Raw genomic sequence first — 288,358 nt, forward strand, 5'->3', positions numbered from 1 at the left:
TAAAGACTAACAGTATTTTCAACTTCTTTCAAGTTATCTTTTACATTTGGCATTACTACAAAGAAAAAGTGTCTGTTCTCTTTCTTTTATGCTCCCCCCTGCCCTGCCTCTGATAAAGGTGACTGGAAATCTAAAAATCCTGGTAACTGGAATATTGTCATAGGGAATCACTCTTTTCTCCTTTTGCTATTCAGTCAATCAATGGGAAGTTTGGGTTTATGATGGTTTAACAACAGAAGCAATAGGTTGTAAGGCATAAGGTTAATATTTATTATAATGGGGTAACTGGAAATAAGAGTGTCGTGTGGCCAGTTAGAGAGTGAAACGTAAGACAGGACAGATGAGTATCAACAGGAGGAACCAGGTGAGGGAGAAGGTGAGCTGGTAGTAGATGCAATTTAGGGAATCCTAATATGATGTATCAGCTGTATTATCTGAGGGATATTATACTGGTCCAGAAAAGGTCTTAAGAGGTCATCTGGCCTCTCTCCTTCCTCCAAGAGAGTATCAAAAAATACTTCTATTTTTTTCTGGAGTTTGGTTGTTTAAACTCTTCTTAAAGCTGTACAATACCAGTGATTCCAGCATCTCCAGAGGGATTACCTGCTTTTGCTTTTAGATGTGTTTGTCACAATATTTAGTCTGAATATCTGTCTCTGCAATGTAAATCTGACCCTTCCTTTTCTCTCCCATTGGATGAGAAGACTCAGTTATTCCCTTCCTTTTTGTGTGTGTCTGAAGACTTTTAATATGTCTCTCCTCAGTCCTTCTGCTAGCCTAAGTAACTCCAAGCCTTTAACTCTTTGCAGATTGAACATTCTCCAGACCTCTGACTGTTCTTACTAATGTCCTGTGCTTTCTCTCCAATTCAGGCACATATTTCTTGAAGTGTGGTACTCAAAATTGGACACAGTTGTCCAGCTGAGACTTTGCCAGTGCTGAGTAGAGCAGAAGGATCATTTCATGCATCCTAATGACTTCACTTTGGTTTATGCATCTCAGCCCTTTTTGCAACAGCCTGACCTTCTTACTCTTATTCTGCTTGTGATCCATTCACTCAAGCAAACTCAAACTCCTTTCCTGCAGAACCACTATCTAAGCAGTTAGTTTCCCATGTCTGTATTTGTGAAGGTGGTTATATCTGCATAAATTTAATCTCTCACACTTGTTCATATGGAATTGCAGATTACTTTTTCAGACCATTTCTCCAATTTGTCACAATCATTCTGAACTCTCATCCTGTCCTTTAACACATGTATTGCCCTCCAAACTTCAGATTATCTGCAAATGCAATATTCTCCATTACATCATGTAGTTAATAAATGACAATATTACATAGTCACAATCAACAGTGTGATAAATCTGGTAAGATGATTATTTGCTGCTTCTCTACCAGTCTACCTAAGAAGGATAAATGTTATTTGGAGTCAAAGATTTTCTGGCAGGTGATGGGGAAGACAGTAGGTGAAACAATTTGTCTGTATTGACAGAATATCCTCAGACGTCAGACCGCGATTGGAGACATGTTAAAGTGTCTTAAATGCCTGCTACATCTGCAGACACCTGATACTGCCACGTCATTGTAGTTCCAGAACCATCTGAGGTAGCAAGATCAGGTTGGATAAAATATGTGAGTTGAGCAGCAGCTGGAGGGAATTAAGTGCATGCCGAAAAAAAAATAAAATCAAAGATGACAGAAAGACAAGGAAGGAAGTTGTACACATGGAACAATAGCTTGAGGAATTCCAGTTAATGGGAGGTGCCAAAGTTCAGCAGAGGTCTTTGTTATGGTTTGTAGGATAAACTCTTTTTTCCCCCACTGAATCCCCCAAGGAATTAAACTGCGGTATGAAGTTGTTGTTGTCTAACAATGTATGATTAATAATTGAGGTCCCTTCAGTTTTCAAATGCATGATGCAGAAGCAATCAAGGAAGAATAAGTTCTGCTCCTGTGATCCTGATTTTACTCAAGCAAAGGAAGAGAAAGGACACAATTCCTCTTGCAACTGCATGGAAGGGCTAACTTACGAACCTGTGAAGAGTGAATGATTTACAACTCTGCTAAAGGAACTGTGGGGATATGGGCACTCCAGGTAATGAGACGGTGAGGATGTCAAAGACTTAGAAACTAACCCGGAGGATCAGATCTTTAGATGAATGCTGCAACCTCCTGCATATCTTAGACATCAGCATTTAAATGGTCTTTTTATCCCTTCCCTTTCATAATCACAGGAGATTAATGAATTTTCTGATTCATTTTCCCTCTCCCAAAGGTTTTTCCACCAAAGACAAGGGCTGGCTACATCTCTCAGTCTCACTGAGATAGCCATTTTCACTAGTGCCCAGTTAAATTTACTTTGGAAAGAGGAAAAAGTTACTTCTGTAAAATAATTCCTGTTCTCTAAAGCATCTTATCAGTTAAGGTGGAGAGATGATCTGAAAAGGGGAAGGAATGTACTGCAGGATGGAGGTATCCAGGAAATACAGAACAAACTATGAGGTTTGATAGATCAGCTAACTTTATGTGTCTCAATGTGGCTTTAAGCTCTGCTCTTCTCATTTCTCATCTGACTAGTTCCTAAGGTTATTACCACTGGCTATTCCCATGTGTATCAAGAGCCCTTGCTCTTGCAGGAAAGTAGATACTGCCTTGTACGATGATGACCTTTCGTGGTATGTTGCCATTCACTTCAAGTGCTTTCCCAGGGCAGCCTGTGTTGAGCAGCTGCTTCCTTCTTGTTCAGCTGCCCATGACCTTGTTATCTTGCCAGCTTGGGAAGAGGAATTTGAAGTGTGTGGAATTTGCAATAAAGCCATTGATTGTATTTACAAATCACTGTCCAGTACTTTGTTCCTCCATGTCTTTGTAGGACTCCGTAGGAAACAGAGGGAGCACATTACCCAGAGTTATGTGGGGAGGTGGATTTTCCAAGTTAAATGTCATAGAAATATGTCATTACCAAAATCAATTAAGTGCCTTGTTCTCCTTTGTATAATAGCTTTGCAAGTCCTCTCCTGAATCAGTCATGGTATCTGATAAGGGAGGAACTTCACCACCTTTTGTGGGGATCTGAAGTGCGAGATTTGACTCGCAGGTGCTGGGTGCCTGGCTACCTGTAATTAGATGCATTAGAAACAAGATCTTGTTGGTGTCTTAAGTTCTTGATATGATGGTTGTTCCTGAGTCTCCATATGCAGGAAATATTGCTACAAAAAGTGTAATTTATTGGTTTTCTATTGATACCATACTGCACATTCTCAGGTAATCTTATAAGGCATATCAAACTGTCAAATACATTTCTGCAATAACTTTTTGCAGAAAAAGGCTCTGATTTGGAAATAAGTAAATTTATTACTGAGGACTATCAAATTGATTCACATACATAAAGGTTTTCGTGAACAGAAGTGTTTGTAAAATTGGCCTCTTGGTCCTTATTAATCCAAACAATACCATACAGAAACCAACAGAACTTCTGGCAACAGAGGAGTTACGTTTATATTTCACTGTAGAACACAGACCTTTACTCCAGGACTGCAGAGTACTTTCATGTGTAAAAGTCACCCTCAAGACTCTGGCCATGATCTCCACTGCAAGGAGAAATTAGGCATACGGTTTCTTCTGGAGGAGTTTTGAAGTTCCACAACTTCTAAGAGTTAGAGTTATCTTTCCAGAGGTCAATGAAAAATGTGTTTAATCACATGACATGTCACACTTCATATAAAATTACATTTTTTTTTGCTAGCACCACACTTAAACAGATCCCTCTGCAGCAGTGACAGCTGTCATACTTGGCCTCCCATTTCCTTTGTATTTTCCAGCTAAACCATAAGGGTCCCTTATGTAGATGCACAGGTGGAAGGGGAGCTCACTGAGCTCTCATGCCCCTCCAATAAGCAGGATGACTTTTGTCACCATAATTTCCAAGTAAAGTGCATAAAGCTGTTAACATTTTTATAGGTGACTGCATAATGTTATTGCATAAACGTATTTGACAGATTAATGTATTTTACACAACTTCCCTAGAAAACAATACAAGAAGTATCACTAAATAAAAAGCAATGTACTTCATTATGTTTTATATTTCATACTTCCATGAAATTCTGTGACCCATCTTAGCACTGTAGATATACAAACCAATTTTTGAATGGTGGGCAGCCTGAAACAAATTTCTAAACTTTTCCTGTTGGCATCTCACTGATATGGGAAGGGCAATACAATAACCCTCATCCCTTGCAGGTAATATCTTAAAATGGTATGCTTCATGAAACTGTACACTTCTTTGCAAGAAGTTAGGCTATCAGTAATTGCTATTTTTATTCTGATGAACAAGTGACTATTTTATAATGCTGAGAAAAAGTCCTTTTGCTCTACCAAGGAAATATGCATTAAAACAAATCAAACAGCATAATGTCAATGAATTAACAACTAACAAAAAGAGAAATCACACTTGACTAATTTAGTCAGTTTTAGTTGCTGGCCTGATTCTGAACTCAGAAGTTTTGCACTGATATAATGAGAGGTTGCAAAGGTAACATTCCCAATTTATAAAATCCTCCAGGCTTCACTTTTTCAAAACGCAGACTAAATGCTTCATTAGTTTGTTTAGAGCCAGCTTAATTTCATGACTAACTGCTTAGAAGCCTAGCCTACGCACACACCTTACTTCAGATGTCACATCTTATCAGGTATTTATGTACCTCGCAAAGCCCTACTTTTGTTGGGTCTAGCACTACAAAATAACTTGTACAGGAGGCGTAAGAAGTTACACTGATCCTACATTGAAACAGTTTCGTATTCATCAGTATCTACTGGATTGACCTATTTGTCCTTACAAATGTGAGTAGAGTTTAGATTTTCAAAATTCTCCATACAGCAAAGCCATTGTATTGATTAAGAATTAAACACCTCCTCAGATATTTTCAATTCAGACCCCAAATACACTACGGAAAACAAACTGACTTAGACATTATCTTGAGAAAAATAGTGAAGCTAAGGTTCTTGATTTTACCTGTTTAAGCTGTGTTCAGACACTAAACAAATGCTGTAAATGTAGTCTGTTACCATAACAAATGTTACTAAGTTGAATAAGGCTCTTCTAAAGTAATTTGCTTAATTGTAAGGTTAATAGAAAATTTCAATTTAGTCTTTATTCCTAATTTTGGCAGACTGAGAATACTTCACCATGAATCTTCATATGATTTTAATGTAAGAAGTTGTGTTATGTGTGGGCAGAATATATTTGAGAAGTTTAATGAAAATTGCATGCAATGTTTTGGACTCTCAGCATGTTACATCTCAAAACATCTCTAATTACAGTATAGTTGATGTAAGTTGGTTTTGGTGTACACTAGTGTCTTTATTTAATTTCGAGATTAATTTAATTAGTTATTAAAATTGGCATCCAAGCACGTCTAGAGCACAGTGGTGTTTTAAATACTGACCAATCATTTAGGGTGAGTTTCCACTTGTACTTTAGTGCAGTTAAAATATCAGCATGCAATCATCGCAGGAACAGGAGAATGCATGCACTAAAGTTCTCGTCCTCCGTGCTCTATTGTCTAACTGCTTGTTAAAATGGGCCCTAAATTTTGACTGTCATCAATAACATTATTCTGAGCATTACTTTTGACATCCAACCCCACTCCAGCCATGTTTCAAGACGACAGTAAATCCAACTGCACAGCTCCTGTAGTTGCCCGTAGTTGCAGCTACACGGCAAAACACTGACTTCATATAAAATTGTGCCTTTGGTTTAAATGTATTTTTAAAAATTTGTCAGCAGGCTTGATGCTGGATCAGAAATGAAATAGTAACAATACCAGGGTTAAGATTTCAAATGTGGCCAAAGCATAATCAAATGCAGCTTCATTTTCCCACTGTTTATCCTTGACTAGCAGCCACCCTCATCTTCAACAGTGGCTTGATGTTAGAAAGGGCCAAAGATCTTGGACTTCGTCTTGATTAGAAACCAGATCTGATCTAGTGCAGTGTGGGTAAATTAGGTCAAGTCCTGGGAGAAAAACTACCATGGATTAGGCCTACACTAGATAAACACAAAAATAGCACACTGCCATGATTTTGGCCTGTGTCTGCTCTTGTGCTCTCATAAACAAAGCCTATCCTCTGCTCCCCTGCAGTATGTTTGAAGGGAATGTTCCCAGTGGAACAGTTCCCAGTTCCTAGTGTCTGTCCGTAAGACCTGAAGCAAGGTCACAAATTTGTGGAACAAAAGTGACATAAAGGTGATGTGTTTCTGTCCACAGCTGAGCTAGACCACATCTGTGGTGCAGGGTGACCTGGTGGCACACATATCTGTTACTAACAGCCAAGGAACTGTGCCTTGACTTGGTTGAACTGGAGTATCCACTTAGGCGAACCCTTCTGTGCCGGTTTTTAAGGTGTTGCTGCTGCTATTTAGTGAATAAACCCAGGCCTTGGTTCCTCCCTTGGCAGGAGGTTCGTTTGAGTGTCCCACAGGTCTCATCCCTTTCCCCTCTGCCTGTGGCAACTCGCTGTTTGGGTGCTTGTGCTCTCTGTTAGTTGCAGACCTCAAAACAACTCACACACCAGAAAACTTTAGCTCCTCTGAAAACACTTGTCTGCTTTTTAACGTGGCTGAAGTTTGTGCTCCCATTTCTTGGGGTGAGCACCCCAGCAGTGGACTCCGAACAACCCAGGGGTACAGCAGCTTCTGGTGAGGAGCAGGCAGCCGAGGATGGGGTGAGTGGGGAACAATTTAAACGTGATGCGCTGCCAAGGGGAGCGTAACCCCCCCTGACGCCAGGCTGCCCATTGCCTCAAGTTCTGTGGTGACGTCGATGAAACCCCCACTCGCTGTGGAAGCCGGTAGCTCCTCCAAGTGCCGCAGAGCTCGGGTTACCCTGGGCTGCTGGAGCGCCCGGAGCGGGGCAGGGAGGGAAGTTTTCTTGGGGGCGATGGGGAACCGTCACCAACGGCTCGCCGCGCGCCGCCGGGCGGGAGTCCCTCACACCCCTCACCAGCGGCTCGGTGGGCAGAGCCGGTCCCGGCAGCGGGAGGCGCCCTTGGCGTGTGGCGGGGCGAGTTGAAGAGCGGCTTCCCCCGGTTGGCAGCTGATCCCGTGCCGGCGGGGAAGGGGCGAGCAGATGCAGCGACGTGAGAAGGGGAGCGGGGAAAAGCAGAGTGGGAGTGCGCGGTGATAACGGGGGGGCCTGGAAGAAACTTCCCTCTCCTCAATCTCTTCTCAGCAGTGGGGACGTTGCCTCTCGCCCTGCCCCCAGCTCAGGGCAACGAAGATGATTAAGGGAGGCTGAGGGAGCTGGGTCTCTTCAGCTTGGAGGAGGCTGAGGGGTGACCTTATTAATGTTTACAAATATATAAAGGGTGAGTGTCACGAGGATGGAGCCAGGCTCTTCTCGGTGACAACCAATGATAGGACAAGGGGCAGTGCGTACAAACTGGAACACAGGAGGTTCCACTTAAATATGAGAAGCAACTTTTTCTCAGTGAGGGTGCCAGAGCACTGAACAGGCTGCCCAGGGGGGTTATGGAGTCTCCTTCTCTGGAGACATTCAAAACCCGCCTGGACACATTCCTGTGTAGCCTCATCTAAGTGTTCCTGCTCCGGCAGGGGGACTGGACTAGATGAACATCCTGTGACTCTGTGACAGACCCCACCGGAGACCCACGACAGGGGGAGGGGGGGGTGGGAGCGCAGGCCATGATGCCCCATCTCTGAGGATCCCCTCGCCCCGCGGCGGCGGCAGCCCCTGAGGCGATGGGTCGCCGTGCTCGACCCCTCCCCCAGGTCCCGCCCCGCGGCTCCGCCCTCGCCCCGCCCCTCCTCCCCCCTCCCCCCGCGGGCCCTCGCTCGGGGAGGGGGGGCGTGCGCGCGCGCCGGCACTTTGTTGTTCTCTCGTCTACCGCGGCGGCGGCGCGGGAAGGGCGCATGCGCGGGCCGCAAGCCTTCACTCCCCCCGTTCCACCCCTCCCTCCTCACCGTCCCCCCCCTAAACCCCCCCCCCAGCTCCATCCGGGCACTGCCGAATTAGCATTGACAGCCGAGGCACAACTTTTTCCCCAGGCAAAGTGAAATCAAGGCGCGCACTCCGAGGAAATATAGTCCCTCCCGTTTCCAAGCCCCTGTCGTCCCCATTGGCGGGGGCGGCGGGGCGGCGGGAGGCGGTGGAACGGCTGCGGGGCGGAGCGGGGGCGGCGGGGGAGGGGGGGCGGCGCGGGGGCGCGCGGGCGGGGGCGCGGGGGGAGGGGCCCCCCTACTTTGGCGGAAAGTGAGTGATGAGTCTGTGTCCCCAGCAAAGAGGCAAAGAACTTGCTTTGCAGACTGAGTAGTTGTTTCTTTCGATTGTTGTTGTCGCTTTTTTAAAATAGTATTATCGTTACTGCCATTCCTTTTTTTTTTTTTTTTTTTAGTTTTTCCTAGCCTTTCTTTCGTTCCTTTTTAAAATTACTTTTTTTGTTGTTTTTTGTTTTTTTTTTTTCCGTGGAGGGAGGGGTGGCTGCCTCGCTGGCTGGTGGGTCGGTTGCAAAAAGCGAGAGAGACAAAAAAAAAGAAAAAAAAAAAAGAAAAAGAAAAGAAAGGGAGGAAAAAAAAAAGGCAAGCCAAACAAAACCAAACCAAAAACCAAACCAAACAAACAAACAAAACTTCATTCGGATCTGAAAGTGGCAGGAAAGTGCCTGGCAAGTTGCAGGGATGGAGCTACACAGCTTGCAAGAGGCGTTAAAAGTGGAAATCCAATGTCATCAGGTAAAAAAAAATAAAATGATAAGCAAATAAAAAATGCTCTTGTATCCCCGGTGCTTTTTAGAGGGAGAGGAGGATCGGAAGGGAGCCAGTGTTGCATGCTTATCAAGTAGCCTTTGCTTCTTGTCGCAGGGTCTATCGATCAGGGGAGGAGGGGGGGAGCGGGGCCGGGGCCGCGGCCGGGGCGGCGGGGGAGGCCGGGACCGCGGCGGGGGCCCCCCGCGGGCCCCCCCGGCCCCCCGCGGCAATGGCGAGCACTTCGCCAAAGTAGTTTTGCAGCTTGTTTGGCTGAGTTTTTTTGTGTGTGTGTGTGTTGTGGAGATGAGGAGTTAACGTTGCGGTTGGTGCTTGTGTGAGTGTGTGTGTGTGTACGCGTGTGCGTGAGTGTGAGTGCGTGTGTGCGAGTGTGTGTGTGTGTTGGAGAGATTAGGACGAGACTTGAATATTTATGAGCTTTGCTTGAAACTGACTCGCAGTGTTTACTTGCCTCTTTGTTCCTTACCCCCCTCCCTCCCCCGTCCACACACATACATACATTTAAAAAAATCCATTAAACTTGAAACAGTTTCTAATTCCTCCTTTTTTGGGGGTGATTTTTTTTTTTTTTATAGAAACTAGTTGCACAGATGAAGCAAGATCCACAGGTAAATGCAGATCCTTTTTTTTCCTCTTCTTCAATATTTTATCCCTGCTGTAATCAGCACAGTTGTGCTGGGACAGCACTATGAGAAACTTTATCAGTAAGAGATCTCATTTTGTAGTTTGCACTGAGCTTTCTTACTAAGGAGGGTGTTTTGTGTGTGCATGCTTTCGTACGGCTTTGGTGGAACTGTTTTGCCTTTGAACAATTTCTAGATCGCAAGTTTATTCATTACAGGGGTTAGTTTACACTTTGCCTTTAATATGCATCTTATTGCCGTTTTTGCAGAACGGGGATCTTAAGAAACAAATCCATGAAAGGCAATCAAGGATAGCAGCTCTTAATGAGAAACAAGTAAGGAACAGATCGATTCAGTTGTGTTTGGTTTCTCTTCTTGTTTTTACAATGCACTTTCTAAACATCCGAAAAGTGTCTGCGTTAGCTGAAAAATACCGACAGCAGAGAATATAACATCCATTTTCCTAAGCGTAAAGTAAGAAAATGCATGTTTTCAAAATGAGGTCGGATTCTCTGATGTCTTGCTGGGAGAAAGAATGATTTTAGTACTAGTAGTAAAAAGATAAGCAGTAGTTAAAACGTAAAAAAAAAAAAAAAAATGAGGCGTCCATTTTGAGTTGGTCGACATGTTTTAGGAATATGGAAAATTCTCCTGTCTTGGGCTACTTTGTACACTTCCATGTAATGTGCAGAGCAAGAGTTGGGAGGGAGGAGGCTGGAGCCCAGTTCGGAGCCATTTCTGTGTTTGATTACAAAACTGATTTTTATTGATCACTTTATTTTATTTCTTTTCTTCTTCTTCATGTGTTGTTTTTTTTTTTTTTTTCCTTCCCTCCCCACTTGCCTTTCTCTTCCCTTGGTCTGATCTGACGTGTTAGCTTTTGATTCGAGTTCACTTAGGCACTTTCACTTTCCCCCCCCTTCCAAAAATACGAATAAAAACAGATTAACCTGTTTCAGCTGCCAGAGGGGGAAGACAAAACGGAGGAGGGGAACAAAACAAACCAGAAACCTTCCTTCCTCCCTCCTCCTTCCTCTCCCCCCTGCCCTCCCCAAACTTTCTCATCTCTCTTTTTGTGCCGAGTGACCCCCGGGCCCACCGCTCCGCCCGTGACCCGTTTCCCCCCGGGAGGAAAGTTGCAGGGCGCGGCGGGGGGCGGTGGGTCTTTCAGCACCGCGGACAGCGGCCGCGACGCCGCCGGGCGCACACTCACGCCCGCACACTCGCATTCATACTCACCGAACTATCCGCACCCCCCTCGGCCCCCCGTCCCCACTTTCAGGACTTCCAGCGCAGGAAGGGGAGTTGACAAAGCCATCCCCCCCAGGGGTGAACTTTCCTTCTCCACCCCCTTGGCCCTCTGCTCCCCCCCCCCCCCCGCCCCGCGCTCCTCCACCTCCCCGGGGGGCCGGCGCGAGCTGAACCGTGAGCTGAGCTCCCCTCCCCGTCTCTCGGCTACCGGCCCTGCCGGCGGCGGGAGAGAGCGCCGTTCCTCCGGAATGTAGCGGGCCTTTCAGCACCGGGGTCGGGGACAGCGCCCGCGGGGCGCCGGGCCGCCTGCCCCGAAGCAGCCGCCTCCCTCCCGGCGAGGGACCTCCGGGGGAGAGGGGGCACGTGTGCGATTCAACCCCTTTCTTCTCCTTCTTTTTTTTTTTTTTTTTTAATTTTTTTTTTCTTTCTTTCTTTCTTTTTTTTTTTTGTGGTGTGTTTTTTTTTTTTTTTTTTTTTTTTTTTTTGTTTTGCTGGAGTTTTGCTTAAAGTTGAAAAGTGATCCGTGCATATATAATCTGTGCCCATAGGTAATGGTGATTATCTGCCACCCTTTTCCTCCCAGTTTATTGTAATCAGAATTTGTCAGCACTCTCAATTTGGTAGTGGAAGCTTCCATTTTGTGAGGAAGGGGTGTGGGTTTCTTCTAACATGGAGAAAAGTCTGCAGAGTTTGAAGGTGGGGGATGGGGCCCCATTCATGCTGAACATTACCATTTTGATTGCTTTGATGCCATTTTTGGAGGGGGGAGGGGATAGAATACCCTACTCAGCAGAGCACAAAGATGTTTAATCACTGTATAGAATCAAATCAGATACTTTCTTTTTTAAAGCAAATCTGACACTACATGATAGCTAAGGGCTGTTAGTCCTTTTTTGCAGTGTAAAACAGCAAGTTGTTGACTCTAATACTACTATACTGAGTAGAAGATTTTCTTTTTTTAAAACAAGGTAACAGCCTTTACTGCAACAATGCATCTTTATGTGTTCTGTCTTCAATATGGAAATAGTTTTACTGTTCTAAGTGGGTATTTAGAACATACATTTGATCATTTTCCCCTGTATTGTAGCAACTATTTCAAGGCTGTTTAAATTTTTATGATGATAGTAAATGAGAAGCTATTTATTATGTGTCATGTTGGAATTTAGATAAGGCAGAGAGACACATTTGAAAATACAGTTTGACTGTTCTGATTCAGCTCGGTGAAAAAGGTTTTTGCTAAGCTTGCACAACATATTTGTGTATAATCCAAGCTAACTAGTAAACAATCATTGTGTGTTTATGACTTGCCCTTCTCATAATCTTCTAAATGAAACTATAAACTATTAAGTAATTAAACATCAAATACTAAAATTCTGTAAATAGCAAATTTCATGTAGCAGGAAACCTACTATTTTTAGGCAAAACCCTAGATTTCTTTTACTGATTTCAACATCCTGTGCAACAAGAGCTTATAAATAAGGGACTAGCTGGTGATGTGATGTCCTCTTGCTCCAGACTGCCACCTCTGGAGGTCTAAACTGAAATCTTTCTTGGGTCACAAGTGAAATGAGTTTGGAGGTCTTAGCCTTTGACCAAGTCACAAAACCATCATGTAACTTTGCAGACTTGCTATAATTAGTAGCTGCTCCTTAGCTAATGGCTTATAAATGAACTAGCGGTCCTTGAGGGCATGAAGAAAGTGCCCTGAAGGCTACTGAGACAATAGATAGGCCAATGCTGGAGACATTTAGTGATTTCAAGCTCTGACCTTTGTGGCTATACCAAAACACTGACATAAACTTAAGTAGGCCGTGTAAGTAGGGAGGTTATTTTTACATATGTATTTACATTCCTTCCCTCCTTACCCCCTTCCCAATCCCCTCCCCAATTTGTTTAGGCACAACTAATTCATAATTCAATTATGTATACCTTTGATTGTGCATGCACTGAATACAAAAGGTGCTACAATTGCATTTCAATTAAACTGCACATGTGGATGATGAAACAGATAGTAAAATGGATGGACGATCACATCATCCACATCTGTTAGAAATATAGCAGCGGTGAGTGTTATCTTCCAGTACCCCTATTAATCAGTTTTCCATTGTAGCCACTGGCATTTGTGGCAATATTTCCCTTTCTAGAAACAAATAGAGACAGAAAGAACTGAATTACAAGCTCAACTTCTAGTGCATGAAGTAAATGTATAAAGTAGACTTTTATGCACCGTTGGATTTCAAGTTGCAACCTAATTAAGGATCCCTGGCCAGTCATCAATGTTTCTTTTATGTTGGTGCTTTAGACAAATACGGAAGTAAATGTAGTTTTAATATTTTCTCAGTGTTTTCAAATAAGTATTGTAGAGCCATAATTTTCATTATTGAAACAGTGCAGCTTCAGTCAATACTTGATTTGGCATCCAACTCAAAAAGACAAAACTTACTTTTGTTAGAAGTGTATCTTTCATATACTACAGTTTTGATGAATTGTGATAGCATTTGAGAGTGGGTTACCTCTTCTTTAACAAGATATGATGTGTGAAGACTCCATTAGTTGGTCCAATGGTTTTACACCTTCAATCTACAGCACATGCAGAGCAGTGGTAACATTTTTATCTAAATTGTCAAGCAACAAGCATTTATATGTAAATAAAAGAGCTATCATAAGAGCCAGCATTGGCCTTAAAAGCACACCAGAGGTGCTCTGCTGCATGTGTTTCTTGCTTTCTTTATGTCCTTAAAGAGTCATTAAGGGTCTTTTAATTTTAGAAAGTTTTCTCTTATTAATTAATAGATCAAGATAAACAAATAAACAAACCTTTAACCTCCAGTTGGAAATTACTTGTTACTGATATAAGTATTGGGTAGTAAGCCAGGTCTTAAAAACTAACAATAAGCACATGTGGGCTACTGTGTTTTCAACTGTGATGAACTCTGAATTCAGACAGCCTGTCCTGGAGCGCGGTAATAAAAATATGTCTTCCTGAAAGACATTATGTGTATGCCGTTCACTTGTGCACTGCCTCATTTCTTTACCATAATTTACTATCTATGCAGAAAATCAACATTAGTTTCAGGCAGACTCTCCCAGCCTGTGTTATTACTGGTTTGTATTTTTGGGTAGTATATCTGAAATTAAATCGCTGACTGTGTTTTGCCTGTGGTGATCACCAGCAAAGCTTGTTTGTGGAAAGTGTTAGACTTCTTAAAAATTAAGTACAGTTCTTATGCCAGTTGTTGGAAACTATTTAGCTCAAGATGTCTGGTTTTACTGATGTTGTATCCTTGTTTTGGGAAAAAGGAGAGGGTGGCTTTTGTGGTTTGTTGAAATTCATGCTGTGCTGTGCCTGGAAATGGCAGCATTGTTTACATACGTTAAAGGAGAAATTATTGACATTTGCCAAAGCTCAGTATTTTATATGGCTGAGTACTTTCAAAATTGTTTAAGTAAAATAAGTGTTATAAGCTTCAGTGAAAACTGAGATAAAACCTGAAAGGCATTTCCAAATCAAGTAGAACCTAATGTCAAACTCTGTCCCAAGGTACACACAGCACAATTTGTTGTGGCAAGAATTGCATCTGTATATGTTCATCCCAGCAGACTTTGGTTTGAAGGACATTAGTGAGCACCCACTGAAGTGGAGTGAGACAGGGTGGTGAGCTCCCAGTTGAAGTATTAAACTTCTCAGTCACTGCGTTGAGTCTTTAAACACAAAGGCAATGGGTATTAAATATGTGCTTGACTTTGCAGTTCTTCCGCACATTGAGGTCCTGCTGACTTTGCTGGGAAACCTGACTAACTGCCTTTTTTTTTTTTTTTTTTCCCCCACTAGAACTAGCTAGGAATTTATTGTTTGCTTTGCCATCTGTAGGAAAAGTGACAAAACTAGGGAAGAATTTACCTTCAGTACCTTGGAGGAGAAACTTGCAAATATAGTTTGCATAATGTTGATCCTAGCATTCTGTTTGTGCTTTCAGTAATACCATATTGAGATTCTCTGTTCTTATTGGGGAAAAAGGGTAATAAAGGACATTTTCATAGAGGTGAAACACAATGGCAATATGTGTACTTGTGGCTTTCTGCCTTGCATGAGGTTGCCCTTCTAAGATTCATGGAAATTGTACATCCATAATGAAAATGTGTACTGAAGGGGGTTAGAACCACCTTTTGTTTGGTAGCTGCTTGACTGGCATGTGAAATGCTATTTTATTCCAGCATTTTTCTTTGACTGTACACTCTTCTCTACTTGTACAGTATATCAGTTGGCAGGGCTAAGAGTTGAAAAGTGAACATTACATTCATTCTAACAATTTTAAAGAGTTCACTTTGATATTTTAGCCACTTAAAACACCTGCTGTCAGAACAGTACAATTGATTTCAATTAACTTTGAATTTCTTCAATAAGATGACTCTTATAATAACTCCAGTAATCCCATGATGCCTCATTAGAGGAGCGGGCTATGATGATTATCCCTGTGATTTAGCAATTTTTTCCTTACAATGCCTTTGTCTATTCAGAAAAAAAGAATTATGCCAACAATACCTTTTTATTTCACTTCTGGTTTTATACTAACGGTACTTGCTACCTGTTACACATTGTAAAATACCTAATCTATACTTGCAGCAAATAGGTATTTATTCAGATGTACACAATACTTTGCTAGGGAAACCCTTTCAAAGAAACTTTAGTTCTATATAGGAACTCAATTTCTTGGAGTTAGAAATTGTTTCAATTTTTTAGTAGACTCTTGGACAGTTAAAACTGATGCTTCTGCAGGAGTCTTTGTCTAGAGCTCGGGTTTAATGGAACAAATTCTTCACTGGCTTATGCCATGTGAACAGCTCATTCAGAACCCTGTATCCTGTCAGATGTTTATAGTTCACCTTGTTTCAGGATCTGGTTCACCCACTCATTCTGCTTGTGGAAGAAAAGGAAAAGGGGAATATATCTCTAAATGTCTCCTTTCCGTAACAACATGTTAGAGAAGGGGTTTTGAATGGTGATTCAAAATCACATTTCCAATGGGATACTGCATCACTCTAAACACTTCTGATATGTTCAAGTAGAGAAAATCCCTTTTAATCTCATTCCAGATTTGATTTTTAAGTTGAAAGCATGAAGGCGTATAAAGACGCGTTAATACAGAGTTACTTTTAACTTTTCCCTCTGTGCCTTTCTCTGTGTGATCAAAGATAAAATATGCATTATTTTTGTACTTGATTATAAAATGATACCTCACTCTCCGCTCCACCCCCCAAAACAAAATCTGAAGCATCGACACAATTTCTAATCAATAGAGTTAAAGGGTAGAAGTTTGCAAATCAATAAGACAAGGCCATAGTAAATGGTGTATATGTGGCCATGATGTCAAAGAGGGAAATTTGTGCACACAGAGTAGTTGGAGGTAAGGGAAGTACAAAAATGGGCTGCAAGTTTAAGATAAGAACAAAGAAGAACAAAAAAAGAATTGGACTAATTGAAATGCAAATTTGTCTTTCTGCCATTAAAGTAGACGATTATTTCAACCTAACAGACTCATATTTGGTCTATCCAATCCTTGTTATTGAATCAGTTTAAACACCCTTCCCTTATATGCATGTCTATAAAAGTATGTATATCTTTTTTTTTCTTTTTTTTCTTTTTTTTTTTTTTAACTTAAGGTGGTACTACTTTCTTATTTGGAAATGTTCTTCTTGAGCCAAAATGTACTTCCTTAAACATGCTTTCTTCCCCCCCACCTCCCCTTTTTTTTTTTTGAATCAGCTACTTATTGTTATGTAGTAGCAATTTCCAGAGTGTCATATGAAATTGCTGATGCGGCTTAGTTCTAGCTACAACCTGCAACTGCCAATAGTAAGCATCTATTGAAATCTAATATGTACCACAGGGTTTTTTTGCACATTTAGAGGCAGACCCTTCTGGTTAATATACAGAGACAGAGGAAAAATAGGAGGATGTGTGTTGGTTTTTTTTTTTTAAGGAGTTAAATATATGCCGGAGCTTAAACTACAAAATGACACTTTTGACTGAACAAAAGTAAACCACAGAACTGGCCCTAAATGCAGTTGCAGTAAAATCAAAACACTTAAGTATCTGGGAACTCTGTAGGTATGATGAGTGGTGTTAATTTGGGTTTTTGAGAGGCAATCTTATTTTCATAGTTGGATGGGCATTGATACTGTGGCAAAAACAGTGTGCTCACTTGAAAGTTTGTCTGATTGCTTGCATTTAATCAAGAGAAGCATACAATTGGTCTTGAAACAGAAGTTAAATCTATATAGTGCATAGGTCGTTTTCCTTTCCACATTGATTTAACTTGATCATGTTGGTACTTTGTGATGTAGCTTGCCTCTTATCCAAAGTGAAGGAATGGAATAGCTTTTCTGCGCAAACTCAGCTGTTGATGACAAATTTTACAAGGTTACAGAAAGTGAAAATGTATATTACATTTCGATTAACATGAGTCAAGTGAGAATCATTGATACTTTTGACATGCAGCAGAGATTAACCTGCGTTTTCTGTTATTTTCTGCTTTTCTAAAGCGCTTTGAATCAGCTAAGATTGCCTAAGGATTTATTGTTGAACCAAAGCTTTTCTAAGAATGAGAAAGACGAGTGAAGCTTCCATTCTCAGAAATGTACAGGCTTGAGTGTTTCTGTGTATAAATGTGCTTACGTGTGTGTGTGGTTGGGTGTGAGCATAAGGTCTTTCTCTTTGATATCATTCAGGCAGAAAGCCAATATGCACATGTAAATGAGCCTGAAAATGTAATTAAAAATATATACATACTGGGGACTGTGATACAGAATTTAATATGAGATGCAGGTTACAAAATGACAAGTAACGTTCCCTATATAATCACTGATACCAACTCTCATCTGTGATTTATGCATCTCATGTGTTATTAAGTGCCGAAGAGATAAATGCTGAAATTATTTCTTTAGATATAATTTCACCACAATGAGTGAATGCAAAGTATGCCTTGCCCATTCTTTTTTCTTCAACTAAAACAAAAGCCAAAATACACCTACCATGAAAATGTTACTAGGGAGACTAGAAGTATTTTATATAAGGTCAAAGACCTCTTTAATAACATATCTTTCCTGGCAATAAAATGTGACAAAATAGACCTACTTGTGTCATTCATATATTAAGATCAAGGAGATTCCGCAAATTGTTAACATGCATCTAGGAACTCATATACTGATGGAAAAAGATAAAGATTGCCAGGTGAAAGATGTACACGATCTTGGCCTTTATTTCAGTGTAGATAACAAAGGCTTGCACATAAAAGCTTACACAAGAGGCATCTCAGAAACTCCCAACATTAGGCAAGAAGCCAGCTTTCTTTGACTGGAAGTATTTTCTAAAAGTTGGGTTAGAGTGCTGGGTGCAGAAGCTGACATTTCTGCTCGCTAGCTTGGGGAGAAGCTACTTGGAAAATCCTTATTTTGCATTTAAAAATACAAGTGGAGTGCAGATGTATTTCTATCAACAGCTCCATAGGCCATAAATATATACAACCTAAGCCAGTGCCTTATTTACGTTATTTTATTAACATTCTTTGCTGAGTGGGCTTGAATGGAGCACAATCTCTCATATAGAGGATCTAATTATAAACACAAGGGACAGAACCAAATAAGCAGTCTTTAAAGGGAAAAGAGTCTGGCAGCTTTGTTTAAAGTGTCCTTTAATGAACTTCTTTAGCAGCTTGTATCTTAGCAACACATTTTATTACATACCAGTGCGGGAGAAGCAGTTTGCAGATGGAGTTGCACACAGTAATTTATTTCCCCCCCTTTTTTTTTCCTCTCTTTTTTTCCCCTACTTCTCTGTGGTGACTCAACTGGAATGTGCAGAGTAGCTTTTCTATCACTGGTGGCTCACTCGAAATCCCTGATTGGTTCATTTGTATCTGTTCTGTTTTGTTAGTTGATGAAAAAGGCATTTAGTATGGTAAATGCATAGTGATTTTGCTTGCTCCTAGAAATTCAGATATGACTGTTTTGAATAGGCATGGATTTAAATTAAAAACAACTCAAGCTTCTTTCAATGCACTTTTTTCCTTGTATGTGTTCCACTCAGCGCTAGTCCTCATTGCACACACAGATGAGTTTCCAGATTTGGAGGTTATTTACTCTCCAGTGTTACATGGGGTTGTTTTAATCTATCGTCTTTCACTCCTCTAAAACTAACTGGAATATAGCAGTGACAGGAACATTTGCAATCTTTTTTCTTTCTTCTTAGAAAAAACCTGACAGTTAAATTGCAAATATATATATATATATTTATAAAACCCTGTTGCTTTAAAACCAATTGAAATACTGCATTACTGTCACGCCTTCGAACGACCTATAGTGCTTACCTTTGTTGAAATAAATACTTTTTCCTCTCTTCATTACTAATTGCAGACCAAGTTCTGCTTGTATGTTTTGAGTGAAAAAGTCTGTGAGTAGCTTTTTTTCAACAGGGTCTGTTGAGGAATGTGGTACTACTGAAGATGTGTATGAGCAATAGAATCTAGACTTATCATTTTTTTTTCTCATCTCAAATTAAAGGGGAAAAAAAAACTTTTATGAGCAAACTAAGTACTATTGAGCTCAATTTACATTTTCTGCTGGCTAGGCAGGTGTAAATTCAGAAATATATTTCCCTGGAGTTCAGTGGAGTTACTCAGAGTTTGCACTGGTGTGATAAAAATCAGAATCTGACCAGAGGGAGAAAAGCAGGTGAGAAGAGGAGAGGGCAGATGAAGACAGTCCAGAGTGTTAGGAGAACCCATAGAAGATGGAGATTGTTGGCTTAGAGATACTGCTCTTGGGGATGGTTTCATTAAACTTCTGTTAAGAGCTAATGTGTTAAGGGTTGATATTAAAAAGACAAAAATCCATCAATTTCATGAAGTCAATTGATATTTGCAAATAGACAGGAGACGGTTTTTGAAAGAGATTGAATAGTTTCTTTGCTTAACATTAGTAAAATGTAAATGTATTTCCATTAACTGGCAAACTGAGTCCTTGGTTCAAAACTGAAGTTTCTTTTCACTCAAAAATATGGATGGATGGATGAATTTGACTCCAGTTTTCTGGTTTCGGTATGTCAGGTGGCACTGCATGTCGTCCCCTTTGAATCTGCAATATCTCAGCCTTATCGAAAGCATAAAGGAAGGCCTTTGAACTTTAAAAACAGAAAGTGTACCACAAATGGAGGAGTTAAAGACACAGCCCCACCTACCTTTAAAATGCTCTGATATTAGACCTGAAACAGAAGGATGTCCTCTGAAGTCAAAAGCTATTAAGTTGCCATGTGATTAACTTACTTTTTTCTTTTGCAATTCAGTCCACTGTTTATTAACTTAAATTGGATTGGAAAAACTCTGAGCTGGGGGAATGCATCAGAACCTTGCACAATCACCAGTATTAATGATGACAGCCTGAACTGTTGAACAAGCTAAATCATGAAATTTGCAATATTGCTAGACAAAGGGTTATATGTTTTTCTGTAGCTGTGTTGGCCATAACAGAAGGGACCAGCAGTTCCTGGTACAATTCATGTCCTGTCATGAGAAATAGTGTTTACACCATGCACAACATTTGAAGACCATGTCTCAGGATCCTTTCTTTTTTTAATGTGGTGGTGCTGGGAGTATATAAGTGAGGTGTAAAAGCAAAAGTCTTAACATATTCAGAATCATTTGGAAGAAGCCCTCAAGATCATAGAGTCCAATCATTAACCTAACTCTGGAATTAAACCATGTCCCTAAGAACTTCATCTACATGTCTTTTAAACACCTCCAGGGATGGTGACTCCACCACTTCCCTGGGCAGCCTGTTCCAATGCCTGACAACCCTTCCCATGAAGAAATTTTTCTGAATATCCAATCCAAACCTCCCCTGGTACAACTTGAGGCCATTTCCTCCATTTAGAAAGTTCCTTTGCAAAAGTTTCAGTAACAGAGAACAAAACGAAGAACTGAATTATTTTCTGAAACATTTAAGAAGCAATTAGAAACCTGTGCATCTGATGGACCCAAACAAATCAACCAGTTCCAGTTGTTTATTTTTCCTTCAATAAAGAAAGAAAATATTGTAGTTTTTTTTCCAGAAGCACAAACATTTCCAGAAACTTCTTTAACCCTCTGAGCACTAGCACTGCACCTCATTACAGAAGTACTTTTACCAAGGGAAACTTAAAGGAACTTCCATCCCAGATGAAGCAAAGACTCATTTATAAACAATGAGAGCAGGAACAATAGAAAGCTGAGTGCATTCTGCATGAATAATATAACTGAGGGTTGTGAAAAGCCTATGATTTTCGTATGCCAAACTCAGTGTGGGAGTGCAGCATTCAGCTGATTTTTTTGACACTGGAGATTCATCCCTTCTCCCCGCCACGTTTATATGCAAACATATAGACACAGAGGACTAGCACTGGTGATTAAAGAGGGAAGCCATCCGCAGCTCCTATGCAGTGATGTTGAGACTTGGATGTAAATTCATAAAGCTGATGTAACTTAGGTTGAAATCTAGACCAACACTTAGCTTTAATATATGCCTTGGGTAGGTGTAGGAAAGGCCAAAGACCTGCTGTAAGAATAGAGTTTGAGCGTCAGTCTGTATTCTTGGCTGAGTGTTTGATTTTTTTTCATTCATGAGTTTTTAAGTCAGAGAGCTTATGAGGCCTTCAGTATGAACTCAGAATTCTGGCACCTTTAGATATATCATTTTTATTTATGAGAATAAATCTGGATTTAAGCTCTGAATTTCAGGCCTCGTGGTTGAAAAATTTTGGCTGCAGTTGTTTATTTTCTCTTTTTTCCCTCTTGCATTTTCTTAATTAAAGTCATTCTCCTAAAGGTGCTGAACAGTAGGCCCTTTGGATCTGGATCTGTCTTTGTTCTATATGCATGTAGTGTTTGGCTTAATGAGATTCTCTTCCAGGACTCCTAGACCATAAGATAATGCAAACAGTGAGTAATAAATTGAAGGCAATAGTAGCTGATGTTTTGCCATACACAGTGGCAGAATAAACTTTCCCCATAACTCATCTGTGGGTGTCTTTGCCAAATATGTTACAAATATAGAACAAACAAGGTGGAATTTTCCTGGCTTAGGCTGGCTGAGGTGGTCCATTCTGCCCGCTGTTATGGATTTGCTATCCTATAAAGATGTTTGTAGTTTTATAGAAAATAATATATGTAGTTATTTTGTTAAAGTTGACTTATTGGGGTTTTTTGCAGTTCAGTCCCTGGTTGCTCTTTGAAATTGCCACCTATTAAACTGAGTGCTGTCAAATGGTAATGATGGATTTTGGAAGATGATGCAATGTCCTGAAAGCTGGACTGAAATCCACTAATGTATTTCCTGAAGATCTTTCAGCTGTATGGCACCTTCTCTACTAGTGTTAGCTGAGCACAGTGGTGAGCAAAAGCTTTGTCTATAATTACAATTTCTGATGGTCTTCTGTTCTGCTTCACTGTTAAAAAAAAAAAATAAAGGAAGGAAAAGGTGTTACATCAGTCAGATTAAGATCTTTTTGGTTGAGTTGAGCTGTTACTGTTGACACTTTTTGAGCATCTGAACCACTCTTTATAAAAAAAAAGGCCCTAAATTGGCCAACCGCTGATACAGTGTTTGACTTCATCTCTTGGATTCTTACTCTTTCATTAAGCTAGTTTCAACTGAAGCCACTGTTAACCGCCCATGGTCTTTCTCCAGAGACTCTGCCTAAACCTTCAGATTTTGGTGTCACTTGCAGTTATTTCTATAAAAAATAGCTTTAAAAATGTTATTCCAGAACAAAGTCCAAAGAATAACTAGCTGAAAATTACTACATATTTACTTAAGGATTCACTATTGCTTGATAAAGATCTTTTGATCATCAGATACTTATATATTCATTAGCTGGGCTGTTGCAACCTATCGTGCAAGTACATAAATTTTTTAAATGCATAGTTCTCACCAGATTATACACATATGTGAACTGAGGTGTATTAAAATGCAGATTCTTGACACAACTGAGCTCAGAACTTTTATAGTCTGTTGGGTTATGATCCAGTGAAGGAGTTTTACCTTCCCAAGTTAGGATCCATTAGGTAGGAACAATTCTTCCAAAGTCATTACACTATTTTCAACTTAGAAAGGCTTGAAATTAGCATTAATGGAGTATTGGACTTCTGTGGGAATTTGGTTTGATATGTGCAATGAATCAACCTTAAATAAGAATTATTTGGTTGCTTTACAAGCCTGTCCAATTTTATTCTGAGAGCACTGTCTGCTATCTAGTCTAAGAGCATCCAAAATGTTTTTTTAGTTGAAATAGCTTAGAAGGAGAAGTAGACATAGAGATGTTTCAAGGGCCAGATTTTGTGAAACATAAGGGCTTTGGCATAATTACCCTTCATATTTTAAGGAGAAAACCGCCCTCCACTTGGCAGAAGAGGTTTCCAGACTGTACAGAAATCAGAACACTCAAAGATCATGAGAAACAGGAGTAAGAGATGATACCTAGAACAAAGAGAGTAAAGCTTGATCTTAGGGGTTCTTTGTGAACGTAACAGGGAGGCCCCAGTATTGTGATGGAAAATTCAGAGGAATAGGTAAAAGTTTGAGATGGGAAGGTGACTGTCTTTCCTAGTCCCCAGCAAAGGGGAGGCTGAAGAGCTTCTGTGAAGGAACTACTTGCAGGCAGGTTGTGACTGTATGCATACCCATAGGTCTGAGCAGTTTCCTCTTCCCACATTTTCTCCTTTCACACAGAATCACAGAATATTAGGGATTGTGTCCAGTTCTGGGCCCCTTAGTTCAAGAAGGACAGGGAACTGCTTGAGAGAGTCTAGCGCAGGGCAACAAAAATGAATAAGGGAGTGGAGCATCTCCCATATGAGGAAAGGCTGAGGAAACTGGGTCTGTTTAGCTTGGAGGAGACTGAGGGGTGTATCACAGTATCACAGTATCACAGTATGTTTGGGATTGGATAATGTTTATAAATATGCAAAGATGAGTGTCAGGAGGATGGAGCCAGGCTCTTGTCAGTGGCAACCAATGGTAAGACAAGGGGCAATGGGTGCAAACTGGAACATAGGAGGTTCCATTTAAATATGAGAAGAAACTTATTCATGGTAGCTAATGATGATATGTAGAAATTCTGTTCTGCAAGTTTGATGCTAGATGGGTAATTAGGATGAGGCCTGATACTCCTATGCACACTTTTCAGTCTTATTTCATTTATTTGCATGAAGTTGATCCATTCTTGCATGGAACTAACTTTTGTTGAATGTATACCCAGGAAATGTGTACTCAGGAAATGTGTGGGGAGATCAATTTTAATGTCATTCAAATCAGTAGTAGTCGAAATTGTCAAAATGCTGTGTATTTGTATTTCCTAAGGCTAATATACTCCCTCCTTTTTTAATTACCACCTATAACTGGAAGTGTGATTGATTTTTCTCTACTGGAATGTCATTACTAGCCTTTCTATATTCAGATGACCATGTTAGAATGTTTGAATAACCCTCTAGTTAGAGTTACGATGTCTCTGCTCAGTGTAGTAATTTCAAGCTAAATGATTTAGTTTGGACTTATTCTTAACTTCCAGAATGGATGTGTCGGTTTTCTGCCCTTACCTGGATACAAAGTGGTAACGTGAAGCTGATCTAGCAAAATGTGTGAGGGACCCGCTCTTTGTTTTTGTTTAGATAGGTAAAGGTAAATCTACCTCAACTTTAGTTAGGCAAGTAAGAAAATACATTAACATCATCTGAGAGGTGTTGACATCTGATGCTATCACTTGCCATGACTAAGGTGATCTTTCTCTAATGTGGATGTTTATAATGCTCTCTGAGTAGTGCGAGCAATCGTACAGTGAAAACTGAACTTCCACTAGTCACTGGTAGTTGTATTGTCTCCCAGCCAGCCCCCTATATTTACTGCATGGCCTTGGCTCCTTCACCCTGAAGGATTTTTAGGTTGAAATGCAAAAACATACTTTCCTGTGATAAGAAATCATTTTATTTAGTCTCTTGGAGTTCATAGGAGGATGGTGGCTCTGCCCACATCAGTGAGTAGTGCAGTGCCAACGGAAGGAGATCTGGAGAGCAGAACAGCGTTGAGAGAACAGAACAGTGCTGAGAGCCCATTGGTGCTGAGGACATTGTGCACATCCTGAGCGTTCAGGCTAGCCCTAGTCTGGTGCCAGAGACTGAGTTGCTGTTACTGCATGGATCGTGTTAATTGTGTTCCCAAAGTGTACTCTTCTATTGAGTTTAATCCAGAAGGAATCCACTCATTCTACCCCAAGATGACTTTGTGATGAGAACCAAAAGTACAAGATCTGCTTTGAGCAGATTACTGGGTGACCTGCTTCAGAAGTGAGCTCTTGATTTGGAAGTGGTAATTAATGTGGATTTGCCCAATATGTATTCCTTGCTGATGGGTTCCTCTGACACTTAACACAGCACTACTCAACTCCAACCATTCTGTCTTCATAGTGATATCACAGGACATGAGCAGAGAGGAGGGGGCAAGAAAGTTGACCTCCTTGTGAGCATGGCTGTATCAACTGTATTCCTCTGTATTCTGCATGCCGGAGGCAAAGGGAATGAAGAACCAGCTCCTGTTATCTTTTCCTACACTGTTCTGAGGGCTAGAAATGTTTTACATCCCTAAGCTCTGGGCTATTACAGGTCTAATGGAGTTCTGGAATCCTACTTAATGCTTTTATTTTTTAATTTCAGATGTTAGACCTATACCTCAGTATGGCTAGGGACAGTGTTCCTCAAGGAGAAAAAGTCTCTTCCATGACATAGCAGTATTTTGGGTTGCAGTATGCAATCAGTTTATCTATGTTAACAGAAGTTAGTGCCTGTTGATTTTGTTACCATGCTTGGATATAACATTAGAGAGACACTTTGGAACTCCTTATATTTCCTGAAGAAAATGCCACCCATTCAATTCTTCAGTAGGAATTATTGCCTCTCCTTTCAGATGCCTAATATTTGTAGCATTTTCCAGTATGTAAGACCCAGAAAAATCAATGTGATTCATAAACACAGTTGAAACTTATTTTGTTTAGTTTACTTTTAACATTTTGCTCACCATAGAAAAGTAAGCAAACATAATTGGAAGAAAGCATACTTGTGCCATTCGTTAATGTTAAATAATACTCACTGTTATAAAACAAGCAAACAAATTAGTAATCTTCCAATATTGGAAGATTTTTGGAAAAAAAGTCACATTCTTTCACCCAAAACTTTACCACTGCAGACCTTCAGTGCTACTAGAAACTGTGTAAGCAGTATGGTAGGGGATTGAAATGCCAATAGAGCTTCCTTTTACCAGACTGAGGTTGGGTTATAGGGGTATAGGTTGGGTTAGGTCTTATACTGACCTAATGGTATGAGAGTTGTGCCATAATGTAAACAACTACTCTGTTTTTTCCAGCAGATGCTCAGATACCACAGGTAGAGTTGACCTTATATGATTTTTGCCTGACACACAGTCATGATTTCATGTTGTCAGGATGTTTTTCAATGGCATGACATTCCTCCTCCACAGTAATGAGTCTTAATTGAAACACATGACTACATTGCACAATTAAATGGAGAACTGAGTGTGCTAAGGGATTACTGTATAGTGGTGCACACAGTGCGTAACAAACATTTCTTTAGAACTCTGTGAAATACATGCTGTCTAAAGGTAATTTATACAGTAGTCCCCTTACTGCAACTACAATAGAAATGAAGGCTGGGTCTTCTGTGAGCCTCAAAGAAGTGACAAGAAGAATGAGGTTCTGGAACAACTTTCCAGTAGAGAAAGTGAAAGCAAACAACTAGTCTCTTAATATCCAGGTGTATTTGTGACATGCGGAAGCATTGAGAAGCCTTGGATGGCAGCAGGAGAAAAAAACACGTAGCAGCCACCTGTTTGTGAGCTATGATGTTTGGAATTCTTTCTGCAGGATCCAGAAAAAGATGTTAAGGGATGAAAGGCTAATTCAACATCAATCTCTATTCACAACATATGGGGAGTCAGTTTTTTGTCATATATCTCCTGACATACAGATCCTTTTGTCATATTAAGAAACTGATTTCAAAAATTATTTTCTGTTCTAGGTCTTGCAGCATCGGTCATAGGAGTATCTTTTATAATAACTTGAATACAGAGCTTTTTCTGAAATAGAGATTGCTGACTTAGTTTGTAGGACAGAGTTGGTATTCTCACAGCAAGTCAGAATATTTCTGGCACTTCAGTTTTCATTAAGATTTGGGTACCTGGAAGAGCCATGAAACATTTTTCTGGAGTGCAGTGTTGCACTTGGATACACGGTGGTAAAGAGAGGACTCCCTGCACAGTGACAAGGGTGACAGTTTATGTTCTGACACTGGTATTTCTTTTTTGCTGCCAGGAAGCACCAGAAGATGGCATGGTTAGTACAGATGCATGCCTGAAAGTGAATGAGTGAGCTTGTGAAACTGCTATTAATAATCTTGGATAGGGTGTTAAACACTGTTATAAAGAAAAGCAGCAACATGCAGTATTTTAATCTGTATTTCTTCCTTCTGCCAGCAAGGGACAGCAGCAAAGTCCAGCCTATCCGCTTATTTGTTTCTGAGTTTGGGTGGCACAGAAAAGGGGAGGGAGAAGTGAAAAGAAAGCAAGTGTGATGTAATCTTGGTGCAACATACACAGAAAGGTCAGCCTGACTGATGGCACCTCCTTTCAAGAATTTTGACATAAACATTCCTGTATCTGCTCTGTATTTGTCAGTTCAACTCTGAAAGGCACAGACTTACCCCTGTTGCTTTCCCCTTTTCTCCCCTAAGTTCTGAGAAAAAAATGCTGTGAGGCACGCAGGGTATTAAAATACTATTTTACTGTCCCAACCAAAGAGCCAGAGTCTGCTAGCTTTGGAGATTCAGGGTGTAGAAGAATTTGCTCTATTTTAACAATCCCAATGTTAGAAAAAGTAGGGGTGTATTTTTAAAAGTTGTCTTTGTGGGATTCTGCAGTATTAGCAGGCTCTGTGTGGCCTCCTGACATTTTCACTGCAGGAAAGGAGGAGGCTTCCACACCTTGGGCTGCTCCTTCCCACACACATGGGTCCTGGATGCCATCCAGAGGTAGGAGAATTGGTGGAGCTTTGTCTCTTTTAGTCACCATAGCCTGACCAATGCACATTTTACAAATAGAGGCAGAAGGTGTATTTGTTTTCTCCCATGGGAGGAAGAGGAGAACAGGGGAGTAGCTGTGTATGATGTGAAGGCATGAGATGCTGTTACTTTGACTTGAATGAACTGTGCCAGCAGATAAACATTTACATTATTTTTTTGGTGTTTGAAAAGCTCAAACAGGAAGGCTACTGAGAAGGAATAATGCATGTAAGCATATTTGAAAGGAAATTTTTATTTTGATCAGATATAGGAAGAAGAGGATTGCCTGTACTTTAGTGGACCCAAAGTTTGCTTCACATAACTGAGGCTATGTAGTTTTTTACCTGTTTAATGAAAGAGTGCTTCAGAGCAGCTCAAGATTATGGACTAATTGGTTGATATTTCTCTAGTCTTCTGGAAATGTAAAGAACTACGAAAATGTGAAGAATTATAGAAATTCTTAGTTAAAAAATAATTAATACAGATATTACTTTAGGCAAGAGGAGAACCACTTTAAACTATCTCCTCTACCATAAGTGCTTCAGCATGTGACTTCCTGTGGCTGATAACCACTGTGTTTTAAAATTCATAGAAAAACTATATGGTTAAGGTTGATAGTACATAGTTGCTTTGATTTTATTTTTTTTTTCTTTTAATATCATCGGCTATCCAGAAACTGATACTTCATTTTTAAGGGCAACTTGCATTCAACTCTGTGACTTGGTCTTTTATGAATTTTTGAGGCAGAGAGCTTGATACAGAGTCTGATTCCAATGTATGCCAGGAGTGACTGCAGAAGTTGGTGGAGTGCTATAATGCTGAAACTGCTTTTAGACTGACAACAGTACTTATGTGGGTACTTGGAATTCACTCTTTGCCATTCCATAGGCTTGTTTCTGCAAATGGGACATTTGAATGTACAGCGACATCTGAGGGATGGATCATATTTTCTGTTGGCTAAAATTTTCTGAAATCAGTGCATTTACAGTGGTGGAGAACTTGACTCAGTATGAGTAAAGGTGGGCTTTAAACAGAACTATCAGATAAGTGCACTCAGTTCACTCTTTTTCATCTCTCCTGAGGTACTATCTCATTTTCTGTGGTAACTACTGTATTCTGATGCAGAGATACATATAAGCACATTGAGTGGCAAAGGTGTATAGTTGGAATTTTCATGCTGAAGTCAGGTGTGTGTTTATTTCACAAAGAATCTGTGTGTATGTAGAAGTGTAAAGAAGCAGTGATTGTTTTACATTGTTGACCACAACCTTTGGGCATTGGATAATTATTTCAAACTTCTTAGGAGTAACTCATCTTAGCCAGTATCTCAGACTATCTGTTAAAGGATGCAGGAATTCCCTGGTGCTTGGCAGGCTAGAAAAGCTGTCTGAAAGAGCTGAAGAAAGATTTGCATCAGACTCTTTTATTTTTTTTGGGGGGAGAGGTTGCTTTATTAAGACTAGTTAGTAGCTAGAAGTAAGCATTATGTTGGATCTTTCTGGAATTTTATATCTCTGCAATATCATGTGAATCACTTTGCAGATGGGATGCTTCCAAGTATTAAGAGTCTATAGATGATGTAACGATGTAATTTTCAAACTGAAACTACACTAACCACAGTGCAGGGAGGAAATGCTGTGCATGTATAAAGCTAACATTACAAGATTATAGTCAAAAGCTTGTAAGGAATATGGGAGCTGGGTTTTAAATGCAGTTCTATATCTGTAGTTGCATTGCCTCTCCAGTATGCTCTTTGGTGTATTCCTTATGGCATAAGGAATAGTACAGCTACGTGCAGCTCTGCTCTGAGAAGTGTCAGTGTGTACAGCCAGACTTCTCCTGATCAACAGATCTGCTTTTTGCTGTGTAGCTTAATGATGCAGCATTGGATTTTCAAAAGCTCTCGACAGTGGCCTATACTATCTCTTGCTGGAGTCAATAGGAGTTTTACTATTGACTTCAGCTGAAGCAGACTAAATGCTTCGACAGTGAGAGCTTTAGTTGAAACCTGTCTGTAACTGTGTGTACCTTGTCCCAGAAGGGACTGATCACAGCTGCACCTCTGGTCCTGGCCCCAAGCCCTTGATCAGTGAAGTTCCTGTCTCTGGTGTCAGCCTTAGTCCAGCAGCCCCTGGGGTTGGAAAGGAACAATAGACAGTAAGACTCATGCTCATTAAACTTCACTAAATTTGTTGGAACTGCCCAAGGAACATGTTCAGAAGTGACTTTTTTTCCCCAGATACCTTTAATGTGTTCTTTCCTCTCCAGATTCAGTCAATGTTGCTGTCACCAGTAGAGACTGGGCCAGATCCAAAGCCATTTCAAAGTCAATGGAAAGGTCCCTGGCTTACAGCATGGATGCAGTTCTACTTCTTTACCAGTTAGACTAGTTCTCACTGCCTTCAGTGGGCTACAGATTAGTCTTGCTGTCCTTGACAGCTGAGACAGTGTGGGTTTACAATGGGGAAAGTGTATTTATATTCACTCTTGGAAATCCTGCAACATCTGAAAGGGTTTAGTTTAGATTAAGAAAACCCCCAATTCCAAAGCCAGAGGTCAAGCAGTGACCTGGAAAGTTTCAAATGAGGGTGGAACACTGGTGCTGCAAAGCAAAGGAAAGCAAAGAGAGGTTTCATCTGACTGGGAACCTGAAGTCAGAATTAATTCTGCAAACAGATGTTTCCAAGGCCAAGTTATGCATGTGTGGAAATGGAATTATAATAGGTGTTGTTTTGCTTCTTTAATCGACACCGCAGGAAGCTTTCTGTAATGTTGTTGACCTTCAAAACACTTTAGAAACATTGACTCGGTTAAGTCAGGCTACAAAAATGGTGTGGATCTCAGCTTGCTGTGAATGCATAGCTGTGGTTATTGAGGCCTAATGGTCCTATGGCATTTTAGCTCTCTTAAATATATTGTTCTGTGAGCATAAATGCTTTGGAAATTAGGTTTTTGGTGGTTTTGTGACTTATCTTGGTGTTTAAGGAAGCGGCAAAGTCTGAGTCAAGGTTTTGCAGTGACAGGGGCATCCAAAGGTGTTCTCAAATATTGTGAACCTATGTGAAATTGCACAATAGGTTCAAAGTAACACTTGATTTTGTAAGTATCACTTCCTTAGAAAGTGAGCTTTAAAACGGTTTTATTAATTTTTTTGTAATACTTTTTTTTTTGTTGTTTTGTTGTTTAGTTTAATTTGTTGTGTATGTTTATTTGGTTGTTTTTTTAAGCTCAGTCTTATCTAAGAGTTTCATCTGCCATCCCATGGCAATGGTGGACACTTTGAGCTGAAATGGTGCCCTTGCTGTAAGTAGCTTGGTGTTCTTTCCTACTTAGCAAGTCATAAGAAGAATCTTTGCACCCTTTTCAGCACTAGTGAACAACATTTCTACTTTCCCATTTATTTCAGTAGGCAGCGGTGGCATTTAGCCAGCCCAAGAAAGGGCTGAAAATCTTGTAGGACAAGGCTTTGACCAGGATTCCTGCTCTAGGAGCTGCTGGCCACGTCCTTGCTCCCTCTAATGGGAGCAGAGCTTGGCTTTTGGTCCATCTATGCTGTTGCCACCAGATTGTGCAGCTAAAACTGTATTTTGCATTTTGAATTGGAATTTGCACAGGGTGGTAAAATTTTAAATTTTCCCTCTAGGGTCTACGTAATGAGGGTAATAGGGGCTATAAGAAACCCCTCATATTGACTGGACCAAGCACCCTGCTTTACTCCTCTGCAGAGCTCTGGGCTGGCTTTTCTGTCAGAGGAGGCCACTCTAAAAACCTCATGAATGAAGCAAAAGTTTTCTGGAACCTGTAAGACTTTGCTTTGGTGCAGGGCGATATTTAAGTGCAGGGCAATATGCCAGCCAAATTTAAGACACAGTTGTAATGTGCTGCAGAAAGAGGTCCAAAAAACTGTCTGCTCTTCAGAGAGCTTACTATCTTTGTCTTCCATCTAGCAACTAACTCTGAGTAAAGGCAGCAGAGGAATTGACCACTTGGTAACTAGGTAGAAGCTTAATTTAGTTGCAACAGTGACAAAGAAAGGGAGGAATAAGAAGTATAGAAAGGCCCCAGATTTGACATGACTTGGAAAGAATATTCTGGTGGCTGGCTTGTTGGCTCACGTCTTTGGAGACAGAAGGATTGTGGCTGCCATTTACCCAAACTATTATTTACGAAAGCAAAACTGGGCTGTATTTTTTTGTGACATGTGGCACATAGATCAGCAATGTCACATGTAATGCAATGGCAACATTGTTACAACCAGAAAACACCTGACATGCCAGGTATTTTACGGATAGGTTTGCAGCATGCCACAGAGTGGATTAATCCCATGGACCTGTCATATAAAATCTTTCAATTTGATTGCTTTATTTCACAGAATGTTCTGTAGCAGTTAACTAAAGACTATTTATAACCATGTTAGTAACTAATATTAAATTATGCTTCAATTTTTACATGAATTATCACAAAAAAAATTCAAATGAGGAATATTATCCGTATTCTGTCTCCCAGAAATAGAGATTTTCATGTATACATTGGTGCAATCAGCATGGTAATTTACAGTTACGGAGACCTTCAAAAAGTCATGCAAAACCCATAGGGTATCTATTAGTGCTAGAGTTTAACTGGAAATCTGATAGAGCTGACAGATGTGTGCTGAGCAAGCTCTTATTCCTTCCCACACAGTTTCTTTGTACTCACTCGTGTGAACTCTCATCCACAGCACTGGTTTCTTCTCAAAGCCAGAATAGCTCCAGTTCCTTAACACACCCCAGGTTAAATTCATTTCTGATGTAGTGCATGATCCTCCACCAGAGGAAGCTTGATTATTTTTTTCTGTGATTTATACTGTTGACAGGGTTCCCTACTAAATTTCTTGAATCTTAACTGTGCATAGTTACGTGGTGTTAAGATACAGAGTCTATGTAAAAAGCATGCATTGTCTGGAAGTTATGTGATGTGCTGAAGTGTAATATTGGTCTTGTGGCTTGCTTTGTACACTTTATTTTATTTTGGTGGGCCAGAGGCTTGGACTTTATGGCCAAATGGAGGCTCTGGTGAAGTCTGATCTTTGCTTCTGTAGTTCTGTGATGAAGCTTTCCAGTAGGCACTGACCACACATCCTAATACCTCTCTGTACTTTAGTTTCTTTCCAAGCATATTCTGTTTGGTGGTAGCATGACAAATTGTTTTTTCTGCTTCCTAGCTGGAACCAACAGGTAAGTGCAGTTGATAGGCTGAGCTATACACTCAAACTGACACTAACATTGCCATTTAGAAAGCATTCTAGATATATCCTGCATCTCTTCAAATGGATGTTTAGTCTGGGTGGTGGCATTTAGGCACTCCAAAGTGCAGCATAGTCATAGTCACATCTGTCCACTGCTCCAGGTTTTATCTTGCTCATATCCAACATCAGGAAGATGATGTGTGCCTCACACTCCTGTAGAGCAGCGGGGAGCTGAGGATGTGTAGTATCTCTTAGGAAGCACCTTATAGAGCTGGTCTACAGCTTGCCATTCTTCGTGTTCTGTGTGACTTGCATTTAGTGGAGTGCCAGTGCCTCTCACAGCACAGAGTCAGGCTTCCTCAGAGGTTTCACATTCCGAAACAATTGTTTTATATGAGTGTAAGAGGGAGCAGATACAGGCTGTGATTTTTAGGAATACTAAAGTCTTCTTAAGCAGGTCAGATTTTTTTATTTCTATATGCAGCTATTTTTTATCATCTTGTCACGGTTTTAAATCCTCCTGATTACTGTTCGCTTCAGTAGCCTCCAGGTGCTTCTTCTTGTATGTGGCAAACTTGGCAGTTATGAATGTTTGCTCCTAATGAGTTGCCTTTTGTGAAAGCGCATTGATTTCTAGATCAACATCACAATTTTAAATGGCCTTTGTAAACTCTGTTACAAGTAGCTGTGTGCAAAGTTCAAAGACTAAAAATTAATTAAAATCCGAGGCACTCTCTGGTATAAAATATTTAGTTGTTTTCTTTCTTCTTTGTTAGGAATGTCAAATGTTTGTGCTAAATTGGCAACTAATGGTAGCTGCGAGTTAATTTGGTTATTGCTTTTTAGGTGCTGCTAAATATTCAAATACAGTTCCATTGTTACAATAACTAGGGTATTTTCTGCATTTACATTTGTAAAAATAGTGGCTAACATTTTTGTGCAGGAGTTAAGTGACTGCACATTTATTGGTGGTAGCATTTTGAGGACAAGTATTTCTGTTGTGACACAATACGAAAAGTTGGCTGTTGGTTTTCCCTTAGAAATCTGTTGGCTGCATATATGGAAGTGGTTAGATTTAGGTTGGGAGAAAGTCCTCAAAAAAAACACCAGAAGGGTTTCAGAGTCTGATCTTTCACGAACTTTAAAAATTTCCAAGGGCTGTATTAGTATTTTGAGGAACAAGCTCAAACCTTACTTAGGTATGAAGTGCGTGTCTGTGGCAACTTGTGCTATATGTCATGCAGTACTGTGGGTGGAATAGTAGAGTTCAATTCAATAGTACCAGTACCCTGCAACTGCCTTTTCACCTGCCTGAAACTCCTTTCCAGAATGTGCAGATCTATGGTACACCTTAAAGTCCCCAGTAGGGTGATCACCTATTAAAAATGTATAGAATGGTGCAATTTTTAAAGGAAGAAGTTCCATTAATTTTTTTCAGGGTGAAGGGAAAGGGTTTATTTGCAAATGTAATTTAATTTCTGGAAACCACATTTTATTTCTTTTTATTAAAAGAGCTTCTAGAAGCCTGTTAGGGGTCTCTTTTTGTTAACCCAGGCACAGAAATGTAGCGGAGAACATTTTCTATCTGAAGAGCTTTCAGTTTAGACAAAGACATGTTATAATCCCACTTCCACAGACAGGCAATGGAGGCACAGAGGTATTTAGCAAGGGAGCCAGGGTTGAGCTGGGAAGTTTGCAGCAGAGCTGGAAACTGAATCCAGGATTTCCATGTTGAGTGTACCCACAACACTGCCTTGTCTTTCAATTAGTGCCTTCTACCATGAAATCAGATATTTCTCAATAGCTCCTTAGCAGAGTGGATGTGTGGACATCCTCTAAAGGTGCTGCTCACCTGCACTTCTTCTGCTGGGAGCGATCTGAGCCATTCCCCTTCTTTGTGGGCAACAGCGGCAGTGGCTGCGTTAGGCTGGGAGGCAGCACAGTACTGTGCACACCTGCTCACCTGCTCTGGCTCTTAAATGAAGGCATTCAGAGTGCCAGGTAGTCTTCCTGATGGCATTTTCTACTACTTTTGTCGCAGTGTGAAATAAATGAAAAAAGGCACTGGCCTTTCCAGACAACCATAAAAAAAAAAAAAAAAAAAAGAACAAAGCTTCATTTTTTATCCTTGCTGAAATGTTTATCTGAAAGTGGCACGGCAAGGTGGAATAGTTTGATTTGATTAGCAAGTCTAAATGTATTAGCAGCAAGACAGAAACTATATTACAATTAGTGATAATTAGTTGTACTGATTACTTCAGACTGCAATACTGTTTGACAGATGTTTTTCTGTGGTACAGTATTGAAATAGGAGTGTGCTTTACCCTTGTGGTGGTTCTTAGCTTTCCTTCTGGTGATATCTTTTTCTTGTCATTGTTTGCTAACTAAGTCTCCACTGTGGCTACTGTAATTTGTGGCTTTGCAAATACAAATACTCTTTTTAAAGTAAAGTTTAAATGGGGAAAATACATCTTAGTGATGTGTTTGCTTGTATTGATGCTTGACAGCCCTAGAGGAGGCTTCTTGTTCTCCATGGAAACAGTTACAGCCCAGCCCATCATCCCTGCTACTGCCTATGAGCCTTGTCCTTAAAATTTGATCCAAACCCTTTAAAATACCACAAGAGTCTCTCATTCGACTGCAGAAGACATTGGATCAGATGCCTTCAGTGAGAGTGGAATGTAGCTTCCCTGTCTGTTCAGCCCTCTGTCTCTGTAAAACACAGTAGGGACAGCTAGCATTGTCAGGATTAGTAGCAAAAAGGTCATTCTTGGGGTCAGATTAGACAGAGTAAAACCCTTTGGGGACTGTATCCCACAGGAAGGGACTGTATCCCACAGGGAGGAAATGACCTCTTCAGCTGGCTCACTCAGGCTCACCTGTGCAGAGAAATGTGGAAACCAAATTGCCGTTTTCAGACTGAGTAGTAAGCAGGGAGGGGAATAAGCATTCAGTAGCTACAGTTTATGTGTCTATTAGCCGCCTGATATTCACTGCTTTGTTAGTTACAAGGTCCTGAAGCATTTCTGTGAATTACAGGTACTGCTCCCAAGAGAATCACTTTTCAGATTGGGTGTCCTTTTTTATAGACAGTTGCTCTATCAAATACTGGCTATGAATCCTGTGACACAATAATATTCTCTGATTTCCAGAAACTATATAGAGCTAACCTGGCTGATTCAGCCTCATGATGATAAACATATTAGGCTCTGACAATCATTCTGTTCCTTAGGAACAGACTGATGTAATTTTGGATGTCTTGCTTTTGGTGTATGAACAATAATCCCATTATCAGTCATCCAGAATAAAGTGCATTATGATATGTATTAATATAAACCTATGCACAGTCTGTGAGCTGTTTAGGGACAGATAAGCCAGAAATATGAATTTACACAAGCCAAATGTTTCAAGGTTTCTCTTAAACATACATCTTATGTTATTGTACATGTGTTTTGCTTGTTGTTTCAAACAGTGGTTTTCAGACTCTACAAGGTACTTCTATCAGTTTGCAGATACGATAGATCAAAGTAATAGAGATCATTTAAATGTATGACACAGTTACTTACTTATTAGTATAGCAGCAAAAGCCAGAGGTTGAATGACTGCAATTGCCCATGAAACACATTTGAATATGTCTGGACCACTAGGTCTGTAAGAAAGGTCTTGGTTTCTAATACTGCATGACCAGTCACTTCATGCCTATCAAGTCTTTTTGAAATATTTGCATATTTCCAGCCGGGTGAAGTTATGAGTAAAAATTCAATTAGAAAAAATAAAATGTAGACACTGTCTTATCTTTCTAAGGATTAGGTGCTTACGTCCTCTACCCATAAGGCTGTATTTCTGGATATTTCGTTTGGCAGATCACCTATTCCTTGTCACTGCTCTGATAACATTGAGCATTGAAGGATTTTACAGTATTGTGATGTACGGGGGATCAGTCTGGGTGACTTGTACCTTGTACAGTTCTCCAGGTCCATTGTCAGCTTGCGGTGTAAATTCAGGGTAACTGTACGGCAAGTAAGGAATTATCAGCTGACTTATGTTGTCAAGAAATGTTAGGAGAGATTTATTTGCTGAATTTTTTTTTCTGATGGTGGGATCCTGCTCCTCTGCAAAGCTCTGAGCATCTTCAGTCAGAGCTTGCTGACTTCTCTGCCTGTGGAGCATTTCACAGGGTAGCTCAGCATCTGGCAGGACCAAGCCTAGAGCTTGCAGTGCACTGCAGCAGGAGCAAAGTGCCATCTCTGATCTTGTTCAAGGGGAAAACAATCACAGAGGTTGGGAGAAGTACACTAAATGTGAAATGAAAGAAATTTGAGGATTACATCGGAGACAGAGAATGGAGGACTGTGGAGAAGGCAGGAATGAAGGAAAGAGGCTGACCAGTTGCAAGCCTAGTGACAACTCTGCCACAGTGCTCCCTCCCTCTCACCATCACTGCCTCCCTCTGGGTGCTCTTTCCCAGTTGGGAGCCTTCCTTCAGGATTACAGAACTTGTCCCACTTTTTGCTTTCCAACTTCCTTTAATGAAAAGACTTTTCTTTTACATTTCCCTCCCTTCTTCAGCTCTCCAAGCAATTAATAAGCACAAATTAAAACTGAACTCCCCAAGCCCTTGTTGTAGATAATGCTTGTCCCCCTTTCCTCTGTTCACAAGTGGGTGAGGTAAAGGATGAGGCTAAGTGATGTGACAAAGGTCATGCTAAGAGTGTGTGGTAGAGGTAGGGAGAGATCTCCTAGCTTGTATGCAGATCCACAGATGCATTTTGCAGCTAATAGCCTCTTGAAATCAAAAGCTTATAGATATGTTTATGGATCTGGACCTTATTTCTTACAGCTGCACTGTCTTTGTGGTATCTACCTAGTCAGCAGAAGAGACTTCATTGAAATAATTATGCTCATGTGCTTTCACAGCTGTAGCAAACAGAACTGCACAGTATCTCTTTAAATAGTATATGAGCTTTCCTGCCATGTTCCCAGTGCAAACCAAACACTTTTCTCCAGCGTGAGTCTTATATGCTTATAGTTAGCTGGTTGACATAATGAGTTGAAAGCCATCTGTGAATGTATGGTTTCCTTGCAGCATTTGTATATAAACTACAACATTGTGACAGCAGCCCATAGAAAACTTCCTTTCCTGGAATAGTAGAAAGTGGCATATTTATTGGTCAACTGAAACAGGAAGTTTAAATGAAGGAGAAAAAGGATAGGTGATATAAATCTTTTTACGAAGAGATGCAAATGTGGAAAAATTGGATTTGCAGAATTAAAGGTAGCTTAAAATGAGGCACTAGAAAAGACATAAGGTAACCTTCTGGCTGTCTTGCTCTATCTGTCTTGATTTTGGCATGCACCTGCATAGGCCATTAAACTGATTGTCTCAGGATATATGCTTGAGATGGGGTAAACTACCTGATATTAATTTAAGAAGAGGTGATAATGTTATCATGCTGACAGTGTACATTTGTAGTGATCAACCATGGCAACTGTTTCTTTGAACGCTCTGAAACATAAGAGCATGAATTTTAATTAACAAAAAGAAAAAATAGAGACATGCCTAAAAATGAAATTAGAAACAGCCTTATACCAAGCTATTAAAATCTATGTTTTTAAAAAAAACATTACTAGGGTTCTTGTACTGATCAGAATGTTGCATTAAGGGCTGGCCATGTCCTCATTTCAGTAAGTGGGTAGAAAGCCTGGAGAAACCAAATCAGTTCAGAGGCCAATTTCACAACTACATCTTTTCTTAGTTACTTGTCCAAATGACAGTCCTTCTGCCACTTAGGACAGTATCTTAAAAATCAAAGTCTGAAGTTGGATTTGGATTTCATAGCTTGATTATGTATATTAATTTTTGTGTATACATGTACATATATGTATTTTTACATATATACGTATGTAATCTCAGTGTGAGCATAAAGCTTAGAGTCACTGCAAATTTTTAAGTCTTTGAAACTGACTTACAGAATGGCCTTAAAAATAGAGGCCCCAACTGAGTTATTTTAAAATATGTAATTTTATAATGTAAAAGCTTTTTTTCTGCTTCCCCAGTGATGCTTTTAAGAGTCTTTTGCCAAGAGGAAGCAAATAGATATGAGCATAGCAACCCCAGATAGCTACTGTCTGAGACAACTAATCAAAAGCAAAACTCTGAACCCATCTAGACACAAACTGCTGTTGAATATACAATGAAGCTTACTTAAAAAAATACAGGGAATGTTTTTCCCTTTGCTAGTGTAGTTCAGTTGTAACAGAGTTAGTCACCATTTGTAGCCATAATAGATAAAGTCATTTCACTGTTTTTTGAAGCTGACAATGTTTCTTTAACTACAGTGTTACAGGTCATACAGTCTTTTATACAGCTGGTCACCCTCAATAAATTTGTTTTAAAAAATCATTTGGCAGTTGTGGAATATATGACAAGTGTCTTATTAGGTCTAATCTTTATATAAAACATACTTAGTGGTGTTCACTATATGATCCTTGCCCTGCTAAATTTCAATTACTATCATAGTTAGGAAACACTGATTTAAAGTGCCCTTCTAGGTGGAATGGAATTCTGCCGAGTATTTAAAAGACCCATTTTTCTTTCTTGTCTACTTTCTAGTGTTGTTTGATACCCAGTGTCCTATGCTAGGTCACACTGGGTGATATCATGGACCGAATGAACAGAGACATAAGCTGATGCAGCCCGGTGGGTTATGATGTCTGTGTGCAGCTGTGTATTAGAAAATGGAATGAGGCCTCTATTCAGTGTAGGCTTGCCTATCTGTTTGCAAAAGAATAAAACCTAAAAGTGTCTGGAGTTACCTCTTGGAGCAGACTTTGCTGCTGTTCAGAGATAGGGAATATTACACTGGTGACTATTTTCTAGACCTAGTTATTGCTATGCTCAGGCTTATGAACCAAAAGTCATTAGAAATGATGCATTTGTGGTTTAGCACTCCAAACATCCAAGTATATTTCCAAAAGACTTGAGTATATTGAAATATTTTCAAAATATAGCTGTGTTTTTACACATTACACCCAAGCAGTTGCGTTCTGGAAGTAGCAAACTGGAAACTTTTGCAAATTCCTTCTTTTCTAGGACAGCAAGTCTTTTGGCTTGCTTTCCTGTCACAATGTAGCAACTTAAAGCATTGCTGGCTTCAGTTTTCTCCTGAAACTCTTTAACTTTAATGGTGCAGCCTCCTGCCCTCTCTCACACTGATTCCTAGTTATCAAGCCAAGAGCAGGGGGTCAGTTTGCTTTTCAGAATTTGATTAGTGCCATTGTTATGAATCCTTCAGTTGTTTGCTACCAGCAAAAGTGATCCCAGTAGCAATTTGCAAAATCTGATTTAGAGTTTAAAATAAATTAATTAGTGCCACTGTTAAGGGCTCTCAACTTTGTTCGTTCATATTGATTAATCTAGTGCCAGTGAAAAGCAAGATAGAAACAAGCCAGCCAAAACAAGTGTATGTTTCTATGACACAGAGCCCCTATTCTGTTACAGACACCCAGTGCCACAGTACATACACTCCTTCCTCTTTTTTTTCAATCTGTCTTACTGTATGCACTTTTCTTTCTGGAGAGAGGGTTCCTCAAAATGGAAACTGTAGAAATATACTCGTGTCAGTAGTGGTAGGTGTTGCACAGGTGATAATGTGTCAATTTTTTATTTGTGGATATAGTTTTCTGTGATCCTACTATACATTAATTCGCAGGACATTCTGCTTTGTCTTTTCTGTAAGAAATCGAAACTGCAATGATCCACCTCATTTGTGACCAGAGCTTAGTTACTGGCAGAATCCAAGTTTGCCTCTGACATAAGTGAATTTAACTCAGACATAAATTTGACACAAGTCCCTCCAGCACTTCAAGATTTGGACAACGGTACAAGACCTTTGCATGTTTAAGACAGTTTTGCACTGCTTTCATTAAAGAAGTACTTGTAAGAGTGAGGGGTCACTGGAGTCACTGTGCCTCTTCTCCTTTTCTGCGGTGTCTGAACTTTGCAGTCTTCCATGCAGTAAGATGTTACTGTTTTGTGCACTGTGGCACTGATAGACCAATGAAGAGAATTTCAGGAATGCCCAGCACTTTCCCCACCTCTTGTCAGAGGGAACCCTTGGCCACTCTGGAAGATGAAGCTTTGTGGCAGAGGTGAGCACCACACCCCTTGTCTTGAGTCTCAGGGTAACATCACAAAGGGTTAACCAGTGTCAGTTAATAAAAAAAATTTTAAAAAATCCAGAATCCAATTGGTAGAGGGTTTTTTTGTTTGTTTGTTTGGTGTTGGTGTTGTTTTTTGTTGTTGTTTGTTTGTTTGTTTGTTTTAATAAGAACGTACAATTAATCTTTGAGCATCTGGCTGGTGACTGTGTGTAGTATCTCAGATTCTTTCTAACAGCTTTAGTAGACATGATCTAGTAGCAGCCCATCCAGAAAGGGTCTCTATACTAGCACACATCCTACCTGAAAGAGACCCATGAGAAGGCCCCTGTTTACCAGACATGTTGGAGTTTCAACTCAAATTCTGTTTAATCCTTGAGTTAGGCAGCCACAAGATCACTTCTAGCTTTGTGGATGGGGCTCCTTCAGATTTGAACAGTGCTTGTTTGCTATGTCCCTTTTTATTCAGTCAGCTGTCAAGCTGGCATCTGCTGAGAAACCCTCTAATCTTGGCGGGTGTTGGTCAGCCATTTGCTCTGCGCTGCAACGAGAAGCTGCCTGCATAGTGCACATCAAGCAATGTGCCAGTCTTTATCCTTGTCAGCGTTATGCAAATCCTCAGCACTGATGTTAATGCCAGTTTGGTTTTTATAGCCTGGTGACAGCAACAGCCCTCAATATTAAATACAAATATACATACACAGTTACAGCAATGATTACTCTAGATGTTCAGCTAGTCATAATATTTGCACTTGGCATGATAAGGAGCTTTGAATGATAATAGCACTATAGTAGAAGCTTGTTAAAGTGACAGTAACCCTGGTGTCATTGTTGAGTGGTGTACTCGTGCTTGCTTTCCTACAGCTTTCTCATAGACTGTCCCTCTCCATTTGCATGTATGTAATGTGTAGAAAGAGAAAGTGCTCTAGCTCAGCTTGAGGGTGCTATGTGAAGTCCTCTAAACTTCTTGCAGAGTTTTGTCTGCTCTAAGACATCACTGAGACTTCAGAGTAATGGTAGTCATTAGGAATCTTTTTTCTATGGAAGTCTTGTTTCATTAAAATAATACAGTTCTGATGCAGGATAATTGAGTCTTAATAGATGCTGCCTTTATTTACTAACAGAAAAAAGGCTCACAGCCTCCATCCCGCTTCTTTAAATGGTACCAGCTGCAAAGGTGAACAAGTAAGAGCCATGCTGTCATATAATGACAGCATTTTGTGTTTTGTCTTTCTGTTTTGGCTAAGACGATAACGTATCAGAAGAATAACAGCAGCCATCCCAAATTCTGTGTCTTTTTCTGAAATGCAACCATGCAGACTGGCTTCATGGGAATTCATGGGATCCCACACCACAGTTGGGTCAGTAAGACCAGGACACTTCTGCTGCAAAGTGAAGAGAAGCATGCTTCCAGAATTTGCTGGCAGGGTCAGTGCTTAGGTACCATTGCACCCATGGATGCCGTTTAGTAAACCCAAACCAACAATCCTCCACTTCACAAAGTCCCACTCCCTCTAGGCCCAGGATGGTCAGAGTTCTCTTTGCACTTTGGGATCTTAATTGGCTTCCAGAACTTTTGATGTCTTGTTAATGCACAGTTGTTTTTATGCCGTTACTGTTACGGCCAAGTGTGTCAGCATATGAATGCCCCTCTTCTAAGGGCTTTTTTGTGCGTATGCCTGTAAAAACTTGGTCCATGCTGTACTTGGGGAATGTTTAGCATGTAGTAGTATCTACTGGCCCTTTGGATTTTGGAAAGGGGTTAAAAGAAATACATTTCAGTGACTGAAATATTTTAATAACTATGCCATTGCATTCAGATTCTGCCGACAGCTTGGTGCGAGGATGATCTGCATGATCTGCAGAAGCAGTGAGCTTTAGGACCCTCAGCTTTTGCAGTTGTGCAGCATTCATGTCGGTTGGCCATATGGTTGACAGGCTGCAGTGCTGGGCAAGAGAGGCAGGGATGTGTGTAGTGCAGGGGGGAGACAGGCTGGGGATCACACATAGACTGGGTAGTAGGCCCTCGCTGCAGCCTAAACTACATTTCAGAAACTTGCTTGTGTGCCTGATCTGGATAAGGTAGATACTCAATGGTTTATAAAACTCAGGCTCTTTCATCTGTGTCAGTGTTACACCCCAAATAAAGACACAGCGGGTAAACCTCTAGTATTGTGTATAGATTTTGCCTCATCTAGCTCCCTGCTTGGCAGCCCATTCAAGACTTGCAGCTTTCACATATTTATTGCATACAACAAGTCCTGATAAAAAGAGCCAAATGAGGTCTAACCAGAGATCTGTCTTGCCAAAGCTTCGGCTTCCAGTCCTGACCAGTAATGATTGTGTGAAGAAAGCTCCCAGGAAAAAGAATTTAGATGTGTGCCTGGAAACATGTAAATAACAATAACAATATTATAAATATATGTTTATATAAATATATTAATGATAACTGAATACTCTTGATTTATTAAAAAAAAAAGTGCCTTTTTATCTGATATCCGAGACCTCTCTGCTAAATAACAGTCACTTTTGAATTAGTCTTTAATTTGACCCATCTTCAGGAAAGCTCTCTGGCCATGAGTAGGAAAGCTGTTCCCATGCATTACTAGAGCCCCATGGAGCACCCAAGCTATTTGCCAGGTATTGTACCACCCATGTCCCCTTTGCAACAGTAGTCTCTCTAATGCTATTAAGAACAAGAGGGATTCGGGAATCACATGTAACTGACTTATGGCAGAACAAACACTAATGAAAAAAATCTAGTGATTTCAAATGGGTTTCTTGTTAAAGCTCATGTTCTACAAATAATAATCACATTTGGAGCAGGCTATGTTGGTGGATAATGTGCCTTTAATGCCGTTTTATGACTTCACCTTCTTTTCATCATGAATAACTGAGATTAGAGCCCATTATTTGCCCAGGAAGCCCACAAAAGTCCCTAACTAAATATAGTTACCTGAGTGTCATCATCCAGGAGACAGGAGTTACTTCTTTCAAGCCATTTTGTTGAACATTTATTGTGTTTTGTAATTCCAGTTCTTCTGGGTTTAATGTGCAGTACTTCAGTTTCCGTATATATTATATGTATGCTTCTTCTAAAAAGATTCGAATAACTCTTTTTTTAAATTGAGTTTCAATTTTGTTTTACTTCTGCAAAATTAATAGGCAATTTGTTTGTTAAAAAAGAATACGTGAGGGTTTTGGACAGTTTGTCAAAAGGTAGAATGTTCTGATTTGAGACTATCATTTGCATGGCTTGTTGTGAAATTTAAAAAACATGGAGCAGTTGAACTCTGAACCAGAAGATATTTCTTTTTCTAGGGTAAATCAAAATGAAAGACCAACAAGATACACATTTTATAGTCCTTCAGTATCTTGAGTACATGTGTATAGCTACTTAACCAATGCTAAAGGTTGTGGATGTCTGTTAAATGTTATGAAGTTCAGTGGGTTCATGCAGATTAATTATGTTAGTATTTTCCAGTTCATGTTAATATATGCTCTAATCTTGTGCATATTTCAAAATCAATAAAACATTGCAGGGTTGTTGTAATTATTCCAGAAATAGCTATTATGCATACACAGAAATAGAGTTAAAAATTTAAAGTTTGGAAGTGTGTTTTAATATGGAATTCCAACATTTAGCCACATGGATATTCTTAACTCTGCATTCAAGCAGTGTCTGGCCTTAATCATACAATTGTGATTACTACAATTTACTGTTTGTAGCACTAGTTTTGATTGATCTGGTTTATTTCAAAACACAGGAGGCTTTTGTCCTTTGGTTATTTTTATATTTATGTTTGTGCTACCATGTCAGGACAGAGAAAGGGTGTCTTGATTTGCTGTCATATAACATGCTAAAATGTACAAGAGAGATGCTATAGCATCATCTGTGGCACTTTCACACAAACAATAGGAGCACAGAATAGGTACTTTCTTGTTGTTATTTTGTAAGTATTGTGGCAAGTCCTATGGATGTCAGTAACAGCTCAAGATCCTTTCTCCTGCTCTTTACAGAAATGCAGAACAAAAATGATAGCTCCAGCCTCAAGATATTGCAGTCTAAGTTACCTTAATTTATAACAAAAATTAGCACACAGTGTTATTGTGATCTGAAATAATGTAATGAGGTACTTTTATAATGAACTGACTTCAAGATGAGTGTGATAATACATTTTTACATGAATAATAAAATGAATATTAAATTAAGAAAAATGAGCCATGCTCTTTGCAGTTGTGAAAATACCAATACTGAAACTCCAGTAAAGTCTTAGATATTCTGGAGTCTTTTGTCAAAGACTTGTAGCTTGTCATGGAAACTCTGGTAATTGTGCTGTGTGACTTTCTACCATGCTATCTCTGCACTGGGGAGTTTGTAATCAGTGTGTACTATAGCAAGCTCTAGCTGGGTAAGCTTAGTTGAAACAGCATGTTCTAAGCAAACAGAGCTTAACATCACAAACTTGTCCTGAATGCAATGTTCATTAATACCTTTCTTGAATACATTAGTAGTAGTTTAAAAGATGTGCTGCGCTGGATGGGTGAGATTCAAAGCTTGGGGAAGCCAATCCTATTGCTTCTAGAGGTTTTTGGCTCACATCTTACATACAGACCTGTCGCTTTTCTTGCTTAGAGAGGGATCTCAACAGAATTGTCTCTCATTTCCCTTTCCCCTGCATGCAGACTGGACACTTCACTCAAATGCAGCAGTGGCCAGTGTCCCGCTCCAGGATCATCTGTGCCAGATGTAGTGTTAAGGTTCATGCTTTTCTGATCAGCTGGCTGGGGCATGGGGTTGTAGAACTGGGGAAAGCTTGAGACAGGAGTGCTGCTAGAAAATATGCAGCCTGACAGACGTGCTTCTCTTAAGTCCTTGCTCCTTCTGGCACGTGATTCAAGAAGGTACTGAAATCCAAGTGATGTTCAACTAGTTTTTAAAAGTTTTTCTGGGTATTGCTCTGCTCCTGTTGTGGTCAGAACTATAGGAACTAAAGTGGATGCCAGGATACTGAGATGGAGTGGTGGTGTCACCAGAGATGCCAAAAGCTGTAGCTTCTCTTGGGAGGTCAAGAAAAGTTAGGATCAACTAGGAAACTGTATGGAGAATCATCGTTGTTTTTCAGACCACAACTGCCAACATCCCTTGAAGATCTGTATCTTTTTACTGCCTTTGTATCAAGCTTTTGGTGATTTCTGACATCTGTACCTGGTCAGGCAAGTGATAGCAGTCTGTATCTTCAATTATTACAGCACCTTTCTCAGTACACGATATCCACAGTAGGTTTTCAATGGCATATTACTGTGTAAGTACAAAAGGAAGTACATCTTATTTTTGAAGTAGTTACTTCTTTGAGAAAAAAGGCAAGGAGAGACGTGTAAATTGTACCAGTACGTTAGGCTTAATGAGCCATCTGATGGGGTATGTTTGTGAACAGTGGCGAGGAATCAAAGTCATGGGCTGAAACTCCTGTGTAGAAACAAACAAAACCAACAAAAAACAACACACATACAAAACAAAACAAACAAACAAGAAAGGAAAATGGGAAGGGAGCTCTGACTTCAGTGTCTCTGTCTCTACTCCTGAGTTACAGTTTGGCCTCAGCTGGTTGTCCTGCCTGTGGATCATTTCCTCTGGGCAGCCAGACTTTTCTCATCTGTCTTGATAAGGAAATCGTCAGAGCAATGGACTGCCTGTTGCTGGGTTTGTACAGTGCCTCTGATATGGGGACCTGGTGTCAGCTGAGGTCTCCTAGATCCAGTGTGTAGAGCCAGCCCTGTGGGTACAGGCACAGCTCTCCAGACCCTCTGGGCCCCAGCAGGCCCAAGGCAGTGGTGGCGCAGCGATGACACTCCTACTTCTTCTGTAGGTGTCGATGAACGATGCCAGAGTAATAGAAGATGCTGATTTCCTTACACCCTTGCTTAGAGGGGCCATGCTCAAATTTTGTGAGCAAAGCTCACATTTATCTTTGGTTTAAGCCCTAGGAAATGTGAAGATAAATGTGTATTGTATGTGTGGAAAAGGCAGGGCTCTGAAGTGGCTCTGTGGTTGAAAGAATACCACCAGCAAAACACTGTGCAGTCCAATATTGCATCCAACTTCCAGTTTCTCATCTCTAACTGTGGGCAAATCATTACTTGTCTCTGGCCTCAGCATCCCCATCTGTTGTTGAGGATAGTTGAACTCTGCTTTAACGTGACAGTTAATGTGCAAATGCTTTGAGATGCATGCATCAGAAAGGCTGCCATGTGATTTCTACTCAAGTTATTGTACGTGCTATTTTCCCTTTAAATATAAGAGATGCCTAGTGTATCACACTTTTTTGTGGCCAAACCTTTTCTATAGCTAGGAGAAGCAAGACAGTGAATGCCATCTTTTACACAAAATAAAAGGAATAAAAGATGGACAACAACATGTTATGACCAGGAACTCTAGCTGCACCCATTGAAATCTATTGATTGAAAGTGGAGCAAGATCAGAGCACTTATGCTTTTATTAATGATACTGACAGTTTAGTATGAGTGGAGAATGGCTTGTAATTAGGTTTGGAGCCATTATTGATTATTGTCATTTTCAATATCGATTATCTTACCACTTGGAAAAAAAATAATACTGAGACTCCTTGGCAATGCGGAGCAGGGCCTCTTGGCCCGCCTTGCTGCTGTTGCCGTGAAGATTAAGCTGCAGCTCATGATCAAATGAAGTCCTGTCAGCCGTGTGGGTTGGGCTTTCAGTTTAATGATGCTGGTTGTGCTCTCCTCCTCCCGCATGGGATCTTAGTTCATTGGCTGCCGTTCAAGGAAGGATACACCCATTGCTTTTCTGAACTGCTTTCCAATATAAATTTCTGAAGGTGATGGGGGCTAAATCCTTACATCTTAGATGGAGAGCCAAGATTAATGGTAGTTATTTGTCAGCTGATAACCTCTGAAAAGAAAACATATTTGTCACCCACCCCTGCAATCAATGTTGTATAAAGCCACGCATATAATGACTTGGAACAAATGAGAAGATCCATGATATGAGCTAACAGAACTGAGGTACAAAATACACAGAACTCCTTTGAAAGTCTCTGTGATCCATTCTATGCCTCAAATAGTTGCCATCAGTCTATAAGAACAGACACTACACTAACTTTAAACAGCTCCAAAGCTGCTAGATTTCAAAGGCCAGCAGTGCTGACCACTCAAGATCGAGGTTATATAAAAATAGATTCTGGAGCAAAGGAAAGGTGAGCTTTAAAAATAGCATCAACACCCGAGTCGCTCTTTGGTTGTGGTGACGTGGCTCGTAAAGGAATTTTGTGGATGGCTCTTTCAGAGGAGAAGAAAACCTGTGTGGTTCAGGTCTGCTGAGGTCACTGTGCCTCTATCAGCACCCTGGGAGAGCAAAGCTGCCTGTAGCAGGGGCTTTGGATTGCAGTGACGTTTAGAGGGCATTCCAGTGACTGGGCAGTATCATTCATTTGTCTCCTGCATTCAAAACAAAACAATAAGATTTCTAGAGAATAAAAAAATTCCTCAAATGCCTGGGATTTTTTCCGAGCCTCTTACAGCAAAGGCATTTTGCTGAAGTAGTGCCGAGTATTGAATTTATGCCTAATGGAAGTTTCTTTGAATCCAAGAAGATTAAGTGTTTCCAGTGAATAACAAGGGAGACAAAAGTATGCTATTTTTTCCCCTTGGTCAACTTCTGCTAGATCTTAAGGTTTTGTTTTTTCCACCATTTCTGTTTTGATTAGTATGGAACATCTCATTCCACAGTGGATTTTTTTTTTTTTTGAAGAACAAAGACCCCCTTTGACCTGGATTTGGATGCATCTGTGACAGCCTACTTCACTGGCTGCCAGCTGAGCATAGTGCATTTAATTGATGAAATAATAATGATGAACCGTGCCTGAACTTGCTTTGACGACCACTTGAAGCAGAAGCTGTAGTAAATCAGGCCAGTGCAGCAGCACCCCAGTGGTCACAGTCCATCCTCAGGCTTAGTATGTGGAAGACATCATCTAAGAGCTGTGCTCAGGGTCCCGAGCATGTCCCCACAGGCTTGCTTCATTCCCATCTAAGAACTCACCACCCCTTCCTTTAATTAAAAGCTAAGGGAAAAGAATCTGCAACTCTTTTTTTTTTTTTTGGTAAGAATAACATTTTTATGCACCCTCTTAACTGCCCACTGCATTAAGCTGATTAAAGCAGAGAGCTTTCCCTTTCTAAACTGTCTTAATGTAGAGAGAGACTAGGGTAGAACTGCTAGGTAGATACAATGGCAAGGCAATATATCTGCCTTAGTAAGAGTTCTTTAGTGTGATTGCTGCTGCATGTTCCCTCATGCAGCCCAAGCCTGCATATCATTAGCTTCCAAACCGGGACTTTTGCTGATAACTGACGCTTTTAAAAACTGCAGTTTTTAAATGAGGAAGATATAAAAGTCTCGGCAAACTTTGTATCAAGACTCAGCCTTTTTATGTGCATTCCTAAAGATCAACGGAACATACCAATGGTTTGTTGTTGTAGTGCTTTAATGAGGGGAATAGATTTGGAGGGGGTTTTGTATGGCTTAATTAACATTACCCATTGGTTTAATGTTGTGAAATAGGACTTTATGAAGATAAACACTTTGTCTATAAAGACCCCCTAGGTGTCCTTTGCCTTGAAAATAGGGCTTTTGTTTTCAGGACCAGGGTGGAAAGAATAAGTACAGGATGTAGAAGGAGAAAAGATTTTCTTAGTCCTTTGTTAGAATTTCAGGCTTTTTTTTTTCTTCCCCTCTTCTTCCCTTGGTGCTCTGACTTGCCAAAATATATCAGTTAACTGCAGCAAAGAGATCAAAGCAGTTCTTGCTTTGCAAAAAAAGGAATATTTATGCTCAAATATTGTCTTTTAGTGCATGCCATACTGAAAGTTTCTTTTTAAAAGTACTACAATGTCTCTTTTTTTTCCTTTTGAGAAAGAAATTTAATCCCACATTCTGATGGTAATTGAATGAGTTAATGAAATTCAAGAAAGAATTTATTTATTTTATTTTTTTCAACGTGAGACACTTGATAAAGGAATTGCATGGGATAAGATAACTATGTACATGTATCGCTAATAATTGTCACTGTTAGGTGTGCAGTTATTCCAAACAGGCTGGTAGTGGAAGAAATTGAGCAGATATACTGAAGCCCTTGATACTTCATTGTGATGGTCAACTGCTGCAGAGTTTTTTGTAGAATGTAAGAAATTTTGCAAGCAATGTGAGATGTGGTATTCCAGGAGAAGAAATCACTTAGAAGCCCATTTGACTAGTTTAGGACTGTATTGGGCTAGATAATCTCAATAGACTTTACAAATTCTATTCCATAGTATATTATTTTTCCTTAGTCATCCAATATAAAAGTTATCTTCTGAATGTCAAGGAAATATTATGACCAGGTTGAGAGAGAACTACCTTGCTGTGGATTTCAGTTTTGTAATGTTTTACTGTTAACTGGTGTTATCTTCCATTCTAATCAGAATATGTGCCTGTTGACCTGCAGCCTGGGTGCTTTAAGTCCTCTGTTCACAAGTGCTTATGGAAAATACTGTCTAATGAGTAGAGTACAGAGGTGGGAACCAGGATTCTTGGGTTCTTCTTTGCAGCCTTGTGGCTTTTTCACTGTCGGCATTGTCTGATTCCCAGTGAAGGCGTTCCCGTCGTCCTCACCAAGAAGTTGCATACAGCTTTGGCTGCATCATTCAGTTTATTGGTGTTTTTAAAAGAGGGACCCCAAGTGTTGAGAGCACTAATTTATCTCTGTGAGAGATCAAAAATATGAAAAAGAAGCAGTTCCCTGGACCAGTGTATTGTAGTTCTTACGGTATTTCTGCATTTTATTGTCTCTCAAAACTTAGAGCCATTGCTCTACCCAGTAGGTGTCTTGGTTAAGGCACACAGGCCCTCACATTGTTGACTTTGAAGTTGTTGACTGTGCTACAAATATGGTCAAGCTGTTGGTGTGCTGTCTGGGATGCTGTGGCAAATAAAAATCCAGCTGCATTCTTGTGGATAACTTTGAGATCTCGAAAGTCCAGAAGTTACAATGTCATTTGTCAAAGCTCAGTGCAGATCTTTCGGAAAATCTTCAGTAGCATCAGCAATTAGAAATAGCATGATTTCATGAACTCTAACAATTAGGAACTGGCTTTGTCTTCTTTGTGGTTTGCCATGCACCATATGTGTCCTCTTCACCACTAAAGCATAGTGTTTTAGGATGATAAGACATGATTCTGGCTTCAGTTTTATTGAAATTGGGAATGGCCCTGTTAACAACAGTAATTTTACCCATACAAGCCAAGTGCTAGGGGAGAGAAGTCAGCTCAGCAATCTAGAAGTCCTAGAATTCCTTATTGAGCTTTATAAATCATTAAAAATTGGCATGATACATTGTGGGTAGATATTACTAAATTTTTTTTTTCAAAGTAAACAAATGTTGAGAGTTAAGACTTTGCCTTTTGTCTTATATCTCAATCCTAACTAATCTGGAACTGAAATGTCACTAACTGCCAGGATTGACATTTCTTGACAAGGCTTTAGTGGCATGTTCCAGTGTCCGGCAGCATTATGACAACCCGTCTATAACTGGAAACTGATCAATCAGTGCTTAAACTGAGTGAAATAAAAGCAACCAGCAGGAAGAGTGAATATTATTGACTTAAAATTGACTTCTTATTGGCCTTGTTATCCTAGGTAGTGTATTAGGATGAATGAGGCATTCCCCACCCCTACACAGCTTTCAGCTAATGGCATTTGTTTTGAAAAATGTAATTGTATAATACAAATAAATACTTGCATTACTCGCTATTTTTAGTTTGCCACAGATGCTGTAAAAATGCCGACAGCATCCTGTTAGGGTTTAAGTTCCATTTGGCACTAGGTCTCACCCTTTGCACAAACCCTCCAGCCTGCGCAACCTGCCTGCCAGGGCAGCCCTTATTAGAGTACCTTGCTTATTTATTATTCCCCACTCAGCACTGTGGTTCTCAAAGAACACAGAATGAAGCCAAAGGATTTTATGAGATCCTGCCTCAAGTCTGGCTGATTTTCTGTGAAGCTAAGGAATTGTGAGGAGAAATGTCAGTCACTTTGGCACTCCAGTTCTCCCTTGCTTTCAGGCTGTGGTGCAAGTTCAAGCAGCCCTCAGGCCACTCACTGGCCCAGCTGGAAATTGAAAAGGCCACAGTATAAAGACTATAAAAATGGCCAGACTCTGCCTTGCTGAGTGTAGGTATGAGCTGAAACTGTACTGAAGTGCATTTTTCAAGGTGCAGAATAAGTTAATACTCACTGGATGAAAATATTACAGGATTGATAATACTTCCCATGTTTTCAGATCAGACCAGTCTGAAAGAGAAGTCTCAGGTTAAAAAAAAAAAAAAAAGGAGAGAGAGAAGAGAGTTTGGAAGGGAAGGGCTGGCAGAGCTTTGCCAATGGAGTTAGCCTGGAGTTGAGCTTTAGCTCCTACAAAAAAGACCAGATAGATATGAAGGAGATAGGGAAGCAGAGGCAACAAGATAGCAGGGTGACCAGCAAGATATAAACACCCAGCTCACTAGAGAGGCTACCTGATGCTAAAGAAGGTTCACTTCTGATGTTCTGACGGTATGAAATTATCTGCCTGCAACTGACAACCTTAAAATGCCAGTTTTTGAGTTTTCTATTTAGTGTTCATGCTATATTGTTGAATAATGGAGATTTTTGGAGAGCAACAACATCTCTAAACCCCTTCCATGGTACCCGAAGGGATTCCACCTCCCTTCCCTTCATATTAAACAAGGATGTACCTTTCCAGTGCACAAACAGGCTACTAAAAATGGACCTCCTGTCTTAAAATGCCAGTGGGATGGCAAAAGTACAGCCAAGCAGATAGAAAAGTTTAGTCAGATTGAGATAACACAGGAGAAGGAAAAAGAAGAAGAGGGAAAAAAAAAAAAAAGAAAATAAAAGCTCCTGCTAAAATTGTACCTTAAATGTGAAGAAATGGTGCTTATATGAAGTGACAAGGAGCTAGTTAATGGGATCCATATCCACAAGTTACAATAATGCAGTTTTTAAATTGAGTTTTTGTGGCAGACCGGCTGAATAAAATTGCTAAGCTGTGCTTCAGTTGTGTAGTAAGTGGTGCATGTGGTGTGAAAGACAAGCTGCAGCGTGATAACAGACTATCTCTTCCATGCACAGAGAGTTCTGTATTCTGATCAACTCAACAGCATGCACTGGTAAATATTGGTCCAAGCTACTTGGCCATTAGAATTTATTGTGTTGGTTAATCACATGGAGTTTAGTCACTCTTTCTGTCTGAATTTACTGGTTTACTTTCAGAGACACTCCTGTGCAATTATTACCCTCTGTCCTATTGGCATGAGATGCAGGATTACTGGGTAGGCCAACGAGATATAATGGCATGTGTGAGAGATTGGGGTGGGTGAGAGTGGAATCAGCTTTTGCTTCTCTCTGGGTTTTCAGAGTCAATTCCAGAAGAGAGCGCCTCTAATCTGAGTTTTTGGCAGGACTAGAAATAGAACAAATTCAACCATGGTTCATTGATCACCTGAAATTCATTAGGAGAAGTTTTGGCTCAAGTTTATCAGTGGTGTGGTAGCTCCCCCATGTCTTTCTCCCCCCACCTTCTTGTTCCGTGGCAAACTCTTATAGTTTACAGATGTGAACAAGACCTTCATGTTTGGGTTTTTTGTTTGCTTGTTTGTTTTTTTTTTTTTAGTGTAAGGTCTACTGCTTACTGAAGTGAAATACTGGCAAAAATCACATTTCCTTCAAATAGGTGCCTAGCAAGTATCCTTCCTATCCTGGGCTGATGTGAGTGCAGAGATCCTGTTACTGCAATTCCAGGAATCTTTTGGAGAGACAGTCCTAGATGTCTCACTATGTTTTGTGATTCTGGGATGTTGACAGATGGGGATTAGGATGAGATGAAACACGTTTTTACTTCTTGCGATTTAACCCAGGCTTCAAACCCAGTCTGATGCCCTGTTTTGGAATGCTGAGACTCTTTGAGCATTACGTTGCTGGCAGCCCTCATGGTTTTGTCATAGGTTTTGTAGCAGTGAATGTTTTTTGGATTAAGGCTCAGCTTTTGTCAGCAAATGTTAAACTTTCATTATAAAAAAAGGAAAAGTTTTAGCTCATCCAGTGGTGAAGAGAAGCTTGAAAACTCAATTCATTTACAGGAGCCCACCTGAGTTATTTTGCTCACATCTTGCAGTTTTCAAGCTCATTTCTGTTCTTGTGTGTGTGGGAACAGGCCTAAGTCTTGAGTTTTCAAGTGTTTAGAGCTGCCTGTATGCTTTTTCATACCACTCCAACATTGCAGTTCCAGGTTTTTATGCATACGATAGCTTTTCACTGTCATTGAAATCAGAAGGAGCACAAGCACCCAGATAACTTTTCAATTCTGATCTCGAGCTTCATACCAACTTGTACCTTACAGTCCAGATTATTATTTCTTTGAAAGCAGTATAGGGGTCAAATTCTTTTGGAGGGAATCAAAGATTCTAAAATCCCTGAAAGAACTTAGAATTATCTATGTTGTCTATTCTGCAGGCTTCCCTGCAGAAGTAAGGTTGCAAGAAGACATAAGCTAAAGCTTTTTATTTTTGAGTTGCAGTCAGAGCCACAGCAATTTACTGGATCCAGCTTGCTATTTTTGCCTGTGATGTCTGGAGAATTAAACTCCTTTTAAGATGCAATTTCAAGAGTACTCTCTTGGTAGGCAAACATATCTGCAATCATTCTGGCTCTGGAAATGCTAGGAAATATTGGAGAGTCAAGGTTAGGCATTCTTTCTGGTGCCAGTCAAATGGGAACTTAGTGTCAGAGTTGAGCATGTGCCTGCCAAGTTGGTATTTTTTGTTCTGGAGATAGTAACTTGAAATAGTATTGGCATTTAAATTTTTCATTCTTCACTTCTTACTGATGCTGGCTTCTCAAAAACAAAAACAACCTTAAGAACTTAAGGGTGACTTACAAGGTCAAATCAAAAGTCCATTTAGCCCACTGTGGCATGTCTGATAGTGGAGTGGCCCATAACAGGTACAAGGGAAGGGTTTTAGAGCAGGTCAGGCAACCTCCCACAATTTGTAGATCAGGGACTTCCTGAGCCAGAGGTGGTCTTTTTCTAACATCTCTGTAATGGTCCCTAGCAATGTCTTTATTTAAAATTCAAGTAATCATTTGCCTACTTGGACTTGAAATAATTTTGGAGGCATATTTATATTGAAGGCCAGGGGCCCATTGGATAACCCAGAATGTACTTCTGAGCGTGAATCACCACAGGCAGCATATCTAGCTGTGCTCAGAAACATGAACCTGTATCAGCTGCCTTCATTATAGTATTACACTTGAGGGGAGAAAGTGAGATGAAGAAATTAACCCCCATATAGCAAATTAATGAAACAAAAGCAGTGGACTGTGGACTTACAGCCAAATTTTCCAAAGCACGTAATACCTGAAGCTCTCACTGGAAGATAATAGTTGGGTTTTCTAAGCAGCTCAGTGCCCAATATGGGAAGCCCTTTTGAAAACCTGCCTTAGATGCTCAGTGACAGGTTTCTGAAGGGTTGCTCTTTAGGTTTCCAGCGTAAGGAGCCCCAGCAAACATTCATAAGCCATTTCTAGTGCCGTTAGGCTCTTCAAATGAGCCCCAAACTGCTGTGGTGACAGGGGTGGAGCGGCGGCTGGCAGCGTGGAAGCAAAGCAAGTTGAAGGGCTTGAGAGCTGATGAAGTGAACCTGTGTGTGACTTACCCACACAGGACACAGACACTCGCTGGGTGAACATGTTGTTGTTGCTGCTGCTGCTTTCCCAGCCCTCATGTTTTCTCCCAACAAAGGGCAGGCCATTTCTGCATGGAGGCCTGTGCTTTTCCTCACAGTGGGCCTTTCCTTGTTATTTGTGGCTAGAAGTTTGGAAGAGCTGGCTGATAAATTATAGTACGCTATCCTTAAAGCACTCTGAGTCTTGGCCAACTATTTTTCCAGCTCCTACACTTCTGTGCACCATTCATGGACTGGCTGAGGCATTTGTGTGCCAGCGGGACTCTTTGGAAAGCATGGGGACATCTTGGAGCAGTTTGAGGTGACAGAACTGGGCCTGAGATACAGAGAATATAAACATTCAAACAATCTGTAGGCCAGCACAAGGTCAGACAGCAAATGCATGTGTGGTAAATGTAGAGGAAACCTTTGCTAAATCATCACTTGACCTACAAATCCCTGGAGTAGTGCTTCCATCCAGCCACACAGGTGTCATGCACCTCCTCCTGCCTCTTCCCATGGCCGTGATCAGATGGATGAAGGAGTGGGAGAGCATTTTGCTTGGTCACCTGAGGGTATCAGTGAGCGCTGCTGAGTAGGGTTGGTGCACTGTAATTTACTGCTACCGGAGATCAGCAGCAAATTACTATCCCTTGGAGCAAAGGGGAGGCAGAGATTTGATTCTCTTCCCATGCTGAGGAGGCAGAGTTATCCATGGTGCTTGGGGCAAAGATACAATCTGGCTCTCCATTGTTTGTATGGAATCATTAACACACGAATAAATGTACGCAATGCACCCACTATTTATAGGGACTTACAATCAGAGTTTAAATAAATAAAAATTGATCTCTAAGCAGAAAGAAGGCTCTTTGGCTATGGGCACAATTTTTTTTTTCACAAACCTACAAATATGAAATTATTCAACTCATTAATTGACTGTGCAGCTGTATGAGAATGAGCATATGGCTACAAAAATATTTTTCTTCCTTCTTTTGCTGCACCGCCCCTCCCAGTGATAATCAGTCTGTGTTTAGACCTGGAAATTCAATGCACCATAAAAACTATTAGAATTTCCTGGCCTTGTGAAGCATAAAAATCTTTGTAGTATCAAGCTCATTATTCTGCTATATCAATTTAATAAAGATTAGGAATACTTTTGGTCAGGTTCAAAAATGTAAAGAAATAATTTTCTAAATGAAAACCAGAAAAGTTTTTTGTTTGGTACAAATGCTTATGACAGGACCAACCAATTGAAGTGTTTGTGATGAAAAACAGGGCAAAATTTCAGAGATATTTTTGTGAAATGTGCTTGTTTTTCAAGCAGATCTTTACACATTAACAGAAAGCAAAGTATGATAACTGTGCACTCAGTAATGACATACACAACACATGGAATTCCAAACAAGTATATGCAAACACATGATTAGCAAAGCAGATTGTTACCCAAATTAATCCCCAAGCAGATTTTTAACTAAGTCACTTACAGGAAACAAAAGCACATTTCCTGGAACTTTCTTTATCAGCTGTGTAATTGCACAGGTTGCAATGTTGTTTTAGGGCTGAACTTGCTTTGAGGTTTCTTGCTTTGCAGGCAGATAGAAGGGACACCTTTTTATGAGCTGACATCTCGGTTTGGGAAGCCTTGCCTGTGAGTGGCTGCTGTGAGCACAGGATTTCCCACTTCAAGCCAGTGGGGAGCAAGGGATGTGCAGAAACCCCTTGTGTGTGAGTTCATGCAGCTGAGCCTGTGTGCTGCTAGTATTCATAGTGCAGAAGGGACCCTGTTCAAGGCAATGTTGGAAAAACTCAGCTGCATTTTTCCGCAGGCTGAAATTCCCATGGGCCAGGACGTGGTAGAGGCCATCCTCAGGCATCCCCCTTATAAAGCTGCCTTGGTCCCAAAGCACAGATGAGATTCTGTAGCTTATCAAGGGGGAGAGAAGGGCTGAAGTCTTTGTGCTGATGTGCTGATGCTCTGTACCAGCTTTCAGCTGGTGCTTGCCAGCCTCCCCCTCTCCTGCAAGTACTTCCTCACTCACCCTGCAGGGAGTCACTTGAATACAGGTTTTTATAAAAGCAAATACTCTTTTGAGGTATGGGGGGATTAAGGCAGACTTGGCCAACTGTCCTCTCTCAGTAAGAGAGGGGATAAGAGAAAGTTTAATGCTCAGCCTGGTTGTGCCTTTTCTTTCTGTTTTCTGACCTTTAAGCAAGAACTAAATTGTTCACGGCAGAGATGATGAGGTTTCCTGTATTGCAGTAATTGATGATACGTGGAGAGGCTCCATTTTTCAGAGGGAAGGGGTTTCAGCATTAAGTCTATCTCATCAGGGAACTGAAGTGCATATTTTGGTTCACACAAATAGTGCTAACAAAAAGCAAAAAACTGTTGCATGTTCATTAAAAGGGAGCAAAACCACTGCTGCTTGTTTTCTTCTCTGGAAACCTGTGTAAACGATCTGTCTTCAGTTGATGAACTCTTAAGTGGTCAAAAGGTCAGTAATGAATGTCACCAAAATGTTTCTCCTTGGACTCCTCCTGCTTGTGTAACGGCTTTTATGTAAGTAAGCCACTGAGGTCAAAAGAGTAGGAATTAACCCTGGTTGCCCTGGGCTGTCGTTGGTAAGTCAGGTTCTTCTGAATCCAAATGTTCAGTGCCACCAGCTAGTCAGTGGGCGCTCTTAGAAGAACAAATGTAGGTGCTGTCATGATTAGCATACTAGGTCTCTGGAGACTCACAAGAGCACCTGTATGCCTCTTCACGGATAGTAAGCCCCCAGAGCAAAAAACAGAGACAAAGAACACGCCCTTAGTGTTCAAAAACCACACTAAGAGTGACACATGACTTAAAACTGCATGGACATTTTGCCTAATGAAGGAACCCCATATCTTCTGAAGTCTCATAAAAAGTGATAAATACCAATATTTCTGTCATTAAATGATATCATAACTGGAGCTAAATCGCCACCTGCAATGAGTAAATTAAATATTGACTATTTCATTGACTGTTAGATTTAATTTGAAGCAATCATGCAGGAGCTATAATGGTGCAGAAGATGAGTGACTATTTAATCTTGGCTGTCATCCCTGTTAAGTGTTGAATAATGAGAAAAATATGCACTTGACAGAGTAAGGGAGTTGACTTCATCTTGGGTTTCTGTGTCAGGACTTCCACTTCATAAATTTGTTACAAAGCTGTTAGGAACAGTTGTTGCAGCACTCACCTCCCTCTTAACATGACAGGATTTGGTAACCTCAGGTCTCTGTCTATGAGAGATCCAACTCGGTTCTGTTTCCAGCAGAATTGTTTGTATGAGCTAGCAGAGGGAATCGGTGCTTTTTCAAGAGCCCGTGCTCTGCCACAGGGTACAGCTGTGCCCAGGGGCCACATACAGCTCTCATTAACCACATTGCCCTCTGCAAGCTTATCTTAGAAAGTAATATGGCCTGCTGTGTTTTGCCTGGGATAGTGTTATGCAACTCAGACACACAGAAGTGTCTTCTCCTCTTTATCCTTTTCACTTACTACTTTGCCAACTCTATTAAAATGCACACCTCCTTAGCAGGAGCTTTGCTGTCTCTCCGGGGCTGCTCTCTCACTTAAAAAGAAAAAAGCCTGGTTCCCATGGAGTGCTGAGCACTCTCATTTGCCATTGAAATCAGTGGCATTTCAGGTGCTCAGCACCATTTTGTATCCAAACAAGTCAAGCACAGCACCACTGCTAGTGGTATTTTCCAGTTTTTGCTCTGCCAGAGTTGTTGGGTTTCCAAGGGAGAGAAAAGGGTGTTCTATTCAAAGAAAGGGAAGTTGATCTTATCCCATACTTAAAACGCAGAGATGAGATAGAAATTAAATCTTTATTTTCAGTTGAACTTATTTTAAAAAATCTTCTAATCCTTCTCATTTGACTAGATACTTCCGGAGTGTGGAACAAAGGTTCTTGTTTGCACAATGCTGACATTTTTCTCTCTTGCATTCACATTTCTTCATGAAACAGAGGGTCTCTCAGGAGTGCGTTCAAACTAGTAACTCTGCAGGTGAATGTCACCATTACTATGTATGATGAAGTAGTCTGCTCTAAGATGATTAAATTTAAGAAGCAGCTGTCATGTACAGGCAAGCATAGAAAAAACTATTGAAATGGTTCTCTTTGCCTTTAATGCCTTCTGGGTCTTCAACTTTGCTATGTTATTGCTTATTTAATTGTTTTCTCCTGCAAGTAAGGTCTTCAGCTCTAGGTGGGCAACTCCTGACCTCTCTTGCCACGCATCTGTAGCATCCCAGTCTTCAGCTACACAGAAAAGATTGGGATGAATTTAATACAGTAAATGAGGTCTCTTTGCTAAACAACCTATGATCTGACTTTGAATGTAATTACAGGCAGTCTGTGTTGCCGTATACCATCCAGAGGCTTTTAAGGCTAAGCTATTAGGTCTCTAGGTTTTTTTTGCAATGTGCTCACGATCTGTGAGAATTGACAGCAAAAATGAAGGGCAGCTCACTTTTGCGAGGACAGTGACACTGATATTCCTTGGAATCGGCGTTGTGTTAAACTGGGCAGCTGCCGCTAGACCTAGTTCCTAGGTTTAGTTCTGGTTTGTTATTTGAAGAAGAGTAGCAGCAGGCTCAGACTTCCCATTCCTGTTCCTAGATGCAGAAAAGTAAACTGGCGTGAAAAGTTATCTGCTTTGCTGTTTTGAGGGGAGGAGCAGTTGCGTGCTGAGAGAGGTAGAGCAAATCTTATGTTGAGTTTTGCAGTATGACTGTGGCTGCTCCCACCTGCCACCGAGGGATTTGCAAGAAACACTGAGATTCCTTCAGCCTTGCTACAGCATGGCAGGCCTGATCCAGGTCATACTTGTGCAGTTTGTTGATGGCAGATAGCTAGCTAGCTGACTGCACCAACACATTCTCATGTGGCTGGACCTGCTGGAACAAGCACAAGGTGGCTGTTGCAATCAAAGCAGCTGCCTTGACCTTGTGCTTGTGTGTTCTCCTGCACATGATATATCCCAGGTAGTGAGTCCTGGTTTGCAGATGACCTGAAGCTGTTTCACACAAGGCCTTGTCCAGGCGGGTCTGGCAGTGTGAAGGCACATTGGTCCAGAACCTGTGTCTGGACCTTAGTTTCCAAGTTTGTGCTCCCAGTGCCAGTGAGTCTGGTCTTCGGGGGTGGCTCTTTGTAAGACTCTGGCCCCACTGTGCTCTAGGGTCAGTCCTTCATGTAACCACACAACCTGGGCAATGAATTCAGCTGAATTGTGCTTGGTTAAGGCAATATTAAGGAGCTCAAATTTGGGCCAAATATCTGCTGGGACAGCCTTCTGCATCCTCTTTGAATTTAAATTTGTGCTTTAAGTGCTGAAGGATTTACAGGCATGCTGCTAGCTGGAACTGTGAACTATTTTACATTATCTCCTTTCATCAATTAAACTAATATGTTCACCCTGGAGGTCTCATGCTATAAAGTTTTGCATGTTCCATTGAATGCACAGAAGAGTGTATGAACCCCATCCTAGTGTGTCAGCAAAGGTGCTAAATTAAGTTTGTACTTCTGCAAGGTACTTGCCTTGCCTGGCTTCACTTGCCCAGGTATGTTATGAAATAAGGAATGTGGATAGCAGATCTTCAAATAACTGTCATACCTGCGGTGTGCTGTCTATGAAGATGCTCCTGGCAAATGTTTAATAAGGCTTGAGGGGAAAAAAGTAAAAAGCCACTAGATAATTTGCTAATCAAATGAATTATGTTTGCAAAGGTAAGTATTAGTGATGACAGCTAAAATTTAAATTGAACTTATTGATGACTGCAGGAATGAAATAGAAAGACAGAAAGCTTGCAAGTGTAACAGATAAATAATTATCTCATATGTCCAGGGCAAGATGGATCAGACTTTTTCCTTTTTTGCTCCCAAGCATTCAGCAGTTCTAAGTGAATCTTCTGCATGTTGGGCATTTTTTGAGTTTGATTTCAATAGCACAGTTTAGATTTCTTTTTAAGATGATAACCAAAGTAACATAGGGAAAATAGTAACTTGAAAACTGAGTGGCTGCAAAACGAATATGCTAACCATACCTGTGATAATCTAGAATGTGCCTTCCTTTCCTAGAGCAGGTAATACCTATTAAACAATTTAATGCAATTTTAAAGCAGCCATTCTGTGATTTAATGATGCCTGGGAATTAAAAGATCTACCATTACAGCAATGCAGCTACTGGCTGACAAGAAATAAAGTGTGACCCTGCCAACTATTTGTTTCCAGTGTAAGTAAAGACTGTGCAGGGCCTGATTTGGAGCAGCAAATTGAACAGCTGCAGATTTCTGCAAATTGGTACTAGAGGTTTTTTTTATTGGTCCATTCTTGATCTTGGATAAAAAATTCCCCAGTTTAGTAGAAGCTAGATTGGGCCTTCTGCTTGCTGCAGTTCGTATATATATGCTGATGGTTACATGTTAGCTAAAAAGTTGTGCTCTTTGGAGACAATTTCATCTGAAGTTCATTTACTACCTAGTGACTCATGATAGACAAGAAATGGACAGAACAAATGTATGTAGTACATGACTACTATATCTTTCCCTTTTCTCTTTCGCTTTTCTCTTTCCTGTATGACCTTCACAATTTTTCCCATATGTACTTCACAATTTAATCCCAATTGTTTGTGGCATAATTTTAGGATTGTAAGTGACTGCAGTATCACAATGTTCTGCTGTACTGATGAGTCTCTCAACATTCAGTGATTTTGTCTGGATAAACATATGTAATTTTTTTTAAAGTTTCATTTGATCATGGTTCTTCAGTTAAGGCAACTTAATTATGTTTTTTCATATGTCTTCAATACAGGACTCAAAGCCACCACTCAGTTCCAATTTAAGATAGAATTTGAGGGCTGAAAGTAGACTGATAGTAGATTGGATTGGGTGTTGGCCTCCTGCATTGGGTGAATTTAATGGTTTCCTCACTTAGCTAAAATCCCTTTGAACTGCTTGAGAATTTGTTAAGAGTGTAAATTGAGAAGGAAATAACAGTACCGAGGACAGTGGGAAATTAGTTCAGTGAAAGATTTACTCAATAATTGGGTAAAGATTTCAGAATTTTGTCCTTTGTCTTGCCCAGAAAAGGGCTTCTGTATGGGAAAAGTATCAACAAACAAAATTACTCATCAGTGAGAACAGTCTTCTCTGGATTACATTGCTCTAAATTGTTCAGTAATTCCCAGAGGGAAAACGTACTCCATTTGAGAAACATTCCCTCCAGAAAACATTCAGGGTTTTTAATTGCATTAAATGAAATACACTGTGGCTGGATTATATTTCGAGACAGCTGATTAATTAATAAATTAGATCGGCTAAAAGGAAATGAAAGTGAATGTGAAAAAAAGCATTAAAAATGGGAACTTATCATACAATTAGAACACAATGAAATACATTTACTGTCTTAATTTGCATAAAGTGAGAATGGTGAGTTTTGTCATTAGCCTGAAATATATGGATTGCTGAAAGTGATAACAAACAGTTCCATACTTGAGTGGAGCTGATTTTAAATGACCACAGCTGAGGAACAGGAGAATGTCTGGCAGTATGTGAGAACCTCTATTCAGAATGTTCCAGTGGACAGTTCAGGCAAAACTCCAGATCATGCTCTTCTGTGAGCAAAGACTTCTTTCTCTTTCAGCTAGGATTACAGGACAAGGCATTTAAATCTCTGAATATTGTCTTTGAGACTGAATATCTTTCTAAAAGTCATCCTGCTTCTCACTGTTCCCCATACCTTATAAAACCACCTACCATGCTAAGCCCTGAACATTCTGGGGCTTTAGCAGAAAGTGCTGTTTCCAGCTTCTAGTTGTTTTCAACCTGAACACATGTTTCGAGAGTATGGTTTCCAGAGGAGCCGTAGATTGCTGGGGCAGCCAGTGGACCACGAATTTGGGCCACTTGTCTGGGAATTGGAGCTAGAACCCAAACAGAAATTATTGAGCAGATACAGAAATTCCTCAGTGGGACTTGATGCCTGCTCGAAGGGAAAAAGATAAGACTGAACAATCCCTGCCAACCTTGACATCTTTGAACCATAGACCCTTTTCTGGCTTGCAAATTCTTAGAACTGTGACTTTGCAGGAGAGATGAGATTTTGTTTCCAGCAGTAGGATGGACAGCTGCATATTTAGGAGGAGCTCTGGTATGGTACAACTGGCGACCAAGAGGCACTGTAGGACCAAATACACAAAACAATCTTTAAGAAGCTAGAAACTCTAACTGTTTGGTTTTTTGTTTTTTTGTTTTTTTTTTTTTTAAAGCTGAACACACAAAGCCGACAAATGAAAGACTTCATATTGGTGTCCTTCCTTTAAACAGCTCTTTTAGAAATCCTGCCTTTATTGCTGTTAGAGAATGAAGAAACAGTGTTTAGTCTTCAGAGTAAAGGTAGAACTGTCTCTCAGTCCTTTCCAAACATGATAAAGCTAGCATATAATATGATGCTCCTTAAGAATGATGCTTTGTGTGAAATGCTGAAAATGCCAAGGATTATCAAATTCCACAGAAAGCATCCTATTGAGGAAAAACACTGATATATTCCCAGGAGACCTATTTAAAGAGATTAATATTCCAACTCCTTTCAGACATTCCCAGCAGGAAGTAATAACTTTAGACCTAAGCAGGTTTTAAGATTTAAACTGTGACAGTGGAAGTTTTAAGGAAACATGCTTATCTGTAAACAGATGAAAGGGAGGACAGACTGGCTTTGGAGTCTTGGAGCTCTGCAATAAGACATTAAATAAACCAAGATCTTAATTTAAAATAGTGAACCACATCCTGAGCTGGTGTAAATTATGTAACTCCTTTTGAGTGAGTGGAATTATGCTGATTAACGTCATCTGAAGACTTGTCTTCCTGTTTCTCAGAGTGAATAGTTTTTTTTTTAAGTCTGTAATAATTCTTTACATTTTGATAATTGGCCAGATATGAATCTCAGACAATGAATGTGTGTTTATTCAAAATCATGAGTAAAGCTACTAGTGTCAAGAAAGAAAACATAAAACGGGTTCACCAAAGAGAGAAAGAAAAACTAGATAATTACAATATTTGTTGTTGTTGTTGTTGTCAGTCTTCTTTTCTTGACAGCAGACTGTTGGAATCAGAGACTCTGATATGGTTACTTTAGATTAATCTTCATTTTAATATCCTCACACAGGGTATTTTGTTCAACGTGGTTGAATACTGCAAACTTTTTTTTTAAATAATTTCTGCACATTAATTTTTTTACTGAAATGCTTTAATTTTACAAGCTGGTCCAAACCCAGAAAATATTCATTGGTAACAGCAATGTTGAAAACTTTCTAAACAGTTTTCGGGCTAGAAAGACTACCTGTTGTGCTGGATGCCTGGATTAGAAATAATATCAGTTTCACCAGAGTAGCCTCTAAAGATGCTCCACATGAGATCTCAACTCCAGAAGCTGTAGAAAGGCAGTTGGTAGTAAGACAGGTTGCACAGATGTTACTACTTAGGGGTGGTCTCTCTCCAAGCCAGAGCTGGAAGTAGTGCTCTCTGTGAAATGGTTAGGATTGTGTGAACTCACCTCAGCCTCCTGGATATGAAGTCCAAAAGTTTTGCTTCAACTAATGATGAAAACTAGGTTTGATCTAAGCCTGGACATTGTATTGACACAATCAGGGGAACCCCTGTGTACGCCGTATTCAAAACTCTGCTGAGGGCATGGTAGTCCTAGATGAGGATGGATAAAAACAACAAAGTGTTTGACTGCTAAAGCTGGAGTTGCTAGACCATACCTAGATTGAAAGAATTCCTCACCAATATTTAGATGAAGACAACAAAAGGCTGGGGAAAGAGGGTTGCATCATCCTCATTTTACACATGGGAAAGTGAAGCAGAGAGGTGTTTACCTTAGCTTTCAAAAAAATGGTAGCACTTAATCCAGATTTCCAGTCAGAGCCCTGCCCACCAGACCTTTAATTAATATAGAGTTTTGGCCTGAATTTGAATCATTATTCTCTGATCACATGAGCTAGGCAACCATAAAGTTGGTATTTTATCTCTGTCATAGTGAGAATGAAATGATAGTCAGAGATCTCAAAACTGATGGGCTTTTGAAGCATAGAAGGTGTTTCCGTATGTGTGAGCTAGCAGTGAGCAGACAATGCAACTGAATCTTGAGGTTCAGATCAAAATCTCAAACACAGTTCCTATCATGAAACATTGTTTTCCTCTGTTTTGGGAGAGATATTTACTGTTATGGTGAAGTGTCAGGAGCATAAAACTCTAAAATCTCATGTACTGAATAGTTCTCATGACAAATGATGCCTCAGGGTAGAAATGCAAATAAAGAGATACTTGAAGTACAGTTGCTTGTGGATTAGATATTCAGGACCTGCTTCTCAGCTCTGTTACGCTGGAGTAAGCTGATATGACACACAATTAAAATCAATACAATTGTGCAGGCATAGAACTGGTCTGTATGGAGTGGCGAATCAGTGCCTTGCATTCTTAGGAGGGCAGCCAGTTGCCAAGGTGAGTCCACGTGTCATAAAACACTGATGATTTTAAAACAGGTACCCACTGAAGCACCTGTACAGCTTCTTTCGTTCCAGTTGACTTTAATGGGGAATGAGAGTGCTCAGAATACTATGGCAGGAGGCCTAATCTGTGCCTGTCTGCAGGTCTTACTTATGTCTGGCTTATGCTTAAGGGCCTGATACTGCTGTCCCTATGTGCATTCCAAGAGGCATCAGTGCAACAGCTATCATGCTAAAGGGCTGCAGGATCAGCCCACGTCTCCTTCATTCTCCAGCTGCTAATTTTTAAAATACGCCAGAGGAAAAATAATGTGACTAATTAATTATGCTTTTTTTCATTGCAGCTCTTTAAATGTAAGGTCAGATTTCTAATGATGTGAATTTCCATTGAGAATTACTCATGAAAAACCCAACCAAACATTTTTGCTCCATACAAGAAATTCCTCTTAGAAGAAACATTAGAAACAATTAAAACATTTTAAAAGTTAATAAAGAACACTCTGAAGTGGGAAAAGGAAAGCCATGCTCATCTATTGAAGTGTTCAGATGTAACTGTTCTTATAGTGTCTTCAAGGGAGTTTTTTAATATTAATGTAATTGATTGGAATTTTGCATGATTGGAATTGAATGGGATTTTGCACAAATTCATTCTGGGAAGGTTGTTCATCGAGATTTGTGTCTTTTACTTCCCTTCTGGCATTTTATCCTCTTCTACCTTGAGGATGGATTTTCAAGCTGAGCAGCCCTAGAAGGAAGAAAGCAAAGGGGAAGGGGAAGTGTAAGGGAAAAAATCCAGGCTGCAGGTTGCATTGATGCTGCAGCAGACCCTACAGTGGCAAGATTGGTTTGCTGCCTGGCCATTTCTTCACTAGAACAATGGCCATCTGCATTGCTGAGGAGATGCCTTCTTGTCCCCCTCATCTTCCTCGTGGCTGTGCATGCATATGTGTACGTGTAAGTGTGTATGGAGTTTTCACCCCCTTTCCACTCTCTCCTGAAGGGTAATTGGAGGAAGAGTCAGAGAAAGGAACAGCTGGCAGGTTATACAAATGGTTTCAGGGAGGGCTTACCCAGGGGGATGTATATATCCTTGCTCACAAAATGGCAGCCTGCAAAGAGATTTACCAAACACATTCTGGCAGATGGACTTCTGCTCCCAATTACCAAAGACAGATGCAACTCTAAACAACAAATCCACAAACACTTGTCGTTAAGGAACTGCACTTCAGTCATAATCAAAGAAAAAAGTCCTTTAAATGTCTACATCATGTCCCTCATGCAGATGGAACTCTGAATTTCATGTATGTTGCATTGAACTTTTTAAAAAACAATTGCATTTAATGGTGCAAAATGTCACCTCTCCCTCCAGCAGGGAGTTTTAACTGGGTTCTTTAAAAATTCATTTGGAACATAGCTTTCCATCTGATTCAGAAGAGGTTCTTCTGTAGTACTACAAACTGAAACTCTTGCTGAACTTCAACTGTGAAACATCTTAGAGGCAGTCAAGAACTGTCTGTACTACGTTTTCATGCCCCTGGGTCTCACCGTGGTGTCAGGGGAGTGATTTATGGCTCAAATAGGTAAGGCTTTTGGCTCTAGGCACGTTGAATGTGCATTGCATGTGCAGTCACACCAGACTTCTTTGTGTATCCACCAGCTCTTTCTGATAATTTGACTCAGCAAGAGCAGTCCTACTTGTTTACGGCTAATCACATCTTAAACTTACAGTTAAGCTGTGTAGCAGTCAGCACCTTATAATATGAAAACAGTATTTCTTTCACTTATTGCTAATGCTGGCACCTGTGTTTCAGTCTGCTGCGTAGTTAGGGTCCCTTTGTTATTGCTTTCTTCTTTTTAACCAAAGCTGACATTTTTCCACCCATTCAGTAGCTATCAGGACATTTGTAATCACAGCCAAGAGAGCCAGTGGCTGTGCCAGACTACCTGCGAAACTCAAAGCAGAGTTGGTTTAAGGAAGTTCTCATTTATTGCCTCAAGGAAAGCGTTCCTTTTGCAAAGGAAAATATCTGTCTTTAATCCTATATTTGGAAAGCCTTAGATTAGGTCTGAAATTTGGAGAAAGGGTGTTTTTTTATTTGAAGCGAATTACATATTCTGTGTACTAACTGCTGCAAAAAGAAATGGAAAAAGTCCCAAGTGCATTAAAGTCACCATGGCAATCATCTAGAAGTTTCTGTGACTGGTGTCTCAGGTGTGGATTGCAGACTGGCCTGCTAGGCAAGTAGAATGAGAATGAAGAACCATAAACCAACTACAGTATCTTCTTCTGATGAGGACATTGCCTTTTGGGTAGGAGCCTTTCAGACACTTTCAACTACCAATCCTGGAACAAAGTGTTCACATAGAAGTGAGAGTTCCTCTAAGATCCTCTTAAAAGTTCTTCCTTTGTCTTTCACAGCATTTTGCTTCTTCCTTGTTCTTGGTGGCACAGTATGTGTGTTGTAGCTCCGTGACTCATCCTCAAGTTTTTCAGATTGTTTCAGTTGCTTTGAGGGCTGTTTGGACCAAGGCTTACTTTTGTGTGCTAGACCCAAGATGTCCTACTTGACTAGTCCCTCAAGAGCTGGGGATTAATTCTTGTCCTCAGTCAAGTGAGAAAACAGTTGCAGAAACAGCAGCAGTATTTGGTTGTTAAATACAAGTCACTGGAATATTCTGCCTATCTGGAAAGAGTCTTGGTCATCACATAAGAATGCGATGTCAGAAATTATGTGTGAGCTTCCTTGGTTTGACAACATACAGAGCATGTGTCGTGTGTTGCTGAATTCCACAGGCCAAATGCAATTTTTTGTTCATAGATCAAAATCTAGGTGGCCACCAATTTTTCTCTATTAGGATAAAGAGAGGGAAGCCAGAGGAGTAAATAATCATGGTACTTACCATTGATACTGTAGTTCCTTTCATCTTCAAAGTGCTTTGTAAACATTAAGTAATTAATCAGATTCTGAACAGATCCTGGAAAGGCAGTGAGACAGCCAAGTATGGTGAGCATTTGAGACACATATCAGTGACGAAGTATGCAGCTACTGGGATTAGTGCTGGGAGGTGTGCAGGGTGGAGGGGAACGGCCCCAGGACCTGCCTTGCACTGGGAGGAATCTTGTGAATGATATGGTGTCTGTGTGGGGGCAGGGGAGAGACTGATGGTCAGGGCAGGAGGAATGTCATGACTGATATGAACAGCTGTTCATCTCTAAGACCTTCTTAGAGCTCATCAAGAAATCCTTGCATTTTCTAAATGCAGTGATCAAAAAAAGAACCTGCAAGAGATTCAAGCATCCTGAGCAAGGAACAAGACCTGTGTATATCTATGAACCTAAAAGGCGTAAGATACAGCATGTACTACCATACATGCCCAGAAGTCTTGTCTGCCTCTCTCCCCAGGACATATAGCCATAGTCTAATCTCTCCATGAAAAGACCCATCTGTCCAGGCTGTTCAAGTGATATTTACACTTCAATGGCCCGTGATCATCACTGTTGAGTGGCTTCCTCTATATTATGAAGAAAGAGGGACAAAATTAGTTTTTGTGCATTTATTTCCAATTGCCTAGTGTGAAGTGATTTTAAGGCCTGTGGAACATGAAGCAGCATTTCACAGAAATGTCTTCTTTCTCTTAGATGACATCATGATTACATCCCTGCTACCAAAAGAGAACAGAAGGGATTTCTAATCTTGCAATTTCTGATATCCTGCAGACCAAAAAGCATTTGACCTCTCTGCAAACTCAGGTCACTGTTAGTTAGGGGACTGCCCTTGTGGTGGGAAACTTTAATTTCTGCCTTTTGCCTTGGAATTTGTGCTGTAAGTATCTGAATATTGTTCAGTTTACCTACCTCTTCAACCACTACTCAGATGCCTTTAGCTGGTTGTTGACAATTAGGATAGAAAGGGAATCATCTCAATCTTTTCTCATCACAGCATTAACTACTCTGTAGGTTTTATATTTAAAACAAAGGACTAATTTCTTAGCATGTCTGTTGAAATAAATAAGCATTAACTTCTTCAGGCATAAGTATATCCAAAACTTAAAATTAAGGGAAAAAAGTAAAGTTACAAATGAAAAGTGAAGGATTTTTTTTTCATCTGTGTTGCAATGTAAGTAAAAATTAGAAACAATCACAATAGCCCCAAGATGTCTAAATATATTTACATTTTAACCTTTTCACACTATGGCTGTAATGTAACAACATCTGACTTGTAATTACTAATGACATATAAGCTGCCTTGAGGAAAAGTATCATGTAAACAAAACATTGTTTGTTAGCTTTATTCTGGCACATGTGCTGTTCATTAACAAATTAAGTTAAAACTTTAACTAATTCTGTCTTTAGTTCCTGGGAGCAATAATACTGACAATTAATGATACATTTTACAGTTTGCGCTTGTCTCTGTAGCCTGGCCTACACACAAATAGTACTGGTTGAAATAAATTGGTTTCTAAATCAATTTAATAAAATCATTGCAACCCCCTTGTGCGGACATTCTTAAAACTGAATTAAGCTAACATGATAGTAGCCATTCTTAAACCAATTTATGTGTTCTCGCTTGGGAGCTGCTCCAATTTAAATAAATTGATTTAGAAACCGATTTAGTTAAATCGGTGTAATTTCTGTGTGTGTGGACCAGACCTTAGATTCATCACAAATTGCTCAAAGTATCAGTTTATCCAATCAGAATGCATTATAGAATGTTCATGGTTGTGAGAATAAACCAGAATCAGAGGCAAGAATTACAAGTGAGAAGTTTCTATGAGATGCTTGGTCAAAAGACAATAAAGAGTTCACGTCCAGGTGTAAATCTGTGTATCAGTGGAGCTGCACTGATTTATCCAGGTTGAGGACCTAGCAAGGTGTCCTGGAAAGCACCAAATATCGTTAAATGTTCTGTTCTCTGATAGTATGTCTGACTTTGTGTGAATCAGACCTTGCACCCTTAGTTTGTCATGGCTACAGATGTGTCTGTCCTGTCTGAGGATGCAAAGGACAAGTACAAGAGATCTGTGTTACTTGTGCTTGATATTTGAGGTGCTTATGCCAAAGTATCCTGAAGGGGAAGTGAGTCCTTAGATCTTCAGAAATTCAGGATTCAAATAAAATCTCATTATGCAAGCAGTCTGGCAGCAATGTTTTACATCAGCAAACAAGGCAGAGCAGGGTCGGACATCTATTGTTGGGTAGCCATCACTCAAAAGTAGAAATTATACCACGGACCATGAAAGCCTCTGTTCCAAGCCTAAATATGATAGGAAGATTAATACCTTGCCAGACGCTTCATGGCATTCTCTCTCTTGTTTGTAGATTAAGAGATGTATGGATCCATGTTTTCTTTGAAAAGAAAAAATGTGAATCTACATGCCAGTAGGCTGAAATAGAAGCCAGGAATATTTTCCTCATAAAAATTATATAATTAGTGCAATAGAAGTAGTAACTTATTTCTGTCACTTAGGAAAACAATTGAAAAATAACTGTGATTTTTACTGATTTAATCAAGGAGCATGTGCTTAGTTTTACCACAAATGGACCTGACTGCACTAGGATGATAAACATTTATGAGTACAGTCATTCAGACCAAAGGAAGTTCTCAACGGCAGTCAGGAATTTTTTTATTTAAAAAAGAGCATACTGATCTGAAATAGTGTATTTGTTAGACCTGTATTTGCTAAAGCCCTTGTCCTTTGAGAATGTGTAGAAAATTCTACCAGTTGTTGATACTGTAGTTGAGCTCTACCCCACTTTCAGTATGTTAGGTCCTTGGTTTATTGTGGTATTTGAACAAGGCTTACTATGGACAAACCCCCCCAGTTTTGCAGCACCGCTTTGAGGCCAGTGCAATATGGTCCTGATGGGCTTGCCTAGAAGTAGAAATCTTTAAGAACTGAGCTATGACTTGCTCTCCTATTACCACTCATTGGAGACCACAAGAGTCAAGAGTGGGACTCCTAATTTCCTACGGTGGTCCGGACAACACAACTAACAGTAAAGTACTTCTCTTTTTTACATTAGAAACAAAAAACCAAAGAGGCACTGAGAGTTGCTGGCAACATTATGCTCTTTGGCAGGAGAATTTGGAGATATATAGATCCTGTTATGAGTTTGTCTTCAAAAGCATCTTGTCATCACATTTTTTTTTCCATGGAGGTGAAGTATTTCTTTCATTAAAAGGGTGGACGATTAATAAGTTTATTATCTTTAGATCTTGCAGAGGTTTACTTTTGTCTCTTAATTGAAACAGAGTTCTTTTTTTCTCTAGCAGGAAGAAAGTCTTTCTTTTTAAGAAAGAACTGATTTAGCATAAAATGTATTTAGTGTCAGGGCTTAATAGAATGAGTAAATCATCATCTAATACAATAATATAGGCTAGTTAGAAAAAATGTCAGAACATGAAGTAAGCATTGGTACAGTGAAATCCCAGCAGCACATCTAACATGAAAAGCTGACTAATAAAATTCCTAGTTTGGCTAATAATTTTTCAAAGCATTAATACTGCAGCTACTGTGTGGAGTCTTCCACCTTCAGCACCATGAATTATTGTGACTCTGAAAACACACTGTAAATAAGTTATAAATGTGCGTTCACAAGGATCTTTATGTTTTCTTTCATTACAATGAAAAACTTAACATAATTAAGAACCTGACTTCTACTGCCAAGGAGGACTAATGGTTAAAGGTGGATGTGAAAAACGATGCTGAGTGTGTAAACATGGAAACATACTTTGAGATAAATCTTACTTCCAAATCTATCCCTGTCAGCTACCATCTGAATTCATATTGCACAGAGAGGATATATAGAATGCTGCATCCATCTCCCTGAAAAGCAGGGAATATAATGTACAAGCAAACCCAAACCTCATTAGCTATTATAATTTCTTCTGAAGGTAGGTAGTTTTCAGTGTCTTAGTAAAGTGCATTAACTGTCAGGCTTTTTAAATGCCTCATAATAAAAGTGCCAGCTGCCGACAAACTAGCCGTCTCTCCTCCTCCTCCCACTGCACGCTGGTTTTATGGTTGCTAACGCAATTTTTATTAGATATTCTGATTTAACTAGCACAAATTTAAGTGTGTAAGTTTTGAAAATCTGACGATGAGAGACAAAGAAGGCTGTGTGCTCTGCTCTGTCTTTCATTAGGAACGTGAAAAAGTGAGTGTAGCCACGGAGGCTCTCACAGGCATTCAGGGCAATGTAGTTACACTTTTTATGTAGCAAGGAGCAAGCAGGAAAAGCATCTTTAAAATTACATAAGATGTTTTACCTTTTTATTTTACTTTTTTTTTTAATGACTGTATGAGTACTATCCCAGCCATAATTTTGAACATCTAAAGTAAAAGATCTTACACTGGAATTGCTTTGTTTATTGCTATTAAAGGCAATAGATTTACATGACCTTATATTAGCTGAAGAAAACATTCTCCTTTTCCAAGCTCATTTCTGTTTCCACTGATGTTAATAGGACCTGTGTTGTTATGCATGCAAATGAGAACGTGACTGTTGTAATTCACACACTTGTATCTCTAACTAGAGTCCAAAGTCAGCTCTGATTTGAAATGTCTGGAAAAGGCATTTGAGTGAATTTAAGTTGCTTTCTTCTGATCCTTTCTTTAGTTAAGATGCACTGGTACATTGGCAGAATTTACCCTACCTGAGATTTAAAGGGTTTTGTTATTCCCAAATGAGAATGGATGATTAAAACAGTCTTGTGTAATGTCCTCAGTTTGGTAATGTTTTTCACTGGATGTGGGTTTTCCAGATCCATTTTCTATAGTGTGTTTCTGATAAATTAACTTCTCAGCAGAGTCTTGTCCCAGTTCCTGCTCCTGTCACCAGCTCTTGCTACTTAGGATGGAAAAGACGTCTATGGCTACACAGCGCCAAGTGTCCTTAGTTCTGCTTGATGTCAGTAGTTATTCAGGACATATTTAGGACATTACACTTCACCCTATAGATTATCTCTGTTGATAATTGTAAACCTAGTTCTCTGTCTCCTCTATGGAAGTAATAATCACAATAATATCTGGGTATTTTGTAAAGGATGACATATGATGCAGTTTATCAGTGTTTGAGAAATTCTTTGGGATTCCAGGAAGAAATTGGCTTCGTTAGGACTCACTTTATTACTGGTACTTTATTGTGGCTGGTGCTTCTGCTTTCTCATGAAAAAGGTTATAACTAGATCAATGGTTTTCAGCATGACCTGAGGGGTCTGGAAGAGGTAACAAAAGGCTCGGAAGGTCTGAGGAAGCCAATCATATTATTGCTATGCTTAAATCTATTGTCCTGATATTAACACAAGAAAATGTTAGGAGTGCACAAACAGGAAAAGCTCTGTTGCTTTGCATTAAGGTTTTAAGACCATGTAGTGGTATTACAAGCATTGTTTGTTAAACTGGGCACTTTTATACAAAGGGCTTCTTTACTCCTCTCTGTGATCAAAGAGGTCTTAAAACCCTTGTAAAGGAGTTTTGCGCACTTCAAGCCTCTTTTCCGTAACAGAACAAAGTCCATGAGAATTCAGTCCAAAGCGGCCAGACGTGAGTTTCGGGAGCTGCCTGTGAGCCAGGTGGCTCAGTCTTTGGGGAGATTTCTTTAGGATGAGAGAGAGGAATTCTCCGAGCCAATCTAAGTGACACCTTGGGTAAGCAATAGACTTTGCAACAGACTTTACCGCACAGAGCCCTGCTGCTTTACTGCCAGCCTTATTGCCTCCAGTCATGTCCCACTGGGTTTCTGTGTGCCTGGGCCCTCGGCACAGTCAGAACAAAGAGTGATCTAAGTGGGAAAGGAAGGGAGTAAGAGGAATATATCAGGGGAAGACAATGCAGTGTAAATGTTGAACAGTGGCATCCATGTGACTCCAGAATAACAATTGGTGAGCAACAAACAAAAATCCACCTAGCATAATAGGCAATCAAAGTGCTGGTGAAAATCAAGCTCATTTGGAAGATGATTTGTTAGTGTTATTTGTGAAGAATGATCCGAAACTGCTGTGTACTTCTTTCTTAGCGTTCTTTGTGCTGCTTTTGTTTGCATGAGCTGGAATATGTTATATTATACGTCTGTGATAATGTTAGATCTCACAGGCAGAGGAAAGAAATGAGATATGGGACAGGAGGGACACCAGTAGATTTTATTATTATTATTGGTTAGAAAATAAGAAAGATGGAATTTGAACATATTCAGTATTTTTAATCAAGATTTTTGAAGCGTAAATATTCTCCCTCTGTTATTCCCTTACAGATGGGAATAGTAAAGTGGTTTAAACCTTGAAAACATGTGTAAGTAATCTTGAAGTAAAAATCACTACAGGATACTGCTTTTAGAAAACAAACCCAGTAAAACTAGGAAATCAAGGTCAACCCAAATAATACCTAAAGCTTGATTTAGTTATGGAGATGTGCAATTAAAGCAAGCCGAAACAATCTTACCTTATCCCTCCCATGGTGTCATTCAGAAATTATATATTAAAGGATGTGTAAAAACAAATGAAATTACACAGTGTCTGACATTTGTCCCCAGTTTTCCCTCCTCCTCTGATATCACCAGAGATCAGTTTTACAGTCTTCTGGACTGAGCTTTCTGTCTTGGGCTGTTGATTACAAGATGAGTTTGTAAAACCAGCCACTCGCTGGCATCCTTGGTTAGTCTAAGAATGAGGCCTCAGGACTGACGCGTATAAAGCTGCTTCAGCGATTGAGTATGCAGTTCCAGTATTCAAAATCACTTCAGCGGGGTCAGGAAAGGGGAATAGAAATGTTTTGATCCAGTGTCTCCTGTCCCCAGAGGTGACTGGTTCACCTTGAGTGCTACAGGTGGAAGGTGAAAGTGGCAGCATTGTTCCTACCAGCCAACTGTAAAGCAGAGTGGCCACATGAGCTGATAGTTCCTTCCCTGTTAAAGCAGGCCTGTTATCAAGGGGATCTCTTGTTGATGATAGAGGATTTGGCCAGTTCCTTTCCACAAAATCTCTTTATTTTCTTCTTTGAAGGATGATCTCATTGTAACATGTCCTCTCAAAGCTGACTTTGATCAGTGCTATGTACAGTCAGGTTCATGGACGTAGGCTGAGAATCTGTTACACCTGCCACTCAGTGCAGTGTTCTGACCTTAATAATTTTGGCACTCCACATGCACAACCCAGCATCTACAAATTAAACTTTTTTTCTCTTGGCAGGCTGTACAGTACTCATCTGAACTGTAATTTTCTGCTGCTCCTCTTCCCTACTGCAGAGTTTTTTTAGCTTTATAGATTTAAAACTAGTCATGGTGTAGCTTATTTCAAAGGGATGCTGAGATGCAATGAAAGGAGCTTGCCAAGGTAAAAAACAGCAAAATGACCTGGCCTGTTTGTTTTAGGAAGAGCATTAACAATTCACTAAGATAAATTCAGCCATGGATTGACTGTGTAATAACATTAATATTCCCCCTGCAGTTATACTTTATTGATTTGTACCGGAATTATATTGCCTTTCCCTTACTGCATTTTCATAGTTGGATTGATACCATGAGGCTTTATTGTCACAAATTCAAAATTACCTTTTGCTTTCTCTTCCGCATCACTTCATTGTATGTTGGGTTTGAGAGTACCTAAAAGGTGGTATGTGTGTCTCCTGGGTGGTATGCAGACCACATCAGCAAAGTCTGGCAAAGAGCAGGGAGCTCAAAGACAGGGAGTTTGAAGCCCTGATTCAATGGCCATAGTTGTCCCTACTGCTGCTTGTCTGAGGCCCTCTGGCCCTGGCCCATGTGATACCACGTATGCCAGAGATGTTTTTTGCCGCAGGAGGATCTGGCTGGTTATGCCTGGGTCAGTTATCTTTGCTCCTTGACTTCTTTCTTCCTGGCATATGTTGTATTTATTTTTGTGGCACTCTAGTTCCTATGTTTAATCCAAATTTGTCAGTGATCTCCACCTTTATCTTCTCCTCTGCTTGCTTCAGCTCACGTTCTTTGTGATGTGATCAGGAAATCTCAGTATTTTCTGATGTCTGCCTATGTTAAGCCCACATTAGCTTTCAGTTGTCCCCCATTACTAGAAAGCCCAAATTTAAAATTAAAATGTACTATCATCCTACTCAGACCTACTGTTATCCTCCTTTTTCATTATTCTAGTTTATTAACATTTGAAGGCCTGAGAAGAATGCAGCCAGACAATAGCGGACCTTGTAATGTGATGACTCAGATGCAGACACAGCAGGCAGAGCTTCAGAAGATTAGAAATGGTAATACTTGTAATTAGAAATTCTGCAGTCAAGTAATGTTAGTTAGGAACTTGCAAGCAGAATTTAAGTACTCAGATTAATCTATATGGTGTGAAAATAATTATGTCAAGCCAAGTGTTTCACCATCAGGCTATCTCTGGGATCAGTCCCTTGGATCGATCTTCATTGTGAATTCTAGTGATGCAGACACAGAGTGCAAGGCATTAGTGAGTAGGGTGTGCCATTAAATACAGTGCGTAACTGTTCTCTCCCGCAATTGTAAGCGAAACAGAACTTCCCAATTCTGCGTTTATGGAGGTGCATTTACATACTCAGCCCATCCTTGTAACCGTGCTCAAAATGCTGCAGCATTGAAAAGCACTGAGCTGGGCAAAGTTTTTGATAGGTACAGATGAATACCCATTTTTTTGCTAGCTGATTGGTAAATACCATTTCCATTAGACAAATATGTCTTAATTTTCTCCAGTGCTGAGCGCATATGTTTCCTATCTGTGTCTCCGGGAGAGTTGTGGGCATTGAACCACCTTGCTTACAATTTTCCTCTCAGGGAATTTGTCATCGTATAAAGCAGTAAGCATTGATTTTGTAAGGATCACAAAAGCATTCACCTTTTAACTAGCACTGGAAATATACAGGCGTGGGCAGAATAATTAATACTTCCAATTTTTTTCCCTGGTTTGGTTCTCTTTCAGCTCTTGGATGTTACATAGAAAGTCAGGGATCCCCATGCCTGGATATGGCTTGTTCTCTGTGTTTTGTGGGTTTTTTTCTGTTTGTTTTGGTTTGGTTTGGTTTTTTGTTTGTTTTGTTTTTGGTTTTGTTTGTTTGTTTTTTCTTATTGACTGGTACTTGCAGTTTCTGTTTTTGCCAGTGTGACTTTGCTCCTCAACATGTGCATATTCTAAGTGTTTCTCATGCTAGTTTTCTGAGGTCCAGCTTTTACACTGGCTTTCTTTTTTTCTGGGAAGATTATACACAACCCTCGCACAAACCCCTTCAGTCACTCCCCTGCAGATACTATATGGCCAAGTTGATTTTCTAAGACCTCAGCCAACCCAGCACCTTAATTGAAACCACTTGAGGTGGAGCCGTCAAGATATATCAGCCATTTATTTTCTGCAGGCTGGAAGATGCATGAAAAAGTGTTGTCAGCACAGGACGGGCTCTGTATACACTGAGACACTCAGTGACACAGCAATCTCATGACATATACCAGAGCTCCACATAGGCAGCCTCCTGCATCGTCATGCTCACCAAATGCTTCTGTATGTTTTAGCATTTAGAAATCAGGGGCTTCTTAAGTTCTGGCAATTAAAAAGGCTGCTGCACAAGATCACTTCAAAAAACTGTCTTTTCTAGAACACGGGAAACTAGGAATATCAGTTCAGAAACTGAGGTGGAAAAGGTGGTAGATTTATTTTAATGAGCCTTGAAAAGCGTCAGTCATTTAAATGCAGCTGTAGAATCAGTCTTTCAGTGGCTACGTTAAACAAATGTCTGTGGGGGAATGTCTAGATACGCTTGAGTGCATTTGTGCCTCCCTCAGAGCAGGGGTGCAGAAATAGCTGCCTAAGGTCTCTGGGACCCAACATTTTCTGTGTTTCTATTTCTTTATTTGCATAAATAATATATCTTGATCTGAAAAATCTACTGGAATATATCCAGAATACCAGGTTATATCATCATTTCACTTCCACTGTAGATCATTATATTTTAATACTGTAATTGACATAATTAGAAATATTGATTCGATTTCAAATGAAGCAATTTAACTGTAAATGTGCCAAGAGGCCAAAAAATAATCAATCTACTGTTGCTTTTCTTGCATGAATGAATCTTGATCCAGAGTCAGCAGGGTTTTCTTTCATTCTTTGGTTTGGATCAGTTGCCACTGATTTAGTATTGTCCCCGAGTCATGTATTTTTTGTATTCCTTGGTGTCAGAGAGTTGATAAAAGGTATAAAATGAGTGTGTTAAAATAATCTCTGATAGTATCATTAGAGGGACACAGCGCACTTAAAATGTGAAACACTATTCAGTTTTAGTGCATGCTTCTCCAGTGGGAGGTCGTATGATAAAATTTAAAGTAGTGTGAGTATAATCTGGGTCCTGGAGAGTGGAACAGAATGACATTCTGCATAAGAAGAGAAAATTACAAGTTATGTTAGTTGTTGTCTAAATAAGGGAGAAAAGCAAAGTATTTATATTACACCATTTGTAAAAAAAAATACTGTGTTTGACTAGATGCACATGTTTCTGAAACAAGGGCTATGAAAAAACATTAATAAGGCACAAAGAAAATCTTGTTGCTCCCCAGAGTGGAAGGAACAGATTTGAGTCTACAATTAAAAAAAACATAAATAAAATCTACAAGCAACCTTTTAATCAGCATATAGATTATCAAATTATCTTTTTGTATCTCTAGCACATCAGTGTGATACTTTTTCTCATAAAGCTTTAGGAAGTTCCTGGATGGCGTTTCTATGTAGTACTTGAAAAGAATGTGCTACGCTAAGTATCCCTGGAGAAAATGCCCAGTCAGTTCATTGTGGTGGAGGAAAAATAGTGGAGGTTCTTTCAGTAAAACTAAAACTGTAAAAGTAATCTTTAACTATATTTAGCACAGTAAGATTTTTTTTCTTGGTACATTTTAACTAAAGGTCTGAAGCTGATTTTCAGTTTACTACACAGTTCCAGTAAAACGTGCTGTTCTTCCTAAAAATACGGACATAGAGGAGAACAGAATGTTTAGTACCACTTAGCCAGGAGTTGGCTGTGTTCATAACTCCTGCTACAAATGTCTTTCTGCGAATGCTGTTTGAAGCTGGTTACATAGTTGGATTCATGGCTCAAGAAAGGTTCAGTGTGGGCTATTAAACAAGCTTGTGCTTTTTCACGAGGTTAGGCTTAAAATAGGGGATGGACACTGAAGAAGAAAGGCAAAGAGTGGAGGAGCGCTAGAAGGCTTGGTTTGTGTATGCTAGAAGGCTTGGTTTGTGTGTCACTGTCATTGTGGCACCGTGTCTTCTTTTGTGATGCTATTGTGTATGAACTTGGCATTTTTCTTGGTATGACATTTGGAGGCTGCTTTCTCCCCTCCCCTCTCACTAGTTTTATATAGATATATGGCCAAGGAGAGATTTAAAAGGCCAGAGACAGATTCTGTTATTCTTTAAAATCAATCACTTTTGTTAAGTTACACTGACAGTAGTATCCGAAGGAAGATTGAGAAGTATAATGACATATTGCATTGCATATTTTTATGGCTGTTGTTTTCCTGGATTGGAATGTTCTTAAAATACAAATACACAGTCCATTTTCAAAACACTGTATAAAATCTGAGTCAGAAATAACACATACATTGGGGACTTTAGAAAAGTGGTAGTTTGACAAAAAGTCAAGAGTTTGTTCCTCCGTGGGATTTTTTGTGATTCTCTGGAGGAATGATGCTACAGAAATATGAAACTATTCTTTCAGGAGTCTCACTAGTTTACTCCACAGATCCAAACATCTTACATCTAGAAGATTAAACTAGGAAAAAAAAATAATTGTATTTGAAGACCAAGCTTTTTGGTTTCTTTCATTATCCTTTCATATGAATAATCTTTAAGATGCTTGAATAAGAAAATAATATCAGAAAATGGGCCAAAGACAAACTAGGGAGATATTTATTGAGGAGCTGGCACAGTTATTACCTAATTGCTGAAATGATGCTTAACATGTCAGGCTCTATTGTACAATTTACTTATAAAAAAGAAGAATAAAAAGTACTGAAAATAATAAAAAAGCAATCCCTATCCTAGTACACATCAGTTAAGTGGTTGATTTTAGCATATACATGCATATATATACATACATACACATAAATATATGTATATCTACGTATACATGTTCTCATCTATATGTGTGTGTATTTATCTCCTTGATTTCATTAGCTGATGCCTGTTAGAGTATTTCAGCTTGTTTACACTTGTTTTAGTTAGCATGTAAATTTAAATTGCCACAGCTAACAGGAATAGTCACGTGTGTAGACGAGTATTTTGTTTCCAATAGCAATACTATGAGAAATGCAATGCAGTCTTTTTCACACTTTCCCTTGAATTTCTATTCTTTCACTTTCTGAAAGTAATTTTACCTCACAGGTATGTACTGATGTATCTTTTAGAAATGTGTCAAGAGAAAAATCTGTGTGTTGCATATGCCTATGTAAGATGAGCACAGCAGACACTGCTAAGTTGTCACTTCTTAGCACGCCTGTTAATAATTACATTACCTAAAACCAGGGGAAATTGATAATATTTAATGACTAGGCAACAGTGTAGGGATAATAAGCATTTGCTGTTTCATGTATAACTCTCTATGCATTTTAGTAGTAGTCCAAATTTAATACAAACATATTTATTCACTTTTTAATGGAGTAAAGACTGACCCTGAAGCGTTATAATTTTAACCATGCCGGCGCAGAATAGCAGAGCCCTGTCTAATGTCCTTTGAACAATCACGTATATCAGTCCATGGGAGAATAAAAGCAGATGTAGCTGGTGAAGGTTCCCATCTGATTGCAGTTACTGATGAAATTCTGACTTCAACAGAAGCAGGGCAAGGTCCTATAGCAGGATATAAGACATAGCTAGTGCTTTAATTGATTACAACCTCCCAATTCAGCACAAGTCAAACATTTCAGTCTTCCCTGAGCTTGATTTAATTTGTTTAAATGTCGTGTGCTGAAATGGTGGGGGCTGTCGGTTTCTTGACAATCTCGTTGGCATTTGATCAAAGTTAAATGTTGCTTGCACTTACCATGAAAAAAAAATGGGGAAAAAATGGAGTATTCAAAGGTAGAACTCGTGCAGGAAATGTTACCATTTACTGCGTAGTTATGAAAGCCCCCCCCCCACCTCCACTGTGTCACTTAACCCCAATTTAGATGAGGAAGAGATTTGACACCTGCCAGCTCTATAGTACTGAAAGGACATTCAGTTTATTTCTGCTCAGAAGACTGTGTGCACAGCCCACTATGTTTTTCACTTCAGTTTCTTTCAGAAACAGAAGAAATGCCAATCTAATAAGAGAGAAAACAGTGACCCCGGTCAGCCTGCAGAAGATGCAGGATTGGCTTCAAAACTTTTGCCAGCTTACAATTACTTTCAACACTCTTAATTCAGACAGCACATGTTTGGAGAATGGTTCTCTCTCCTGCCAGACTCTTTTGCTGGCTTTTTGTTTGGTTTTGGGTTTTGTTTTTGTTTGTTTGTTTGGTTTGGTTTGTTTTCAGTTCTGCTTCCTGAGGTTAGGCTGAAAGCAACACAGTAACCAACGAGATAAAATAGGTAACCCATCATTTGAGTGAAAAAGAAAGATTTTTCAAATGAAGTTAAATTAATTAGAAAACAAAGGTCTTCCTTAAAAGAAAATAATTAATTGTTTTGGGTTTTTTTTTTTTTCGGATTGACCATAATGAGAAATAAGCCTTTCTGAAAATTGCAGCGGTTGTTCCATTGACTCCTAAAATATTTTTGATTTTTCTTTTTCTTCATCAGCAAGGACTAAACTCTTCCTCATATATCTTTTAAAAACCCATGTTTTAATCCTTACAAAATTATTCAGAGTAATTGGCACCATGAAGTCCCATACTTACAAGCTCTCACTGATTCAAAATCAGGTTTGCATTTGAAAAAAATGGTAGTTTAAACATTATAACTTCAAAACTATCCTGCTTTCTGCAAATCAAGTTGAATTCTTCTCCATTACATATCATCTACAAAATCAAGTTACTGTTACTGTTATAAGAACATAGTAACGGTTGCACTGAGTCAGACTGGACGTTCATCCAGGTCAGCAGCCTGTCTGCATTAGTGGCCAGAAGTGAATGTGTAGGGACAAAGAGAAGAGCAAGACAGGTATATGGGAAACTTTCTCATAGACTCCCCGACCACCAACTATTTCATCTCAGGTTTCCTGAGCCAAACGTAGTTTCCCTGTATTTAGACACCCTCAGTGGCATTCTTCACCATGGACATGTGTAGTTTTCTCCTGACCCCATGTGGGCTTTCAGCACCCACAGTGTCCTTCAAAAAGTCTCTTTCATTTTGAACCTGGCTTCCACAGGTTTCAGTTGATGGCCCATTGTTCTTACGGATGAGACATAAGCAATGAATCTCCACCTGCTTTCTCTGGGCTACTCAAGATTTAGCAAACCTCTATCATATTCTCCTGTGTCAGCTCCATGCAAAACTGAAGAATCAGAATGCTCATCATTTCTTGTATAAAAGGTATTCTTTACCTTTGACTATGATATGAAGCTATTTCAGTACCATATTGACCTCTAAAGCTTTCCTTTTGCAATGGCAGGATCAGAATAATATTCAGGGTGCAGAATGTCAGGACTTGCTTTTCTAGTCTATCATCTCCTTCATTTGTGTTTGGCTTTCATATAGAGAATGAAATTGATTACAGCAGAACCTTCCCTTTAATTGTTTTTTCTAATTTAGAAAGAAAAGCCCCACCAGCTAGGAAATATGGAGAACTTTATAATGAAAAATGTGGACTTGGAGTAAGGGAGAGGGATTCAGGCTTCCCTAGGAAGAAGAGCGAGAATGGCACGGTAGGAGAGTTGAAAAAGTGAAAAGCAGAGACTGTAGATGGCTTATTGTTGCATACTGTAAGTATATTTTTTCTCTTTCCTCCTTGCAAAACTTGCATTTGGAATAGAAATGGTCTGCAAGTTTTTCTTGAGTTTCTTCTTTTAAATTTGTCTTTCACCTTAACCTTTTTTTTTTTTTTTTTAAAATCTAGATAGTCATAAACTGGAATCTGTAGTTCTTCTCCTGGTATGCAACTTTAAGAACCAGATAAACTGCTCATTAGGTAATACAAAATTTAGAAAGTTAGAATCTGAATGGTTTGTTAAAAGAAAAAAGCTGAAAAAAATCTCATCAAGCTCAAATTGTTAATACATGCCAAGATGGCCTCAGTGAGAAAAAGGAGGCAGTCAAATGAAAAAAGCTCTTCAGATGTGCACAGGCATGAAACACAGGCGTATCAGGATTCTCTGGAATATCTGTTAAAACATAGCTCCCTCAAGCAAAGCCATGGCTCTGTGCTTTGAAAGATAACCATATAGCCAAATCTCCTGTTAAATGGATAAACCCTCAAAGATAAAGACACACCTCTATGTTGGTCTCGCTGAGCTTATTATTTTCCAATTCCACTCTATGTCCTCATTTGACATATTCAGTCATGTGAGATGCTCCCCCTGATGTCTGGTATTTCTTGCCAAGTTCTCAGAATTACAACCACAGTTGGAAGCCATATGAATAATCTCTTTTTATGAGCAGCAGATCCACAGATCCAATCCACAGCAGAGACCGGACTATCTCAACTATCCAGTCTTCTTTATTTTACATATACTTATTCAACTTTTTCTAAAAGTGTTGAGAACATGTCATCCAAACCAAAAGCAGCGTGTGCTATTTATTTACTGATCCAGCATTTCTGATAAAGCCTCTGTCTTATGCACTGAGACTGACCACTCAGCATTGAAGCTGTTCCTTTTTGAACAGTGGTTGGAGGGTTCCCAATAGCAGAAGTGTGGTCACTTTCCCTGATTTTATAGTTCAGGATCTGATGTTATTTTTGATGCATATGAAGATGAGCGGGAAAATATAGAGCCTTAAGTATTATTAAACTGGTTACAGTAAGGCATTCACTCCTTCACCCTGATTCAAATCTGATTCACTGTATTCCAGAACCCCAAATCTTATTTGGTGTTCAGACATGGGAGCGCTTCAGTCTCAGCAGTTGTGCCCAGTGGCTGAAAGTAATGACACCCAGAAAAAGACTCCTGTGAGTCTAGTCCTCTGAAAGGGCAACACCGAGTGCTAAAAGTCACCAGTGTACTCACATAATTTAAGCATATTGATGAATTTAATCTAGAGCCTTTGAAATGGATATAATGAGGAGAAAAGGGAGAGCTTGAAGATTATTACAAGTCCACTGTAAGCAGTTACAATTAACTACTCTTGTAAAAAAGAAAAACGCACAAAAAACCCCCAAGAGACAGTACAGTGACTTGCAGCTCTCTGAAAGACACTGCTCATATTTCTTATGCGATTTGCATTTGTGTGCAAAGTGTATTGTGTGACAGCCCAGTGACTTAAAATAATTCGTTAGAGACCTATCATTAAAACAGACCTACATTGATGCAGTCAAAGGCACTTACTAAAAGTGCCTTGGTATATGCTTGTGCTAGCAATGGGCTGTAGTAGAGAGTTCTTCTGATAGTTGTAAATAAAAGACCAGTAACAAAACAAATACTTGGTTTGTGGTTACAAGTTCCCTGTTGTGGATGTTAGTTAAGGGGATTTTGTTGTTGTTAGGGAGAGGAGTTAAAAACTCCTGTGTTTTGCGTTCTTTCTGAGCTTTGCTGCAGTTAGCAAAACTCTGTAAAGCACAACATCTGGCAATATTATATCTGTAAACAAAAGGTCATTACTGCCTATATTTTCTTTCATTGTTGCAGTTTTGTTCAAACAAACAACCAACCAACAAGTAAACACATATCTCTGTTACTCTGAGTTGCTGGTTAAAACAAACATTGCAATGCTGTGTGGGTGTCTTAGAGCAAAGAAGTGATTCAAACTGAGGGATTTTTTTTAAATCACATATTATTATTATTTCACAACAGCACTAACAGGTAATTCTATGTGTTGAGCACTGTAAGAAAACTTGGGCCCAGAGTCACAAAAGCACTTAGGATTTAGGAATTCAAGATCCTCTCTATGTGAATCCAGGACACAGTGTCCTTGCTGAGCTTTCATAAGCTGACAAACACTGCCATGCACAGTCTTTAAAACCGTGAGTAGTGTATGAGTGTTGATCCTCAGGGTGTGCAAAATTGGCTTCAGTTTACTTAATACACCTGCATATTCACATTTTTAAACCATACCTAGTCCTTAACCCTCGTGCATAATCCTTCAAATGTGCATGTGGTTAGTGATGATTGAGAGAAACTTTTGTGCTCTGTCACTGCTTACAGTAATTGAAGTCCTGGGCCGTTTTGATATGCAAATGTTAGAACAGAGAAATCTGAAAGCTTGAAGAGCTTGTGACTCACCAAGAATGAGTAAGGACTGAAATACAAGTTTTGAACAGCAGCATAAGGTAAAATGCTGCTGGAAAAAATTAGTTTCATGTCCAATTTGAGTATACAGCATATAAATGAAGCACCGCCAACTTTAGCAGGGGTGTAGTGTGTTACACAATACTTGACTTTATTTTTAAAGCCCTAGCTGTTGGAATAATGTGATTGTATAAATTCTCCACTTTAATTTGTATAAATAATTGCATTTCTTATGATTATTCCTGAAAGTTTGACAACACCACTTCTACGGAATGAATTATTAAAGGGGGTGAGGAAGGTGATTTATTTCTTTTTAAAAGTCTCATATTTCTAAATTGTTTCTGTGATTAGTTTGAGTTATTTGTATATGTGAGTTTTGTCAATATTCTGAATTTAAATGAAGTGATATAAAGTTATTGGTTGATTGGTTTTTAAATTTTGTTCATTTACATTCACTACGAGTGTCCTGGTTCAGAAATTTTTGAACAGTGATGTTACTGGTGGAGTCCTCTTGAAAATCATGTGTAGTCCTTGCACTGCAGTGTGTAAAGGTATTTTAAGATTAGAGGCAAGGTATCTGTTGAACTGGAACGAAGGCTATTGGCGGTTTTTCTCATCTCTCTCTGGTGAAGAACAGTGCAGTTGTAGACTCCGCACTTTGTAGTTCCACTACAGTTCCAGAGTTATGGTAGCACAACAGTGGGAAGGCATGTCATAACAACAGCTGATCTTCAAACCGTTCCAGGAAGAACTGAAATAACTCCATTTATTCACTGAAATATTCTCGTCAGATAATCTAATTATGGAATTTAGTGTCCTCTGCCTTTAGGTTCTCAAAACCAACTCTCTGTTTAGGAAGGTTAGTGCAGGATTTTGATTATTTGTTAGATACCTTCCCTTGTTCTTATCTACGCACACGCAAAACGTGGGGGGAGGAATGTGCAGTATGGCTCATCTTATTCACAGAGGACCAGTTTGGTAATAATCCAGAATGTTGGTCTCTCAGATTAAAAAAATAGTTGTTCATAATAAGAGTTGGATGCTGGGTATGTTTTTTGAATCTTGTTATTTTTGAAAAAGAATTTGATTGGGGCAGCTCATCATAACTGACACCAGAACTAATTTAAACCTGTAAAATGAGAGTTTTTGGTTCCCATCCTCTGGAGAGCCTCAGCTTATTTAAAGGCTGAAGTGAGCTGTGGGACTGCTTAGCTTGTTTTTGACTTCACAGAACTGGAAGAAACACTGAAGGAGTAGGATTTCTCTGTGTAGCAATGAGCCATATGGGGAGTTTGTGTAATATCTCCTTGTGGGAAAAGGAATGAAACAACATCGTGATTCTCTGTTCCTTCTTTAGAAAGTCCCTCATTACAAGTCTTCTGCTTCTTGAAAAAGGCTCCACCCTGTGACATGCAGAACCAACCACCTTCTTAATAGCAGATACTCTGCTATAACACACACACACACACGTTTGGCTCCATGCCAGGCTGTAATTTGTTTTTGACATCTATCTACTGACTAATGTGACAACCCACACAAGTATTTATTTCCAGAAGGAGGAATGCATAATGAGAGCAGTAGCTCTCCCAAGTTCTGAGGAGCCGTTTAATGAAAAAGAGGGGGAAAGAGCAGCCTCCCACCCTTCCTCCCAAATGACAGGTTTTCAAAGCCCAAGCACCAAATTCCACAACTTTGAAGTTGGCCTTTTACGTTTTTTTTTAGCTACCATTTTCTCTCTGCTGTGTCTTCACAGAAGCTGGTATTTGTTCTTTGTTGGGCTGGGGGTATTTGGGGACTTAGAGATGTTGCCAGAATGCGAATGGCTGAGAGCTGAGCGAAAGGCTGGATTGCATGCTGCATTGCACACGAATGCCACAATGCTCCTGCACACTCAGGCTTCTTTGGCTCCCTAAGTCTGATTAAAATAGAGAAATCCTAGAGCAACAAGGCAACCATTGGAAATTCTGGCCATACTAGAGGCCCAGTACCCCTAGCAAAGGTAGCAACTACTGCAGGTAAAACTCCTGTACAATTCAGGTTAGAAATCAGGCTGAGAGCTTTGAGGGGGAGGGGGGAGATTTAACTGTTTGAAGGGATGACCAGAGAAAATAGAGGATTTGCGGTTTCATAAGAACCTCATAGCAAGGCAGGAATTCCTTCTCTGGAAGGTCAAGCTTTACCTGAAAATAAGTTATTAGTCCGTAGTTGGTTAAATGCTATGGTGGTGTTATATGAAATGTCAGACTAGCTGAACTGGATCGTCCTTTGTAGCCTGAGAATCTGTGAAGGCCAATGTGTTGGGTTTTCTTCCCCTCAGCTGTCCCACTACTACTACTGGTGGGTCTTTGCTTGGATGGGAATTCATGTAGTTCCAACGTAGGTCTGTAAGTGTGCTGCTAAATCTTCAAAGTCTGCAGATTGTGCATGTTACAGGTACCTGGTTGATGTGCTTATATTTTTTTAATTTGCTCCTGGTTATCATTACATTAGTATGTTTAAAAGCAAAACCAGTGATAAAAGATTTTGCAAAGCTATTTTACCAAAGAGCAATGCATCTTACTGAAAGTTTAACACAGTGCCACAGGCGAGCTTCCCTCTGACTCAGCTCTTTATTAAGAATAACTGTTCATTGAATATCGATTTAATGTAACTGAAATGGGTTTTATTTGCACACCATTATTTAATATAATGGGTTAATTTTATGTGAGGCAACTGTCTCCTGGGAAAATCTCCTGACCTGAATCAAGAGAACTTGGCTTCAGTGCGCAAAATTCTGGAGGTAAAACATAACTTACTGGTAGGTTGTCTGGCCCTGTTTGGTTTTGTCCTAGCATTGAGCTGGGTTCAGGGATCGGTAGAGCAAACATTGCATTTCCTAGAAATACGACAAGACAATTTCGCCCCATACCTAAGCGGAAGCAGTCAAAAGTGCTCCCTTATCTTATACCCCAAGTGCAGTGCCCTCTGTGCATAGAGGTGTCCTCATAGAGAAAAACAGAATCATCATCTCTGCCTTTCAGGAAAGGAACATCTGGGTTAGCAGGCAGCTTTTTTTCTGCAGCTGTGAAAAAGGCGTAAGTGGCTAGAAGCTAAAGCTGGAAATAAGATGAGGATTTTTAAGAGTGAATGTCATTAACCTAGTAATGCAGTAGATGCTATTACTTGAAATCCCTAAATTGAGGTTTAGCTTTGGTTTCAGAATGGCTTCTGGGAAGAAATTGTAAGCTCCATGCAGAATTCCCGAGTTAGGTTTTCCATTTGGTGCTATGTGATCAGTTAGTTAAATAATCCTGAAGTTGCCTTAAAGCAATGAGCTGTGCACATAGTCATGTCCAGGCCACTCTGTGATAACCATCAGGTTGTCCTAGCCCATGAGATAGAAACCAATGGCGGTCCAAAGGAGTTTTGGTGTGTACCTGCACCAATGACTTTTGTCCCTGCAGCAGATTTTCTGGTAGATATGCATTACTCTGCCTGCCTAGTCAAGCAGTTTTGGGTTGGAACCTGACTCACACCCTGTGGCTTGAGGCACTGATAGACAATTATAAGAAGTGACCTACAGATCTAACAGGCTTTGTCTAGCAGTCATTGCAAATGCTCTTTCATTGGAGCTTCTCCCAAGAAAAATTGAATCAGTTTTGCATTGTTTGGGCCAGTCTCCAAGGTAAATGTGACTGCTTTTCAGAGACAACTGTTCCTCAAGGTGCTAATGAAGGTGTGCAACCCTCATTCATTCTTGCGCACATGGTAGGAAACAGAGCAAGAGGCCAAAGATAATAAAAATGCTCTTGTAGCTTCCTGTTATCTTCTGTGTTGGAAGTCAGGCATGGTGGCAGGCAATGGTTAAATGCATTCCTATGCCTGCAGATGGCTGTGAAAAGATGCCCTTGAACGGCTTGGTTTTTTTCATTAAAAAATGTATTTTCTATGGTTTCTTGTGGTCCAGCAGACACGTGCCTCTTCATATTTTAATATAATTGCCCTAAAACTCATTTACCTTTTCTTACTGTACCAGCCCCAAAGCCAACATGTTCTATTAGTTATTGGTCAGTTGAAAGAAACCAGGCATTGTGAGAATATTTTTTTTACTTCAGCATGAAAAGGGTTTAGAAATCACTTTAACAATATTTCTGTGAAAAATCGTAAGAAATTTACTGTCATATTGCCAGCCCTAAAAGAGAATCATGAGTGAGTTAAAAAAAAAAAAAAAAAGAGGGATCTAATTATGGTCACGATGATGTGAGGGTGTTTTTTTGTTGCCACGAGCCAACTTTTGCTTGTTCTTGTGCTTTCTGCCAGGACACTGAGTTTGTCCAGATCATTTTGCTCTGTCTCCTGCATAGCTGTAAAAATCCTTGTTGTTAAGGTCATACCCAGGCTTCATTGCTCAGCCCGAGCAACTTGACAGTATCAGCCTACCTCTAACCAAAATTGTTCTCGTATTACCTTGCAGCCTCTCAAGGAAAGCCAGAACTTTCCAAGGTAGGAGGACTTCTGTGCAAGGCTGTGCCAAAGAGACAACTGCATGTTGCCCGTGTACCAAGGGGAACACATCTTAGGACCTGTTTTGCCTTTTACCTTTATTTAGAAGCAGGAAGAACTAACTGGCATTCTTGGAAAGGGGAAAGGTGAGAGTACTAAACTTCACAGGCAGTGTTGGCCCCCACTTGACAAATGCTGGCTGGTCGGCAGCCCGTCTGTGTGTGGGAGGGATTATTGCTGCAGGTGAATGGTGGCAGCAGATCTAGATCAGGGATGGCAGGATATTTTGTCAGATGACAAGTTATACACCATCATGACTGCCTTAGAGTACTGAACCACCTGGACTGGAGATGTCTATACCTAAATTGCCTGTCCCTGAGATCAATACACAAATTCTCCCACTTTTGTCACTTAGACTTATTCTTAACATGTTTGAAGCCAAACTAAATGCTAACATCAGCTATTCATGAGTTCTCTGTGAACATCAGGAGATGTTCAAGGTCTAAGGCGTAAAGGCCTGGACTAAGGCAAGGTGAGTCTGATTTGTGGTTTGTGAATGGAATTCCTGTGCCTCACTTCCCACTAAGATATCCCAATTTTATACGGACACATCTCTCAGGATAAAGAGCATTTGCATGACCAGACATTGGACTGTTTGTTTTTTCTGAGCTTGGATTCTCCAACCTTCATCACCTAATGGGGATGGTTAGGTTAGAATCCCACATGCCCAATGTCAGTGGAGAGAGAGCTCCTCAGAGGACAATTTACCTGTCAGATGGGGTGATTTTCCCTCTGAGGTGCTTGTCTCTGTCCATGTAAAGGCGGTACTAGGATGTTCCCACAAAATCTGTGGGTCTGTCAACTCACAGTGGGGTCTCTGGGGTTCCCATGGAGTGACACAGAAGCCTTGTGCTTTGCTCCATGTTTGAGCGGGTTCTCACAATTGACAATGGGGAGAGCCTCATCGAGCTAGTCTGCCTTGCTTGTAATTATTAAAATAGTGACCAGAGAGAAATTAGCAAAGTCATCTAAATACATTCAATTGGATTTCTTTCTGCTCTTACACCAGTTTGAACCAAGACTAATTCTGCTGAAGCTCATAGGTGTTAGGCAGCTGTAGGGGAGAAGAATAAAGCTCAGTGAGCATGTAAACAGAAGCAGAAGTTACTTCCGACTCTGTGGTCCAGCAGTGCTCCGAGGTGGAGGTGTGCCAGTTTTAAATCTAAAGTGACTAAGTTCAGTGAGGAGGGAACTGCAGAGGCATAAATCATGGAAGATGAATAAGGGTCATAAAATCTGAGGCCCTTTTTTTCATCTCCGTGGCCCGATAGCTGTCTTGCTGGGAGAATGGGCACCTCATCTCCCCTTTATGCCAGCAAGGAGGCTAGTCTGGGTATATATGTGTGCCAGTGCAAAATAGTTCGCTTGTTTTTTGTTTTCCTCAGACCTAGGGTTGCTCTTGGAACAGCATAAAGACAGCACTGGCTACTGTGAAGCCATGGCTGTCAGGATCAAAACCCTAGTTTCATTCCTCCCTGTATTCCAGTCATTCTCGACTATACTTGACCTGTTTTTCAGCAGCTTATGCATGGGTGGCACTGCAAGTCCTATTATACTCACAGACTGTATGTTAACCGGCAAACTCTCTTAGGAAATTGCTCACATGTCTTAGAGCGCCTTTAAAAAAAACCCAAAAAACAACAACGCAAATCTCTCAGCTGAGAACATATGTGCCCTGTTTCAACATATGTGCCATCTTGTGTTCATCCACACCCTCCCCAGATAAGCAATGAACTAATAAACTTCTATGACATTGAGTTTTACAATGGAAATGCTGATAAGCCCTTAAGTGCAGTGATGTTAATGGATGATACTGATATAATAAATACCAGGAGATTCAGTCATGCTCACTTAGGACCTTCACTTTCTTTCCAGCTTGGAAAAGTTTCCATTTACAGATTGCTTTTTCCCACTTATAGTTTTATCTATGGGTGAATTTAGCAGTCTCTGTCTCTTGCCACTTTGTCCACCTTCACATTAAAAAAACCACCTCTGATGCTCTACATACTTCTTCCTGAAACTTTTATTTAAAAAAGCAAATACATTGGCCTTTAGCCTAGCACAGCACTGCATTCCAGCATATCATGCTTTTGGTTCCTGGAAAGAATGCTGTCAAATAACCTGAAGTTTTGAATGCCTTTCATTTAATGTCCTGTTTCTTGTCTGCTCTCTCCCTTTGCATTTGACTGATTGGTTTTTTAATAATTTTTGTTGAGTTTGATGGCCTCCATTCTTGTGGTTCATTTCTTATTTTTCATGTCAGCATAAGACTCAAGGTAGTGTCTTGTAGGTGGACATGTCTACACGGGAATGTTAGTGTCTATTAAGCTGAGGTGTGAACTTGCAGTGCATAAGCTTTGTTGGTTAAGGTTGTTTGTAGCTAATAGTTGTTATTAGAATTATTAAATATAACAATACAATAATTTTAATAATTGAGAGATTTATTTATCTTGAAATGGTAGTTGAGAATATTCCGTGTATTCCCTGGAAAGCTATAAAAGCTTTAAGAGAGGTCAAATTTTAGATCTGAATGACTTGAAAGAGACCTATAATCCTCTGAGGGTTGAGAGGGTAATTTACTCACTGTGTCCATGCAGTTTTTAGCCCCTGCTGAGTCTGCATATTATCACTGGTTATGTTGTAGGCAGTGGTCTGCTGGAAACGGGGCTGTTTCCACACAGGCTGCTGAACACCCAACTGAAGAAAGTGAGTGTTATTATTACTGGAAGTAGTATCACTACAACTTGTTGGCCTAGTGGTGAAAAGCATCGTGGCTTTTTACTTGATCCCTTTGGCCAGGTGCATTGTCCTAACGGGCTCTTGTGTGTGTTCTCTTTCTTTTGTCATTTAAGCCCTTCTTTTCTATTTCCCAATTTCCTCACAACTCATTGTGAGGTTGCCGAGCCTATGCCCATAGCTGCCCAAACACCTTGCCAGTGCTCCTCTGGAAGGGTGCTTTCCTTCCATTGTCATTCTTCCTTCCAACTGCCTCCTTCTGCGGTGCTGGCCCAGTTTTGTCTGCCACTGGGGTGTGAACTGAGGTGGGTAACCCATCTGCATTAAAACCTGTTTTTTTTTTTCTTTGCCAGGTTAGCTTTAATTAGTGGAGCTCCTGTTTTATTGCACAGTTAGCTGAACGCTGGTGCAGTCACTAAGTTGGGACAGCACAGGAGGCGGATCAAGAGACCAGGGGACAGCTTCCTTCGAAAGCACTGCTGATTTAGAGTGGTGTACAGTGTTTGGCAACACATGGTTTGCACCCCTCACCTCCTGGAGGAGGCCATCATTATTAGGCTTTATTTTATTTTTCCACAGTTCCTTTAAAATATTTTAGTTCTTCAAGTAAAACAAAGCAAAACATAAACCAAAAAAAACCAAGAACAAACCAAACCAAAAGCAGTGGCGAAAGCAGGAATAAAATTATACAGTCATAGTATCAATAGAGATGCTGTGCAGAGAGCTACTTCTTCCACATTGAGTGTTTTTAACATCCTCAGTCCTGCTCAGCTGGAATCTACTGGTGTGAGCAAAGCATCATTTTGCCCCTTATCCGCCCCATCCTATCTCATGCCTTTGCAATTTGCACCACTGCAGCTCAATCTTATCCTGGGGAGGGGGTTACACCCAGGATGATTTTGGAGCACAGGAACTAGAACAAAGCCTTTGTTTTTCTTTCCCACTTATGGTTTGACCTGTATTTGAACTCGGATCTTTAGGGGCTGATGCACAAACCTGCCGTGGAACTCCACGGCTGTGTCCTAATCCTTGCCTTCTGCTCTGAAGAGATGTAACATGTTCCACTCTTGCAGATGAAAAGGTTAGCCAAATTGGAAATGTAAACCAAAATTGGGTGTGCTGCAGAACTGGAAAGCCAGACCATCAGCTTCTTACTGACCACCCTATAATTTTTTGTGTCCAGCTTCTTTGCAAAATGACTTTTATCAGAAGAAAAGCTATCAGCTGTGATAAATGTTCCAGGCAAAGGATTTGGGTGACTGATTGCAGTAGAGTTCGTATTAAGTGGCTATGATGTTTAGCACTCCATAGCACACAATGGGAAATGAGGCCAAGAGGATGTTGCTTATTCTGATCTTTAAATGTAACGAAGTTGTGACAAAGTTTGCTAAAGCTTCTCTCATTCTCTTCTCGCCTTTCTTTTGTGCCCTTGAATCCTTTCTAAGTATGCACACAGATCTGTGTCACTCTGTGCAGCTCCCTATATAGCTCTCACAGCTGAAGTATCTAAGTGTTTTCCACTACCATAGCAAGAAAATCGACATACAGAATGTCTTTCTTTCTCCTGTCACTGTTCGTGGTAGTAGTTTAGAAACTAGTTCACACACTTGCAACTGCAGACTACCACCTACATTTTACAGATAATTCTTATTTTATCTGTGTTATATAGGCACCTCTATCTTTATGTGTGAAGGCAATGGCAGAGTTACTGTGTAGTGTGTCCTTGCTTTCTCCTTAGCCATTGTGTTCCTCTCCTATTGTTGTTTTGAAGTGGGCCCAGTCTGTTCTTTCTCATTCTATCTTCTACATTGCGTTTTATTTACTACCATTGGCATGATCTACATTATTTATTGCTCATTACTCTCTCTTTGGCCTCTGAAATAATGGTTGTGAAGGGTCTTAGTTTCATCCTAGGATCTACACAGTCCTTCATTAGCAGCTCCTTTGTCTCTTTTTAATATTCTTTCCCAACACTGCTGCTGTATACCTTTCTTTCCCTTTAAGCATTATCTTATCATTTGCATTTCCATTAAGTTAGAGTGAAAGCATATAATTCCCTTGTTTCTTAAATTTACCCAGTATTTTCAACATCTGCTAATATATTTGTACAGTTCAGTCATTCTAAATAGTTTTTTCATGTGTTCTCTGAAGTCTCATTAAAAGAAAAATATTACATGCTGTATCCCCCTCTTATTATGACTGATCAGTTATCTGTATCTAGTCAAATGGTATTACTTGTGATTCTCAAACTGTAAAAGTTTGCTTTTGATTTTTCACATGTATGTACTCACACAGCATTCTTTGTCAGGCTAGGGGGCATTAGGGAGGGGAGGTTAATTTTTTTTTAATCTGTCTAAACCATCCATGTCCCTAGAGAAACTGGGCTATTATATATTCCCCATTAAAAAAAAAGAGCATTATATAGTGGTCTGAGCACATGACAGAGGGCTTGGAGTTCCTAATTTCCAGTATCCCCTACTTCTGTAAGGGGTGATATTTGATCAGGTGTTATTCATTCAGCCAGGTTTTGAAAATGACTTTGTGTTTTTGATAATCCATTGTTTGATATTCTGCCTTTTTGGATACTCACTTCTTGAAAGATAGAAAAAAACACTCACTGCTGTTGCTACCTCAAGTGCTGTGGCAGCCACCCTGCCTGCACATTCAACTCTAAGGTTGGATAAACAAGGTGGTTTGACTATTCAAATTTATGTTTTAATGTAGGGCACATGGCAAATGAAGTGGTGTAACAGAGGAAAAAATGAAGTGAGGAGCAAGGGTGCTCTCTTGATGACTAAAGTTTTGGGTTTGCGACATCAAGGTTCAGTTTCCACCTTTGACTTGATACATCATGTGAGTGAGTGGCCTCAGTTTTAGCTCCTGCAGCTTCCATCCAGAGCTGCTGCCTCTGGAGGGGTTTCATCACATCAAAGGGGTATCTATGAATGATGTGAGGATGCTCAGAGGTCCTGGGAAAAGACAGAGACTGTCATCCTCTGTATATTAAGGGGTATTAGAATGTAGAAAGTCTTGGGGTGGAAGTCCATTGTCAACTCATCTTCTAATTTACTTCTGCAAAGCACCTGCACAATTGTTCATCATTCTCATTCCATAATTTATAATACATTGAATTATGTTACGATATGGGAGGAGAATCTCCCAGAGACTTGCCACTTCAACCCTTTTCTGTCCATTGACAAGCTCAGCTCCAATAGCCCTGTTGTGAAAAATTTGGCCCCCTCTGTGTCTGCTTTCCCATTCATTCCAGCTTCTTTGAACGCCTTTCTTCTTCAGACTTGTAGCACCTCTTCTTAGAGGTGTATTTATCAGTTGTGTGTTTCTTGTGTCTGGCTCTGGGCTTCGCTACGTTTCTGGATCTGTAGATTACTTGTTATGCAACTTGTGGAAAGGAAAAGACATGTAATGAACTTTGTACCCTTCACTTAGTTTAATGTGTGGCCAGGCCTACACACACAGACCTGGAAAAATACTTGGAGCTCTGAAGTCTCATCTTCGTCTTCACAAGGGTTCCTTTGGAGGACATTAGAAGATATTAACAGGCAAGGTTAGATAAATTGACAGCCACAATTCTGTTGGATTAAGATGAAATAATATGATTTAAATTGCCTTTGATAACAAACAAACAGCATTTAATAGATGTTAGCCAGTCAATTTTCACAATACCTTTGCAAGGAAGATATGCTATCAAGTTGGGAAACTGAGGCAAAGGGGCTTATCTAAATCTTAAAAGACACTTCCAATTACATTTAGTTCTGACGTGCTCAACCAGAAGTAGACACAGGTCCAGCCAGAGGCTGGGGTGGAAGGACACTGCCAAGCCATATGGGTTTATAGTTAGTAAGGTTTGCAAAAAAATATTCATAATGTTGCCTTCTTGTTCTCTCCTCTGAACTAAGCACTCTCTTCAGGTTTTGTGACAAAAATCTACAGCTCAGTTTCATTCATGTAACCAACATTCCCTTGCAAAAGTGAGCAGGCCCCCCTGGGTTTAGGATGCAGAGCACAGGGTGCCTGTGCCTCTGGCCGCTGCTGCTCCAGTGCCATGTGGCAGCTGTCCAGGTGCACACCAGAGCCTGGATTTGGACTGAGCTGCCTGGACGTAGACACTCAGTTTGGGCTCTTTATTTCCCCTTCTACTTCGTTTGCTTTCTCCAAAGCTATACTTTGGAACATCGGAAAATTGAAAGGTTTCTCCGAGCAGTTTCATGACTACCATGCAAATATGTCTGCTGTTGGAAAACAGTAATCACTCCAGAGTAACACAGTAGTACTAAAAGCTTGTGCTGTCAGGATGAAATGTGTATATGTAGAATTGCTGGGGAAATGTCTATACGAGGTCTGGAGAGGAGGCAGGGATGTTTTTTTTTTTTCTTTGCAACTTATCCAGAATTTCTGATGGGAATCCTTCACAACTGAAGCTCTGCCTTCCCTTGGGGGAAATGCAACCATTTAACTTCTTTCTTCTTTATATGTATACCGAGGAACTGATGGTTTGATCCCATGGGAAGTCTGTATCTGTTCACAGTTACATTTGTTCATTTCAGGAGTATTCTGTGTTATCTGGGAAAAAGAGAAAGGAAAAAAAAAACCAAAATGATTTGGCGTAGTTTATTGTATTGCCAATTCTTCCTACTGCACCAAGGAAGATGTGCATTTCCAAATTTGATTTTAAGCTGGAGTGAAGGAGGGAGAAATCAAAGAAATGATTATCAGATTGGGGGAGGGGTCGGGAAGGGGGTGGGCTGGTGAGAGGAATATGGGAGGAGGGAATGTGAATCAGGAGGCAGCAGCTTTGAAACTGGATACAATAAATTACTCTAACTTATTGTTTATTCTTCTGATTGCATGCAGTTGTACCTCTTTTTGCCTTGCCTAATCACGTGAAGCAGCATAGTTTTAAGCAAAAATGAGAAACCCCTGACTTCACATCTTGGTCTGGAGACATACTAGGGTGCAAACTTTAATGACATTCATGCAGAGGAAAAGAAAACAGTGAGGCAGAGTACTGAAACAAAGGGAGGCAGGATATCAAGAAATGCAAGCTTTGATGCCATTTAGAAAGGGTCTGGATCCCATGATTTATCTAAAACTGACAAGATGCCCCTCTAAAAATGCAAATGTCTGCACTGCATCTTGTAGCTATAATGAATGAGTCTTTCACACAATGGAAACATTCAACTTGTTCTAGGGCACTTACTGTGGCTCCATATGCTGAGCTGCATGCTCCTGGCCTTTAATCACTCTGCCTTTGTTTTTTCAAAACTTAAATTAGAAGCACATTAGTGTTTATGTGGTGTACACTCGGGTTTCATTTTTTGTGTGTTTGTTTGTGGCGAGTTGTTTTGTTTTTTAACATTAACTAAGCCAGATGAATGCAGTCCTCTTGAATGCACGGGACATGGCAAATCATGGGAAAATTAAGCTGGCAACAGCAAAAGGATGTAAATTTTGAGCTGCTAATGGCAAGTAGGACTCCAGCTTTGGGCCTAGGGAGAACCCATGTTACACAGCAGGGAGCCATTTAAATCCCCCTCTGACCTGCCAAGAGGATGCCTGTATGCTTTCTGGTTTATTCCAAGTGAGATCAAGCCAAAGTTTCCCTTTGTTGTAAGTTTGGGTTTAAAAGAAGCATTTCATAGATGTGCAGACTGAGCCTCTACGGACCTCATCCGGAACACAATGCACGCCATCCAAAGGCTGTCATTAACTAGGTCTTTAGCACAGGCTGCATCTTACTATTAGCAGTTTGCTATGCAGTTTTTCTTGGGATTAAAGGAAAGAATAGAGATCCATCCATCAACTAAAACAGGAAAGCAACCACTCTTTCCTTGAAGATTTTTTTGGGGTGGGGTTTATCCCACATGCCTAATATTTAATTTTCTGGATGCATATATGCTAGTGGGCACACACGTAACTCCGTTGCAAGTTTTAAAAGCTCTCACAGAAAAATGGGCTAATTAATAGGAGTAGGAGACAAAATGCCAGCTTGTAGATTTGTTTCCCCTGCAGAAATCGGCCCCCCTGTTAGACTGCTCCTTCTTGATCTGATGTAACAAGAAGAGAGAGTCAGCTGTGAATCAAGCGCCTTGTTCTCATTTCCTTGATCATTGACATGGTTTGAGAGAGAGAAAGGAGGAGGGATTATTTGTGAGGTTATTAAAAAAAAAAAAAAGAAGAAAAAAAACAACTAGCTCCCCCTCCTCCTCTCCTTTAAGATGCACAGGCATTTCCAGAATATTCCATAATATGAATCTGACTTTTCTCATTAAATATTGTACTCTTTCCCCCCTACTCCTTGTTAGTTAAAAAGCGCTGTTTACAAGTCACTAAGCAGATAATTCCGAGCTTTGACGAGCGGATTGCCAGTTAGCAATACAGTTGAAAATGCGTTGTTTTTTTCAGTCAGCAAGCTGTTTAATGGTTTCAGAAATTAAAGGCTAATTGCACTTGAGTGAATATGTGCTTTTCTAAGCCCACTGTTACCATTATTAAGGTATTTACCAGTTCGGAAAATTCTCTCTTTACATAAATCTGCTAATTCTTCATTGCTGCCCTGCCCTGCCCTGGAAAGCAACCATTCCAAGTGTTTTGGCCACATCAGACTGACAAGCTGGGGTGGGGTTCTTTGGTGCAACTTTAATTGTTGCTGGTCATCGCATTCCTACATGATGGTTTTGCTTGCAGAATTGTGCAAGTTTGTTCATGTAACGTTAACGTTGTAAATGATCCCTTGTGAAAGACATTGCACGTCGATATTCTCATTATGATATCAGGGAGATAAGGAACTTTATTCTGTTCAGAGAATAAGCGAGAAATACAAGGGTAGATTTGGCAGCAGAAAAAGTTTAGCTTTTGTACACTACAGTACACTTCTGCAAGATATAAAATTTCTGATGCATAGGAGAGCTTGGGAATGGTTCTAAACCAGATATTTAATACCAATAATATTAATGGAAGCCTTTCCAAGAGAACATGGCTGGTCAGAAAATCCAGAGCCATTGCACCTTAATAGAAAGACTGTTTCATTATTTCCTGGCATTTGCTTTCTTTCTAATTAATGTCATACACAGAAGGGGTAATCATTTAGCCATCTTTCTAGTTTAAAAAGAGTCAAAGATTAAAAAACAGACAATTACCCAATGTAATTAATTTGAAAGGGGATTTTGGGGGGTACATTTAGAGGGAGGGGTTGCCCCCCTCTTCTGATCCAGGCAGTGTTTGTCATTCTTTGGCAGGAGCGACTAATTTATTGTCTGACTCTCCAATCTGGATTCATAGAGGGTGGCTTTCATTCCCTCCCCCGCCACCAAAACTCTTCTGATGTGCTGTGGATTTGTTTGGGAAGGGAAAGAAGAGGGGGGGGGGAAGGGAGAAGGTTATGTGTTTCTGACCTGCTTTACTGCTTTTCAACTGAAAGTAAATTAATGCACACACTGGATTCCCCTCTGCTGTGCTGATTGGATCCTCGTGCCGATTAAATATTTCACACTGATAGAGAGATGCTGAAAGCACTCAGCTGGTAATGTGGTATGTACATCAGTGGTACAATAACTGACTTTCAGGTTAAAGTCAAACAAAACCCCCAGTTTGCTGCAGTTTTGATTAGAATGAGTTTCACTTTGAATTTAAATCCTTGAGCCTGCTGCAGCGATGGCTAATTAACTGAGATCTGATGGAGAGAGAGGAATACATTCTTACTTCTAATGACAGGCAGGCAGGAAGTTGTCAAAAAAAAAAAAGGAAAAAAAAGAGAAAGAAAAAGGAGAAGAAACCAACAGACAAAAGAAGCCTTAAAAAAAATATAATGCTGAGATTGTACTTCAGCACACGTAAACCTCCCTGCCCGCGTTTCACACTCGGCCTCCTTCTGCTCAAAGTCCGCCCCTGGAAAGGCTGTTTCGATCGAGTCCCAGATTTTCTTCAGCTATTTTTTTAATCCTCCTGACAGAAACTAACACCCGAATTCCACCTTCTTGGGCAGTCACTACCTCCTCGTTTATTAATTGCGCTTTTGGGGGCTGCATCTAGGAAAGGGCGGGCGGGGTGTGGGCTCTGCGCTGGGCTTCGAGGAGGAGAGGAGGAGGAGGAGGAAGGCTTCCTGCCCCTGGGTACCACACATCATCCCATGCTGCGGTGACCCCTCCCTGGGGGTCATTAGAAATACTTCTGTCGAGCAATTTCTCCTCCCTCCCCTCTTTTCTCCCCATCCCTTTCCCGTGCCCCAGCTTGAGCGTCGCAGGCAGAGCCCTTGCATCAAACTGACAGGTCATTTAGCGAGAGATTGGCAGGAGGAACCACCCCAGCCTTCCTTAAAAAAGCACCTTCTCCGTTGCACATCTTGAGCACCATTACACCAAAATGTAGTGTTTCAGAAACAGTGCATAAAACTTTTCCATGCGAGGGTCTTCATCCTTAGTTGTATGAAAACATGTTTTAATGTCTTTTGTGCATAGGCGACCTGGTGCCCGAGGGTTGTATGCAAAGGGAAGCATTTTTTATGGGAGTCCAGACATAAAATAAGAGACTACGGAGCCTTTTGCCTCCATAAACATCCACCAGACTCCTGTGGGTTTCCGTGTATATGTACGTATGTATGCTTAGCCAAAGCCCTGCACATTTCTGTTTCAATGTGTAAAGTTATGCAGGTGGTTGGTTCGTGACTTAAGGCACAGATCAGGCAGGATCAGCCATGTATACAAGTAGCAACTTGAAAATACATGAGAAATACATGGAAATTCATGGGATTGTACCAAAATCCTAAGACATTATATTTAAGTGCCATAGCTGGTAGCCTGTCCACAATGCATTTGTGTGTTGTCACACTTTAGATATTAAATATTCCATTGTTCAAGAGAATTTTATTGTGACAATTGAGTAAATGAACAGAGGTCATGGCCCTCATTGCCGGAGAAGTCTGTTCAGCTGCTTTGCATGCGGGTCTTAGATTAGTGCTGAATGTTAAATTATTAATTGTCAAGCCATCATTTTGGTTTGAAAGTGGATTGCCAGTCTCTTGCAAGCTAAATAAACTCTCAGGTTTATACCAAATGTTTTCTCTTAGCCATGGGGCCACTAAGGAAAAGAACTGACATTGCTCCGAAAACAATTGCAGTTTTTCACAGCGAAACTGCTTTGTCGGGAGAGCATCATTCTAGAAAGATTAATGGACTGAAGTCTCTATATACAGCATGTAGGTGTTAAAATATAAATGTGATCGACAGTGAATTTTAGGTCTCGTATTTTATGATGAAAATGTGAAGGTTTGTTCAGAGGCATGTGTCCGCTTTAAATCACTGCCACAGCAAAAAGCAGCCTCTAGCAGAGTATTCTCCCATTGTAGGTTATGACCATATTCTTGTTTGGGATATACGTGCGAAGTTAAGTTGACATCAGATCAGTAAGGATTTGAAGATGTGACGTAAGCTGCAGCAGAGTAAAAATGAAGGAACCAAAGCCTTACACTGGAAGTGTTGCTGTCTGTGCAGAGTGCAGCTGGAGTCTGAGTACACATACATGTGCATATGTGTAGTGTATGGCTCAGTGTGTGTAACACAACAGTACAGCTGCCTTCAAATCCTTGCTCCCTTTGCTCCTTCCATTTCTTTATTCACTAAACAGAATGATTCATGGTATGTAAGGGGAAAAGTAGCATTTGAGTAACTGCTAGTAGGGTGGCTAAAACTGTTGCCTGGTTGCCTTTACGCCTGCAAACCTTTACAGCACAGACCTCAAGAGAAAGGAGGGGTTGGGAAGGGGGTTTACATGCACAAATAAATAGAAAGGCCAGAGTTATTTTGATACATATGGAAAAAAACATTAGCTCTGCTTTGAGTAGTGGAGACCATGCCACGTACAAGACGGGAAATCATAAACAAGCAGCAGCTTTCCAGCACATTGTAGTGTGTTTGCATGTGACTGGCATACATATTTCAAACTCCGGTTTGCCTGTGGCATCCTGCAGTGAAAATTAAAGTTGTGTTGCTACTGAAAAGGCGCTGCTTCAAAATTGGTGTATTGTGAGGACTGTTATACTGTGAATGAGAAGCAGCGACCTGCTTTCCAGCATTTAAAGCCAATATTTTTTTTCCCCTCTTTTTTGGCTCTTCCATTATATCAGCACGATTTCAGCTGCAGTGTCCAAAGATTGCTTAGTTTCTTATTATTCATCATTCCAAAAGTGCCAGAGAATACGCTATGCTGACTGATTCTCAAAATGCAGATTTTCTCTCTTTTTAAAAACCAAGACTATTCTTTTAATTAATCTGGCACAAATAGAATACAGCAGATGTAGGTTTTGTTGAGGATTTTTTTAATCTCTCATATCATAATCTTTGTTTCTGCCAACACTCCTTTATCAATGTCTTCTTGGGGGTATAAAATAAAAATGGACATTACAAAGAAAAACTGCTCGTCTCCTACTAACATAATCTGATTAAGGGGGTTATTTTGCAAGTTTTAGTAGGTACATTTTCAGAAAATTAATAAATGAGACACAGAAGAGATACTGTAGCTGCTTTTCCCCAAACTGACAGTTTTTCTGTAACTCACTTTTGGAAGGTAATATTGAGCACCTGATCCTTTGTATATGCCTTCTATATTTAGTTTCTAAAATTTGCAGTTATTTAAATTTAAATTTAAAATTTAGTATAGTATTGTTCCCTGGGGAGGTGACTGGCGTGGGTTGATTGGTCTTTGCAAGCCTATCACAGGGATGCTTTTTGTTTTTCCTCTATTTACTTAGAAAAACCCCGAAACCTAAATGAAAACAAGTTTTGCATCAGGAGATACATGTTCAATTTTAAAAGCATTTAATATTCATCTAAAATTAGACTGAAACAAGCAGTAACCCATGTTGCCTTAGCTTTTTTGTCGCATACATGTGAATAGAGAGCTTTTAATGCAGATAGGAGAACAGTAGAAATGGGTTGGATGGTAGTTTGAGTAGAGAATTTTTTTCTTTGTTTGCAGCATTTCTGCTTCTATAGTTCTTGGTACCATTTCTTCCTTTGGAACAAGACAAAAAGCTACTACTTGCTATTGACTTGTGTCAGGAAAGTCATAATCTACTTCTGCTTATTTACTTGCATTTCCACTCAGCTACCAAGTATTGCATGGGATCATGGAGTTCTGTTTGCTTGGATGTTTTCTGTTGCTAACTGCCAGAGAGAAAAGGAAAGCTGTACTAATACCCTTAGAATATTACACACTAGAAATTTTATTTAAGTGAAAATCTGAAATCAGTACAGTAGCAGTATTTTCATAAGAGGTTTTTCATTCTGTAATAAAAATATTCACATTTCTGAGGACAGATATTAAAATGTATCTCAATACAGTGACCTATCAGGGATTGCAAATGCTCTTAGTTCCACAAAAAAAGAAACCCTGGTGCCACTGACGTCAGGAGCAAACCTCTGGTTGTCTGCAGCAGAGCTAGGATTTCACTCATGGACTAACTCCTGTTAGGTAATGAATTTATAGCACTGTAACCAACGACAGCATTTTCTGACAGTCTGTGAGATTAGAGTTTTTCACATGACAGAAATCAAAACAAATATACAACCACAAAGCTGAACTCTTAATCTGAAAGCTTTGTATGACTGTACAGGTTAATAAGGGGCTGCACAAGGAGGTTTTTGGTAGAGTTCGGCTCATACCTACATGCAGTCGTTTCACATCTGTAGCGACATACCAGTACAAGGAACACCGGTGGAAAATTGTACAACGAAACGGAGAATTAGTTGTTTTATACAATTTTGTCGTAAGCAACTTTTTCCACCTACATAAAACACACAGGAGCTTCTTGGCTTTCACTTGAGTACTTTTAAACTAACAAGCAGGTATATTTCTGTGCTGAAAGAAAAGTTCTTTCCTCTTCAAACCATCTATGACATGCAACAGCATAGTTTGAGGAAAATATTGCCTATGCTTCCTTGGGATGACTGTTAGGGTAATAGAAAATGAAAGGTAAAGACAAAAATGAACAAAGCTTAAACAATTTATATGAAGTTATGATTACTAGAATAATGCAGACATTAAAAAGATCATTTCTTTGTATTAAAATATTAAGCAGGTATCCCTGATGCCTGCTATTCCATATAAACATAAACCCTACAGTTCCTGGAGCAAATATATTTGACAGTTAAGTCTTTACAGCCTTACAGTGTAAAATGGGTTTAAAGGTAAGAAGGAAGGTATTTCCTTAAAAGTCAGTTTTTTACTACTAGGCTTGTACTTCATGCCCAGGAGTAAGATTGTCACTGAACTAAGCATATCTGTAACTTTATATGCATATATACAAATATACATGCACACTGTATTTTAAACAAGCACAGCTGACAAAAAACCAATTACTTTAATAGTACAGCAGCAGACCCTAGACAGGGGGTGACGTTTCCTGAAAGGTGACACGAGATGCAATTGCACTGAAGCCAATGGGACTGGTCAGCGAAAACAGTTAAACATGGGCAGAAGCCTTTGCAGGATTAAGCACCTTTGATGTTAACTCTTGTAAAAATGAGATGTTTAATACTTCAAAGTACAAAAAGAGGCTTGAACCAGAATTATTTTTTTCCACATATACGTAACCTGCCCAAATGGCATTAAATAATCTCAGAAGCTGTTCTTATTAAAGTGCAACAGCTTTATAAAAAGTGAGCATTTTGCAGACACTGGCATTCACCATGTGGCAATTTCACAGTGCCTATAGAAATCTGAAATACAAGTCTTGTAAGAGATACTGGAAACAGAGCATAATCAATGTATTCCTATTACAGATGACAGAATAGCCACTCTGTAGAAATTTAAAAGTACAATTGTTAAGAAAAGCAGAGAACTGTGAGCTATGGAGAAAAGTTAGCTTGAGGAAAAAAAAGGCAAAACACTGGAAAAATAATAGAAGTTTGTGAGAAGGAAAAAAGTTAAAGGGCAAACAAAAAAATGACTCCAAATTAAGTCATGGTTAAGGAGCATGAGATGTAAGCAAGCACTGGAGTGCGGCAAGCGTGTGTAAATGGATTTCGAGACTAACGGAACAGAAAGTTGAAAAGAACATTCTTTACGTCTAAAAGCCGTTTATTATTAATTAAAGCTACATTATTATCTAGACCTATAGCAGAATCATTAGTTCCAGGCATAAAGAGATATCAAAGGAAAAAAAAAAGACTGAAAACCCCGAGTGAAACCGCAAGTTCCCGAGCGAGCAGGGGAAGCCCAGCCTTGCCCCTGCCCGCCGCCTGTCCCTTCCAAGGAAAGAACCGCAGCAGCAAACCCCCGCTCGGTGCGGGCAGGGCCGGGGCGCTCCGGCCGCGGGGGCTCGGCCGGCCGGGGGGCAGAGCGGCGGCGGGGGCCGGGGGGGGACCGGGGTCCGGCTGCAGCCCGGCGGGTGACGATGCCGCTTCTCTCTCCGCTTCTCTCCCCCGGCAGAAGCTGGCGGTGCGGAGCTGCCCCACGGCCGTGCTGGTGGGCAGCGGCGCCAGCGGCAGCGCCAAACCCGGCGGCGTCCCGGCGCTCCTCAAGGCACCCGGCGGCGGCGGGAGCCCCAGCGGCAGCCCTGGGCAGGGCCTGGCCATCTCCGTCCTGCCGGCCAAGGCTCCCATCGCGATGGTGACGGCGCACCTCAACGGCGGGCTGGGCTGCAGCGCCGCGGAGCCTCCGCAGAGCGCCCCCATCAACCTGCAGACCACGGCCAAGCTGGTCGGCGCCCGCCAGCCGCCCGAGCTCGGCTCCAACGCCCAGGTAACGCCGGGCGGGCGGGGGGCGGTGCGCTGCGGGCTCCGCCGCCGCGGGGGGCGGGAGGGGCGGGCGGGGGCGGGGCCGGCGCCCTGGCGGGGCGCGGAGGGGCGGCTGCTGGGAGGGGGTTACAGGGTTGGGGGTCGAGGGAGCTCTGAAGTACCGGGGTGGTGGAGGCTTGCCTCTCCTTCCAGGTGCCCCCGGGGCACGGAGACTCGCCCTGCTGCCCTGGAAGGGGGAGGGCTTCTTCCTCTGGTGCTATGCGGACCCTCCGCCCCGCAGCCAGTGTGGGTGTTTGCCCCTTTGGGGGTACGGGGACTCCCCAGCACTGCCCGGGGTAGACTAGGTGCAGAGCAGGCAGGGGAGGAGGGAGCGGGGCTGAAGCACGGTGCTGAGAGTGTCCGGTGGGTTTGGGGGACAGGCAGGTCCCCTCACCTCTGCCAGCGTGGACGGGATGGGAGCCCTAGTCGAGAAGAGCTGCACTGAGGGATGGGGACTTGGCTACCTTTTGTTGCTTTTCCCCAGTTGCCCACCTTCGCTGGCTACTTTTCTGATTAAGAAGCAGTCCTTAATAACAAGGTATATGTAAAGAATTGTTATTTGCCGTGTTGTGAGCTTAGATACTGGTCGCAGATCTGGCTGTGCCGTCATTTCAAGTATCCTTGGTGTGGTGCCAGTGTCTTCCCTCACTTAGGCAGAGTGAGTGAAAGCACAAACTGTATGGGAGCTGCCAGGCTGTTGCTTCCAGGACCAGGTGTATGTATATGTTTAATGCTTATATTCACTGTAATCTAAATATGAAATAAATTAATTGAATTATTGAAGGGAGAGTGAAAGAAGAAGGGGTGCTGCTTGCTGGACTCATCATTCTGTGCAGTCCATTAACAGCCAAAAAAGACAAGTTTTTACTCCAGTCCTGGTGTGTCTCAGGAGAGGGAAATTATGCTAATTAAGTTAAAATATGAAGAAAGTGACAAATTCTTCCTAAAACTTTGGAGAAGAGGATGTAAAGTCCTGTTGCTGGCAATTGGAAATGTGGATTTCTTTTATACTTTCTGCACACAGAGGCTGTGGTAGCCTGGTTTTGTGTACTTTAAATCCCCTTCACAAGCTCAGGATATGAACCTCTAATAGTCAGGAAAGAATACAATATGGATAAGGGCAACAGGCAAACTTTGTCTGAAGGTGTTTGTAAATCAAGGTTATGTTGGAATGCGTGAGGCATTTTTATACTCAGGAAGCCACTTCCTAAACACTGGACAGGGAATGACCATCACCTACTGCATCCACTAACAAATGAAAAGCACATCCAACCACTTTGGGAACCAAATAGTCCTGTCTCTTTTTCTGGAGAAATGGCATTGTCTTTAGCTGTTGCACTAAAGTAGCTGTGTGCTGTGTGGGGAATTTGGTTTTGAATTACCATTCTGTATTCATGCTGGGTAATTTCCTTTATTGAAGGTGTTGTTTATGCTTTACTGAAAAGATACTTGAAGCTATCTCAGTAGATATTTCTTAGAATCCTGGAAAATAACTATATAAATGATAATCATATAAAAGATAAAAGTTTCAATATTTCAATGGCCTATCATTTTGTGAAGGACTATCTTTTACTGCCACTGTCAGGAGCTATAGGAAGAAAAGAATCAAAACAGTGAAGGAAGAAGCTTGAAATAACATCTAATGTATTTAGCTTGAATAGTGAAATAACGGTCCCAGGTGCTTGAGAACAGTGCCAGTTAGAACAGTTGGCTGCAAACTTGTAACTTCTGCAAGTGGTGTTAGAGGAAAAGACTTTCTAACCTGGGAGACTGTTGTGCTCTTGAATTGTCCACGGTGCTTCCCATTTATCTTTTCCAAAGGGCAAACGGGTCGCACTTCCACCTTCCACGTCCCCAGACGTGCTGCGGTCAGCGGTGTGTTGCAACCTGCTGAAGCAAAGCCTTTGATGTTTGTGCCCTGTTTCTGTTCTGTGTTCTCTCAAACATGAAACAGCGTTTGCCCTGGCATTGCAACCTTTCTTTCAAAAAACACATTTGTTTTAAGCAGAAGCTTACTATTATTGGAATGGGAATATTGTCCAGCATTTGGGGTTTGCCTTGGTTTTTCTTTAGAAAACTGTAGTTTTGTGATTTAGTGTCTTTGATTATGATAGTAACTTATGGAAGAAGAAGCTGAGCAATGGCAGGTTCCTGAAGCAGATTACTGTAGTGGCTTTATATTTTGAAAAGAGTAAGCAGGCATGGATAAACACAATTAGAAATATTGAATGTAATATTGCAAGCTGACCTTTGGTCCTAAACTGTCAGAAAGCTTAGTGCTGGATTGCATGTTAATTATCACTCCTCTACCCAAATTAAATATTATTTGCAAGGTTTCTTTTTCTGTTCCGATATATATAAATAAAATAACTCTTCTTGCTTCGTGTTTGGTATTCTTGATTGTTCCTGGAGTGGTGATTAAAAATCAGTAGCAGTAAGCCCTGAGCTACTAGCACTGTAGTGTCAGAGGGAAATTTCATTGTTGATATATATTAATAAGCATTTACTTTCCTTTTTTTTTTTAGTTTGTTTTTGTGGCTTTGTTATTGCTCAGAAAAATATTGTTTTCTGCTGAAATGTATGAAGTTTGTGAGATAGGGGTTAATGGCAACCTTCTGCAAACTGGGTTAAGGTGGCAAGCTGATAGTAGTAAATGAGATTACTGGTGTAGTGTAGCCTATTCCTCTGCATCTGCAAAGTGAGAGAAAGGGCAAGGGCATGAAATATAATGTTATGAGTTTCTGAACAGTGGTTTCTGCTTGAAAGCATTTAAGGAGATCAGGATGTGTAAACGGTCATCTCAAGTAGTATCTAGCAGGAAGAATGAAATGCTAAATGAAACTCAGCAGAAAAAATAGGGCATCAAACACTACAATCTAAATACAGAACTTTCAAATATAAATAGGATTAAATGTAAGTTTGTTACACAATTTTCATTTGGGCAGCTGTGTGTCAGCAGTTTCATTTTAGGTTGTTGTCTACCCAGCAGATTTTTAAAGTTATTTTGAAATGTTGTTGACTGTAATGGAAGCCATATCTGCATTGAAAAAAGGGTATCTTAATAAATACACGCATAACACATACTGGAGGATTATTTAGGTATTTATCACATCTTTTATTAGAAGCAGGAAATGTTGTGATATTAACAATGACTGAAATCTGTAAGCATTGAAAATCATGAGCTCCACAAACTAGCACTAGGTTTACGCTATTCCTTGGCAGCCTTTCAGTGTCAATCCAGTTTGTGAAGACATGACTGATGGAGCTACACTGATGGAAGCGTACATGCAGGGATGTCATGAGTACAGCTCTTTCTCCCGCTTAGAGAAATGAAGCTTGGAGCTTCATTTAGATGATCTGGAGCAAGTTATGTTGGCAAAAGCTGGATTTTGCTGGCATAAGCTGAATTTTGCTGGCATATGCTGTATACACGCTAGGAGTGCTTTGCCTTCAGAGAATAACTATTGCTGTTCTGTATAAAGAATGCCCTAGAGCTACTGGATAGTTGTAGGATATCACCATGCCTGTACCTACAAAGTACTCATGGTATAAAGATTTTAATATAAACCTCTCAAATTATATTTTTATTGTAATTGTATTCATGTGCTATTGGTTATTTCCTATCCTAGCCACCATTTCCTGACTGAAGGCAGGATCTGAGGTTGCTTTGCTGAAGGACAAAGTCCCATCTGCTGTGCTGGAACAATGTACTAGGTAAAGAAAATGCCCCTCTGCTACCTCCTCATTAGCTTCTAAATAGCAAAACCGAGGGCCAGCAGGCATCCCAGAACCTAGTTTGGTGAAAGCAGAAAGCCTTTTGGCCATTCAAAAGACAGTTGGATCATCCAGCTATTGGGAGAACAAGTGAAGAGGGGGGGAATGCAGCTGTCAGACCACTTGGCTGCTTTTCAGGCACTGTAGCGAAAGAAGAAAGCACTGGAAGGGCACCTCTGCGCTGGACCATGGAGCACCATGATACGGCGACAAAGTGGCTTCACGTAAACGTGGCACAGAGTGGCTGTGCAGAGGCAGTGGATGTCCTAGAAGCAGTACACTGGGGATGGCTCGAGGTAACCTTTGCCTCTCAGGCAGCCCCGCTTCTCTAGTTCCAGAGAGATGTTGTTTGCAGCTAGCCTGGCTATCTCTGCACAGCCCAGTGGTGCTGGCTTTAAACTTACCCATAGCCTTGGAATGAGGGTGCTGCCAGAACTGGCTCTTGCTTTGTCACCATAAACAGCATTCTCTGTGTATATCTGTCATGTGCTCTATGTGCACTGGTCACCTACCATAAGTCCCAGAGGCTTCTTAAGTGCAAAGTAGTTATTAGGTGCAGGAACATTTGGATACTGCTGTTATGAAAGAGCTGTCTCTTCTTTGTGATCCTGGTGTGATGCTCTCTCCCCTGTTACTCCATGCAGCTCTTAGAAAACATATTAGGAAGGCACTGACTCACTGTCCATCAGGACCCTACAAGCAATAGCATAAAATCTGCCTTCTGCTCCTCTCCGTGCTTTCCTTCCCATACGTGGATTCCCTGGGTCAGCTGGAGAAAAGTTGGGCAAACTACCCCATGCACGTGTGCTGTTGCATCTTGGGGCTTGTCTATACAGGGAGGTTATTTCAAACTAAAATACAGTATGAGGATTTACAGTGCTATAAATTCTTGGCAAGATAGTAAACTGTTCTCCACAAATGCTTCATTAACTCCACAGCTCAAAGAACTACTTATATCCGTGTTTAGATTGAGCAGGCTACATTGGCATCCATTTTTTTTCAGGAAAAAGTGGCTTTTATATGTGTAGGAGGATGGTCATATATACTTCTTAGATACCTGTATATTCAATTTACTAGAAAAAGCTGCATTCCAGAAGTTTAAGAACATACCTGTGGTGACCATTTTTCAGAATAATTTATTTGTAGAATGATTTATTACCTTTCTCTTCACCACCCCACTTACAGTGCTCCACTCTGGTGTCTGTAAAAGTGCTTCCTCTGTAATTGGAAATCCACCTGCATGTATGACTAAGTCTTTTTGGCTTTTATTTATTATTTGTATTGCAGTAGTACTTAGAGGTTTTATTTATAGATATATTTATCCGTATTGGTTATGTGGCTATATTTAGCTTTTTTTTTTCTATAATTCATGTTACCACAGTGTCTAAGAACACAGCAATAGTTAATTTATCCTCACAATATGGAGTTATTATGACTAAGGTGCTATTATTCCACATTTAGCTGTTGGAAAACTGAGAAACAAATAATCCATTTATGCTTCTTCACAGGAAGCTCCCAAGGGTTGCCTTAGGCAGGATCCCTGTATTGGCAGCCACACTACTGGCCTTTTTGGTCACTTTGAGAATGCATCAGACATGTCCATGCTGCACGTGGCATCCTTGGGAACAAGAACTGTCCCACAAGTACTTAGAGGATATCACCGCCCCTTTTAGCCCTCGCCATAGCTCTTTACCCATCTCTCTCATACATGTTGATCTGCTGCTCAATCATCATCATCCACATTGATCTCAATGTGCCAACATGCAGGCAGAAATGATGGCTACTCAGGACAGGGAAGGACAAAAGAAAGATCCACACGCTACGCATAGACCTAGGTGAGGGGAAAAGTAAAGACACTGTATTATGGATTAGGAGCACTATGGTCATTTGACAACCTGCAGGAGGACCAGCAGTCTTGTTTGCACCAGAAGTGTGTCAGGCTCTCTCTAATGTACCAAAAAAAAAAATGTTGCACTTCTGGAGTCTATGGCTTCTGGTCTTATTGGTACACTAGTTATGTCTTTCTCCAGGTATGGCTTGATCAGCAATGGCTCATGAACTTAAAGATGTTGAAGGGTTTAGTTGAGGGTTTACTTGAGTTTCATTTTATCTGGCACTGTGCTGGTTTCTGGCTATCTCTCCTGGAGGAACAGAGCAGTGATTGTTCTGTGTGGTTGACAGTTCCTACTGACTTTCTTCAAATTGTGCCGTTTTTTTACAATCTCCTCAAATGTGAAGAAGGGGTTGTGTTTCCTGGTGGGGCCAAACTAGCACTCTGAGCCATCTGCTTTCGCCAGTTTATGAGGGCAACTCAGTGTGGTAACAGTGTTCTATTAGAAGTAACAGTACAGGAGACAACTACACAAAAATCCTGTAGCAGGAAGATTTTGAACAGACAAACCCCAGGCTGAGATGGTTATGGTACTGCCCATTTCATCATGCCCATGGGTTCAGAAAGCAGTTATTGTAGAGAGAGGAATTCTGAGGTATGGCCCTACTAGGCAGTGTCAGAGGAACATCCAGATTGCTCTTAAGAACCAAAATCGTTCTCTGGGATCCCACCTGAACTGCTGTGCAGGACAGTAGCATGAATACGGAATTTTGCACTGAGAGCTTTGCAGCAGTTGTGACTGGCAGAGGTAGTGACTGAAATTCTGTGAAGTATTCCCTGTCCTAAATCCCATTGGAAATTCTACTTGTGGTACCTGGGCCCAAGTGTCTTGCCTGGGGACACACAGACACCCTTACAGAGCACAGAGTTGAAACAGAGTCTTATTGGCATATCAACTACTCAATTAGCCTTCCTGTTTGGTCTCCATGGCAGACACTGAAGGCATACCTGTTGGAGGGAGTGTCTGCCAAAGGGCATATGATACAAGCAACCAAGACAAAATTTGTGGGGGAATCAGTGCAGAGAGGTGAAGTGACTTCTGGGGGTCACACAGCAGGAGAGAGCCCAGATTCATCCATCACTATCCTATATTTTATCTAGCAGACCACATCTCTCAGGCTTTCAGAAGGATGTCAGCCACACTGTGAGTATGGGTAGGACAAAAACATTGGGTTATTTTAGTTTTGGACCTCAAAGGTTTCAGTATCACATGTTCAGTCTCCTGGATCATCCTTTGATAGCTTTAAGGCTAAGTTGTCTTCAGGAGATATTTGTAAATGTAGAAGAGGAGAGGTGGCTCAGCCAAATTAAATTAAGAATAATAACAAAGAAAAAGATGGGGAGAGGGGCAACCCCAAGGATTCACAGACCCACACACAATCCAGTGTTCCATTCTGTCATTTGGGCTGTACTAACTTTTAACTATACCACTAGAATGTTGTCAAGAGTACAGTAGTTTTAGGAAATGAATTATAGACTATGTGTGACAGATTCTGCTTGTATTTACACCATCTTAGTTGCAGGTTTCTTAAGGGAGGTACACGAATTTATTCCACGTTTAAATATGGTTAGTAAGAACAGGATTTGGCCTTACTACTCTGATAGTAAGTGCATAAAAGCACTTTAAAATTTGTATTTCTTGCTAAATAGCATACAGTTACATCCTTTCAGGTTAATTAAACTGTTTTGCAATGCCGGTTGCTGTTGATGGGATATTTAAATGTCAGATTCAGAATAAGCACTTATGCTTCTTGATTATAAATGGCTTCCTTTTAAGTATCCCAGACATACATATATGGTCAATGCATCTGAAATGTGTGATTTCTGCTTTTCTCAATCTGCGTTTTCATTTGGTCTACAATAGGGTCAAACACGCACTGGTATCAAAGCAAACTCTCAGCAACTGAATAAAACCTGATTAGGCCCAACATGGCATTCCTTACATAACCAAAAATTTCCAGTGAAGGGTGTGCAGTATTCAGCAGGAAAGTATGAGAAAAGTGGACTCACACTGACTGTCTGATGCCTTTTTGTTAGAATCTAGGAGCAACCTTTCTAAATTTGTTCCTGTGGGAACTGGCAAGCAAACACCACTCTGCCGGAAACAATAGCAAGACCCAATTTTGGAGACTGTACTACATATGATTCCATCCTCTGCGACCTCTGTGTCACTAAAGGTCCACTCTGCAGGTTTATGTGAAGTGGGATGTAGGTATGGATGTGCTACTTCAGTGTTTATGGAATGGATTTCCCTCCTACAAGTGTCTGGAAAGAGCCTCTAATGAGGAATGTGAGTGGAGGATGACTACAGCTACTTTCATTTTGTCAGTGATTCCTGATAATACAGAAGAATGATGGAGCGCTCAGCCTATTTGTATATCTAGGTCCTTATAGGCAGAAGTAATTAACTGGCCTGGGTATAGGGAACCAAACAAAAGAGACCAGGTTAAGGAGGAAAATGCATTAGCTTGAAAATCATGCCTTTTCTTGAGAGCTATTTTAACTTCTTAATAAGGAGAGTCTTAAAATGTAGGAATATATAGGCAGTCCCCTTATGGAAGTTCCTGTGATATTTTTATACACGCTTATCTATCATCCATGTAAACAAAGTTCTGAGTCCCTTGTACTAATGCTGAGAGTTTATAGCACATTATTGTTTTGACGCTAATCAGAGTAACTCCCATGGAGAGCTTTGATGCACTTCAGAAAACCAAAGAATGCTCTGAAAATGGTAATACACTGTAGCTATTTCATTGTAATTGGAGGCTGTCTGTGCCTCACGGAAATTACCAGTCAAGCATTCTTGAAAATGTCAGAATTTTCAAGTTAGTTCCATTTAAAATGGGGGAGCAAGAATGTGTGGGGATGGATAGAAAATGTGAGGGCTGTGTGATTCAAACTTGAAGTGCAGTTTGTAATAATGAAAGATGATCAACTTTGGGGGTGGAGAAATCATCTCCTAGCTTTTCTAAATTACAGGATGCATAAAAACATCCACTTATTCTACATGTACTGTTACTTTAATAAAATGCACCACTTTAGGAAATTAAAGGCTTTGGAATATCGCCAAACGTTTTAGTTCTATTTATTGTCAAAAGGTGGGGTTTTTTTCATTATCCATGGAGCTTGTGGAGTAGTTGAATAATTTGCAGGAATTTGAGTGTTTGATACCAGACTGCAAACTCTATTTATCTTCTTTCAATGCTCATATTGCAAATATAAGCATGATAAGATTTCCTGTTCATGTTACAACTGTGTCAGGATTTGGCAATTGGTCTGCTACTAATCTCATAATGTGCATTTGTGTCTATATTTAAATTAATTGGAAAACTATATCTGAAAATACTGCTCTTAAATTATTTTATGTATAAATGGGGAGGAGGGAAAGGGAGGCTAGATGGTGTAAATACAGAGTGCTGATGAACGCTCAAGTAGTAAATAGAAATATCTTAGAAGCCATTCCTGACAGTAATAAAGACAGCAATTTGATTTCATCTGTGGATAATAAACTGGTTTCACATTGCAATAAAAGCGGTGCTTATGCTATATTAATATTTATTAGCACTTATTGATGTTAGGGTTTAGTTGTTGTCTTTTCTTCACATCACAGCCATTTTATAAAAATTCAAGTTAAATTGCTGCACAATAAGCAATTAAAAATGTTTGTGCATGTGAAAGAAAAAAATATTTGTCTGTGGAGATATTCCTATAAGGAAAGGCAGACCCTTACTGCCTAAGAATCTAGAGAGCTGTGCTCAAAATTATGGAGTTACGTGAGTTTCCATTAGTTAAAGATTTGGCACTCTGAATGCATATTTCAACACGTAAGCATTGTTCTGCTGTTTATATCAAAGCTGTTTGTATTAATTTCCTGTTGTTTAACAATATATTTTTGTATTCCTTGCTTTGACTGTGTGCAGTGCCTCATAAAAGTAAGAATTATGTATTATATTCGGTGGCCTTTTTTTGTGACGTGTGAAGGTTTGCCAACTTGCAGGATAATGTGAGTCAGAAAGTGATCTGATCCAAATTTAACCAAATTTGTTCATCTCTAAATTTAGAGAATAGCTGAATGGCAAGGCAGTTATATTTGAATTTCCATCAGTGACAAGGACAGAGTGTTGGCGGATGCCTGTTAACAGCTATATCGTGTGGTTTTGGTACTCATATGTGTGTGTATGGGTGGGAAAAGACTGGTTACTAACTTTTATTTATCATGAGCCTGTTTCTTCTTTGACTGCTTTTAAATCACTCTTGGGGTTGGTGTTGCTTCAGTGCACATAATTCTTGTGCAGAAGGTCCACTGTGGACCTGAGTCACATTTTTGCCCTCTAAGCAGAAAGACTTGCAATTGGACTTGGATTTTTATTATTATGAAAACTGAAACATAGACCCTTTTAAAATAAGCCAAGTACCAGGCAAGGTAAGACAAACCAAAATTCTTTTTATTGAACTTACAATAAGGCTTCAATATCAATAATTTTCGAGAACAGATTCAACTTCTGTCCTTCACTTGAACGTAACCCTGAGTTTAACATGTATATAATTCACCTATCTTCAGCAGGATTATTCATATGCTTGTAACTGAGTTTGTTTGTATTTACCTGCTTTTCTGTGCTAGAGTCTTAATCTTTTTGATTATTCTAATTCTTTGGCAAAATATTTTCCTTGGAGGTTTGGCCAGTGAAAGCAAGAACATGTCCCCACTGCTTTTATACAAGACATTTAGTTAATGGGTACAACTGTTTGTTTTGTTTTGTTTTGTTTTTCCTCAGTAAGATCCTTGTTACAGACCTCTGTTTAGCCTTTTTGTCCTGTTTGATTTTATTAAGAACCCAGTTCAGTGACTTTGTCATCAAATTTGCACGTATAGTGATGGATTGTGATATTACAAACAATTTGATTGTTGCATCCCTCACTGAATCAAACAATGAGACTGCCTGGATTGGAGATAAGTTCATTTTCACATACAAGATCACTGAACTAGCAGTGATTGAATAGGTAATACCAGAAAGTGTAGGACAGCTTTGATAAGATTTAAGTAGCATTGTGTTTCCTGTAGTTTGCTGAAGTGGTAGTGGTGATTTAAAGGTCTCACCTTAAATGTTTCCCATCCTTATGAGTGTAAAATAAAAACACAAGTCAGCCTTGTTCAACTTAATGTGATATGCACTTCTCTTTAAAGAATCAGTACACTGAAGTGTTTTTAAAGACAGCTATTTTAGCATAGTAGTAATGAGAATATTGTAGAAATTTGGCAGGGATACTACAGGGTATGATTTTAGAAGACTGTGTGTAGTAATTGATTAACATTTTCTCTAATAAAATCTCACCACCTTATTTGCTGACTTGACATGTTTTCTTCAAAGCGAAACATTACTGTATTCATTTACCTTGCACTTGTCATTTCAAAATATAAGGAAATAATCTATATTCTGTTGACTTGTATAGCTTTTTAGTGTTTCTTGTTATACAGGAAATTAGACACTGCATTTGTTAGTGTTGCTGGAAAAGAAAAGCTCAGCCTCCCTAATAAATATGAGAAGATAAAAAGCTCAGGTTTCTTCTATATCTGTGTTCTTAATGTGAGTTTTAAAGCCCGAGTAGGTGGCTCTGAACCACCACTGTGATGGCTCAAAGTGTTTACACTTTGTTTTCAAGTCTTGAGGAATATGAGATCAAACTCTGGTTCCTCTAGCATGAGTCCAGAAATTGTTTCTAAATTTAGAAGTAAATTCTAAATTTATTTAATTTATTATCAAATTTATTCATAGAACCAGAATCGACCTATGTCTTGATATGCATGATGTCCTTTAGTAAATTTAAGTTTATAACTCTTCTTAATAGCAAAGTATTTACTCAACAAATTATATGACCATTTTCAAATACGTGTATTTGGAGTATCACCACTGAAGTCAAATATAGCGATGCTAGACTCTTACCAGCAGTTACTGTACAAGTTTACATCCCTAGCATGTCTCTAACCATTTTCCTAACAATACAATAGGCTTAGTATGTCATTAATTATTATTATATTTTTTTTGAAAGGGAACCTTTCATTTAAAACAAACAAACAAAAACAAAGAAAGATCTTTGTGACCTGTTCATCCCAATTTTCTTGATTTTCAATTTACAGTGTCAGGGTAGAGACTCTACAGAACTTTCATGTGTGCAGGTAGAACATAACTGAAGACATGAGGAGCACCCCTTACCAACATTTTTCTTTAAAAATCAGTAGAAAATTCAAGTAGTAAAGTTCTCTTTGCATTACCTTGGCAATTATTTTGGATTTAAGATACTATTGTCCAATTAAAACCAAACCAAAACGGAACACAGTTTTTCCCCTTTTAGCTTTGGGCATGACTGGGTTGAAGTCCTCATCTCTGCAATGATCTCCTGACAGATACCCGCTCAGACCTTCACTGAACTAAGACTCATAAAAGTTCATGGTTCTGCCTTTACAAAGACATTATTGTTGTACTGTCTAATTTGCAAATTTGCAAGCTGAAAACGTAGGATTTATTTTCTCACTGTGCCTTTTATTTATTGCAAAAGAGATTCAGACTAGATCTTTGGAAGTATTTTAGTGTTGAAGTGCACCTAGCTGTCCAGAGTTCAAAACTTTGATCATCAAATTCTGCTGGGTAGCTACCAAGTCTGGACCCAGGTGAAATCCATAAATGCCTCTGTTTCTACTGGTCATATTACCTGTGTCCCAAAATGTTTGCACTGGGGCGCTGTAAGAACTGCTATTGTATTAACAGGGTTGAACAGCAAGGTGGCCAAAGTATTGATTGGAATTGTCAGTTGTCTTTTCTTCCAAGCATTCTCTAACCAGTGGGCCATGAGACCACATTCTTTCTTCTCTCACTGATGGATTTAGGAGAACTTTAAAGAAGAGTCTTTCTATGAAGTATGCTCTGATAAATGGCTTACAGAACCATGTGTGAGTGTAGGAACTGAAATCTTCCTTGTCTGGAATAGGTGATTGAACTCCTGAGAAATTGGTGGAAGGGAAAGATGGGAAGGAGGAAGAAATGAAAGGACAAATTTCTTGGAGTGTGTTTTGAATGAAAGTGGTTGAACACAGAGCAATCTCCAGGAAGGGGCTCAGGGAGGTGAACCCCGATGAGCACGAAGCAGGTCTCCTCTTTCAAAGCAAAGTACCAAGGCCTGGAGTCAGTAACACAACGTAACACTCCTATTGAACACATCTGTCTAGATAATTATCGAGACATCTATCTTCTGCCCTAAGGTGCTGGTTTGCCCCATCATACTCTTTGGATACCCTACACATGGAAACCTGGATGCCTAATTGAGATCTGCAGTAAAGTGCCTAAGAGCTGGGCATTGTACTGTGCAATACCTTCACATGTTTGTGGATTCAATTCTAGATACTGAGTTGTGGACACCTCATTGGTGATGTTGACAGGCTTGCTGAGAAGCAAACCTTTAGGTGTTCAGAGCATATTAATGGTTAAGACTGAAGCACATGAGTCTGTCTGACTGTCTTTAGGGTTTGACAGCAGCTAAAGGAGGCAGGGCAGGGGCTATCCGGATGAGAAGGTGATTTTGAACTCTTTAGCTGGAGCTAGGTTGGACAGGCATTTGCACTTTTTCTGAAACTCAGCCTGCTAGAACCTTGGAAGATGTCCCAGCATCCAGGTTTATCAGCAAGAGAGGAACCTTCGCTGACTTTAGTGTTTATAAGGCTCATTTTACTAGCACTAATGTTAAGGCAGCATCTCAAGAAGAAGAGATGTTCTACTCTGATCTCTAAGATTTCTTGGCCTTGTCATGGTAAGGAAACACTGGCGTTCACTTTGGTATGCTTACAACTAAGGAAAAATAGTATGTGTAATGTATTATTATGTGTTCTGAAGTGTGTGTTTGTGTATTCACATACATATGGTATATATATGTATCTTACGTATGTATTTATGAATTTATTTAAATAAATTTGCCAAATCCTGTTACTGTCTGAACAAATCAACATAAAAGATCAGCCTTTTTATTTGGATCATCAAAGAATCAATTACATTTGTAAGTGAATAATGTTGAGTTTATCACCCTCCAAAACGAATTAAGGTGCTGCTGTATTTCACTGTTTTCTTCTAATTAGAAGGCGGCACCATGTAGCAATATCTACAATGATTTTTCACATTTGCAGTCCTAGAACTGTGGAATACCAAAGTTAAGAATTCAAGAGCCATGCTGTATTAAAGCAGTATTTCCCACTGGATTTGGTTGATGGGCAAGTAGCTCAATATTGCTGAGTAGTCTGCCTAAAAATAAATAAAGCAAGCTTATGGGATATTCTTGGGAAATTTATTGCTTCCTACTTGCTAACTGCTTATATTAATGGCAGAATTTTAAGATTGGTCATATTTATACACACTTTGTATGGAATTCAGACAAAGTCTTTGTGTTCCTTCCCCAAGTTCTATACTCAAAGAAGTTGCTTTGGGTAACAGCATTCAGTTATTATGGCTGAGCTGATTTAAGCTTATGGTCTCAAGAAAAAGTTGGAACCATCATTCAATTTTTCTGTTCCCCTGTCTTTGTGTTTTTTGTCTTTCCCTCCCTCCCACCCCAGCTAAGAAATGTTGCTTTTTCCCTGGCCTTTGTTCTGTTGCTTGTTGGATACTTTCCTAAGCTAACTTAACTAGCAGAAAACTTTCTTTATCTTGGTTTGCAAGCTGAATTAGCTCAGCTCAGGGCCTGACAAAAGGGACTGTGTGGCAGAGAGCAATTAGATCGTCTCAGGCTGTCACTCCCCTCATGTTTTCCAGTTATTCAGAGTGGCTGATGAATGCATAATAAAAACTCACAGCAAGAACTGCAAAAGCAGCTCTGAGCCCTATGTGTACTAAAATGGAATGATCTTAATTTTTCAGTAGCTCCTATTAGGCTGCATGAGCCGTTCTGATATGTGAGGATTCCTAAATCATTAAGGAATGATGATCTTCTCCTCCTTTATTTTTCCTTCACCCACCATCTCTTTGCATACCCTAATCCCCACGTCCTGCAACTGGGGTAAAGCAGTAGTACTTTAGCAGCTGGTGGGGCTCTGTTGAAGATTTTTTACTCATGCTTGAACTCACTTGAGATAGAAGCTAGAATCTGCTTTCTGCGTCATGCTGTGCACACGTTTTCCCCCTTTACTCAGAAATATTTCTGCAGCCTGTGAACAGGGAATAAGTAATTTGCAGACATTAGTCATTAAAAACAGGATCAACCTGGAACAGTTTAGTAGTTCAACAGAAAATCCTTTATGAATCAGCTGAGCAAGAGACTATAGGTGTGATCACAGCTACTGAGTGTTGTTGTTGCAACTCAGTGAGACTATACTCATTTGTGCAAGAGGTGGAGATTTAATTAATTGGATACGATTTCTGAATAAATCTTCAAATCACAGAACAGGTATGCGCATGCTAATTTAGTTCACAGAGCCAAAGTTCCTTCTTCTTCTTCTTTTTTTTCCCTCCTCCAGAAATGTATACTGTGATCTAATGACTGAGGGAAAATCCAGACTGTTTCCCTGGATAAAAATAACAGTACCTTAAAAAAAATGATAACCAGTAATTGATGGAAGATGTGTTTAAGAACAGGTATTTGGCACAACTATCCATCCTTTTGTGTAAGTAACCAGTGGGATTTCTGAACCAGGGAAAGTCATGAACTTTATTCATCATGATTTCCTTTGCCAGAATATATGCCCACAATGTGTTCAACCTGAGTTTGTATTTTTGAGTTTATCCTGATGGGAATGTGCAAGTGGCAAGAAGTAGAGATAGCGGTCTGAAAAATCTGAGAGCCGTGGTAAAAGCAGAGATAAATTAGGTGGTGCTCTGAAAAACCGAAGAGCCACAGTGAAAGCAGAAAATTGTTTGCCTTATCTCTGCATATACTCCTCTGATACCCTGGTGAGCTTTGATAACTCTGTGGGTTTCCTTGCAAATGAGCGGTGGTGAAAGGGATGAGTATAAATACCTCAGAAGCAATTAGGAGTTTGGTCACATCATGGTTTTCAGAGCAGGTTTGGAATTTAAGGTGGTACCTTGTCTCCTGCTCCTTGTTGCTGCCCTGGTACTGGGCCTTGTGAGGGGCAGGGGGAGCAGTTGTCGGCTGTTTCAATGCAAAAGCATATGGCATGGTTTCAGTTGTTGTTAATTGGCTATGATGGCGCTGGGTTTTAATGGTATTTCTAGTGCCCAAAGAAAGGATGGTTTCAAAAACACTGGTATTTTAAAAAATCAACAGGGCTTGTGTTTCTGATTGTCTACTTTATAACAATAATAAATGTGCATACAAGAGTGTGATCAATGAATTCTGAGTAGAGAGATAGGAAGTGGGGAAAAACAAACGCTTTTAAAAGCTGGAAGAAAAATCTTTACATTTCCATGAAATGCTAATTAAATTAGTTTACACAAAATATGTGTCTGAAGCGCAGTCTCTTTGGGACTCAATCTGAGTGTAAAACTGAAACATGCCATAATTTCATCAGATTATTAGAAATACAATGCATAGTGATTTCACCATATTTTGAAAATGAAGAATGATTTCCACAGATTTTGATTGAAGTTAAAGTCTAGAAGGAGAGAAAAAATACGTATGCGAACAGATCATGCAGGATCCTCCAAGTTATATTTGAGTGCACAGTGCTTTTACTGGTGGACTGTATGGAAAAAATAATAGCATTTGGATGTTTAGGTTAGCTAGAGGACAGCAACTATCCTGGATTATTGAGGTAAGGTGCAGCGAGTTTTAAGTCAAATGAACTTGAAGGTTGCATATAGTGCTTGGCATTTATATAAAGCAAGCTCAAGGTTGAATGCAGCATTCAAGTTGTAAAATGGATGTAGAATGGGTAAAAAAACCTGCAATTACTTCAGTGACGATCCATTCAGGTTAAGAATTTTCATCTTTGCTGTTGCCATAGCAATCTGTTCCCCTGTCACTACCACATTAAAAATCCATTCTGTAAAACTGTTGTTGCCAATATTGAACGCATAACAGACAAAAACATTTTTGTAATAGCTTAGGTGTCTTATTTGCAACACGAAGACCTAGATCTCGGAGAGATGCATATGTACTTTAAAAAGAAAAAGATTAGTATTTCTATAATGCATTGTAGGAACACAATATTTGTGCTGCAGTATTGATGTCAGTATAAAATAGTTTGCAAATAATACAGCAATGCAGTGTCAGTTGAACTCAAATAATTGAACTGTTCTGCTAAGATATAACAAACCCATATGTTCCTGAGTTAAATATTTATTTTGGTAGCATGCTGTAGTGAAAGGCTTTTGAAACTATGTGGCTGTTTAACCTTCTCCTACTCACTGAGTCCAATTCTCTTCAGTGATTGACTTCAGTGATTTTGTCTGTACTGGTGTAATTCTGCAGTGGGAGGAGAGTTGTGTCCCCTAACAGTTTTATGTTTGTGATCTAACCCTGAATTGCTCATGTACCCAAGCTCAACAATGAGTTTGTACCGATAGTGAATTGTAACAGGTCTTTAAGCTTTTTTGAATACATCCCAATGCAGGGACGAGGGGGACGAAGAGGGAGGGAAGTAATTTGTAATTCAAAGCAAACATAGCAGTGGTCTGACAAATGTATTTACCCAAACAGAGTAAAATGTAAATACCTTCCAATAAAGCAGAGATACATATCTGTAGATACATATAGAGTATTAATTCAGGGCTGAAGTGCAGAAGTTTACTGAAATCATAAATGTGTGTAAGTCATGGATTTAAAAACTCAGGCATTGACTGAAGAAGCTGTAAGATAATGGACAGTAGAAAACAGAATGCATGGCCCTTAGTCTGCTCATCGACAATGTAAATCTCATCCTTGTTTTTACCTCAGCATCCTTTTGTCCTTAACCATCGCTAGCCTTCATCTTTTGAATTCTTATTCTCTGTCCATACCATACTTCTTTCTTTCACTTTTTATGTCTTCTACTTGCTGCTGTCCCCATACTTTTATCCCTTAGTGCTCTTTGAGAGCCTTCATCCAGTGATGGTGTTGATCCACCAGAAGCAGCAGAGGAGGAGAAAATATAGCCAATAGTTGCAATGCTATTGGATATTAATAGAAGAACTGAAGGTGAGAAGTGATTTTCTTTTTTAACTGCTCTTGGCAATATCTCCCAAGTTTTTTATTTTCTTTTGGTTGCATGGGAGGAACTTCTTTTGTTGTCTTTTAATGCAACAGTGTCCTCCTGTTTTGGGGCTTTTGGGTTGATTTTCTGTTTTTAAATTCTCATAGTTATGATTTTCTTAGTGATAAGTTGACCGCTTAAAAGACGATTTAATTTGCTTCTCTTCCCGTTTTTGTGATTCGAAATGTGACCCTTCAGAGCACGCTACTGGATGACATTTATCCAAGAGCTGAGATTGCAGGTCACCTACACAGTGGGCCTGCTGTGGTTCCTATCTGAGGGCATCTGTGGATTGCTCAAGCAAAAAAAGGTGACCCTGACATGCCAGATACCTGTCTGCTCTGTATAGGTCACTGAAGACAGGGCTTTGGAAGGGGTTTGTGTTGCAGCCATATGTGTTCATTAGCCATTAACTCCTACAATGGATGGTGCAGTAGCTGAGGTTCCTGTTCCAGTCCAGGACTGGGGCTGATGCTTGAGGCAGGAGTTAACAAGGGGTCATGGGCTCCCAGATGCTGGACTGGGATGATAAGTGCTGCTGGATGTAAAGTTCGTTGAATTAGACAGCAGGAAATACAGCTTACAAATTTGTTTATATTTGAATAAAGTTCTCAGTGTAAAGACAGTAAATCTGGCTCAAATGCATCCAATCAAATCAAAACAGTTCTGAGGCAAACTGAAACTTTGCTCTTCACTTTCCCCCCTCACTGCACATTTCAGTGCTCTCACCACGTTGCAGGTGTTTCAAGGGGTCACCAGGAAAGCCCAAATAGACTTAGATAGAGGAGAGATTTGGAGTTATCTTTGACTTTTATAGACCTTTTTTATTAAAATGCTTAGAGCTGTAAATGTAGTAATAAGAAACTCATTTATCTTGACAAAAGTGCTGCCATAAACTATTCAGCACCCATAAAATAACCTTTTAAATTATTGTTTCTGCTGGTATCGATAAATTCATACAAAGTGCTTAAAGGTCAGGCATTGCCAGAAAAATGTCTTTTCAGCTTGTTAATTAAAGGTTTATAAAAATGTGCACCAGCTTGCTCTTTGGACAAACTGGAAAAAAAGGAAGGACTGAAAAAAAGCCCCACATGGATAAAAATCATAGTGTGGAATTAGTGAGTGACGAGTCTTTGATCCAGCAGGCTTACCGTGGCAAGCCTGGACAGTTTGTGTGCGAAAACAGGTGACGCTACTAACAGGAGGAGAAAAAGTTTATTTCCCTTTTTAGAAGGGAGGTATTTTGATTATTTGCCTCTCACAGCCCGTGGGCATGAGCTGAGGGCACAGCTAGAACTGAAGTCTTAAGGTGAGTGTGGGCAGTATTTGTCCTGTTACAGCTTGAGCCATGGGGTGTTTGTCCAGTTCTCATTGCCTGGCCAAGAACATCAGATAAGGATGTTTACTTTTTGTCTGCCAGGCAAGTGGTTTTATCTGCTTGGTTATTTACCACTTAAACTGGAACAAAGCTGTGCTCTGAAATGCACTGAAAAATGTACCCAACCATCCATTCTAGCACCTGCACCTCCTTCATTTCACAGACCACAACTGCGCTTCCCCCTGTTTTGTACTTCACCTGTTCCACCCATCATCATGGACACGCCCTGGTCTGATCATTAAAATCTGACCTAAAAATTAGATGACTCGGATGGGACTCTACATCAACAGATGATATGAGGTTAATCGATCACATGGATTAGACACTGGAAATAAGAAGCCTGGCTTACATTTCCACCTGCACAACAGTCTAGCCCTGGCAATATTGTTTTACCCCTAAATCTCGATTTTTTTCATTACTAAAACAGAGACAATAATACTGACCTAGGTGAAATACCCTAAGATAACAGATGAAATGTGTTACAGGAAAAGTATAGAGTTTTCTGTCATTGAATTCTGCTGATACAACAGCTTGAACTATTTATTGCTCAAGCTGGGAAACAATAACAAAACAATGTAAATGGTGAAAAGTAAAATAGATTCCTGCATATCTCTCTGTCTGAAGATACTATAGTGCTATTATTAATGTGAGATTAAAGTTTAGAATTTTCCCTTGGCCATATGATTTTTATACTGAGATTGTTTCCTTGAATATTAAATAACAGATCCTTACTATAAAAATATTTGTAAACAGGAGGCTGCATCTTTGTCACTAAAAATTTCATAACCTGAGAATGCCATAATGCGTTTTTGTTCTCTCGGGATTGCTGCAGAACTCCAACTTCAGGAAAATAAATCTGAATAATTTTTTGAGAGAGCAGGTGACAGATAGTTCATTTATCTGATGCCCACAGACAATACATCCTGGCTTTGTCTTCAACTGGAGCTAAGAGAACAGTGCAGAGTAGTTTCTGGGGGTTTCTTGTTGCTTCTGTTGTTCTCATCCATTTGGACCCATGGCTCAGTGTTCTGAAACATAAAAGGCAATTGGCCCAACAATGTAGCCAGAGGCTGAAGTGAGCTCTTTCTTCACAGGACAGAGGCAATCTGTCCTAGAAAGGGTTAGTTAGTTAGTTAGTTAGTTTTTTCCTTGTGATTGATATTTGAACGAGTACAAGAGCTTTGTTATTCAGACAAGGAGTTTTTGTGCATCCTACCAATTGATAACTGTATCTCATCTTCTGAGGAAGTTGATTCTTATCTTTATAGTCAATTCTCACTTTCACTCATTGTCGGCACTTCAGATTTTAATATGTCATATTCTGTTGGCCACTTTGAAAATCCTTACAAATCCACTTGCATCTGTAGGAATAGGAATATCAGAATGTATGTTTTCAAGGTCAGAGGTAGCTAATATAAAATTATGAGAGGTGCAGCCATACTTTAAGCATGACCTTCCAGAAGGAAAAACTCCATGTTTTAACTTTCTATGGAGGGTATATGTACAGCCCAGGAGAAGTTGTGGTGCTCTTCATGTTTCCAGGGAAAACTCAGACGTCGCTGCATTGTGAAAGAAATCTCATTCTATTTATAAACAGTGTTGTGATGGAGGGAAAATATACATTATATTTGTGATCAACTTTCAGTTCCTCTAGTGTGGGTTGGAAAGTTAATTTTGGTATTTGCCTTAAAAAGCAAAATAACTGGCCTGACTTAATTTTAGTTCTTTCTAATATAAAGCAGGAAGTTGTCATGTGTCAAGTGGCAATAGCAGAAGGTGGCAGCTCAAGTTCTCCTTCTCTCCAGACTGCAGGAATTCATCACATTGTCCTTCCCAGTGGGCGAGGCTGTGATATGGTAGAAGGGGCAAATAAGTCATTTGTTTAGATATAGTATCCTTCCAGTTGGTTTTATTCCATGCGTCACCCTACAGGGATAACTGCAGTGGAAAAACCCGCTTCTCTTCCTCACTCTGCTGCCAATACCTTCACTTCTGCAAGAAAGTGTAACTTGTTCTGGAATCCCTAGGTAGAAATGCTGCTTTCTCAGCCCTATCCCTTCATTTCCACTCATGGCTCAAGACAGTATTTTAGTGGAGTATGTTTTTCCATGAATAATCCAGGGTACTGATAGTTCACGAGCACTCAGGAAAAATTGTCTTGTGTGTTTATAAGTGTGCCAGCCCTCTTTGTTGTTTAACTCAGGCAAATCTTATGCAAATTTGAATCTTTGCTGAATATATAACATCACACCCCCAGATGTCTCCAAGAGGAGCAGCAGAGTTAAAAATATAAACTCTGTAGGAGAAGTTAATTAAAAATATTCTGCATGATAATGCATGGTATTCTTATCAAACACTGTCGTTAGAATGAAATAGATTGTTTTACCACTCTGTTGTTGAGGTTTGAGCAGAATGCATCGGCATGGGCCTGACACAGTTTTGCTTTCCTTGAGCTGATTACCTTATAGTTTCCTTTCTATTGATGAATTTCATTACCAGACTGGTGTAATATTAGCGTATTTTATCCTACTGGCTGTGATCTGTCACTTTTGTTTCAAGGAGAGTTAAATTTAGAGAAATTCAGTCTGTTTTTCTTTCCTTAGCCATTTCTAGCAGCCCGATAAGTTTTTGTGATCAGTGACTAAGTGTCTCTTGCTGTTACAATGAGAGTCATCTGCTTGCTTAGATTGCCATGTCATCCCAGCAGCAATTAAGAAATGTTAGATAGAAATTATAAAACCTTACCCTTATGGGCCAGTTAACCAAAATATGAACTGTGATCAGGGGTGAAGAAATGAAAGAGGTTGAAGGCAAAAAGTTGGCAATATGTTCTTTAGACCTATGGCCCAATCTTAAATTTACAAGCTACCTGTCCTTTTTAATGGAGAAAATAAAGTTCAAATTATTTGCAACATCTCAGATCCAGTATTTTAGGAGCCTCTGTGGGTGAGGCTTGAAAAAGGGGTGCTATTTAGACCATCTATAACAGAATTCATAAATGTACATATATAGATAACTGTACCACTACAGATAGATGAAAAGTCAGCAGGGGATTGGGGCTAAATAGACACATTTTGTTATTTGGGTTTTTTTTTTGGTGGGGAAACTTGTCTGTACTTGACTCTGTATTACAAAAAACATATGTAGCTTACTCTTGGTATCCAACTGTATTCATAATGGTTGAAGGTAATACTGGGTTAACACATATCATTCCTCCATCTGTGAAGTAAAATTTATGTAGAATACAGCAATATATTTGCTCATAGAAAGAGCTACCTCAAATATTTTAAATAAGCTTTGAATAAAATTGTTGTACAACTAAGAGAAGGATGAGGAGGCAAAATAAACGTTGGTAGTAATAGGTGCTGCATTGACCCACATGGATGTTGTTTCAGCTGAATGTTAGGTTACAGTGTGCTATAGTAGATTTATAGGTAGCTTTCGGTTTTAATAATTCATTATTTACTATTTACTAAGACATAGTGGACTTCTCTTGTGATCCTGGCTACCATGAAATGCATCATCTTACCAATGCACATATTGAAGTTTCACTGTGGTACGTTTCACCTTTCTGTTTTTTGAAAACAAGCTGGTGCCTAGAGAGCCTTCAAGCCATGGCAGCACACTTGTATTTCCTTTGTGTACCAAAAAATCTTCACAACAATGAGATGTATCCTTTGCACTCAGAATTACCAAATGCATTACGGAGACAGTAGGCTTTAGTTAGCAGTGCTTTGTACAGAAGGTTAGAGAGAAGGAAGAGTCTCTGGCTCTTTAGCAGGAGAGCTTCAGTGGACTGGTGTATTAAGCCCTTCCATCATGAGTTGGGAAGAGACAAGCAAAGAGCTGGAAGGGAACTGCTGGGTCAGGCAGACTCTATCTGGGGAAGCTGTGCAAGTGTTTTAAGCTGTGTTCAACTGTTTTTCTTCCAACAGACTTTGGGAACGATCACTGCAGTGCCCATTAAGGTTCCTCAGGTCAGCTCCTTGCAGAGGTTGGCAGGACAAGGACCAGCAGTGCTACCTCAGGTACAAAACACAGTTCCAAAGGTGGTGGTGGTGGGGGGGGGTGGTTTGCTGAATTCATTTTGCTGAATGAAGACTCACCTTCAGTGAGTTGAAGAGCAGAGTTGTGGTTTTCTCCAGTTCGTGAAAATGAGATAAATCAATTTTCTTCTGGGAGCATACTGTTAGTACAATGGAAAGCCATAAAAAATCTTGTAGACTCATTGTGGAAGAACAAAGCACATATGGCACACTGTAAATTTATGTTTTATAAGATGAATCACAAGTCACAGAAGTGAAAATCTGCAATTATTTAATTTTAAAAAGTGTACAAGTATCAACCTTTCTGATAAAGATTTAGCTTCACACATTCTTTTACTAACTTACTTGCCGTATCCCTGTCTACCCCACTATAAAGTTTTGGCCCGACTAACCCAGGTGCCAGACTGAAACAGGATTGGCTGGGTAGGAGTGAAAGGAGAGTTACACTCACAGATTTTTGAAATTCTGTCAAAATGTGTTTTCTTTTCTGAATATCCATTACTGTTTCCCTAACCACACTTTATTCCCAGTTTCAACTGGCTTACTCAAAATTTTGGATGTAGTTTTCAACAACTGTTTTGCTGCAGTTCTGTGGTATGCTTTTCACACTCGTTATCATTAAGCATAAATATATTTCTCCATGTGTGGTATTGAAGTCAATGCTGGGCATTCCTATTGTTCCTTTATTTTTTTCCTAACATTTTCTTAGTGGCAGAATCTAGTAGAAGATCTGTGAGCTACATCTGCCTGGAGGAAGGAATATTTCCAAGACAGAGTTCTTAAATTCCCTCTTTAAATTACATTTTGTGGAAGGCAAAGTTGTGAATATAAAGGAAGGTTACAGTTTTCTTATCAAGTTCAAGACTTTCCTTTTCATTTGTTCTTACAGCATAATAACACATTGATTTCTGCCATTTTGGGGCGTCAAAGATGAGCAGATTGCTCCTGAAAATAGATGAGGTTCAAGAGCAGCTGAAAGACCTGTAACAGGGGCTTAAATTATCATTAAGGTTATGTTTCAGCAATGATGATGGCATTGCAAATGCGGCATTTAGAGAAGCAACAATGTTCTATACTTTTGTTAAGTCGAAAAATTCTTGTTCAGTGTTAGATTCAATTTTGAAGAATTGGAAAAAGTGGAGGAGTCTGATTTCCTCAACTCTTTGAAAATAACACGTCGTTTCTGTCTTGCTGTTTAGCTTATGGCAAAATGAGATTCAGGTTAGACATGAGAAAGAAATTTTTTACAATGAGGGTGGCATTAATAAAATACTGGCCCAGGTTGCCCAGAGAGGTGGTAGATGCCCCATCCCTGGAGACTTTCCAGGCCAGGCTGGACGGGGCTCTGAGCAACCTGATCTAGTTGAAGATGTCCCTGCTCGTTGCAGCGGGGGTGGACTAGATGAGCTTTAAAGGTCCCTTCCAACCCAAGCTGTTGTATGATTCTATGATTCTAGTATTTTTGTTTGTATTTCACTTTGTTTCACTCCTTTCCTAGCACAGCCTTCAATTTCAGACCTGTTTTTGCAATTGTACTTAATACTAATGAAACACCAACCCTTCCTCAGCAGCCCTGAGCCATAGTTCACTAAATTTTCTATTTCATGTAGATAGCATGAGAAGTAACTACATAGCAATCTCATTTCTGTCAAAACTAAAAATGAAGTAGGCAGTAATATATAGGACCACATTATCAGAAGTACATCTTACGTTCTGAGGTTTTTCTGACTTTTCAGAGGCCAATGCATTCTCCTTCGGCAACAGCCTGCCCCTTTTACAGGCTGTGTCTTCTTTTGCGGGTCATCATGGCCTATATATTCCTCTGCCACTCAAAGCTTATGGAGAACTCTAAAATTTCCATCTTGTTTCATAGTGGGGAACATCTGCCACCCATCAAATCTTTCTGCTTGATGTCTTAAGAGAGGTCAGGTTTTCATCTACAAGTGCAAACTTTGGCTTCCAACTAAATAGTCAAATGCCTTCAAAATACATTTAATATAGCCATAAATCAGAGTGATGTAAAGCAGTGATTCCCCAGCTATGGCTAGATACAGGTGATCTGTAAGTGAGCTGCAGCACCATATCACTGTGAAAGCTCTCTCTTGTCATAACTGTAGGTGAGTGCATAGTCATCTCTGGCAAATAGGGTTGATAGGAATCTATGGTCCAGGAGAACTGGAAACTTCATAAGGAAATATAAAAATGCCAGGAAGCAAGGCCATGTAATACTATGAAGTTATTATGCTAGAGAACATCTCTTCCCTCTTCTCCCTCATAGCTCTGAGAAAACAAGTGCCAAATCAGACATTATTTTTGAAATTAAGGGATGTATAGTATCTTCCAGGAGGGGCTGGAAAATGTGCAAAATTAAATCCTATCACAGTCCATGTCCTCTCAGCTACTATTTATCAGACTTGGTTACAGAGCATATGGGCTACTATCCTCCTTTTGTCCCCCCTGGCTGACATGCGTGGCTCCTGTACCTTGCTCTGAACTAGTGGCACAATCCTACGGTTGTAGGTCTCACTTTCTAAGAGGCAGCCTTACTGCTGTCTCACAAGCACACTAACAAGCAGGGTCCCACTGAGTTTGGCATCTGCTAAAACCTTTACTCTGGGTGCCCACATAGCAGCAAATGAAAGGGACAGCTTTTTCAAAACAAAACAACATTCATCACTCCTCTACTAGGAAGCTGATAGTATTTTGCACAAATAATTAAAGCAGTACAGTGTCCAGATTAGCTGTATATTAGCTGTATAGCTAATATAGCATATTAGCTGTAGTTGAATCTGTAAGATATTGCACCTTCCCCAACCTCCTTTTATGTGAAGTCCAGCTTTAACAGTGAATTGTGTAGAGCGCTAGTAGCAATGAAACCATAGCAGCAAAGGCTTCAATGAGCCCACCTGCATGCCTGCCTACTTACTCAAGCAGCTGAGTTGAGATGTAGTTTCATAGAGTCATAGAATAGTTTGAGTTGGAAGGGACCTTCAAAGGGCGTCTAGTCCAAACCCCCTACAATGAGCAGGGACATCTCCAACTAGATCAGGTTGCTCAGAGCCCCATCCAGCCTGGCCTTGGATGTCTCTGGGAATGAGGCACCTACTGCCTCTCTGGGCAACCTGTGCCAGTATTTTACTAACCTCATTGTAAAAAATTTCTTTCTCATGTCTAGCTTGAATCTCCCCTCCTCAAGTTTAAAACCATTACCCCTTGTCCTGTCGTAACACGCTCTTCTAAAAAGTCTGTCCCTGTCTGTCTTATAGGCCCCTTTTAAGTACTGAAAGGCCACAATAAGGTCTCCCTGGAGCCTTCTCTTCTCCAGGCTGAACCCCATCTCTCTCAGCCTGTCCTCACAGCAGAGCTGTTCCAGCCCTCTGATCATCTTGGTGGCCTCCTCTGGCCCCTCTCCAACAGGTCCATGTCTTTCCTGTGCTGAGAGCTCCAGAGCTGGACACAGGACTCCAGGTGGTGTCTCACCAGAGCAGAGCAGAGTGCCAGAATCACCTTCCCCGCTCCTTTTGGTGCAGCCCAAGATACAATTGACCTTCTGGGCTGCAAGTGCACATTGCTGGCTCATGTCCAGTCTTTCATCCACCAGTACCCCAAGTCCTTCTCCACAGGGCTGCTCCCCATCCCTTCGTCCCCCAGCCTGTATTGACACCCGGGGTTGTGCCAGTACAGTGGCAGGCACAGTGGCAATCACCTAAGGCAGCTTAATCATGTCCATACGTGCTGCTGCCTCTCTTCTTGTCTATGGAGGTGTGGAAGGCCTGGACGAATCTCTTTTGGGATCCCTGCCATGTTAGGAGCCTAACTGTCTTGAGTTTCCCTCTGAAAGTGGCTTCACTCTTAGCCAGGCAGATGGCACTGCTGCTCCAGGTGCATGTAGAGGAGTGTGATTAATCCAGCTGAGCGTCTGCATTCTTGACAGCATGATTGCTGCCTGACGTCCTCTTTTGGCCAGTCTTGTCATCTCTTTGGGACTTCAGACTCCCTTTAGATTTAGATACAGGCATGAGAAGAATAAATATTGCCAGACTGCTGGAAGAAACTGAGGACTCCTCCATTTAAGGGCTCCACATTACATCCAAAGGAGTTTTATATTTTTGCTGCTTTAATTTATTGTTATCTGGACTGGCTGTTTTGATTTAGCTCTATGCAGTCAGGCAGGAAAACACCACACAAGTAAACTGAGGCACTTAACAATACTTATGTAAAATAATACATACAGCGTTCTCATTTTCCACATTTCTACAGATACTTGTCGTTTGTTTTGTTCATTTGAATGGGTTTATGATATGACCCCCTGGGAGCTCTTCCATATGGGGAATGAAGCTTCAAAATCTGTGCATTCACAAACGGCAGCAAAATTCCATCACTTATTGCAGAACTGCTATTAAATGGTGAGCAAACAAACATTAATTACAAGTTCATTGCACAAGACAAACAATATTTCTTTAGGCATTCATTATTTGCCAAAACAAGCCTCTTTGGCAGATTTTTTTTTAATATATATTTTTCTGGTTTTTTTTCTTTTTTCTTATTTTTCTTTCTTTTTACAGAATATGAAGTTATTTTTGCTTTCATCAAATAAATAAAATTTCTGCTATGAGCTGTGATGTGTAGGAAGTTAATTCCAGGTAGGCTTTATGTTCTTACTTTGGCCTTTGAGGTTTCCAGCTGTCTGAGATGTTTTGAAACTTCAGACTGTCCTCTGCACTCTGAAAAGCAAATCCTTGAGGTCCTCTACTCAAACACTCTTGAGCTGTTCCTCTGCTTTATGTGACCCATCAAATGTAAGGAAGGGGTGGCCTTATGTCAGATTGGGGCTCCAATTTCCAGCTGCAGATTGTCTATTTTTAACTGGTTTACAGTAAAATTTAAGTCTCACTGTAGACACCCGAAGGCATATGGGAAATCTTACTTTCTGTTCTTCGAATGGAAGATTTTAAATGAAATTAAGATATTAAAATAAACCTCTGATTTTTTTTGTCAGTAACTTGGGCCCAATCCAATTCTTGTTCAAATTAATGGAGAGACTGTGATGATTTGAATAGCGGTTAAATCAGATTGTAATGCTGTTTCCCTGACCTATTTTTCCAGTCCTGGTTGAAGGGAGGGCTTAAGATGGCTTTGCTCATCACACTCCTGACTAGAGCAGAGAGTCGTGTAGCAGACACCTATGGTAGAACTATCACCCAGGTTAGCTGAGAGAAAAAACAGGTACACATAACCACTTCAGATAAAATGTGTATGTTTTTCAGTTGACTCTAGCAGTTCTGCTGTCAAGTGCTGCTTATTTTTTATCTTTTGGAGTGATTTTAATATTCATAATTCAGTAAGGTCTGAATTTGGTAACTGGGCTGCTTTGGGATAGAGACTGTTTTGTCACTGTATGTTTGTTCATCACTGGATACCTTGTGAGCCCAGCTAGAGACTGTGGTCTTGAGATGTTCCCAAAACTTAACTGCACGTTCTCATTTCAAAAATTTCTTGTCATAGTTCTCACAAGCACATTTCCACTGATAGCTGCTGCTTCTCTTTATGTGTGTACCAAAACCAACCACTACTCCTGGCTTCCCCTGGTGACAGGGCTTCAGGAAGATTTCTTGAAAAGACAATGACTCCTATAGACAGAACCCAAGCTGTGTAATGCCACTGTGTACTGTAGAAGAAATGTGTTAACAGATCGGAATGTGGGAAAGCTCCTCTCTGTTTGCATCTTGGAAGTCTAACAAAAAAAAATATGTGTAAGGTGTTAAGACTGTGCATAGCCATTACAAAATGAAAAAATATTACTAAATGCAAGTCAGCCTTTCGAGAAACTGGAAATGCAGCTAGTAGGTACGCATGTTTGTATAAAAAGTTATACGGAATTGTGCGGTGGACAGACAAGAGCACTTAATTGTTTAAGTATGGAATAATTGAATCGGGTAAAGTTGTTATTACAATATCAGGAGAGAAAAGGACTCTAATCCCCTAAGGGCTGTCGCGTACCTTTCTGGTATATAACCCTCAGCACTTCCAGGGGGATATGTTGGAATGCTAGTGGAAAAGAAGAGAGGTAATCTAATTCAAGGTAACTTAATCAGCGTGGTATATGACCAAGCTAAGGGTTTTGCAACAGTATTTAATATTCATTGACTGTATGCATGCAGAAAACAGGAACAAAATTGCTTTTTCGAAGAAAGCTTTGCAGAGGCCTGGCTGAAAATGTAGTCCTTAACAAATACAGTTGTTAATCTGTTTTATTCTACATAAGCTTTTCTACTGTGCTTGTCACTGTATTTGGAGCACCTTCCAGTAATGTGTTAAGCACAAAGATTAACATCTGTTGTAAGCTATTTCTTCTCTCATCCTTCCCTTTGGGAAGCAGCATGTGCAGCTGAGAGTTCTGGTTAGGGATCCTTTTTAGCAGTTTGCTTATTTTTAATAGGCGTGCTACTGTTAATTGTATGCCACTGTATATTTCTGTCAGAGGAGCATAACATAGAAAATGTTTATTATAGAAAGTGATTAGGTTTGTGCCCTTAATTTGTAGAGAAGGTTGAGATGCCTGTATATATGAGCATCAGCCTTGCCGTAGACACTTGCTGCACCAGAGACACGTGGCCACCTTGGCGTTTCATACTGAATCTTCAAAGGGAGAGCTTTGAAAATTGGGATGAAAACACAGACTTTATTGAAAAGTCTGTGGGAATCTCAGTTATGCACTGGTGGGGAGGTTTGAGAGGTAGTCTGTGTTGCTGAGAGAGGCATGAGTTCGTTGGGGCCTGTGGAGTCCTCCGTGGTAGGTATTTTACACTGCTGTAGTGTAGCCAAGACAGATGAAGGTATGACTAAGGTGGTGCAATAAGAACTGTTCCTTGCGGATGGTGGTGTGACAGAGATGGGCACTGATGAGAAATCTGGTCCTCTACAGTATGGGCAAAGATGAATGCATGTGGTGTTTCAAGGGGGACTATACCCAGGTGCAAATTTTCCATAGTACCTCCTGCTGTTACCTCTGCCTTTCTGAGTTTCGGAGTCAGTTGTCCTTAATGAGAGAACTGATCCAGACTGGTGCGGAAGGAGAAGCAGAACTGGCTGTTACTGATGCTCAGGTCTTTCAGATCTGATCAGTGTCTTGAACATTTTGAAAAGGACCTGGAAAGACTGATTTCCATGATAGTCTGCAAGTAAGAGCCTAAGGTATCCATACAACCTCCAGGAAAGATTCAAGCCGTTTTAACAGCTGACATGGTACCTTTTCCCCAGGTGAAAACTCTTGTGTTTCTCCATGTTGAATGCATCATCAGAAGATGAGAAGAAATGCCCCCCCTCTCCACTGATGCCATTTACAGCTATGCTTCAGATTCATGTCTGGCTTGTGTCTGGACTCTGTTGTGTCTCTGAGTATCCATGCCAGTTGTACAAGCTTGCTGTAGACCTCTGGCTCAAACAGGCAAATAAAAAGGTTTTCTCTGCGGTACCTCAACAGAAGTTTGGAGAAATTCTCTGCACTATTTCCTGTCCCTAAAACCTTCATTCTCATCTGATTGTCTGAGATTTTTGTGTGTTTCCATCTTGCTCAATCTGTCAGCAAATGGGAATGAGTTTTATCATTACTGTTATTATTATTTTGTCTCTCAAGTTTTTTGATTATGGCTAGCAAATAAGGCCACTCGAATCATTATAATGTGCCTTTATTGTTGTCTAGAAGCAGTGATATCCATCGTCTTTAAAGTGACATCAGACATTGAGTCCAGTGAATGCCCGGCTGCATGGTGTAGTCCAGAACTTGCCTATGAAAGTATACGGGCAGGAGGAAAGCAGACAGATGTTTGCTTGTTTGTGCTTAAAGGCTTTGTGGACGCTTTATATTGAAATAAGTTAATCATAGATGAATATCTGTGAGAGAAGCAAGCTGACTTGTAATGCTGAAAAGAGTAGAAATGGAAGTAAGTTATTGACTGGTGTGTATAATCAAAGTCTAGCTTTTATATTTCCATTGAAATCCTAAATAATAAGGATTAAATTCTTTCCTCAGAGGCACATAGATAACTACATATTCAAGGACAGAATCATTGTGCAGAAGGAAAAAAAACCCCAGAAATCCTTGTCAACTTCAACCCCTACCTGCTATTTTTTGGAATAATATTGATTTTAATTTGCTGGTTTAATGTTAGTTTTCCCCTTTGCAAATGGAAAAGGGCCACTTAATGAATCATCAATTCAATAGCAGCAATGCCAAACCAGAAAAAACAGACAGCATAGCTGAGGAGAAAATGTACATTTCATGAGCAAAAGTCAGTCAAGTTCTGAGAAAATACAGTTTTGTGTTCAAAACACTGTTAATGTTTTTAATAAAGAACTCCCACCTGACTGTCTTATGCCAACATCCACAAAAAGCAGAGCTGCCTGATTCCCACAAAAACATCCCTCTCAGCAAAACTTCCATTTCTGTAGTATCAAGCAAAGCTGAAGGAGAAGAAAAACTAAATTAAATAGTTTTGTCTTTAAAAAATTGCACAGGGATTATACTATCTGTGTGTCACCTTTATGCTAAAGTTGACTATCCAAGTCTAACAAATTGAAATACCAAGGCACAGTAAGTACACAGTCCCATTGAAAATGTCTGATACAGTGCATGTAATTTGCATGTGTGTGAAAATACCACAGAGTGATTCTTGGGTGGCATGGCATGTAAAATGAGAGACTAGGGTTTATTTCCAGGTGCTCAGTGCAGTTCTGGCCTTGCTGAATCTAGTCAAATTTGCTGTTGGTTTCAGACAGATTAAGATTTCTTCTTTGGTCCTCACTGTCCAGAGCAGCAGGTACTGGAGATGTGGGCTGGAGAATTTGTTTGGGTTTTGCCCTGCATTTCATATCACTCTTCTGTGGTTCCCCAGGCTAATATTCCAGGCAGGTGCTAAAGGGAGACTTACGTTCTATGTGGACATAGGATTCACTGAACTGGGTCATCTTGCCTGGGGTTTCCTCATGATACGAACTGAAGAGTAACTTCCTGTTTGTGTGACCCCATCAAAGGGAAGGAAGAAAAGTGTATGTGGATCCATAGTCACATATGTTTCTAAATCTTCCCTGTGTGGCAAGAAAATAAACTATTTGTTTTGACTGTGGTCTCAGACCAAGCTGAAGACTGTAGGAGCTTATCAGGAGAGGAACCAAACATCAAGTAAGCTGGAAACACTTGTATTCAGGTCAGTTGAGCGGCCTGGGTTTTAGAGTGTGGTGTTGCTGTAAAGTTACACAGAACCTTTTCCTTTGCGTAATTTTTTTTGATTAAAAAAAGAAGAGAGAGAGAGTCGGTCCTCAGCTGGCATAAATAGACACAGCTTTACTGCAGTCAGTGTGCATCTGTTCATTCTGGTGAAGGATATAATTACCCCATATTGCACTCATTTTATCAGCCATTGCTAATGTTTTCTGTGTGATCCTCTAAAGCTTTTCAAGAATGAAAGCTCTGTCTGCTGCTCCCAGCACTTTGCCTCTGTGACATATGAATTGTGCCAAATCCATTCTGAGGTTTTGTTTTTAAGCTCAGGGTACAAGGGTGAAGTGAAAATAAAGTGTGAATAATGGTCTTTCTCTCAAAGGCAATGTGATATTTCGTTGAACTGAAAAATTTACTCTTATGCAGATCGGCCCTGCCAGTATGAAGGGCTGATTGATGCTGAGCATGATCCAGCTGATATCTGATATTGGGGAGGGGGAGGGCTCTTCAGAATTGCTGACAAAGCTATAACAAGTTCCAGAGACTGGAAGCTGAAGTTTGGCAAATTCAGCCTTGCAATAAAACGCCAGTCATGAGCATAATAAAATATTTTAACAGTTTATTTGGGCTTGTGATGAATTCATCGTTAAGGAGTCTTTAGTATTTTCTTTTTAAATCAGTCTTCAGTTTCTGGGAGAAATTATATGGCCAGTCTGTGAGCTGGAGGATCATGATGATCCCTTTTGGTTTTGTAATTGAAGTGCACTTGTTAACTTCCTTTCTTTGCTAGGCTGTAAGGAGAACACATTTACCAGAATTGCCCTTAACAATTCTCATAGCACCTGCAGATCTGCACAGAGATAACTGTTCTAATTAAATCCTGTCCTTTAGGACTACATAGGATTGCCCACAGAGATGGGAGGAGTCATGTCCTTTCCTTCCCTTCTCCTTCTTTCCCCCCATACTTGTTTGAGCTGGATCTTGAGGGCTTGTTTTGTAAGGGTGTTTCTTTTTTGCATTCTTTTTCTTTACCACAGCATGGGAGTGGCTCACCTGATGGGATGTAGCTCAGGTGACAGATTGCCCGTGATCACAGTTGCCTTTGTTAATGGTGACACGCATCAGGCTCTCCCACCTCTGCCACAGCAGTTTTTTCACCTCTGCAATATTCAACAATCTGTGCTCTTGAGAGCTGGAATGATGTTTTGGTGTAATGGAAGCCTTTGGGCTTCCTGTGGGGGCATCTGGATGGAGTTTAATGATATGGGATACACAAGAAGTCATTAGTCTCAGGAGCTGATTCCCTCTTGATCTGAAACTCTTTTAAAATATGTGAAATTAGAGGCTGCTGAACAAAAGAGCACTCTACGTGTCTCACAGGATCAGGCTCCCTGTTATTTCCCTGTCTGAAAAGCAGACAGCCCCCACCTAGTGAATTCTCAGGTCTGGGGATATCTTCTTGAACAGTGTGCTCACCTACAGGCTATTTAAGTAGTATCAGGTTTGTGTGAATATTGCTGCCTAAAATCAGATGTTTCTGTTATTGTGGGTATTGAGGAAACTCAAGAACAACACAGGTTGGTGAAATCATTATATTCAAGAAGAAGCTCTCCTCCTGCATTTAGAGCCCTGGTAGTATCACATTCTGTTTTGACAGCTGTCAGAAGTTAAATGAAAGATATTTGGGGAGAGGAGGGTTGAGCTACAGGAGGATTTTTATTTACAGCGCTCGCCAACAGTTGCAGCTTTCGCTTGGTAACATAAATGCTGTCTGTTATTCTTTCTTCTCCTTTGCTAAACTTTTGTGCCTTTTATTTCTGTGGCTCTTGTAACGGGGACCGGTGCCATCCAACCTGTGCTACTTTCTGTAGAAAACGTCTTTTTGATATCTTGCATGTGAAATGCAGTCCGTGCCCTGCCCTAGTTTTTCTCCAGTTCTTCTTCAGTGGCTGTCGACTTCCAAACTTCTGCTAGTGCCACTGTCCTCCTTTCATCTCCCAAATTCAAGCTACAGTGTTGCCGTGAGAAAAAGGAACTTACACTAGCTCTTTCCTTCACTTTTTTCCTCCCAGCTGACACTGTTTATTCCACAGATTACTGTAGCACTTTGGTTTTTAATGTGAAACTCTGCTAAAGGCCTTTCACTTAGCTGTTTATTGAGTGCTTTACGCTTAGTGTTTATATTCAAGGGTGGAAAGTTCATAGGTGTTAGAGTGCAAGGGGCTCCGGTGCTTGATTTTTTGGTTTGGATGCGTGCCTGCAGGCTGGGGAAATAAACATTATTTTAACTTTAACTTATGTTAGATTTAACTCAGGAGTACCTGGAATTTCTTCTGTAGTCAACCCCTTATATTATTCCATAATTGCAAATAAATGTGCTCTCACAATGTTAGCTGAACTTGCCAGAAGCTTATGCTGTGAAGACGGCTATACCTCCTTTGTATCACACGGTGGCAGAAAACGCCTGGCATATGTTCTTGTGCTGTACCAGTTAGGTAAATTGTAGCTGCTATTTCAGTATGCAGTGCTTTATAGAGAATATGTTACTTTGGAAAATTAAGTCTGTTTAATTGTTTGTGCAGGAACAGCTTATTTTATAGCTAAGTAATGCACATTCATGCATAACTTGCAGAAAGTGTATTAAGGGTGTGTGTAGGATTCACTGAGGTATTACATCTGACAGTCAATATATAGGTGTAATAGTGTAGAAAAGAAAATTATATAGCTGGAGTATATATAGGCATTTAGTTTTAATTGGACTTCTGATTAAATATAAAATGCAATTTAGAGTGACAGATACAGTAGATCTTGGTAGACTACATGACAGGTTTTGGCTAGAAAAACTCCTGAGCTGATTTTTTGTCAGTCTTGATTTTTTCTAAAGATCTCAGTGACTGTTCTATTGAATCTTTGATCTGAAGTGCTCCTTATTCTCTTTCTTCCTCTGTATATACGTGCTTATCTGTTTGTGTATTTGCAATATTTCTGTTGGTAACAGATGTTATATTAATTTACAATAAAATTATTTTGTTTTAAGGTAAAATTTAGATGTTAGGCAAACAGCTAAGGATTAAATTTGGATTTTTTAGCCATGGTAATACATTTTAACTGTATTTTGCCAAGCTGCTCAGACTTTGTTTTCTGAATAATGATACTATTTCTGTGAATGTCTCTCTGAGCACATGAGCATGAGCAATTTGTTAAAGTCTTACGTGTGAGAGATTTATATAAGATATAACATGGGAGGGAAAGCATATTATTATGAAAATATGAAAGTAGATATTACAAAATCTGCTTCTATAACTGACTCTGATACAGACATTAACAAGTTGCTCTGAATATCACATCTCCTGTTGCACTGAGTTGTTGTTTATGTTATAAGCCTTAGTTTTGCAGAATGCCTGGACCAAGATGGGTTTAAACCAATCCTCTGTGCACTTCTTATGAAAATAAGAAGTTGATTATAGACTCCTCTCAAATGTCTTGGCTAGGGTATTTGTCTGATATCTTAACTACATAAATCAAACAATCATTAGATAGGTGATTGGATAGAGTAAAAAAGAGCAAAACTGGCTTCTGTAACTGTCAGTATATCTTGAATATGGTTATTCATAGTTTGGTGTAGTTTTGCATCATTTCATGGTGGGACTGCCAGGCCTTTCAGTGTCCCCCTGAAGTCGTGAGCTGACCGCAGAGACTTCCTGGCTTTGTCACGAGTCTGCTGCAGGACCTTGGGCAAATCCTTCTCTTTGCTCTTCTTCAGCGCTGTTTCCTCTTTCACTTTCCACATACCTTGATGACTGACAATTTAGACACTCCCAAGCAGGACACTGCCTGTAATACACATTTGCATTTCTTGTAAGTGTTGGGATCCTCTTAGCAATTGAGGGCCAAGTTACCAAAATAATGAAGAGCTCGCAATACATGTGTTGCTACGCTTAATATTTGCTGAGGGCACGAACGGGTATGGCTCCTCCTTGACACGATAGAGGATGATGGCCAGCCTCGAGAGATGATTTTCTGCACATCGGTAAATCCTCCCTGCGTTTTCACTAAATTGCTTACTTAGGCTCAGGATTGAAGCCAGCATCATTGGAAGGGCTCCCGCAGACTCCAGAGCGGTGACACAGGCAGCTGTTTCCCATGTCTGTCTGTTACAACTTGTCATTTTGTTTCACAGTATGGAAGGTGCGAGAAGTGACAGGACGAAATAAGCACAGAGGGAACCGACTGTTTTATGTGGCTGTGTTAACGAATAAGCTGGGAGTGAAGTTAACTTCATGTGAAGCAGTTTAAATTATTTATTTTCAGTCCTAGAACTGTACTTAACATGTTGTTAAGGCAGAGCCATGTTGACAGGGTGACGTTAATTACCCCACGGGAAACACATCACATTAGCTGGAAACAATTGTTCACAGCTATCATTCATGGCTCTGGGTAAAGCCGCGGCCTTCACAAATCTTGGCAAACACTGCCTTCATCCATGGAAGTTTCTTCTGCATCCACCTGCAGCTGAAAACTACCTCTTTACTCACAGCAACAAAATACAAAGCTCGGTGGTTATGGGTATCTTTTTTTTTTCCTTTTTTTTTTTTTTTTGGTGAGCTGATCTCTGAGGTCTTTTCCAACCCAGTCGATTCTGTGATTCTGTGATTCTGTGTGAGTAATTGTGTGATTGATCTCCTCTCCATTAGACATGGCACATCTTAAAAATATGAGGTTCTTCATTCACTGATCACCAGTGTAAATGCATATACTTACTGTTCCTGTAAATGCTTTCCCACAACTCCCTTAATGATTCAGTTCCCACTCCTTAACACTGTTGTGTCCTTCAGAACAGGAAATTATTGCCTCTGGGGTTTCCATTCTTTGCAAAGGCTTTGGCTTGAACATCCCTACTGAGAACTGGATGTCACTTGAGTAGCATTTGTATGGATGTGTGCTAATAAAAGCGAGACATTGACTTTTTCCTCTCTTCTTGTTCAGCACTGAAATATGTTAAGGACTCCAAAATGACTTAACTGAGGAGCGCTGGCGATATATCTACAAGTAAATGAATACCTGGCTACTTCAAGTTGATAACGTTATGTTTTTCTAGGTGCTCCTGTTCCGTGGTTAATGCAATTAGAGATTCTACTGGAAGAGCACGTGTATGCAGTGTTGGTCTATTGTGGTGAGGCTGTACCTAATAACATCTCACTCTCTCTTTGCAGGTTAGGCCAAAGACCCTGATTCCAGACAGCCTCCCTATCTCCCCGTGCAGAGACCAACCTTCCAAGCAGCCTCCTACCTTCCAGAAGGCAACTGTAGTCAGCATCAAAAACCCCAGCCCTGCCCTGCCAACTGCCAATAACACCGTCAGCCATGTACAGTCATCTAACAGCCAGTCACAAAATGTTGCTGAGTCCACAGCTATTTCATCACCTCTGAGCAGTGCAGGTGTGGCGTACGCCATCATTTCCACCTCCCCCAACAATGCAACTCCTATCAGCACCAGCGCCACTGTCTCTGTGGTCAACGACAGCATTAAAGTGCAACCACTCCTCATTAGTGCCGACAACAAGGTAGGTTCTGCTTTTCCCAGCGTATTTTTGTTTTATTTTGTTGTTGTTGTTTTGTTGGGTTTTTTTTTTTTGTTATCAAATGCAGGAATTACATTGCAGATATAAGCAGAATATTCCCCTGGGAGTGCACAGCCCTGTGCAGAGTGATGTCTGTGGTTCCTTTTGAAGAAAAGAATCAGAAAGCAATGCGGAAATTCTTAAGGGGACACATGGACACTAGTAGACATTGATCTGTGTACATGAATATATTTTAGGAGGAACAAAATGCAGCATGATGTAGCCTGACATTAATGGGACCATGTGATCTTCCATGTCCTTAAACCAATCCTCACTAATAATATTCTTGAATCCATGCAGGCTCAAATTTCCTATGGACTCCCTCTGCAATTATACAGTGATATGAGTTATATCAACTGACCCCAGGGGAGTGTAACCAATAATCAGGCATTCCCTTTCACACTTTCAGGGGAAGACGAAATGGAATGAGAGCTCAGGGTTTCAAAACTGATCAGCAGATGAATCAGTAGGAAAAAGTCAAGTTATGAATTACTTGTTTCCTCTTTGTGCTGCTTTTCAGCTTTGAAATGCAAGAACTTCACCACTCTCATACCAGAAACAGATTCAACAAAGGCTGCCAGTGTACCCAGCAGACATTTGTTGTAATTTGCTACAGGGATCCTGCTACTTTGGGTCTCATTGGCAGCACAGCTTCTCGTACAGTGCTAAAAAAGAATACAGGATGTAGGATGGCTTTTGAGGTAAATAAAAGCAGGCATCTCTTCCCCACTTCTATAATACGATTTATTTTTCTCTTACTTAAAGTGGCTGCTGGTTAAGAAAACCATCCCCTTTTATGCTCTGAAATATTCTAGACCGACTGAGTTGAGATAAAATATTATATCTAACAATTAAATAACATTGACTGAAAGTTAACAATGAAATGGATGGAAGAGTCCTAGTGTTGAAATCCAATAACCTTCATGAAGAAGGTAAACTTGGTTAAGGTCTTCCATAGTCCTTCATGAAGCTTTGATTGTGGATATATGTGTAGTTCTGTGGTCAGAAATTGTCCTTCATTCCTTTTAATTTAATAGCTTCTGAAAGAATGTTACCTGCACCACGTAAATCTTAATGTGGAAATTCAAATACAAGCAGCTGGATATACTAACACATTAATACATGCATGTAAGAGATCTGCGTAGTATTCCTATAGGTTCTAAACCAGAATGAATTTTAATTTAAAACACATATAGTTTATTTTGTTTATACCAAACTGGACGTGCACTGCTTATAACCCATAAATGCTGAGGACTGAACTCTGATCACAGTTGCATGAGTAGTACTGAGGAGTATCTTCCTTCCCATCCCCATGTACTTACTCTGAAATAACACTGGTACAACTGAGATCACGCCATCATTTTGAATGTGTAGTAATTCTGTCTCTTCACCCTGTATACAAAATAAAATCAAAGGAAAGACCTTAAAATCACTGACAACACAAGGGCTAAAGCAAGGCTGCTGAGTCAGCTCCAGGAGTCCTCTAAATAGAAAGTGTCCTAATTTTCAGAGGCACTGAAGTGGCTTCCTTAGGCTGCAGTAAGTTTATAATGCAGCTATAAAAACTAATTTTTAGAAACTTAAGTATGGATTTAGAAATCTAACCTAGGTATCTGGCTTTTTAATATTTTTGGTTTGTGACTTGCATCTGTTGGCTGTAGAGGTATCAAGTTAACATTAAAAGAAGAGTCAAAGGTTCCAGGCAGAAAAATCCAGTTTCATATAGTGAATTCTCTTCTCTTACATTGTCTTTTAGGTTATCATTATTCAGCCTCAAGTTCAAACCCAGACAGAAAGTAAAGTGGAGACAAAGAAACCTCCTGAAGAGTCAGCTCAGGGACCCCCTGCTACCAAAAAGAAAAAGGAGGAAAATCCAGAGGTGATTTTTATTTTTTTTTTAATAAATGAGCTACAGTATGTTTAAGTTATGGGGGCCATTTCCAAACATTTTTCTGTGTGCCTATGTAATTACTGCATTTGTGCTCATGGTTCTGCCAGTAGTTCATCTCTCTATTCAATCACAGCGATTTCCCCACTAGTGAGGTGCTCTGACAAATTTGATTTCCATCATTCAAACTTTCCAGCATCAAAAAATGCAAGATTTGTAGATCTCATAATAATCTAGACACCTTGCATGGTTATAGCTGTATTTCTTGTGAAAGGTGTATACAAGCTTAAGATATTTTCTTTTATGTTATCAGATGTATAACATCGGGTTTACAGGCTGTGTATGAGATTGAATTAGCATTTTTTTTTGTCAGCTGAGCTTTTAAATCTTCTTTGAAATGAATATTGCAATTTTTAGATTGTATTTATCAATACAGTTTCTGGCATTTGCTGTGTACGGCTTCCCACATGTACACAGATTGTTTCTAGGCGGAAATAACATTAAAATTCTTCACATTGAGTAAAAGAGTAGAAATCGGGATATAAGATTTAATCTCTTTCATGAACTACATTTGTGATGTAAACTGAAAATATAAATCAGAATTCCTTGTAGAAATGGGATCTCTCTTTAACAGGCATTTTGGCTTTTGACTAGATATATTCACATTGGATTGTGTGTACTTTTGAGGCAATTTGAGAAGTTATATAAATTTAATCTACTTCCACATGGAAATGCTCAGCTGATATGAAATCTTAACCTTACCAGTCTAATAGATGTGGGGCAAGATAGCATCCTTGGAGCTGTAGGTTTAAGAGGATTATTACAATATAAATTTATAATGTTACCTGGGGTGTGAGGGTGGTCATTAATTTTACAAGTTTAAGAGATTTGTGTATTTAAAACAGTGTTACGGATAAATAGTGGCTCTTAGCCTAGAACATCACAGCATTATGCAGAAGCGCTGCAGAACTATGCTTGTGAACCCCCCCAAGTTTAAAATCTGACCCTCCTATGAATCTTCATTGCCGCTGAATGGTGGGACTGTAGGGTCCTGTTTTGTTTTTGGAGGTATTTCCAAAAGATGACTTGTTGTGTACACCTTGTGGGCAGAAAGGCAAGGAAATCCTGCTTAGAAACAGAATCCCAGTGAAACCATCCATTTTTCTTTGCCTATAACTTATCTCCCCAGAAAGAATATTGAGCAAAAATCTTCTAGGGTGTGTTGCCGCAAGAGACCATGGGACTGGGGACACTTTTTGGTATAGCATTCATAAATTTAATAAGCTTTTCATTAAATTGCTAACTAGAATATCCTGACTACCTTTTTCATTACCAGGAACGTTGTTCCTACCGTGTATGCTGGAGGTCTTGGCAAGCACAATTTTCTGGGTAGTATGCTGAAGCTATGCCCTTAAGCATGACGATTTCTTTTCATAGATTTGTTTCACGGCCATAAATATGTAGGTCTAGAGTTAATTTCTTTTGTTCTTTGAAAGTAAACTTTAGTTGATTATCATGTATTTATGCAATTAGTGTAATTAGAACTAACAGCATAATTAGTGTAAATACATGTAATGACATAAATAGAACATGTAATTACAAAATGAAATGGTTTTGTAAAAAATCTTTGTTTGGCTTCATGAAAAGACATACTGTGCATTTCTAAAGGCACTTATGGCTTTTAAACAGATGATTAAATTTAAGGAAAAGAGTAACAAAGATACCATGATCTTTTCAAAAAGAAAATAAGCACTTTAGGTACTTCTCTCTACACCTTTATTTATCTTCAAAGCATAAAACTGGTGCAGGAACTCCAGTATGGCTCTACATAAATGTTAGTCGTGACAGCCTGGGATCTAACAAATTAAATTGAAAAATTTAAAACAAATAAACCAGAAATCACCAGACTTACCAGTAGCCAGGAATCCCATACGCAATTACTGAGTGTACCTGCACAAACAGAAAAGACTGAGGATAATTAAGTTTTATTCCTGGCTTGGTCATTCTGCTGGGAAGCTGATCCTGGATACAGCCCCTGCAATACACGTGCATCCCGCGTAAGCTAAAGATTTCTCCTTTCCCAAGTGCATAATCGTTAGACTAAACCAAACCTCCTCATGTCCGCTGTGTTGCAGCCGGGATGCCAGGTTGCCAGGATGCCTGGCTCTGAAGCACTTTTCCCAGCAGCAGGATGGAGGATCTTGGCCACTCAGGGTGTCCCAGACCCAGTGGTCAGAGCTCTCTCCTGGGACCTGAGCCATGAGGCTTCAGTTCCCTTGGGGCTGAAGAGGGTCTGGAGGGTTTGGTTTTGATTTTGTTTGGGTTGGGTTGTTATTTTTGTTTGGTTGGGTTGGGTTGGTTTGTTTGTTTTTTGGGGGGGGAGGGGGTGTGTGTGTGGTTTTTGGTTGGTTGGTTGGTTGGTTTGGGATTTTTTGTGTAGTATTTGTGTGTTTGGTTTTGGTTTTTGTTTTTTCCTTAAAAGGACTGGATTTCAGCACAGAAACAGAATTCTGCCCAAAACTTTTTTAAAAAAACTTTATATTAGTAAATTTTCGTATTTCTGACAACATTTTCCAGGGTGTCCTAGCAGTTTATTATTTAAAAGAAACATTACTGCCATACATGCTGGTTATTTAGCTAACAGTGTTTTTAATCCCATCAAAGAAGGACAAGAGAGAGACATTGCACTTGTGAACTCAATGCTAGTGTTAGGCCTGGACTGAAACTCTGGAGAAACTGAAGCCACAGTTTTGTGGATTCCTGCAGAGAAGAGAAACAATATACTCTGTGATATTTGAAAGAAAAGCAGAAGTAGTATTTTGAGTTCAATCTGATGATCTACATGAGTGTGAAATAGCAAAACTCATTGAAAAAATATGCTGTTAATACAATATACTTGTTAAAAATAATACCACTTCTACTGGGGTTTTGTTGAAAGGAACCATCTTTCAAATATCTATAGAAGCTAATCCTTCCTTTGTTTAATAGTGAGGTAATTATCGAGTCCATGTATGAAGACTCTTCATATGTTAAGCAAGTATACTGTCATTACATTTAATTAGGTATGTAGTCAAGTAATTGTAGTATGAAGAGAGGAAATTCTTTAGCAAGCATTCCAGTACTCAAATAATTTTAGTTTGGATGTCAGAAAATGTATGTCCCACTTACAGTTTAATCTTTGGGTACTATAGGCATTCTGTGCTTCGTTGGGAAAATACAATCACATATTAACTGTTCTAACTTTCTGATTCTCTAAATGTTGTTATTACTTCCACTCAGAGTGCCCAGTTGTATCCTGCCACAAAGTTACTTTTGGTGGGGATGAGGTGAAGCTTGTAATTCCACTCAATTGATTAATTTTCTTCTCAGATCTGCACAGTGGATCTCAGATCAAATATTCATTTTTCACTTTAGGTGTGGAGCCCCCACTGTGTCTAGCTGGTGTTTTAGACATGTAAGGAGTGAACATTATTGAAATCAAGGCTCACATGCAAATGAAGACGTGTGCTTGTAATTACCACAGTTATGGAAGGCAGAAATATAGCATGAATATATCTAAATGGCCAGTGATGAGATTCTACTATCACCATTTTTTAGTCTACAGGGAGAGCTACATACTAAGAGATTATGGGGAGAAACTATTCCTGTCTTATGAGTTTGTTGGTTCACCTGTTTGACAAAGGTATTTTCACAGATACAAGAAGGCTATCGATGTCCAATACTGACCCTCAGATTTTGAAGAATCCATAGCTAGATCTTTTCATCTACAAGAGGAGGATGTGCTTGCTTTCACAATTTTGCTGTGTGGAAGTCAGAATTGCAAGGGAAATGGTAGTTCTGGTGACTTAATAGCACCTTCAGGATGGACAAGGGATCAGACCCAGCCAGCATGGGTTTAGGAGAGGCAGGTCCTGTCTGACCAACCTGATCTCCTTTTATGATCAGGTAACTCACCTGGTGGATGAGGGGAAAGCTGTGGATGTGGTCTATCTGGACTTCAGCAAGGCCTTTGACACTGTCTCCCATCATATACTCCTGCAAAAGCTGGTAGCCCATGGCTTGGACAAGTGTACTCTACGCTGGGTTAAGAACTGGCTGGAGGGCCGGGCCCAGAGAGTGCTGGGGAATGGGGCTGCATCTAGCTGGCGGCCAGTCACTAGTGGTGTTCCCCAGGGGTCGGTGTTGGGTCCAGTCCTATTTAACATCTTTATTGATGATTTGGATGAAGGGATTGAGACCATCATCAGCAAGTTTGCTGATGACACCAAGTTGGGAGGGAGTGTCGACCTGCTGGAAGGCAGGAGGGCTCTGCAGAGGGATCTGGACAGACTGGAAAAATGGGCTGATTCCAATGGGATGAAGTTCAATAAGGCCAAGTGCCGGGTGCTGCACTTTGGTCACAACAACCCCCTGCAGCGCTACAGGCTGGGCGCAGAGTGGCTGGAGAGCAGTCAGACAGAAAGGGACCTGGGGGTACTAATTGACAGGAAGCTCAACATGAGCCATCAGTGTGCCCGGGTGGCCAAGAAGGCCAATGGTATCCTGTCCTGTATCAAAAATAGCGTGGTCAGCAGGACAAGGGAAGTGATCCTTCCCCTGTACTCTGCACTGGTGAGGCCACACCTGGAGTATTGTGTTCAGTTCTGGGCCCCTCAGTTCAGGAAAGACATTGAAGTGCTGGAGTGAGTCCAGAGAAGAGCAACACGACTGGTGAAGGGACTTGAGCATAAGACCTATGGGGAGAGGCTGAGGGAGCTGGGGTTGTTTAGTCTGGAGAAGAGGAGGCTTAGAGGTGACCTCATCACTCTCTATAACTACCTGAAGGGAAGTTATAGCCAGGTGGGGATTGGTCTCTTCTCCCAGGCAGTTAGCAATAGGACAAGGGGGCATGGGCTTAAACTCTGCCAGGGGAAATTTAGGCTGGATATTAGAAAGAAATTCTTTACAGAGAGAGTGGTCAGGCATTGGAATGGCCTGCCCAGGGAGGTGGTGGACTCGCCGTCCCTGGAGGTTTTTAAACTGAGATTGGACATGGCACTTAGTGCCATGATCTAATAAACGGACTAGAGTTGGACCAAGGGTTGGACTCGATGATCTCTGAGGTCTTTTCCAACCCAGTCGATTCTGTGATTCTGTGATTTTATCCTGAACTGAAAAGTTGAATCATCAAGCTTTTCACAAAACAAGAAGGTCAAACTAATTTTGTCTTTGAAGTGCTGAAATGTGTGTTCTCCTGGCACTTCTTTGATAGAAACAGAATGTTTTGACCTTTTACTGCTTGAACACTGTGGTCTAGTTTGACCCAAATCTACGCATTTTATTTTGGGTGAGTATGATAATTGCATCTTCCTATGGTCCTTGGATGCTTTATCAGAGTTGGATTGTGGGCTTTGCTTTCTTGGATTTCCTAATAGCCTCCATTCCATAGTCAGATTCTCTCTCCTGTGGAACTGTACCTTGTGAAAATGCCACTTGGGTAACATAATCCAACATGATTGTTAAGCACAGGACTGAGGAAGTGATCCCTGGGGCCCCATGGTACCATGGGTGTGACTGCAAACCAAAAAGTTCTGTTCAGTTTGGGTTTGGAACAACACAGCAGAATTTCGGTTTTCCATCAAAAAGATGGAGTAAAAGCTCTGGAAAATCTTCTTCTGTAATGAAAAAATTCCCAATGAAAAATCTCTGACAGAAAATTTAGAGTATGCTCTAGTACTTCCCCTATACACTGCATTGAAACATTTCTTAGTATGCAGTTGTGTTTTGTGCATGTATAATATAAAATAATTCTTAGCAGTGTTTTAGGTTACGTTCTTCACCACAAAGTGAGTTCATCAATGTCGGTGGGAGATGCTTGTTCACTCCCCATTGAGGGAAAATATTGGATCAGTGTTCCTCTTCATAATTCATGCATGTGATATTCTTTTTGTAACTTGGGAAGAGAAGTTTCTGAAAGCTTTTTGGGGGTTAGGGCATTTTCAATGTTTCAAATGTCTTGTTTAGTGTTGTAAAATTCAGTGAAACTGTATCATATCTTGTTTTACTTTATACAGCTTGCTCATATCCAATAAAAGCAGTGCCATGTCCAGATAGTAATAATAATACACAATTACTTATCTAAAGAGTGTAGTAACAAAGCAGCTAGCAATATGAAATTGAATTGAATGAACTGACTGAATTCTGATCATGCACTGCATAAAATCGGTAGTCATACAGCACTGTCTTCACAGTCTCTGAACTGCTAGAGTTCATGTAGTCATACAAGCAGGACGTGACTGACCAGGCATATCTGAAGCAAATCTTCAGTTAAAGTTCTTCCTATTACTATGCATTCAAATACGATACATTTCTGAAAGACCTTTACTGGGTTTGTACTGTCAATGCTAGATTTATTTATTTACTTACTTACTTCTACCATAATTGTTGTAGCAGAAAAAAGTCTAACTCCTGTTTATTTTCTCCTTAGAAAATTGCCTTCATGGTAGCATTAGGACTGGTTACAACAGAACATTTGGAAGGTAAGATGGCATATGGTATTTTACAGTTCAGTTTTTGAGTGAAATATTTTCTCTTGGTTGTCCTCAGAAAGGCAATTAAAAATCAGGTGAAATGTTACCTATGCAGAATTATGCTTTTCAGCCTCACCTCCCACCCCATTGCACAGCTCAAGAGGCATGAGAACTGGCACTATAGCCAGCACCAGCAGGGTTGGCATAAGGTGGCATTTGGGCTCACCCAGTCATCGTGGTCCTTTAAAGCAGGTTAACGACTGGAGGATGATAGCAAAGCAGAAAGTCTGCAACGGCTCTGGCCAGTGTCAATCTGCTTCAAGAGTCAGCAAGGTTCAAAGATGTTTACCCAGATCTTCTGTAGCAATCGTGCCCTCTCCTCCTTCCCCATGTGAGATGGACTTTCATTTCTGGAGTTAGTCATCCATCATCTCTAGAGTTCCATGTGTGTAAAATAATGGTGAAAATCTGGCATTTGTTTTATAAGATTTTAAACAAATTAGAAAGCTACCTCTCACAAAGACGTCCTCCCCATGTCTCCGCATTTAGCCAAAAAATAAATGAACTTCCAGTCTGATCCTGCTTTTGTGTGAAGCTGCTGCTGTGCCTTCCCAAGCTTTTGAATACAAGTTCAAACAAATATTGCACATAAACTAAATTCAGCATTATGTACGGTCCAGTTTACTTTTCCAACCTTTCAAAAATACCTTGCAAGAGTTAGCAGAATTACACCTTTCTTTGCATCAGCTTTGTCTTTCTGAAAAATTGGACAAGAGGGGAAGAAAAGAGCTTGTTTGGCAACTTTGCCAGTGGTGTGAGGTGAGTTTGAGCATTTCTTGGCAGAATGGGTTAGTTTTCATGGACAGAGAAGATACAGCTGTTTTTAAGAAAAAGTCTGCAACTTGGTGTGTCAGCTAATACAAGTTGTGGTTCCACTAGTGTAAGGAGAACAAATCTGGTATCTGTGCCAGCTGTTAATGATTCTTAAAAACATTAATCATAGTTGACATTTACCACCCATCTCATGGACTGTCATCGGCAAAATACTTGACAATGTCCAGTTTACTGAGTTCAAGTTTTCTGTACTTTAGAGTTAAGCACATGCTTAGATACCTTGCTGACTCAAGAGGTATCTACCAATTTACAGCTTGATTTCTTTTAAGTAAGATTCCCTGTGCTTCTGTTATTTGGTTTAAAGAGTGTTCGTGAATTAGAAAGAAAATAGCATATTCACTGTAAGGTCTCCTTAATATAAGCAGCATGTTATCTGTGGGTCTTGTTGCCTTTTTTCAGTCTTTCCTCTTTAAATATGCATTTTAGAACATCATTTAATGTCCCAGTGACTGAGAATTTGAAAGCAGTTTAGAGAAACTTTAAGCCATCAGCCTTTTTAATCCCCTAATGGTAATGGATTGAAATGGAAATTAAAAAGCTACAGCAATTTTGGGAGAAGATTTATAATCCAAAAAGTGCAAATGATGACTGGTTTTTGTTTTCTTTGTCTAAGGAAAATAGGACAACATTTGAAATTATGCTGAAGTGCAAATTAAGCTTACAACAGAGAGAACTGAATTTTGAATAATTCTTTACCCTTTGATTTTATTGGAACTAATAAATTGTTTGTATGGATTTAATGCTTATGTTCAAAACACCAAGTGCCACTCTGCTCTGTTTGTTCTACAGGAAGTGCAGAGATGCACATTTTGAACTTTACTGCTACAATACTAATCCTACAGAATCAATTCTTTCAGTCAAATTCACTTTTTATATTCCTACTAGATATAAATAAATGGCTCCCACCAAGAGCTATTTACTATGGGTATTTCTTCATGACTATTGGTGATTATAACTGTCAAAAATACCTTATAGCTTTCACATGCTAGAAGTTATTATTTTAGTGCTATGTCATATTTACGTTTATCAGCAATTGCTATTTATCAGAAAGCAGTGGTCATTATACAGTTCAATTTATTTTAGTACTTATATTTCTCACTTTCACATTTTTGGAATTAAGTTGTATCAAGATTGGGTCATTAAAAGCTTATTCACTCAGTATTATTAATTCACAGTGTTACTGCTTTTCTTCATTTTATTCATTAATTTTGTGGTGAAGGGCTATGATCCTCTTCTATATGGATTTCTTTATCAGCCTAGCAGCCTTTCCACCTCATGTCCAGAGGAACATCTTCCCCCTTATAGGGAAGAGAGCTCTGTTCTGCAGAGCCCAGGTGTGAGGCATCTTTTGAGGCCTTTACCAGTAAATGTTTGTTTGTTTTTCTATTTGGGTTCTATTTTTTAAATGAATAAACTAAGGAATAAGATAGCCCAATTCTATGATGCAGTGCATGGTTGTAACATATGAAATCTTTTTCTCTAGGCTATTGGAACACCTTTCAGCATCACTATTATTTAAAAAAGAATAAAAATAAAGTAGAAGGAAAACTTTAAAATAATTCTTTAATTCAGATGATTCTAAAAATGTACATCTTGTTTTATCCTAACAAAGTAGAACACCTGAAATATTTCCATGTAGGTTACTGGAATGTTTTAATCAGTTAAAACAAATTATTTATTTTTTCCTTATTAAGCCCCGCTTTGAAATGTACACAATACTTTTTAGCAGAAGTAATGAGTAACGAAGGATGACACATGCTTTTGTTCTACCTTGGTGTGATTATTTACATGTGCAGTCTTAGATATCTATATTCCTTGTATCACAAGCACAGATATTTATTCTTCACTGTTTCCATAACTAGAGAGCTGACATTGTGCTCTCCCTCCCTGATGGCTGCATAGAGTGGAATACATCTAGAGCCATTTCAGTTCATTCCTCTCACTATTTCCATCTATTCCAAATGCTATTACTTTTCCCCCAGCCAGCTTTTATCTCTACTGTAACGATACATCTCCCACAGCTGTGTTCTGGGTAGCTACCACATGTGTCATTCAGACTCCATCAAATATTTCTGTTGCCTTGGTGAGAGCATGTGCCAAAGAAATTGTCTCTTAATCCTGAGACCCTAAAGGGCAGAGAGGTATGGATCCATCACAGTCCTCTTGTGAAGACAGTCAGCCCTGTTATGGACCCTCGCACATGGAAAGCTCTGCCTTGTTAAATTCTTTATTTCTTTTTCTGGGCCAGTGAAAAGTCACGACCTTGTGTCCCTGTGACAACCTCTGGAAAGGACTGGGCTACCATAACTCCATCTTTTTCCTTACACTGCCACGAGGGTCCTGAGATGCTGCAAGCCCTGGGTTCCTCTGACCACGTAGCATGGTTTACTGAGCCTGGCTGCCAGAACCACAGCTCCAGCTCACACTGTTGATTCCAGAGTAAAAAGTCAGCGGGTGTCTAATTTCTCTATGTCTTTGCCAGCATCAGGGCACATGATTCCTCTTTTGTGGTGTCTCTGGCACCTTTTGGCCTTGAGAGCCTCTTATACACACTGATGCTGACATTGAGAACAACCATCTCTCTTCTAGTGGCTCAGTGGCAGGCTTCTGGAGCTGTGTCTAGCACTTCCCCAGCTTCTGAGGCTCAGTTCCCTTCAGAAGATGCCAAAGGGTTTGGAAGCTTCAGGATGGAGATTTCAGCATAGCAAGACAAGCATTTCATAGGAAATGCTTTTACAGTGGGACAAAACTGTTACCCATATGAGATCCTCCGGTTTGGAGTCTGCGAATCACCAAGGATGTTAACAAGATGCTGGCAGTGGTTGCAGACATGGAGTTCATCACACGTCTTGGTGCAGCCTCGGATCACACTTTCCTCAGTAGTGAGATCCTGTATAGCTCCCCGAGTCACATGGCAGCTCATATGTCTCGCTCGTGTCAGACTGTGTCTGTACTCTTTGAATTGCCCCAGGAGAAGACAGACACCTTCTGAGCGTGAGAGGTGACATGTTCCTGTGCCAGTGGGGAAAACCCAGCCAGAATATGCAAATAGTTGCTCTGCTGTTTTTCTTATCTATCCAGGTTCCCTCTGATACATCTATCACTCCAAGAGTGGTGGCTTAGCCAATAGTCATTAATGAATGAAAAGTTCCAAATCAATATCTTGGAACTGAGGGCAGTATAAAATCCATACAGTGTTGGCCTTGTTTTTAGGGACACTGTGTCCAAGACATGACCAACAATACTAATACCATATACTGTACCAACACTTACAGTGGCATGTGATCAACATTTGGAAAAGGTGCTTGGAAACCAGAACTATGTGTTGGGATTCCTGTTGTAAACACCCTGAAAGCTGGACTGTATCTTACTGTTGGATTGCAAATGGGAGATGGTGCTCAATATCCTGAAGGCCATTTTCTGGCACTGAGGGTGTTCTGAGATAGACCTCTTTAGCTCAGACACTGATGAAAGATGCCAGACCTTCTGCAGAACCAGATGGTGTCCTGAGTTTCTGTTTGGTGTGCTCCTGGTCCTCTGGGCTGAAGGGCTAGTGCTCCTGCCAGTTCCTCTTGTTCTGAGAGATTTACGTAGAGCAAGACAGAATGGAGGTATCACCATAGTGGAGGTGCTTAGACTAACAACATCCCTCAGGCACCCCAGTGCAGTCTAAACTTTGCCTTACAATATTCATGTAGGAAACATTTTAGAATAGAGCATCAGCCCAGCTGTCTACACTTTAATGTCATGGAATGGATATTGGGTGGTTCTCCTTGCTAAGAAGTAGGTCTGCTCTTACTTTATTATCAAAATAAAAAGTATGCTCTGAAATACATGGTTATAACAATCTCACCATTCTGAACTATGTCAAGAGCTGGAAAAAGAAATTCCATATGACGAAAATGAAATCCTAGCTCAGAGAAAAGTAGCATTAAATCTGCAGATTTCAGTGGGCCAGGAATCTGCTCACTCTTTCTCTGTGTGTTTACAGAAGTATGGATGTGACTAGTTGTTGCTAAATGCAGTCCTTAGCAAGTACCATCTAGAATAGGTGTTACCATTTAGCAGAAAGGAGTTCTCTTGCATTTCAGCCTTTTCCAAATAGGACTGCAATTCAATGTGCCTGTCCTTGTGCTGCTGTTTCCAGCGACACAAACGCATGTATGGCTCATAACAACATTCTCCACACTCAGGATCATGAAGCTGTATATTTTTGGATGGATAAATCATCACGCCCTAGTTAGAACTGAATCTAGTCATGCCATTCTGACCGTGCTTTTTCTAACCTCTGCTACTGTAAATTAAATTTAAAAGTATCTCTATGCTTTCATCTGTTATGAATTACAAGGCTTAGCTGCTTTAAAAGCTTCATTTCTGTTAACAGCAGACATTAATAGTATTTTGAAAGCTCTCTGTTGATGCTTGCTGAATATGTGTCTGAAGGGATCATAATAAAAATCTTGTAGGGTGGCAGAAGTCCACCTTGGAGGAGGGAAAATATAAAAAATGCCTGTGTTCTGAATCTCACAAGGAAAAGCTTATTAATGTCAAACGTTGAACTGCAGCAAATATCATTGCTGATGCAACCCAATTATACTTTAGAAACTGAAACTGAACACAAAGCCCAAGGGGTTGAGGGTAAGAGCATCTTGCTTAACAAGTTAGATCTACATTTTTCCCTGATGTATGAGAAACACACAATTCATGTTTCTTTCCATGGTTACAGAAATCCAGAGCAAGCGTCAGGAAAGAAAGAGAAGAAGCACAGCAAATCCAGCCTACAGTGGACTCTTGGAAACAGAGGTACTTTATCATTCACTTTTTTCACCACAGTTCTATTTCATGTCAGTAAAAGGTTTAAGTGCTTCTTATTACAAAAGTATATATGGATGCAGAACCACACATTTATGTGTAAAGGGATATTGATGTGGAAAAGAAAGAAAATATCTCATCCCAGTAGCTAAGCAACAAGTTTTCACTCCACAACATCACTTGCTTCAAACTAGGATTCATCTTAGTTTTAATAAAGGCCAAAAGCACTAAATTAATGTGGGACCTAATTACTCTTTCACCCACGCAGATGGTCCCTTTAGGTCAGAACTGTAGAACAGAAGTGCTGCATTATGTTCAAACTTGCATGCTATTTCTCTTTTCCTATGTGCCAAATAATAAATGGAGAACTTTGCTTTTTTTATTAGTGACATTCATAAAAGAGATGTGTTGGTTTAAGAATCAGTGTGCTCTGCAGGGGGTATGGAAGCCTGCATAATAAATATAAAAATGCATAATTAAAAATGAAATGCTGTGGATAATCTCTGTTGTCTCTTACGCTGACGCTGTTACATTTATGGTAGTAACAAAATTTGATCCTACATAATATTGGATTGCAAACTTGATGTAAAAGCAGAAAATAAATATTTTTTTTCTGATATTGTTTTTTTCTTTGTTTCTGAATTGGCATATATGCATTTGTTCAGTATATTAAAATTCCACCTTTACAATTTTATCGCAGTTTGTGGTTACTATTTGAACTTCCTACAGCAGTGAAACTACTTGCAGCCAGCTCTTCATGTAAGCAAGACTGTATTCTGAGTTCTTCAAGCCTAAAGAAAGTGATTTTTCTTTATTTAGGTACAAGCAATGCAGAATTTCTGGTATGCCAGCTTTTCAGATTTCTGTATTTGCTGGCGGACAGATGAGGCTAAGAAGAAACTCACCACAGTAGTCAAGCTGTTTAGTGGCGTGATTGTTCTTTTTTTGAAAATATTGGAAATTTTTATACTCCAGAGCAGCTCTGGGCACTTGAATTCTTCAGAACTCAACTTTTCTCTAGCAACCTCTTCTGAGCAAGTACTGATGTTCATACACACAATATTTAACACAGTAGAAACCTTAGCCTTGCTAGGATTAAATCTGTAGTGTCTTTGCTTAGACTTTTTTGTCCTGATGAGTTTATTAAAATATTTGCAGCAGAGTTTCATGGCTGTAGTCTGATCAGTAGTTGTGAGAAACTCAGTTGTCTTGGAGTGGGGATAGAGGAGGTGATGGAGGAAGTCTGCTGCACCCCTAGTTCATACTTGTCATTATATCTATAATCAAAAGCACATCCTGAAGTGAAAGATGGCATGGAGAAAGAAGTGTCTGTGGAAGAATCCTGTGGCTGATCAACTGTGTCCTCATTAGGAGTTGTCATTAAGTACTGACCATGGGGAATGCCGTTCAAGTGAAATGGAGGCAGATGGTTTTCCTCTGATCAATTAGCTGCTCAGATTGATTTGCTAATCAGTGAGTTGAGGTATTTTGTGGCATTTCAGGCATTTTGGTGCAGTTTAATTTACGGTTAGTCTACTGAATGATCTTTAATTCATGATTGTTTAAATTGAAATTGCATATAAATTAGACTTTTTATTTGCCAACGCCCCTCAAAACGGCAGGAGCTCAGCATCTGTAGTGGTGATGCTACAGAAATGTGATCGTGGTCTTATGGCTTCACTTGAATGTTGTGCTTTCTTTTTCCAAAGCTTTTTTCTTAAAAAAAAAGATATGTGTATATATATATATATATATATATGTATATATATATATATATATATATATACCATTCTATTTTCCCACTCTCCATAGTTTGTTTTTTTTTTTCTCATAGGGAAGTGTTAAGTTTCAGGCTGGGTGTTTTTTGAAGGAAGAAACATCAATTCAAAGTTCATTAACAGACTGTCAGGCACCTGTATATAAGAGAACAGTTTACTCACCACAGAATAAATCATTTATTAGCAAAAGCCCTCTGATTTTCCTCCAAGCAGAGTCTAACAACATCTAATGGAGGAAAATGGTTCTGTTTCCAGACCTGCTGTACAAGTATTGGATAGCTCAGAGAAACAATTAGGGGTTATATAGACTGTTAATGAAGCCCAGCTTGCTATTGACCAACAGCCTTTAGCATCTGACAAGCTGGCAATGGGCTGCATTAAATTAGTTCAGCATCTCAGTTGGGTTTCTAGTGATCCGTGTTCCTAAGTTTTAAAGTCTTTGGTGACCTCAGCAGATTGAAACCCCTGCCAGCTCCTAGAGGTTGTACACATTAACTTCTGAAAGAGGAATATTTTGCTTAGGCCCTAACGCACAGCTTGCAAATGAAATATGTTCCTACGAACTGTAGGCAAGTGTCACAGAAGGTCGTGAGGCTTTTCTGCAGGTGGGAAGTCCAGCACCATTTCTATATACACAAATAAAGATGTTATCTCACAGCAACAATTAATTATGCAGTTTTTCCTTGATGGATGTTGTTTATCTGCTAGATTTGGAGTTACTGTTGCTGTTGACTTGCTCTTATCAAGCTCTGTAACATATCCTGCAACTCAATCAATAAAATTTGCAATTTATTAATAAAATTTTGTTAATAAAATCTAATGCATGCCAAACTGCTCTAATGAAGAATTCTTAGAAAGGCAAATAATACAACTGTTTGTATGACTGTCTCAGGGGACTGCAATGATTATTCTAAGTCACAGACTGGCTTGTGGATAGCTTCTAGTGTATGAGGGAAGTTCATGGAGATTGTTAATATGAAATGGTAAGAGATAACCAGAGCACTTTTCAATGACACTGTGGTTGGTTTCTTTTCCCCTGTAGCGGAAACGCCTTGCATCGAATTATTTGAATAACCCCTTGTTCCTTTCTACAAGAGGTAAGCATATTTTAAAATGAATATACTACTACGCTAATGATATGTTAAATATTTATTAGTCGGATTTCATACGAATAGCTGCTGGGGTACCATAGGGCATCACTTTGTGTAAGGTCCCTGCACTTTTTAATGTGCAGTGAAAATAGATGGTTTTCATGTAAAAACAGTCAACGGATAAGGCTAGAGGTCAAAACTGTGCAGAAATTGATCCAAAGTCCCTGCAATCAGTGGAAAATCTGATCTCTAGTATTGTAAGCACCATGCAGTGAGAGGACTGATTGAAAAAGGCAGTGTTGCCAACCCCAAGTGCTTAAAAATATACATTGAAAAATTGGGATTTAAAAAGTAATTACTATTGTGGGCTTTTCATTTGCCTCTTTTCATCAGCTTTAAGAAACTGCTGTCCATCTTCAGGGCTAGAAATTTACCATTCCTTTTGCTTTAAGAACAATGACTGAAAAAACACACAATTTTTATGACTCCAAGACTGGAGCCATAAATCTCTATTTGATAGCCTTGAAGATGCTTTCTAATCTTGTATTTATAAGAACTTCAGATGCTGAAAATTCCATGGTAAAAGCCTTGAGAATGAACAACTCAGAGGAGCCATTTTGGCTGATTAGTTTGTGTGAAGAAGCTCATTCCAGGAAAAACGTGCAACATCCAGAGAAGGCAAAGAGTTCAGAGGTGGGAGATGAAACAAGAATACCACTGAGTACAGTTTAATTCTTCAGACAAGCCCCATGTAGGATTTTAAGAGAGAAAGCGAGAAGTTTGAGTTGCATTTCAGAAGAAGAGAGAAAGGTGTGAAAGAAATATGATTATGTGCTTGCCCTTGTGTTGGCTTTATAACTTAGGCTCTACCGTAGTGCATTAGATGTAAGGGAAGACAGGCCTTTTTCTAAGCCAAATATTATTTCAGTATTAGGAGCATTTACTGGGGTAATTTCAGTTAAGACATGGAGTTTGGGCACTTTTTCAGTGTTTGCTTGATATCCCTGTCAAGTGTCATGTTTAGTGCTTGAGATTCACTTTTCTGACCCTGTCTTGAAATCCTGCACCACAGGATCACCAACTGCAACGCAGCAGCACTTCGCTATATCTTCAAAATGACATGTGCTACATGCAGACAATTGGCCTACTTACCATATGCCCCTAATGCATAGGATCTCAGAGGGCAAGAGAGGTTATTACACGGTAAACAGCGATGATGACATGCCTCTTAGCAGGAGCCTGTGTTCATGTGAGCCCCAGTGGAAAGAGCATTATTCCTGGCTTAGTTTTATCCTCAAAATTAAAATTATAATTTATAATTTGTCTTGTCATAGCACTTGTTTTTCCTGTATACACACATGGAAAAAACCAGGAGAGAATGGCAATGTTAGCAAGCTGTGCTGTTAGCCTCTCAGGGGATTGCATTTAAGTTAGGGTTTGATATCTCTGACCTTTCTGCTGCATGTTTCCTATTTTATTTGCAAGGAAGTAGGCAAGTGACAGAGCTCCAGTGATGCAACTATCTCGGAGTCACTTGGAAATCCGCACTCTCTCTCCTTAATTGTTAATTTCTCTTCAAGTCCTGTGTTTTTGGTTTTACCGGCATCCAGAATCTGTTCTGGGATTCTGCATATTCTCATATTTTTAAGCCGAACTTCTTTATAGCAGAACTCCCTCCCTCTGAAGGGGTTTATTAGCTATGTGCACCAGTCACCATTGTGCTGGATGCTGAACTGAAGGCAGGTGCCATCCCAGAGAGTTTGGCACTGCAGTGATGTAGTTGTCCCCCTACACTGCAGGGCTGACTGTCCCTTCTCTTATAAAACATACCTTTAAAAAAAATTGTTCTCAGCTTAATTTTTCAGCAACTAGAAGGTGGAAGTGGACGTATTTTAAAATGTTTAAAACTTAGTAGTAAAAGTGAACTGAAAAGAGAAATAAACAAACTTAAAAAAAACCCCAACCTACAAAGTACAGGAAACAACTGTCATTTCCAGAAATGCAGAAGAGAACAATTCTTGTAAATTTTGAGAAAAATGTCAATTAATCAGGATTCATTTATCTGAAAATGTTTTACCTGAAATGAGGTCACATCCCCTGACATGTATCATTTGTGGAAAAGACTCTTCAATTATCAAGCCTCTGTTTATCTGAATATCATTTATATCCCCAGAGTAATCATGATGTCATATTGCGGTGGATCTCTGTGTGTGTATTTGTGTATATGAAGTGACATCTACAGATTTTATAAGTCTGTGATAATTTACAGAACTCATTGCCGAAGGATGCTACAGTTTATGGGAAAAGCAGACAAATTAGTAGAAAAAAACACATTTTTCTAAGGCTGTTAAATATAGAAATGAAGAGGCAAACTCCAAGTTAGGGACACCCATAAACTGCTACCATCTGGAACGATACTTCTGGAGTAGAATAATTTCCCCTGTGCTTGCCCTGTGCATGAGTGGCAGTGCTAGATGCTGTTAGCAAAAGAGCCCAGGATTTAAAGCCTTTGGTCTAACTTAGGTGAAGCTGTTCCTTCCTTCTTATGTTCCTCTTTTTATGTCTGTGTGAGGTCTGAATGTGTCTGCACCTTCACATGTACACACACGTCAGTGTATAAAACAAATCCGTAACAGCAGGAAGCAACTCCCAGGTTGGTCTGTGTATAAGGTATCACACTAGGGCAAGTCTATTCCCATAGTGATCAGAGAGAGAGCTGAAGAAGGGCAAAAGGACAGAAACATCAGTTTGGTTGTCTCCACTTCAATCCAAAGAAAGCCCTCTCCATCAGCTCTTTGTCACTGGAACAGTGCACAATAGCCACTCACAAATCAGCGGCAAAACTTACAACCCACTGTGCAGTTTCCATAAACCTGTTAAAATTTTCTGGCTTTTTATTTTTGGACCAAAGTGTGATGAATTTCACAAACACTTTATGAAAGGCTTGGACTGCTTTCCAGTGAACTCTGATGGTTCTTGTTCTTATCAGGCTGTGAATGCAATCACTACAGACTCGGTTCATCAAAAGGTCAGAAAATCTTGGCATTTTGGGGGGAACAGTTTGATCATAGGGAGTTGATGATAGCATAAAGCTCACTTCTGCAAGTAGCTGACCATTTTGGCCATGAATCAGCTGATCATTTAAACATGTGCTTAATGATAAGTCAGTGGCACCACTTTCATGCTACAAGTTAAGCATCTGCTTAAGTGCCTTGCTGGTTCAGGGCCAGATTGTTCATCACCCAGCAGGCTGAAGTCCTTAAGAAAGACTTTTGGACTAGTGGCATGCAGAGAGGAGGTCTGCATGAAAATTTTTGAAAATTTGAAATAAGTCTGTGCTTCTCATACTATGACACTCTACCATCAGACCTTTTGACACTGGATTCCCGCAATGTAAATTTTTAAATCTCAAATGCTAATTCCACTGCTTGCTGTTGCATTCTTTCCTGCCCACATTAATTTTGGCAATGTCCTGATCTTGTGTGTCACGGCTTGACTAAAATTACTCCCATAGCTTAGAACTTGCATTCACTGCAGCAATGTATTTCCCACTAATCTGTTCTCTGCCCTTCTTTCATATGCTAGCAAATGAGGATCCATTCTGGAAGGTATGTGTGGCAAAATTCATGTATTACCAGTGTCTTTCTCATCACTCTGTAATTCAGTGTTTGCTTCTGGTTATCATAGTCTGTATCAAGGTGCAAAATTGCATTATTCTCTTTACTTTTCATACTGCTTGTGTGAAACTTTTCCCACTTAACTAAATCTTCGAGCCTCTAAGTCAGAATTTCAAAGAGATGAACTCTCGGGCTTTCACCTAAAAGGCCTGAGTTTAATCCCTTTGCAGAATCCACTGATTGAGAAATTGATAGTCCAGATTAGTGGTTTTAATGAAAATTTTAAGAAAAATAAGTAGCCATTCTAGTTTGTAGAAATTAAATCTCTTTACATTGAGGTTAAAATTAAGACTTTTTTAGCAGGTATTTTCTAAAGAGCAATATTTTGGAGAGCGATTTTTTGACAGGACTGAGTTAGAATTCAAGATAAAAACCTGATTAAAACAATAATGAAACAGTATAATTAATATCTCTAAAAGTGAAAAATACTTCAGGAATTAAAAAAGATTCAAAATTATTATTCTCCTTCCTGGAAAAGCAGCAGGAAAATTTAAGTTTTTTTATGATGATTCACAAGCCATGAAAGTTTCAAAATCCATATCTCCTTTATTAAAATGCACTTAATTATACAAAGAGTAATTAATGTTGCCACCGGATTAGCATAGCAATTTACTACATGCCATTGTAAGTTTGTTGATGAGTCTTAGTTCATTTTATATATTGCTTCAGACAAAGTACTAATCAGTCTTGTTGGAGAAGGGTTGTCAGAGGAAGTCAGAACAGAGAACAAGTAGTGCCAGGGAGAACATAGGGACAGAGGAGCCCTCTAGAGGAGGTCACAGAAGAGGGTACATAGCAAAAGCTTTTTCCCCAGAAACTTTTTATTGCTTACTTCCTTCTGCTTTGAACTTGAAGGACAAGTGATCCACATACTGACTTCGACCCATGCTTCAGAATAGAGCTGTGCATGGGGATACATGTGTTGGAGTGACACATTATCAAAAACAAGTGAAATAATTCCTATGGCACCAGTTGGCTATATTAGTCGGCTCCCTCCTGTGTTTGATTAGTTGGTTTTTATTCTTCTATCTGTTTCAATTCATGGAACTTGCTTCGGGGTCTTTTGTTCGTTTGTTTGTGTTTATTGCTATCATACACCATCATCTCTGTCTTCTTCCACAGCGGCCCGGGTCCTTTTTGACAATTAGATTTTTTGTTGGAATGAGCCTGTCTGCTGCAATAGAGGCTTTGAATGCTGTATAGAGAGGTTCTAAACGGCTTGACTTTACCCAAGCCATCCTTCTTCTCTTGCAGAGTGAGATCCACCACGATGAGCACTGCACCGCTTGCAAGCGTGGCATTAACCTGCAGCCCTGTGGCACGTGTCCCAGAGCATATCACCTCAACTGTTTGGACCCACCTCTCAAAACTGCCCCCAAGGGGGTTTGGGTCTGTCCAAAGTGCCAACAGAAGGTAAGCTACATGGAGCATAGAAAAGAAAATGGGAGAAACCTCAAATATGTGTACCACTAAAGCCATACCTTAGTAACCTATGGTCATAGCTTAGGGGACCACATTAGCTAAAGTAATACTGAGAGGCTTTTAATACAGTTTGTGGCATTTGTTTCTGGTATTTTTGTCGTACTGGAGTTAGATCATGCACTAAGTGCCATGGCTTCCCTGTGATCGCATCTGCTGAGATTTGTCCTTTTAAAATGCCTCCTCGTTTCCTTTATTTCCCACCTTTACAGCGTGTAGGGTTGCCAGACAAGTAATGTAAATCTTATAGATGAGTGAGACAGTGTCAGAAGAAGACACTGTTCACCAGTGGATCTGAAAGCTGTAAGAAGAATGCTTCCTTTTCTTTAAATCATCTTTATTACATACAACTGTTGATCATAGCCGTGTCAGAATTGCTAATTTGTCTAGTTGTTGTGAATAATGCTGATTGCATGAACAGGAAAACAATTACTAAAACAGTACAGTGCCACTAAATTGTAGAGTGGAGGCTTAGATTTTGTGCCTTAGAGTTCTTTGTGTTTAGCTTTGAGATCACTGTTAAGTTCCCATGAAAATGTCAGGGGAAATTCTAGCACACAGTTGCAGAGAGCAGAGCAGCCCAGGATTAGATCTGCACCGTCAAGTTTTTGTATGGACCAACAACCTCTCCCATGCTCAGCAGACAATGCTGCTGACAGTGTGGAGATCTGCTTGTCAGGAGCTGAAGAATGTCTTCTGGCCATGGCAACAAGAAATAGTGATGTGCAAAGGAGTAAGCCCCAATGGAGACTGCTACTCAAATTATTCTCTCATTACTTTTCAGCTTGCGAATTCTGAGACAAGGACCCTCAGTCTGGTCCTGCAGAGCTGGAGGAAGAAAAACATTAATGTATTTCTTTCTGGAGTCCTAACTTTTTGTTGTTTCCTGGGCTTGTAGGTGTTAAAGAAAGATGACAATGTGCCATGGACTGGAACTCTGGCTATTGTTCACTCCTATGTTACCCATAAAACAGGTAGGGATTAACACAGTTATTGACAAGGGATTCCCTGCTTGTGACAGGCAATGCCATTTGAGTCCTTCATAGCATTAATATTAGCGTTGTAATGCTACCAGGTATGATGTCATTATTAAGCAAAGGGCCGTGAGGGGCTGTGACTAGGAACAGCAGGTCACTTTCTGTCCCCTTACCCTCAGTCTACTCCTTGGATACCTGCTCTCTTTAAGGAAGCTGAGATTGATATCTCAGGAACTTCAGTCTGTGGAGGAGGCGATCATCAAAGTGGCATCTTCCTGAGAACAGGGCTGCAAATGGGATTTTGAGGCAGACTCATATCAGGCTGGGAGGCGGAGAGGTGCAGTCAGGCTAGGCAGAGCCATGTAGCTTGGTATGGAGCACGATGCCAGACTAGTGTCTCAAATACTACAGCAATATCAGCTCCTAATTGTTTTGGTATTATTTGGTATCACAGTCATTGGTACTGGATGTCATCAATGCCGTCAATGCCGTTACTCTTTTTTAGTTCCTTGTTGCACTCTTACCCTGGGTGGTTTTGGGCATTAGATCACATTTGTAAGCATCTTTACAGAGGTCTGATACTGTTATGAATGTGATTTTCAGCCAGGGTCGCCAACTGTTGCCGTTCCAGGTGGCTGACCTGTTCTTAAATACTATTCACCTCTTTCTTGGAGACCTCCAGGACCACATGTGGTCCAAGGATTAATTTTAATTCATCTCAAAGGTGCTCTATATCTTTTGGGTTGTCCTGTGTGCTAGCCATTGATGTTAGAGACATGCATGCATGTAGAAACTCCAGATTTATTTGACTGTACCAGCTGACAAAAGGCTGAAACTCACCATTCAAAATCCATGCTTCTGCTTTCTGTTGTCAAGCGCATGAGTTTGCCTTATGTCCTTTCCTTAACTTCTGGATCCTTAATCCTATTGTTCCGCAGTCAAAGAAGAAGAGAAGCGAAAGTTATTAAAGAGAAGCAGTGAGCTGAAGAATGAGCATAGACAGTTAGAAGAAAAAGATCGAGTTCTCAACAATGCAGTGAAGGTAGGACACCTGACTGGGGACATGGAGTCTCCTGCAGAGATGTTTATAAAGAATTTATGCCTGAAAAACTGATATTTTGTGGCTAGAAAATGATTTATGCTCCCAAGCTACAGATGTTCACATGTGAATGTGTTTCTGTCTGGGGAAAAACACATGCATTTCCTTTATGCACAAAAGCAAGCTGCCTGGGGAGGCTGAGGAGGAGAAGATGCCTGAATTCCTGTTGCACACACACAAAACCCCAAATAGCCATGTAGTGCCATACACCGCTGTGATCTACCCAGTGACTTTAAGGCACTTCCATTCTTCAGGTGAAAAGTTTACTCACAAGTGTGTCCTCCAGTAGTGGCTGCCTGTCCAGTAGCTCAAAACTCTTGAGATCAGGTAGAAATAACCATCTTTATTTGTCCCAGGGGCTGAGCATTGTAACCACCTCTCCATGACTGGAAATGGGTTCACAACTTTTTCTCTGTGAACTCGGTTCAAACGTAAATGTTGGCTGGAGATATCACCCACACACACCATATTATGAGGACCAGTCCTTGGCAGTAATGAATGGGATGAGTTCAAAGCCATAATTCCTGTCCTCCCTGGCTGAAGGAGCTTCCTTGGGGCTACCTCACCTCAGGTCCACTCTTAAGGGGTGGCTGTTAGCTTGCATGGCAGTCTCAATAAATATTTGAAACTTCCTTACCCTGGAAAAAACAAAATGGCAGCTGCAGGAGTAACTGGTCACTTGTTTTACCACTTCAGTTATCCAGAGGATGAATGTTAAAATATTTATCAGATCTAAAATACAGTGGAACGAAAAGCAATAACTTACTAAAACACCTCACAGTGGGGAATATACCCTGTGAGTGCGTATAGCCACCATCAGCACTAATGGAAACACACGTATGTATGAAGAAGTGACTCTGGGGTATGGAGTATCTTTAGTAGGTCGGAGAGTGCAGTGGGATGAGGTGTTCAGAAAAAGAAAAGCATTTGGGGATTGCGGTCAGCTATCAGTTGTATGTCAGGGCTGTCAAAATCAGTGAAATTTCTACCTAAACAGAATCAGGTTCTTTCAGTGGGCAGCACTGTCGTATTTAAATGGTAATATCAGCCAATGATTATATTTAGTGGAGAGGTATCCACTTGAAAGAAGAAAAGCAATTAAAGGTGTTCTGGCACAGTGCAATTTCATTTCTGACATTTGCCTTAACAGAGATGTACATTAAGGAGAACACTCTCATACACACCACAGGTGGAATACTATTATTTGGTAAAAGCAGAAGATGATTTATCCTCCACCTGAGATTTCTTCTGTCTGAACCAACCTCTGAACAGCTCCACACAGTTGCTTTTCAAACAACTTGACATTTCCCACTTCCCCAGGACTGGAGCATCCCCACAACCCCAGACAGTCTAGACCATGGTCAAAGAGGGGCAGTCTGCAGACACGTAACCAGTTTTGCCAGACCCCGGAGCCCACTGGGAGAAAGAAAACAGGAGGTCTCCGATATTAGACAGGCTGTTGCCTTCCATCTAGCAGACAGGCTCAGGGTTTTGGTCTGTCACATAGTCCCTCTCAGGCCAGTTGATAGTGTAACGAATGGGATGTGAGCTGCAGCACTACATGGTTGGTGAGGGAAAGGAGCATTAGGGATTCTTCCTTATCTCTTCTTGGAGAAAAAGGAGATTAAGGATGCCTTTGTTTGACTCCTGTTCTCATGCTCATTTTCATGTAGGTTTGTATGAAATGTTTCAAGTGATTGTGGGGTGCAGTTTGGCCTCCCCATACGAAATAAACTTCTCACTGCAGTGGTATAACAGTAGTGTCTTAAATCAGGTTTTCTGCCAGAAAGATGTTGACATCATATTTAGAGAGATCAACTTATCTTCACAGTACCAACTTCCTAAAAGGTGTGGTATGTACAAAATGCATCATAGTGAGGTTTATTCCTCAAGCGTTTATCATTGCCTTTTGGTAAGTTTTAGAGACCTCATTGGTGCCCTCGGTACTTTGCAGTAACACAGCTATTACAATCCCGTGCCAGTAATCTCTTTGGAGTGCAGAAGGCTTTTCTGCCAAGCTGTCTACAAGATGAGGTTGGAAACATCCTCCGAATGGATTTAGACTGGGATGAATATTGTTACCTCAGATATGTGCTGCAGCGTATGGAGCACTGGTGATTACTCCATTTGTTAAGCTGTGGTTTTGCTATCCCCAAAGGAGAATATACTTCATTTGAGTGGGACGTGCGCTCAAGACACAAAAGGATGTTTGGAGAGATGTTTGACACCAATTTGAATGTGTTCTCAGTCTTCCCTTCTCTCTCCCCTTCTCTTTGTTTGACAGAAATGCTTAGAGCTAAAAACCAGCCTGTTGGCCCAGCAGAAAGGGACTCAGTCATCACTGGAACGTCTCAAAACCCTCATTAGACTGATACAAAACGAGCAGATGATTCAGGTTACCATGACGACGACCACCACCTCCTCCCTGCTAACTGTCCCCTGGATCAAACCCTCCCCTGCCTCGGCTGCCATGCACAAAGCCTTGCAGCAGTCACAGGGTAACAACTGACAGAGCCGCCTGCCAGGGAGCGCAGGAAGGGGGGAAAAAGAACTTCGTACACATGCGTAGAGGAGAGATTAAACGGAAACAAAGGAGAGAAGGACCAATCTCAGTTTTGATACGCGTAGAAACTTGCAAACCAATCAGTCCCGTTCGTAGGTCACTGTGGCAGCAGGTTCCCACGGAGCGGGTTGTGCTGCGGTTTTGTATTTGCCGAGACCTTCAGTGCTTATGAGATTTTTTTTTTATTTGTTTTTGTTATGTTGGCCTTAATGTATTTATGACTGAGGATGAAGAGGAAAAGTCTGGCCGATAGGAAGCGGGAGATCCTTTTGTGGGGAGCAGATGGGTTTCCAGTTCTGCTTTAAGGGGAAAATTTTCAATGCAAAGAGTTAGTGAGCTAGTAGAGAAGTAGTTGGGCTGAAAGCGACGTGTGGGAGGGAAATCGGTGAGATAACCAGAAACTGAACTACTTTAGGACTCAAATGGATTCTTATCAGAGGAACAAAGTTGGCCCTGTTGATTCAGGTAACCTGGAGATGGGGCCGTTTTGACCAGAATGGCATCACGGACACTCACAGAGCCTTCGAAACAAGTATTAGAGTTGAGAATTGCAGATATTTAAATAAAGAAACTGTATGAAGTTAGCGTTTCTAGTAAAATATTGAAGTATTTTCATGCTGATGCTTCTGTATATGCGTTCCGAAGTATTTAAAAAATTATGACTGTAAAACTCCTTACATTTTGCAGGTCCTTTTTACTTATTTTGCTATCGGTGTATTTTTCTCATGGAGTTTTTGTGCAAGATTAAGCATAAACCATAATAGTGGATATCTTTGGCAAGTTGGGTTTTATTTTTTAAAGAGATTATTTTGGGGGTTTTCTTTTTTGTCAATTTTTGATTTTGTTTTTAAAGAAAAAAAAAGCAAATAAGTATTCTGGTTTTTGTTTCTTGCCAGTACAGATAATATGCCAAAAAGATAACTTTACATTTTTGTACTGCATTTTTATTGTTACAAATATGTAACGTGACCTTTTTTTTTAATTATTCTTTTTCTTTTTTGCTTGCAGAAATATCTGCCGAAATGGCACAGGAAAAAAATGATTTAAAAAAGCCTGCCTCAAGGGTTTGTTTCTCATACTGGATAATATCAAGAGTTCTGGGGGAGGGACAGGCCGTGGAAAATTTTAAGGGTTTGTTGTTTTTTGTTTTTTTTTTTTGTTGGGTTTGGTTTTTTTGAAACTTGATTCCTTTTTAAGATTTTGTTGGGTTTTTAGCACATTTGGGAAGCGTTTAGCATTAGCCTGAGAAAATCCCAGTGCACCTGCTCGTTTCACTAGCTAGTCTTCCTGATACTGCAAGGGTCCGCCTGGCCCCCCTGGAGGCCACAGGCCCACCCCCCGTCCCCCTGTGGCCTACCCGGGAAGGTAGTGATGGGCACCCCGGTTTTTCTCAATATCACACGTACACACCCAGATGCCATCGTCTCTGTCGTTTATGAGTTCTCTGTTAATTAGCACGACAGGTACTTAAGGAAATCAAGGCGCCACCAGAGCATGACACAGGCCTAGTGTCTCACATCAGCATATCACATGGTGCCGAATATCTCTTTTTTTAAGAAAAAACAAAACAAAACAAAAAAGAAACACATGAGGGACTGGCTTTTTTCCGTCGCCCATCACTAGGCAGCACATGGTCCCTTCAACCATTTTCACAACTCCGGGAGAAACTGTGCAGTACTATACAAATCTATTTTAATACACAACACTCGGTTGAACAAAATTTTTATATTCTTTTATTGATGAACAAAGTGAACTAAGTAAAACACAATTGTTATACATTGGTTATTGTATGCCAATTATGCATTCTAACGTGGCTTGCAATGTAAATGTTTTCAGGTTTAATGATTTTTTTTCCTTCTCAGAGAAATGAAAAAAGAAAGGAAAAACGTGGAAGGTTGAATATGTGAAGAATTTCTGAAGAAGTGTCTTGGACTGTTAAAAGTAGTTATTTTGAAAAGGGGACTGTCCAGTGGATAGTGTGCATAGAAAAAAAAAAAAGTGTTTGTCTTAAATATGCCAATGTAGTTTTACTTCTTTATGATGCATTAAACTTGACTGACAATTTAATGGTGTCGTTGTGGTGATATCAGCTGCTGAGGGGCTGCAGCGCGGTGTGCCCAGGGCCTGCTGCTGTCACCCCTTCCCAGGCCAGGCACTGTCTGAGGGGGGTGAAGTGACCGGAGCCGATTTCTCCACTGCTGTCTTCAATTTTCAGATTTAAACCACTCTAGAATGACTACAATACTTTCCACTATTTTTTTTTCCTTCTTCCAGGAAGATGGCCTCTTCCTTGAGGCCATTGTGTCTCCCAGGCAGGGGTACCTTGTCCACTCCCCTTCTTGGCTTCCCACCTTTTCCCATCCTGCTCTTCCTTGGATCTGTAAGCAGAGGTGTTGATGGTACCTCAGATCTCTCCCTTTTCCTCTTGCATCTCCCATAGGTTGCATTTTTAAAGTTTTCACCAGGATTTAAACGCTGCACTGCACTTGGCCCAAATTAGACATGAATTGAGTCATCTCAGGAGCAAGCCCAGGGCTCCAAGACAGAACAAGGTTACCATGGGTTAACGTTGCCATACGTCAGCTGAGCTGTCTGTGTGTATTCCATACCTGCTTTGTGCATGTTGCGGGCAGCATGATCCTTGCTCTTGTCGGGTTACTGGAGAGAGACTTGCTGCAGACCAAGGACAAGCAGTTGGCTGCAGCAGATCTGCTGGCAGACCCATGGGCTTCCATTTCAGACCCGCACATTCAGGTGCTCTTCAAATGTATGGTGGGCCCATTTTGTAAAGTTGTTTGTAAATCATTTCGTAGGCGTAGTAAAGAATGAGAGATTAAGTCCCTCGCAGGAGCTGTCTGGTTTCTGGCCATTGGAAGGGAAAGAGCTTCCGGATAAAATGAACCAAATGAAAGCAAGACAATGGCATAAAAACCTACCACAGTGGCTAATGCAGAGCAGCATCAGAGTTTTTGTTTTGTTTTGTTTTGTTTTGTTTTCCAAGGGTAATAGGAAAGGGGTTTTTTGATTCGGTTCAGGTTGGGGGGGGCTTGCCTTGTCTTCACGTCCCAGCAGTGTCACTGTTTAATTTTGGGCTGCAGTTAGCAAGGAGGGCTTGATACCACCAAGCTGCCCCCTCCTCCCTCCTGGCCTCTGGTATGGGAAGGGCACCCTGGTTTTCTCCAGCGTTGCTTCCAGTTTCAGAAGAAACCTCTCCCCCAAACCAGCAAACCCAGAAATCGTATGCAATCATCATCATCGTTCTGCTGTCACCCTAACCTATAAACCCAGCGCTGTGCTAACAGACTGGAGCCAATTACAGAGCTCTGCGTGTTGCCTTAATAATTAATGCACTTGCAAGGGAGTGTAGGCTTACACTAGCCTTTAGTCTTGGGTAGTAATTTAAATTAAGGTTTTGGTGGAGATTTGTAGAAGTCACGGTGGTCTCTCTGTTCCTTGCTGCAGCACTGGGCATTGTCTTTGAAGAGAATCAAGAGCTGCAGGGCTCCCAACGTCCCCTCCCAAGCAAAAGGTTTTTTTACAGCTATGCCAGACTTCACAGCTTCAGAGCTCTTGATTTTAACATGACAGACTGTTTTCTGTGTGTAGGACCTTTTCACATGCCATTAGTTATCTCACAGAGGAGCTACCGTGCAAATAGCCATTCAAATGAAACGTGTTGTCTCCAAGCCTGTCAGTTTTATATTTGCACCTCTTCAAATGTAATTTCACCTACTCTTCCTACTTTCACTGTCTCCCCTTCCTCAGAAACAAGAGGAAAAGGAACTCTTTGGGAAGTAAGATGGAGCAATGCCAGCCCTTTCCAGTGAGCAGAATAGGGGACAGTGGTATGGCTTAGTTATATTCAGGATCTTAGATGTTGTCAGGCTCCATAATCTTAAAGGAAGAAGCCACAGTGGATCTACTATGCCCTGAAGGCTCAGCAATCAGGAAGCAAAGTCAAAACCCCGTCATTTTTGAAATATTTAGTTCATGATCTCTGAAAGCATGTTTTGCACAATGGATTTAATGGTAGTGTGAGTCCAGCTTGTGGCTTCTCTTGTGGTAGATCTCTGTGTAAGGCTGCTGGCACAAACTCTACAACAGCTATATTATGAGTTTATGCTACATGCTGATATACCCATCGCATGTTGGTTTCCTAGCAGTTTGATGGCCTATTAGAAACACTTAAACTTTTAGAAGAGCGTATTATAAACTGATGCATACTTTCTGTTCTGTGTTCTGCAGGTCCTCTGTAGTTGAAAAGAGAGATATCACGCTGAAATGAGTGTCAACAGCCACATCAGATAAAACTCCATTCACTTTAATCAGGTTTTGCCAACTGCAGCTTATTTTGCTTAGGAAAAATGAAGCCTGGGTTCTGAGATCAATCACTAGCAACTGACTGGTGCAAACAGAAAATGCCAGACTCCACTTCTGTAAGGCACTTTTAAGTTCACCACGGTGAATATCATTAAAGCAAAAGGGTTTTTTTCCTCCTTTAAAAAAGCAAACAAAAAATTAAATTGTCATGATAGAAGAAATACTACAAAGCGTACACAGGCATATAGAGATTCTAGCCAGGGAGAAGAAAAAAAAAGATACCATTGCTCTTTGAAGTTGTTGTTTGCATTTGTACTGGCAGACTGCAGATGACTTCTGTGCTGTTTAAATGCAGCAGAAATGCTACACCCCAGCCTTTGATTATCAGCCTCGCTCCTTAAGCAGTTACCACAGAAATTGTAATTCGCTTTTGCATTTCATCTTTGGGCTTGAGCTGCAGCAATAAATAGCCTTTCCCCTTAACGTTCCAGTCCAGTTGCTGTTGACAAAGAAATCTTCCAGTTGCCGAGGTGCAAACTTCGCTGCGGACATCTCGGTGCTTGTGCTTTGTCCGTTCCGCGTGGGAACGATGCTATTTCGTTGATCATGTGTACTCCGGCCCCCTGCTATGGTTGTGGCTAGACTGCAGAGCAGAAGTGCTCCGGTGATTGCAGCTCTCCATCACCCGCCGGGGAGGTGGGCTGGCCGGGCGAGCGGGTGGTCTGTCTCACTCATTGCACTCTTGAACTCCCACACGCTTACCTCCCCCTCGGGAAGCCGAAGGAGAACCCAGGGTGCCGACAGAGAATCATGGCTAAGGCATTGCCATGAAAATGACTGATGCTAGGTTCATTATTTTCCATTTGAGGAGGCTTCAAACAATAATTTCATGAGCAAGTCCAATATCTCTTTAAAAATTGCATCTCCCCCCACCTCTACACACACCACATTTTCCAAAGAGGGGAGGGGACTGGAGCACCTCTTTTACAAGATGAGGCTGAGAGATCTGGAACTGTTTAGCTTGAACAAGAAAAGGTTTTGGGAGATCTTATAGATGTATGTAAATAGCTGAAGAGGGAAGGGTGTGAGGAAGGTGGATCCATCCAGCCAGTTCTTTATCCATTGAAGAGTACACCCACCCAGGCCATGAGCTGCCAGCTTTTCCAGGAGAATGCCATGGGATACAGTGTCAAAGGTCCTCCGGCTGCCTGACTGGATAGAGGCCAGTTGAAAAACAGCAATCCAAATCTACATTTTCCTAGTGCTGCAGTGGTTCGTGCCACCTCTACTGGTCACGACTTCGTGGAACACCATATTGGTCAATGCCTGACTGAATACCAAGCCTCAGAGACTGACCACTGCATGAGGATCAAAAATGTTGGAATGTGCACAGTTCATCATTTCTAAATACCTTCCAAAGCGAGCGTGCTCAGAATGACTGTCCAGTGGAAAAGGACAGCAAAGGAAAATGTTCTTGAAAGCTGAACCTCTGGGGACAGGGGCAAAGGGCAGCATCACATCCTACCTGCTACTATGAGAAATGGAGCCTACAGGACTCCGCTTGTTTCTAATCCACCTTAGAAATCTCTGCTGTTTTTCCATCAGATGCTTTGGTTTCTTTCCAAGTCAACACTAAGTAGCTACAGACTTGGAGGACTAATCTATTAGAAAGGTGATACTCTACCCGTTGTCTCCTTCCAGCACCGGAAAGCACAGGCTGCTTTCCCAAAAGCAGAAACAGTGTGAATGGGAATTCTCTGAAGGTTGCACCCTCATACCTACCCGTTACCCACCAAAAAACGAGTATGATTGGAGATCCTCTACTTCCATCACCAAAACACAAAACAGGCACAACTGGTAGGTAAACTTGCCATTTATTTTCAAAAAACAGAACAGAGGGAAATTTTAAAGTTCTTGCGTGGAACATGAAAGTGATAGAACTACCAGAACTATTCCAAAGATGATACTACATTAGAGAACATTAGAGAACATTAGAGAACTAGACAAACATCAGTCAAAACGCTGTAAGAATTAACAGGCTGTGCGAGCGATGTTTTCTTTGGCGGAGCATGTATCTGAGCCAGATCTGTCTGCTTCGCGGGATCTGCCGTCTCCAGGGGATCTGCCGGCGCCTGCGGATCTGTCGGTGCCCGGGGCCCTGCCTTTGCTCTACGGGGCTTGCTCCATTCATGCAGGCGAGGCAGGAACCCCCTCCTCCTCCATCTCCGCATGGGGGCTGGCCGCCCATCCTTGCCACTCTGTCTGTGCTCCACCGAGGCACACGGGGAACCAGTCAATGGACCCGCTGGGGCTCAGAGCTCAGTGGCAGCAGCCTCTCTTCCTCTCCCACTTATGCTCCTCTTGCCAGTCCCTGGTGGGGAGCTGGAACCGGACTTGCTCGGGGTGGCTGTTCCTCCCTCCTTGATGATGCAGTAGGGCTACCGAGGCCACTCAGAGATGCAGACACTGCGCTGGTGATGCCACAGGACCTGTGGAAGGTGTGGAAGTGCTCCTGCAGCTCCTCGGTTGCAGGAACCAGAGAGCCACCTCTCTCGCCTCCTCTCAGCTCTGCGGTCACTCCAGGAGTGCAGGCAATGACCAGCAGCTGCTGCTGTCACAGCCCAGGCCTCTGTGACACATCAGCCCTGACGATGATGCGTCACAAGTAAAGGCTCCTGGGAAATGGCAAAAGCAACCAATGGGCTTCCATATGCAAATGAGCCTGGTGACAGTGGCAACTGCCATGGCCTCAGGCCCTGGGCACAAGGTCCCAATGCTGCCAGCTGGCCCCTTTCTCCACAGTCTCTCCTTGCAGCCCCCTCTGGCACACAATCTCTGTCCCAATCAGTTGCACCACAAATTAAGTCAACTCCAGAAACGAGTCATAACTGCACAGTTCAAAGAACCTGACACGTGAAAAGTACATCGTCCCGGAGTTGGGCAAGTGTTGTGGTTTAACCCAAGCCAGCAACTAGGTACCACACAGCTGCTCACTCACTAACCCCCCACCCAGTGGGATGGGGGAGAGGATCAGAAGAGTTCCTCTGGTGAGGGCACCACTGAAAAGACCCTGGATCCTTCTTCCTCACACCCTTCCCTCTTCAGCTATTTACATACATCTATAAGATCTCCCAAAACCTTTTCTTGTCCAAGCTAAACAGCTCCAGATCTCTCAGCCTCATCTTGTAAAAAAGGTGCTCCAGTCCCTCCACCACATTAATGGACACAGCACTCCAGGCGTGGCCCCACCAGCACCGAACAAAGGGGAATAATCACCTCCTTCAGCCTGCTGATCAGATTTGGTTTAATGCAGCCTGGGTTACTATTGGTCTTCTTTGTGACAGGGCCTCCTCATGTCGGGTGGCACAACAGCCCAAAGGACGCCAGGCCCTCCGCTCCCCTCTCCCCTGGGGCTCGGAGCACAAGAGGTGGCACGTCGCCACTCTCTGGGGGCAGGGCTAAGGGATCCCCAGGGAAGAAGAGCCCATGCAACACTTGGCAATCAGCAATTCCTTTATGGAGTGCTGGGAGACCGTGTGCAGGCGGTTGGGCCTCCCTTTCCCACCGGCAGTATCTCTGGATGCCCATGGAGGTGGATTGACCAGACTATGGCGTGGGGCCACTGACTGTTCAGCCAGCACAGGACACCGAAGAGCCCATGGAGGTGGATCCACCTCAAGAACCATCATCCATGATGCTGGCTCCACCTGCCACAGGGGGCATCTGGCAGTTTCCCAGCCATCCAGGCTCCCATGCATGACATGGCGGAAAACAGTGTCCCAGGAGCGCCCAGCTGTCTCCCTGCTGGCAGCCCAGCCACCACACCTTCAGCATGAGACAATAAACAAAAATAATGAATAAAAATGCTTTTCTTCTCTCTTCTTTGGCACCTTGGCAACTGTGTCTGCACTCCTGTGACACGTCTTGGTCCCTGTCTTTGACTAGGAGCCCCTTTTTAGAAACCTTTTTAGAGGTTCCTGCCTCACCTGCATTAATGGAGCAAGCCCTGTAGAGCAAAGGCAGGTCCCTCGACACTGACTGATACCCCGGCACTGGCAGATCCCCCGGAAACGGCAGGTCCCCTGGAGACAGCAGATCCCACAGAGCAGACAGACCTGGCTCAGGTACATGCTCCGCCAAAGAAAACATTGTTTGCACAGCCTGTTAATTCTTACATCGTTTTGACTTGTGTTTTCTCTAATGTTTGTAGTTTCATCTTTGGAAAAATCCTGGTAGTTCTGTCACTTTCATGTTCCAAGCAAGAATTTTAAAATTTCCCTCTGTGGTGTTTTTTCAAAATTGATGGCAAATTTACCTACCAGTTGTGCCTGCTTTGTGTTTTGGTGATGGAGGTAAGGGATTTCCAGTCATACTCAGTTCTGGTTGGTAACAGGTGGGTATGAGGGGGCAACCTTCAGAGAAATCCTGTTTCTGCTTTTGGTAAAGCAGCCTGTGCTTTCCAGTGCTGGAAGGAGACAACGGGTAGAGTATCACCTTTCCAATAGATTAGTCCTCCAAGTCTGTAGCTGCTTAATGTTGACTTGGAAAGTCATCTTGGTCTTCTTTGTGACAGGGCCACACTGCTGACTCATGTTCAACTTGGCGTCCATGAGGATACCAAGAGCGTTTTCTGCCAAGTTGCTTTCCAGATGGGTGGCTCCCAGTGTGTTACTAGTGCCTGGGCTTCTTCCTCCTCAGTTGCAGGACTTCTCCTGCCAAGATCCCTCTGAATGGCAGCATGACCCTCTGCCACATAAGCCAGTTTGGTGTCATCAGCAAACTTCCTCAGGGTCCACTCTGCCCTATCATTCAGGTCATTAAGGAAGATGTTAAACAGAACGGGGCGCAGGACTGACTCCTGGGCTACATCGCTAGTCATTGGTCTCCAGTAGACTTTGCAGTGATAATCACCACCTTCTGGGCCCAGACACTCAGCCCGTTTCCAATCCTCCTCACTGTCTGCTCATCCAGACTGCGCATCAATAGCTTCTTGATTGGGACCTTTCAAGAGACTATGTCAAAGGCCTTACTGAAGTCCAGCTAGACCCACTATTCAAGCAGGACTGAACTACTATCACTGTCTCCAAGAACCAACCACAACACTTCTGCAACCACAACAGTAGGGAGGCTGCAAGATGAAATCAGCTCCAGAGAATGCCAGGCTAAGAGAGAAAAACCCACAAAAAACAACAGCAAGTGGAAACTAGGTCACTAACACTGTGTGACACCAACTAAACTTCCTTATGCACCTTAGAAATCAGAACAAATGTCCTGATTCCTCAAAGTATTTCCCGGCAGATCCTTATTGACAGCTTTACCTTTTTCCTACTGTTTTATGCCTCTATTTTTGCTTGGAGCAGAAGCATCAAACAAAAGGCAAGACCAATAATGATGTCTTAGAGAGACCCAGGATCACAAGAAGAACAAGACTCACAGAATGTCCGGTCATGAAGAAGCCAAGAAAAAACAATCTTGAATTTTGTGGTGTAGTGCAGCAGCGGAGCTGATGTTGCTCCAGTGGCTGCAGGGCAGGTACCCGCAAGTCCTGGGCTGGACTCAGCAGTAGACTGGACTCCCAGTAAACCAGGGTGCAGGGTCTGGAACCAGGCCTCAGGGTCTGGAACCAGGCACAACAGGCAGGGTCCTCTTCAGATGCCAGCCATGGTCAAAGAGCGCAAGACCCTCGTGTTCTCCCACTTTTATAGGGTGTATGATGTGTATGGGATGGAATACTTAGCTGGTCTATTTTAGTCACCTGTTCTGTTTGCCCCTCCTTGCAAATACACCCCTCTCATTTATGGGATGTGCAGAACTTATCAGTAACCTTGGCTACCATAGCAATAAGTCTAAACCTGGGCCTCTTCTGCACATCATAGCACAAAATACCGTTATCAGCTCCGGAGCTAACAGTATCTGAAAAACATGCAGCCAAATTCAGAAAAGTGCCATTACTTAGAACTTAGCTGAAAGGAAAATTCACCGAAAGAGAACTGGTCTTGTTTTCAACAAAACTAGGACAGCTTCCAGTTCCACTGCCAGCTGGACAGAGGAAGGGAGTAAGAAACATATCCAGAGAGTGTGCCCATGGCTTGGTTGGAGCCTACAAGCTGCCATAGAAGCACTACACCAGCCAGCTCCTTCTCCACAGCGTCTCTTTGCAGACCCCTCTGCCTCCACGGCCCCTGGACAGGCTGCCAAGAGCCCACATCTCCCACCACAACCTCCCAATGCCTCTGAGCCCCTGGGCCAGGTTCAACCACATCTGGCCAGGGAAGGGACATCCCACAGTAACATCTACCCAGAAGTGTCAAGGAAACAGAGGCACAACAAAGGAACTCTCTGTTCAAAGCCTCTTCTGCAGGGCAAGGATGAAGCTCAAACTCAACTTTATAAACCACAGAATCCACCTGGAAAAACAAACACAAGTACCCACAAGCACAACTTGCCCCAAAGCCAGTCCTTCCTCTCCAGTTAAGGAGGCAGCAACATCGAAATACTTCCCGCTGATTGCCTTCCATACTCATGTCAAGCCAGACTGGGGGAAAGTCATCCAAAGAAACCAGAGGAGGCACACTGGTCAACCCAAGTGCTCAGGGGAGAGAAGTTTTAGAAGCTCCTACCTTCACTGAGTGCCTGAAGCAGATGACCTGCATGTGTGGGGGACTTTGCTCCAGGGCCACAGGACAGGGATGTTAGTCAAGAACCAGCTGAACAGGAGCCAGCAGTGTGCCCAGGTGGCCAAACACACCAACAGCATCCTGGCTTGTATCAGGAACAGTGTGGCCAGCAGGACTAGAGAAGTGATTGTTCCCCCGTACTCGGTGCTGGTGAGGTCGCACCTTGAATCCTGTGTTCAGTTTTGGGCCCCTCATTATAAGAAGGACATTGAGGTACCAGAGAGAGTGCAGAGGAGGGTGAGGAAGCTGGTGAGGGGCCTGGAGCACAAGTCTGATGAGGAGCGGCTGAGGGAACTGGGGCTGTTCAGCCAGAGAAAAGGAGGTTGAGGGGAGAACTTCTCACTGTCTACAACTACCTGAAAGGAGGTTGTAGAGTGGAGGGTGTTGGTCTCTTCTCCCAAGTAGCAAAATATAGGACAAGAGGAAATGTCCTTAAGTTGTGCCAGGAAAGGTTCAGATTGCATATTAGGAAACATTTATTCACGGAAAGGGTTGTCAGGCATCGGAACAGGCTGCCCAGGGAAGTGTTTAAGTCATCATCCCTGGAGGTGTTTAAAAGATGTGTGAATGTGTTGCTTAGGGACATGGTTTAATGGTAGACTTGGCAGTGCTGGGTTAATGGTTGGACTTCATGATATTAAAGGTCTTTTCCAACTTAGATTATATTCTATCACCTTTCCCCCGCACCCTGTGCATTCAGGGCTGCCATGAGGCTGCCTTGCACAGGGGAATCCGGTGCCCTGGGGTCACTGCGGCACTTTTTTGAGGCCCTGCTGCTCTGGATTTCTATCTGTGACCTGTTTCACTTAACTGGACTCAGACCAGAGCCGGGAGGTCAGACCCGGCAATGCCCATCACTTGCTGCTCCTGCCCTCCCCATGTAGCGCTGGAGCAGTAACTAAACACTGCAGCTTAATAAGAATTGAAAAGCACTTGTAAAGGCCTCAGACATGAAATAATAATGAAACAAAAAAACAGATCAAAGCTTTTAATTTCATTCTAAGTACTTTACTCTCACTCTCAGAAATTCTTATCAAAGACAGGCAGATGTCACTGCCTCCAGGGGGCTCAACTCAGCAGTTCCTGATTTGCATTGACTCCACAAATTCGCTTTCAAAACTGGAGACCTGTGGTGTAAAAGTAGTGGTGGGTTTTGCTGTGGTGAAACCACATACTGAAATTTAAAGCACCACAGAGCTGCGTAACACTTTCCAGCGTTGATTCAGCACTGTAAAATTGTAATACAAATAAAACCCTGTACAAATGCCATCAGTCCTCCACATACTGGTAAGATGAAGTATTATCAAATAACTTAACTGTTCATTTCTTAGGTAAAATGCTAGCCCAGGCCTTCCTTTTTGGGCTGTATACAAGGCAGGAGTGGGTTCATGAGGTTTATAAATAAAACGTGCTGCCAGCATCGCCATGCAGGGGTCTGGGCATCCACTCCTGTGGTGCTTGGCCTGCGTTAGTCCCTTTTTCCCCAGAGGTGGGCATTGCTGAGCTTTCAGGTGAGGTGGTTTGTCTGGTTTTCTCTTTTATCCCTCAGTCATCAAACTTCTTTCCTCAGTCAAAACCTTGCTTAATGAGAGATACAAGTTTAGTGGAACTGGCATTGCAATGGCGACACAGGAGCAGGTCACCTGGCAGGGACCACCCTGAATTTGGGACATTTCCCCTTGAATTCCCCCAGTCTTGTCCTGGCTTGGTCAGCTGGGCTGGTGGCCTCTGCGAAGGTGATGTCAACGCAACAGCATCATCAGGGAGCATGAAAACATCATGTGCCCAGAGGAGCAGGAGCTGCTGTGTCTGTGCCAAGTGTATGTGGCTCTCAGCCTTAAAGGGGTGTTGATGTGTGGGCACCACTCACTCGCGGGAGAATCTTGCTGAGGCAGTCGTTAGTGTGAATATGCAAAGGTCACATTATAGCTATGCTAGTGCTGGCCTGTCTGTAACTAACCGGTGTGTTGGTGGGAGCAGAAAGGGCTGAGGATGGATGGATGGATGGATGGATGGATGGATGGATGGATGGATGGATGTCCCCACACACTTTCCTCATGAGTGGGCAGAAGAGGAGGCTCTTCCTCTGACCCTCACTGGAGCTGGACCACTGGTTTGCCCATCCTAAGCTGTCACAGCCCCTAGGAGATGCGTGAATGGTGGTGGAATTCCTCACAGCTGCAAGAATAGACGAGAATACACCATGGGGTTTTGCTTTCCTGGATTTTGGAAGATGAGGTTGCACGCGTCAGTGCTGCTTTTAGGGTGCTGCTCCCCAGCTTGGGCACTGCTTCCAGGTGGTGTCTCCTCACAGCCCTGCTGCTCTAAGTTCATTATGAACATCAGGTTTTTAGATTCAGGCAGGTTTTAAAGCATCAAGACTGAAGCCGACTCTTCCTGAACTAAAGAGACTTGTTTGCCAGCTGTTAGCACAGCTGGAGGAGAACATCTGCCTTATTACAACCTGACCAACAGAGCACTATGCTCCAGTGCCAGGAGCTGGGGATGACCAGCCATGTGTTGGAGGAGGTCATAAGAGCTTTATGCTTCTCCTTTAAAAGCTCTGGGTAAACACTTTGACCTCTGGGAAAAGCTACAGAAAGGCTGGAGACTTGCTTTTCTTCTGTCCAGACTGAAAAAAATCACTGTCCCCACATCATCACAATTACTCCACGCTTAAAAATAAATTTAAACCCTGGTTTCCTTCGGTGTCTGCAGCATGATGGGACCAGAGGTGCAAGAACTTCTCAGGGTCACCCTGGGACTGATGTTGGCATTGACCCTGAGGGATCAGCTCTTGGTATCAAAGTATCAAAGCCACCCTCTGCAGAGGTTTCAGCCTGAGAAATGCCCGTTCAAGCCCAGCCAGCTGGCAAGGCACCACGGCCATGGCACACATGGATCATTGCCAGGCAGATGCCTGGGGTGTCCATAAAGTTTTGCTTCGGTGTTTGTGTCCTGCCCCTCCCAGGCCCAGGGAGCATTTAAGTAGCGTGTGTGGGTGCATGTCTTTGTCTTGTAGGTGCTGGCCTGAGCTACCATTCTGTTACAGAATCACAGAATGGTTGGGGTTGGAAGGGACCTCTGGGGATCATCTAGTCCAACACATCTGCTAAAGCAGGTTCACCCAGAGCACATCACACAGGAATGTGTCCAGGTAGGTTTTGAATGTCTCCAGAGAAGGAGACTCCACAACCTCTCTGGGCAGCCTGTTCCAGTGCTCTGGCACCCTGAATGTAAAGTTGTTTTGTCTCAGTTGGACCTGTGTAACAAATACTAAATTCTGACCACTGAGTTCAGATGCTCCTGCTTGGAGATGGGATTTGACTCCCGACCTTTGGCTGTCAGCACCATCCTGCTGCCGGCAGCTGCTCTACACAATGCTGGGCTGGCGGAGGGACCTTGTGCCGGGTGGGCTCCAAGGCTTCTGGTGAAGAGAAATGCATGGGGGACCCTTCCATCAGAGCCTCACTCTCTCTTCTCAACAAACATGCAGAGAAAACATCCCACCATGTAGCAGCAGTCCTTCCCCAAGGCACTGCTGCCCCGGCTCTGAGCTCTGCTCCCAGTGCACACCAGAGCCACGGCACCCAGCAAGCAGAGAGGAGAAGGATGTCTGGCAGCCGTCAGCCACCGTGCCAGAGCCGCTCTCTGAAGTCATCCTAGATTAAAAACTAATGATAGTTTCCTTTGATAGCTCATTTTTGATAGCACAGCTGGAGGAAAAAAACAGCCACAAAGGGAATTCAAATTTTTTTTTAATAATTAATTTGACTCTCTTTACTAGATGATTTCTGGGTATTTTCAGTTGTCTTTTTAAGTTCTCTCTGTACAACACGAAGAAGGAAGTCTTTGGCAAGTAAATTGATTGTCAAAGTCCTGGGCAAAGGAGGATGTAGGAATGAAAATTTTCCCAATGTGCTCATATTAGCTTATCAGCCAGCCTTGCTCTCCATGGACAAGGAAGGGAGCAAAATAGATCAGGACCAGACAAAGCACCTGGTTTAAATACCAAGGATGACTTCATGATGAGGAGGTTGGCAATAACTGTGATGAAGGCAAGAAGCAGGATGTTCCAGTGTGTGGGAGGCCAAATCTGGCACTGCACAGATGGAGGTACCTAAGTAGCCACAGGAAAAAGGTTATGTTTAGTGAGTATTCATGAGAAATGTGTCTGCCCAGGTGCTTTACCTTTCCCACCTCATCTTCTTCTCTCCTTTAGAAGTCGAAGCAGCTTGGGGCTGCAAGCAGCAAGAACAGCCCATGGCCAGTTTTGGGGCTCTTGTTGGCGAGAGGCAGGGCAGGGTACAACAAATCTCATACTGTTATATGGAGAAGTTTGCTGGCATGAAGGACAACCGGAAGCGCCTTTGAGAAATCCTCTCTCTAGCAGCTAATCATTTGCTCATGATAATCAAATCAACAGTTAATTTGCACTTGACTATACTCATGTGCACAAAGACAGAAGGAATGTGCATTGGGTATGCAAAAGTGTATGGTACCTCTTCTCATACACATCACGAGGTTAATGGTGTCTTTTCTCCTGCTGTTGAACTTTGGGACCCCCTAATGAGAATATACCGAAAGAGATGTGATGCAAGATGCATCACAGGAAGAGCTCGACATACCAAATGTAATGTCAACCCTCTCATACTTGACACATGGTTGATTCTCAGATTTGGTGACGGTCAATTCAAGCAGAGCAGCTCTGGCTGTCTGCTGTGGCAGATGGACACATATCTATCTGATACTCAGTCTAATGATTGTATTTAAACAGGTTAAGAATGATTTAATGCATTACTGTTAAAATGGTTTTTGTCCAGGTCATGTTTATTCTAAAACCTCCCCAACTCAAACCACTATGATCACAGAACTTAAGCGGTGTGTGCTTGGCACCATCTCCAGCTGATTTACCAGGCTAACCAGGAGCAGACACCCAGGGATCCCCACCCAAGCAATCCACTTCTGTGGCACCTCCTTTCTTGTCCTCTAATGACTGCTGTGATAACTTTCAGGTGGCATTTCTCATGTACAATTTTACTGTATTTTGTTAAATTTAGTTGGACACACAAGAGATTCATTATTAGGCCAAAACACATTTCTGCGGCAGTTGTGATAAGGCCGAATTACAGGGTCATTAAGAGACATATCTGGCCTGCTGTAATCTTCCTTGGCTGACCTCTACCCATTTATTCTGTTTTCACTGCACCTATTGACGAAAACATTGGTGATGTAGAAGAATGAAAAAGGTGCTGTGCCTTTCGTTAGGTGCACAGAGCAGTGAGGAGGTGCTGGGCTGAGTTTCAGCAGCTTGAGGGGTTTGCCACTGGTTTGTTTATCACCCTGGTTGTGACGGTAGCCAGGTAGCTTCTGTTTCCTTAGCTGTCCTGTCCTTTCCTGCTCTTCACTGGTGCCGTCCATCATGGCTCTCACAAGGGGGAGGAACTGCCCCTCCATCCCTCCATCCCTCCATCCCTCCACTACCCATCGTCTTCAATGCCTCAGTGCTTTCCCAAAGGGCAAGGGGGTAAACTCATTTTCACTACTACTCCTACATTTATCCAGTCCTAGAATTACATTTGGCCCTTTGAAGGCAACTGTGAGGCTGATGTGGCCCCTGGTGAAAATGAGTCTGATACCCCTGCTATAGGGAAATCACTTGATTTCTTAGGTAGCCTCAAACAACTTGTCCTCCAAGACAGTGCTGCCACAGCAGAGTCCTCAGTGACGGCCATGGGCGCAGGACATGCAGCGACTATAGAAAATACAGCCGTTATGCTGGGAGCAGAGTCCTATTAACTTTCAAGTGGCAATTATATGGAGAAGTTGTGATCCTGTGACATGCAGAGAAAGTGGTGTTTATTGCCTTCGTGGCGGGAGCATGCCGGGTGTCAGGGCTTGTGAGTGAGCTCTGCAAAGCCTCTTTTTATTTTCATCCTCCCATTTCTGTTACTTCATAAAAGCTCTTTAGGTGCAGAAGAAAGTGATATTATCTTACTGAATTTTAATTCTATTTCGTAATGAATGGATTTGTTTTGTCCTTGTGCCGTGGCCACTTACCCATCAGGGCTGGCGGCGTGCACTCTAGACCCTGGAAGACTTTTGCTGCACCATGGCTTGGGAGGTCAGCCATAAGGAAGACAAAAATATTTGAGCTTCAGAATAGCAGAGGTCTGCTAATCCTTCTGCAAAGGTGGAAATCGTTTGTGATAGTTCAACATTTTTCTTGCATAGTTGTTTTGTAGCAGCATTAGGTACTCCATACAGAAAGGGCTAACATAAAAGCACACAAGGGCTAGTGGCTGCTGCTGTTTGGTAGCCCAGTGAGAGTGAGGGAGCTCCTGTACCAAGATGGAAAGGGAGGAGGAAGTCAAGTTCTCTCTAGGACCCTTAATATGGAACAAGGCAGACACCAACACAAGCCTGTGCCTTGCTCAGCTCTATGGATGTGTTCAGAGGGGAAAGCAATGCTGCCTGGCAAGATGCTCTTTCTATTCTGGTCATGGTTATTAAATACAATATTAGCTTTATTGTAGATCAGCTGTGGTTGCATTGCATGTATGCATCCGTATAGTAGGGTTCTCAGAAGACAACAAGCTGATGAGGGGGAGCAGAGGTGGCAGGAAATACAGAAAGGAAAAGATCTTCCTAACTTTTTCCCCCTTCAGCACAAGTGTTGGGTTATTAAACATAAAAGCTCAATTTAGTTATCAAAAGCATAAGCATCTTCTGCTTCAGAGATGGGGGAAACACGATTTGGGCAATTTCACTCACTCAAACACTGCAACCTGAAACTTCCCCGCACAAGCAAACCTCTTGTGGTTTGAGTGCAGTTTATGCGGCCACAGAACAGCCCCGAGGGCCATGGACCATTCCTGTCCCACAAAACACAGCGTGGGGTGTGTGTGTGTGAGCATGAACACCAGCTCCCAACTTGTGCAGACTGCTGACGGACCGCAGATGAGGAAGGACGTAAAAAGGAATAGGCAGAGGATGAAGTTTTGAAGGGGTAGAAAATAGGCAAAAAAAAGGGACAACACTGGCAGGTGAGGAAGGGAAGAACATGTTTCTTTGGAAGCTTCTGAAACAGAAAAACGAAGTACCTTACTACAGCCCTTACTATTTTTAGAGTCTTGGGTCAAGAAATTCTTAGATGAAGCATCAAAAATTCACCCACCCGAAGACTCTTCCATGACTGCTGCAGAAATCCAGTTCAGACACTAAAGATGATGCAGTTTGGTGTGTTTTACAGTTGCTTTTTATTGTCCCATTAATTAAGAGTATAATTTTCATGGCAGAAGAGCAAGAGGCTGTAAACTGCTTTTGTGGGCAATTAAAGGTTGAAGTACAGAAATAATCTGAGAGTACAATTCAGTATTGGGGAACAGAACCCATGTAATAGAGACAAAAACCTGGAAAGACAGAAGTCCTGATTTTGTATTAGGCTTGAAGAGGTTGCCATTAGCGCCTGGCCTAGCAGTACCTTAAATGAGTAAGTTTTTGAGGATCGAAGCAAAATCAAGCGAGTTGTAGACCTGGCTGTGTTTTGGAGAAGCCTGTTTCCATTTTGCAGTCTGCGGTGTCACTCCCCAAACATTTGGGTCAGGCATCAGATCCAGCTGCTCCCAACCACAGGCGCAAATCCTAACCCTGTGAGTGAGTGACACGCTTGTGCTCTGGGGACCACAGAGAGGCTGCCAGTCAGGAAAGCAGTTACTGCACGACAATTGCACCGTGGAGAAATCAGGGCCGTGGAAAAAAAAAGTCAGTTTTAATGATCAGTCAGCTATGTGTGTCGACTCCCCCGGCTCCAGCGGAATTCCCTCCTTACTTCTGGCGATAATTGCAATGCTGTGTGCAGAAAGGTGACGCTATCTGAAAAGAGACGGTGAAAGTGAAGCGGCGATGCTCGTTTCCCCGCTCCGGAGCACCGTGGTGGCCGGCAGAGCCAGAGCCGGGTCAAGGGTGACCCTGGGGGTCCATGGCTCAGAGGCACGTTGGCGGCTGTCTGGAAGAACGTAATGATTTCTGCAAGAACAGCACCAAAACCGAGCCTTTTAAGAAAATACTTTTGTTTGGGTTTTTTTTTGTTGAGTTGGCATGTTCCAGCAGAAATATTTTTTCCAAACAGTTATTTTTAGGCTGAACTTCTGCCAGCTATTCTGGAGAGGAACAGCCAGGATAGTAGGACTACGGTCCTTCTGTGTACAATTACCGTGGCTTTCCTAGCACTACAGGCAACAGACCCCCTACTTGTGTACTATCGCGTTTGTCTATCTGCAGCTCAGAAAGGCAATCCAAGAATCTTTTCCCTCAGATTGACAATTCTGGGTAACATTTTTTAGGTGTTGACAGGCTTTTTTTCCTGGTTGTATAGGACAGTTTCCTTCTCAGTCTTCAGGCCAGTTCACTGTCCAAATCACCAAACTAACCCCAAAGAAATCTCACCGTTTCAGGTCATCCCTTCTCAAACTGACCAGTTTGCAAGAAAGAAAACAGCATTTGTACCACCCCACTCTCAGATTATATTGGAGGACACTGGGATTCTTTGCTGCATCAGGTATATTGCACCAAAATGGCTTTCCAGGATGTGCATGAATAAAGATAAAAATTAAACCCTTCAGATGGTGAAAATAGTATTATTCCACTGGCAAAGGCAGAACACGTTTCACATGACAGCCGTGTGTACCATTTAACACGTGATTTACATCTCACAGCCACACCTTTGGCTTCAACAGAGATGTGTTTGCTTCTGACTTCTCTTTGTAGGTAAAAAAAGTTAGAAACAAAGTGAGTATGAGCAGGAACATGACTGACCAGTAGAGCATCAATAGAACATGAGCTTCTCAGTTCACAAATCACAGGCAGTAACCCACCCCTCTGGCCACTTGAAAAGTGGGAGTGTTGGCAAACCTACATTTTCCAGGGCTGTGAAGACAAAGTATTCAGGAAATGGAGAAGGGGTTGACTGTACTGTCAATCCCATGAAGAGTTCAACTTGCTATCTAAGTACACATTGAACATGTGAATAAAATACGTGGGGCTCTTCTGTTATTAGTCTCCTCATGAGTCGATGAATATATTAGAGTTTATAAAGCTCTGAAAGATTCTGCGATGGATGCCGCTGGAGGAGTGCAGCACACACAGATCATCTGCACACATCTAAGTGATATTCATTTATGGAAGTTTTTTGTAAGAACTGTAAAGACCCCCCTCAGTTAATGACATTGTTCAATCTTCTTACATTTCTTCATGGATTCAGGCTAGAAAAGTATTCCCTTCCCCCTTTGGAGCTTGTTGCTAGAGGCATCCTGATAATCAGACTAATCTTGGGACCAATTTTCAACTCCTAACAGCTCAGTAAACTAAAATGCTTAGGCAATTTATTCTCTGTATATTGTCAGCCAGGTAACACTTGATTTCTCATTCCATGACTGCATTTTATTGTTTTAAACTGAAATCCAGCATGTGTGTTTCCAACAGATTATCTCCATAATCACTTTCTTTTTGCTATGGAAATGATCTGAAAATTGTTCTTTGATATGAGAAAAGAGTTCACAAGGCCACACTGTACAAAAGCTCGAATCATGCAATTATCATTTGTAAAGAGAAACTGTTATCAAAGTAACTGCAGGGGACACCTCCAGGACTCCTCTTAGAGTCGGGAAATTTGAAACATATATTTCTCTAACATGAATTTCACTCCAAACCCTTCTGAATAATTCATGAGAGCTGATTTAATGTCATAGTTAAGTCTGGCACTCAGGACAGAGATTGGGGGCTTCTGCCGCAGATGGAGGATTTCGCCAGCTCCTTTGGGGTAGCGGGGACAGAGCTGGGGCCTCATCACTAGGAGGGATTTGCTACCCAGGTTGCCTTTGATTTGGGAAAGACTCCGTGACAGGCAGGCTTGCAGGGAAAGGCTGGAGAGGAGGTGGGTGCCTGCCTTCTGTCTCAGGCTGCCTGCTGGAAGGCAGGAAAGAAAAGGGGAGCAGGAGCCCCCTGTCCCTCTGCCCCACCAGCACTAACGTCAATCAGAACCAGAGCCTCTACCTTTCGTAAGCAGCATCAAATTACTCCCACAGGCACATAACAGACATGATCTGCTCTGTCAAGGAAGAAGACACCTTGACATGAGAAAACGCCATTTTGTTCTTCATTCCCTAAATGACAGGAGCTACAAATTACTGGAAAAATAGTAGTTTACAAAGCGCTGAAAGGAAGACCTGCAATTTGGCATGTGACCAAGACCACAAGACTGAGTCTGGTTTTAACTGCCATCTTGTGTGTCTACAGGCAGGCAAATTATCTGAAGGGATGCTCCTTGCATCTACTTTTTACTTGTAATAGTAAAGGGGCCAGAGGCAGCTGTGCCCAAGGGCTTGCTGGACCAGCATGACTGCTGCTGCCAAATTCCCACTCTCTCCCAGCCTAGGAAGAGTTGGAGAACTAAATCTATGAGGTACCACCCAGGTTCTGGGGACTTTCTGAGCGAAGCTGACTACCATGAACTCAAGATTTCACCCCATAGGGCTCTGGTGTGTTAATGTGCTAAAACTATGCAGGACTCACATTCCCATTACACAACGTCGCCTGAAAACCAAATGCCATTTGATGTTGCCAGGTTTTTGGAAGAGGACATAGAGAAATTGAAAACAACCCTTTTACAGGACTTCTCAGCATTTAATCCCAAAGCTCTTTTCTAATGCCAGGTGCTCCTTCCTGTACAGACAGCAAAACTAAGGTGTATGTATTATGAGCAAGGTCAGAGAGTAGCAAAATACTCAGGTTTTGCTGATTCCCCGCCAATGAGGCCAAATTCTTCCCCTGTAAGCACAGGGTGCTGATTCATTAAACCATGCTGCCAAGTCACTGACCTGCATCAAGTGTAATTGTATTTGTTTTCCTTAATACAACAGGCTATGGTGCTGCCACTGAGAACTCGGTTATAAAACTGATTAGCTGCAACACAAAGCTTTACCCTTGGTAATCTCATTTTGCTGAAATACAGCAATCCTGAATCCTTGTTAATTATTCTCTTTGTATTATGCAGGACTTTGTACTTAACCAGGAGTCATAGGTGGTTACTACTTACAGATATTCAAAAGCCAAAAAGTTGTACTTAAGACATTTGAGGAACTGGGGAAAACACGCGACAGTGACGCGAGAAGTTGGTCGTAATACATCTTTTTCTAAAGTCTCTGTATTTTTCAAATTTAAATCATTGCCTAATGCTATAGACGACACCTACTGGGCAAATGAAGGCCTGGCACATCCAGCATTCCACAGCCTTCTAAATACTTAATTATTTCCCTAAACTGCTGACAGGAACAAATCCTCTTTACTCTCTGCAATCAGATTTTGTTGCACCCCTTACACAGGCAGGCAATTTGTAACTGCTAAGAGAAAGGCCAAAAGTACAAACCCTCAACTCGCTAGAACCTACAGGATAAAAAGTGGCTTTGTGTTTGCAGAGCAGGGGATGCCTAAATTGCCCTCCTGAGACTATTACTTTTATTGAAGTCTAAATAGTCCCTCTGTTTTGTAAGCTTTGTAGAGAAGCAGGAAGACCAGAACATTAGGGAAAATACCATTTACTTTTTCTTACCACTGGTTAACTTCCTTTTGTTTGTCAGGCAACTATAATGATAACTTCGTTAAAGCACCCCATTACCAATCAGTGTTGAAAAATGAAAGAAGCAGTGTGTTGGAGTTCATCAAATACAAGCAATATTAATGGCATAGTTAGAAAGAAAACACTGAAAATTCTCCTTTTGTGATGCTTAATTATTCACATTGGGACTAATAATAGACTTTCAATGTATAAAAATGATATTAGGTTTATTATCCAAGTTGTTGCTCTTATTGTTTTCTAGAGAAACTGATTTGAAGAGCAAATTTCTATCAACTCAAACTGCAAAAGTGTGCAGCCCAAACATCAGGGGTACTCTTCTCAAAGTTAGTCTATATTCTGTATTATGCACTTACTGATATAATGCACTGATTAAATTCCAAGTACTCAGAGAAAAGAACCCCATAAGATTATTGCTCCCCATTTGAACTTATAATGAGAAAAAAACTTCCACACACTTTGCATGTGCAGCTATAGTGATTAACTGCATATATTAGATATTTGCAAGCATAATTAGTTAGCTGTCTGCACAACTCAAATTACCCAGGAAACACTTGATTCTCCATGGTAATTGCAAACCTGATGTGCCACAGCTGCCCACACCTTTTTGTGTAAAACCAGACACTCAAATATATGGAAAAATAGTCAGAAACTTTAGTATCTTAAAAATTGATTCCATCTTTATTAACTTAATAGAGAATTTTCTAACAAACCTGTATTCAAATTAAAAAAAAAAAAAAAAAAAAGCAAGCTTTAAATTCAGGAGTGGTCCAAAAATTAGCTGTGCATGGTCCCAGAAAATAATGCCACACATAAGGTCTCCAGATTCCCAAAGAAATGACAGATTGGCACGTGGTGTCATGATTTTTTAACATACTAGTTTTTGTTAGCTGCTCAAGTTTAACAAGGGGATTCACTTTGACCTATTGGTCTTTGAATGTTCCTGTACATATTCTCCCTTCTTCCCCATGTGATGAGAATATATGGGGCAGTGTGCTTCTCCCAATGTCTTTGGTATTTGGAAAGCTATAGAAACTTTACTCTGTATTGACAGTTTTCTTGGCAGGAGAGAACCCTGAATATAAAAGCTCCCACCAGTTGAGGCACAGAGGCCTTTCTTTCCCTCAGGATTTCATATTCTACTCCATTTTCCTTTCTTGGAGCATTAAGGTAAGATCTCACCAGGCACTGTTCGGGAGCTGAATATATTAGTGTAGAAATCTATCAGTAGTTCCGTGAAGAGATTCAGAGGTACCAGAGCACTCAGGGAGGCTGTTCCTTTCGACGGCCAGATCAGGTTCAAACCAAAGACACAGGCCAGGCTGGATGCTGTCATTCTGTTATATATGCTCTCCTGTGAAACCTGGAAAAACATGAACAGTTACATGCAGACACGTGCCCCAGAGACTAAGAGACAAGACATGATCCTGTATGGAAGATGGAGCAATGTTGGGAATAGAGCCTGGCCACAAGTACATCACGTTGGCTTCTTCACAGCCTCAGGGCCAACCATGCAGCCAAGAGCTATGGGGGCCACTGGAGTCTGTGTCTCTCAAGTACAAGACCAGATATCGGTAAGTCAAGCAAAAAGGCTCAATTGTATCCTTATGGTAGGAAAACCAATTGTTTTCGATCCTTCTATATGGAATCTATTGTTATCTCTGCTGGGGGGCAGGGAAGGACAGCAGAAGCAAACAGCTGTCCCATCTGCTTGGGTACAAAGTCCTCTACAGAATAAACCTCGAGGACTTCTAAAGTTGTTTGCAAAGGTTTAGAAGGATTTTTTTTTCTCCCATTGACACATCACTTCCAAGTACCTCCATATTCACCCAGTTATTCTGAAGCAACACAGGTGAAAATGGACTGGAAGTAAAACACACAGCACTGAAATCTGTTCTGCACCTGGATGATGTGTCCTACTTCTGTCTGTGGATGTGAGCCCAGAACTGGGTACCAGGAATATTTTCTTCTCTCTGTGTGAGCTTGGCAGGGAATTTGTGTGTGTTTTGCTGCCTTGCAGTGTATAGCTCGTATCTGAAGCTCCATACAGTCTGGGTGTCATATCTGACAAGTTCTCTGTTATTGTAAAGAGCCAAAAAGCTGAAAGTGTTCTTGAATCCTCCTGACCATTCAGCCAGTTCTTCTCAGGCTGATGGTTGCAGTTGTTGATCAATAATCTATAAGGGGAAGACCACATAGTCAGGTTCCTCTGAAGCTGTCACCTCAGCACAGAATGGGGAATTATGGGGCAAAATCTCCTGTGTATTCTTTCTGGCTACAATTTCAAGTGGAACAGGAAAGCTAAAACTTCATTTCTCAGTGCTCCTCCATTTCTGTCTTGCCACAAGGCCTCCTGAAAAGGCAGCTCTGTAGTACTGCGAAATGTCCGAGGGCACTAGAGGAAAACCTAAGAAACATTACGATTATGTGAAAACTTCTTACCATATGCATAAACTCCAGTTGCTTCTACCCAGTAATGCAGGTTTCATTCCCCTCTATCTCCTACAGCACAGTACCAACCTCCTTGGTGTTCTACCTAGCAAGGAGCTTGTTTGCCCAGCCATGAGGGGATATAACATCCTTTAGACATGCACAGGATGGAAGTCTTTTACTTGGGGGACATGAAGAAGCACTTACATGCCAAAAAAAGTAGTATTTTCTTCCTAACTGTATTAATTTTTCCAATAATAGGAATTTTTTTTTCCTCTGTGATGCTACTGCTGCTACAAATATTAAAGGCTTCAACTGTTTTTAAGGTCATGAAGCAGGGCTGGATAAAGGAAGAGGTATTAATAAGGAGATATTGGTACCATAAGCACCGTTTCAGAGGATTGACTTCACAACTTGAGAATAAAAAGTCGTCAGATTGAACGGCAATGCCTGCCTCATGACCTTATGCAAAACGCACATCATTCTCTCTGGTGTACGAACCTCATACAGCCTGCTGACCTTCACATACTGCTCGCAACTACAACAAGCCCACCTTGTTCATTTAATCTGCTTCAGATGAGGTTAGCTCCAACAGGAGTTCATTATACTGCAGCAGTATAGCAAAAGCTAAGCTACTATCAAAATAACTGGTGAGGGAAAACAATTAGGACAACAACGAGTGCCCTGTTAATAAGGAGACAGACACCTAGGTATTACCTTGAAGGTAGCTGGACAATGACGCTGGTGTTTGGATGCTGCTAAATACAACAGTGTTAGGGACTGCGTTACAGCCCTTGAGTCAAGGGGTTCACACTGGCTGTATCCACGCTGTGTGATGTTGTACTGTGAAACCCCTGTAGATCGAGGACAAATTATTTTTTGGTGTATCTAAATTTCAGCTGGAAATCTCAAAAATAACATAAGAGCTACAGCCCATCACATTGTGTTTTCTATAGCACAAACCCAAAGATACGTACTGTATATCCTAGGGCAAGTACCTTAAATTTATACAGGGCAGGTACTCTGTGACGGCACAGAAGCATGTGGTGTAGTCCTAGGGGACAGTGGAGGGTGGAAGGAGCCAAACCTACTGTGGTTGTCTTTCCTCACTTTTTGGGAGTGCTCCCTAACACGCTCCACCCAGCAAGTCAGATACAGGTGCTGTCTTCAAGTGCCAGTTGAAATGCACCCAGCTTAACCCAGCTGCTGCCTTTGAATGCCAACATTTTGGCCCAAAGCATCAGCACTGCCACTTGCTGGTAGAGCTAGATTTGTTTTTTCTCTTTAAGTCAACTATTTCAAACAATGCTTCCAACTCCGAGATGAAGTAATTTCTTCCCTCATTGCTCTCTACTACTCCCTGAAAGGAGGTTGTAACATGGAGGGTGTTGGTCTCTTCTCCCAAGTAACAAGTGATAGGACAAGAGGAAATGGCCTCAAGTTGTGCCAGGGGAGGTTTACATTGGATATTAGGAAAAAATTCTACGTGGAAAGTTGTCAGGCATTGGAACAGGCTGCCCAGGGAGCTGGTGGAGTCACCATCCCTGGAGGTGTTTAAAAGGTGTTTAGACAAGGTTCCTAGGGACATGGTTTAGTGCCAGAATTATGTTATGGTTGGACTCGATGATCCTGAGGGTCTCTTCCAACTGAAATCATGCTATGATTCCCACCCGCCACCACTCTGTGAACAATTCAAGGAGATGGTCAATGTTGAAATGATTAACATAACTACCCATGACACAGTCTCTCCCCCGAGAGAGAAAATCCTTAAGATAAAATGTATGTCATCTGAGGCAGAGCTACGCTGAGCCTTACCTCTGAGTCATCAATCAAGCTGACACTTAGGAATCCAAGGGAGACACATTTCTTCACTCCAAAATGCAAAGCAATCCCTTCCTCAGCAGATATGAGAAAAAGTGTGCAACTGAATCCAACTCTCTCCACAATAACCTTTGCTGGCTTATCAAGGGCTGCAAGCAAGGAAGCCTTGTCACACCAGCCATAATGGCTTCGTTCATCCCCCAGGGGATCAGGCTTCACATCCTCTCAACCCCCTCACTACTCCAATGCCAGATTTCTTTCTCAAACAACACGAACGCGCCCACTTCGTCTACAAGACTCATAAGCAGCTGATGTTTTCTCCCAACACTAGACCATGTTAAGGGCAGCATGCAGTCAGCCAACCTCTTCATGGGCTACCCCTCTGAATAACTGCACTCCAAAGCTAGGTTCTAGCTAAGGAATACAAACAACATCTTTAGCATTTGGACTAACCCCCTTGACTCCTTCTTTGATTCCCTCACAAAGTTAGTAACCGTCAACTCTGTTTCAAGTGAAAATACACTTGCTCTGTCAATTTGACAAGATAATAAAAGACATTTCTCCAAGGACCCAGAGCATATCTTTGAAGGAATCCTCTGAACATCACATAAAAGTACTGCAACAAAGCATTACACAGCTCCAGTTGTTGTTTTTTCCCTCCCTTTCATTGGAACATATATAGAAAAATCATTAAATAATGACAGCCTATAGTGAAAGTCACCTAGAAAGATAAAACTTGTACTTTGCAAAACTCATACCTGGGAATAAACACAGAAGATGTAGTGCCATATCAACAAATGCAAAATATACATCTTCAATATCTCACAATAAACACCCAGCTCCCCCCAGCAAAATTGTGACGATTTTTGGATTCCACATACTTGTATCCCAGCACCCTCGTGGATACTGCAGGAGTGAAACCAGACAGCCACCACACTACCTAAAGAACTTAAATACTGAAATACAGAGGGTAGAAACAGCCAATTACCACCACGTTTTAAAAATATAAGGACATCACCATCTGTTTGGCTTCTCAATCGCAATGCTGAAAGGAACTCCACTAAATATTTTCAAAAGAAAATTACTAGATATTAAAATGCCCCGCAAACTGACTGGAAATATAAGTTTCTATCCTCCACTCTCAGCTGCTGTGCAGACGTGCCAACTGCTTGTATCTGCTCCTGAGGCTTAGTCATCTAATCCTTCCCAACGTGCCTCACCATCTCCAGCCACCCCCAAGCTTTGCTGTTGCTAATTACACTTTTCAATTGGACAAGCAATTGAGACAAAATATTAATTCAGAGTATTTTTCTTCCAGCTGGTACTTGGTTTTAACTTTGCTGCTTTGGTTACATGTCTGAAGCACAACACATGGGCCCCTAAACCTTGTCCATTTTTTCTACTTGGTCCAAGTTTGATGTTTTGAATTTGGCAGGTTTTTGCAATGGTTCTTCCAGCCAAGTCAGCCACCCTTCTCCTGCAACAGGCGCAACTGTAGGATAGAAACAAGCAGCAGAGAGGTAGAGGGTGTAAGCATAGAGAGGGGGCTGTGTCAGCTGGTATCAAAATCAAATACATGATTGCAGAAGCACAATCTAGATAGTATTATTGCCTCTACAAACTTTGACGATTGTTTAGCTGTAGACTGTCATGGAAAACTACAATTATAGTTTTCTACTAATTGGTTTCTGGCTTCAGAACTGGTCTGCCTGCATGTTCGTAAATTGGCTTCACTGCATGCCCAACATGAGGCTTGTAGAACACAAACACTTGTTTGTGACACTCATGTCTTGGGAAACCAGCTGAGCAAGAATGGACGTTTTTTACAGACATAATTCAGGGACTGACTTGCAAAAACCGATCTTTGTTTTCCCTCTTGCACCTGGTTCCCTAATTCTGCCCAGGGACCCCAGTCCACTGCAACTCCAGGGGTTCCTGCCAATCCCTCTCTAGCGGCCAGACGCGCTGTCAAGTGGGGACAGACAGCTTGGACCTTTCACAACACATTGGACTCATTATTGGGAAAAATCACTGCTAATCTACAGTTAAAGAATTTGGATCCATTTATAAAATTCAAGTCTTTTACTTCTGCAGGAGTTGTACTGTCTTGCTGTAGCACCCTTGGACTAGAAGGAGCTGTTTCATTAAGTAAGGGTGTTGAGACTGAAGAGAAAACAGGGATTTTTTTTCTTCTTCCACAAGCCTGTATCAAACCTGGAGTGTTCAAAACCCGTATCTAGTCATTACAATTCATCCCACTTCATGAAATTACCACAAGTACCTCTTGCACTACTCAAGGCTGAGCTCATGGAAGAATTAAATTGCCTCTTACATCTAAGAAGGTTGATGCTTGCAGGTAAAAACTAGGATTATTGGTAGAGTGCTCTGTTAAAGTTTGAATTGTGGCAGCTCGTGCAGCACACCAATCTGCAATGAATAGAAATCTCTAGCTCCTAGATTGTTTCATGTTCCCTTGACCTTTCCAAATGCAAATATTCCCTGAGATATTAAGTGTGTAAAGCCATGGATCAGCAAAAATTGCAGATCTGAGCACTAATATCAACTTGACGCTGTGCTTTACATAACAAGGCATACTCAAAAATAATGCTGTGTTCTGGTGCCCAATTACAGAAAACACTATGTAGTACTTTTGCACACCTCATTAACACCTCAAGTGCACCGCTCTTAAGAAGCGCGTTGAGATGGTGCATCTATTATTGGAACAAAGTCACTTACACGATTCATAACGCTGAGGAGAGATATCAGTTGCTAAAATAATAGCAAACGAAGTGCGGATTTCCTTAATAGCTTTAGAGTTCAGCTAAGCAACAGTAAATGAACATGTGAGTATTATAGGAACCTTACAAGTGCTCTCTGCGTGAGGGTCAGATCAATGTGTTTCCTTTAATCTTGCTTTTCTCTAGTGTTTTCGTAGAAGAAGGGATTAAATGTACTTCTTTCTGAAATACACTACTGGCTAGAATATGTAGCCCAAGAACAGTAATTGAGGGCTAATTCCCCCACTGGTGAAAATCAGCATCATTCCACATACATGCTTGCTTTGGTGGGGTCTTAGGACTTCTGAGGGTTAGACTCCAGCAGGGTTAGACTAGGATGACCTTTAAAAGTCCCTTCTGACCTGTATGATTCCATGATTCTGTGATCACTTTATTTAGGTGTCAACTACCCCATGATCCTCAATTTTAGGCCTCTTGATTTGAAAAATGCAACCTGGAAAAGACAATGCATTGGATAATGCAGAAGGGAGGGAAATTCACACTCCTGTTGCTGTCTTTTCCTGCACACAAACTGGCAACCAAAGGATGTCACTAGGCTGACTGTAGAACTATTTGTAATGGATGTCCCCCAAGCCCCCACACTATTGAGGTTTCCAGAAGTGGGTTAAGAAAAAATCAGCAAATTGAAAAGTAGGACAAAACCCACATGACTTTATTAATCCTGAAGCATACCAAAAAAACCTTGCAAAATGATGTCAAAGTTTTTACTTTAACACTGTAGTAAATTACTGCATGAAAGGCTATTTGTAAGATTTAATATAAAATGTTTTGCTGATTGTTGTTCTAAAGTTCATTAATACTTCCATAATTTTATAAACTGACACTAATTTGGTGTTTTAGTTGCTCAAGATTTATACTTTGGAGAAAAAAGGTGATTACACCTTATACCTAGTTTTTCTGTGGCACTGAAAATTACACAATCACTATTTTCAGGCTTTTCTTTACTCCAAAATAGGAAAAAAAAAAAACAAACTAAATCAATACTAAATAATTTTTTAGAATGGAGTATGAATATGGAGTCAAGGGGATGGAGTTTTAAATATTCCAATACAGGCATAGTTCCATTTAATTTTACACAGTAGTTTTCATTAGATGTAAAGAATTTCAAGGCGAAGGGATGGCCAGATCACCGTTTAGCACTGACTTCCATTAGAACCGGAAGGTTCTGCATCCTGAGCTCACTCCACTGGCATGTACTGCACAATCACCTCGCCACATTTTTAAAATTCTTCAGTGTTATTTTCTGTGGAGATTTTCAACGCTGAATTACCAGGAACAGATTTAGAAAGAAAAGACTGGCACTACTTTGGAAATTTTGTCTATACTCACCATATGGAGAAAGCATATCAGGTATTTCAGAACAACGTAATTGTGTTCAGGAAGTCCTTGAATGATTTGTTTACATCTGGTGACTCGTAAACTGCTCTCCACACCTGCAATATCAAAGTCAGTATTAATTTCACTCAAAACCGTCAAAATATCGCCAAGAAATAACCCCTTATTTACATCTGCTGGAATTTGAATATCCATCTGTAAAACTAAGCACAAAATTCTGCTCTACTAACCTCTATCACCAATGTAACAGTTAGGGTTATCTTTTTAAATGACTCTACCATATTTTCTATTAGTATGTATATGGCTAAGACTAACTTTCAGAGGGTTTTCTCAGTTCAGGGAAACAGCCAAAATAACTTTTTTGCTAGAGAGGACTTTCAAAGGTCTTGATTTGAATCTCATTCTCCACACACTGAATCCAGACATCTACATTTTATGCCCTAATTTTGTTCTTGCTCAGACACAGTCCTGTCCAAAATGCTCTTTTGGCATTCTACTAACTTCAAAAACACTTCTGCAGGAAACTCTTTTGTCTTGGCAAAGATTTGAGATGGCTACTTGTGTGGGTGAGAATTTTCTGGAGATGAACCTAAGCAGGTTCATTAACTCATTTTTACAGATGGGCAAAACCAGAACTGGACCCCGAACTCCTTGCATCATCTAGATAGCCTGGGTGAAAGTTACACTAACACTGGATTATATTTCAAATGCTGTTCCAAGTGACTTTTTTTTTTTTGGGGGGGGGGGGTGGGAATATTGTAATTATTTTAGCACAGGAATTTTAACACCAATTGGAACATAAGTCTAATGATGACCGCCATGCCAGACTTAACCAGCCCATTTGCACTGGTGCTTTTTCTACGTATGTTCCATTTCTCTCCCTCTGACACAGCCAGAGGTGTGCATAAGTATGTGTGCATGCACAAAATTCCAGCACGTTAAACATTCCCTTAAGCTGAATTAAATACATGAAGCTATACTGTGGTGAGCTGACATTTTTCCTACCACAAAGCTACCAGTTCCCATAAAACACAATAATCCGAATACAAAGAATTTTTTTGCCAGCCTTCTGCCTAGTAAATAATGCAGGAAGTGCAGCAATATTGGGTAAAGGAACTCTTGTTAGCACTTTTCATGACCAAAGAAGTTCTTTGCCAATTATAAGCTTTAAGGTTTTATTATTTTTTTTAGCCAGTCACTCAGCTCATTTATTTCACAGCTCCCATCAATAACTCTTTAAAAATACATTTCAGATGAGGCACTGAAAATAAAAGCTTCACTATAATTTGTAAGTACTGTAAAGCAGAGTTACTGTATTTCTGCGTTTGCATGTTGAGAGATGTAATAGATACATCACACACCGCTCTGGTGTCTTCCAGAAGACAGAATGAAAATTTTCAAATCATCCCAAGACAGCTGTCTGCAATCACACCTCCTCAACGCTCCCTTTCGCACTGTCTCCGCAGAGAATATGCCTTTGCTGCAGTCCAGCTTGGCTCTCAAGCTTAAGATCTTTTAAAATCAGGATATCACCACAGCAACAAGATAAGACAGTGGACATCACGCTGCATAGCAAGAAAGCCCAAGGAGAAATTATCTTAAACCTCCACTTTTCGATGTATTTTGTCAACATTTAAAACACCGGGCAACAAAAATGACAGGGAATGAACATTTCATAGGTGTTTTGCTAAGCAAAACCTCCCTGTGTTCCCAGGACAAAGCAGTACTCTCAGATTCTTTTCAGACTTATTCTCATTTTTCACTTCGCTCTATCACAAAGTAATATTATTATCGTGTCCAAAAAGTCAGCACAAGATTAATTCAGTAAAAATTAGCATTCATACATCCTTTTTCCAAATTTCCCCTATTCTTTCCTTTTCTGAGTGACTATCCTTAGTCCCTCCATTTCTATCACCTTCCTGTGAATAGACCTGTTTTTCTCAATACCCTGAGATATTTATTGAGTGAATAGATGAATCCTTTATTTGGAAGATGGTGATCTTGCAAGGAGCAAAACAGTACAGAACTTCAGAGGATTTTGAACTTAACCTGATTAAGTATTTTAATGGAAATACGTGAATAAAGTTAATGATATGAAACAGTATGTGCAGATGCTAGTGATGGGCACAATATAAGAATTTTACCTAGAATACAGAATATCTAGGTACGGTAAACTTACTGTATTTCTACACTTTGGAAACATGTAGCAATTGAGATTTATCCCCAGCCTGAAGTATTTTAGTGCCCTACCCCTACAGCAACAGTCATTATAGTGATGATAACCTACACTTTGCAACAGCATCAGCCCATGGTTACTAGGGGTATGCTAACAAACTCTGTTGGAAGCCATACTGCACTTAGACATAATTTCCTGGAAAAATGTGTGCTTGTGACTGGAAGCCCTATGGGTGGCAAAATAGCAGACTCTACAAGTACTGGGTACCAGCTCCCATATATCCTGGGACCTCAGATATTTGAGCCCCATATATTAGAGAGTTGCCTTACCAGCGTTATAAACTTCTACTTCCTGAAAAAGGCCACATAATTAAAATGTTATAATTCATAGTTCTATGTGATATCAGATCTTCAGACAATCAATGTCTTCTCATGGCTTTAGATCCTTTCCTCCCCATTATTTTATCCCATGGGAATTGTTGCAATAAAAACAATCCCCTCTCCACAACAAAAACAAAACAAAAAAAAAGGGAAGAAGCATACAAATGTCCAACTAAATTTTGTTTCCACAATTTTGCCAATTCTGCTGCTAAAACTAAAGCTGCTTTGATGTAACTTGTACCACTGAAACTGCCTCATTGCTGTGCCATGACATAAAAATGAAGTGAGAACTCTGACCCAATTCTTAATAATACAGTATGATATGTAGATAAACCAGTAAACCTTGTAAAAAAATGGGTCTTGGTAACCCTGACCACCTTGCTGTGGTACAGATTATGAGGTCACCCAACCATGGTTGCAGTGAGGCACTAACAATATTATATACCCACAAATGTGCCATGGTTACCAGACAGCAGTGATTACGAATTAGCCAGGTCTGTTCAACTTGCTGTATAAATTTTTCTAAAATTTATACTCACTGGTGATTCCGAGGACATGGTCATAACACTCAAACGTTAGTAATGGCTGAGGGAGTTCCCTAAGGAAAGTCTTTAGGATAACAGCAGGAATATGGATATCATGATAATCATCAAAATTCACAGACTTGCCTAAAAGGAGAAAAAGAAGAAAAAAGGTGTTCAATTGTATGTTTTACTTTTTCTTTAAACTACTGCTTAAAAACCATTTCACAATACATTTTGAGCAGAAAATCTCTTGGCTTTCTGCTGCCAGTAATTCCTGGCATTTTATTAATCTTGCTATAAGCGATTCTCCCCATAAAGACATTTCATAAAATGACTTCACAGGGAAATCAGTGACTTTCAAAATTACTGCACTACATTTCATAAATTATAGGTAAAATAATATTTCTTTGCCATAACCATGGCAAAATGACACAGAGACATTATACTTTGTAACTGCAGTAAAGCACATACAGGCAATACGAACGTTATGAAAAAAAGAGACCATTTTTGACTCAAACCTTGTTCATTAGCTGCTCTGGATTTTGTAAGCTCTGGTCTGACATCAACTGATGACTCGCAACTCAGTAAGCATTAAGTGCCTGATGCTATCTTTCAGGTTTCTGTACTAGTGCTCTTGTTATTTTGTGTTACAAATGGGTTTTATGATTAACTAATTATAATATAAGCTTACCCTGATTGTAGAGTTTCTGAACATCTTTGATAGTCTGGATGCTGGCTGACCTTCTGAAGAGGCCCTCTACCTGTAGTCCTGAAAAAAACAATTAATGCGGGTCTTACCTGTAAAAGTTCTCACTTTCTTGTTTTTCTGTGTAGGTTCAGTCAAAAACAGAACACTGGGTTTGGGAACAAAGCCACTTGATGCACACATTTTTTGGAAATAAAGTCCTTGAGAATAGAATGGAGGATCAAATAATGTTTCAGCATCCTACAGCACTTTCTTTAACATGTCTCTTAGAAATACTGCCACCCTTCCTTAAGTGTTTTAGAGTGCCTTGCTAACTATAATTTTTCTTTAAAAGTAGCTTTCAATTGCATCTAATGACATGGAAGCAGGAGATTTAGATTTACCAGGCTGCTTATGTACCCACTCTCAACTAAGCCTATTTGAAAACTGAGCCCCGAACCATGCCTGTAAATCTGCTATTCTTTTAAACTGAAGATTTAAACCTTTAGCAAGCTAAAGAGTGTATTTGCAAAGACTCCCTAAGCTCCCCCCTTCTGTCAGTGGGTGAGGCCACCCATTAGGCTGAGGAATGTTTCACAGGATCTTTGGATGGAGGAGCCTGTTTCTGAGCACTGGAGGGATCCTGGCCTCCCCAGCCTAAAGGTATTTTGGGGCAGACGGCTGCTCCTTCCACCTCTCTCTGAGAGTCAGTGAGACTTAACACTCTGCCTGCCCGCGGTATTTTGAAACACCAGATTCTAGTCTTGAGGCACTTCTGAAATATTTATCGTACATCTCCTGAAGGGCATCTATCTACATTGCTTTCATGTCTTGGAGTAACTGAAATCTGACTTCAGCTACAGAGGAAAAACTTCAATAAAATGCATCCAATCAAGGATCTAATTTGGATCACAGCTTTCAAGATAAGTTATTTATCTGAATTACTTTGCAAACCAGGATGAGGACAAGAAGTGTTACTTTTCTTGAACCTTGTAGCAGTTTTTGCTTTTGGATTTGGTAAAATCATCATGTCTCTATTTTTCGTCATGTCTCTTTTATTTTCTTCAGTTTGTGCTGTTCCTTCCACCCAGCAGGTAATGCAATCTGGCTCACATATAGTCTCACTTGGAGATTGTTGCTGGAAGCAGAGTAATCTAAAGTATCAGGCTCTGCTGGCCTGATGCAACACAAAATTGCTGATGTTTTGAGAAGAGTGGCAGACTGCCCACTGACTTGGAGGGACTGCACTATGTGTCTTTATGTGCGTGTTGGAAGATCAGATTGACCTTATTTTTTCATGCTTATCTTTCAGAAGGTAAGTAGTCAGACTGAAATCAATGCTTGTGTATTTCAACTAAAGCACACATGCATCTATTTGCATGACCAAGAAAACTTTAGAGTGTTCCAGAAAAATGTTGATTCATACATTAATAAAAGCTACCTAGTCATTCTGGTAGATTCACCCAGGGTGCATGGATGTTTTATGCAGGTGAAACTAGTAAATTAATACAAAATTTCTTAATGAACTCAATCCTTACACAATAATGTCTCATTGTTCATATGAATTTAGATCAATATACTAAAATAATTACGTACTATTGAAGTAAATTTTCATAGATACATTTCTGAGGCTTTTGCAAAGAATCCCAAACTCTACTTCAAAGTGCTCCACTGACCAGATTTAGAGGCTCAGCTGGAGTTCAGTTGAACACATCTCCTAGTTACTTTCTAAGCATTTACGCCCTTCCCTCTTAAATTCCAGGTTGAATATTAAAACTTTAGCCCATGTACTCAGTTCTGAGGGAGTATGACATCTCAAACTACAATATTCAAGAAGGACATGTGTGGTTACTAAAGGAACCAAACAGACAATAATTATGATCTATTTGACTGCTTGCTTTATTCCCAACCACGTCATGTTTCAGTTCGATAGAGTTACAGCAAATGGCATCACTGTAGTAAAACTGTTCCATTAGATTTATAGCATAACCTGTCTAAAGATGCGGTTTTGCAAGTGGCAGCTGTGAACAGCTGTTTCATCAAGGCATTGCCCCCAGCAAACAAGAAATACAATAATTTCTTGAGAATCTGTAGAATATTCTGCTGGCTGTCAGTGGACTAGAGGTTTTCCTTAGGAACAAGTCTTTCAGAAAATGGACATCATAAATGCTTGCAATTCAGTTTGCAGGAATTGGTTTAATAGTTAATGCTTTAATCTGATATGAATCTCACTGTATAAACTACAAAGTAATAAATATCAATTTTTAACATGTTTATGCCTTTATTGGCTAAGCTTTCAAGAGTCTAATTAAAGACATTAATCTGTAGTGCAGACAGCAGCTGTACTGCATCCCATCAATGTTACCGTAATAGCACATAACACTGAGCTCTTACTGGATATGTTTCTTAGAGGTCTGAGAGGGAAAATAGCAACTTTTATCCTCATCTGCAGAAATGTGGGAGACAGGTGATATCTGTGCTTCTACCAGAACTCATTTTCCAGGTCAGCTGAAACTGAATCAATATACAGCAATTTGTTTGATCACAGGTGGCAATAAGCCAACTACCAATGCAGGTATCTCCAATGCTTCTTACATTTGTGGGTAACCTATCTAAATGACATGACACTAATTAAATGTATGTTAGTGCAATTGTTAGGAAAAAGAAGCTATATTCTCCTTCTAAAGTAAAAGAACTGCAACAGTAAAGAGCCACTTTTTTTTTTTTTTTCCATAAAAGATGCTCACACCAGAAAATAATATAGCAATCTTTAAATGAAGTATGGGTCATAACTTCAGCCTACTAGTAAATAGAAATATGAGTCAACAACAATTATGCTATTGAAGGGTAAAAATGATGAGCCTGGGTACAGAGACAGCCCTTTTGCAACATATTTTTCTGACTTCTGTGAAGCATATGAACTGAGCAGGATGATATTTTTTAAAGTATGTAAGTCTATTAATAGCTCTCAGTGCTTTCTGTGTTTAGGCAGGGCAGAGAAAAGCTCACTGGAAAAATGAATTATGGTGTTTCCCACGTCACATAACCTGAACAGTATTAGCAAAGGTGCCCAACCAGAGTCTCATAATAAGAGATGGGGGGCAGGGGGGAAGCAAAGGGACCTGAAGCCTCTCGTTGGTTATTCTACTGTGAGGGATAAATACACAGCCTTATACACAGTCACGTAATACTTTCTCCAAATCTGTCTCTTCCTTTTCAGACACGAGGGGAAAAAAACCCCAGTTCTTGGAACTACTATAATTAAACTAACACAAGGTGCCCACACTAAAATAAAATCAATCACTTTGGTCATCTTCTTCCATACAAAATACATGCCAGAGCCACCAGAGTTACAAGATGAGGAAACAAAACTGGCTGAAGACAACCCTAGTCATTGCAGCTCAAAGCATTCCTTTTTGTCCTTTTAAAAAATAATTTTAAAATAGCCTATTTGATTTTTGCTAGTAGTGTTCTTCAATCAAATCCAATTTACAGCGTGACTCATGTCAGCTGTGTCTTTAAAGAGAATTTTTGTATGTGTGTGTACAAGTTGTATTATTTTGCCATTAATAGCATGGGTAGCACAGTCCATAGAGAACACCAGCCCTGGAGCAGCAGCACTTGCCAGAACACTGCTGGGGGATGATTGACACGAGCAGCAAGCCTGGGTTTTCCAGTTCTGATAAACACGCAGCTGCATGTCACTCACATATCCCATCAATGCTGCAGAGCCTCTGTTGAGATAACTCAGCATAAACTGCTCCCGGCCCCTCACCAAAAAATATAAATAGATATAGAGATCAGTGGACTTTTGCTACCATGCACTAAACTCTCCAGACCAAAGAGAGGGAAATTTTATTTTCAATATTAAGTACTATACAGAAAGACACAATATGTGACCTGTGAGGCAACCATCTGTATTCAATGAAAAGCGATTCTGCGATTGAGAACTTAACTGAGTAATTATTTGTCAGCAATCATAAAGGAAAACAGGCAGGCACTTCATTCCACATTGAAATAAGATGGCTTTTACCACAGTCGAGAAAATTTCACAACGCAATGACACAACTGTGTCACATTCCGAATTAATAAACTGTTGCTAAAAATACTTAACCCTCTTCTACCTCCCCAATCAGTTGTCCCACGGGAAAGACACAGAAAATCAAAACTGATAAAGAGAAATTAAAGCAACACATGCAGTCACATCACCAAAAACTTGTCAAAGGAAGAGAGATGAGAAAATTACATTCTTTTTCTTTCAATCATCCTTGATTTGAGGGTTGCTGGCATCAAAATTCTTTGTTAATTTGTCTGCTTTCAGAAGAGAAATAGCAAAGAGTGAGCATCTGAATTCCTTCTGTCCCAAATTGAGTTTGGAATTTATTTATTTAGTCTGGGGTCCTGCCAAATCTCAGGAAATGTCCATCCTGATTTGGAAGCAGTTTTCATTCTCATTAATACAACTGGTTTAGACATCTTCTGGCAGATCATCTAATTCTAGTAAGATTCCCTTTTAAAAATCAGAACGAATTTATTTCTAATATGAGGACTGATGAGTTTATAGCATATTTTAATTATTTCTAACAATTTTCAGTGTAACATCTTACATGCCCAAAGGGGTGGCAATTGTGAACTTTTATGCTTAAGACAAATTTGAGATTTTTTTTGTTTAAAGGTAGAATACAGTACGAGTTTGAGGAGGAGATTGCACAGCCTTCCTTTCACCTGTACTCTGTGCAATGAACACTGAACAAGTGAGCGTGATGTCTACAGTTCGTGAAGATGATTTGTACAGCAGGAAGGTGCCCAGCAGATCAAGGGCAGAGGGGAAGAGCAGGGACAGTTCCAGCCCCCCCCCCCCCCCCCCCCGAAAGCAGCAGCAGCAAAAATATAGAACTGTGCATCCCCCCCAGAACCCAAAGTGTATTTGTGTCCTTACAGTTTTGAACAGCATAGTGTCTAGCCTTTGGATTTATGAATGAATATTCTCAGTCTACACTTGGCACCTCAGAACATAATTTATTTACAAAGCCTCAGCACCAAACCCACAAACTGTGCTTATTACAAGGTTCATTTTTAGTTGATGGCACATGAACCAGTCTTGGGATTTATCTAATCTCCACAAACCCTAGGTAAAAACATTCATATGAAAACAAAAGAGCCAAGAACTCAGAAATGTTTATATGGTCAATGTCAAGCTTTCCTGGTGTTGCATTTTTAAAAGATATTTGATTGATCACAAGAAGTGGAGGCCAGAAGGCAAACTTGCTAAGCTGCTGCAATCCAAACATATTCAGAATGCATAACCATCCATCTCTACCCATTCTGACAACCACCACCAGGATGTATTCATTCACATTAAAAAATGGAACCAAAACTTTCTCCGTCAGCAAGATTTGTTGTGCTTCATGGAGGGGATGAGGAGGAAAGATCAATCACTGTTTATCACTGCTTCTGCTATTGAACAGATAAAGTACAGGTTTAGTTGTCACTATAATCATACCATAGCACATTTATTACTTTATCATTAAACTTCTATAGCATGGTTATTACCATTTCATTTAGAAGTCTTAGTCATCACCCAGGACTCTACCACTCTCCTGTGGTATCACAAGCCAACAGTGAACAAAAACTTTGTGCTGCAAAGCACTTCCAGTCAACAAAAGAGATGAGGTAAGAGAGAAAGGCCAAGCAACATGGGCTACCGTGAAATAATTTTCCTGTAGGGAAATAGTGTGATTCCTTCACTGTGAGTTTATTGTTCAATCACTTCCAAGCCACTGCTGATCTCACATGGTCTCAGTTCTCTATGCAATTTTTTGTAGCTGTTTCCTTATATGGCCATTCTATAGAATGCAACTGTTATAAAATTTCGGAAAATTTAGTAATAATCCCAGCAGGTTATCTTAGGTTTTAAATTGTTTAAAACACAGACAACCATGCTCTCTAAACCAAAACACATTAATAATCCTACCTACATATTTCAAATGCTGTTTTGCATAAGACCAATACAAATAGCAGTATATTAATATTAAAGATATGCTTGAGCAACATTCCTGTCCTTTGTAACTTATCCAGTATCTTGATGCAGGTTTGAACAGTGACATTTATACCTGCTATAATTAATCAAAAATTCCCCTTCAAGCTATTGCCCGACCTCCAGATGCTGGGGAATTTGCAACCAAAATATGGATTTTGCTGTGCAGTTTTATTTTTAGTGTGTACCAGTTAGTACACTCAAACTGCGGGTCAGAGTTCAAAAACTAAGAGGCTGTGGTGACTTGTACTAATACAGACCAAAATAAACACCAAAACCACCATCCACACACCACCAAACTTTTCATTTATTACAATACCTTATATTCAATCTGTAACCTGCTTTTCTAGAAAAAAATGACATGTAAGTAAAAGACATGAAAGGCAACTTCTGCTGTGACATCTTATTAAAGTGTAAGAGCGGAAGTGCATTTCTGAATCCTGAAGCCTAGGAGGGATGAAACGGCTATGGAGGCTGGGCAGCTCTGAAGCGTTGGTCTGAGCATCACCAGCAGCTTCAGCCACCGGCAAAACCCTGTACGTGGGCACTACAGAAGCCATACGAAGATGCATCCTCTGTAGTGTGGCATTACTTATATCCCTGGTTACCAAAATGTTTGGTTAGAAGTGTGTCGCGGTCTAACCCAAGCTAGCAATACAACCAGGATAGCTGCTCACTCATCCACCTCCACACCCCCCCGAAGAGAGAATCAAAAGGGAAGGGAGAAGCCTGGATTGAGATAAACACACTTTAATAAAATAAAATTATAATACACTACCAGTAAATATATCTATAAAATAGAAATAGAATATAAAATAAAAGACAATCAATGCAATTCCTCCTGAACTCTGTCCACATCAAGCAGCCAGTCCCAGGAAGCAGCACCTGATCCCAAAGCCGATCTCGGAGAGAGAAAAGAGGAAAAAGGCAGAAAGGCCCAGAGTCCTCTGCAGGATGGCAAAAGGCCTACTTAAATGTTCCGAACTGAACTCCCCTGGCTCTGACAAAAAGAGTGAAGAGAAGAGAATGTGAAAGAGAGAGAGACCGGAAGATCCTGACTCTCCTTATATCTGAAGCAGGACACTAATGGGATGCAGTACTCTTATTGATTGCTCTGGATGTCAGTCAAGCTCTGCCCCATCCATGCCCCCCTTCTCAATGCCTCACATCTGTGGGCAGAGCGCTCAGAGTGTCCTTGGCTCTCAGACCACAGCAATTAAAAACATTAACTTTGTGCTGGGGTGTTATCTCTTGTTCTCAAACTGAGTCCAAATAATGACCATGTTATCTATGAAAAAGAAACGTTTCTAACTGCATGAAGAAAGTGAACTCATTTTCAGTCAAACCAGCACAAAGTGAGAGCCCCCATTTGCAGTCTCCCTTCAGCATTGAACAGTTTGCTGAGGACACATGGGGGCATATTTACCAGAGAAAGAAAATTACTGCCCTGTGGCATAAACTGGGCTTTTTGGAGGAAAGGGCCTCTGAGCAAAGCATTTAGATCATTACTGCCAAAGGAATGACACCAGGTTAGAAACACATAAGGATTGTTCTGACAAGAGAGTGAATATTCAATTAAGAAAGGTAATTTCTCATGGCATGGTAGAAATAAGGTACTCTATATATATAAAAAAATCATCTTATTTAGTGCGAGTGCAAGTTAAGCCTTGCATTTATAAACTAGACAGATGAACAGGTGGTTGTTTTGAGGCTGAGCATAGAAAAAAAAAAGTCCTCTGGTTTGTTGGTTACTATTATAAGATAGCCACAGCTGTGCTGTGGTAAACCTACCCTTCCTTTTCAGCCTGATTAAACCATCAGGTGGGTTCAGGATGCTACTGACACATTATTTCCGAAATAAAGAACACTTCTCTGGTTTAGTCCAGAGGATAAACTCTGGGGCTTAGTCTTAATGAGCTGATGATTTTCTTAAACACTCAGAACTCATTTTAGGCAACCAATTCTTCCTTGTGAAAGCTAGCAGGAGCTGAAATTAAGCATTTAAAAATTCAGTATTAAAGCTTCAAAAACATTTTTCACTCTAAAGTGGAGCTAGAATGAAAGTGGTGAAATGGCTGCTTTCTCTTCCTTTGTTGACAAAATAACATGAAAATTATTATAGAAACTCAGTTTATTATGTTTATTGTAATAGTATCTGAGCCATCAGCCATAACATATCTCATGTATATAATGCAAACGGATGTAGAGTAATCTCTGCTTATGGCAGATTCTTTATTCTCTGTTAAGGTACTGGGTGACTTACTAACTGGACCCAGTGAGAGTCATCTTGCTCAGAAACAGCTATCTAAATATGCAGTCAGATAAGTACATGAGGAAGAAACCCACACTCACTGTCATAACGCAGATTTGGCTGCTGGAGATGAGGACATGCTTGCTGCTGTCAGAGCCCACTCAATAACTCAGTACAAGAAGGGGGAGTTTTGGCTTATTCGTACAGATGAGGATGTCTCTGTGCTGGGAGGAACACTTCTGCCAACAGTGTTCTCTGAAACTGAGGCAGAAAATGTAAACATCAAGCCAGAAAAATGTGACATAAAGCAATCTGTCAAAGGGATTGGAGTCACTAAGGTGAAAAAGGCTGGATGAACTTTAGAGACTAAAAGTTTCCTTAGCCTGCTAGCACACTATTGCAGGTTGGTGCTTAGCTTGGATACCACCACAGCTCCCGCATCAGATCTGTTCAAGAAATAAAAGCCTGAGCAGTACAGAATGCACTTAACAGGTGTCAGAGGGTCTCTGATGTTTCAAGAAATCTTAGCCCTGTCGATGAAGAATGATTTTGCAGGAGCTTCTGTGATCTAAGTCAGAGTTTCAGAAACTGATTTCAGGTACTTAGACACGAGAATGTAGCAATGGGAAGAAACAGTGGAAATACCACATTTAGGGTGAAAACCAAACCCTCTCCTTGCTAATCCTGTGAGGCTGGAAACCATGCCAAAATCAAATGGAACAGGGTAATGACAGTGAATTTTTGTCACTTCCGGATGATGAACTGAAGCTTTCTCTGTGCTCACGACCACGTCTGGAGTGCAAAGAACGCTGCCAGTCACCCTCCCGGGGCTGTCAGCACGGGAACCGACACTCGCTGACGCTGATGGCAGAATTGAGATATACCAGATTTAGAGTTAAAATCATAGCAGACAGCAGGTACAACAGATACCTGCACGCTTATAATCAAGTGCAAAAAAATGCATGTCTATCACCTACTGGTTAACAGCCGTGCCATGGCAGGTACTTGGCTTTCAAGCATCAGCTGGCTGAGAATGTCAGAAAACACTCTACCTGACAAGCCATCTCTCCTTAGAAATCTGATTTGTGGAGATCTCCTTATGATGGGGAATATGACAGCTCCAAGCAAACTGGGCTTGGTTGGAAAATATCCATGTTGACACAGCCCATGTCCTTCTTTCCAGGGGGCACAGAAGGACAGAGAGCTGCGGTAAAAATGAGACAGCTGGCAAGTGCATGGGCTGGGCTATGAGTCAGTGATCAGCCTTACCAAGCCACTGACTTGCGTAGATGCACAAAGTAGGACAAGGGCTTTGTTGGGGGGTATCATCACATTTCCTCAGAGACTATTCTTTACAAACCGTGCTGATACTGCACTGAACAGATGAATTGTTAGCCAAAAAAATGATGAAATTTGGAGAAAACCCAAGGATGATTACTGCTTTCAGAATAACAAACATTTTATCTAGGAGAAATTCTGCAATGATAATGTTGAGCCAACTCTTTCTTTTACCACAACCATGAGAGCTAAAATTTGGGGTTTTTCCCTGTACTGCGCAGTTGGCGTTACTGCCTCAGAAAGCTGTGGGTATCTGAGCTGGACTCAGGAACTGGTGAGAGGGATGAGTATGGGATTGGTGCAATAGTGACGGGACAAAACACTCAGAAAGAAAAAAAGCAAGATATGGAGGAGGTTTTGTGTCAGATCAGTGTAAGAATTACTAGTTACTGGTCATTAGCACAATATAATGATGGGCATAAACCTCCTATTTCTTTAAAATCTTCAAACAGGTCCAAGGAAGTGCCAGATATGCAAAGCCCTCCTCCCAAGCACAGCCAAAATTTTAAATCAATTAACATTTTAGTGACTAAATTTTCACTCAATTTCTAAATAATAACAGCTGTGAGAAGTAAAGATGTTAGTGCACATTTATCCTCATTTTAACTCTCTTGACTCCTGCGATTGCTTAGGAAGAGGTATTTGCCTATTAAGATAAGCTAAATATATGTAAGGATGATTGTTTCGTAACAATTTAAAACATGAAAAAAAGTCTGGCTTTCATCTGCAGATGGGGCATGCACCGATACACTACACAAGCTCTAATTATCCACTTACAATTATAATTAAAGGGATTATGTCAAGCTGCCAGTCACTTGCCTTCAGCAGTCTTAGCAGTGAACTACTTGCATTCCCTCTATCCAACCACAATATTTGATACAAGCTACACCTGCAAAGTTTTCCTCATTAGCACCAGCCTGGAAACAGCACATCCAAACAGCTTTATAGTGGAAATCCTGAATTTGGACCAAGAGTCTTTCAGGGAAGTTTACTAGGAACTCTTCATCTACTGCAGATGAGTAGATACCTTTAATAGCGGAACTGGCCCCACTCCAGCACTTGGCCTTGGCTGCTGCAGGAATTTTGAAGATCAATCAGCTATTTTAGGAGGCAAGGAGCATCCCTATAGATGCTCTGCTCCACTGCTTGCAAACTGTAAGCAGGTATCCACTGCCGTGGATATCTCCTTCATTCTCCTATGCATACCATTAATCAGCTTCACTCAAGGTATGAAACCCAAACCAAAATAAAACAGGCACTTATTGAAATTTCTTATAATACTTACCATGGGGGAAGGTAAAATAGAGGAAGCATAGCCTAGCAATGAGGGCAAGACACTAAGTATCTCATTTGTCCTCATTTAAATCAGTATGAACTTGCACCAATTTAAATGAAGTCAGAATTTCTCTTGAGAATCAGCAATAAAGCTGAGGAGCAACACTTTTCTTGCCCCACTCCTCCCTTTAGTCTTCACGAATGTGAAGCCTATTCAGTACAAGTTTTTTAAAAGTTTGAAATTTCTCATGCATTGTTCAAATAAACTCAAACTTAGGCCAAACCCTAGTGGCAAGAGTTAAAATGAACAGATATCAATGACACATGCTATTTGAATACTGAATGAAAAATTTACCTTGTTCAGAATGACAGCTCAAGGATGCAAATTAAGAATTGGGATTATTGTGGGATATAGGTTTTGGGTGAGCCTGTCTACAGAAGAATATAATCTACTCAAAATTCATACTTTATATTAATTGTGTGCTGTCAAAACAAATACCTCTTTAAATGAGGAAGATCTTAGACAAAACTCATTCAACAGCAATACAGAGATCTGACTCTGGTTTTTGTCTTAACAAAAATCATGGTGATCCTCAAAATTTGTTCAAACATTAATCAAACTTAATGGAAAAAAAAAAAAAAAAAAGGAAAGAAAAAACTAACCAAACACATTTTGATTTCTTCACTTGACATACCTATTAAAATTTCACACCCTTCTTGTAGTGTTCTTATGAATCATCCCCAGTTCTACGACTGTCTACCACAGTCACAAGACTGTGTTATGCTCTGTTTATGTTCTGTCACCTGTAAATAATGCACCTAGGCTATAGATTTGGTATTATAAGATTTATTATAGCAAACATTTGTGAAATTCTGAGGTCTTGGAGCACAAAGGGCTATGGAAATATTGCTGTGATTGCCTTAAAAATCAGGGATTGAAACATAAAATCACATTATACTGGGAAAAGGAATGTCAAGACTACAACCTTATCTCTGACTTTCTCCCTGCATGCAACTTTGTCCCTATGTAGGGAATACAGTGTACTTATCCTACAGATAGCAACTGGTATTTGGTCCTTTATGTTGGTCAGGCATGCACTGGGGAGCTCAGTTATATAGCCAGCAGCTTAAAGCCTACCTTCTCTTTGCCCTGTACATGAAGGTGATATAGGAAACTTGGATTTGGGTGTTTACATTTTAAATATGGATTTTTGTAATCTTTACCTCTATATAATATAACTATAGATACACAAACTGCAGTCAAAGGGTCTGTAAATGCCAATAACAATATTTTGTGAAGGGAGGACTTCAGGCTTACTCCTGCAAAACACATTTTTTCAATGGGTTTTTATGGCTACTGGTTCTATAAAAACAGAACTTCACCTTGATTTTTCTGGGAGTTTTGCTTAAAACTAACAATATGATATGGGTTGGTGATGTGTATTTCAAGACATCTTGTCTCATTTGCTATTCCCTAATTAATCCTAAAGAAATTTTTTTAACAGTGGTACAATAATCTGGTAATAAGTATTCCCTACCTATCAAAACTCTCAAGGCAGTGCCCAACAGGATATAAATGCAGAATCAGGCACTGCACGTTATACAGTTTCATACTATTATCCTTGTTCTGAAAGACACATCCTCTTTTGACACAAAACTCACCTTTTCTTTTTAGGTAGGATACAGTTTCCTTCATTACTGGGGGAATTAGTTCACCTTTATTTTTCTCCTTGATACTGTTAGGAAAAAAAGAAGTAACAGCGTTTAAATGGCATTTATAGACAAAATGTTAAAATCAAGTCACAAGTCTCAGCAAAACCCGAGAGATATCTGAGAGAATATATTAAATTCCACAAATTAAGGAGCCTGCACTGATCACAAGAGTACTCCATAAATCTAACAGGTGCTGACTGAGCCACTGAAACAAGTGGCTTCTATTCAAAGAGCGATTCCTAAACATTTCCTTCTTTCTATAACCTCAATGCCATCAAGTAATAAATAAGTGCTATTTACTACACTGAAGGGGAGCCAAGGACAGAGCAGCAGAACGATGTTCCAGGCTAACTTTGCCCCTGCTCAAGATTCATTTTGCTCCAGTTTTGTTGCCCTCGCTTGACATGCCCCAGCTGGTCTGTGTTTAACCATAACGTGGTGACAGTGGTGGTGGCGGCTCTGAGGCGATCTGGTCGGACGCTCTCAGTGGAACAGGATTTCAAGGCAGCTCAGAGGCCGGTGAGGAAGAAGTTTGCCACAAATGCTTCATAATGAGTCTTGATCAAGGGATGCTGCAAGTTAAGGAGCCTTTTATCATGCCGATTTTTCTTTGTCATTTGTCTCTTTTTAAGCCACAGTGTATGTATAATTAAAAGGATATTGTACTATTTATTTTGAAGGCAAAGTGATGCAGCAAGATTATTAACGCTTTGAATGATTCCCATGAAATGAGATTTCTTTCTCTTTCATGAGTGAACAGTTGAGGCAAAAAAAAATGAACGTAGCGTTTTATTGATCTAGACAGTGCAGAAAATTCTGCAATTATCTTCCTTATTAAAAATAAAAAAGTCTTTGGCAGTTTAAGAAGTATAACAAAAGAGATGGTCAGTATCTGCTGAGTATTCTGCTGTTTTTATAGTAATCAACAACAAAATAAAGGACCAATCTCAGATTTTAAAGTAGATGTAATATATATTTATGTGTACAATTTCATATTTGATAATTAAAAGGTGACTAGCTTTACTGACAATCTCTAAAGCACCCACACAAACCAGCGCAGAGATCTGTGCCTGTATCATGAGACACTGCAAATGCTATGGCTCATCCACAGAAAATGCAAGATATGTTTATACAACACATAAAATAGCCTTAACCTTGTGCTGCTAGCTGAGGTTGCACCTGCCGAAGACAATGATTCTTAGAGTCTTTTTCTTTTCCAAGTACTGTGATTACTTCTCTTTCTGTCTAGGCTTGCGTATTACTTTCTAACATAAAACAACTGATAATAACTGGACTGTATTTGATACAACTTCTGTAACAGTGTTGCATGGAACGAGCAATCCAATATTATGTGTTTAAACTACACATTAAAACTACTTTAAAACCATGGAGGGGTAGGGGAATTGTCAAATCCTCCCCTCCTCCTTAGATGTGTTTTCCCTATGCCTATGAATGGAGTTAGAAGAGGACAGGTACACTAGTCAATTTTAGACTTCCAAGCTCAAGGAGGCTGGTCACCCTCAGCTTCAGATAGGGGGGCACTGGGCTGTTCCTCCAAGGGGAAGACTCAGAGCAGGGTCCTGACTTTGGTACTGAATCACCCTGTGGTTTTGCTTCTCTTACTGATAAACTGACAGGAGAACACACTTCATGCTATTCTGTCATTCACACATCGAACATTTGATGCCATTCATCACTCCAGGGACACAATGCTGAGCTAACAGTGGCATTTCTTCCAGTTACACTTTTGTTGCCCACCCAGTCCTATTCTTCCTCTTTCCTATTTTTCCTCCTTCACATTTTGTGCGTCACTTCCCCCAGTGCCATATAAAACAATACAACTTGTTATATGATTGCAACAAACTTGTTAATCCAGCTCCCAGAGCTCCTTCTACTCTTTCAAATACCCAGACCACCCTGCTGCTGGAAGGAAATCAACTGCTCCTTCAGCTGCAGAGCTAATGAAGTTGATCTGCTATGGATTTGTATCCTACGTCCTACCTGGTTCCTCATCATAGTAATCCTAGATAATTTCCTTTAGTCTTCTATGACCTCACTTCCCTTACACAATATTTTTATTCCTCTACCCCACCCCTGCCCCGCTTTACCTTGTTTTCCTGATAAGGTAAGGAGTATCTAATAAATAATGCCCATCTAAACACAAACTGGTGTACCAGAGGACCAAAGACAACAGAAAACTGAATTCTTGCTCTAGCTTCTTTCCTTCCAGCCACTGATTTTTAAAAACTTGTAGTATTTGTGAGAGCTCCACTCTTCTGTCAAATGTGGTTGACTTAAGCCCATAGCTCTTCTGCAAACCTAACTAGAAATCAATCCACTGAACAATTTTTTCCTGCCCTTTTTCAACAAAGTATCCATACCAGAATGTAAAGTGTAAAAAATTCAATACTGCTGTATGTATGGGTTAATACTACTGTGTGGATGCTACTGTATCTATATCTAACAGGAACTGTTTAGGAAATGGGAACTTTCCTTAATGTAAACAAACATAAGAATTTTGATTAAAAAATATAGCCAAGTTTCACAAAACCATGTCCATAACATGATAATTTTAGACATTTGACCAAATAAATTCTATAATGTATGCAATGCATTTGCAGAAAGAAAGACTAACAGCAAGGAATGAGTTTAATTCAGATAATCTTTCTTTTATATGTTAGTAATTTTCATCATTTGCTGCTGCTTGCAAGTATGATCTTTAGATGAAATGACACAACTTCTGGTCCTTACAAACTGATACCATTAATTTCAATATGAAATGGCACTGGACTTGCTGGAGTAATCATTCTCTGTAGTAACATAACAACATGATAATGGCCAGAAGAAAGATTTATGACCTGACTTGTAAGACCAAGTCCAACCTCAATCTTCCCCACTATCAGAGACATCTTATGAGAGCCAAACCAGAGGCCATAAGTACTTCACAAAAAAACCTCACTGACTAGAGAAGGCCATGGCTTGAAAAGCTACCAGGACCAAGTTTATGACATAGTCCTCAGAGCAGCAGCCTCTTCTTACCCACAGTGACAATCAGGCACCTCCATAAAACAGCCTTCCTAGCAGCAAAATCCTCTCAACCTCTTTCACGATATGTATCCTGTCACTTCTAGTCTCTTCAATAACCTTACAGCAGAGTCAGGCATGTTGCTGACACTGAACTAAGGAAAGTCAGTGTTAGTGTTACAACCATACAGGAGTTATCACGGAATCACAGAATGGTTGGGGTTGGAAGAGACCTCTGGAGATCACCTAGTCCAACCCACCTGCTCAAGCAGGTTCAGCTAGAGCAGATGGCACAGGAATGTGTCCAGGTGGGTTTTGAATGTCTCCAGAGAAGGAGACTCCACAGCTTCTCTGGGCAGCCTGTTCCAGTGCTCTGGCACCTTCAGAGTAAAGAAGTTTCTCCTCATATTCAGATGGAACCTCCTGTGCTTCAGTCTGTGCCCGTTGGCCCTTATCCTGTCCTTGGGCACCACTGAAGAGAGTCTCATCCCATCCTCTTGACACCCACCCTTCAGATATTTGTAAACATTGATAAGATCCCCTCTCAGTCTTCTCCAGGCTGAAAAGACCCAGCTCTCTCAGTTTCTCCTCACAAGAAAGATGCTCCAGGCCCCTAATCATCTCTGTAGCCCGCTGCTGGACTCTCTCCAGAAGTTCCTTGTCCTTCTTAAACTGGGGAGCCCAGAACTGGACGCAGTACTCCAGATGCGGTCTCATCAGGGCAGAGTAGAGGGGAAGGATAAACCTTCCTCCATGTGCTGGCCATGCTTTTTCTAATGTACCCCTGGATACCATTTGCCTTTTGGGCCGCAAGGGCCCATTGCTGGCTCATGGTCAACCTGTTGCCCACCAGAACTCCCAAGTCCTTCTCTGCATTGCTGCTTTCCAGCAGGTCACCACTAAGCTGTACTGGTGCCTGGGGTTATTCCTTCCTGGGTGCAGGACCCTCCACTTGCCTTTGAAGTGCTCTCAAACCAGCTCCAAGACACAGGGAGTTCTCCCCTTCCCCCCACCTTCAACCTAGACCCTGGAGAGGCAAAATTTATAAGTAAATTTGCTTCAATAGCATGAGCTCTCATACCAACCCCTGCAAAAACCAGTCACAGCAAAAGGAACAGAGCCATGCAAACACAGAACACACGAATCCCATACCCTGCTCTGAAAGGCAGCTTCTGTATCTGAATTATTGTCTCTCGCAGCAGATCAGTGTTGTATAACAACTCTGCTGCAAGTATATAGAACAAAACCAGGCAGTGACTGTGCAGCTCTGTTAATAAATTAGCCTTGCTAATAAACCACATGGGGAAGGAAGTTCTAGGGGTTCTTCGCACAGCATGCAAAGCTGAAATTCCTGGTGAAATTATATCCCCTGGTAAGGGACTAAAGAAGAAAAGGGGGTGGGAGATGAGGTCAGTACCAAGGTCAATCTTGAAGAGCCTGCAGCAAATCAAGTTAAGGGGAAAAAGAGCAAAACCAAAACAATATATTTATTTTAGCCTTTCTAATAGGGCAGTTATAAGACAGTCCTTGTGTGCCAAATAATTTTGTTTTGTGTATTCAGAGCAGCACCTTAAACATTTAGGGCAACTTTTATTAAAATTAGTTGAAAGCCTAATTCACTTGAATGGGAACATCATCAAGACTTTAATTTGCTTGGAAGCTGTTACATCTTTATTATTGATGATTTAAGCTCATGGAATCCATTCTCAGTCTCTCTGAAGTTGCACTGATTGTTTTCGCTTTCTTACAGCTGCTCACTCCAGAGGCACCAAATAGCTACCCAGCAGCTTTTTATAAATGTTATCTAATTATTATTGTTACCCATAAATGTGTTTCCCATTTCAGTGTATAAATAGCAAACTGATTATTTACAGCACTTGCTCCTGCTGAGTACTAGTTTATCTGTCAGAGAGGTGAGACAAATAACTGGGCTATAATTTGTAATAATAAAACCTACACATCATTTTTCTTCTTCCAGGAAAAGAGATAGAGTTTCTGCACATCTACCATTTTCTAGAGGATTCCTGTTTCCCTTGAAGGAAAGGTTTCATGCCCAGTACAAGGAAAGAGGTCCTCAAGATGGATGTTATTCTAAAATAGAGAAGGATATTCACTGAAAGGTTTTTTTCTGTTTTTCCAACACTGGGGAAAGCTGGGCTGGATATTTTCATAGCATTTCACAATGTGGGACATAGTGCTCAGTTTACTGGACCGAAGGTAACAGAAAATAATAGGGACATTACCTCAGCTAATGTAAATCAGACCGGCTCAGAGGTCAATGAAATTACACCTCTGACCTCTCTCAGTGAATCTTGTCAAGTAATCTGCATTTTTCTTGCCTTGTTCAGGATGGTGTGATGAGCAGCTGTGCTTTATGATGGACAATGCAAACTGACACTGAAGATCAGGAACTACTATAGGCAATTTGAAATGAGAGATCTCTTACCTTTTCTGCTTAGGAGATAAGCTTAACAGAGCATTTCAGGGCACAGTATAGTTTTCTGTAACTGACTCACAAATGTGAATTGTATTGCTGCAACATGTCAGATTCAAGAGAGATCTATTCCAGTAAACACAGTGGCCAGGGAGAATGAGTACTCCTCACTATAGGATATATTAGTTACTGCAACACATTATATACGCAATGATTCGTTTCTAGACAGTGGACAGTTATCACAAAAGGCCTTTACACATTGTTCTGAAGTGTCATTAAGTATTCTTGGCTGATAATCTTTCTCTCTCTCTGCTTTTCCTCCCCTTTTCATTTTTTCCCTGCTGAGACATGCTGAGATTTGGTTTAGAATACATTCTTCCTCCCTGGTCATGCATGCACAGCATGCACAAGCGGAAAGATTATGACCAAAAGGAAAGCACCCTGAAATGTTTATGATAACAATCGAACAAGCAAAAGCTGTACAGTTGTGGCAATTTTGTACATTTTCTCTGCCCTCTCTCTCCATCCATGGCAATAGACAGAAAAACAAAACATTTACTGTCTTCCAACAAAAAATATTTAATTTTAGATTTTAAAACCAATTGGAGAAAACAGAACAATGTCGATAGCTAGTCAAGGTCAACTCTGTGCTCTGTGCCAGAGCTCATCTGTAGCTTTCCTTGATTACAGAGGCAATCGGGTGCAGCACCAGGGGTTTATAGGAGCTTGCTGAACATACAGCAGAGGACAATGATGCCACTTGGCCCAGACAGTTAATTATTAATTCCTTTAAAGTGTTGCAAATTTAGGAAGCTTTATTTGTGCATTTTAACTGTATTTATTTGATTAAGATAAGCAGAGGGTTCCCCAAATTTTTCCTTTCTTTTTAAACATAAAATCTTTACTAATGGCTTTTAGAATAAAAATCCTATTTTTCACCCTGACACGCAGTGGAAACTAGCGAGGATGTATTCTGAATAGCTAATTCCTTCTGCGCTACATTTTGTGTGTGAAGGTAGAATTGTCGAATGAACAGAAGAATAGTCTTGCTATATCAACACAATACATGAACATTATTTGAAATGTCTGGATTTATAAAAGCGATAGCTACTGGTGAGTAACAGAAAATAATTTTCATAGCACTGTAGTACTTTCCTCTGTCAGCGCTGGATCACTACAAGCTGGGTCATTATATCCGAGAAAGTATCACTGGACACTTGCCCTGCTCTAATACCACTCCCTGCTAACATCTGCTATTGCCCTCTATTGGAGACATGACGTGAGGCTTGATAAACCTTTAAACCAGCTCATTACGGTTGTTATTCTCCTCATTCTACCTGCACATAAGAAGCTTGAATTAGCAAGTTAGAGAAGGACATAATAACAGTAAACATGCAAGCCATCACACCCACTCTGTGTGGGGTGGGATAGGAATGTGTAAATTCTTAAGGACCAGCCAAATCTGAGCACGGATTCCCATTAAATTATAAAGGAAAATTTAAGTGGGGACAAACTTCCTCAGGACGACTGCTCTGTCTGATATCCCCATGAAGATGAACCTTAGTTTCAGTTGTGTTATTCTGTATTTTCAAGAAAACCACATAGCTTTCATCATGAGTTTGAACCTTTAAATGTGCAATTTGGCAACCAGGCAATCAGGCTAGGGATCAGAAATGCCACGGAGAGACTATCACTCAGTAAACTGGGCAAATCTGCTCTGTACATGTAGGCATAAAGAATTAAAGAGGGAGACAGACAATCTTTTTTGGTCCCCCCTACTTTATTCTGAAGACGTTTTATAAGCCACCTTTGGATTATTTAACTGCCTTTACTAAGCTCATTTATAATTGTTTGAATTAGTGTAGTTTCAGTGGAAGCTGCAGGACAACTTGGTACTAGATTCAAGTTCTAGCTGCAAAGACCCAATTATTGAGTCCTCACAGTGAGGAAGGTTTTCCACTTCACATCTGTGCCTAACATAAATTACACAATTAAATCCCACAGAAGTAAATGTAAATAAAGATGGATGAACAGTTAAGATGAACACAGCTTGGTGTGTGTTTATGTTTTCCTCCCCATGAAGAGCTTAGAGTGACACTGAGGGGTTAAAGAGATCAAGTGCTGCCATTTTAATTTCAGATTTTGGATCCTGAGTAGACAGGGGTAACATCAGAAAGAAAATATTTGAACTAACCTGATAATAAGCCCTTCAGCTCACTCATAAATTAAGCCAATTCAGTACAGATTGCATTTCAAAGAACTTTACTGCCAGCTCTCACAGACCTTCCATGATTTTTAGATGTCCAGTTGCCTTATGTCATTCTGAAAATCTGACTCCATGAGGTTAAAAATGTCTTTGTGTGTTAACAGATTCCTCCAAGATGAGACAGTGGTCCCAGACAGTCATTTTTCAGTGTCTAGATGGCAACTTCTTCCATCTTTGTTTTGCTCTCCTAACAAAACAGGTCCCCCCCCTGCCTTGTCCCACCTGCTGGACAAAAGTGAGATATTTTGAACCAACATTTAGTTACTTTTTGCTGTTCTAGTTTTTAATTATAGCTCTGGAAAGCAAATGTATTAACTAATATAAACTGAGAAAAAAGTTAAATGAGGAAGTGCTACCAGAAGCAGCATTGCCCACCACTTTTAGGAAGGCACATTCCAAAGGGTACGGCTTTACCACCTTCCACACCCCGAAGACATCGGGACACTATTATCAAGCATCTTATTAAAATTAGACTACCTATGAGAGCTTTGAATAAATCCCATTCACGAACCTCTTACTGACTGAATCACACAGAATCAACCCAGAAGTACTGAATCTGATGAAACCACAGGCCTATGTGCCTTAGAATTTATTTTCTTAAACTAAAGAAAGACTCCACAGAGAAACAGTCCTTTTATGACAGTAGCTTTCTCTCAGCAGCATCCCTGACAGTACAATTTTTACTAAGTGTAATGAAATACACAGCACACATATTCCCATTAGCCTATACAAAATAAAATCAGAGTCTCCCCACAGCTCTCTTCAGGAAAGTGGAAGAGATTCACCCAGGAGAAGACTTCAAACCCACATTTTTGCTAGACAGGTGGGGAGGTCCCTGTCAGTTTGCCATTACAATCTACAGACCTCATGAAAGGAAAGGGAATTAGCAAAAGCAATTCATTCATCAAGATGAACATTGATACTTTTTTTTAGTTCGGATTTTAGAAGCTCTCCACACATATCATTCCCTCTCCTCTGTTAAGTTTACTTTTCTTCACAAACATAGTCTCAATTAAATCCTTTCTTTCTAATTTAGAAGTCACAGAGGGGTTTTTTATTTGTATTTTTATAGGGTGATGCAGCATCATCTCTTCTGAAGAGGGAATTTGGACAAGGGTGGGCAGACAGAAGGAATGAATATCCCATGTACATCTATTTCAGACACCTGAGTGCTCTGAGCTGCACCCACACAGGAAGGGCATCTGTACATCAGTGCCAGCACTGGAACCCTCTGAGTCAAATATCATAGAATCATTTTGTTTAGAAAAGACCTTTAGAATCATTGAGCCCATCTGCTAATCTAACACTGCCAAGTCCACTTCTAAACCATGTCCCTAAGAACCTCATCTATGTGTCTTTCAGACACCTCCAGGGATGGTGACTCCACCACTTCCCTGGGCAGCCTGTTCCAGTGCCTGACAACCCTTTCCGGGAAGAAATTTTTCCTAATATCCAGTCTAAACCTCCCCTGGTGCAACTTGAGGCCATTTCCTCTCATCTTTTCACTTGTTACTTGGGAGAAGAGACCGACAAGTTACAGTAATTGCCTTGCTCTGTGTTTCCCCACCAAAAGATCTTCCACAGAAAAGCTCTTTATAAGTAGCCACCCTTTTTAGCTTGGGAAAGCTAAGGATGTGTTTTGCTGATGGTAATGGACCTGGAAAGCAGTAGAATCAGGAAGGCTGGCCACCACATCCTCACTATGTGCAGCCCAGTGAAAGATACTGTTTAGTGTTCAGGCACAGTCAGAGGAATAAAATATGACCAGCAGATGGTAAGAGTGGCACACAACATGCTGTCTGATCGCATAAGCCTGTGAGAAGTTCGATAGAGCTGCCTGAGCAGCCAGGCTGGGCTGGAGGCAAGTGACAGAGTGTGCCCTGATCCCTGCAAACAGTCTCAGTTTTACTACTGAAGTGGCGGCATAAAACATTGTCCTTCTTAATGACCCAGTGGAGCCCACCTAAAAGATATTCTCTGAATTAGGGAAGTGAGTTATCCATGTTTCAAGTGTTAGGGTGAACTCTAAAGAGATACCATAAAAGTTAATGTCACAGTAGCTCTTACACAATAGATATTGATTGTACTAATTTCAGGCCTTCCAGAGAGGACTGATGTTTAACATTTAACCAGGGGAAAATTATATTTTATATCTCATTTACAGCTGAATCATTAGAACCAGAAAAGTAGACTGAGGGTGGGAGGAGATATGACAAATGTCCATGTATCAGACAGCCTAAATTGCCTTTGCTGAATATGAAACATATTCTTCAGCTGTTTCTGAGAAGGATGCCATAGCAAGATGACAGAAATGACTGTGGGTAGGAAGCTAGAAGGTTTTGTGGCTTTTTTGTTGTGTTTTACCAAAATTGAATCTTGCCATCCCATTCCTTGTGCAAAGTAAATAATTTTTTCTACCACATACAGTGCTGTAATCTACGTAAACAGCTGTCAGGGCATTTCTGGAAGAGAGTGATTTTATTCATTCCATAAAACTCTGATCAGAACAATCTGTGAGCAACAAACCAACATAATATAAAAGCTCAAGCATCCATTTTAGTTTTATGCAGCCATTTTGGAGCCTGAAGCTTTGTTTTGGCTTTGCTATCCACCACGTAAATATCTCCAAAACACTATGATACTGCCAGCATCCACCAGCAACAGATTAGCCTGGGGCTCTGTCATATGTTGGCAAACTTCTGTTCACTAGGAGAAAAGTTTTGCAGCCATGCTGGCACTAACTACCACAAAGATACTGTAAAAATGAAGACCAGGCAGATCACAGGGACCAAGACACTTGTCCTGAATCCATAAAACCCATTGTCTAGCCTCATTGTTGCATGGCTTTCAAAGAGAATGAGAAACTAAACATACAATAAACAAAATATTAACAGACATTCTGTCTGGTGAACCTGCACTCCGGTGAAGGCTGCAGAGTATAGAAATCTCATATTTTAGAAATCTCATAGCTTACTATTGCAGGCTGACTCCAAATTGCTGAGTTGGTAGAGGTGGCCGTGGCGGAGGAACCTTAACCACAGGTGGCAGTTTTCCCTTCTGTTTCCTCCGAAGATTTTCATCATGTCTGCAAAAATCAAGAAATCACTGACTTTCTGTGCACCACAGTTGACAAACTATGTATATGAACAACCATCAGTATTGCATATGATGCTGGTTTCCTGACAGTAGTGTATATGCTGCTCATCTTACAGAACTTGCATTTAATTTAAGCATCAGGGAAATCTTTAAGTAGTATTTGTGGTAGAATACTTAAGGAAGACATAGAAGAGCTCTTTTGCCACAGCCAACAGAGTATAGTAATAAATGTGTCCAAAAAATAGGAACATACTATAATTTAACCACAAAATTCAAACATATTTGTTACTCAAAATATAACTCCCCTTTCTTTGGCAACCATGCTATCCAATTTATAACCTTAGAGCTCTGAAGTATTTTCTGTTATTCCATATTTACACAAAAGGTGTGTAAAAACCCACCAGGCATCAATAACAGTCATAATCAAAGCTTTCAGTTACTTTCACTCAGCAGTGACATAAAATCACTTCCTGTCAGTACATCAAAGCATTTCCATGTAAAGTGCTGTGTCAAAAAGACTGTTATTGATACTAATACTGGCACTTGACAAATCCAGCCCTATGCACTTCTTTTTCTTTTCCTCTCCTGCCCCCTCTCCAATACTCCTCCCTAACACACATACACACACGATATAGAAGTAATGGATTTGATAACAATAGATGTATCCATAAAGTTTAAAATCAATCAACACTTTGCTGACTGGGAATGCTCTTAGCAAAAGGAAGTCAATGTGTTACAATATGCAAGCAAAGAGGTCAGGATTACATTTTTACCCATGAACTTTATGTGATACTCACAAGTAGTAATGACATATGGATTGGTTTTTTTAACACTCACACAGAAGTTGCAATTATACTAAGAAAAGGCTCCATAACTGAGATGATGATGTTCCAAATCTGTAGAAAACTATACAGTGTTCTCTCTAAACAACTGACGCATTTCAGTACACCTTTGATGGCATTGCAGCTTTCAGAATTAAATCCAACTAAGCACAAAGAGGTAAATTAGACTTTTAAACAGTGAAGAAATAGGATTAGATTCTGCTTGGAATACAGTGAAGAGTATGCAACTCTATCCGAGAAAAGGTGAGACAATATATTTTAAACGTGCCACATACCGGATGACTTCTTGAGGGATATTTAGCTGGTCATATTTGAGATGCTCTCTCAGGTCACTTAAATAGTTCAAGTAGGTGATCTTTTTCCCAAACTTATGGCTAAAACAAACAAACAACAAAATCACAAAGAAGTATAAAAATCAGCATGGGAAGAAAATTTATGAAGGGTTTCGTTTTTATTACAAAAATGTAAGTGCTGATGCAACTCAAAATTAGACTGTAATTGAAGCAGCAGGAGACATAAGATGTATTTCATTTCGTATGATCAAACATATACAGTGCATGCCTGAGAGTCTGATTTGAATAAAGATAACCGACTTCCATCTGAATGTTTTGTGATTTGCATAGATATGAAAAATGCTGCTTTAAAAGCCACTGAAAAACAGCTTTTCACACAGCATTAAAAAGCTCACTAAAAGAACTGTTAACTTTGGACAAAATGTTATACAGCCAACAGAACAACATATTTGTGCTATTTAGGTATTCCTTCCTGCCAAAAGACAAAATAATGGAGCTGTAGACACAAACTAGAAAGTAGCAAGTGACAGGCCAGAAAAAAGGCTGGCTAGCTTCTAGGAAACATCCTGAATAATAAGATTTTTCTACAAGTTTTACAAAACAGACTTCCAAATTTGAAGCACCAAGTATCACTAGTTAGATCTTCCATTTCAGCCAGAATACACTACTTACAGACTGAGGAGTTCAAACAAGGTTCAATGACCCATTTATACATGTGGTCTGAAATAACTTCATATTTTTTCCACAACACAAAATATCTGTCCTGTAACAAAGTGTCAAGCAAAATAATAGATGTTTATGATAAAAAGAGTACTTTGCTGCAACTTACTTTTGATAGTAAAATTGGAGGAAAATTCTCTCACATAAATAAATTTATTCCTGGATGTCAAATACACATACACACACTCCCTCTAGTGGGAGACGGTACAAATAAAAGTCACCTCAGCATGTTAGAAGCTTTTTAATTGAAATGAGCTCAATTTTGCCAACAGGCAAGCAATTTTGGGACACTGATAGATATCAGTCTGGACATGTACAACTTCAGAGATCTTCACTGTGTATTTTACCCAAAATAGTCAGCAATTTCAGCGCTTTGCCTAAGCCACCGGCTAGCACAGAATTCCCTGTAACCAAACACCCCTGATAATACAGGACATGTTACAGAACACATAATTTGTTACTAAGTCACGAGCAATTAGAAATTGCTGTTCCTTAAAAATGCCACATCACCACCACCACCTAAATGTGTATTAATTTGCTAAGAGGTGGGTGGCTTCTGTTAGCTCACACATAGAATGTGTGCTCTTCTTACAGTTTTTTTGCAGTTTGGAATAAATACATGTGATGAGACTACCTTCTTGCTCATTTCTTTTGGGACTGGAAAGAGATCAATCAATTTCTGGAGCATGAAAAATGTTAAGTACTTACATTTTCTTAAATACTTTCAAATATTATCATGCTAAAATACTTATTACTTTTGCTCTTCACTCTAATAATGCTATTATTCACTCACTTCTTAGCAAGCACATTGTTCATGTAAAAGTATTTAGGCCATTTACTAAGAGGTACAAAATGTACTAACAGACCTCTGAAAAATAAATACATGTTTCTTGATAATGAAATTTATTTTATATCTGTGTTTTTTATTGGAAATACTAATTACAAATGATTCTGGCCCGTAATTCAGCAAAGCTAGGAAACAGAAAGTCCAGAGGATTTTTATCCCTTCTTTTTGTGAACTTTGGTTTAATATTGACATTGAAATAAAAGTATGATCTGCTAAGATAAGAGTATTCCAAACTGGAAAGGAAAGGTACTGTGAACAAATTCTAAATTGTACTACTTCAGTACATAAATAACGTTAATAAGTTTTCGTTTTCAGTGAGAGTACAACTTAGACAAATTGTACACAGGCACTTTCACATTTGAGTTTTAAAATTATATCCTGATGTTTTCCCTTACTTGACAAACCCAAACTTGAGTCAACCCAAAGCATAAATGCATGTGAGCATTTGGCAATTAAAACATTTTAAGGAGTAAAGAGGGTTTCTTCTTAGCTTCAGCTGATTCCCACCTTCTGGCTTATGTATCTTTTCAGAGTTTATTCATACTTTCAATTATTTTGTCAGTCCCAGTCTCCAAATATCTTTGTTTCTAGTTTTCACATTTTAAGAACAGAGTAGATTTGTACTAAATCAGACACTAAACAGTGGTAAAAGTCAAGTACAAACAGGAACAGCTAATCCTGAAGAAAGCAGGGTGTTCAGAAGGTCGAGATGATGATGCATCTAAGATGACAAGCCCTGGTTTGAATTTTCTATGCTAGATATGAATGCTTAAGCTTAACAGGATCACTCATTTTCACATCCAAAGTAAACAATGATTTAATTGCAGATGTATCATACTGTTCCAAGGAAAAAAGGTATTGATCTTATTTACACAGACATGGTATGATTCAGGGAAAATAACTATTTGGAACAGGTACCTGTAAACTTCTATTTTGTAAGAATTAGCAGCCAACTATTACTCTAAGTCAAAGAGCACAGTTGTCATCCATCTGGGGCTCTATTGAGTGCATTAACACACACAGACTGAAAACCATCAGTGTCCCAAAACCACTTGCCTGAAGCTATTCCTGAGGAACTCTCAGCTGCCTCTGAGAGAGATGTTGGTTTCACCTGCGTGTTGTAATGTCCACCAAGAGGTTTTCTGGTTTTATTATTATGTTTTTTCCTACAAAGTTCTCCATACCTATCCTACAGCAAATCAGGAACAACAACAAAAATCCATCCCCATTCCTGAGTTACCATGAGCTACTGGATATCCTGCTACTGTCACACTTCCCTCACTATTGGTTCATGTCCTGGATCTTTGGCATTTATTTTGCTGCCAGTTAAAATAAAGATCTACAGTTGATCTTCTTGTTTCAAGAACAGCATGTTCTGGAAGGACTTTTAGCTGTAATTATTTTCATTTTTACATGTTCTGATCTGTCTAGAAGTTAAACTTCCCCTTTCTAATAATTAGCTTTCTACCAGTCAGAAATTGAATCAATTGCAAGTTACTGTAATGGACATTTCTAGTTGGTTCATCACGGCTTCTCAAGCTGTTTTCAACCTTCAGCCCTGAGGTCATTACTAATATAATCTGCAAAATGTTAGAATTACTTTGAGCGTGACAGAAGTACAGGAGCAGAAACTAAGAAAGCCCAACCATCCCAGCACCTTGCAGCAACTGCCCATGGTTGCCAGTTCCTTGTAGACGCCATCAATTTTTACCATGCAAAGGCAAAGAGTGCACCAGTAAAATATATCTACCTTCACCATTATACCCTCCATCTCAAACTCTTATGGGCACTTCAGGGCTTACCCATTAACTTTGAACACACAAGTAGTATCATTCCTATTCATCTCAGCACTTAAGATCAGACTGAAGGTTAACCATTTATCATCTGCTTTACCGTACCACCTAGTAACTCCGGTCATGGACTCGGTTGTATTGTGCTAAGTGCTTTCAAACAGGACAAAAAAGTCATTCATGGTCCAAAGAATAACTATGTTTTAAAGTGGTATTTACTTTAACATACAAAAAAATCCCACTATGAACTGAGGCTTCTTTTTCTTAGAAAGAAAAGAACTCTACCCTATTATTCATACCCAAGCTTAAGCTCACCTTACTCGTTAGTTCAAGACAGTTTAAATGGCTATTGTGCTGTTACCTGACATATTTTACCTCAAGCTTTTTCAAAAGCAACTTATTAGAGAACAAACCATCCTTAAACTAAATGGAAAACGTGTTGAATAAACTGCCAAGTACCTTATAAGAGGCTTAAAGATATTCCACAGTATTTTTATGAAGTTGGTTGGATGTACAACATAGAGTGCTTTAAGGTTTTTCTTATACCTAGGAAAAGAAAAATGAAATTGTTAGAAGACTTTTGAATATCACGGATGGTAGAACTGAATAGCTACAATTGAATGGGAGGTATTATTACAGAACATTATACAGCATTCTTTTCAAATACATTAAAAAGACCTAATTCAGAAGAAACTGAATGTAAAATGAAAAAAAACCCGATTTAAAAAAAAATCTGCAGTTTTGATGATACAATACTAGGCAAAGATAACACTATTATGTTCCTAACCAATGCCTGCTATCTCACAGATTTAATATCAGGGGGAGAGAAAGGAAAATAGGCAACTTAAAAAAAATAAATTTATAAGAGAACGAAGAGTCTATAAAAAAATTCTGTTATATAAAAAATTACTTCAACTCCCTTTATTTTCTGCTTATAGGAGTTTCATGTTGGAGAAAATGTCTAAATTTTCAGATGTAAATTTTTCACATAATATTTTATTTTTACCACTACTTTTGTCTTGTTTTGCCAGCAATTACTAATGGTGAAGCCTACTGCATGCTGGTTTATATTGGATGGTCCCCATTGTATGAAACAAAACCCTTTCTCCATTATAGCATTTCTTGATTCTACAGTGCCACACCATGATACTTAAACAACAGATTCTGGTAGGATGAAACTGAAACAGAAACCAGGCTGCACAAAAAGACTCTGCTCTTATTCAACATAATTACAAAATGAAACTGAGAAATGTATAATGAAATATCCTGCTTTTATGTACAATTCGTTGCTTATTACTTTGCCAAGTTTGCTTCCCAGTAGGGATCACCCCTCACAATTGTTAACCATTCATTGTTAGAAAAACAATGATCATGGAAAAAAATGATCATGGACTCCTAAGAAAAGCTTTCTTGTAATACGTTACTGTAGGAGGGGGAAAGGGACCAGCTCAGCAACTACAATAGTTTTTCCTTTTGGGTTTTAACTGGGCCCACACATCTTTGAATGAAAAAGGCATCATTTTCACAAAGTTACCATTATATACAAGCAACCAATAATTCCTATGCAACAGGCAGTACTGTGGATAAGAACCCAAAATCAACAATAAAAACTAAAAGGCAAAACACCTGAGTTGCTTTACTGAAGTTTCCATTTTAAGTTTGTTTTGTACCTGGAAGCAATTGACATGAGCTGTTGCTTCTGTGGACATTTATGTACTTCATCGTTTCCTAGATAACAATGAAATACCTACAAGACTTCACTGAGCTTCTGCTGTAAACCTTCAAAGCTAGAACTATTCTTCTGAAACTATTGCTGCTAAACACTTGCTTTCATGATGCTAGCTAATTGCTATCATCCCTTGTACTCTCCTTTGTTCTCTACTTCCTTTGACCCCCAAAACACACACACAGAATAACTCTGAAAGGTACTATTTCCCGCCCCCCGCCTCTGGCTAGTAGAGCAGAACATATATGTTGGGCTGTGAATACTGCTTTGAGCTTCTCAAGGACAGTGTGCTAAGATGTCCCAACTGTGAATAAAATGACGGGTGCATGGTCACCTGGTTTTGTCCAGCTACCTGGGCTTCCCTGACCCCCTTTGGTTCTCCGGCTTTCTGGGTCAGGGGTGGGGGAACAGAGAAAAAAGATTTCTGGCATAAATGAAAGTGACTCTGTGCACTTGAGACACAGGCATGTCAGAAGGCCACAAAACTGAGGAAGACATTGCCTTCATGATGCCTCTCCCCATACAGCAACTTTAAATTTGGCTTGGGCTTCTCCTAGAAGGACAACGGTACAGTAGGGTAGGCTTCCAACCCCATATAGTGCTTTATTTTCAGGAATTGTCAGTGCATATCAAAAAACAGCATTGTAGTCCAAATCCCTCACCAAAGACAAAACAAAAAAGATTCTTTACCTTTCTTCTCCCTTACCCAAACCCCAAAAGAACCAGATGCACGGTGCTAATCAGATTCAGAAACCTACTAGGAAAATCAAAAGGCTTTCCCAGTCTGTTGCTGAGTGGAGAGCAGTATCTCATGAAAGCAGTTTGTGGCTTCAGATGACAGCTTCCCACCGCAGCTCTCAGGGCTGCTATGCTCAACCTCGTCTTCTTGCTTAGTGGGTTTAAAGTTACAGGTTATCGTGTGGGATTCAAGAGAGTCCAAGCTCTGCCACTAGACCACCAAAAGGTGGTGTGCCCATCTCTACCTCAATTTTCAAAGCAGGGTGTGCAGTCCTGTGAAAAACTCAGGCATTTATTTCCCACTCTAGTCTAGAAACATCCAATAACCTTTCTCACAGCATCTTTTATGATATTTGCTTCTTGTTCCAGCTCCAAAATTGGAGAAAAATCAGATATGTATGATCCATCCTCCCAAAATGCACATGCACATACAGTCTCGCTATCAGGAATGAGCTACTTGTGTCTGTTTTTGCTTTCAGTCACGTTGCCCTCTTGAGGCCAGTTTATAAACATTAGACCAACTAACAACGTGCAAACAAGACTAACTTCAACACAAACTTTCAGCTCTACTGGTAAGTGTGCATTTTCAGAGAATAAACATCAGAGCTTTAGATTACATTGTTAAAATGCTATTTATCTAGGAGCTTTGGCCTCGACTGCACCCTAGCCAACTAAAACATGAAGTCACGAGCTGTAGCCCTTGTTACTCCAAAGGTCAGGCATATACAAGCATGTTGGTCCCTTTGGGGCTTTACATATAACCACCAACAAAAGCTGCAAGGGTTGTGAGATATGGACTGTTGAAACCTAATCTTTCCTTTTTTTGTATACAACATAGCCTTGGGATGATCAAAGGTTCAAACACAACTGTGAGATAATCAAGAATGATGACTAATAAGATGTCACAGGTATCTCGTTAAATAGTGCACAGTAAAGGCAACGGCTCTTGGTTTTGGTCCCAAGGCTTTTCATAAATTTGGATAACCACCGCAGCACTCAAGCCGTTCCTTAGTACTTCAGAGAAGACACTTACAAGATAACCAACAACAACTATATCATCACAAGAATTTGCAATGGCAAAATGAACTCAGCTGTTGTCAGATCAGGAAAGATACGTTTCTTTCATGGAAGCTAGTTACAGACATTACACAACCAAAAGGGTAAACCAAATATTTTGGAGACATACTTCCTGTCAAATTCTTTGTAGGCTGTTTGTAACCATTTCAGAGATGGTTTATTCAGACTCTTCAGGCCATAGTGAAAGTAGACAACTGTATAATCATTCTCTACATACTGGTCCAGAGTATACTTTAAGTACCTGAGGAGAAAGATAACATTTTAGTTTTAAGACAATTTACTGGACAAGATTTTTTTAAAGCAGCAACTGAAAACCAAAATGTGCTATCTTTGCACAGAAAGCTAGTGACTGCAAATTCCCATTTGCTTCAATGTATTTATCTAATAAATTAATCTTTCTCTAGTGGCAGTGTTGCAAATAATTCCACATCACTACAAAGCCTGAAATTTGAAAAGAATGCATTTAGTTACAAAAACTATGGTGCTTATGATTCACTAGAGAGATGAAGATGGGACTGTGTTTTCCAATAATTTTTTAAAAAGATGCATTTTAACTGACAGCAATTTCTATTTTGCTTTCTTCTGGTCTTCATAAATCCCTTCCTTTTTGCCAAGCAAATGCTATCATTTTAACTTGTCAAAATTAAGAATAAATCTTGGGTTTCCCTCTCAATTTAAAACTTTTTAAATTCTTGAAAACTCCATTAGCCCTAATTATGGCCAATTATGTTACTGTAAACTTGTTTTCTTAAATATATTTGCCTTTCTCTTGTTGTGGGGACCGTGTTCATAGATCATTTCCCTTAAAACTAATTTAAAGAGCTACACTACTTATCCCATCTTGAAATAATACTGCATGCTTTATAAGCAGATTTCTGTGTGTTCATTCTGTTATGGTATAGTTTAAGATGCTTTTCCCATTCTCCTACAGCTGAGAACACTCTATGCCCTATTACACAGCTCAATGATTCAAATAAAGCAATGATGGAGGAGTACAGTCTGGCCTCATCTCTTGCTGTGTCAGATTTCAACTTTCTCATGTCATTCTCAATGCTATCTTATTATTCTGTAACAGAGCTCCAGCTACTGCTCGTAATTGTATATAAGCGATTTTCATTCAATGAAATAGATAATTCCATGTGCCATTTATTAGACTGTGGCTACATGCAAGTATCAAGGCCACTTTGACTATCCACCTTTGCATGGAAAAGCCCATAACTTCACTCTTACGCTTTACTCCCACAGTCTCAGTTATCTGCTTATTTCCTCAGCCTCATTTATCTGCTTATTTCCTCAGCATACTGTAAATCTTAGACTGCAAATAGCCTGGGACAACGACTGCCACTGCAATTAATATAATGCTGTTTTGATCCCTGACTTAAGTATTAACAGTATGTAAATGGAAGAAGTAGTCATTCAAGACCTTTTAAAAAAGAGTCTGAAACTAAATTACATCTAAGCAGATATTCTTACACACAGAGTGTCTCACGTTATATTTTACAGCATGTAAATTCATTGGCATATTGTATACAGGAAAGCCTGTACTTCTAAAAATAATTGAGTGGGGGCATAAAATAACCAGTGCTTTTGTACAGTCTATTACCTGCTCCAAGGCTGTAACAGAATTGCAGGGACATTACAACAGCTTTACCAAATCAATTCTTTAAGTGATTTCATCACAAAACACGTACCAGTCTGGGCCTAGTCTGCAGTTTTTCCTCAAAACTCAACATCTGGGTCTAATTATCCAAAATCAGATCACTTGACAGTTAAATTGCTAGCTTCACATCCAGAGATGTGACTTCATTTCTCTCTTAGCACTGACTTTCTGAGTGAATTTGATGTGGGCTCAGATACAGGAAAACATGTCAGTGTTCAAGTCCAGAAGGGTCTAAGGGCTGGAAATCCTAGTTTCATCACAGTGTCTCCTCGCAGAACTGAGGAAAGCTCCTTCGATCTGGTAGCAATGTGGTTTGTCACACTCCTTTCTTTGGCATTTCCTAGAGATCACCGCAGGTAGCTCCTCCGGGTGAGGAGCTGACTGGTGTCGCTCTTCCTCCCAGGGGCTAACACCATCTCTATGCTACATGGGAATCTCTGACTTAAAGCTGTGGAAACACCTTAAATGTGAAGAGTGTACCAATGAAGCAACATGGTCTCCAACACATCTCTTAAATAACCTGCCTTCTAATCCCTCCCTGCTCCTGAAAAGCTGAGATAACAGCACTTCGGCCCTTCCCAAAGGTGGTGGGTACTGTTGGTTGAAAGGTGCTCACACATTTTGGCAATGGAGGCTGCACAAGAACTCCAAATAGGTTTAAAATGCTTTATACAGACAGGACTCTCACGGCAGAACAGATCCTGTAGTGACAAACTACATGTCCTGGTATCTTGCTGCAGCAAGTTTATAAGGAAGAATGTTGTGATTTTACATATTCATAACTTCTTTAAATGCAAAAACTCAAACATTACAAACTGAGATACATATAAAATGTTAAGCATAATATACTGTACATAATACAGGTATTTTTATAAAAGAGGAAAACCACTAAGATTTACATAACTAAACAACGCTCTTGTTGAGTGACTTAGGACATAAAGTATAACAAATTAAGGCAAACGCTGCTATTCATAAGAACCTATGTACAGAGCACTAAAACACTAGAATTTCTCTTTCATTGGTCCTCATAATAAATTTGATTTTTAAAATATGATCAGAATTCATTAATAAAAATCAAGATGACAAGTTGATTTCAGTACACAGTGAATTGCTTCTTCTAGTCAAGATTGCAGGTGAAGTAACTGTGGCAGTTCCATCAACATCTCATTCACTTAATAGTAACACTAGTAGGTCTTACATCCCTTTTTCATTTCATTCCTTGCCTCCTGCTTCTCCTCCCTGAAAGCTCATTCACCTGGAAACAAGCTAATAGAAGTTCACATATAAAATGTAAAGCAGTCCATGCAGGAGACTGAAATAAACTTACTCCAGCAATCTGGTGTGATTGAGCTGATGGGAGGGGGGCATACGGCAGCAACTGAAGGTAATCACCTTCCTTCCAGAATTGTCATCACCTAGTGAAGAAAACAGTTAGTAAAGATAAAGTTCATTTACTTACGCAATGGGACCTCAGTGATCTGAAGGAATGGTTTCTATCTTCTGATATTTGGGGCTACTATCTCCCATCGTTACTCAAAACATATTGCAAAACTTCAGTGTGAAGTCACATGTTGCCTACAGAAAGCAACTTGGCCACAGCTTCAGTGACATGGAGCAGCTGCTGGGCAAATGAGGAAGCCAAGGTGAGAAAGTCATATTCAGAGGTGGTTGATGGTGCTCAGCTCCTGACAGGGAACACTAAAGCCCACCTGCAGCAGTCAGTTGTGGAAGAGAACATACCTGCTTTCTCTGGTAGTCTTGGAAGTGACCTGTGCTCAAACTCTTCATGCTTTATGTCTGGGATTTATGAGAATACCTCTCTGCCTCTGAGCACTTTGGGCATCTCCTTTGTCACACATCTATGTCAGATTATTTTTAAACCAACTTAAGCTTCCTTAGATACTCTTTTCCAGAAGCACTGCTACGTTCAGATCACAATTAAAATAAAACAAGCAAGGCATACAAGCATGCTTTTCATAACCTGGAGACCCCTAAGAGTCCATCCCTTAGTTCTTCTGACAAAGCACATCCTGCTGCACTCAAGTTCATTTACTCTTTGCCTCGTGACAGCTTCACCCACACTGTGTCTATAGACAAAGCTGATGTTCATGCCATGACCACCTGTCCTGGTTTTGTTAAAAACAAGTTTCTCTTTTAGTGATTTTGCCTGTCAGCTAAAGCCTTCGCATTAACTGCATTTTCCTGGAGAACCAGACACATGTTTTGGTAAACCTAGCAATGGAATGCAAACTTACTGATAAGCATGGATGGACATCTCGCGAGAGGGGCAACGAGAAACAGGTGACCAAGAAACTGACCAACTGTGTATAACATTCCATTCACGTGAATACTTCATATAAAAGTGGGAGATCACGAGGATCTCGTCCCTTTGCCCTTCTGCCTTTGCTTTTTCCCTTCTGCTTATGGCCAACATTAGGAGAGGACCTTGCTAGTCGTCCCTGCGAACTGAGGCCTAGTGACAGACTGAATCCAGCTCCGGTTGGCTGCAGAGTCCAGTCCAGGACTTTGGTTGCCGGCTCTGCAGTTGCTGAGACTTTCAAGATTGGTTTTGTATATTTTGTATTATTTTCTCTATTCTTATTAGTAGCATTAGTAAAACATTGTTAATTTTTCCAACTCTCTTCTCTCTGTCCTTCTTTCCCTCCCGGTCACCTGTCCTTAGGCCTGTCCTTAGGAAGGGGGGAGAGGGAGGGGCAAAAAGGGGGAAGTTGGGGCGAGAGGAGGTTAACAATACATCTGCCAGGGTTTTATTGTCACCCCACAATCTTAACCCTCGACATAGAGCCACAAGACAGTCCCACCCACCCCACCCCAACAGCAGCAGGACCTCCCCAAGTCATCAACGCATCCAGCACGGGAGTTCTCCCTTCCTCCTTCCAGCTCCTGAAGCACAAGACATGCCCAAGAGCCTGATACACAGCCACACACACCTGGTCCCTTCTCGGCCTGTCATCCTGCTCTTCTGCCCACCACCATCAGCTCGTCGCTCATTGTTCTTAACGGTTAATCATTAAATAGCCATTTCTCCACAACTGTGGCAGTATGCATCAACTCAGAACCATCACTTAAAATGATCAGTTGCCCAAAGGTAGACATGCAAATTATTTAAAAACAGTGTTGTTCTAAAATTCTTGGTTTGAATATAACAGTGACTGAATTACCACAAATAATACAGACTTTCCTGAAGACTGACTTTCACAAAACAACTCCCTTCAAAACCAAACTAGGGTTATTCCCATTCAGTTCGCTCTTACAGCTCCTCCCAAATAGTGCATCTGAAAAAGCTCTGCTCTGAAGTAGATGAGCTGCCACCTTCCCCCCACCATGCTGATTTTACAGATTTGGCCAGGCTTTTGGCTGAGAAGATTCTTTTATTGGTTATTTAACAAACAGATTAATACAACAGGTACTAAAAGAACAGCTTCACAGTAGGCAAAGAAGGGTTTCTCTATTAATGTCACATAACAAATGAAATGCAGTTTTTTTGGTTTTTGTTGAGTTTTTTTGTTTTGTTTTGTTTTGTTTTTTGTTCTAAAAAGTGAAATTAGCTAAATTAAAAAAATAGACACAAAGAAAACCAAGAATCAAAGCTAGGATATACAGGCTCTGCAAAAGGTATTTTGTTCCCCCGTGAGGTTGTCTTTGCCGCCGGGGGTGTCTGCACCATGGGGTCTATCTTCACTCCAGAGGACTTGTTCCATCTACGCAGACGAGCAAGAAGCCTCCTCCACCAATTCTGCTTGACGGGTGGCCGACCATCCTTGACAACCTCTTTGTGCTCCTCCAAGGCACATGGGGCACCCATCAATGGATCCGTTGGGGCTGAGCGCTCAGTGGCAGCTGCCTCTCTCCTCTCCCACTCGGCGCTGGCCCTTCTCCTCCGACACTCTGGAGCTGCTGCCTCTCTCCTCTCCCACTCGGCGCTGGCCCTTCTCCTCCGACATTTTGGAGCAGCTACCTCTCTCCTCTCCCACTCCACAGTGGCTGCCTCTCTCCTCTCCCATTCACGCTCCTCCCGCCAGTCCACGGTGGGGAGCAGGAACCGGACGCGCTTGGGGCGGCTGTTTCTCTGCCCTTCCCTACGCAACATAGTTACCAAGGCCACGCAGAGATGCAGACGCCGCACCAGGGATGCCACAGGACGCGTGGAAGGTGTGGAAGCCACGGGAGGCACGGAAGCCACGGGACGCGTGGGAGCCACGGGAGGCACGGAAGCCACAGGATGCGTGGAAGCACAGCTCTGCGGGTGAACCGGAGAGCCGCCTCTCTCACCTCTTCCCACGTCTGCGGTCACTCCAGGAATGGCCACCAGCTCCCGTTGTCACAACAGAGACCCCGGCAACACACAACCATGTGCCAGGGAGCTAAGGCTCCTGGGAAAACATGCAAGCAGCCAATGGGCTTCCACATGCAAATGAGCATGGTGACATCAGCTACCAACATGGCACCAGGGACACATGGTCTCCAGCCAGCTCCTTCTCCACAGCCTCTCCTTGCACACCCCTCTGCCTCCACGGCCGCTGGACAAGCTGCCAAGAGCCCACATCTCCCACCACAACCTCCCAATGTCTCTGAGCCCCTGGGCCAGGTTCAACCACATCTGGCCAGGGAAGGGACATCCCACAATAACATCCAACCAGAAGCGTCAAGGAAATAGAGGCACAACGAAGGAGCTCTCTGTTCAAGGCTTCTTCCTTACAGGGCAAGGATGAAGCTCGAACTCACCTTTATAAACCACAGAATCCACCTGGAAAAAGAAACACAAAGTCCCCACACGCACAAATTGCCCAAAAGCCAGCCCTTCCTCTCCAGTTAAGAGATAAGGGAAGGACTTGGCAGGTGACATCTCTTCTCCCCTGTCACGCACAAGTGACCCTTGCCTCAGCCTTAGTGCCACCAACTACAGCAGCCTGACCCATGAAACACACCTCAGGAGAGATCTGGTAATAATAATTCCACACCTGGAACATTGTGTCCAGTTTTGGGCCCCTCACTTCAAGAAGGACAGGGAACTGCTGCAGAGAGTCCAGCGCAGGGCAACGAAGATGATGAAGGGAGTGGAGCATCTCCCGTATGAGGAAAGGCTGAGGGAGCTGGGTCTCTTTAGCTTGGAGAAGAGGAGACTGAGGGGTGACCTCATTAATGTTTACAAATATATAAAGGGTGAGTGTCACGAGGATGGAGCCAGGCTCTTCTCGGTGACAACCAATGATAGGACAAGGGGTAATGGGTTCAAATTGGAACACAAAAGGTTCTACTTAAATTTGAGAAGAAACTTCTTCTCAGTGAGGGTGCCAGAGCACTGGAACAGGCTGCCCAGGGGGGTTGGTTGTGGAGACTCCTACTCTGGAGACATTCTGAACCCTCCTGGACACATTCTTGTGTAACCCCATCTAAGTGTTCCTGCTCCGGCAGGGGGACTGGACTAGACGATCTCTTGAGGTCCCTTCCAATCCCTAACAATCTGTGATTCTGTAAAGCAGCATTACCTTCCCCTCCTGTGTCACACCAAATTTTATCACACAAATTTCCGTGCACTGCCGTCCTCCACCAAATCCCTTAGTCTGTTTTAGAGACCTTTCCGTCTCTTGCTATGAGCCTTTGGAAAAGCCCTTGCAAGTACCCAGGGGATCACGACAACCAGCCTGGCTACTTGCGCATGAGAAGCGACTCTTGGGGTTCTTGTACAGCCCGCACCCTCATCTCTCCATGTACATTCTGAAACAGCTACAGGCAAGGAAGCAGCAACATCAAAATCCTGGTTGCCTTCCATACTCAAGCTTTGCACCAGGGTTTTGTGCTTTCATCCAAAACGGATCATGGTTGACAACAACCAACTCCTACCATCAAAAGGTGGAGCAATTAGCCAGTGCTAGACCTGCAAAACAGTAACACCACCACACTGCAGTTTTAAAAGCCTGGCTTTTCATACAGCATCGACTGATTACGACATGCCATGTCAAGCCAGACTGGGGGAAAGTCCTCCAAAGGCACCAGAGGGAGACCCACTGGTCAACCCAAGCACTCGAGAGGTTCAGGAGGACCCCACCTTCACCAAGCACCTGAAGGATAAAGACCTGCATGTGGGGGAGACTGTGGTCTAGAGTGCCCTGGTTTTGTTAAAAACAAGTTTCTCTTTTAGTGATTTTGCCTGTCAGCTAAAGCCTTCGCATTAACTGCATTTTTCTGGAGAACCAGACACATGTTTTGGTAAACCTAGCAATGGAATGCAAACTTATTGATAAGCATGGATGGACATCTCGCAAGAGGGGCAACGAGAAACCGGTGACCAAGAAACTGACCAACTGTGTATAACATTCCATTCACGTGAATACTTCATATAGAAGTGGGAGATCACGAGGATCTCGTCCCTTTCCTTTATGCCTTTTCCCTTCTGCTTATGGCCGACATTAGGAGAGGACCTTGCTAGTTGTCTCTGCGAACTGTGGCCTAGTGACAGACTGAATCCAGCTCCAGTTGGCTGCAGAGTCCAATCCAGGACTTTGGGTGCCGGCTCTGCAGTTGCTGAGACTTTCAAGATTGGTTTTGTATATTTTGTATTATTTTCTCTATTCTTATTAGCAGCATTAGTAAAACATCTTTAATTTTTTCCAACTCTCTTCTCTCTGTCCTTCTTTTCCTCCTGATCGCCTGCCCTTAGTGGGAAAGGCGGAAAGGGAGGGGCAAAAGGGGGAAGTGGGGGGGAGAGGAGGTTAACAATACATCTGCCAGGGTTTTATTGTCACCCCGCAATCTAAACCCTCGACACCACCCCACACCCAAGTTCCACTATCTGGAAAGCCAGGCACACAGGTTAAGTCATGATTGTACTGAAGGTAACTCAGCACTGGAGACTGTGAGGTGCTAGGATTTTAACACATATCTACATGAAAGATAAAATTCCTTTTAAAGAAATACAGAAACATCCCAGAAAATTTTGAGATTGAATTCATATTTCAGACATTTTTGGTATAATTTCAATGTTCAAACTGAATTATATTTAATACTTCCTTCTATTGCCACTTTGGCTTTGATATCAATAGGAGTACAATAAAGCTATGAATTGGGCATTTTTTATAATTCTGTTGTCCCCCTTCCACCCCTAATTAACTAAGTAGCTGTAGTGAATAAACAAATAGAAAAAGAAGTAAAATTGGGGAAGTTCAATCTGAAACAGAGATACTTAAAGAATAAATAAAATTATAGGAGCATTTCTATGAAAACTGGGCAGAACAGCTTCAGATCACTTCTTAAGATGTTCTAATTTGTATTACTGATGTTGGTTCAACTTACTTGATCTGAATGAACACTCCCCAGCTTTGCAAAGACACATTATCCAGGAAAATCCACCACTGATGGTAAGTAATATCTTTTCTTTCATCCAACTCAGGAAGAGGTGGCTGTCCTCACCTGGCAGGTTCCACATTAAGAAAAAAAAAGTCCTGTATTTTCTTTGTCCAGTTCCTACCTAGTTGTGCTCAACAGAGGATGTGATGGGACAACATCTATCTAAACTCATTCAATTTTAGGTGCAGAAGGAGAAAAGCAGGTAAAAGGTGAGATTAACACTGAATGATTTAGCACATATGAACACGGACTGGGAGACACCTTCTGCATTATCAGTTCCGAGCCTGTGCCATCACCAGGAGCTGCACCACACAATCCTTCCACTGATTTGTTGAGTTCTATCTTAAAAACCATTTAGGTTTTTCTTCTTTCTTGCACCTCCTGCTCACTGCTTTGACAACTAGCAACCTGCCTTCTCAATCCCAATCTAAAAGTCATAGCAAATTAGTACAAATCTGTTTGTGTGACAATGACATCACCCAGCTTCTCCTTCAGTACTATTTACCATCCAAAAGGACTTTCTAGACAATAATCATATCCCACCCCACCAGCCTGTATCTTACTGCTTGCAAACAAGTTAGATCATCTGTCTCTTCCCAACCTAGCTGTTCCTTACCCTGTTCCAATCTGAATGCATCTTTTCTAAACACAGGTGACAAGAGTTAGATACTAAATTGCAAATGGACATCACATATAGGACTTAAAAATATTTCCTAATAATATAACATCATTGTCTTTACTGAAAAACAAGATTGAGTATTAATTGAACCTGAGAGCTACCTGAAAGCTGGATTATCTCTGATGGCCACTCCACTTTTATTTCACAGAAGATCACACGTCTCTTTTTTATTTATACAACCAGAGAACCTTTTGCTATTTGCTTTAACATCTTTTAAAAATGTAACTCAGCTTTAATTTTGGCAATTATCACTTTAGTACTATAGTTTTGACTTCCAAAACACAACTTTCCCTGCTGGCTAGTTCCTTTGCCCTGTCCTTTTTTGGCTGACTGCTTATTTTTATTGTCTTTCTCAAAAGTTTCCACAAGGCCTGGTGTCCCTTCCCGCACTAAAACTAAAATCTGAGTCCTGGGTTAAATAAGGTACTTCAGCACAAGTAAAGGAAGAATACGCACAACACCACAATTATATGTACCCGGGTATGTCTGCATATTGTTCTTAAACAGACCATTATTTATTTTCTGAAGTTATTTTTAAGCATCTTATTTGATATTCTCAGAGTACTTATGAAAGCATTATAATATGACACACATTACTATGAATGATGTACTAAAATTAAAACATTAATAAAAGATTGTTCTCTAAAATATGACTTATTTGTGAAAATATTGCTGTGTTACAATGCACTGTAGAATATTTTATTTGTTAGAGACAATCATTTTTATGAACAAAATAAATCTAAGAAAGGTTTCCACTTAAATTACTAAATGAGTCACTAATTGTTACTGTTGGTCACATTTGACTGCTTGAATTAAAAGCCAGAGAAAAATAACCAGCTTTATAGAAGACTGCAAACAGATAAACTTATAATATAAATAAACATAATTGCTCAGTTTAAATAGCGGGAAAACTGAGGCAGAGAAAATTTCTCAAAATCACCAGCAGATTATCTCATTCACCCTCCCAACAGTGCCACACAGGCAACAGGAGCAAACAAGAAAAAGTGAACGAAAACATCAACTCTATTAAAAACTAAACAAAGCAGTGCCAGCTTCCCATTAGTGATGACAGCTGATCATAGAACCATAGCATGGTTTGAGTTGGAAGTGACCTTAAAGATCATTTGGTTCCAACTCCCCTGCCATGGGCAGGCACACCTTCCACTAGACCAGGTTGCTCAAAGCCCCATCCAGCCTGGCCTTGAACACTTCCAGGGATGGGGCAGTCACAACTTCTGTGGGAAACCTGTTCCAGTGTCTCACCACCGTCACGGTGAAGAATTTCTTCCTTATATCTGATCTAAATCTACCCTTCTTCAGCTTAAAGCCATTAGCCCTTGTCCTATCACCATACAGAATCATAGAAACATTTTGGTTGGAAGAGACTCTCAAGATCATCGAGTCCAACCATAACCTAACTCTAGCACTAAACCATGTCCCTAAGAACCTCATCTAAACACCTTTTAAACACCTCCAGGGATGGTGACTCCACCACCGCTCCAGCCTTCTTGTAGGTACCCTTTAGGTACTGGAAGGCTGCTATAAGGTCTTCCTGGAGCCTTTGCTTCTCCAGGCTAAACAAGCCCAACTCTCTCAGCCTGTCCTCACAGGAGAGGTGCTCCAGTCTTCTGATCATTTTCATGGCCCTCCTCTGGACATGCTCCAACAGGTCCATTTCCCTCTTACATTGGGGGCCCTGTAGCTGGACACAGGACTCCAAGTGGGGGTCAAACCACATGCAGTAGAGGCAGAGAATCACCTCCTTCGATCTGCTGGTCACACTTCTTTTGATGTGGCCCAGGATGAAAGGAAAGAGGCAGTTCTTTATTCATAGGCATCAAAAACGTTTTGAACAACATCAAATTTTAACATGACCCATGGAGTGCTGATCAAAACAGAAGGAGGCTCTCTCCTTGCCCTCCATCAGAAGAACTGTGACTCAGCGCCCTGGGAAATGTTCGCATTTGCCAGAGGATTTGCTTCCCAGTCTGACAAGGATCCCATGACCTTGTGGATAGAATTTTTACACAAACAGGTGAAAGTGCAGTTATCTGCACCTTCAAAGGAGAGCGTTAACTGGAAATACGCCAATTTTAAACCAGCACAGAGTATATTTTTATCTTACAAACCCCATATTTCCCTACTACTTGGACTTAAGTTAGAACTGAAAGATGCTTTATTTTCTACAGGGGACAAAGCAAAAAAGAAGTGCAATTTCAGCTTTGCTCCTTGATGATTTTCTTTCAGGTCAAAAATGTAGCTTTGTATTAATGTATTTAATCCACAGTCTAATGTCATCAAACACTTTTGGATAACGGCTGGTAACTTTGATCCTCCCTAGAAAAAGGAATTCTCCCCTTATCTTTCTGCACTGGTTTTGAGCTCCAGATATTCAGGAGGTATTCCCAAAGACCAAGTGCCTTCACTGCTTGGGTAGTCACACTCCTCTAGCCACCTACATATGCCTTTTTAGAAGTCACTGGCTCAGACTCAGCCCTCATGCACAAAAAAGTCTGAGGGACTTCTCCCACCCAAGGGTACAAGGCTCTTGCCCTTGGATCAGGCACTTGCTATTGTATAGACACGTTCCCGGGCAGCCTCAGGATTATAATCAACCAGGATTATTTTCAGCTGTGCTGGCCACAGAGCTGCTCCTGGAAGCACAGCCTAATGCAGCCAGACTCCTCCTCTACGCTCGGTGAGTAAAGAGGGGTGTGTAGAGCACACTGTCCCAAATAAGATTTATGTACATTAAAATTCAAACTATCTGCTGGGGTGGTATTTGGCTGGAACATGAAACAGACATGAATCATACATCGCTTCTGAGATCAAACTTTGCAGTAGAAAAAATAAGTTACAGTAAGGCACAGGAAAAGGCAAGTGGGAAAGGGGATTGTTCTTAATTAACAATTTGGATGGCACAGCACTTTTTAACTGCTTCTTGCAAACGAGGAGGGTTTTTTTCTAATGATATAGCTCATTCCAATTTGCAAATTAGATCTTTTGAATGGTGTAATTTTAGCATGACTTTTTAAGAGCTTTTGTTCTGTTGATACTAAACATTGCTATTTTATAAATGAAAAGTGAAATACCACTTTACTTCACTGAAGCTTGTCATTATCACATTACAGCAAAGCGACATCCTAAAGTCAACAGAAGTTTTGCAATTGGTTTCAATGGGAGTAGAAGAAGGGTCAAAATCCAGGGGACTTGGCTTGACAGTGAAAACACTTGCTCACATCTTTGTTTCTTTGATAGATTTTAAGCTAGAGAAAGTGAGCCTAAACCTAAATTACACTATGCTAAATGGCCAGACAAACTGTGCTTTTGAGCCTCCTCCTACGCTCTGCAACTCAGGGAAATAAAGGGTCACAAAAAAGCCACCACGAAGCTTCTGTGTTTTGCCTAGGCTGAGTAATGGACAGTAAATACACTCACAACTAATCCACTATGGGTCTCTGCCCCTCCATAACGGCAAACTTGTTAGAGAGTTAAGAAATCCACAGCCAAGATAACACAGTTGACTCTCAACATTAGCATGAGAAGCTTATACCTTTGGCTGTAGAGATTTAAGTTTTTCTCCTGGCATTGATCACCTCAGCTGATCCTATGGAAATACATTACAATGGATATTAGCCATCTTAAAGATGAAACATTAAAATATTTATTGTAGTGTTTACCCTTTGGGACAGAGACTGGATCCACCAAAGAAATACAGATAATACCACCAACCCTAAATTTCACGAGTCAACTTCCCTTGATTTCACAAATTTCCCTTTTTGTGTTCATTGCTCTGGATTCTACTCATGTCCATCTGTTTATTTAAAAAAATAACTTTCTGTGAGAGGATTGTACCTGTACTGCATCTGGCTAATTCTGGAAAATGCTAAATGCTAAAATTGCAATTAAAATCCAGTACATGCTTTCTGAACAGAAATGACTATAAGTGAATGTCCAGGAGATTTCCTACAACACGAACTGTGTTCATTTCCCTCAGAAAGCAAAGATTGCCCATCAAAGATTCCTCCATGAGCAATTTTTCTTTTTAATTTTCTCCAGGAAAAATACTTTGCCATAGCACATTTTCTTCAGATCAGCTGAAAGCAAAAGCATAGCTTGCTTTTTGATGTAATTAATTATAATATTTACACTTCATCTATGCTCCTCTGAAACTATGTGAAGTAAGTCGAAACGAGCAAGTTAAATCCATTCTCTAACATCAGTATATTTATTATCTGGCTGACTCTCTGGACTAGAGCAATGCTCTAGTCTTAAAATGGGCACTGAAAATCAAAACTGCTTTCAATGATGCAAAAGTAAGTATTCTGATAATTCACAGAAAGTGTAAAAAAAAAAAAAGGAAAGTAAAGAAGCAGCAAAATAGTCAAAAAAAATGGGAATATTATTTACATTTACCTGGTAAAGGGGAAATAGTGCTAGGCTTTTCTTTTTAATAAGGTATATTTGGGTGTAGGATGAAGTGGTATATTTCACATTCTGAGAAGAAAATAATTGGAGAAAGAAGCAGGAGGAAAACTGGTACAGAATGTGGAAAACAGAAGTTCAATTCCTGCCTAAAGGAACTGAACCCATGTTTCTATCACTCAGGTAAGTTCCCTCCTCACTAGAGCAGGGAATATTTTTTATTGATGTCAACCTTTATTTTGGAGCTCCTCTCATAGCAATTGAGAAAAAGACATGACAATATTCAAATGGTTAGGACATGCTTTGTAAAGCACAAAGCCCACCTTAGAATCTGCTCTTGTGCTGCAAATAGGTTGCGAACCAGAGCCCTCAACTTCCTGTTTCAAAAGCTGCCGAGCCTTAGGTCCCTCTAGGTGATTTTTTGTTTTCCCCAAAAGGCTAGTCATGAAATAATGTCAGAGATATTGATTTCAGGAATACCCTTTGGGAATTAAAAAAAAAAAAAAAAAAAAGAAAAAAAAAAGGAAAGAAAAAAAAAGAAAAAAAAGTAAATATTTTAAGGAAAAAAATAATCTTTAAAGCTCATTCTTCCCAGTGGCACTGCAATTTACAGACCACAGATCTGCTCCTGAAGGTATCACAAGAAGCGGCAAAGCTGTCACTGAGATGGACTGAAAATTACTAGGACTTGTTTCTTAGGCTTATTAGGTATTTCACTGGAGTTTCTCTTTACATGCTCCAAAAACTAAATTACAACTTTACCTTTCAGAGTCTAATCTACATAATACTATTTTAATCAGTTTCTAATGCACTGGTTCAAAATCAGAAAGGGGCATGAAATCAACTGGATCTTGAATAAAAATATGGACAGTCTACAAAGACCCAGGCCGGATACCTGAAATCTTTACATATAACTAGGAAAGCCATAAAAGGCTAAGAAGGGAAATATAGATTTAAAACAACTATGGATTTCAATTCCATTAAAATTTTTGTCTAACACATAAAAAGATGTCACTGGCAGTTAACAAAAACAAAAGCATCAGAGACAGAGTCCTCCTAAATAAGAATGTATTCAAAAAAAGTACTGCAAAAAGTTGTCAGCAATCATATTATAGAAAATACGGAAGCTTGATGCATCCTGTATGCTTATATGTCACTTCCTTTTTGCCCCAAAGAAAAATAATTTTTAGTTTCTTTTTAGGCAACAGATTGGATTTCTCCTTCAAAACAGAAATAAAAAGAATCAGCATTGCAGCACTAGTCCATTTACATATGTTTAGGGTATTCAGCTGCATATTAGTACTAGTGACATAAATCAGTCTGTAATTAATAAACAATTATTATAGCTTACATATTTTTAAAATGTCCCCTGTGCTTATTTAATTAATTTTATTTTCACACTGTACAAATACAACCTCAAAAATCTCATTTGCACATAGTCAAAGGTATTGTTATGGAAAGCAGGTACGAGTCATGTTAATTTGTGAGATGCAAATTTCTTTTTAAACTAACTGTTGGAACCTAGATCACTGTAAGAGATGGATAAATTACTGCAAATATTTTCACCTAAATTCTTTCTTTTTCTTCAATCATTTCAAACAATACATCTCATTGTCTTTTAATCATAAAATTGAAACTGAAGGAACGGCTTTCAGAATTGCTTTAAAACAGCTACTCCTAACACTGAAATTATGCTTTGTCTTATTCAAAAAGATTACTAAAACCATTACATACTAGGTACAAATTATTTAATTTTTTTTTTCAAAAGGGACTGGTCTTTTCCAAGATGGGAAGGAGATGTGAAGGACTCATCCCTTCCTCATTTGATTCTAAATCCAGAAAATGTTCCAACCTGACTCCATGCCCCTTAACACTGGTGATCAGGAGGTCTTCTTTTGTTGAGGTGAGGCACGGCTTCCCATCACATTTCACCTTCCCTGTGTTCTGCATTCACACGCACACTTCTGCATTCTCCTGCTAAACCCTCCTATCAGAGCTGTTTCACAGGGCGCAGGCTGCCTTCTGAAGCGCAGCTCCCAGCTTGTGCTTCGCATTTAAATCGTCCAGTAGACTTGCAAAATTGCATCATATATTTCTGTCTGAAAATGGTAACTAAAGTGACTCTTTTCTGAGCTTACACAATAGCTAGGGGACTTCATTTCCCCTACAAAAGACTGCAGTATTAAGGACAAAACCATCAGAGGTAACCCAACATTACAGCCAAGATTCATCTTGTAAATACTTCCATTTGCTTCAGTGAATTTAAACCAGCAGTACACCTGATGTTTGGGGTTTATTCCAAGCAAACACTGATAGGGAGCAAGTTCCAAGATGAAACTTTAAAGATCTCTTTAAAAAATACTGTGGCTTTCGCTCCACTATAGTGAAGCACATTCCCATTCTCTAACACAGGAATAAGACATATGTGTAAGATGCAGGCAGGTGGGACTGCTCAGGAAAGGGCAGGCTGGTTATCATTCTGTCCCCACCACATTTTCTGTTTCACCATCAACAAAAGTGCAAATTTTTAAAAAGAGCTGTTCCAGTATATTTCAAGTTCTCATTCCAAAATCTTCCCCTTTTTTTGTGTTCCCCCATCATTCCAAGTCAAATCACAGGGTCCTTCTGAGACTACGAAAGTTCCAGTTTCTGTTTGCCTTGGTAGTAAACTTTTATTTATTTGAAACAGCAGGGAATGTCTTACTGGTCAGTTGAGGAGAACTTACTAAGATTTCCAGCTTATCCCCTCTGCTCCCAGTAGGGAGCTTTGGCCAAGCACAGACTCAGGGGTCTCACGGCTCAGCACCCGGCAGCTCTGCTCATAGCTGCAAAAATGATGATGGTTCCTCCAAGGAAAATAAACACTCAAGGACCCTTTAGAATTAACACCAGCTAAACCAGACAAACGTCAACTGTTTACAATTTCCAGGGCAGCTTTGAGTGAATGAAGAATAAGAAGCAACAACAGACGTACACTAAATAGCTGTGATGATTAAAGTTGAAGCAGTAAATACATGGCTCATCACAATTTGATGTCAAGTATACTAGCAGGAGAAAAAGAGTCTTGAAGATCTCTTTTAAAGCATTATCATGTAGTACTGCCTAATACAGCAGATGGAAGAGGTTCTTAGGTGGACAGTTATAGTGACGCTGGTGTATCCAGTGTGTCTGTTAACACATCTATTTCACACTTTGTCAGTTTGATTTCAATGGTGTCACTAATAACCTTCACATCTTGGTATTTCCCCCATCCCAAAACTGGTGCTTGAGTGAGAAGCATCCCAGTGGGTTGGAAGGTAGTAGCTTTTGAATCATAAGAATGTGAATCTGTTATTCCCTTGTTTATGGATTTGAGTCTTATGTTGGGATGTTAGTTTTGAGGAAGACAAAAGGTAATTATTATCCTGTAAATAAGTAGCTTCAAGAAGAGAAGTTACTAGGGGTAAAATCCTCCTCCCACTATACTCAGAAGTCAAATTAGCAAAGTCAAATGGACTTCACTGCCCTAATCAATCACAACTTCACTAGAAGACTAGCTTTGCTAAAGACTATATTCACCTGGACGGCTCACTAAAGTATGAGGTACAGAAAGTGTGCACAATACAACACAATTTAGACTTCATTAGGGTGAGCAGTGTTAAATATAACTATTTGTTTCCCATTGTATACATGTCTTTAGTTCAGGACTGTGATTATTAATGCTATTTTAACAAGCACATTGATGCCAAAAACAACCCAAAAGGAAAAAAAATATGCAATGCATACTTTAAAGAGGTGCTTTTATATAATAAATGTGCCTGCATGTCTTACACGTTGCCAGAATGTTTTAAAAATAAATAAGCTGAAACATTAAATCATCCAGTTTTCAAATATGCTATGTACCGATAGCTTCTCTCCATGTCACAACAGAAAGTCAGGTGATAAATGCAGTTAACATTTACATCCACAGTTTCCTTTCTGCCTTCTATTAGTTTTCATACAGTAACCCATATCTCTTCACAGTTGCACACCCTTACCAGGGCAGACTAGAAAACTGATTATGTGGGGTTACACAACACTGCAGGCTGTTCAAAAAACAAAAGACCTTATTAGTGAAACAAAGTACAGATCTGTTACAGCCACACTTAGACCTCAGATTATAATATATTGCTATAGTCATATTTTAAAGCAAGATAAAGCTCAAATATTTGGCTCATAATTCATCTTTAGAAAAGCACTGAGTTCACATATTACTATTCAGCTGCTTTTCAGGATGAAGGCTGAAAGCATCAACATGATTCCTATGCATCACCTTGAGGAGCAGAGTAAGAAAAATGTGGTAAGGAGTCTCATATCTGTGAAGCTGTAGTATTTTTCCAAACATACCTGCTAATTGGATGATGCCATGTCTCGCAACGTCATAGTAAGGGTGATTGATATTTAACTCGGGATCCTCAAGTGGCGGAGACGTGTTTGTTTCTTCCTGTTCTGACTGTGTATCTTCCGCTTCATCTTTCTGCAGTTCTAAAGGAGCAAGCAAGAATGCTTACAGTGCTAATGAACAAAGAAAAACTTTTGCCTCTGATAGATTATTGAAGGTTTGAATTTTAGCTCAGTTTCGCAAAAACACAGGCCTTTATCACCATTTGTTGCAGTTTCAGATAATTTTCTTGTTCTTTCCCCTTTGTCACATGTGGGAAAAGCAGCCCTTTAATACCGCAAAGCTACTTTCACATCCTCCTTAAGATTACTATCTGCTGTGAGGCTCACAAAAAATCTTGATAATGCTGGACAGCTGGCTAGCTCTGACCTTGCTATTTACAACTGCTGGTTTTGTCTCATCATTTCCTACACTCCCACAATCTACTTGTTGTATCCATCTACAGCTTCTTATCTCTTACTTCAACGTTGTCCAAATGGGGGTGTCAAAGTTTCAGTGCGCTAACGTGTGCAGTGACAGCTACTCCACATTAACACCCTTTGTGAACGCTCTCTGAGAGCGGACTCATTGCTACCCTTATGCAAAGTAAAGTGCAAACAAATTTCCGTCTCACCTCCACCAAAATCCACTGTTTCCTTGAAATCCTTTCATCTCCTGAAACTGCAATAGGCATGGTAGCCAAATGTCCACCTGGCATATATTCCAGTTAGAGGCCAAGCTAAGGTGTAAATGTTTGCTCAAAAGCCCGGTGAAATCAATGGGCATCCTTCCCTCAACTTCAGTACACTCTGGACTAGATCTTCAAGTTCAAATCTGCTCTGGACTGAAATAAGCAATACATGGTCAAACAATCTTGTTCCAGAGATTTTGGGTTTGGTTTGGTTTGTTTCTTGTTGGTTCCATCCCCCCCGAGTTTTTTCCAAACCACTGTAAGGTTCAAAAAGAACTGATCTTAAGTACATATCCAAATGAACACAGATTCTGGAATAATTACTGTTACAAACATTTCTAGGCTATTGAAATGGTTTTCTAGAAACTGACTGGAATAACATTTTATTGACACATAAACACACAAGTGTCTTGGTGGGTTAAGACAAGAAAAGGTACATGTAGAGAGAAAAATTAATGTCTGATAAGGTGTACCACCCCCTACTGTACATTAACTTTTATCATGTAAGTTTTAATAAGGAGCAATGACTAGTTTTATCTATAACACTATTAGTGACACTTCAAAAAGTACTTCAAGACTATTTTGCCTTCTGATCATCCACATTTTTCATATGGCTTGACCAGCACACAAGACATTAGGTATTGATTTCAGCCAGATTTATGTGCCAGTAGCTAATAAGTGTTAGAGAAAAATACTTGCTAAGTATTTCAGAGTGCTTTCCACTCACAATTTCCCAGTATCTTTCTATCTTAAAAAAAGCCACACAAAAGCTTTATTGTCTCATTTTTATTTTTAACATGATTTGCACCAAAAATGTGTTTCATAAGGATGAAAAAATGCCACTAGTGGCTGGGATTCTTGAAGACAAAGAGGAACCAAGAACGTGTGTACTACTTTTACATTTCTTTATGTCTGAATTCACATTATAGCCTCCTCAGAAAATAAATCGGCAGTCCTATAGGAAAAAAAAATATATACCTGCTTTTAGAAATACGCCATTAGAGTCATCCTTATACGCACAAAAAAAAAAGTTAAGATTCTTATTATCATCTCCAAAATGTGTATTTTTCTACCCTTTAAATGTGTAACATATGTAAAAAACTACACTAACCTTAACTGGAAAAGTATTCTTTCACTTTGAAGAATGTGTTTGTGCCAAGAGCCAGGAGGAATAATACAAACATAATGCAGGACACAAATTTCATTTTTTTCCTTTTTTATATATTTAACTCATGTCAAAACTCAGAACAAGAAAAACACTATTTTGTTTTGTAGCGTTTGGTTTTTTTTTCTCATGTCTGAGCACAGTAACCACCTAAAGCAACAAGAAGTTGTAAAGGGGAGGGGGAAGAAGAAATAGAAAATGCTAGTCTGTGTGGATGCAAAGCATGAGCTGTGAAGCATTTACCAGAATCCACAGAAACTTAACAGGCTTTATTAAAACTGCTATGTATATTCAAGTTAAACACAACAGAAACAACCAGTATCCTAACTGCAGCCTTTGATACAGAGAGGGAGAAGCCAGCTCCTTCTGTAAAAAGTTATTTTGTACTACACATAAAAATAGATGCATTTCCAAAAAACAGAGGTGAGGATTTGTAAACAAAGCCTGGAGATGTAGTAAATAACTAGAGAGGCAAAGTAAGGACACATATTTATTCGTACTGCAGTTATTCACAGGGACTAAAGAAGTACCGACATCTACTGAAAAGCTAGTTAACCCTAACCTAGTAAGATAAAACAATTGTTTGTTTGTTTTTAATGTGTGAACAAAAGGACTGGAGCTCAAAAGATGCTTCATAATAAACATTAAAAAAAAAAAAATTAATTATTCCAAACTGAGGGAGACTTCAGCTCCATTTTTCTCGTGCAAATGATGGAGTTTATTGTCCTGCTCCATAAGGCACAGCAAAGGATCATCTGTCACTACGCACACTGTTACTACTGCGCAACCCAGGCTGGGAAACAACATGAGGGGCCTGATCCACATGTCACCAAGGCTGAGGGTAAAATTGCTTTCAGTGGATTTTAAATCAGGCTGTAGAAGTAAAAAGCCAGCCTGCTGCTGAAAGGCATGACATGGAGAAATCAGAACAAAGGGGAGGGACAGGGAATGGGAGGTGGAGCGGAAAAAAAAAATAAAAATAATAATAGTAATAATAATAAGGGGGGGAAAAAAGCAGCTCTGGAAGGCTCTTGTTCTGGGGTTCAGCCTGGCATCCTCAAAAACTCCAGGAAAAAAAAATTTAACACTGATCTTTCCAAATGGTGAGGCCCCTAATGCCACAGTCATATTGCTCAGCTCAACTAACATCTTTGGAGATATCATGCAATACAGCAATCTCTATGCTCATTCAATACTTGTCTCTTTGGAGTAATGACTCCCATTTGTGCCACAATATGTGATGATGGTGATATTCCAATAGCCTAGAATTGCACTAGGAACATCTACCCATAATTCATAAAAGCTGCATGTATTAAACTAACCTTCAACTCTAATGGCTTTAATAGGGTACACATCAGTACAGCAGCTGTAACTCATACTGGATTGCTCAAAGAACTATTACCGAATGTTGGTGAAGCCTCTCACTTACTGAAGATGCTCTGTTAAATCACCTGGAACTCTACGCAGATGCCATTTGAAGTATAATAAAAAATATTTACCTATTTCAGCTAACTTCTCATAGTCAATCTCAGACATGTTATCTCTTAGGAACAAGTCTATGCAGATCTCGCTAACCGATTCTTGCAGGATGAAATGGTCCTTGGGTCAATCCTACAAAAATAAACACAAGTAGCTGTCATCACAATGTGGTATATTTTACCCACTATACAGATAAAAAAGGAAAAAAAAAAAGAAACAATACCCCTGAAATCCTACTGCCCAATTATTGTTGAGGAACCAGCTCATCAGATTTTGGTTACCATTTTCTTAAAACATAGCGTATTATAGAAGTATTTTCAAACAGTGGTCCATAAAAAAGAAAATCTACGTATAATAGCAAGACTTTCAACAAATTGACCTGCTTCTTTTTTTTTTTTTTCCGAGGCGCTTGTTCTACAAAATACGTACATATTACACATTGTTAGTGATAAACATCAGAACTGCAGATTAATCACTTCTGGAAACAACTTAAACCTTAATGTTTTCTTAATTTTATATCTTTGGTGAAGGAGATAGGTATACTCCATACCCTCACACCAAAGTCACTTATTCTACAGCAGTTATAAGTTTTATTACAGGAAACATTCTATACCTCACATTTCACATGAAAGAGGTTCATGAAAATTTCAAGTGAGCATTAACATATAAAAAGCTGAAAAAACAGCAGATCCTGTGTGTAATCACCGCTTTTTGTCATACGCTCTGCAGAGTGCTTTGTAAACAGAATACTAAGCAACACACCCAAAGTGAGCATCAGGAATGAAGAATATGATTTAGAAGATCTGCTTTCCCAAGCAGCTGCTCCAAAAGGCAAAATAAGTACTTCCTTCACATTAAAAATCCAAACTTGCGTGTGGAGATTAGAAAGAAATTGAGCTTTTGTAACTCTCCTTTTAATTTAATTTAAAACCATGGTTTTAAACCAGTTTGGTTTCAGCTAAACATGTTAAATAAAAATAAAACCAGGCAAATTCCTGGCTTGGCTGTTGAGAAAAGGCATACACAAGTATGTTTTTCTCCTCTGACAAGAGGTTAGATTTTGTATTCCTGCTTGAAAGCACTGAAACTGGGAAATTATTTTGGACCAAAAAAAGACCAGACAGTTTGCTTGCTTGCTGCTGCCCACCTTGCACATCCCAAAGCTTAAGTAGGTTTATTCCAGACCCACAAGTCTGAAAGCTAGATACCACTTTTTTTGTTTGTTTGTTTGTTCTTTGTTAACCAGAGAAGGGATATACATGTAGTTTTCTAGAAATAAAGTGCACATCAACACAGCAAGTAAACATCTGATACTACAGGTATGATTAGAGACATTCTAACCAGCTAATGCAAAGTCTATCCTTTGGGTATTTCTTTTGCATCCTAGTATATAACTACAATTCCCAAGTACTACAGTTAAACAAGTACCTGTTAAAATTCGTAATATCTAAAAGAGCTTCTGATGTCTAATGGAATTTTCCCATAAATTTTCAAAACATTTCACAGACCTGATACTAATGAAGTAGTAATTATCAAAGGCAGCCATGCATTTTGATAACTTGCTGCACTGCAGGTAAAATATGAACATGGTTCTACCTCTTTGAAGATTTTCAAATGCTCACCAATTATTTTATAAATAGTTAACTTCATTTACAGGAAACTCTCAGTGTAAAACCACATACACAGGGAAAAGTCCCATTAAGTTCAAAAGAGAAAACTTTGCAATTTCTCACTCAACAACACTTTCCTCAAAAAACTAAACCAATTCTGGGCCAGATATATTTAATTTCATTTAAATTTTACCACATGGCATTCAAAATGATAATTCCATTGTTATTTTTAAATTAAGATGCAAACAAAATCCTTTGTGATTGATATTCCAACCAGTAACTAATTTATTATTATTCTGAGTCATATTTAAACATTTCTAAAATTAGCAATTAACAACTAGTGTGATAATTCATGTTTTATTTAACAAGTAATTTGTGGCAGGTATTGCACATGATTTAGTAATTGACATAGTTTACTTATAAGTATTCACTATATTATCTGATCACGAGTACCTGTGATGGTCAAGAGTAAATGGTACCTATCTGCTTTGAATTTAAAAAAAAAAAAAAATTTTGAAGCAAAATGAAGCAAAATAAGGAAAGTTGACTTTTTCAACTTTATTGAACAATTTGCTCCCAACTTTTTCCTAAACAAAATGTTTGCATTTTGTAGGAAGGTAATGATACCAAGAAGTTTTCCAGGGCCTCCAAATTCAGCCTTTCAGCTCACAGTTGTATTCACACCTCTTTTAGCCTCCAACTCCATCCACTAGGTATTTCAAGCAGGCCTTTCAGCTCTTTGCTGAAGTTGGAACTTGACCATAATAAGCTCTTTGTGACTTTTTTTTTCTGTTACGTTTTTCAGTTTAGTTTTCAAAGACTACTGTATTGGGTTTGTGTGGCAAGGTTTTGGTAGTGGGGGAGTAGAGGGGAGGCTTCTGTGAGAAGCTGCTAGAAGTTTCCCCCATGTCTGACAGAGCCAATACCAGCCGAGTCCAAGATGGACCTGCTGCTGGCCAAGGCCAAGCCTATCAGCGACGGCGGTCACGCCTTTGCGATAACAGAGATAAGAAGGGGGGGAAAAACCCTGCCTAATTGCAGCTGGAAAAGAGGAGTGAGAATACGTGAGCGAAAACAGCCCTGCAGACAGCCAGGTCAGTGAAGAAGGGGCAGAATCTGCTCCAGGCCCAGAGCAGCGGTTCCCCTGCAGCCTGTGGTGCAGACCATTGTGAGGCCAGCTGTCCCCCTTGCAGCCCATGGAGATCCATGGTGGAGCAGATCTGAACCTGCAGCCCATGGAGGACCCTACATGAGAGCAGATGGATGCCCAAAGGAGGCTGTAACCCCATGGGAAGCCCACACTGGAACAGGTTCCTGGCAGGACCTGTGACCCCACAAAGAGAGGAGTCCAGGATGGAGCATGTTTGCTGGCAGGACTTGTGACCCCATGGGGGACCCACGCTGGAGCAGTCTGCTCCTGAAGGGCTGCACCCTGTGGAAAGGACCCATGCTGAGCAGTCTGTGAAGAGCTGTAGCCCATGGGAAGGACTCACGTCGGAGAAGTTTGCAGAGGACTGTCTGCCATGGGAGGGACCCCACACTGGAGCAGCAGAAGAGGGTGAAGAGGAAGGAGCAGCAGAGATAACGTGATAAACTGACCGCAACCCCCATTCCCTGTCCCCCTGTGCCACTTGAGGGAAGGAGACAGAGAAACTGGGAGTGAAGTTGAGCCCAGGAAGACAGGAGGGGTGGGGGGAAGGTGTTTCAAGATTTTGTTTTATTTCGCATTACCCTACTCTGAGTTGATTGGTAATAAATTAACTTTTCTGAGTATAGTCTGTTTTGCCCATGACGGTAATTGCTGAGTGATCTCTCCCTGTCCTTATCTCAACCCACGAGCCTTCTGTTATATTTTCTCTCCCCTGTCCAGCTGAGGAGGGGAGAGATATAGTAACTCTGGTGGGCACCTGGTGTTCATCCAGGGTCAACCCACCACAACTACCACCTGTATTCAGCCAGACTTTCAGAACCAAGAAAGCCAATGTTCAATATATCTGATCTTCACAGACTTCATCCCAAACAAATATTCCTCAAAGCTCTTGTAAGGAAATGGGGCACCACCTTCCTTCTAAAGTACCTATTTACACCAGACCTTTCCATCCTATTGAATTTTAACTGTAAGTTGTAAATAAAATCATAAGTCACAAAAACTAGCCTATATCCTTGACACTAGAATGTTTTTCAGATGACGTGAATAACGAAAGTCTCAATGAACTGATGGAACAGGGGGAAAAAATCTTTTTCAGCCCCTGCTTAAAGAAAAAAATATATATACAGTCCCTCTGCTGCATAGCATGGAATAGAATCTAATTTCTCCTTCATACTAATTGCTAATGCTATACTTATAAGCAGTGGCTCAATCTAAAGAGGACAGATTTGAATCTCTCCCAAAACCTGCTGAAAAACATCTGGCTTTTGAACAGCAAAGTTACTGTACAAGTGAGAGCAACTATGATAGCGTTAAAACATTTGCAAACGTTTAATGCACAAAGTTACGAGGAAGCTAGAAATAATTTAGGCGGAATCAAAGAAGAAAGGAAATGAGGACGAAACCATCTGCCTGGTTTTCAGCTTACTGTTCCCTTGGGGCGGCAATTAGAAAGTTTCCAGTTACAAGACAAATTTACTGTAGCACCCTCGGAAATTGATTTCCCGTTGACCGCAGCATTCTCTGTTCCTAGGAGATAACATAATCTCCTTAATAGCGTTCCATGCCACGTATCACTGTTTCTGGTAAACTGTCAGATTTAGTGCCTTCCCCCACCTCAACCCACCAAAAGGCAGTAAAAAAAAAAAACCCAGAAAGAGCCAAACTACAAGCTTTTTATTATTAATATAAATTTGGAAGTATTTTACAAAATACCACATCCTATATCCCTCCACAGGCAAGGTTATTACTTACTGACATCACTAAAAGAGCATTACGTTATTGAAAATAAAGGCAGTCACACACAGATAACTGCTTGATAACGAACTCACATCTACGGATAGTCCAAACAAAGGCGAGGGATTCCTCCCAACATTTGTCAGAGTTGCAGACATCTTTGATGCCTATTCTTTTTGTTTGCTCAGCTGTCAGATACATTCTACTTCAAATTTAAATAGTGTGCTTCTCCTTTTTTTTTCCCCTGATGTTCTTGCCTTCCTCTGATATTCTTTGTTACTTTTAAAAGGTGTGACACAGCTCACTGTGTAACATCAGTCTGCAATTTACATTTTGATAGCATGAGAATTCTACATACACCCAGTATTTGCTAAGGGGTATTGTCTACAAAACCAGGTAAAGTGGTTTCAGAATATTATTTTATTATTTATAGTACTGTGGGAACTTTGCTACGGAATTTATAAACACAACAACACATGAGCTGAGTGAACAATATACTAATGAAAAATGTATTCAAAGCATCCTGCTCTTCTTCCCATAGGTTGTCTGCACCACATACATTTTTTCTTGGTGTATTTCCTACACAACGGCTACCAAACCAAAATCCCATATTCTTTATCAGCAGTTTGTTTCAGGTATTTGACAACAGTGATTTTCACATTCTTTATTGACCTACCATTCTTTGTTGGCAATATGTTGGTGAAAATCAGATAAAACGTGTATAGGAAGTAGACACCCAGAGGATCAAGTGCCAGGTAGAATCATATAATCATAGAATGTCCTAAGTTGGAAGGGACCCACAAGGATCATGGAGTCCAGCTCCTGTCCCTGCATATGACGACCCCAAAATTCACACCATGTGTCTGAGGACGTTGTCCAGTCTCTTCTTGAACACTGTCAGGCTTGGGGCTGTGACACCTCCTTGGGGAGCCTGTTCCAGTGCTCCAACACCCTCTGGGGGAAGAACCTTTTCCTAATGTCCAACCTAAACCTCTCCTGGCACATCTTCCTGCCATTCCTTTGTGATCTGCCATTGGTGATCAGAGATAAGAGATCAGCATCTGCCCGTCTTCCGCCACTTGTGAGGAAGCTGTAGGCGGCGATGAGGTCTCTCCTCAGTCTCCTCCAGGCTGAACAAACCAAGTGACTTCAGTCGCTCCTCATATGGCTTCCTCTCCAGTACACAGGCCTGTGGTTCTTTAAGCCCCCTTCATTATAAGGACTGATTTACATCTAGTTCTGCTAGTGTCAAAAGCCTGCCTTGCTACTTCGAGGTACCTAGACCAATTTTTGTGTCAGAAAATAAAATCAAGCGGGTTACCGTATTTCCACACATACAATGCACGGATTAGCTTTTAAAAAGGCAACTGGCTCAGCAGCAGAGCATTCGTATACCCAAGCAAGGAACAGGAGCAGTGCAGACGATGGCAGCATTCCCTCAGTGCTCACCGCCTCTGCACAGAGCAGCCTTGGCTTCCAGCAAGCTCCCTGTCCCAGATCCCCTGGCCAGCTCTTCTTGTTCTCCCAGCTTCTGCTCCCCATTTTGGGCAAAAATGCTGTGGGGGTGGGCAACCTGAGGGAATGGAGTACACACCGACTCATTATAAAATACCAGTACTTTTTAACATTGGATTTATTTGAGATCCACATCCAGATGAAAATATAGGAAATACTTTCTTTGGAGTTTCTGCAAAATACCGGACCATAGAAACTCCTAAGTTTCACTTGGCAGCAAGTAGGGGTTTGGTTTTGGTTTGGGGTGGGTTTGTTTGTTTTCATTTTGTTTGTTTGTTTGTTTTTGTTTTGTTTGTTTGTTTTGGGGGAGGTGTTTTGTTGTTGTTGTTTTGGGGTCTTTTAAAATTTGTTTGTTTTGGTTTTGGTTTTTTTTTTTTTTAATTATTTTTTTAATCTGTAGTTGCCCTACTAACACTTCTAAGCTACCTGCATTCCTCTCTCTCCCACCACTCTCTCTTGCTTCTCTTCTTTCTTTGTGCCAGGCAGCTGTCTATACTGTACACGTAACCAAACAAGTAGCAGAGGTTTACAGGGTTCACACATAGGACCCAGATTCCCCCAAAATATTGGAGATATTTGATGCAGTACTTCTGCTGAGAAAAAAACAAAAAAAAACAAAAAAACCCAACCAAACAACAAAATCCAACAAACCCACAGCACCAACAAGAAACAAAACCCCACCACTTTTCCTGTAAAAGCTGGTGCCCCATTTGGCTTTCTAGCATCACGACACTGGGCAATGCGCTGCTACTGCTGCACAATGAGAGGCTGCAGGTAGGGAGGGGATGCGGTACAGCCTTGCTTGTTGCTGCACCTTCACTCAACATCAAGGGATCATAGAATCACAGAAGAATTTCAGTTGGAAGAGACCCCCAAGATCATCAAGTCCAACTATAACCTAACCTATCTGTAGCACTAAATCATGTCCCTAAGAACCTCATCTAAGGGAGTCTATAAACCTAAAGCGACACTCTCTGCTATATCTGAAAGCGGCTTGCTTCTTTTGGAGAGTATATAGGGTCCTAAAGTCAGGCCTTCAGGCAAGAAAACAAAACAAAAAAACAAAACAAAAACAACCACCAGACGGATAGATGAAACCATTCTGAAAATAAAGTGGGTCTCCTGTTTGTGGCAATGATTTCTCCTTCCACACTAGGAACTAATACAGCTTCACCCTACAGCCTGGCCTCTCTTACTCTGCAAGGATGAGGTTTTGCATCCAGCAAGCAAAGCTGCACGGCAGCTTCTCCAGCTTTGCACAGAAATAAAATACCCTTTTCAAAACGAAAATACTGGGAAGCCTGGAAAAGTAAATATTGTAGGGTTACTTCCACACGTCAATATTGTTATTGAACCCTGAAATTCAGAAAAAATTTAAACAGCTCAAATCCCAAATTAATTTTACTACAGTAATAAGTTCCATTGATTTGGTGGAGTAAAGATAAATATACACAAATTCCCATAACTGGCCGCATTTCTCTGCAATGTCAAAACATCTTTAATCAAACTTTCCATGAAAAATTCATTTTCAAAGGAAAAAAATAATTCAGCAAATTGGAAAAAAAATAATTTGAAGGATGATGATACACAGGTTGGTAATTTAATATTACAATTAGGAAACTAATATTTTGAAAAGTTCAGTTCAAGTTTACAACAGGCTATCCAACTATGTATTGGTATTTTGATTGACTTTAAAAGCATAATAGCTATTCTTAATTGCATCCATATGAATTGATTTCCATATCACTTTACAGACAAAAATGTCATGCTAAAATTTAAAGCTAGAATATTCCTGCAACTGTTCAGCATTTACCTTGTGCATAAATTTTAACATGGTTTGAGCTCTTACATATTAACTTGACACCTCTATTCTTCCAGACTTCACAAAAAGAGTAAAGAATTTATAATGGTAAAAACTACCTAACTTTGTACAAAGTAACACTGTGCTGTAGCATCGCTGCTCTGTTCCAGAAATAATGGAAGAATTTATCTGGTTTCAAGGCTAAGATGAAAAATACTATGTTAAAATGGAAGAGTAAAAATAAAAATTAAATGCATGTAGCCTTAAAAAGAATCCAAAGACTTTATCCTTTCTCTATCACATTAGCTTGCGGAGATTTTGAGCTTCTTTTCACATAATGATCAGGAGGGACTCACATAAAGGTTGATTCCTGCAACCGATTTAGATACAGCCTTGAAAAGCAGAAAGAAAGGCAGAAAGTTTCCCTGTCACGACTGTTGTTGCTCTATCATACCAAGTTACACACTGATCAAAGAGCACTGATTTCTCTGAAAGCAATTTTCTCCTAAGTTCATCTATTCACTGCTTGGAAAGCAGGAAAACAATGTTTACTTGGTGGTGGCATATATTGTTCTAAACTTGGAAAGATGCTCAAGTTCATGCAGCAGTTTTTTCAGTATTTACTCCTGGATAAATAATAAATAGTAAAGTACTTTTCTTTAATTACCAAACACCCCAAACACCTGAATTGCTTTATTTCTTTGGAGTTTTGAAGCCACTCAGAAATGTGGCTTTGCTTCTGCAGTGCCTGGGCCACTCAGAGCACATCTGCATTTTAAATCTGAGCCACAAAAAAATAATTCCCCATGGCAGAGCCACCCAGCATAGCCCAGCACCATCCAGAAATCCTGTCTGCTGTCTCAACTTGGCAGAGCAATTACTGTGGACAGTGTGCTATGGGTATCTGGCACTTCAGTGGCTCTCACCACCACAGTGCAGGACTTCCCTACAGAGGCTGCAACCCAAGACCCATTTCTTTACTCCGCAGCATTATTGTCTTAGATCTAGGGACTCTGGTTTTTATGCCAATCTCTGCCAGAAACTCGCCCCGGGCTTTTTGTGCTTGTGCTCTGTGCTGGTTTGACTGAAAATTAGTTAATTTTCTTCATGCAGTGAGAAACCTTTCTTTTCCATAGCTGGCATAGTCATTATATGGACTTAGTCTGAGAACAAGAGATAACACCCCAACACAGAGCTGATGTTTTTAATTGCTGTGGTCTGAGAGCCAAGGACACTCTGAGCACTCTGCCCACAGGTGTGAGGCATTGAGAAGATGAGCATGGATGGGGCAGAGCTTGACTGACATCCAGACAGACTCTGAGACACACTCACACTCTCTCAGGAAGTTTCAATTCAGGACATGTAGTTCATCTTTTTGCCATTTTGCAGAGGCCTCTGGGATTTTGTGCCTTTTTTTTTTTTTTTTTAAACTCCTCGCTTCAGTGGCACTGGGATGCCACTTCCTGGGACTGGCTGCTTAGTGTGAACAAAGTTCATGGGGAATTACCTTGAGTACCTTATACGTGTAAATATATATACACATATTTCCTAGTAGTATGTTAGTATTTTGTTATTTTATTAAACCATGTTTATCTCTGGCCAAGTTTCTCCCTTCCTTTTCGATTCTCTCCCCTGTTGAGGGGTAGACGAAGGGGTGAGTGAGCAGCAATCATGGTTGTATTGCTAGCTTGGGTTAAACTACGACATGCTCTTAACACTGGCACTTCAAGATGGGGTGGGATAATCCTGTCTTTAGTTCAGTTAAATGACAACTCTCTGTTAAACCTGCTCCTTGCCGGCAATGGGAAGGAGTTGGAGTCAGTGACCTACTGCTTGCTGTTCCCTTCATGATGTGTTTTTAGTCATACTTCTGTATGCCCATTCAAGTGGCTCTTTATTCCTCCTTTCATTTAACTCCTCTCTCTTTGTCTTCCTGTCTTCCCATCTACCAAATTCTTCCTTTCTCCTTCCTTCTGCCTGGCCTTCCCCTTTGTTCAACTCTTTGTTTTCCTTTCCACCATGAGTCTTTTGTTTTTCACCTTCTCCCTCATTCCTTCATTGTGGCTTAGTTCCTCTGTGCATAATTTTTCACCTGCAACTACCACCACCAAATCTGCTGGTTAACATGCCCCTCTGCTTTGCTAATGTCCAAGTTCTTCTACCTAAAGTTTTCTCTCTTCTCATCTCTCCCACTCCCAGCACAATCAGATTTTGAGTTCTCAGGCTGCACATAAATAAAAGTTGCAGACCCTCCAGGAACAAAGGGAACAAATGTCCATAACTGCAGAAAAAGCATTTCTTTATTGCACTACATTTCTTATCACTACTCTTGTATTGTTAGAACAGAATTCTGTCTGAAACTTGTAGGCAGATCTTCTTTCATTTGTACAACTTCATAAATTACTAAGGCTTAAGAATTCATCCCACTTTAATTTTTCTACTTAAACTGTTAATGATGAAACCTGATTGAATGAGTATACGTATTTGTGTTCCCTTAGCACTTACAATTATATTGGCAACCACAACTGTAATTTTCTAAGCAATGGTTTCCATTTGTGGTATAATATTTGGTGAAGCTTGATGGCTCAATAACGTGGTAGGTAAATAATTTTCATCACTGAGTTACTAGCATGAATTCAGTGTGAATAGAAAGCAAACTCTATGTTCACCACATGAATGTACAGCAGCAAAGCAGAAGAGACCAGCAACCTAACAGAAAGAGTAAGCATTTTTATCAAAGATGATAAATGTAATTTTGAAGCATCTCCTTAACCCCTGTTGGTTCAAACCCTGTTTGGAACAAAAATTTATTGATGTTGAAGGGAGGGGAGGAGGTGCCTACATGCTACTTGTTCTGATGATAAATCAGACTTCAGTTTCTGGTGCCATCGAATGGGTAATTTTTAAACAGCACTGCATTCATTTAAAGCAAATATCTACTGTATATAAAATAGATAAAGCAACATTTTCTACACTGTGCAAGAAAGTGAATTCTCAGCAGGGTTGTTGGTAAAGACTGTGTAGCACACTCGTGAAATGAGAAGTTTAGTTTTTGTTGGCTAGAATTATTTTTTTTCTCAGAGAGAACCTTAGGGGAGAACAACGTATTCATTGGGGTTTTGTTGTTTTTTTTTTTTTTTTTTTTTTACACATACACGTTTGTATAGAAGAAAATTTATAACCTAATGAACTAAAATAGTACAGGTGCTGGAGTGGGTAGAGATAGGAAAGTAGAGGTGTGCTGGTTTGGGTTGTCCTTTATGGGCTCTCCTGGGCCATCAGCAACCCCCCTGGGATGCATAAACCCAACTCTGCCCGCTCCCGTCTTTCGTCTGAAAGCTGACTCTGGACTGCAGGCTGCCATGCAGACCTTGCACACATCATAAAACGTCTTCCCACAGGTACAAACTATATCCAGTCTCAAAGTGTCCTGCAACTTGCCTATCTCTAGAATGCTTGTGATCACCTCACTGGAGCAGGCAGGTAGACAGAGCAGGTTATACTCTGAACCTACAGACTGCCCACCACTTGTTTTCCTCCTCTACTGGGAAACCAGTGATGCACTGTCATTCATTGACCATGCAATATGTAAGTACAGTCTCTCTCCCCTGCCCTGCCATAACTTCTCTGCTGGAAGAAGTCAAAAATCTATCTATGGGAAGAATTATGCATGTCAGAATGAAATAAAAATTGTTTCCCTGCTGCTTAAAAATATCTTCAGGTATCAGCTATTCCTAGTTCTGAAAGCACTAACGTAAAGGGATTAATTCTACACATTACCAGCAAAGAGGTTTTGGAAATACTCTTTTGTTGTCTGAAACAGTGCAGCTATTTTCTTATCACATCCACTTGTTCATCTGGCACAGTGCAAGCCCATGGAAAAAAAAAAAAAGTGCCTAATATATAACCAATTAACAGAAAAGCATGTAAGCTTGCTGTATCGTTAGGACAAAATTATCTGAACATGGATAAGTAGCTGCAATGACACACTACATCATCATTTTCTGATTCAGCGTAAATGTTTATTGACTAAACAAGGATTACTATAATGTAATCTAATAAACATTAATGATCACTCATCTATGGAACTTGTTCTCTTAATTAATATACTGTAACACACACTAATGTGGCAGAATTATGTTGGGTTGAACTCATGTTTAACTAGCGCTTCTATCCCAAGGGATTACACACTTTCAATTGAAGACAAGTATATTTTTAAGACTGTGGTTTTTAATTAAATTAATCTGACAAGTTACTGGACAAAGGGTTCATGTATTATGATAAAAAAGGGGGTTTAATTGTATAATTATTCACTGGGGATTCCGCTGACTGGAATAAATTAGGGCTTTTAAAATAAATTAATATTCTTTTTATATTTATGCGACACAGGCCAATGTCTCCAGTTCTTGTCAAGATGTAGCAATACCCACACTTAACATCACACCTCCCACCTCTGATCTGCACGAAAATGAAATAGTACTGTGAAGTACACAAGGTGAGTTTCAAAAGCCATCTTATATGGTGAACATATAGCCCATGTTTAGATATAAATCTCAATTCAAAATTGAGTTAAATGATGATAACAGCACCTATCATTCCACTGTTTCTCCATTTGCACTGGATTGTTTCTTAATCATTGCATTGAAGACCCAGTTAGTTGTCGATTTGCCCAAAACAATTATTTCTCCATTAATTCACAAGTACTAAGGTTAAACTTCTACCCAGACAATTCTTAAGTTATCGTAACTTACTGTGCAAGGCAGGAAATTTAGTACTGTGAGGCCTGGTAGCATTTTACTACCAGAGATCAACGCACCACGTCCACGGAGCTGACAAGGCTGCCTGGCAGGTGCTTCAGATGAGAACTCAGTCATTGATCTGCTTGTGCCGAGAGGTGCAGCAAGGCCCAGAATGGTTCACATGTTCAATACCGTCAATATAATCAAGCAGCAACAACAGCTGCTTCTAATCTAACCCTAAACCCAACTTACATATTCAGTCCACCTCAAATTTCCCCTCTGTTCACACAAGCACATCACATCCTCGGAATCCTTTGGGTTTGCAATCCTTTGGGTTGCAAACTGGCTTAGGGAGAGAAGCCAGAGAGTGGTAGTCAATGGTGCGGAGTCTAGTTGGAGGCCAGTATCTAGTGGAGTGCCTCAGGGGTCAGTGCTGGGGCCAATATTATTCAATATATTCATTAACGACTTGGACGAGGGAATTGAGTGTACTATCAGCAAGTTTGCTGATGACACCAAGCTGGGAGGAGTGGCTGACACGCCAGAGGGCTGTGCTGCCATCCAGCGGGACCTGGGCAGGCTGGAGAGTTGGGCGGGGAATAACCTAATGAAATTTAACAAGGGAAAGTGTAGAGTCCTGCATCTGGGCAGGAACAACCCCAGGTTCCAGTATAGGTTGGGAAATTACATATTAGAGAGCAGTGTAGAGGAAAGGGACCTGGGGGTCCTGGTGGACAGCAGGATGACCCTGAGCCAGCACTGTGCCCTTGTGGCCAGGAAGGCCAATGGCATCCTGGGGTGTATTAGAAGGGGGGTGGTTAGTAGATCGAGAGAGGTCCTCCTTCCCCTCTACTCCACCCTGGTGAGACCACATCTGGAATATTGTGTCCAGTTCTGGGCCCCTCAGTTCAGGAAGGACAGGGAACTGCTGGAGAGGGTCCAGCGTAGGGCAACGAAGATGATTAAGGGAGTGGAGCACCTCCCTTATGAAGAAAGGCTGAGGGAGCTGGGTCTCTTTAGTTTGGAGAAGAGGAGACTAAGGGGTGACCTTATTAATGTTTATAAATATATAAAGGGTGAGTGTCAGCAGGATGGAGCCAGGCTCTTCTCGGTGGCAAACAATGATAGGACAAGGGGTAATGGGATCAAGCTGGAACACAAGAGGTTCCACTTAAATTTGAGAAAAAACTTCTTCTCAGTGAGGGTGACAGAACACTGGAACAGGCTGCCCAGGGAAGTTGTGGAGTCTCCTTCTCTGGAGACATTCAAAACCCGCCTGGACATGTTCCTGTGCGACCTCACCTAGGTGTTCCTGCTCCAGCAGGGGGATTGGACTAGATGATCTTTTGAGGTCCCTTCCAATCCCAAACATACTGTGATACTGTGATACTGTGAATCTTTAATTTCTAAAATCACATCCTACACTAGATCTCTATAGAAGCTTTTGAGTTACAAGTGAACAAAAATTGGGAAAACTATTGTACATTTCAAGAGCTTCAGCTGTTTTCTTTACAATTGTAAAGACCATGTCACAATGTTTCTTGTTTATCTTCCTACCAAAAGTAAAACTCACCAGCAACACATTTTATTTTTGCTGGCTTTTATAAGCAAATTTTTTGATAGGTAATATTTGTAAAGGAGCTAAAAGAATTCTTGTATGTGCAAAACTGCAGACTAAAATAATAAATTTGCCAGCCAAGACTATGGAGTAATGGGAACTAGAAGAAGAAATATAAATAGAAGAGGAAAAGGGAGGAAAAGGCAGACCTTTCCATACTAAATTGTGAAGGCCAAACAAACCAAATCCCATACCCAACCCTAAAGTTAAAGTTTGAAATATGGCTAAAAGCTTCCTGCCCTATGTTCGCTATGCCCATGTCTTTTAGAAGTGTGATTCTCTTACCTGGTAGGGCATATGGAACACTAGCTCCAAAAAGACTAGCTAATATCTGCATGAGAAGTGTCATGTGTCATGGTTCAGTGACATATTGAGACTTTCAAGTTCCTGTCAGAAAAACTCAGAAAAACTGAGGTCACATGAAAGAAAGAAATGACACAACATAAATGATCTCCACAAATTCAAATCTGTCCAAACAATTTTGGCAGGTTAACTTTTTTATCAGAAAGATTTATGTGGTATTAAGTATCTCATGACCTCCTGAAACTGACATAAACCAGGATTTATGCTTTTTTGCTGCCTCGATGTACTTTGACTAAATTGACAGAAATGGGACTGTGAATCACTGCATTAATTTTTATTGCTGTGTGATCTGCTTGCATGTATATTTGGTAATAATGATTTTGGAACCACTGCCCATTATAAAGCCTTCTACCCTGAAGACTTCATCACCTTATCCAAATGTATTTGTCTATACTAATGCATGTTACAGAGCAGTTCTCAGGTAAAAGATTGTTGAACAAGAAGTGAAGCGGTAGCAGTAGCATCGTGGCTGAAATGATGACTTACCATTAACTGCATTCTGCTATCAGACCCTTTCCATACCTTAACAAAAGTCAACTGCAAAAGAAATCTTGCCAATTCTCCACTGTCATGTAAAATTACTTGCTGTCATTGCATCTGGTTTATTACTTTTCTCTCTTTAACTGCACCCTCAAACAGGTATAAATTTTCATCTTAGGAAAGAATCAAAATTTCTAACATCTGAAAAATAATAAATCCTATTTCCCACCTAAGAAATCTAACACTGGTAACATATCACAGGAATGATGCATATTAGCCCATTAATCTCCATGAAACACTACTAGAAGTCTCTTCAGGTACTTAACAACACTGGTATCCAGATCTTTTTGAACTTTCAAACATACGTATGCTAATTGCTACACAAATCTAAAAATATGACTGCATCCACTGTATACACACTTACTTCAACCTATGCTAACATCTAACAAGACCACACTGTTTATTCATTACTCTTCTCTGTCAGCACATCAAAAAAATGGAAAACATACAGAAATTTTATATTGCTTACATGTTGAAGTAGTCTTTGGTGGTGTTACAAGCTGAAGTACTACTAAAGCAGCAACACAAAGGTCTGAATTTAAGCAAAGCACAGAGGGCAACATAATGGTTTTATTAAGCCAAAGAATGCAGCAAGGTTAAAAAAAACACTCATAGGTTTTCAGGCACTCAAGCTATTCAGGTGACCTGAAAGAGAAGCTTGTTCACACAGCAACTTATCATATTATGCATCTTCCAACAATATTCCCTTTGATATGTTTAATAAATATTTAATAAGCAGCATATAAACATAAGAGTGAAGAGTTTGAGAAAAAAGCAAGGGGACAGGCTACCCATAAGTCAGCTGTGGAAAACAGCAAGGCCATATAGCAGAGGAGAAGAACATACAAATTATTTGTTAATGCAATTATCAGAAATAATAAGGTTGTCATACAAGCCTCTTCTCCTCTAACTGCCATAATGCAAAATTTAACCCTTTAAATAAATACCTAGTTTTTCTTGAACATTTATACCCGTTCCGAAGATGTGAATGCCCAGCTTACCTCACCAGAAATTCTACATAACACACTTGCTTTACTGATTTGATTGGCAAGAAAAACTTTATTTTAGACTGATATATTTTGGTGGTGTCTTTGTCTTAGCTGTTGGCCATAATCAATAAATGCCATATGAAACAACTGGAATTACTATTACTAAATGAGGTTTGTGGTTTTTTTGTTTCTTTGTTTTTTTTATTGTTAAGCAACTTAGATGCCAAAACCTGAAAATAATCCAGGGCCAGGATGAAGGGCCATTCTCTCAGAGGGTCAATTAAAATTATACATCACTCACCCACACAAAAAAAAACCCAAAACAACAGGAATAGAAAAACCAAACACACATACATACACAAAAACAAACAACAAAAAAAACCCCACACAAACACGCACAAAAAACACCACACACAACCAAAGACACAACACCCAAACTAAACAAAATAACCCCACAACCTTGCACATTGCTTACCAGATTAGTTTTTAGGAACAGTGACACACTCAAGCATAAACTCTGAGAAGCCCACCAATGCAACAAAGCATTTGACAACATATTCTGCCTCCTTCCAAACATGGGTTTTTATCCTTTTCTTCAATTCTATTTACATATTAAGAACAAACACTTGCCATGCCTCAGTGTAAATAGGGGTATAGCCCTATTAGGCCCATGGTGAGGAAAACATTTTGGACAGCCATAAAGCACCAGCTCACATATACACTCAACAGAAGTCCAGCTAAAATGAATTACGTGCTCACAGTTTTCATGAATCAACGCCTCAAAGAAGTATAACCTGCTTGATTAATTGGGAGGCAGTTCTGCCACTCCGCACCTGATCAGATCTTGCCACTCTTAGTTCACGGTGAGATATACTTTGCTTCAAGATAGTTTCACAAGTACTAGGATTAGAATGAAATTTGGTCTTCCTCTCCCTGACTACAGCTGCTACAACCAAAACCTTTTTGTACCCCATCCTGTGTCCATCTGGTAGATACTCGGTGAAAACAGACAGGACTCCTGGAGGAGAAGCATACTATTCCATGTCAGTAACCATATCGCACCGGAGCTCCTTATGAGCATCTGCTGAAAAGTGTCATTTGAGAGTGAAGTACTACAGCTTTTTCATCCAGTTATGGTATAGGAGGACTTGCAATGATTCCCCTCTGTCTTTTTTCATACATTTAGTCAGGCTTCTGTAGGCTTTCATGAGGCTTCTTACATATTAATTTTTTCTTGTCATCTGACTTTAAAATCCTCCGAAAAAAATGCTTTAAGTAAGTTATTGCAAGGGCAGATAAGGATCATTTGGCTCTAGAGCCAATTCATTCACACTTCTTGTCTGCTGGGAAAGAGAGAAAGAAAGAAGAGAGAGGAAATAAAAGAGACTGAAAGGTGAACTTATAATAATGCCATTTATAATAATTGGGCCCTACTAGGTTTATGGCTGGAACAAGAGGCTATTTTAATCATTCAAAGGCATCTTACAATTAAAATGGCATTTCTGTCAAAAAACTTTTGCCTTCTGTTAGTACAATTAAGAGCAAAGATAACTACAAGAAATTAAGGATAAGATTCTTCCATGGTTTACAATTTTTTCCTTATAGTTGGTACTTTTAATGGTTCCTAGTTAATACCATTCTATACTTGGATATCCTCACAGGTTTTTCAGTAAATGGCCAGTTTCCTTTCATGGGTCTTTTGCAGAAGGAAGAGAAGCCTTTTTTAAGTGATATAAAAATAAGGGATGAGAAAAGTTACCAGGTTACCAGAGGAAATATGAAATGCTATATGTGAATCTAATTACAATTAATTACTTTAAGATTACTAGCTTTCATTGTTATTCTTCTTTCCATTTTAACTGCAGGTGATCATTAAATATTTATACATGGGTTGTCACTAGGTTACAGTAAACAATCAATGAGACCACCATACCCAGAACTAAACTCAATACTCATAAGAGACCTATAATATCACTTGCATTTGTATAACACAAATACGCAGTAATACAAGCTCTGCTTGCAAAGACAGCTGCTGAATCAAGCACAAAAAATATGTTTCCTTTCCATTTTTCCTGCAGCACTTTCCCTTGCAAGTCTTAATAACATATCTTTTATCCTCACTTGTAGACTTCTGACTGCAAAGATAAGGTTACAACTGCGAGTTTGTCAAGTCTGCTTAATCTTCTGTCAAGCAAAATGGTATGTATAATAAGTCCAGATGCAAAGACAAAGCTGCAAACACAACCAAAAGTCACTCTGCTACCTGAACACTGTTGCAAAAGAATTTTCCTACCATTAGGCAAAAATCAAAAAAATAATGCCAAATAAACAAGACACAGCGGACATAACAGAGCAGGGAAGATGATACACAGCCTTCAGGCACTGGTTATTTCTGGCCTCAGAGTTTAACATGAAAACTCATGTACTGATTTAACAGCATTCTTGCACACACAAAATAGGGTTCTATGCCCAAAAAAAACACCATAACTCACACTGACCTTGACTCAGTTGGGATAAGATCCCACTTCTGTGTTGTCAGGTATTTTCCTCCCAAGCATAGGGTCATTGTTTATATTAAAAACTCTCTTCTGAGGAGTTCAAGCATTATCCATCTTCCGTGGCAAGCCACCCCCACAGGACCCAGCTTCAGTAGGGGACTCCCCAGCTTCCCACCATGAACAGAACCCCAGTTAACATCCAACAAGTAGGTTGAAGCTACCAGTTCTCAACTTCTAAAACACTGGGTGCAAACACCATAAACCTAAAACAAACGAATATTTTTCAGAAAAGCGACCTTTTCATTCCTGTTTCATTACAATAAGCACTATAGTGCTTATAATGCAAGAGAGTGTGGTTATATCAAACTGAGATTTAAAACTAAATTTACCATGGTTTCCATGCTAACACTTACTGAAGCTAAATATAAATGAGCTGCTGGGAACATCAGTATTCTCTGAAGCTACAGAGATAAGCCCTTAGTGCACAGGCTTTTTTAAAGTCAGCTTTGTAGGGAACACTCCAAACTTTCGAATTTCAGCCTTAAACTTAAGTTACAAGCAAAGGGCTTCTTAAGATTGGGACAGCTTTCATGCTTTCATTAATAACGTTTACCAGAAGAGAAGGGAGAGTGCTATTTAGAGGAAAAAAAAAAAAAGCCCATAAAACTCAACTTTTTAAATTGTTTCCATTTATTTACATATTTTGTATGAGTGAACACATGAAAGATTATTTATATGATAAATAAAATGATCTGTGTTTTTTTTCTGCCTCATATGGTAGATAAAAATACTGAGTGATAATAATAAAGATGGATATGGAAAGTCACACAGAGAATCACACAATGTCAGGGATAGGAATGGACCTCAAAAGATCATCTAGTCCAATCCCCCTTCTGGAGCAGGAACACCTAGATGATGTTAACCAGAATAGTGTCCAGGCGGGTTTTTAATGTCTCCATGGAAGGAGACTCCACAACCCCCCTGGGCAGCCTATTCCAGTGTTCTGTTACCCTCATCATGAAGAAGTTTCTTCTCAAATTTAAATGGAACCTCCCGTGTTCCAGTTTATACCCATTGCCCCTTGTCTTATCACTGGTTGTCACTGACAAGAGCCTGGCTCCATCCTGCTGACACTCACCCTTTATATATTTATAAACATTAATGAGGTCACCCCTCAGTCTCCTCCAAGCTAAAGAGACCCAGCTCCCTCAGCCTTTCCTCATAAGGGAGATGCTCCACTCCATCATCTTTTGGCTCTGCGCTGGACTCTCTCAAGCAGTTCCCTGTACTTCTTGAACTGAGGGGCCCAGAACTGGACACAATATTCCAGGTATGATCTCACCAGGGCAGAGTGGAGGGGAAGGAGAACCTCTCTCTACCTACTAACCACCCCCCTTCTAATACACCCCAGGATGCCATTGGCCTTACTGGCCACAAGGGCACAGTGCTGGCTCATGGTCATCCTGCTGTCCACCAGGACCCCCAGGTCCCTTTCCCCTACACTGCTCTCTAATAGGTCATTGCCCAACTTATACTGCAACCTGGGGTTGTTCCTGACCACATGCAAGACTCTACACTTGCCCTTGTTAAATTTCATTAAATTTTTCCCCACCCAACTCTCCAGCCTGTCCAGGTCTCGCTGGATGGCAGCACAGCCTTCTGGCATGTCAGCCACTCCTCCCAGCTTGGTGTCATCAGCAAACTTGCTGACAGTGCACTCTAGTCCCTCACCCAAGGCCTGTTTCCTTGTAAACAACCTTGTAAGGTTTTTCTGCATCCCTTTTTGCACCGGGCACAGGTTCCCCATGCTCATCAGCATGAGCCTGCGATGGCCAGCCAAATGCACATCGAGGACTACCATGAGGGCATGCAAATGCCTGGGAACTCTGAAAGGACTTTACAGTTTAGTTTAAATATTTTGTTTCATTTTAAAGTGTCTATCTAGAGAAACTCAGTATACATTGTAACTCATTATGTTATCTTCATTGCACTATGGTGTCACCATATGTCACAGAATATCACTGTATGTCACAAAACAACTAATTCCTGGTGAAAGTTCTTCTTGAAGCTCAGATGTTCAGCTTTATCACCATGATCCTGTAGCATCATGCCAAAGGCAGCATATTCCCTGATGGTTGTGTGAGACATAAAGAAGCCCAAAGTCTTCAGCTGACTTACTTGCAAAGGTAGAAAAACCTAGTGAAATACAAGTCCTGCACAGCACACATCAGCTACAGTCTTGCTAACAATTTAAAGTTAGAAGAATTATTCCCAGAATATATTAATGTGAAGAAGTATAAAAGAGACTTTTAGAGTGAACAAATCAAAGAAAAAGCCCCTAAGGCAGACATTGCTGAAAGGCAATGAAGTTACACTACTGGGGATTTTCTTTACTATGGTCAGGACTGGGATCATAGTCTAGCTGGTATCACCTGAAACTTCCAAGTCTGAGACCCTATTTTCAGTTCTTCTTTGTGGTCTGAAATTTTCCAACCTCAAAAGAAGCATGAGAGTAAGATGGGAGTTGAGGAAGGGTTACTGAAAAGGCTAAGTGAAAGAAATGTGATTCGAACAAGATAAGAGAGAGGAGATGAGATAAGAGAGAAGTTGAATGAGTCCCAACTGGGGATAATAAGCAGAAAATCTGTGCCCACTAATGTAGCTTGAAATGAAACTCAAGATTGTTCTGTCTCACCATTTTTTTTCCTATCATCACATCAGCTGTTACATCCTCTTACATTGCTTGGCCTCAGAAATAGCAAACTACAATTGCTATCAGCTATTCTGTCACATCAAGACTCAAAAGTCCATACAGCTAATCTTGAGATTCAGCCTTGATGATGACCTACACTGGTGTCAATATGATCCTACAATAGAACTACCATGTTTTTTACAATTAAAAGTTTATATATGGATAGAAGGTCACAGAGCTTGTTACAAGAGTTTCAATGCGCTCCCTAAGCTTGGCACACAAGCCTTCAGGAGTGCCAGAGATGAGTTTGCCTCAACAATGTGATTATAGGTCTCTACGTATATGTGCAAAGACTTATTTTTAAATACAGGCTCAGAACAGTATTTTTTTTTTCTTTCCATGCAATTCTTTCTTTGACTTCTGCATGGGATGATGTGATCTGAAGAACCATCATTCATTTCTAATGAAAAGATGATTGTCTTTCCTTATCATTAAGTAATGCAGATGCAGTCATAGAGGCAAGGCTTGCATGCAGAAAAGTGGATAAGGGATAGTCTCAGAGCTAACATGGATGATGTGGAATCCACTTTTGCCTCTGCCAGTGACTTCCAGTGAGAAACTTTGCAAGTCATTAAACAAAACTTTTGTCTTAGATGGTTTGAAGACTACCTATGAGTTTGCCAAGAGACATGTAAGTAATATAAACAGAGCAGTTCCCTCAGGATACCCAATCCTAGCTTGCTCCCCCTGACTGACAGATCTGCCATGCTCCCTGAACCGTGAAAACAGAAATATAACCCTTACTTTTGGAACAGTTTAAAATAATGAAAAAAATAGCTTAAAGGAATTACCTATATATAGTTGGGTTTCCCTGAAACCATTTGTGTATGTATAGATGCTTTGCTCTCCAAAGAACTAAGAATGTGGAGACTAGCCTGACATATAGAATAGGCTTGACAATAACCCAGGACTGGGTTAGGGAGCAATTAAATAGTCTGGACATCCATAAATCCATTGGTCCAGATGGGATGCATCCGCGGGTGCTGAGGGAGCTGGCTGAAGTCATTGCTGGGCCGCACTCCATCATCTTTGCCAAGTCTTGGGAAACGGGAGAGGTGCCCGAGGATTGGAGGAAAGCAAATGTCACTCCAGTCTTCAAAAAGGGCAAGAAGGAGGACCCGGGTAATTATAGACCGGTCAGCCTCACCTCTGTCCCTGGGAAAGTAATGGAACAGCTTATCCTTGGTGCCATCTCAAGGCATATCAAGGATAAGAGGGTTATTAGGGGCAGTCAGCATGGCTTTACCAAGGGTAAGTCATGCTTGACCAACCTCATAGCCTTTTATGAGAATGTAACAAGGTGGATGGATGATGACAGAGCGGTGGATGTGGTCTACCTTGTCTTCAGTAAAGCCTTTGACACAGTCTCCCACAGCATCCTCACAGCTAAGTTGAGGAGGTGTGGTCTAGACAATATAGTAGTGAGGTGAGTTGCAACTGGCTTAAGGAGAGAAGCCAGAGAGTGGTAGTCAATGGTGCGGAGTCTAGTTGGAGGCCAGTATCTAGTGGAGTGCCTCAGGGGTCAGTACTGGGGCCAGTATTATTCAATATATTCATTAACGATTTAGACGAGGGAATAGAGTGTACTATCAGCAAGTTTGTTGATGACACTAAGCTGGGAGGAGTGGCTGACACGCCAGAAGGCTGTGCTGCCATTCAGCGAGACCTGGACAAGCTGGAGAGTTGGGTGGGGAATAACCTAATGAAATTTAACAAGGGAAAGTGTAGAGTCCTGCATCTGGGCAGGAACAACCCCAGGTTCCAGTATAGGTTGGGAAATTACATATTAGAGAGCAGTGTAGGGGAAAGGGACCTGGGGGTCCTGGTGGACAGCAGGATGACCATGAGCCAGCACTGTGCCCTTGTGGCCAGGAAGGCCAGTGGCATCCTGGGGTGTATTAGAAGGGGGGCGGTTACTAGGTGGAGAGAGGTCCTCCTTCCCCTCTACTCCGCCCTGGTGAGACCACATCTGGAATATTGTGTCCAGTTCTGGGCCCCTCAGTTCAAGAAGGACAGGGAACTGCTGGAGAGAGTCCAGCGTAGGGCAACAAAGATGATTAAGGGAGTGGAGCACCTCCCTTATGAAGAAAGGCTGAGGGAGCTGGTCTCTTTAGTTTGGAGAAGAGGAGACTGAGGGGTGACCTCATTAATGTTTATAAATATATAAAGGGTGAGTGCCACGAGGATGGAGCCAGGCTCTTCTCGGTGGCAAACAATCATAGGACAAGGGGTAATGGGATCAAGCTGGAACACAAGAGGTTCCACTTAAATTTGAGAAGAAACTTCTTCTCAGTAAGGGTGACAGAGCACTGGAACAGGCTGCCCAGGGAGGTTGTGGAGTCTCCTTTTCTGGAGACATTCAAAACCCGCCTGGACATGTTCCTGTGCGACCTCATCTAAGTGTTCCTGCTCCAGCAGGGGGATTGGACTAGATGATCTTTTGAGGTCCCTTCCAATCCCAAACATACTGTGATACTGTGATAAAAGCAAACTGAATATAGCTACATGCCTACAGAAAAACCCAAATAACACTGGAGCTCAGTGCTGAGTGCCTGGCATTGGACACATAGTCCCTGATTCCCAGAGGCACCTGTAGCCCCAGGTGTAATAAATGTCAGCACTCACAGGATTCAAAATTTCTCACAAAAGCATGGTTTAACCCATCATATCCCATATTTGCATGATTAGAGGATTGTTATTTCTTACGTGTTCATCAGCTCATGCTACTTATTCCCCATCTGCAGCCACTGTCTGCGCATGCCGTGAAAATTACTGTCATCATAGATCAAAGCTCATGCTTCCACAAGACAGAGTGAGCAGGAGGAGGAAAAAAAAAAACTCTCAAAGAATATGGATTGCATCAATATCATATCAATTGAATTCAGTAACAAAGGATGAAGGATTCAGTAAGTGTGAACAAAGTAAGACTTCTACTACAAGCAAAGAAGAAATAATTTCATATTTATTTTTTCTTCCTTCAAATATTCTTGTTGCTTAAACCACATATTACAAGTCAATTACTATATTTAGTTCTCTTTTTAAATTGCCTTATATTTCATAACAAGAGAGCTTATTTTAGTTAGGGTTAGGGAAAATTTGATGGTTCAACTAAGCCACTCTTTAGGATACTGGTAATACTAACTGCCAGTCTCTCATTTGATGCAAAGAAAGCTTTTTTTGATAATTGTCTCCTTGAAAAGGCACCAACTGAGTTATCAGTTTTTAAGCTGTCAGGCTTGAGCACTGTATACCTAAAACACAATTTGTGCCTTATTACAGTAATATCCAGCAGTGTTGCTAAAATAAAGGTCTTTGGCATTACTTTTACAATTACTCTGCACTTTCATTCCTTTTCAGTCTTTGACATTGCTGATTTAAACTTTACCATCATCAGTACTTTCACTCACACATTCTAAAGGTTTGTTTTGTTGTTTGCCTCAACACATACTTTTTTTGGGGGAGGGGGAGAAGGTAGGGGGACGAAGGGGAGGAAGTGGTGTCAATTAAAACCAGTGGATTATGATGGCGTGGAGGCTGGGAAGAAATCTGAAAGCATTCCTGAGCAGCTACCTGCCTAGACTCCTTATTCCACCTCTCAGAGATGCATCCTACATCCCTAGTCACAGCAACATCTTGGACAGTGGTTTATATGGTGTAGGGGATGAGAACCCTTGTTTTTAATGAGACTTAACAGACTAAGATAATTGAAACATTTGTAATTTTTAAAATGCAAATTATAGTTTCAATAACACAATGCCTATTAAACAATGACTGTTCTGTTGTATCTGAGTTTCAAAATTAAACCAATCCAGTCAGCATGGCATAAACACTTACAGCTATACTGCACACAAACCCTTTACACCAAGGACTGTTTTGACTTTGAACAATTTATCTGAAAAAAAACTGTTAAAACAAATAAAAACCAATACCCATGTAGGATATAGAATACTCAGCTTAGTCACACAATTACTTCATGGCTCTATTCATACTCTTGGGAAAAAAAAAAAAAGTTTAAGATTTCATGGGGAGTACAAAAAAATACTGTTTACAGATTTCCTCAGTGGTACTATTGTGAAGCATCTACCCAATCCAGAAGAACTTTAAAAATACAGTTTACATCTCTCCATGTTTATTTACTTTTTCAATTCCTGCTCTAACAATGAAGAAAACCACACAGGGAATTTAGGTTTGTTTCAGTTCCTAAAATTAGTTCCACCTACATTTACTCCATATTTTTGTCAGATGACAATGGAATAAGCGACTTGTGTAAAAGCAACTTCAAAAAATAAATTATTTGGTTACAGAAACATCACTGCCTGACTTAGATCTGTTCAGAGACCTCTCAACAAACTGCTAGATTTGAAGCTAACACGGCTCCCTCTTTTAGGCAGCTTACCAAACTCTGTAACACACCAGTGGCAAAAATCACACTTACATGCCAAAATACCACCCTAAAGCAGGGGTCACTCCTTCTTGGAAGAGGCTTTGGTGTCAGAAGCAAGGGTCCTACATTCAGCAGCCCTGACTACTGCTCTATGAGGAGCTTCACTCCTGCATCCAGCCACCTAGGTTGGACTTGCAGAAGTAAAAGATGAGATGAAATGAAGTTCAGCAATCATTCAGCTCAGAGACTAAGTCATAGGCCAATAGCTCATTTGTGTTAAAGAGGAAAAAAAATAGAAAAAAAAATGCCCAAACCCCAGCAAAGTCATCAATACAACATACAGCATCGAGGACAGGAAACTCCTGGCTGTACACTCAGTTACCCTTGTGGGAAAGGCACCTAGAGGGGAACAGGCCTTTCCCTTGCTTGTCAGGGGAGCTGCTTACCTGCTGTGCAAGTGTGGGATGAGAAGCTAAGCTTCTTTTGTCTGCCCTAAAGGGTTTCAGCCTTTTGGTGGATGACTTCTTGGAAGGGGGGGGCTGGATGGGAGGAATTGCAGGAATGCTAATGGCAGAGAAGGAGAGGAACCGGTTCCAGTCTGTACTCCCAGCCTACCACAGCCCCACTAGGAGTCAAATCGGCCTTGACTAAACCTGATGCCACCTTCTGCCTGGAAACCTTACTGCAAAATAACAAGGTCATCGCCTAGACATTCGGAAAGGTCAGAACAAAAGTTTCATATACAACATGAATTCAGCTCCTTATGCACGTGCACACCAATACAGATTTTTAGCTACATGTCAAAAAATATGATGCAACACACATAGAAAGAATGCTGAAAAATGAACAAAGAATATAGCTATACCTACTATAATGGGGGTGACAAGGAATTAATTTTCAAAGGACTGGTAACAAAGAAAACTAAAGAGGACCCTATATCACAACATATCAATATATATCTAGGATGTTATTTAAGAGATGTTTTATGGCTTGTAGTATTGAACCTCAATCACATAATGTTTACTGTAATCTTTACCCTGGACACAGAAAAGTATTTCTTGTGAGGTTTCACACTGACACGAACTCCAATTCTGCAATAGGACTCACGGGCAGAAACTTTTTGTCCTATGAAGTTCTCCCACAAAGTCAGTGGGGATGACCACAAGAACATGAATTCACCTACCAACCATCAAGCCCAGCAAACTATTTCACATATTCTTAATGTAAAGAAGCCTACTCAGTTGAGTCATATCCTTGTGCAAATAACCACTAGATAGTTCTCAGACTGAAGTGTAAGCACCAGCGTAAACCAAGAGCCTCATATAATACATATTACAGTATAAACCCGTGTCTTGTTATGACCTTTGAATCTTATTAGTGTGAGAAACAATAAAAATGAAAACACTCAATGGAAAGTACACACCAAAAGCCTGCCTACCCGGGCACCTTCCATGGGGTGAGCCTGGTACAGCCACTACCTGATGGACAAAACGGGGCGGGGGGGGGGGGAAGGGGAAATCCCAGACCAAACAACTGGTCGCTTTGCCTTTAAACAGGGCACCTTTCACTCGAAGGGCAGCACAACAGGTTGTTACAACAAGAAGCACAAGAGCACTCGGTTTGACTTAGAATCATAGAATCATTTGGGTTGGAAGATACCCTCAAGATCAAGTCCAACCATTAACCTAATTCTAGCACTAAACCATGTCCCTAAGAGCTTCACCTACACGTCTTTCAAACACCT

At 40.5% G+C, this 288,358-nt stretch overlaps 2 protein-coding genes across 6 annotated transcripts in view; one reads left to right on the forward strand and one right to left on the reverse strand.

The window, feature by feature from the left end:
* Window positions 1-8,693: 8,693 nt before the first annotated feature.
* Window positions 8,694-172,756, forward strand: PHF21B (PHD finger protein 21B; the record flags this gene model as incomplete). 4 transcript variants are annotated; one of them, XM_082067045.1, is made up of 15 exons in its annotated part: window positions 8,694-8,747; window positions 9,356-9,388; window positions 9,673-9,738; window positions 107,598-107,909; window positions 131,092-131,184; window positions 145,636-145,986; window positions 147,800-147,922; window positions 154,398-154,449; window positions 160,061-160,137; window positions 162,967-163,021; window positions 166,601-166,623; window positions 167,947-168,105; window positions 169,070-169,145; window positions 170,087-170,190; window positions 172,532-172,756. In XM_082067045.1, 15 exons carry the CDS (start codon window positions 8,694-8,696, stop codon window positions 172,754-172,756), a joined length of 1,803 nt encoding a protein of 600 aa, XP_081923171.1. The 4 variants fall into 4 exon arrangements, with proteins under 4 accessions (XP_081923171.1, XP_081923173.1, XP_081923172.1 ...); XM_082067047.1 differs by lacking the exon at window positions 107,598-107,909; XM_082067046.1 differs by lacking the exon at window positions 9,356-9,388.
* A 23,368-nt stretch (window positions 172,757-196,124) lies between these two features.
* Window positions 196,125-288,358, reverse strand: part of LOC309452924 (rho GTPase-activating protein 8-like) — a 93,272-nt gene continuing 1,038 nt past the window's right edge. For both annotated transcript variants that reach the window (XM_082076047.1, XM_082076046.1), the window contains exons 2-13: window positions 260,942-261,053; window positions 257,553-257,690; window positions 242,043-242,130; window positions 239,165-239,296; window positions 235,974-236,060; window positions 232,140-232,238; window positions 230,901-231,011; window positions 220,152-220,225; window positions 207,595-207,672; window positions 206,919-207,047; window positions 203,818-203,921; window positions 196,125-196,802 (exon numbers count right to left, since the gene is read on the reverse strand). In XM_082076047.1, coding sequence (XP_081932173.1) covers window positions 196,605-196,802; window positions 203,818-203,921; window positions 206,919-207,047; window positions 207,595-207,672; window positions 220,152-220,225; window positions 230,901-231,011; window positions 232,140-232,238; window positions 235,974-236,060; window positions 239,165-239,296; window positions 242,043-242,130; window positions 257,553-257,690; window positions 260,942-260,978 — 1,275 coding nt within the window. In that variant the 5' untranslated portion in view covers window positions 260,979-261,053 and the 3' untranslated portion in view covers window positions 196,125-196,604. The remainder of the gene's footprint in view (window positions 196,803-203,817; window positions 203,922-206,918; window positions 207,048-207,594; window positions 207,673-220,151; window positions 220,226-230,900; window positions 231,012-232,139; window positions 232,239-235,973; window positions 236,061-239,164; window positions 239,297-242,042; window positions 242,131-257,552; window positions 257,691-260,941; window positions 261,054-288,358) is intronic.

The sequence above is a fragment of the Streptopelia decaocto genome (assembly GCF_964273445.1).
Source record: "Streptopelia decaocto genome assembly, chromosome: 1".
In the NCBI taxonomy this organism is placed as follows: Eukaryota; Metazoa; Chordata; class Aves; order Columbiformes; family Columbidae; genus Streptopelia; species Streptopelia decaocto.